Here is a 288358-nt window from a genome sequence, read left to right on the forward strand (position 1 = left end):
AATTTAGAACATCTGTGATTAGCTCTTCTAAGAATGAAAACAACGAAAACATTGACTATATGCTTGTTTGTGAAAAGTAGAGATGAAAATTGCTTTTATTTGTTCCACAAAAATAAGAAAATGGATATTCAGAAACACAGCAAAAATTTGATGTCATGTTATGTTCTTAAGAATGGAGAAAAATGTAAAGAAAATAATACTGAATAAAATAGTATAGTATTCTGTTCATGCTATTTTGAGTATATAAATGTAGCTGTTGTTTTATTGTGTCAGAACAATGTAATAATATGTCAGAAGAAAGGTGTAGTATAGCAAGAAACGGAATAAAATGTATCTTAGTTGTTCACAAATATTTATATACGCAATTGCTTGTTACTGAACCAATGTGCATACGAGGGCTGTCTAAAAAGTATCCGACCTTTGGCCAAAAAAATAATTGCGAATACCTGACAGATTTGGGACCCTAATCCCCTTCAAAGTAGGCCCCTTGTGCTTCCACATACTTAGCCCACCGATCCTTCCACTGCTGGAAACACCGCTGGAAGTCTTCTTTTGGAATGTTGTTCAGCTCCGTCGTCGTATTCCGCATTATGTCTTCTCTACTCTCAAAACGGGATCCCTTCAGAGGCGTCTTCAATTTTGGAAACAACCAGAAGTCACAAAGAGCCAGGTCTGGAGAGTAGGGAGGTTGGCGAACGGTTGAAATTCCATGTTTGGCTAAGAACGTGTGGATCAATTGGGATGAATGTGCTGGGGCGTTGTCATGATGGACGTGCCAGTTCTTCGCTGTCCACATGTCTGGTCTTTTGCGCCGGACTGCGTCACGGAGTCGCCTGAGAACATCTTGATAGTACTCCTTTGTCACTGTTTGTCCTTCCGGTGCGTACTCGTGATGCACAATTCCACGGGCATCGAAGAAAACAGTCAGCAACACCTTGATTTTGCTTCGCACCTGCCGCGCTTTCTTCGGCCTTGGAGAATCGGGATGCTTCCATTGAGACGATTGTTGTTTTGTTTCTGGGTCGTACCCGTACACCCATGACTCATCTCCAGTTATTACGGAATTCAGATACCCAGGATCAGTGTTGGTGGTGTCCAGAAGGTCCTGTGCAACGTCAAAACGGGTGTCTTTTTGTTCCTGAGACAACAACTTGGGTACAAATTTACCAGCCACTCGTTTCATGTTCAAATTGTCACGCAAAATTGCATGTGCAGAATCTTTACTCACTCCAACATCTTCTGCAATCTCCCGAACTGTCAAACGGTGATCTGCCATCACCAAATTTCGCACCCGCTCAACAACAGCTGCATTCCGAGCAGTTTGGGGCCTGCCGCTACGCTGCTTACTCTCGACTGATGTGCGGCCATCTTTGAATCGGTTGAACCATTGTTTAATTTGTGTTACACCCATCGCATCTTCTCCAAACACCTGCTGAATCTTACGAATTGTTTGGCTTTGAGAATCACCCAGCCTTTGACAGAATTTGATGCAGTATCTTTGCTCAATTCGTTCAGTCATCTTGCGAGAAACACTAAATCCGACAAACACTACCAACAGCACCTCACTTCGCGACCACCAGCTCACGACTGGCACACGCGAACGCGGTGAAAAAATTCAAGCATGCGCATTAAGGTTCCTCCTTCCACCGTGCACGGTGGCGCCGCCTGAGAATCACTACTTTGCGTGGAAAAAATTAAGGTCGGATACTTTTTAGACAAGCCTCGTAAACGTGGACATAGTATTTTCTTGAAAACAATAAACAAATTCAAATTCTGAAAAATAAATTGAAAAATATGATTTCAAATGATGCAGCATACAAATAATTGAAAGATGGTTTTAAAAGGTTGGTAGTCTGGTACCGAAGGGGTTAAGGCCTATTGACTCTAAACCGGAAGTGGCCGAGATTTGTGTCAATCTATTTCTTTCAGTCCTGAATCGATTGATTTATCCAAGTAAATAATTCCCCTTATCAATGTCCTTTTAAAATAATGTTGGATATTTCTTCCGTGAATTTTAAAAATCTATGGATTCTTAAACTGTATTTGCACTCGTTAACTGTTACAAATTTCAATTTCGATTTTAAAAGGAAAAGTTTACCTAAGTTCGTCCATTACCACGTCAATGAATTTATTAATGGCTAATGACGCAATTATAGTAATAAATTATTCATTACAAAGATAACGTAAACATAGAAACATACAATTTAGGTGGCATACTAAGCTAACTTTATAATTAACAATGGTGTTGTGTCGTTGTATCTCTATTGAAGGCATATATTTTTCAGAAAAGTTTTAATTTATTCTAAACTCCTTGTAATGTTTCGATAAAACCTAACAGAGCAGTACAAACAGAGCCCTCTAGGCATTCATTGAGAAGCAAAAGAGGTTAGTTTTTTTATTATCCTTCTATTCAGAGGATCGTCTTTCTATTGTTCATAAAAACAATGTTCCCAAAAAATCAATGGTATTATTCTTGAACTTCACTTTATTTAAAATGAAAAAAGAAGAGAGAGAGAGAAGGAATTAAAAATAACTCTAGTTAAGACTACAAATACTTTAAAAAGAAAATAAAAGGAAAATAACGTTTATACATGATAATGTTATAATTTATATGATGCAGGTATATGAGCTAGCAGCTAGGTATGAATTTCGTTTACAATATATTTGTTTTATTTTCAATACATTACGTCACTATGACGTAAAGGATAGTAAGTACTTAATAAAACTATTTTGTGTTTGAGAATATACAGAGTATGCCAAAAATGTAAATACACATTTTAACAGACTATATTTGTAGATATTTTTGGGATTCTGAATCAGAGGCAATCTATAGTATGACTACCTCTTAACAGATGTCGCTACATACATTACTATAAAATGAACTTATAACCATGAAAGAAAGAGAAAAGAAGCATCAACTTAAGTAACCTATTGTCGGCATCTTGCATGCTAGTGGCATCTAGTGATGGTTGTAAAAATTAATTACAGATTTACATGAGTAGCTGATAGTACACCCTGTTTCAAAAAGAATATACGTATTACGAAGAATTATTTTGTCCAAACTATCGATCACTGCGCCTCGGCTCTGCTATTGGAGAACAGAATACATAGTCTAGTTTATATTAATAGCCGCTAGATGTCAATTGTCTTCTGTTTTGCTTGGTAACCGCCATATGTTTAAAATGGCTACTCCGCAGCAGAAATCATTTTGTGTTCTCGAGTTTGCGAAGTGCAGTTCCGTGATAACAGTGCAAAGACGTTTCAGGTTGAGGTACCAAATTGATCCTCCGAATGGGTGGAACATTCGCAGATGGTATCGACAGTTTGTAGATATAGGATGTGTATGTAAAGTCAATGTGTTTTGTGTGATATCTCGATCATCTGTTTACCGCCCATTCTTCTTTAATGGAAACACGGTTAACAGTCAACAGTATCTCGCTATGCTAAAAAAAAAAAAAAAAAAAAAAAAAACTGGTTGTTTCCGAGGCTGCACGAAGACAGCTCCTTTTTTTCAACAAGACGGGGTACCCCCTCCTGGAGTCGCCAAGTGCGTGAATATCTGAATGAAACTCTACCGAACTGTGGATTAGTCATCAAGGAGCTGGCGACTTAGCATATCTCAGCTGGCCTCCACGATCACCGGATTTACCACCCTGTGACTTCTTCTTGTGGGGTTTCGTTAAAGACAACGTTTATGTACCACCACTCCCACAGAACCTGGAAGAGTTGAAGAACCGGATCCGTACTGCCATAACATCAGTGACACAGGACATGATTGCCCGAGTATGGGAAGAATTTGAGTATCCATGTGATATTGCTCGTGTTGCTGATGGGGGACATATTGAACATCTGTAATTTGAACTTGAGAGGTTCGTAAATATGTGTGTAAAATTTCATATTCATATGTCTTAAAGTTTAATAAACATTATGCATTCAAAATACGTATGTTCTTTTTGAAACAGGGTGCATATTGTCTCTTTGTAACCCCAGAATTACAACTGTTTCAGATGAAAAAGAAACGCAATTTACTGTACAAAGAAAATGAATAGTTGGTATTTTCGATACTTTTTCTTGCTACGTAGAGTCTATAACATTAAAATATAGTATGTTTCATCTGCACGGTAAGTTGATTTTCATTTTAAAAACAATGAAGGGATGAAATAACGTGTGGTAATAATTGGGAATATCGGATTTTGTTCCTTGTATCTCGGGACGCCTGAAAAATGTGTTTTCACTTATCCTGTGGTTAACCAAATTATGCAGTACAGCGATGCCAACCCGTGGGAAAACTCCCATTTTGAGGCATTTTTGACATCAATTATTCGGAATAGGATAAAGGGAATTTTCGTCCAAATTTGCAACATAAATGGGATTTTTTACTATATGTATAATCCACACTAACAGAATTTTCGACGAGCGGGAAATAGACATTATGAGTCATCAATAAGTATGTCAGTGGTATCAACTTTTAGTCTGAAGTCGTTTCTTTGTTAACGGGGAAGTTCATAATAATGAGAAGTGACTCTTAGTCATATGTGATTCTTAAAAATTAAGTACCAAGAATCAAACTTTTTGCATGGTATTGAAGAAAGAAGAAAACAATACAAAGAACGAATGAAAGAAAGAAAATATCAAACGGAAATCAATCAATTTCCAAACGTTTTACAGAATGTGTGTGGGGAACAAAACTTTTGTAGTATCATTCGGCTCAGTATAACATGATGGTACAAAGGTGTGATTGATTTATTTGCTTTTCTAACAACATAACAAAATATACCAGTTCTCAATTAAGAAAAAATAGTTATTCACAATCTATTTTATAAACACAGAGGATCGAAATTTATTGATAATTTACAAAGAAATTGAAAAAAAAAAATTCTATACAATGGAAATAACAAGATCATTTTTTTTTTGTTTGTTTGTTTTGTTGTTCATTTGTTCAAACTCCTCAATTTTCGTATATCTTTCGGCTTTCTGGTAAGTGCACTAATTTTCTTTCTATGCGGTATCGTCAGCATTATTTTAGCACTAATTTTGTGTATAGGTTTCATCTCAATCGGTTAAGTGAGTGGGGTAGCGTGAACATAGCCCCTCCCACAATCTTTTTTTTATTATGTGTAATAGCACAATTTTTTTTTAACATTATAGGTCGCCGGCACTAATTTTTGGCATGTGTGGTTGGGCACAGGTTCACGAACATGAACAGATCGTGAAAAATTTGCTATCCGAGCAGGCGACAGATTTTTTTGATGAGGGGAAACAACGTTGAGAAGTAGCAGAATGAACAATGATCAAGCATAGAGATAATTAAAATTCTTCCTTTGCATCGTTTTATTTCAAAATGGAATCTTTTTTTTAAAAAAAAAAATAAGCCTTGTATTATATTCTATACTCATTATAAATTAGTCATCCTATTCTTAATCTACACTTTTTCTGTGGCTGAAATACACTTAATTATTGCTGTTTCATTAATGGTAACTGAGTTTTTTTTTTTTTTAATAAATAAGGTGAGGTCATAAAATCTAAAATATTGGTAGTGATTGAACCGTTCTTGAGCTCTCAATAACTGGCAACTCTGAGCAACATTAGTTCTGTCTCTCTTTTTGACTGCCGATCTGCCAATACTGCTTTACAGACAGCGCTGACAAGCTCATCTTTAAAGTCACAAGTTAGAATGTTTTTCCAGAGAAAAGATTGACTTGATAGAAGTCTTAGATGTAATTTCATCTTACATTTAATGAAGAAAATATAAATAAAATGTAATTTCCTCAACCTATAACGAAAATATATTTAATTCAAAGAAAATATTTTTCCTTCTTTACGTGGCAAAGTATTAAGGAAATTTCATTATATACAGTATGTGGGGTAGGGATAAACCATTGTTTGTGTAACGAAAGAACATATTTCATCCTAAAATGAATTACTATTTATGTTAAACCCTCGTAAATTTTCCTTTCAATATTTTTAACATATTAGTAATATGAATCCTGTTTGCAGGTTAGGAAAATTGATTTTTTTTCTGGAGTTAACAACTTTTAAATAATTTCCTTGTAGGTAGGTCAAATTTGCAGACGCGCAATTCTAGTTTCTGTTTCGACATTGCACTTGTAGCTTCCAGAATAAATAACTTTCAACAAATTATTACAAGTTTAAATTATACACTTTGCAGTTTCGTAGCTTTAATCACTGTATTTTTACGGTAAGTTCTAATATATAAAATGATTGTCATCCTAACTGTTACTTAGTATAACAAGGATTTCATGTATTGTAAGGATTGTCATCATAACTGTTACAAAGAACAGACATGATCCTGTCATCCGGACGTCCGAATCAAACCTAGTCCATTCGATAAACATAACAAAGATGACTTATCCCTTGGGACTTACCAGGGAGTAAGTAAGACTTACCAGGGACTTACTCCTTTGTCCATGCACAAAAAAATTAGGTGTCATGGACAAACGAGTAAGTCGCTGGGGCCCATTAACCTTGTTGGTATAAAGAAAATCATGGACTAGAAGTGAAATAGCTATTGCATCAATATAGTTCATTAGAAAGTCATGGTTTACAGTTCACTCTCTTCAGTATGAAACAAGATTTTCAGAGGTGCTATGTATTAGGGCCAACAATGTACTAAAACAGGGAAAATGGGAGAATAATGGGAAAATTCCCTCCAGCAATCCCTCCCATCCACTTTAGTCCCCTCTGGAGTGACTCCGGGTAAAAACACACAATCCAAATGTATCTCCAAAAATACTATAAGCAATAAAAAAATGTGTACCAACTGTTGTATTCATGGACAGAATAGGTATGAGGGAAAAGCGTTTATTGTTATACTATAATCTTTTCTCAAAAAAATTAGGTGTCATGGACAAACGAGTAAGTCGCTGGGGCCCATTAACCTTGTTGGTATAAAGAAAATCATGGACTAGAAGTGAAATAGCTATTGCATCAATATAGTTCATTAGAAAGTCATGGTTTACAGTTCACTCTCTTCAGTATGAAACAAGATTTTCAGAGGTGCTATGTATTAGGGCCAACAATGTACTAAAACAGGGAAAATGGGAGAATAATGGGAAAATTCCCTCCAGCAATCCCTCCCATCCACTTTAGTCCCCTCTGGAGTGACTCCGGGTAAAAACACACAATCCAAATGTATCTCCAAAAATACTATAAGCAATAAAAAAATGTGTACCAACTGTTGTATTCATGGACAGAATAGGTATGAGGGAAAAGCGTTTATTGTTATACTATAATCTTTTCTCTCATATCTATTCCGTCTATCAATACAAAAGTTGGTAATTTCTTATCTCCTATAGTACTTTTTGAGATACATTTGAATTGTGTGATTTTACCCGGAACCACCCCAGAAGGGTCCAAAGTGGATAGGAGAGATTTCTGGAGGGAATTTTTCCGATATCCTCCCAATTTTCCCTGTTCAAGTACATTGCACCCCAATACATAGCACCTCTAGGAAGCTTGTTTTATGCTGAAGAGAATGAACTATAAACCATGACTTTCCAATGAACAGTGTTGATGCAATAGCTATTTCACTGCGAGTCTACGATTTTCTTTATACTAACAGAGTTAATGGACCCCAGGAACTTACCTCGTTGTCCATGGCTCCTAATTTTGTGTGCATCAACACATCTTTGATATGTTTATCGAATGGACTAAGTTCGATTTGGATGTCCGGATTACAGGTTCATGCCCGTTTCTTGTTAGTATAATAAGGATTCTATGCATTGTGAGGATTGTCGTCATAACTTATTTTGTGTATTGTGAGGATTGTCATCATAACTTATTTAGTATAACAAGGATTCCATATACTGTGAGGATTATCATAACTGTTTCTTAGTATAACAAGGATTCCATATATTGTGAGGATTGTCATAATAACTGTATAGTAAGAATTCCGTGTATTGTAAGGAGTATAATCACTAGTGCAGCCAGAAGTATTGTTGATGCTGAAATGCAATGCGAAGAAAATGTAGAGAACAAAATGCAATGCTTCTATGTTTGTAATTTTAACTTTCTCTTTCCTTTTTCGATTTCGCATATAGTTAAAGTGCAGTAACAAGTTCCAATCAAAAACCCAATTTTTTCCTTCCGGTGTCCTTTAGATTTGCAATACCCCCTCCCCCCCGAAAAAATCCACCATAAATAACACAGTGGACCTCCCTGTTAGAAGAAAAAACGAATACTCTAATCCGCTCATTAATCCGTTAGTGTATTATTTTACATACACAGTAAACAAATAAATAAATAAATAAATGTTCTATTTTAGGGTAATGAAAAATATCCAACAACTTGACCACAAAGAACAGATACAATCCAATATCGTTACATACAGAGATCCTCGTTACTAGTGACCTAATACTAACTAGCAAAACTCTATCCCTATTTCTTCTTACTAAATCTTGCTCTTTCTTCCTTCTTGTGTGACTGTGTGTCAAAGCACTACACTGAAAGATAACTGCAAGAATTATCAGAGTATAAGCACGTCAGAATCACAGAAAATAAAAGGTACTTCAATTCCTTATGAGTGATGTGAAAGTGTAAATGAGTGAATTGTCTCTTAGAATGTGAGGGTAAACAGTGTTGTATTGAATTTTGGTTCATAGTCCTTGTTCAAAATCACTGCATTCTTCTTCAGACTGGGAATGCGTGTAAATATAGAATTACGCTTAAAATATTCAGGATTTAGTATTTTGAATAAGAAATAATGTAACATCGGAATCAAACATGTAAATATTCTAGCTCGAGTAGTGGACATTATTAATCCACTAAAGGGTTGACATAATTTCGGCAAAACCTGGTCTGACAACAATACCGAGACCTGATGACTTGGACAAAATTCGTGATCTAAGTGATGTGTGACCAGTTCCATAGCTTGCATGCACATGTACTATGTAAGTAGGGAAACAATATAGATGATTGTATCTCCCTTTGGTGATATGTATTATTATAACTATACAAATGAAGTTCGAAGATGAATTCAGCACCTTGAAACTAGACTCCATGTCTGCCCTTCCTCCTCTTTGAAATCGAAAATGGCAGCAGGGGCGATCACCCCCCTAGAAGAGGAAACTTTCTTATTTTATATATAAATAAAACCCATCCAAGAGTTTGGAGCTCTTAAATGTAGCTCTAAATAGCAGTATTACAATCCACTGCCCTTCCCCAGAAGTCCGTCCTGGATCCGCCTTTGAATGGCAGGGATATACTATTTCCAGTTGTAATATTGTATTGTCTCACAGTTAAAAAAAAAAAAAAAAAAAAAAAGGTTGAGTTAATTCAATATTCAATAACTCTGTTACCCCAATTATGATGAATTTTGATATATGCCGGTGATACTTTAACTCCATCAAATCTTGGAGTAAATTGTTCAAATGGAAGTGGTTAAATCATCTACTTGACAGTCTTTATGAATTGAAATACAAGTGGAAATAGAAATCCAAGAACAAGTGTAAGAACATCGAAAACCGATGACACTAGGCATAGTAACTGGTCTCGAGTTTTTAAGATGACGGACCGAGACTCAATATATTGGGACGGGACCGAGACAGAGACTTGTGTTTCGAGACGAGACCAAGTAGAGCCTTGTCTCGAATATTAACAGAATTTACTGAAATTGCACTTTTTACTCATAATTTGCTACATGTTATGTTTTACGTATAATAGTAGAACGATTCCCCTTGGATGGTCGCAGTCATGTGCGTATACACGGGAGAAAGGGGAGTAAATGCCACAGTTTATAACTTGTTACCTAGGTAGATCGAATATTTTTAACCAATACATAATTTTGAATTGTATTCAATATATATTTTATTCTCATAAATACGCTTAAAACAATCAAAGATCATGTTGCCAAAATGTTCGGAAATTCACTTTTGCAAAGCAAACATATGAAGGGTGTGAGGCAAGAACATGGTAACCCCAAAATTTTCAATTTCTAAGTTATGCAGCTCCCGATAGAGAGCAAAGCATACTGCTTCGTTTAATCTTGTCCGAAATCAAATTGTGCTCTATAGATCGCAGTAATATTCACTTATGATAGTAAGCCTCTTTGCAACTTTTTGGAATGCATAAGATGTAACCCACAGTTAAGTTGGCGGGCAATGAGGAGCTGTGTAACACCTTCACATCTAAAAAGAAAACAATTAGCACATTAGATGTTTCTTATAAGCAATTCATTAAGATGATTTATTGTTAGGTGAGTCAGGAAGTGACTATTGTCGCGAAGATGACACAACTGGGTCGTTGTGGGGAAATAATGAGGTAAATTGCACTGTTTTCTGTCATGATCTGTACGCGGCTTACCATGTTCTGTTTTCATAATTTTGCAGAAATTCATCTGGATACTTTCCATTCGCTTTTGCATAATCCCTTGTCGTTTTCGGATAAAGGTTACCAACTGGTGCCATTGTGTTGAGTGAATCGTGCTGTATTTTCAATAATAAGTGGTTAATGTGGGATATCAAGTTTTGCATTGTAGTAGTTGCTGTGGTATATCAAGTATTGCATTTTAGTCATTTCAGTATACCTCACCCAGATTTTTTTTTTTGCTGGACACCTGAAATCCAGTATGCATTTCCAGCAACACTGTCTGCCATTTAACAATTTACGAGGATCCGTTTCTGGTCCAACACAAATCAAGGAAAACAATTTTTCGCACCAGCAAGCATCCATTAGCACAGTAAGTATTAAAATAGTACAGATGATACTATACTATTTTACAGGAGGGATACACTATTTTACTCTGTACTATTTTAAAGTACAACACAGTACAGGAGTACTAGCCTACATCCACTTTTCGAATCCTAAGTAACTATAGTTTTCGTTTGATGTAGAAAACAAACCTAATTGTGACAAATACTCAAGGCTGCTGGAGTGGAACTGGCTACCGTTAGGGTTGGGTTAGGTTAGGTTAGAAATGGCTCTTTGGGGTGAAAATCGGAAATAGCGGCAATATTAATATTCTAACGTGTGTATCAAATTGACATTGGAGAACTTGATGATACAGAGGAGGACCAACACATCATGGAGTAAAAGCAATATACTCCAAGATTCATTTCCGTTTCCTTTAGCCTCGCTGGCATAACCGTGGGACTAAAACTTAAACATTCCTAGATTCATTTTTGTGTAAACGTCTGTTTGGATATTGTGAAAACAATTCGTTTATATATTAGATTTTCTTCTTAATTTAGAATCAATTTCTTTAGTTAGTAAGATTTTTCACAAAGTTTGTAAATATTTGCATTAGCTGATTTAAAACTACTCGTTCGAGTTTTCTTTATGTCGCTAGGTACATTTCTGTAATACTGATGTTTTGTATTGATGAATCAACAAATATTGTTTTCTGATGTAAAAATCCAACACAAGATGGAAGCCATGGAAACACACACGCTTCAGAAAATAATGTTTGTATCAATTATGGCTTAAATGTTAAAACATGGTAAACCATAGAACAGCATACAAAATTAGAAATTTACTATATCGATTTGATATAATTATTTTAATCCTTCATGTATAGTCTTACGTAAAAAATCAGCCTTCTAACTTTTAAAATGAATTGTGCAGCAGAAAATCTCTAATTTTCTTAAAATAGTAAAATTGTGAGTTACCATGTTCTTGCCTCACACCCTTTATATTAGGTCTCAACTTTCCAACACAATTTTTCACACAGCTTAGATATTCTCCTAAGAAAGATATGGTTTAAAATTACTTGTGTTTTACTGTAGTTGCTTTTATAAATAGTATGAGTAGTACTTGGCAACTTTGTACTGAAACTCAGGATAAAATGTTGAAATTAAAAGAGAGTAGGAGCGGAATAGGGAAGAGGGAGAGGAAAAGTATCGGATTAAACCAAAGAATTGGTTAGAAGTATCAAGATGTCAAGTAATGTAAATTTGTTGGAACGTAATTAGCGTCCCTTTTAGCACAGAGTTTATACGAGGAATGGAGTTACAGTTTAAGATGCAATTCAAACTACCGTAATGCTCTATCATCGCGAATCGAACGCGGGACACCCGAGCACCAAAGGTGTGTTCCCTTACCGGTAGACCATGAAGTAATCCAAAGTACTGGAGTTGATTGATTACAGTTTATCAGGGGTGCCCACAAGGGGGGGGCTATGACGCAAACTGCGTCATTGAAATATTTGGGGGGGTTAAAATCTATATAAATATGTTTGATGAGGGGGGTAAAATTAATCGAAAAGAAGATTTTTTTTCATGGAAGAACACCTACGGATAGACAATTGGGGGGTGTGTGTCATAGACATAAGGGGGGTGGGCACCACTGAGTTTATTGTCCCTTTTCGATACCAACGTCAAATTATACACAACATATTGCTTAAAGTGGATTTTGAATAATTATTTGGATTTTATACAAGGATTGATATACACAATGGAGATTGAACCCGTGAACAAATACACAGAAGGCACGTAAGTTTACTACAAAGAAGTATTCGGCTTACACTAGTTCTATAGTCAAGAATGAGCTAAAAAATTAGAGGAAATGTTATACTGTAATATGATATTTATAGATGTTTAATTTCTCACAATTTATTTTGAGACTATCAAAACGAAACCAAGATTAAATCGAGACTTGGTCCACGAGACAGAAACAAATATATGTTAATCGAGACGAGACCGAAACCGATACGATGAGTTTCCTAATCGAGAGGAGACCAAGACTGAGACCAGTATTTGTCAACGAGACCTAGGGATGGGCACGAGTCGACCTGAAACTCAACTCGACTCCAAACTCGAAATCGAGTCAAAGGTAAGTTTCTCGCGTCCAGTTCCGAGCCGAGTTACTGTTTTTGAAGTCTAGTTTCGAGTCGAGTAGAGCTTGAAAAATAACTCGCTCGTTCAGCTCGTTTTGAAATCATGGACTGATTAGACTGGAAAGCGAAAACTATGAGAAATGTAAATAGTAATGTGGAAGGCTGTCGGTTGAGGTGAGCCATCAGCTCGGTTCAGTTAGACACGGGTGAGCCAACGGCTCGAGCCGACTCGGTTGGGTGAGCTGTTCGCTCAGCTCACTTCTCGGTTCGGCTCTATAAGTGAATGAGCTGTGAGCGAGCCGCTCGAGCCGTTGACAACCCTAATCCCAGGTCGAGCAGTTTTGAATATGTTTGGCGACGCTCTATCACTTTTAACAATTTTAACGATTTAATAAACCCAGAACCTTGTGAACGATTTTCTTGCTTCGCGAAGACTTCTCGACGACCGAGATCGGCAGTCAACTAGTTTTTAGTGTTCAGATACAAACCACCTATTTTCATGATTATACACGGTGTTGTTATAGTAATAATAATAATAATAATAATAATAATAATAATAATAATAATAATAATAATAATAATAATAATAATAATAATAATAATAAGAAGAAGAAGAAGAAGAAGAAGAAGAAGTTGTAGTAGTAGTGGTATCATTGATAATTATATTGTCTATGTAGGATACTTGAAGAGAGTACTTAAAATTACACATAAGATTTAACTTGATTTGGCTAGACTCGACTCAAAACTCGAACAGAATTCGAGTCGAGTTGGAGGAAATTTTTCGAGCCGAGTTCTCGAGTCGAGCTCAAAGATGTCTGTCTCTAATCGAGTTGAGTTTCAAAGAAAAGTCACTCGAAGTCGTTCGTGCCCATTCCTACGGAGACCATGTAAAGTATCGTCTTTATACCATCCCCAAATAAACACGCTTTTGCTAATATAAATTTTCTCAGAAAATTCATACTCTCAGAAAACTATATCACAAAAAAATATAACACTTGTTACTTCATACAAATGAAAAATATACCGCCTAAGGCTTTGTTTATAACTAAACATAAAAACTAATACAAGTTCTCAACGTCGTTATGATATCCGTACAATATTCAGTAGACGTATCAATCTGAAACACACGAAGATATTCATGATATCCGTACAATATTCAGTACAACGTATCAATCTGATACACAGAAATGTATTTATTATATCCGTACGATATTCAATAGATGTACGTGTATCTATCAAATACACAGGATTTGAGGCGGTTGTGATATATTTTCTAAATCATTGTTTTTATCAAAAGAAAGGTTTGGCTGACCACTGACAAATAATACTCTTTCTTGTTGTTGTTCATCTCAGCCATAAGTTGGTGGCCAACATGGAAATTTTAAAATTTTTATCTTCCTTGGAAAAGCTTTTTTATATTTTGATAAGGTCTCTTCTTCGTAACTGCATCTAGATATTCGATCCTTGGTCTTCCTCTTCCTGGTTTTCCTTCTGCCTTTCCCTCCATCAACACGGTGATCCAATCGAAGTGCCGAATAAGATGGCCGAGCATGCTGTTTCTTCTTTTCCCTATTATCTTCATAATCTGTCGTCCTTCATTAGCTCCCTTTAGTACGTCTTCATTTCTTTTCATTTTGATTTATGATATTGTGAGCATTCTGCTCCAGCACCACATTTTAAATGCTTCCAGCTTGAATATTCCAGCTTTTCTCAATGTCCACGTCTCTGATTCGTAAAGAGCCACGCTCCATTCCAGGGTTTTAATATATCATTTACGAATGTCTAACGACACATTTCTTGATGTTAGCGACAAACAATTCAGTTATTAATATTAGTATCTCAATGGCTTGTGTTGGGCATGCAACCTGGAGTTGTTACATGATAAAACTATCACTTTGTTTATAATATAGGATCACTATAATTTGGAACTGTACCATAGACTTCTTTATTGAAATGGGAACTGACAAATCTATACTTCTGGTTAGAATATTGAACTGCTATAATTTAAAAGTTTACCTAGCTACATATCTCCTTTTATTCGGCTTTTGAAACCAGAGTTTATAAATCTATCACATTTGATTAGAATGTTGTATCCCTATAGTTCAGAAGTGTACCGTACTTTCATATCTCCCCTTATTGGCCCATTGAAACCGGAAATGTTGAGTCTGTCACTTCTGTTTAGAATAGTGGAACCCTATAGTTAGTGGTTTATTTATAGATCATGTTTAAAATAAGCTAGTTTCTTCTGTGAATGGCAATACAATTCTCAGTTTCTTCTGTGAATGGCACTACAATCCTCAGCTTTTTCTGTGAACGGCAGTACAATCCTAAATTTCTTCTGTAAATGGCAGCAGGGGCAGATCCAGGGGCGATCGGCCCCCACACCCAGAAGGGGAAACTTTCTTATTTTTTATATACAAATAAAAACCCATCCCAGAGCTTGGAGCTCTTAAAAACAGCTCTAGGTAGCAGAATTACAACCCACCGCCCCTCCCAGAAATCCGTTCTGGATCCGCCCCTGAATTGCAGTAGTTTCCTTTTTTCTTCTGTAAATGGCAGCATAATCCTCAGTTTCTTATGTGAATGGCAGTACAATCCTAAATTTCTTCTGTGAATGGCAGTACAATCCTAAATTTCTTCTGTGAATTGCAGTACAATTCTCCATTTCTTCTGTGAATTGCAGTACAATTTTCAGTTTTTCTGTGAATGGCAGTACAATCCTCAGTTTCTTCTGTGAACGGCAGTACAATCCTAAATTTCTTCTGTGAATTGCAGTACAATTCTCCATTTCTTCTGTGAATTGCAGTACAATTTTCAGTTTCTTCTGTGAATGGCAGTACAATCCTCAGTTTCTTCTGTGAACGGCAGTACAATCCTAAATTTCTTCTGTAAACCAGATATATAACAGAATCAGGGGTGTCCAACGGTTCCGAACTATCCACCAAGAGAAAAAACTTCCTAACTGAACATACATGTGTACACTTACTCAATAAAACTGTACTTGTTTAACAGGGAAATGATTGATGTAACATGAAAATTTGATCTTACACTTCATCTGTACTCTTTTTCTTATAAAAACAATCTAGTTCTAGCATTTTTTCCCCTCGAAATATAGGTGGAAATATTTTACAATCACTTATCGTCTTTTCGGGTCCAGAATAATACCCATTCTATACTACATAAAAGTGGTGGTTTGTAGTATTGGACTCCTCTCCCCTAATGCTTGGATCCTTCCAACAAAAATTACTAGGTGCCAGCCCATATCCACGGGGGCTAGGGGGCCGGCCCCCCTAAATTTTCACTGGCCCCCTAAAATTTTCATGTTGGCTTGCAAATGAACTATAATATAGTGACGAACTATAATATGGTTGGGTCACCCCCCCCCTAATTTCTACCGGGCCCCCGTACATTTTTGAGCTGGATACGGGCCTGCGAGGTGCGTGCCTGAAGAAAATGTAATTTTCATGGAGCACAAAACATTTAGACCCTAAATAAATTAGAAGAAGAAGCAGTAAAATCAAACCATCAAACATTCGGTTAATTTCACAGAAAAGAGAAAAATAATTTCCCCTATAAATTAATGGACTGAAAGAAGGAAACCGCAGACATTCAACATAGCTCAGGCTCTACAAAATATTTTTCCTTATTCTGAAGACTTTTTATTTAAATCCTACGATATTAATGCTTCAATAGTTTCATACATTTTATTTCTTCAGTGTACTGGAAGCCATTCAACTTCCGTAGTTGTTCATAGAAGGGTGAGTACAGGATGGTGTGGAGGATGAGTAACAAAGTGAAATTAAAATGACGTCATTAAAGCACACGAGAATTAGCTAGTGGCTACTCTACCACACAACAGTTGTTCTGATTCAAAGAAAAAAAGACCATTATGCAAATTAATACATTATATTAATAAAAGAAAGAATATTTTTTTTTTAAAAAAAAAGCTCACATATTGAAAATTGGTGTATTAATTAGGCAAGTATCAGAAATAGAAAATAAACAAATGAAAGCAAACATACGGTAAGAGACATACAAAAAAGAGTTCTCGTAATCAGTAAATTATCATTAACGAAAGAGGTTAATGATATACACTCTCCACAATTAAAAAAAAAAAAAAACCTTGCGAAAGCTGTTTACTCAATAACGTTGCTTCAAAGTCCGTGTACATTTATATCCAACGACGACGAAAATGTTTCTTTTATGTGGGGTAGGTAAATATTTTGTATCCTCATGTCGTTCCGAGAGGGTCTGTGTTCGAATCGTACAATCTGCACTGAGAAAAAATCCCTTATTTTAGACAAGTGGTATATTGTACAAATATGCGGCATCCGTATGCTTACTACGAAAATATGTATGAATCATACGTTATGCATATGCTACATACGTAGTGCCTGTTTCTGGCTTAGATGTTACATCATGCTGCTGCAGGATGTCTGACATCTAATAGTACATACGTATAAGTATGTTATGTACATTCAGTTATATGCTATATACGTTCATCTGTATGTGTGGTCGCGATCGCCTATACAGTTCTTTCTTTCGTGCGAAAAGTACCTTTATTCGGAACACTTATACGGAAAGTGTGCATAAAACATAAGTTTTCAGTTATACGTTTGGTGCAGGATATTACATAGGGTTGTACCTAGGTACATTAAGTCCAAAAACTACAGGATTTATGCATGTAACCTACGTTCTTACGTACACCGCACACGTTTTTTCTCAGTATAAAGAGATATATAGTCCTTTGTCTACCGTTTGTGATTAAGATTTCCCATAGTATTTTCCTTCGTCCTATCAAGCGAATGCCGGGTTAATACCTATAAACTTACGCTCAGGTTAACTCCATCGGTCCCCACTGTTTTTCTTTTCAATCGTAAAACACAATTGAGATGTACAGGAAAATTTGAACAAAGCATTGGCAAAAATGTCGTCATAAAATTCTTGTGAAAACTTTAGTGGAGCGTGATACAAGAATAGTGTTACTCATGAGAAAATAAATGTCTCGTCTCATCTTGGAAATGAGACTAGAATGGGAAAGAGAAGTACATTTTCAAATTGGAGAAGAGAAATTTTTGGGCAACAATACTTTACAAATCTTAGAACTCAAACACTGCTTCAGTGTTATATGATTCATTATATAAAAATATAAATTGATAAAGTGGTTGTACTAACAAATCATTGCACAAAATACGAGGGAGAATCAGAAACTAAGGGTACAATCAGGGGCGTACGTAGGGGGTGGGTTTTGGGAGTGCGGATGTCCCCCCCCCAGAAATCCCGACTTTTTGTAAATGTAATCTACTTTTAGGGGCAATTTTATAAATTTTTATATAATTTAGCCTCAAATTGTATTTGAACCTCCCGAAATACTTTACACCCCTCCCGAAATAAATTCCTGCCTACGTCCCTGGGTACAATGCCGAAATTTCTGGAGTTTCGACTGTTATAGAGGAATGAGGCGTGTGAGTTCATTGTAATACATGAAGTTGGCAACGGTGTAGAGTTTCAGCCACCCGCCGCCTACAGCGCTAGTTGTATGTAAACAAAATGGCGACTCGTTTGGAAAACTGCACTGAGAAAAAAATGTATATGGCGTACGCAAAAACATAAGTTACATCTGTAAATTATGTAGTTTTTGGACAACCTACAGCATACGTATAACTGAAAAGTATGTTTTATACGTACTTTTCCTATAATTGTTCCGAATAAACGTACTTTCTGTACGAACGAAAGAACTGTATATAGGCGGTCAGAATCTCACATACAGAAGAACATATAGCTGACGTATGTAGCATACGTATACGTATGTAATATACGAAAGACTGTAGGATATCAGATATCCTGGAACGAAATGCTGTATCATCTAAGCGGGAAAGAGGGCAGGTGTATGTAGCATACGGATAACGTAAGCCCCGTAATGATTTCTGTAGTAAACATAACGATCCCGTATATTTGTGCAATATACCGTTGTTCGGATGACGGACTTTTCTGTGTGGCATCGCGAAGAAGTCCGCTAAGCTATTCGATTTCTGTGGGCGAAACGTAACCGCGGCTGAAATTGAACGGCAGCTGGTAGAGGTTTATGGAGAGACTATAATGTCTCGTCAATATGTCACAGAATGGTGTCGAACGTTTGGGGCTGGTAGAGAAAACGTCACGGACAAGGAGCTCAGTAGCCGAGCTAGAATGTCATCAACAGATTTGAACACAGCTCGCGTGGTTGAGCAGATTCACGACAACAGGAGAATTACATTACAGAATATGATAGCAGAATTGAGAATGAAGGAGCATCTTGGAGGCCGTCGCTTCGCTTCAGACGAGGAGATGAAACACTTTGTGACATCGTGGCTGAACATGTAAGGACAGGATTTTTACCAAGAGGGTATCTTCAATCCAAGGGTAAAAATGGATCTGAAAAGGTAGGGGAAGGTAGATAGCGCCCGTCTCCCTGTTTATCTTTGCCCATTGTATCTTTTTAGGAACTGGGAAGGCGCCGCACATATTTTTTCTAGGTTGGGTAACGGCGTCCTGCGCTTCAACCTTCACTTTTAACCCTTCTTCAAACACATCTCACGATGCGACAAGTGTCTCAACCGACATGGAAACTATGTCAAAAATATTGGCTGTATTGGCCGTATGAAATAATATATAGACGTTTCACTGTGTGCTTTGTAACCTTACTTCCTGACTATTTCTCGTACCTCAATTGTAAATAAGGTTTAAATGTTGTTATATTACACATTTTGCTGACCTCTCGTGACGTGGAAGAATTCTGGTAACTTCTAGATGAAATTAAGAAATATATCAAGGCATAAATTTTATACTTAATGTTACAAAACGAGATGAGAGGAAGTGAAAAAAACTTTTTCGAGAGTGGTAACAAGACGAGAAGGCGTTCTTCGAGAATCTAAATGAGACGAAAAAAACCTGATGCCTCATCTCGTCTCATTATCAATACTATAGGTAAATACGATTGATTTGAAGTAAATATGCTCTAAACTATGATACCTGTGTTAAGTGCCGTAACTTAGGTTTATTTCTGTGGGGGGGGCAAGCATTAATACGCGTATTTTAGCCCCCTAGGATTTTTTTTTAAATTCTTGGCTCTCCTCTTTCCACCTTTCTCTTACTCTTTATGGACCCCGAAGCCTGTGGGCCCTTTAGTCTGCGGGGCCGTTAGTTCTGGAATCCACAGACTAAAGGGCCCACAGTTTTGGAACCCGCAGACTAATGGGCCGTTAGTTCTGAAACGGGCCTCGGAGCCTCTGGGCACGTTCCATACATGACCAATTAACTAAGGGGACAATATTGACAAATCTCAAAGCCATATGAATAAATATTTGTAGGACCTCTAATAGTAGACATTTTTACTGAAATAGGTCCACGATTCATTTTTGTTGTATTTACCTTTTGTGTGCTGTATTGTTTATGTAATGTAGTGAATCTGTTTGACGCATCATTTATAATTTCATGTTCTTATCATACATGCAGTAAGAAAATGTTGTCTTAAAATAAGTTCCCCCGAAGGGTGGGGAGCTTTCCCTGGGAGCACTTGCCCCCTCCTCCCATAAGTTACGGCCCAGTCTGTGTTACTGTGTTGTAATTTAACGTCATAGCAGTATAAGTGTAGAAAAACCAAACAATCAAATCGCAGAACTAGTCTGCAATGCGAATTGACTGTAACAACTGCAATATAATTGATGATAGTTTGATGGTCTTGATGATGGTCTTGATAATTTCAAAGTTTGTTTTTAATTGTTTTCAGGAATTGCATAATGTAGTTAGATCCTTAACACACCCTTTGATGTACTGAAACATCAGCAGGGTTGCCAATTCAGAGTGTTAATTTATGAAAACTACGATTTCTCTAGCACCCCCTTACAGAGGCCTCATCCGATTAGTTATCGCTGAAAATGAAAAATTCTTTTTTCTGTTCCATAGTTTCCAAGCTACTCCAACAAAACAAACTGAAAATTAACGACAGAACATCCATACGTATGAGTTATGAGTCAATTTACATGTTTTGCAAAAAAAAGTTGATTTACACCTTCGGTTACATCTGGCAACATTGTGTGGTTCCTAGTGTACTTCAATCATTGCTTCCTAGTTTAAAAATATATGCATGAATAAGGCTTCATTTTGGTATAACCATTATTTGTGTATCACTTCAGGTTCAAAAGTTCTACTCTCCTAAACTCCGGGTTGCATTGTATATTGGACACCCTGTACTTGTTTCTACACTTATCATGTTCATAGTATACGAGTATACGATAATTTTATGCAATATGTGAAAATTTTAAAGCCGAAAACCGATAATTTTATTATCTGAGGTTGGCAACTCTGCTACACGCTGACAAAGTGGAAAAAGGATTTTCATGATTTACAGATATTATTGGAAATTAATCAGTCGTAGTATTAGCCCAGCATGTGTAAAAATTAAATGAAATCTTTGAATTGACGTCAGATGATAACAACATTTAAGTTAGGGAAGATGAATGTTTATGAAAGAATGGTGGAATGATAGTGTTGAAGGAAACAGAGAAACCTCGAGAAACCCCATGGACATTATGTTTTCCTGTTAATAAGACATGCTAATATTACATTGTGTTTGACAATGCCGAAGTATGTTACCAGCAATAAGTTGGTTCTCAATCGAAAACATCCAGGCGCGACACTACTGGAAATCAGGGGCGGATCGAGGACGGACTTCTGGGAGGGGGGCTGTGGCTTGTAATACTGCTACTTAGAGCTACTTTTAAGAGCTCCAAACTCTGAGATGTGTTTATTTATATATGAAAATAAGAAAGTTTGCTCTTCTGGGGAAGGGGGCGATTGCCCCGATTGCCCCCCTGGATCCGCCCCTATTAGAAATACAACTGTGTCTGTGGTTTTGTCAAACACAGCTATAGCATAATAACGACTTTAATTTAGACAAAGTAAAACTGGTACTACTGTAAATAAATTGAGAAGTATAATCGTCAATTGAATTTACAATTATTAACACAAAAATATGTTACGTACCCGCAAAATTTAAATGAGGAACAATTATAACAATTCGATAAATATCATGAGATGTTTAAAATTTAGGAAAGCGAATTTTTATGTATTTATTTTAAAACAATTTTAGGGTTAATTCTAATTATGGGAGCCAATACAAACCATGAAGATAAATATGGGCTCCAGAACCGAGTATCATGTTTTTGTCCGAATTGTGATAAAGGTTGAAAACAACGAGCCCTGCAGGGCTTCTAACCCCCTTCGTTCGCTCAGCTATATCTTATGGGGTAATTAATTCTAGCCCTTTGTAATTAGAATTTATCTTAATTTTAGTGTTTTTCTACAAGTTCTGGTATTAAGTATTCCATTGAAGTATTCAAACTACATTTTGAAAACGTAAAACTTAAAGATTTCATTTCATTTTCAATAGTTCCTTGTTTACCCGTAATCTTTAACTTTTTTTTCAGTTACCTCCCTTACGGGAGATTTATAAACGAAGTCCCAGCCTTAGGGCCTTGTGGACTACGTCACTATATTTGTTTTAATTATAAATTGTTTGATATAAGTAAATGTACTAAAATGGCACGAACCAAGATGGCCGAATTTGCCTGTTTTAAATAAAATTGTTTATCACACTATTAATGTAATAAAGAAGGATAAGCGGCGCATGAACATATTGAAAATGAAACATGGTATATGAAAATTGTAACAAGTAATAAAATTGTCCAAAGTAATGAATTGTAAATAGTGAAAAATTGAATAAAAATGAGAGCAAAGTTCCCCAATACTTAGTGTTTACAGCACCATCTTACACAGATCACATCACAGATCACATAACCTAACGGATCACATAGCCATCTTACCCGTAATCTTACGTATTTATATTTGTATTTATTTTGTCAAAGAATATTTATGCATCAAAAGCTAATATGTAATGTGCCAGATAAGAGCAGGAAAACTAATTAATTTTATTGGAATTTCAGATCAAAATATCAATTAACTAATTGAATGTAAATCGAAACAAATTGAGTTATAGTGCCCAATTATATTTAATGTGGTCTCTATTTTTTTAATGTGGAGAAATTCACGTAGTTTCTATTATTTCATACTGAAAAGTTCAATTTGAGATCCGACATTTTAAGATACGGATAACATGCTGGGAAAAGTTAATAGGATCTCTATTATTTTCTTGGGAAAAATTCGCCTCGGCATTCAAGATTTTCAAGATACGAATACCTTTCTGGGACGATTTAATGGGATATTCGTTATTCTCTATGACATAATTTTCAAGATAGAAGTAACTTTCTGTGATAAATTAATAAGATCACTATTATTTTCTATGGCAAAAAAAAAGGAATACAAAATTTTCAAGACACGAGTAACTTGCTGGGACGAATTAATGTGATCTTCATTATTCTCTATGTAAAACTTTGATTCGGGATACTAAACTTCAAGATAGAGTAACTTTCTGGGATGTATTAATGGAATTTCCATAATTTCCATTATTTTCTGTGGAAAAATGTGATGCGGGACGAAAGACGAATAACCTCCTGGGAGGAAGTAGTCTCATAAGTCAAGTCAAGACGTCACTAAATCCAGACTGGTAATCTCCAATAATTTCATCTGCGTATGGGGTCAATCTTGCTAATAGAATGTTCATATATTCTTTTCACCATCAGGATACAGGTTTCAAAATGATGTGAACCAAAATTTCAGGTAGGTACCCACAATGTTCAAAAACTTCTTCTTTAAAAAGGTTTAACGGTGTGGATTCCTTTAGCATATAAACAAACATACGAACATACCTGTATAATCAGCTCGTTATCTAAGATATCATTATATAAAAATAATAGTGGAGACTGTTTGGTACGATCCCAGACCGTGTGTGTGTCTGTGATGGCAGGGGTAAAAGTGAGGGAAACGTTTGGGATGCCGTTCACCGATTTCCAGAAAATGTCAATAGCGTCCTCCCAATTCCTAAAAAATATTGCAATAAAAAATACATCATGTGGTCCCCTACCTTTTTAGACCCACTTTTATCCAAGTGTGGTGGACAATATCGTGTCCGTGGATTTGCTTGGGCTTCTTCCGTTTTCTCCTACATTTTCACTACTAATTCTTTCATAATCATTTACTTCCATTAAACATTCTTCTTTTATAGCCCACAGAGCATAATTGTCAGACGAAAATAGTGTTCTCCATGAGACGAGAAATGTCTCGTCTCGTCTCGATTCTCATCTCGAAAACGACGCGAGAGGTACATTTTCAAATTCCAGATGAAAATCGAGACGAAACGAGAATTTTTTTGAATCTTGTGAACAACACTGCTTCATTCAAGTCTTAGGTCTCAAATAATATCTAAATACCCCATGATCCATACTTAAAAATAAAAAAAAAACTTTATAAATTGATAAATAAGTGTATGAACACAATGACAAATATTTATCAATGTTTAAAGATAAGTAAGTCATTACCAATACATTTCAATAATAAATATGGTTTAAATGTTCTTATATCATAACCTTCGTGGATCTCTCGCATCGAAAAAGATTCTAACAATTTCTAGACGAAATTAAGAAGAGAATTAGGACATAAAATTTGTACATAAATTTACGTATCCAGACGAAAGAGCTTTCCGAGAATTGAGAGGAGGCGAGAAGGTATTCTTCGAGAATCAAAACGGAACGAAAAACCTTTTTTCTTGTCTGGTAGGCAACACTAGACATAAAGAAAAGGAAAGGTCATTTCATTTCCAAATCTTTGAGTGTAACCTCCCACGAATATACTTTTAGGCTAAGGAACGCGGATGATTACGGCAAGTGAATGATGATGGAAGAATTGGTGAAATGGAATTGTGGAAGGAAACGGGAGTACTCCGAAAAAACCCACGAACACGATGTTGTTCAAGAAACTAACTTAGTTGACGGGGGTCGAACCAGGAACCCGTCGCACCAGGTAAATTTCGAGTGATAAATGGAAGTGTGGGCCGCGGTGGCTCAGTGGTAGAGTGTTCACCTCTGGTGCATGGTGTCTTTGGTTTGATCCCACCCCGCGCCAAGTGAGCTTTGTGGTGGACAAACACCGTATGCGTAGGTTTCTCCGGGGTTCTCCCGTTTCCTCCCACTTTCTTCTTTCCACCATTTTCTTAATTTCTCATTATCACCGTCTCCTTTAGCCTAGTCAGCACAACGTGGGACGTAAAACTTAAAGATTTCATTTCATATTCATAAGTTTTCATCGAACAAAAACAAAGTAGAAGATATTGAAATGTCTTTTAAAAATGTATTTGGTACAATAGAATCACGATCTTACGTGCATCGGTATCGAACCAAGTACCTTCACACCAGAGATTGATTTAGGCTAAGTAAAAACAAAATATGCTTCTTCTTTTTTTTTAATGTCTATTTAATATTTGTGTTTTTAAATGTTTATTCCTGTAGTAATATGACGAAACATTACTTGACTACGATAAATCTCGATTTGAATGATGTATGTTGAAATAATTATGCGAAGGAGGATTGTCACGGAGTTTTACCTGTTCGAATCGCTCAGGGTCTGAGAAGAAAGAGAAAGAGAAACAGAACATACTAAGAGACGACATGTGGGATGCGAAACGGGTGGGTGGCCGTTACAAGAAGAAACAACATAGTCCATTGCTCCTCGCTGATTGGTCGTGGCTATCACATAAGCCCCGCCTCTTTGTCGGATTTATAAACTTATTACCGACATGCCGCGTTGATCAAAACCACCTTCACCTGCTTGTACACACGAACGACTCTGCTTGGCACTCATCGCTCTGGAATCAGTGCTTCGTTTCGTGTCATGGAATGAGCACGAACTGAGTTTTACTTATCTCTAACCAATACCAACACTTAACAACTGCCAATAACGCCATCTAGACTACCACCAAAACAGCTTCAAATCTTGCACCGTTTTAAACACTCGCTCGCTCTTATCTACCAACTTCTAACAGCAATGATACGTCACTTTGCTTGTCTTCTTTTATTGGTCAGCTCCATAATTGCTTCCGGATATTCAGGTAATTATTCCAATTAGCAAATTATAAATGTTTTATTAGTGTTATTTTCTGAGATGTTTTACCTACCTGAAAACTTTTTTGTTTGTTTAATATTCATTCAGAATAGAGGTTTCCAGATTGCTTTAAAGGTAAGGTTACCAGAATCTCTTTTACAAACTAGCTGCCACAGGCACGCATAAACAGGTTTTTCCGGTTTTAAAATCTGTACCAAGAAGAGATTACAAACTATGAACACTTAGTGTGTTAGGATATATATATATATATATATATATATATATATATATATATATATATATATATATATATATATATATATATATAGATATAGATATAGATATATATATATATATATATATATATATATAGATATAGATATAGATATAGATATATATATAGATATAGATATAGATATAGATATAGATATGTATGCAAAAGTCATGCGTGTTTCTAAACGATATGAGTTTGATTACTTGAACACCCTTGATGAAATTACGTATACGCCACTGCAAACTGGGAGGACATTTCCCCATTTTTATAAACATATATCTTCTAAATCTCATAGTAAATTATTTTTGTAGTCACGTGATCTAAATTAATTTAAATTATATATTGTAACAAGGATCATTCTCGCATGTTATAGCTCTTGATGGAAGTGACATAAGCTAAGCTAAGGAAACCAAAAGAAAATGATTTAAAAGCTTTAAGTTTTTCATCCCATTGTTATGCCGGCTACGCTAGAGAAGACGGTGATGAGGAGAAATAAATAAATGGTGGAATGAAAAAAGGGGTTGGAAACAGGAGAACCCCGAGAAAATCCACGCACGCAGTGTTTGTCCACCACAAAACTCACTGGGCGCGAGCTGAGATCGAACAAGGAACCCCTGAGGCAGTGGCGAATCTAGAAGGTAAAAACTGGAGGGGGGGCACCCAGTACCCAGACTATGACAAGTATGTATAAACTTTGAAAAATATATAAATAATAGCTTAAATTATTTTGTCACTGAAAAAACTGGAGTGCCTAGGTCCCCCCGGCCGTGGCTTAGATCCGCCACTGCCTGACGGAAGAAAGTTTCATGCAGCTTCAGAAAGCTATCGTACATTAGTTAGTACATTAATTAAACTTTCTTCCCTTAGCCTGAATCGGTAAAATTACCGATATGACTTCCCTCAAAGAGCCGCCACTGTAGCGATGTGCACGAGACAAGATTTGAGGCTGTCTCGTCTCGAAAATGTGCTGCAAAAGTGATGTCTCGACTCGAAAAATGTATTCTTTTCTATTGGAATAGCTGTGTCTCGACTCAAATTTTGTTAGGAAAATTCTGTCTCGATTCAAATTCTGTTAGGAAAATTCTGTCTCGACTCGTCTCGTGCGCATCCTTAAATAATAGAAAACATTATATTAATGAATTATATATATATATATATATATATATATATATATATATATATATATATATATATATATATAAAACGGAAGGAAGGCATCCTGGTTTCCGCAACCGGAAAACACCGCATCAAAAATAGAAGCAATAGACGCTTGTTTGTTTGTTGAAGCTCAGCACCCCTTTTCAGCATAGACGATATATAAAACGTTGACCTAGAGTTTCTGGTGAAATCTGAATTAATATAATAGAATTAATGCTCTCCCAAAAACGAATTGAGCCCAAGACCACATGCACCGAAGTCGCACGCGTGCTTCCCACGAAACCAGCGGAGAGAGCTGAATCAGTAAAAAAAAAAAAAAAAAAAAAAAAAACTTAAATGAAAATTAGTAATCATACGAGTAAAAAAAAAAAATGGGTGAAGGTAAATCCATATCTTTTTAGGTGTCTCTTGTATCAATTCCCAAGAAACCTCAATAACCAAAATTAGTGGCGGTTTTTGAAGGAAGTCACAGTGATAATTAATAATAGATTTTATCTCTTCTAGGTAAGGAAACAAAGTTATATACAGCTTCAGAAACATGTAACCTTATACAAGAATTATAGGTGACATTTCTTCTCTTAGCATATAGTGATAAAATTTAAATTTTTACTTCTGTGACTTCCTTGAAGAGCCCCCACTGAACCAAATACTGTACAGAAGTTGAAAACAACCTCCATTTCGCAGAAAGACTTTTAACTGCTTGAAAATGTAGTAAAAATAAATATAAAAGTAAAAATACGTCAACGTATAAGAAGTTAAGCTGGGATAAATCTTGCAATGGACGTCTTCCGGAAGAAAGGGAAATTACGGAAATATGTTAGAAATGGAGATATTGTGTAAAACAAATCTAGAAATCTTTCAGTTTAACGTCCCACAATTAATCCTTTAAGGCGAAAGGGAGACGATGATTTAGGAATGTGAATGATGATGGAAAATTCGGTGGAATAAGAATGTGGAAGGAAACGGGAGTACCTCGAGAAACCTCACCGACACGATGTTGTCTACCACAAACTTACTTGAGCGAGAATCGAACCAGGGAGCCCACGCATCAGAGGTAAGCACACTACCACCGATCCACCTTGTCTCCTCTCCCCGCATTGGGGAAAAAGAAGTTATGTAACGAAAGTGTGAGTTTTGTTTGAATAACGAATATTCCAAGAATCCATAGAGACACGGTACCGCAATAGTATAGCGCTCACCTCTGATGAGGAGGCCCTGGTTTGATTGCAGCGCAAGTAAGATTGTGATGGACAACATCGTGCTTGTGGGGTTTTCTCGGGGTATTCCCGTTTCCTCCCACTTTCTCATTCCACATATTCTTCCATTAACATTCACTTGGTTTAATTATCGTCTCCCTTAGCCTAACGGGCATAAACGTGGAACGTTAAACTCAAATAATTTCATTTCATTTCATTTCCATTAGTCAATTGTCTCCTTGAGCCAAAGAAGCATAACTGTTGTAAAACTTGAAATTTCATTTCATTTTCATGTGCTCATCATCACACATAATTTTGAGATTCCCTAATGGTTTAGACCTGCAGTGCTCCCTCTCACTTGCGAATTAAAAGGGAGAAGTAACCCCTTGACATCTATGAAATGTGTTTACAGTTTGTTTAGAAAGGAATAAGTTAATTTGCTGAGTTTATATTACAGTATTTCTCGTTCCATAATTGCTGTAATTTTGCATATGCTATTGTTTTATTGAGGTTCCTCGCGGTTATACGAGGATGGTTAGCGTGCACATTTATGATGCAGGGATAAAGGTTTGGTCCCAGGTAGGAGCTCATGTGGTTCAGATTCAACGTTAAGTTGTAGGTTTACGTCTCGTACAGCCTCAGTGCTAAAATGAAATGAAATGAATTCTTTGAGTTTTACGTCCCACGTTTATGCTGTTAGGCTAAAGGAGACGGTGAAGATGAATAATGAATGAAATAGTGGAATGAAGAAAGTGGAAGGAAACGGGAGAACCCCGAGGAAACTCACGCCCACGGTGTTTGTCCACCAACAAAGTTCATGCCTCAGTGGTAAACTCGGGGCCGCGGTGGCTCAGTGGTAGAGCGTTCACCTCTGGTGCTAGGGGTCTCGGGTTCAAACCCTGCTCCCGCCAAGTGAACTTTGTGGTGGACAAACACCGTGTGCGTGGGTTTTCTCGTGGTTCTCCCGTTTCCTCCCACTTTCTTCATTCCACCATTTCATTCATTACTCATTACCACCGTCTCCTTTAGCCTAACCGGCATAACCGTGGGACGTACAACTCAAAATTTCATTTCAGTGGTAAACTCTATTGCAACCAACTAAGCCAATGTTTATTGAGCTTTGAAGAGTAGTTCTATTTCAGTTACAGGTGTACTCAGCATCATTGATTGGGAAATGGCGGTTGATCCTTTGTGAATAAGTTTTATAGGTTGTTATATAACCATATTCTAACTAAAGTCTATCGTTACGCACCATCTTCTAAGCATACAGGGATTAAAACAAACGTACAGACAACGACAAAAGTTATTTTCGTTTCAGGCAATTACTTTCGTAAATAACCAGAATGGAAGGACAATTTGAATACTATTTTCAGTAAATTTAAAAAAAAGAATGTAATTTTCTATACCTTCCAGCCATACCAGCGTTATTCCCAAAATAAATTTTACCAAACGAAAAGAACTTTTGTTGCTGACTGTACAAGGTTTTAAAACGAAAGAGAGAATAATTGGGAGGTAGTATGTTGTTTTTTTATCTCGAAAGTTTCGGGATGTTTTTTTTAAATTTCCTTTTCTTACTTCTTTTTCTTTTGGGAGCTTGAATCCCTTAGCCTCCCATGAGTACGCACTGAATGGAATCACCCCCACTTACACTGAGAAAAAATGTAGGTGGCCAACTTAAAAAGATAGGTTACATGCGGAATTCCTGTCGTTTTTGGACTTAACGTTCAACAGACGTATAACTGGAAACGCATGTTTTATAATACTTTCCGTATAAGTGTTCCATCTATACGTACTTTCCGTATGAAACAATGTAGGCGGTCAGGATCTCACATACAAGTGGACGTATATAACATATAGCTGACGAAGGTAACATAAGTATATGCATGTGATATACGGAAAACTGTTAGATGTCAGACATCCTGCAACGGAATGATGTAACATGTAAGGGCAGTGCCTATGTATCATACGGATAACGCAGCGTTTCCCAACCGGTGTGCCGCGAATGGACCGCTGGTGTGCCGCGAGGAAATCGAAACAAAATTATTAATTCTATAGCAACCAAATTGCAAGACATAGGGAAAAATGTATATTTTTGTATTTCACATTACTATGAATTTCTACCATAGAAAAAATTACTGTAATTATAATATATTATTCCACATCTATTACTGTATAGCAGACAGTATTTCGGCTCGTAGACATTTCCACGGTTGGCTGCTATGTTACGCTTCGATTGAGAGTCATACTAACACCGAGAAATGGAAGCACTTGTACGGTACGCGTCAAGTGAACGTTCGCAGAACACTCATTCGCACGTGAATGACAGTGACACTTTGTTCAACAGGTGTGTTTTGACTTCGACGCATGGCAAGCTGTGTGATTGCAATAATATGCACCGGTTTTGGTTAAAACAGCAAAGTTAAAAGTACAAGACAATTGTTTGTTCGTTCGTTATTTAGTGATATTTGTTCTTGGTGAAAGGTTGGATACAGTTTTCGAAAATGAAAGCGTATTTTTAAAAATATGAGTCCTATATTTCATTGCAATTGTTTTCTATTTTAAAATTAGAATACAAAACAAGCATAATGAATTAGTATAGCGGAAAGCCAGTAATCGAGCTTTCATCTCTGTAAGAAGGAGATCAGTAATTATAGAAAAAAATTACCATGGTATTTTATATTTAGAAATATTAATAATACGTATCTATGAGTGTGCCGCGAGAATTCAAGTTACACCCATAGTGTGCCGCAAGTTGAAAAAGGTTGGGAAACGCTGGGATAACGTATGCTGCGTACTGATTTCTGTAGTAAGCAAGAATATACCGTATATTTGTACAATATGCCGCTGTCTGGAGAACGGATTTTTCTCTCTGTACTCAATACCTTAAGTAATATATTATATGGCTATTTTGTACGCCGCGGTGGCTCAGAGATAGAGTATTCACTTCTAGTACATAGGATTCTCGATCCTAGCTCGCGCCAGGTGGGCTTTATGGTGGAAAACACCGTATTCATGAGTTTTCTGGGTCTTCTCCCATTTCGTCGTATCTTCAATCCACCATTTCATTAATTCTTACAATCACAATCTCCTTAGCGTAAACAGCACACCTGTGAGACATAGACCCTAAAACTCAAAGATTTAGTTTCACGTCATGCCGTTACTTTCAGTGAAAATTACCATTTTAGTTAATATGAGAGGCAACCAGATTTTTCTGTCGTGAGCATAATACAATATTACAACATATTTTCCTATTGTGCATGTCTTCTCAAATTACAAGAATAGTTTTTGGTTCTGCTGCACACTTTGTTCCCGAATACGGCTGCTTCTTGATCATTATAATGCATGAATCAAACACAATTATCTTTCTTGTAGCAAAAATGCACAATAAAAAGTTTCATCTTTTAAACACTTTATGTGCCTCACTCATCTAGAAGTTGCAGTGCACGTGATCACAGCGCTTCCCGCTGTTATGTAGCTCTCCCCACTGATCTAGTACCGTAGCTCTCCCCACTGATCTAGTACCGTAGCTCTCCCCACTGATCTAGTACCGTAGCTCTCTCCGCTTACCATGCGCCGTAGCTTTCCTTGCTGTTCTAGTACCATGGCCCTCCCCGCTGGTCTAGTATCGTAGCTCTCCCCGCTGGTCTACTACCACAGCACTCCGTGCTGGTCTAATACCGTAGCCTTTACCGTTGGTCTAGTGACTGGCGCGTGCGCCTTTGATGTATGAGGAATTGGGTTTGATTCTCGGTGGGAGAGCCTTTACAACTTTAACTGTTGTCGTTCTTTCAATCTTAGTGCCCCTGTCGTTGAGGTTAATGATTCAAAGTGAAATGAGTAATGTTAGATAATTACGAAGAATAACCAGCTGAAAAATGCTTAGGTCGTATGTCTTTGGTACATGTGAATCGATTTCCGCTGAGAGAGCGCAAAAAAATTAATTCCAGAATCATTTGATTTCATTAAACATCAACTTCCTTGGGACGTTAAACTTAAATATATATATATATATATATATATATATATATATATATATATATATATATATATATATATATATATATATATATATACTTTTCAAAATCTGGCTCAGTGGTAGAGCGTTCACCTCTGGTGCTTGGCGTCCCGGGTTCGATCCCTGCCCCCCCAAGTGAGCTTTGTGGTGGACAAACACCGTGTGCGTGGGTTTTATCGGGGTTCTCCCGTTTCCTCCTACTTTCTTCATTCCACCATTTCATTCATCTCTCATCATCACCGTCTCCTTTAGCCTAACCGGCATAACCGTGGGACGTAAAACTTAAAAATTTTATTTTTCATTTCTTTTCAAAATCACACCTTCAGATCTTGATAATGCATTTTGTTCTTAGTCATAGGCCAAATTTTCTTCTTCTTTTTAATTAATCCAATATTCTTTTTTTTTGTTTTTTTGTTTTTTGTTTATTTCCGTATTGTTATCACTTCTATTTTGGTTTTCAGTTCGACCTATCGTACAAAGAACGGGCATGAACGTGTCATACGGAGATCCGAATCAAACTTAGTCCATTCGATAAACATAACAAAGATATGTTTATGCACAAAAAAAAAAAAATAATAATAGGTGCCATGGACAACAGAGTAAGTCCCTGGGACCTATTAACCCTGTTAGTACAAAAGAAAATCGTGTACACGCAGTGAAATAGTTATTGCATCAACATAGTTCATTGGAAAGTCATGGTTTATAGTTCATTCTCTTCAGCATGAAACAAGATTTCCAGAGGTGCTATGTATTAGGGCCAATAACGTACTTGAACAGGAAAAATTGGGAGAATGTCCGGAAAATTCCCTCCAAAAATCCCTCCCATCAACTTTGGACCTCTCTGGATCCAAATCCAAATGTATCTCGAAAAATAGTATAGGGATAAAAAATTGACTGTACCGAGTTTTCTATTGATAGAGAGAATAGGTATGAAAGGAAAGCGTGTACTGGTATATAACCTTTTCCCTCATATCTATTCCATCTATCGATACAAAACTTGATACAGTCATTTCTTATCCCCTATACTATTTTTCGAGATACATTTGGATTGTGTGCTTTCACCTGGAAGCACCCTAGTGGGGACCGAAGTGGATAGGGGAGATTTCTGGAGGGAATTTTCCCGACATTCTCCCAATTTTCCCTGTTCAAGTACAATATGGGCCCCAATACATAGCACCTCTGGAAAGCTTGCTTTATGCTGAAGAGAATGAACTATTAACCATGACTGTCCAATGAACAGTGTTGATACAATACCTATTTCACTACGAGTCTACGACTTTCTTTATACTAACAGGGTTAATAGGCCCCAGGGACTTACTCCGTTGTCCATTGCACCTATTTTTATGTGCATGAACATATCTTTGTAATGTTTATCGAATGAACTAGGTTCAATACGGATGTCCGGATGACACGTTCATGTCCGTTCCTTGTAAGTTCTTCCACTCTTTTCCACATGCGCATTTCAAGAACATTTATTTATTTATATTATTTATTTATTTATTTACTCTTTTGTATAGAGTCCATGTTTCTGCTCCTTAACGTGCGAAACTCCAGACATAACATTTGGTAAATCTTTTTCGCAACTTTTTCCAATTCAAAGTCCCACAGAATAGATCGTTATTCTTTTTGAATGCGTTTTCAGTCGTTCCTCTTCTTGTCATTATTACATATTCACCAAAAACCGGCTCACCTATTCTACTTTCTCCCCCTTCCACTTCTATATTTGATACCAACCACTTCGTTCTAATCAACAACTTTTAATTATATGTAGTAACTTAATAATATTTTTTGAAATGCTTAGTAGGGTGGTTCAAAGTAAGATTTTTTTTCAATTAACGTTTTAGTGCCAAAGTTTAACTTTTAAATTCTTGCCTTGCCAGATGAATATTACGATAATATCTAGAAAATATTTTATTTTTATCATTATGCCTGCTAGCCCCTATATTTAATAAAAAAATACCTGAAGTTTGTAAAAATGTGATTAATCCTTTGTATTTATACACAAGAGTCGTTTGAAATTATTAGAAGAAATTTGTAAGTAAACACTTAAAATATTTATGACTTTAGTAAAGAATTTTTATATGTAGTTACATTTTCCCATAGAGTATTCTGAAAATTTACAATGTACGAGGGTTATTTTGTTTTCAACCTTCCTTACGTCATCAGAGAAGAACTGTGTGTGATGACGAAAGAGATATATGAGAGAAAGCTATTTATTGGACATCGCATATCAGCGAGACTGATAGAACGGCAGATTCTCTCTATCAGTGTGTGAAATGGACGACGTCCAATGTCTTATCTCTGTTTAGTAAACCTACGTGGTTCTCCCAATACCGATGGAGAGACTCATCTATTGTGGAGTGGAGTCCATGAAACTATATCGAATGTGATGAAGCGCACGGCAAGTGTGAACTACGCGGTGATGTAATTCGATTTCTTCAGGCGGAAGATCATAATACGAACGCAATTCGAGAAGGTTGAATTGTAAAAGAAAATAGAAACAATACGAAGCATAGGGAACGCCTGATATTCACGTAAAAAATCTCAGTTTTTAGACTTCAGAATTAAGTTATACCTAAGTATAGGATGTCTTACAAAATAGCTATCAATCAACTACCACGTACCAGTGTAAAAACTTTAAAGACACAGACAGAAATGTATTTCTTTCATATTGATTCAGTATCCAAGGAATAAGTTTCATTCATGCCTTTATCTCTAATAAAACTGAAAGTGGTAGAAATTTTGCACCACTTCCGGTTTTAAATTGATCTCCATAGAGCAGGCACAGAAAGACATAGCGAGATTTTATCTCTTTAATGTGGATTCAGCGCTCAATGATTTGTTCCACTCTGCCATTAGCTCTATATTGATACCGGAAGTAACAAATCTACCATTTTCGGTTTTAATTTTGAATCAACAAAGTTTGGAAGTCTAGTTTCATAATGCGAAACTAGATTCGCATTTTTGAAAAAGTGTAACTACAAAGAATCCATAAAATATTAACGACTCATTTATTTCATATACGAAGCGCATCCAAAAAGTAAGTTTTGCTAGGGCAGTAAGCACATTGAAGACACGGTGACCTTCAAATATTTATGGCCTCAGATACAGTACAGGTGACAATTACTTTCCAACATTTCCACTTTCGGAAGTCAGATACTTGTCATATTGTGGGATCAACCGATGTCGTAATAGTCAGCCGCGTGGTAGTCGAACCAATGTCAGCTGCTGTGACACTCACCTGACACACAATTTCTTGAAACCCAGATATTTCGTGACAATTTCGTGATCAGGAAATCTGTTGGAAACTGACTGGTAGAATTGCGAAGTGAGTGGCCATCTCGCGTGACAGAGGACCTTGTGAATCTGATGCGACAGCGCATTCTGAAAAACCGTCGATTCACGTTAGCTGAACGAAACAACCAATTCTTACAGATTTCCCGATCTCTGTTACACTAAATTTGATCTCACGATATGACAAACGTGTAAATTAGAGTGATGAATATGTTGAAAAGTATCGTCACCTAGGCTGTATCTATGGCAATAAATATTTCAAGGTCACTACGTCTTTGTGTTTATCGCTGTAGGGAAACTTACTTTCTGAACGCTCCTCGCACTGACTTACTATTTAATACGAAAAATTAAATCCTTCAAACATGATGATAATTAAAATTCTTTATGTATTTTCCCATCTTACCGTCTTAAGTAATTTATAATTAATAAGTAAGGAAATAAAACTTTTCCTTGCGTAAGTTTATTCAGCTGACTCGATCAGTTTGAATTCAACTTTCTTTGATGTAGAAAGAACGTAATTATCTTTAGAGTACTGAAAGCTGTGTTCCAATTGGTCAATTCGTTCGAAATCATTGAAGAAAGGACGCTTAAATATGTAAAGTAACATTTTGGTGGTGATTGTACTCATTATTGAAAAAGTGACTCCGCATGGCGTAGTCTCCAACGCTCTCGCGTAGATGCCAACGCTCAGGGTCTCGGATTCGATTCCCTGTGTGGCCACTCTGTCGAAAAAGTGTAATAACCATCTTGAGTGAGGTTTTTCTTGGATTTCCCTCATTCATACCAGGCAAATGCCGAGATGGTAACTAACAGACATGCACCAGGCCGCTTCCTTCCTTCCCTTTCATCGGATAGTGTGCTCACCAAGGGACGTCATCCCTCATACGTGACGGGCTAAATGGCCTTAGATGCCGATAACCATAAATCTAATTCCTAATCATTATTGGAAAAGTTAGAGAATAGAGGTGCCATGTTTAATTTTTCGAAACGATTGGTGGTGGACAAAAAGGGTTATGTGTGTTATTCTTGGTACACAATACTTCATTTAGGTAATTCTTCGTTTGAATGAAGAGATTCAGAAACTCTGAAGCGGTTATGTTACACAGAAAAACTTTGATCTCAATTTTCTTGAAATGTACAATTCGTTACATACCACCGTTTCTTTCAATTACAAATAGCTTTGATATAGATTAGTAAAATAGCTTTGATATAGTTGATTAATAAAATAGCTTTGCTAGTTCCCCACATAATCTCCATGCATGTCCTAACATTTTTTTCATTTTCTCACTAAGATCTCATGCCACCATAGAAGTTAGAGTCAAGCTTTTGAAAATCTTGACACGACAACTTGTTGAATGTCATCATTGATCATGAATCGCCTGTCATTTAAGTACCTCTTCCAACAGATGAAAATACCTGAGTGACAGTCCGGAGACACATTGACATTTGTGGAGTAAGTGTTTGATCGGCCAGATCATAGATCATAGATCGGCCAGATTATCTCGTATCTTTGTTCTGCCACTGTCAATCTCAATGCATTAAAAATATGTATCCATTTGCGTGACATACGTTCCTGGATATTAAAAATGCAACATCAAAAAGAAGCAGCCCGAAATGTGGAATGCCGATAAGACCTGGAATTTACACTTATCGGTTTCTGCGACGTGCGACAATGTAGCGCGAATCTAGCAAAGTTGTAAGGACAGTAGTTCGTAGGCCCATCGTAGGCTTCCAGATAATTCCGATTCAACGATGATACTTCGGATGCGTTCCTGTATGATGTTTGGGTATGGCAAGTTATGCCTCTGCGCACGTTTCCAAAGCTCATAAACTGTATATGGTAGAAGTATCTTGTATGTAAGGTGTTATGTAATCATGGATCGGATGTGTTCAATGGAAAGATCGGTTAAACATCCCACCATGGAAGCATTGGAATATACTATCCATCTGGGAAGTGTATAAGTTGCGTACCACGTGCGGTAGCGCATCATTCTGCTCAGAAATGGCTCCATACTGAACTTGCAGTAGAGATACTAGAACAGGGTATAACAATTTATCAATGTACCATTGGATGGTCAAAAAGCCGTGAATGAGTATTAGGTGGATCATGAATAGAATCCAATAGAATTTATACCATAAATTTGTGTCGCGCCTTATATGGCAATGCAGAATGCAGGTAGCACCAGGGCTAGACTAATGCCACGGTACCGTCAAACACGGATGTGGCCATAATGTTGCAAACAGAAGTGAATTAGTCCGAGAAGAGAATATGATGAAATTTGGCTCTCCTTTGCAGCCGCACACACCTATGATGCAGTCGAAAAGATCCACAAGAATGGACGTCGTCAAAATATACCCGACATCATCCCACATAACATCGTGGTGGTACTGGTCACAGTACAACAATCCCAATGTCGTGCACCAGTGTCGGGATATGGTTTGCGAAATTCGCAATAGTCACGAACGAAAGAAATATGTCTTCTCAGTTTGTGGTAGTTATTGGCGTTCTGAGCATCGTTATATGTTGAGTTTCTAGAGCCATCGATTACATATTCGAATCACTGTGGTCCCATTCCATCTTACACGAGTAACAATGTCACCGAAGAGCAATCCGCATTGCGATATGTCACAATTCTTCCACGATGAAAGTTTAAAATCTGCTGAACTTGTTTGATTCCAGCATGAGGCATTATTCGAAACGTCCAGGTAGACTCACGGCATGTTAACACTAAGTAAACACTTTCTGTGGCTCTCTAGCCTACCTACAATTGTTGTTTCCAGAGAGCGTGCCCGCCACACGTGATTGATTGCAAAAGTACTCTGCTAATTATTTTGCTGTCATTTTACTGTGTATATATTGTACAAATATCGTATCAATCCTACGTTTCCTTTTTGGTGTTGCTTTTTTAGTGTCCTACAGTTTATCCTAACAAGTTGGTGAGTTTCATCTGGTAACGTACTCTTTGCACACAGAAATTTTGCATAAATTTATCATATATCCGTAAGCTTAGCTGTTTACACCTGATATTTACAAAGCATGACTGAGAGTGTGGCGCCATCAAAGGGGTATGATGGAAAGCAGAGGCCCAGCTCCTCCTGCCTAACCAAAAATATAATGGCATAGAGATGTAATGTCTTGCAGATTATCATTCTGATCTCTTGGCTATGTGCTTCCCTTACACTTTTACCTAGTTACACACCCTAATATAGTTCAGCAAGAAACGAGTAGGGTAGGTGAAAACTTACAAGAAACGAGTAGGGTAGGTGAAAACTTACAAGAAAAGAGTAGGGTAGGTGAAAACTTACAAGAAAAGAGTAGGGTAGGTGAAAACTTACAAGAAACGAGAAGGGTAGGTGAAAACTTACAAGAAACGAGTAGGGTAGGTGAAAACTTACAAGAAACGAGAAGGGTAGGTGAAAACTTACAAGAAACGAGTAGGGTAGGTGAAAACTTACAAGAAACGAGTAGGGTAGGTGAAAACTTACAAGAAACGAGTAGGGTAGGTGAAAACTTACAAGAAACGAGAAGGGTAGGTGAAAACTTACAAGAAACGAGTAGGGTAGGTGAAAATTTATAACACGCTGTTCCGTCGTGATGCACTCCATTCCTACTCGTACAGAAAACAAATGACGATCATGAGCTGATTGGTGCTCCGTGACTACTAACCACAAACAGAGCCGTAACTTGTGGGGAGCAGGAGGGGCAACTGCCCCCAGGGAAGCTCCCAGACGTTCGAGGGGGACCTACTTTAAGACAAAATTTTCTACTCTATATACAATACGGACATGAAATTATAAATGAAGCATCAAACAGATTCATTACATAGACAAAATAGCACAGAAACGCTAAATAAAACAAAACTGCGTCGTGGGCCCATTTCAGTTAAAATGTCTTCTATTAGGGACCCTAAAAATAATATTTATTTGTATAGCTTTGAGAAATGTCAATATTGTCCTCTTAATTAATTTGTCATGTATGGAAGGGGCCCAGGAGCATAACTAACGGCCCCGCAGACTTTGCCATGCTGGAAGGCCCACAGGCTACGGGAGCCCATAAAGAGTAAGCGAAAGATGGAAAGGGGGCCTAAGAATTAGAAAAAACAACATTTTCTAGGGACCGCAATACGCGTATTAATGCTTGCCTCCCCAAAAGAATCTAAGTTATGACGCTGACCACAAAGATAACGTTCAGAGCTACCAACTCACTATAACAGAAGTAGCATTTCTGTTATTACTATAACATTTCAAAAGTTGCTACTTTATGGGACACCTTTTAGTTCTTGAGATGTTTGTCACAAACGTAAGGAAACACATGCATGCGGACAGACAAAATAAATATATAAACAAGTTTCGGTAAATGAAACTTCTTCATAAATACTTAAGAGCAGACTCACATCTCTCTGCATGTTTGACGAAGGTTCGCGGTCTTCTGGTTTCTGTGGATCATCCGGTCTACCCGAGACAAATTGGGTCTCGAATCTGTTTTGAGTCTTTCATCAACAGACGGAAATGGCGAATCAAATAAAAAAAAAATCCAGAACTCAGGCTATCTTAGAGTTGTCATTCGTCCCGGAAAATCCAGGAGTGTCTGGAATCGAGATCTGTGTACCGGCGTCCCGAAAATATTTCTCAGGACGCTTAAATGTCCCGGATTTCAGCGAAAAAGAAGGAAAGGGAATATTATAGTTCTCTCTTTTCTTTTTAACAGACTTGGGTATATAATTATTCTCTTTAACTTCTGAGTATGGTAATTCAATATTTGAAAGAAAAAAAAACTTGTATACGTATAACGGATTTAATTAAGTTTACGATTTAACTACTTTGACATTGAACGAAGCATTCGTCCGAGTTATTGAGTTGTTAGTTTGTTAACAAAAATAAAGTAAAAAATCAACGAAAAACGTTCTTTGAAGATAACAAACGTCGCCAAAACATATTGCCAATGATTTAACCGTCCTAAAGAAAAGCAAAAAGAAAAGAAAAGAAAAAGATATAAAACGAATAGACAAAACGTGTGAAAGGAAACATCGTGCCTTAAATTAGCTAATGCAAATTGTGAAAGCCACGAAACATAACAGATCCTGAGAAATTTTTAAAAAAATGCTTAACTGGGAAAGGGGGTAAATCATCTGCTTACGTTTCCTTAACTAGGGAGGAAAAGGTCTACTAAAATGACTAAAAAACGTGATCACGTAAAACTTGAACAACTGCATCTAACGGAAGAAAGTAAATTAGTATATAACACGTCTTTTCATTATAAGCATTTCAAAGATTATCTCGGATTTAACAGCGTAATTTAGTATCATCCCGGATTTTTATTTTTGAAATATGGCAACCCTAGGCTATCTGTACTTAGCATCAAATAACAGAAAAGGAAAGACACTTTTTGTCATATAAAAAAAATCATACGAAATCATTTTAAATAACGGGATGAATGTATCTGTGTAAGATTTTTTTAAAAAAATTAACAATACAGGGAAAAGATACTACCTAACGACATTATACATACCATACTTTTTATTTGCTGTTTTTTATTGTGAGTGAAATGAGAGTCGTGTACAATATTCTATGAAATCCTTAATTAAACATAAACAGTTTGCTACTTGTAGTGTTGTTAAAAGTGTTTTGTAGGCAAAGATATAATTATGTCCTTTAGCAACATATGAAATACTTAGTGCTTAGCTCGACATTTGAATACACACACGGAGATTCATATCCGTGTGCGTGTTAGTATACATGTAGGTGTTGAGTTATATGTACGTTAAAATATGTTTGATTTTCCCAGATATCTCAGCTAACAGTATTTGGTGAAACAACATTTCCATATTTAACTTATTTGAAGCGTTAGTACGTGTATACGCTTCATCCTTTTCAATGTTTATCTTTTTCTTAACAACCAAAGCTATCATATCAAACTTGGCATAAAATTACTGACCTGTTGTCAGGACCTGGTTTTCAAAAGTCATGGGATTGGAATGAACGAATCGGTGTCAAATATAGAAGTAGGAGGAGAGGAAATTAAATAGGTGACCAGTTTTCGATATCTGGGTAGTATTATTAGTGATGATATGAAGTGTGAAAGTGAAATAAAAGTCAGGATAGGAATGACGAAAAAAGTCTTTAGGAGGGAAAAAAGTCTCTTTTGTAGGACCTTGAATAGAGAGTTGAGTAAAAGACTCATAAAATGTTTCGAATGGAGCATTGTGTTGCATGGGTCAGAAACCTGGACATTACGTAAAAACGATGAAAGACGACTGGAAGCTTTCGAAATGTGGTGTGGAGAAGGATTAGGTGGGACGAGCGGGAAACGAATGAGGTAGTGTTATAAATGGTTGGGGAGAAAAGAACAATTTTATATATTATTAAGAAGAGGAAGAGAAACTGGCTGGGACATTTGCTAAGAAGGAACTGTATCACGAGGGACATGATAGAGAGTATGATGGCAGGCACTAATGCAAATCCCGAGGGGATGAGGGGGAAATATTCCCTCCAATCTTGGAACTGGGGGGACAGTCCTGCAATAATCCGATTAGAAATGTGATTTTCATCTACATTGTAGACAAGGATCATTGTGGATGCCTAAATAGAAAGATACCAATTATAAATATGCATGTATTAAGATTTCAGAATGTGTTCACAGCAGTGATTTGTAATACTGATACGTACCACTACTTCATCTACATCCCCTGATATATAATATAAAATAGGTTCACCTCAGAAATGAATTCATATACTGTAATATGAGTCTCATCTACCCCCCCCCCCCATAGAATAAGCCTCAAATCTGTCCGCCTCCGAATAATTAAGACAACTTTAATCGCTGATCCTCCACAACATTGTTTTTCAACTTCATAAATATTTTGAACATTGCTTAAAAAAAAAAAAAAAAAAAAAGATTATGAGAACGTCTTACCCGTAAGTGACCTGCCAATAATGGTAGAATAACTATGATGATGATGATGATGGCGATGAACCTCAATGTACTAAGTTTTAACACGATATAAAACAATAAAAAATGAACTTATTTTGTCTATACCTTTGTTTTAGCATTTTTGTTTAAATTTTAATGATTTTTCATTTTGAACCTACTATAAAGAAAGATTTGAATTGTTGCAGATTTACATTTAAAAAAAATACAGAGAATGATTAATTTTGCATAGTAAAAGAAACTCGTTTCGAATTTTCGTTGATAATAGTGTGCGTGTACCAAACACTAGACATGTCAAGGGATTAGAATAACTGTTTTCATTGTTAAGCTTTATGTTTCTACTGAATTCAAAAATTATTTTGATTAAAAAAAAATAAAACCCTTATTTTTTAAATATTATATTTATCTACGGGGGGGATACAACTTCTTCACGGGGGCCGCGGTGGCTCAGTGGTAGAGCGTTCACCTCTGGTGCTTGGGGTCTCGGGTTCAAATTCTGCTCCCGCCTCGGGTGAACTTTGTGGTGGACAAACACCGTGTGCGTGGGTTTTCTCGGGGTTCTCCCGTTTCCTCCCAGTTTCTTCATTGCACCATTTCATTCACCTCTCATCATCACCGTCTCCTTTAGCCTAACCGCATAACCGTGGGACGTAAAATTCAAAAATTTCATTTCATTTCATTTCATTTGAACTTCTTCACGCACTCGCCTTCACTCATCAGTCTACGCTAAGTATAACGTTAAATTTTCACTCAATTTCGTAACAAATAGACTCTAAGTGAATTATTACTTGAAGGGCGATAACTCTTACTTTGATAAGCCTACCATATATATATATATATATATATATATATATATATATATATATATATATATATATATTTCATGAGAATACGGGACACCTTCGATCGTCCCTTCCCCAAACTTTCCAGCACAATACATTTTTGGAAAATATTTTCACTGAACTAGTTCAAAGAAGCAACGAAGAATCTGTAGTACAATATGTTCTCAGGAAACTTATGCTTTGGAGAACTCCTTTCAGTGTTCTGCATTTATATGAGATTTTTCCCTCTGAATACGTTTCAAATTTGAGAAAAAGTGCCTTTCGTTTAGGCATTCTTGTTGATACGAATTGGAATCCTTTACTTATGATGTGTTATCAAAAACAGCTCATCTCGTGCACTTAATCAAAGAATACAGATGCTCTTGACTGCCAACGAATAACCGCAACTCTGCACTGAGAAAAAAAAAATTGTAGGTGGCGTACTTATAAAGATAGGTTACATGCGTAATTCCTGTAATTTTTGGACTTAACGTACAGCAGACGTATAACTGAAAATGCATGTTTTATAGTACTTTCTGTATAAGTGTTCCATCTATACGTACTTTCCGTATGAAACAATGTAACCGGTCAGGATCTCACATACAAATGGACGTATATAACATATAGCTGACGAAGGTAGCATAAGTATATGCATGTGATATACGAAAAACTGTTAGATGTCAGACATACTGCAATGGCATGATGTAACGTCTAAGGGCAGTGCCTATGTAACATACGAATAACGTATGCTCCGTACTGATTTCTATAGTAAGCAAGAGGATACCGTATATTTGTACAATATACCGCTGTCCGGAGAACGAATTTTTCTCAGTGTGCGCTGCAAGTCTAGTCTGTTGGTTTGCTCGCTATGAAATCGGAGAGAGTGGTGTAGTCATAAGTTGCTCCAAACTGTTTCATGTTACAACTTATTGTTCATTCACTAATAGCAGGGTTCCCAGTCGATAAGCTGATATTGTCAGTAGAAATGGGACTAAAATACGGGACGTTTGCATGTCCCGACTAAATTTATGGTGACATGGGACACTCGGGTCCAAATTCAGAACTGTCTCGTTGCTTACGGGACGTATGGCAGGCTTATACTTTGATTCCTATTATTATTATTATTAATATTTTATTATTATTATTATTATTATTATTATTATTATTATTATTATTATTATTCAATTCTGAATTTTTTTGGCCGTATTAAATTTTCGTCCAAGGATCGCCCGTAACAACATTTCACGCCTAGGTCCAAACCTAGTGATAGATCCGGGCTTGCCTGTTGTAACTACAGCAAAAATAAGCAAATAGACAGTCTTATTACATTAAATCACTTCATAGTACGTACCAAGGGCGCCAATTTCTCTGTAATTTTGGTAGGGCTCATTCAGATGTGTGTTTGGATGCAGCCAAGGGTCCAAAAAGTCATATATGAAGATTTTAAGACAAATTATCCCAAATATTGTATATTCATTTAAAAAAACAAATAACAATAAAATACATATATAAATAGATATTCATAATAATACGTGGTGGCCTACATAAGCATTGAGGGGCCTGTTCCCCCAGGATCGCTACCCTTCGTAGTTACTGACAAATTTTAGTATATTTTTTGCGTTTAACGGGGAAAATGCTCAAAGATAACTTCCGACATTTATGCGTAGCATAGTTTGGAAGTCTGATAAGTAATGATTGCCTTATAGGTGCTACAAAACTGAAGCCAAGTTAGGTGGCCAACTTAAAAAGGAAGTCAAATTAACAGGTTTTACTATAAATGTATTTATACCTTAATAACAATAGTACAATGCGTATATTAAGCTTTAATCTTTGTAGTTTAAGAGTCTTCATCCCGGCGAATTTAAAATAATTTTGCAGTAATTCTGTGATATCTTCAAATAGATAAAAGATAATCGAAATGTGGAACAAGAGCGCCCTAGACAATATTATTTTGCATGAGGTACTGTTATCACGACTCACTTATCTGCTTTCGAATTCGAGCCATTTTGAAAATTGGCATTTATTTTCGCGTTTCTAAACAGCTGGAAACGTAAAGCCGCTAGGTGACTTATGTTAACGATACCTCACGCAAAATAATATTGTCTAGGGCGCTCTTGTTCCATATTTCAATTATCTTTTATCTATTTGAAGATATCACATAATTACTGTAAAATTAGCGGTATTTTAATTTCGCCGGGATGAAGACTCTTAATAAGAAATAAAGTTCCGTAATATAATCCAAATTTTACTTATTTCGCACGTAGTATTTTCAAAACTTCCGGTCACTCATTGATCCTTAAAAAGCCCTGCATTCTTTTCTATTGGGAAAGTATGTCAAACTAACGAGTGACTTTTTACTATTTAAGAAATGTATTTAAAGCCAAAATATTATAATTACTTTTCGTACAGTTATGAGATGACTGTCAAGTGCATGGCTTTTTTTTTTTTTTTTTTTAAGTATCTGGACCAACCGAAATTGTTTGCACTGGAGCACGGATAAGTTGCCACACGGAAAATTTCAAGAAGCGGACATTTAACATTTTTTTATTCTTTCTGCTTTTAATGAATTGCCATTGCAAACTCGTGACCCGGAGTAGCGTACGTAGTAGCTAACACTCTCGTCTTTGGTGCGAGCGGTCCAGGGTTCGATTTTCGGTGGGGACACTCAGTCGAAAAAGTGTAAAAGCTTATTCAAGGAAGCCATTTTGAATGAAGTTTTCCTGGGTTTTTCTCATTCAAATGCCGGAATGGTACCTAACATATAGGTCCCAGGCCGATTCCTTCCTTCCCTTTCCTCGGATAGTGTGATCGTCGAGTGACGTCAATTCTCTCATACATGACGGGATAGCATAACCATAGATGCTCAAAGCTCAGATATCTAATTATTAGTCCTAATTTTATTGGAAACTGCTCCCTTGTAATATTGCTAGACAATGTATCCTATTTTAGAAAGCTTTCTCTATTGACATATATAGCGAGGGGAGTAAAAATATGTTTTCCTTTTCCCTTATATTATTTTTATCGCCTATTTCATTTTACCATTTTTCTCCCTGGGGTCATTGTTTTCCACATTAACATACTTTTGTTTAGACACTTAAAATGTAATTGAATAATCAGTGCAAAGGATATTAATCATGAAATCGTGATGTGCATATTTAATAGCTCTGATTCTGAACAAAATTCTCACAAAATCATTCAACCTAAGAAAGACATAAATTTAACAACATTAATGTGTGTTTAAGTGAATGAAATAAAAAATTCTGAACACGCCACGGGAGCAAACCACGGAAGTAAGTTTGTAGTTGGTTTAAACATATTTTTTCGCTTCAACTACTTTACTGAACAAAAGTACAAAAAAATGTTGCTTGTTTTACTTTACGGACAAAGTACACAGTTCGTACAGAATTTAAATTAATTTGACAAAAAAAAAAAAAAAAAAAACATACTTTGCTCTTGCAAAAGGTATATCCTTAAGGTTGTTATAAACGAATAAGTAATATCTGTAAACTGTCTAGTGACATCTCAATTTCTTTGTGCTTTTAACGCCTTGGAGTTAACGCCATTTCCAAAGACAGACTGCGTTGAGCATTCAATTTCTTCCTTCTTTCTAACGTATAAAGCCAGGCATATTGTGCCTCTAATAACAATACTGAAAGTATCTTGTTTTTCTCTAGGTACGTTTCTCAATTTTTATGGAGTTCAGTGTATCACAACTCTCCCATATATTTGTTCTGTCAATGTACGCGCCCCGGAGACAAAAAGCCTCAAAAACTTCTTGATGAAAATCAAAACGAAATTTTTCCGTTTTACGTTCCACACTTATACCGGCTAGACCAAGGAGATAGTGATGATGAGAAATGAATGAAATGGTGGAATGAATAAAATGGGAGGAAACGGGAGAACCTCGAGAAAACCCACGCATACGGTGTTTGTGGACAAGGAGCGAATCCAGGATATGATCAAGGGAGGGGCTAAACCATATTTTGCCGTTTTATCCAGTGTAAAGCAGGATTGAAGCTCATTTTATCCAGTGTATACCTGAGTGTCAAGGGGGGAGCTATAGCCCCCCTTGGATCCGCCACTGTTGTGGACTATAAAGTTCACTTGGCGCAAGCTGGGATCGGACCACAGCATCAAAGGTGAACATTTCTACCATTGAGTCCCCCCCCCCGCCCTGATGATCAATTTTGTATTTTGTTTTCTTATCTAGTGATACATGTATACAACTATGTATACATACTGTATTGAGTAATCTACACTTCTCGTTTTTATTGTATTTTTCGTTTTAAAATTCTTTTGGCTTTCCTGCTCATCTTCATTTTCCATATTTTCTTACTATGCATTTCTTCATTATTATTATTATTATTATTATTATTATTATTAATAATAATAATAATAATAATAATAATAATAATAATAATAATAATATGTATCATTTTGTATTGTGCAATGTCAATTTCATCCTTATGTATTGTAATGCCCATTGAAAAAGGAGCACCAGCTTCGTTAAAGGTGACAAATAAATAAATAAATTTTGAGCAGGATGTAGGGAGTAAAAACATAGGAACAGAGTTCATTAACGGAAGTAATGCTCAAACCGGAAGTGGTAGAAGTCAATCATTTCCGGTTATAACGTTGATCACTTTAGAGCAAAAATAGTAATAAATTGCGAGTACCTGTTCCCTGCAATCGATTAAGAGTCCCAAAAAATGCATTTCATTTCCATCTCTAGCTCTGTACGAAAACCGGAAGTAATAGAGATCCACTACAACTTCCGGTTTTAATATTGATCTACATAGAGCAAAAATAACAGACAGCGAAAAAAATGGTCTTATTTGAAATGGATTTGGCGTTCAAAGAATAAGTGTCATTTCTCTCTCTTAATCCTTATTTAAACCGGAAGTGATAAAAATTAATCACTTCCGGTTTTAACATTGATCGGTATAAAGTAAAACCGGTAATAGATAGTGTTTTAAGAATATATCCCATCTACACTCTTATCTCTCTGCTAAGAACAAAGGTGGTAGAAATCTAATACCACTTGCAATTTTAATACTAATTGAGAGAATATCACGTGATATAAACCAAATTCTTTTGCGTGGTGTACATATCACACCTATTATTTGTTAAGAAATGCAGCTTTTATCCAGCAGTGATTGTAGAAAAACTGTTTTAGATTCTGATTGAGTTCTGCCGCATTAGCTCTGTGATTCTGTGTTAGAATCATTCATATTCTGCCGCATTAGCTCTGTGATTCTTTGTTAGAATCACTCGAGTTCTGCCGCATTAGCTCTGTGATTCTTTGTTAGAATCATTCGAGTTCTGCCGCATTAGCTCTGTGATTCTTTGTTAGAATCATTCGAGTTCTGCCGCATTAGCTCTATGATTGTTTGTTAGAATCATTCGAGTTAGTTCTGCCGCATTAGCTCTGTGATTCTTTGTTAGAATCATTCGAGTTCTGCCGCATTAGCTCTGTGATTCTTTGTTAGAATCATTCGAGTTCTGCCGCATTAGCTCTGTGATTCTTTGTTAGAATCATTCGAGTTCTGCCGCATTAGCTCTGTGATTCCTTATTACAATCATTCAACTGTGATTGTAGAAAAAGGTTGTTCCAGATTCTGATTGAGTTGTGCCACATTAACTCTGTGATTCTTTGTTACAATTAATTGTCTTATATATTCCGCAAGTCCTTTCAACTAACTTTGGTTTCCGTCTACGATTCTCTTTTCGGATTATGTGTTTTCAGTGTCTGTATATACTTATCCCCCTGGACACTGTTGTTCCAACTAATTCACTGACAATCACAGTTGCTTCAACCATCTGCGCAATTACAATTTACTCCCTGAAAACAGAATAGGTCACTATTTAATATAAGTGACGTTTGGTGCGTATTGCATACATGAATCCATACTACATTACCTCGCGCATTACTCAATATTTCCTAATACAGCATAAAACAAGGCAGTTGCGCTACTCGAACGAACTCACAAAGATTTCTTGTTGCAATACATTGATGTTATCATTATTTTGACATATATCTATATATTTATAGAAGGAGAACTGTTAATTTCCTTCCCACGAATCCGCAACGTGATAAATGATAGCAAGAAAGAAGGACGATAATACTTAAAGGTGAGCATTGTCGTTGGAACAGAATATTCATGGAGTAAAATCGAAATTTTCGACACTACTAACATTTTGTTTGGATTATTTTAATCTTTCAGATAATCAACTGTTACACATTTGCAAAAGTTTGGGAAGAAAAATCTCTGTACTCGTCACTGTGCATCTACACGTGGAGTATTTCCATTCTGTTAGGTCAAACTATAGTATCTAAATTTGGATTTTTAGAAGTGCATTTTCATATGCAACTGGTTTCCCTACGATGATGTGTGGGTTGCATAAGAAGTAGGTTATGATGCGCTTTTAGAAGAACACAAGAACTTGCACGGAATGAAACGCGCAGATCCTTTCAATACTGATTTCTCAAGAAAGATTAAACATTTCTTTCCCCTTTCGTTTGCAGTGAATATATAGTGATGACAAATGATGGATGCGATTTCAGAAATTTATTCTGTGAAATCTAATAAACACATGTCATTGTGAGATATGCGCATCGGAAGGTTAACTTGGAAAGCTTAGTTTCCACGCAGTGTTCCCACTTTCTATCGCTAAGAGTCAGCACAACAAGCATAGCATGAATTGTTGACATTGACCGAAGCATCAGTGATGCCAATTTAGCCTATTTTTGGGTAAATCTAGCCTATTTGGAGAGGCATTTAGCCATACAAATCTACGAAATGCGTATAGCCTTAAATATAGCTTATTTTATGAAACTCTTTTGCCAGTTTTGGCTTATTTATTAGCCGTTAAATTAATTCTAAAAATACTTTTTCTTTGAAGATAAAGTGTGGTTTTTAAAAATTAGCCTATTTGTCATTACACATTATTGTATTAATTGATTTCTCTAGACAGAGGGTGTTTTTTACACAACAAACGTTTGTTTTTCATTCTTCTTCTCTCTCCCCACCTTCAGATTTACAACTACTTAACAATACTCATCGATTGAGAAAGAATTTTAATGTCGCTTCCGTAAAAGCCCCGTTTGCTACTTTTTAATTATTTTAATTTTCGTATATCATTGCAAGGATGAAAGTTTTCTAATACAAATTTAGTAAATTGTTCGGTTCTTCAAACCACAGAGATTGATTTTGTTTATTAAAGGAAACAAATAGGATATCTAAATTAGCTTGAAAACTCTCAATGCAATCATCATGATTCATGTGGATGTACGGAGAAATAAGAAGTGTTTATAAGGGGCTATGACCTGCCGAAAGAAGTACTACTAAAAATTGGGACAATGGCAATCTACACAAACACAACCAATCCACAATCCAGCGATGGTACGTACACCCAGTTCCAGGGTCTCGGCCAGCTGCGACGTCATCGATGATGACTTATTTCACTTCAACTGATAATATGGCTGTTGATTTTCACACATCAGATGAGTTGTTCATGGATTTTATTCTAATTTAAAGTCATGTATGTTGCTTGTTAGTCTTCAAGGAATGAAATTCAACATTTCAAATTTTACTACAACTCACTTATAATCTTACATTCAAAAAAGGGGTTTAAAATCTACAATATGGTTTATAGGTTGGCAGTTCAAAATCTGGCCATTTTTTGCATCAAAAACCTTTTTTCTGAAAGCCATGTAGCTTATTTTCTTCAGAGGTTGTTGGCAACACTGCGAATCATGTTAGAATAGGTTTGGCAGCAGATAGACTATCAACTTGATGTGTGCCGTGTTACGCGAGGAGGTCATATACAACACTTGTGATGTGTTTGAAGAAAACTTTGACAGTTCACCTTTCTTAGCACTGTCTCACAATAACATTCGTTTATTATATTTCACAGAATTAATTTCTGACATCAGGTCTATCATTTTGATTTGTTCTGCATTTTGTTCATAAAGCTCGTTAACTATAGCAAATGGGTTTATCTCAATGAAGAGACATAGATGTGTCTTTTATTATTTTTTTATAAAATGAAATATGTACACTCGTGTCCAAAATTATTGTCGCATGTCTATAAATATGTTGTTGTAGGAAAATAATTTGATAACAAATTCGCCCGGTATTTCTTACAATGTTAGTATGTGTATAATCGGCAAAGACATGTATGTGGGAAATTTCATGTGAAAACAGCAGTAAATAAGAACAATATTACGAAAAAATCTTTCTTGTTCATTTAGCAACATCATTCTAATTTTCGTATTTATAATTCTTTTCCTATGAAATTTATCACAAATATACATTTACCGATTATCCACATAGTATCAGTATTAAAAGTACCCTGCAATATCATTATCAAATTATATTCTCACAAGAGGACAGTTATAGATATGCGACAATAATTTTGGACGTGAGTGTACTTATAGAAGCACGTACTCACACCTTATGAATGTTCAGTATGTCCACCAATAGTTACACGACACGCAAATAGCCGAGACCCATTGGGGCGATAGAAGCTGTAACTCCGTGTCGCAGATCCTGGACACGGACTACTGTGTTAGTAGTGGTACTTAGAATTGAGTTCTTCGTAATAAGTTTTACGAAGTACAGGCCCTGAGTTCAAAAAAGGGGATTTGACTTGCTGTTCATCAGAAACCCAAAACTCTTGGGGTAGGAATTTGAAGGTTGTATAAATGTTTTCTTCAAATTGTATTCTGTTAATAAGGCAGGGTAAGGGGAGAAGAGAATGTTGAATATTTTCTTATCTTTTGCCACTAACTAACTCTATGGCCTATGGAACCCGGAGGTTCAATGCTGCGTTCATAAAAGCTCTCCATTGACTTCTGTCCATCCATCTGCGCCTAGGTTTTCCTAATGGTCATTTCCAGATTGGGCTTCCAGTTAAAACTTTGAAAGCGTTCCTACTTTCTTCCATTCTGGCTACATGGCCTGCCCACCTGAGCCTCCTAGACCTGATGATTCTAACAATGTTTGGTAAACCATATAAATTATACAGTTCGTTGTAACGAAGTTTCCGCATTTCCGTTGCTCTTGGGTCCAAATATTTGTCTCACGATATTGTTCTCAAATACTTTCAATCTGCGTTCTTCCCTCAGAGTAAGCGACCATGTTTCGGGACCATACAGAAAAACAGGCATGATTATCGTTGTATATAATTTAAGCCTTCAAATTCCTCGACAGAAGATTTTGAACTAAATAATAACAGGAATGCCTTGCTTTCAGTCCACATTTAACTCCCTTGTGAATATGGGTTTGGTCTGTTAATATTGATCTCAGATATTTGAGAGTATCCACTTCATCGAAAGATATTATTTGATATTTTAACGCATCTATATTTTGCAGTTTTACGACCCCGACAGACTTCCATGTATTTAGTTTTCTCTGCCAGGGACGTACGCAGGGTGTGGGTCCTGGGGGTCCGGACCTCCCGAAATTTTGACTTTTGTCTAAATTTAGCCTAATTTTAGTGGCAATTTTAGGAACTGTAATATAAAATACCTTCATATTAAGTTTGAACCCCCCCGAAATAAATTCCTGCGTACGCTACTGTTCTCTGCATTTACATCGTTTGCCAGATCTCCAAAATTGTCGAGCGTTGGAACTTGCGTTTTGTTCAAATTTTTATCTTGGGTTCTGGTTATAGCTAAAACAGAGTCCTTAAAAAACTTAATTCCAAAGATAAAAGAGGAATGCTTGGATCTCATCTCGCCAATCACCACATTTTCAAAATTTTCGGGGATAAGAAGACTTATTTCTTGCAACTGTTCCTCGTAAATTTAGACTATGGAGAAGTTTCGAAATGTAACCATTAAGGATGGCTTTTCGTGAGACAAATATTTGGACCCAAGAGCAACGGAAATGCGGAAACTTCATAATGAGGAACTACATAATTTATACGGTTTACCAAACATTGTTAGGGTCATCAAGTCTAGGAGGCTTAGGTGGGCAGGTCATGTAGCTAGGATGGAAGAAAGTAGGAACGCTTTCAAAGTTTTAACTGGAAGCCCAATCTGGAAATGACCATTGCGCAGATGGATGGCTTTTCGAAATGTAACCATTAAGGAGATGAAAAAGATTTAACTTTTTTCGTATTTCACCAGATCTTTATGGGTAAGAAAATTACATTTCTCACAATTTTATCCTTAGATTCTAGAGCACAGGTAATATGAAGCTTTGTGAAATTCATCGTCTAAGAGGGTGGAAAGGCGCTTACATGCTTCAATCGGATTTATGAACAAATTAGAAAGTTGAATTTTGTACAAGTGTTTTCGTTATTCGCTAAACTATAGGTAAGACAATGTTTTGAGAAATTCTACATCGTAGGTTGTGTAGAATGATTAAGGTATTTTTCATTGTTATTGTACATTTCTGCTGAGAAACAGTGGTTACAGCAATAAAATTTTGTATACAAGTATTTATTGATACATACAATATGAATATCTCCAGCGAGAAAGCAGTTTCCAGAAACTGAGGGACGACGTTTATGCGTGAGTTTTAAATATTCATTCTAAAACCTAAGATTTTTGAGTGAAAATTTTCATGAAACGAGCAGAATCCTCCGATTTCGAATAAAAGGAAACTATTTAACTTGATCTCACTTTGACAAAACTCATTTATCGACACTTCCGGAGAGAAAGAAATATATTTCAGAAGAGAGGTAAAGAGACTAAACATTTGGTTTGGTGTAAATCATCTTCAAAGGTGCCGGCTTGACGTTGTGACTATTTAAGGAAATTGCTTCAAAAAGTTTCCTTAAGTCAGAATATATATACAACCACTAACTCAATGCTTGGAGCCTCGGACACTACTGGTCTGTGGTGTACGCCTCATGGCATAAGTTGTTCACCGCGCTTGCAACGGTGCTGCTTATGCGATAGAGTGGGTGCTCGCCTTGCCTGTGTGTCTCTATGTATGTGCATGCCACTAACCAGTGTTGAATGGGCCCCACACGTCACTTATACCACGTTCTCTAGAGTTGCTTAAGTTTTGTGGAGCAGTGTATGAAACCAATAGTGTTGAGATTGAGATTGGAAGAGGAGTCAGACAAGGATGTAGTATGTCGCCCCAATTATTCAACATTTACTAGTTAGTTAGTTGAATTGTTAGTGAAGGAAGCATTAATAGGAATTGGAGATTTCAAGATTGGAGAGCAGATCATTAACAAGATTAGGTATGCAGATGATACGGTTATTTAACTGGAACCGAAGAAGGACTACAGGATATGATTGACAAAATAGTTGACACTGCGAAACTATATGGAATGGAAATCAACATCGAAAAATCTAAAGACATGAGAATATCCTCTGGAAACGCGCTCTTACGGGTCAGAGTAGAACATAGAGAACTTGAAGAGGTCGATAGTTTCAGATATCTGGGAAGTATTTTGATGAGGGACGATTGCTGCACCAAATAGATCAGGTCAAGAATTGCCATAGCCAAAGAAGCATTCGACAAGAAAATATCACTCTTAACTAGTAGGCTCAATATTGGACTAAGGAGAAGTTGGTCCAGTGCTATATCTAGAGCATTGGACTTTATGGTTCAGAGACTTGGACATTACGGAAGTTAGAGAAGAAATATTTAGAGAGCTTCGAAATGTGGTGTTGGCGGAAGATGAAGAAGATAAAATGGACAGAGAGAGCAACAAACGAAGATGTTTTAAAATGATAGGAGAGAAGAGGACGCTTTTAGCCACCATTCTTCGTAGGAAGGCCAATTGGATTTGAAACATCTTGCGAAGCAATTGTCTTCTTCATACCGCCATAGAAGGAAAGATGGAAGGAAAGCGAGGAGTAGGGAGAAGAACACAATTGATCGATATTTTGAAAAGTAAAAGAAAATATTGAGTTGAAAGAGGTAGCTAAAGATCGGAAAACGTGGAAGAAAAATTTCCAGGCATATGTAAATATAAAATTGAAAGAAAAAACTCATTAATCTCAGGGAGCTCCTCCGTGGCTAAGCGGTTAGCATACGCGCCTTTGGCGTGGGAGACCCGGGTTCGATTCCCGGCGGGAGCTCATGTGGTTCGAATTCCACGTTAATCAGTAGGTCCACGTCTCATATAGCCTTGCTGCTGAAAGGGACGTTAAACTCAAAATCAACTCAACTCATTAATCTCAGGACCTCCCGAAAGGCAAAATACTTAATAATAATAATAATAATAATTACTATTAGTATTATTATTATTATTATTATTATTATTATTATTATTATTATAATTATTATAATCAGTGGCGTATTTAAGGGGCGCTTCCGGGCTTAAGCTCCCTCCGAAATCTTACTTACTATGGTAAAGTAAAGGAAATGTCTTGCAGAATTTTCACATTTCCAGGCAAACCCCCCCGAAAGTTAGTAAAGCCCCCAGAAACAAAATCGTAAATACGCCACTGATAATAATATATGTCAAAGATTTGTTATAGTGGTAGAGCGCTCACCTTTCGTGTGTGGGGTCCCTTGTTTGATCCCAGACCATATGAGTTGCACTGAACATCGTGTCTGTTAGTTTTCTCAGCTTCTTCCATTTTGTCCTACATTTTATTCCACGATTTCTTTCATGATCATTGAGCTTCCTCGTGGCTAAGCGGTTAGCGTACGCACCTTTGGCGTGGGAGATGGGGTTCGATTCCCGGCCTGAGCTCATGTGGTTCGGATACCACGTTAATCAATAGGTCCACCTCTCATATAGCCTCGCTGCTGAAAGGGACGCTAAACTAAAATCAACTCAACTCGTTCATGATCATTGATATTTTAATCTCCTTTGGCCTACAAGGCATAATTTGGTACGTAGAACTTAAAATTTCATTTGATTTTTACTTTTTACAATATAATTTAATGCTCTTGCACGCAAATGTATGTTAATTATTGCATAAGTTGCCTATGTCACTATGTCACAGAATATACGAAGAGACATCATTTTAATAATATAAAAATAGAATTAAGCATGTTGGTACACTTGTAATATGTTCTAAATATAAGCACAAGGAAAACGATGTGAAATTATACTAAAATAACAACTTTCCGGAGGCTCGTCAATGTTACATACGAGAGAACAAGTCATTAAAAAGTGGAAAGAGTCCAAAATTAAATGAAGCTTTAAAGCAAACCGACCTGGTAACACTGTAGGGAAGCATCTACATATAAGAACGGAGTGGGGGAGTTAACTAAGAAGCGAGTTTCTCCAGAAATTGACATGCTCGTGTTTCAAAGCGCCTCTGTGTGTGCCCAGGGCAACTGAATGCATGGTCACGTTCGGAAAAGTTAGTCAGAACTCTTGTTTTTCCATCCTTTCCCTCGCGAAAACTTTGATGTATTCTGCATTGTGCTGATGGGTGTTATGTTATTTAAAATTTAAACCAAAAAATATACATAAAAGAGCTATGACATGGTATTGTATATCAAAAGAAGACACAGGTATTTCAAGTAATTATAGGCTCGCCCATACACACTTGTTCACTCTAATAGTAAGGTAAATATAATGTCTTAATTTTGAGATTTTTATCTCCAAGATCTTTGGAAAGTATGTAAAGTATGGAGTGAAGTACATCTTAAAATATATGTCAAGAAAACATTTGCGTTAAGAGTCTCCATCCCGGCGAAATTAAAATATCCTTAATTTTACAGTAATTATGTGATATCTTCAAATAGATAAAAGATAATCGAAATGTGGAACAAGAGCGCCCTAGACAATATTATTTTACATAAGAAACCGTTATCACGACTCACGTACCTGCTTTCGATTTCGAGCCATTTTGAAAATCGGCATTTATTTTCGCGTTTCTATACAGCTGAAAACGGAAAGCCACTAGGTGACTTGTGATAACGGTACCTCACGCAAAATAATATTGTCTAGGGCGCTCTTGTTCCATATTTCAATTATCTCTTATCTATTTGAAGATATCACATAATTACTGTAAAATTAGCGGTATTTTAATTTCGCCGGGATGAAGACTCTTAAATAACGCTTATTGTACCGTAATTTACTTCCCACACTTATGCCATGTAGGATAGGGTTATAATTAGTTAATTTGAAGAATTATGAAAGAATTGGTGAAATGAAAATGTGCAAGGACCTCGAGAGAACGTCGCAAAAACTCACGGACACGATGTTGTCTACCATAAACTCATATACAGGGTGTTTCAAAACAACACTGACAACGTTTGGGAGGTGATTCCTGACACCAAGGTAAGGCAAAAAGTATGGATCAACCTGGGTGCAGAAATCCGTAATTTCGAAGTTACAGGCTGCCAAAAACATGACAAAAATGAGCTTTAAAGATCCATAGTTGCAATACTATGGGACCTATCGTAGTCGGGTCAAGACTTCACTTAGGAACTATTATGTTGACTATTCAAAAACACATGCTTCAGAATCTTAAGGTACCCACACAACAATTTTTATGGAGGGAGTTTGGCTAATAAAAATTGTTGCGGAAGTACCGCAGGATTGTGAAACTTGGATATTTGGATAGCACACATATTAATTCCTAAGTGAAGTCCTGACCCGACTACTGTAGGTCCCACAGTATTTGAGCTATGGACGTTTAAAGTTCAATTTTTCATATTTTCGGCAGCCTATAACTCCGAACGCATTTCTGCACCAAGGTTGGTCTATACTTTTTGCCTTATCTTGGTGTCAGGAATCACCTTCCAAGCGTTGTCGATGTTGTTATGAAACATCCTGTATATCCTGGGATCGAACCAGAGACCCTCCCATCAGAAGTAAGCACTCTACAATTAACCAGCTTACTCCCTATTTTTTGTACCTTCTTACAAAGAATAGGCCCGTGATGTCTTACTGACATTACTCTCACCTCTGATACAAAGGAAAAGGTATCAGGTTATTCCAGGGGCGGATCCAGGACCGACTTCTGGGGGGGCAGTGGATTGTCATACTGCTACTTTTAAGGGCTCCAAACTTTGGGATGGGTTTTCTTTATATATATAAAATAAGAAAGTTTCCTCTTTTGGGGGGGGGGCGATCGCGGCGATCGCCCCCTCTGGATCCGCCCCTGGGTTATTCCATTTATAAACATGCGAATCCGATTTAGACAGCATCTATTCTAAGTAAATTTTCTCTAGGTTCCCCAGTTTCCTCACACTTTATGGAGGGCACGGTGGATCAGTGAAAGGTTGCGTACTTCTGGTTTGAGGAGTCCCTACTTCGAATCCCGGCCAAGTATGTTTGTGATGGACAACATCGTGTCCGTGAATTTTCTCGAGGTACTCGCTTTCCCTCCCACTTGTTCATTCCACTAATTCTTTTATAATAATTCACTTGCCTTAATTAACCGTCTCCCGTAGCCTAACAATCATAAGCGTGGGACGTTAAACTGAAAGATTTTGTTTCATTGCATTTTCCTCCCACATTTTCATCAAGTTTTCCCGTAAAACTTTGCACATACCATTCTCTTAGCTTACAAATAAAACCATAGAATATTAAAGTAAAATCTCGTTATTTCATTTCATTTCCATAACACACTCTTAATATATTCGCAGCATATTCCTGCAATATTCAAGATGTTCGTAGTGCATACATTTGGACATTCTGGTCCAGAGATCCAATGTGTCATCATTTCATTTCTAATGCGTTTAAGTCATTGTAAACAAACTTGAAGCTCTAATTGTATAAATTAGTATAAATTAGTTGTGTAATATCGGGTCCTAATAAATCTTAAATAATTTAACCGTATTAAGTACCTTCTCTATAATTGTTTTTTCATGTTTAATTTTAACTTCTATTTATTCTATTCAATGATTCAACAGTGTCCCCAAATTTTGCAACCTTAATACTGATTTCTCTTTGACACACACACACACACACACACACACACACACACACATATATATATATATATATATATATATATATATATATATATATATATATATATATATATATATATATATATAGTGGTATAATGTACAGTGACAATACACCCTGTCCGGTTACAATACAATACAGTGAAGTTCCGGTAATTCGACCATCCTGTTAATCCGAACAGGTCCGGAAGGAAAATTTTATTTATTTATTTATTTTGTGGCGAAAATAGGAAGTTTCAGGAAGTTAATAACTAAAAGGATGAAAATGGGTACATGTTTTCGTAGAGTGAACTGCACGAAGATAATAATACCCCTAACGGAAAGATTTATAACTACTGTACGTATAGTACGTGGGAAAATGAAGGCATAGAGTTTTTCCAACATTTTAAACATTTTTCTAGTACGGTACATAAACTGTTTTAAAATACTATACGCTATTTATTACAACACAATAGACCCGTTCACTCGTTTCAAACCGCGGGGGCGCGGTGGCTCAGTGGTAGAGCGTTCACCTCTGGTGCTTGGGGTCCCTGGTTGGACCCCAGCTCGCGCCGTGTGGACTTTGTGGTGGACAAACATCGTGCTCATGGGTTTTCTCGGGGTTCTCCCGTTTCCTCCCACTTCTTTCATTCCACCATTTCATTCATTTCTCATCTTCCCCGTCTCCTTTAGCCTAACCGGCATAACCATGGGACGTAAAACTTAAAGATTTCATTTCATTTTCGCTTCAAACCGCGATTTTACTGTTGCCGAACAATCACGTAATCTGAACAGGGTTCGGCCCCAATTAGTTCGGATTCGCGGGACTCCACTATATTCCTTTGTCACTATTTTTCTTATATCTTCCCCTCAGATTTATAAGACAAAATGTCACGTTTGTCTAAGTTTACAGGAGAGCAATTTTATCCTGCCGATTGTTGCTTATGTTTATTTTCTGCTACTGTTTGTTGAATAATTATATCAAAATGTTACTGCTACGTTCTTTATGGACCAGGATCAGAGTTTAGTTGATTTGTATTTGTTGTATTTTTTATTGGTATTTTGTGCTTTTATATTGACAAAATGTTGTTTACCACTAATGATCAGATTACATTGTATGAAATAGTGTCCCTGATTCGGGTAAGAAATAGTCGATAATAAATACATTACTGACCTTATTGCATGTTAATGTTAAGTTCCCCTATAGAAACAATGCAGGAAACCAAATTTAAAATGACTACAAAACCCTTATTGGTTACAAAAGCGTTACATTTGATCAATATTGTCAGCTATGTCTCCTTCTGAATAGTCATTGATGTTACCGGTACAAGTATGCTTAAGTTCTTTTAAAACGCATGGCCAACTGAAGGGATATGCGGTAACAATGACATCAAATAGTTGCATGTGTACTAGGAAATAGGGAGGGGTTATTCGAGACTGGATGCAAATCAACTGCAAATGACAGTTCTTGTCTGCGAAACCGAACGAAATTGATCTCTTTGCTCTTCACCGTCAAAGGATGTTTTGAAATATATACAGTGTTCCAATATTTCCGTTTCTCCACTTGCAGCTGTACACATTTTGAGAGAAGAGTTGGCTGATTGTTAATATCCCTTTTTCTATAAACAAGAGACGGTATCATAGAGGGAGTTGAAACTTGGTGTTCACATTGTGTTCTTTACCTCTACACAATAATTGACTTGTTTTTTTTTTTCTCGTCTAACTCCCTTATTAATAGATGTAGCTTGTAGTTTTGTATACCTCTGGGTCGAGACTAACGTATACCTCGATGTGTTGTATACCTCTGGGCAAGGGCGCCGATTTCTCTGTAAATTTGGGGGGCCCATTCAGATGCAGAAGGTATATATATACGAGGATTTTAAGACAAATTGCATTCAAATTATGCCAAATATTGTATATGCATAAATATTATAGGGGGCCCACATTAGCTTTGTTGGTTCCGGGCCTCCCGGCCCCCAGGATCTGCACCCTTGCCTCTGGGTTTCTTTAGGTGTATTAAAAACGGCATTTTGAAAAATGGACATAGTGTCCAAGGGGTAGTTTTTTAACTTCATTATCAATCTTGTTCTCTCAACTATGTATCCTGCTCTGTTATGCAACTAAACGATTCTGGAAATGGCATGTACAGTATACCAGCCAGAGTATCTCCATAAATTACGTTTTAGATTGTGAAAGTATGAGAAGACCTGATTGATTATGAAAACAACAAAAAGTTAAGAATAATAAGCGTAAAAAACATATTCCAATTAATGATTTTACAAAATTCATAAAAAGAGATGCTTTTGTAGGTAAAATGAAAAAATGGATATAAAAATATTGTGAGCGACTGATTATAATGGATTATAGCGAACCACTTCGAGGCATTAAATCATTCTCATATGTTCATTTTGTCCCATTAAGAAACTAACTCCCTTTTTTGTGTATTTTTAAGCTTCTTCTTCAGGTAGATTATAGTGTCAACATACATCGGGTCTCTCCAAACATGTACGGAAGATAAAAAGCAGAATTATACAATAGAAAGCATCATCTGCAACATCGTTATGTATCGTCTGACATCACTGTGGAGACATCGAAAAAATAGGACTCAATTACTCCAGAAGCAATCATAGCTTTGGGGTGTCACGTTTATGCTTCTGACTTACAAGGCCCACTAGCGTGATCCTAATAAAATTACAATCTTATAAGGCCCACCAACGTGATACTAATAACATTACAATCCTATAAGGCCTACTAGCGTGATCCTAATAACTTTACAATCTTATAATGTCTACTATCATGATCCTAATAACATTACAATCTTCTAAGACTTGCTACATTGATCCTAATAATATCCCACTAGCGTCAATCTTATAAGTTCCACTATCGTGATCCTAATAACATTACAATATCATAAGGACACTATCGTGATCACAATAACATTACAATCTTATGAGGTCCACTAGCGTGATTATAACAGTATTACAATCTTGTAAGTCTCTCTAGCGTAATTCTAATAACATTACAATCTTATAAGGCCCAGTATTGTGATCCTAATAACATTACAATCTAATAATGTCTACTATCGTGATCCTGATAACATTACAATCTTCTAAGACTCGCTACATTGATCCTAATTACATCCCACTAGCGTCAATCTTATGAGGCCCACTATTGTGATCCTAATAACTTTACAATCTTATAATGTCTACTATCGTGATGCTAATAACATTACAATCTTCTAAGACTCGCTACATTGATCCTAATAACATTCCATAGCGTCAATCTTATAAAGTTCACTATTGTGATCCTAATAACATTACAATATCATAAGGGCACTATCGTGATCATAATAACATTACAATGTTAAAAGGCCCACTAATGCTAATAATAATTCAATCTTATAAGGTCCACTAGCGTGATCATAATAGCATTACAATCTTCTAAGGCTTACTAACGTGATCCTAACGACATTACAGCCTTCTAAACCCCAGTATCGTGTTGCTAATAACATTACAACCTTACAAGGCCTACTATCGTGATATCAATGATATTACAATCTTATAAGGCCCACTAGCATGATCCTAATAAACGTTCATATAGGGAAAAACAGAATTCTAACATGAATTTATTGTTCCAAAAATCAGCACAATCTTAGGTCAAATTCCTGTATTGTAACCGAAAGTGGCAGATATTCGCACTTTCAGTTTCAATATTGATCGATGTAAAAGTAAGAACGGTAAGAAATACTGAGATTTTTTTTGAGTGGATTAAGCGTTCCAACAGTGGATTACTGAAACTGAGAAATGTATCATTTTTAGTTAGAATATTCGACCTTCATAGTTTGGAATTCTACCGAAGTTTCACAATGTAAAAGAAAAGTTACTTGTTAGTGTGTGATTGCAGTAATAATACTATAGCATACAGTGTGACAGTGATAATACTAGTATCACTAACTGATAACAATTACTTTGTCTGTTGTTGTCCGATTTATTACTTACTAAGTGGGCCTTATAAAATTGTAATAATTAGTTCTTAATGACGTATGTCCGTTACTCCACATAACTCTGGAACTAAAGCGAATTCGTTTGAATTCTGTTTTGTTGGAATAGATAGCTAGAGTGACTATGTTCAGGGATTTATTTGTAGCCAGGGAAGCCTGGGAATTTCCCCCCTTCTAAGTTTTGGTTTCCCTGTCTCTAGGTTTAATTCAATCTTCCCAGCCTGGGAAGATATTTTCCACCTTTCTTAGGCTATACAATCTGTTTTAAAGTACAATAATTTAACTACATATTTTAGTAACAATTCTCTACTTTTTTAGTATGTTTGTTGTCGCGAGCTATGCAAGTCTTGTTTATAAATTTGTTTCCCGAAGAAACGTCTTGCAGCTGAAACCACTGATTATATCATACTTCATCTGAATAGCATAATAATAATAATAATAATAATAATAATAATAATAATAATAATAATAATAATAATAATAATAATAATAATAATAATAATAATAATAATAATAATAATAAAAACTTTTCAGTTCTCATTGAGCAGTCACTGCAGTTGTGAATTGGTAGTTTCTTCGTTGACAAGCACCTTAAAAAGAACATAAGGAAATGGATTTTAGACTATATTTTAATAAAGGAAAAGCTCCTGACGAATAAAAGGAAAGTAATCTCGGTACACAAAGAAAGAGGCTCTCGTGTTAATTGTGAATGAAATTCGTGTTAAGAAGACAACTGTGATATTTAGAACTGCCTGTGTTATTTCCCAAAATCGTTGGTCGTATACCGTGCATCTTATTAAATGGTATGAAATAAATGGAATGAACTTCGAACAAGCCCTCTGCTCTAATATTACGTGTTCAAATATTATTGACTTTGTAGCTACAGAAATGAACGAAAAATGACCCAGTATCTTGCGAATTCCGATGAACCCTTAGCGCTAATGATGGACGAATTCACCACTCTCATAAATCTGTTCTCATTGTGCATATCCGTACTGTAGTTAATCAGGCGTGTAGCAATATATTTTTAGGTTTACTTGAGTTATAGGTAACAACAGACAGAGAGGTTTGTGATTCCATAGTTAAAATATGTGAAAGTATGAATCTTTCGAAAATGATATTACGGGAAGAACTTGTAACAGTTTGTATTGATGGAGCAAATAACATGCAAGGCGAAATAAATGGTGCTGTTTCTTTACTCCAGCGAGAATTAGACACCAATTTATTCGCGTTTCACTGCATGAGTCATAAGCTGGAACTGGCTGTTCACAACATTGTAAATACGATTTCAGGATGGATCATTTTCAAAGCCTTGTAGAGCGAGGAACAGGAGAGAAGAACAGGAGATAAATCGAATTAATACCAGGAGAGCTAAGTATTCGCTTCTATAATATACTAAAGTTTTTGATGTACGGTGGTTAGGCTGTTCATACCGTTCAGTAGAAGCATTGTGGAAGTCGTACCCTGCGTTAGTGGAACACTTTCGAGAAGCTTCTACAAATTTCCAGAGAAGATTTCAGCAGCGTGCAATATTTTCAGATCTGTACGTAAAACTCACTAAGTGGAATTTTGTTTATGAAATGTCGATGATTCGAGATGCGCTGGAACCCCTACATATCCTTAGCCTGTTTCTACAAGAAAGGCCTGCATCCCTTGTACAGTTAATAATAATAATAATAAAAAAACTGTAAATGTTCTGGAAACGTTGGAAAAAAAGGCAGCATGTCCATGGAACAATTACGTCAGTTTGAAGAAACTGGTCAGTTTTGTGGAGTCTCACTGGCAAAACCCTTAGAGAATTCTCATGAGAAGTACCAGAAAATAAGATTGCAAGGGTGTAGCAGATAACATACGCTCGAAACAGCCGGGCCGAGGTTTTGCTACAATCCAATTGGCGAGAAGAATTGTCTCCAAGAAAGTTAAACCGCGACAAAGAAGTAATGCAAATTTCAAAAATAAAATAAAATAAAATAAAAAATAAAAGAATTAAAATTTTCCTCTGATGATTCACTCAAAATTCCGCAGGAATTTCAAGAGCATAAGATGAAACCTAATATTGGCCCAAATCTACAAAATCTTAACATGGAAATCAGTGTTCTTCCAGTTTCTTCTGCAGAGTGTGAGAGAGGCTTTTCCAGTTTAAACTTTCAGCATACTGATACTAGAAACCATTTATCTGTTAAAAAACAAACCGTCTAATTTATTCTTTTCCTAAACGTTAATGGACCAGATGTTACCTCGTTCAATGCAGAAAAGTATGCCATCAGCTGGATAAAAAATGGACATCATGACATCATGCTACTACCAACAAACCAACTGGGAAAAAGACGGTATCCGATGTAAAACAACTTCGTATTGCTACACTATTCTAAAGTGAGGTACGGTGTGAAAGTATTGTTAATTTCTAAAGACAGTGTTAGATAACATGCCGTAAATCATGCTTCAGCTTAACCCTGTCTTTGTTCAATTCTGGATTCATTTTAATGTCAGTATGCTTTGTTGGCCAAAAGTTTACTTTCAGCAGAACATTCATAGGTGCACACACCCCTGAATCTAATTTTATTAAGTACAAGGAGCAAAATGGTACTAAAACTTATTTGTGATAATAAAGAATGACATTTAGTAGCGTCTTTTCCCTTCTATTTATTGTTCGGGCGGGGAATTTGGTCTTTAAGGACCAAATTAGAAGAGAGTAAAGAATTACTTGTCATAGCAAAACCGTTTTGCGTAGGAGTGTGACACTTGTTATGACAAGGTGTGCAGATTGCAATGCAACATAGGGCTTTTACTGGATGCTCTACACTTGTCCTCAGCAGTAGGACAAAAAGTAATAAGGTAACTAACGCATGTAATCTAATCTACCTAACAAAATCGCATCTAACGTATCTATCCGTATTGATCATAAAATTGTTTTTAAAAAAGTTTTAAAAATGAACTTGGGGGTCTCCTATTAAACTAGTACCATAATTTCAAAGTAGGTAGGTTTAAAAATAACGTTGTCCCAACTCCACTTTAAAATTGTTCTGTTATACGGAACACAATCTTGCTTAAATAATTCCCCCCTTCTACAAAATCCTCAAATAAATCACTGACTATGTTAGCCGAGTACGTTAATGGAGCCAATCACTTAACACCTTTACGAGTAGGCTAAGGGTGACTTGAACTTACTGTATCGTTCACATCCATGACATTTCCTAGTTTCTATGCAACCTGTATGACACCAAAGAATTGATGGTTGTCTATGATAACAGGACGTGTAGCTTTTCTTGCTATAAAAAGCTGTCTCATCCTCTATACTGCTTTTACTAGAATTATTCTAATGATTATAATAATAGGTAAGATTTGTATTTGTTATACCTTGAATATTCTACAACTTTAAAAATTCGCAATTACCAAAATAGTTTCGAGATATCGAAGTTCGATTCTACTATTTACTAAAGTAGTGTTTTCGTTGAAAACTGGAGTTAAGACATGCATTTAGAGTTACAATGTGAATTCCTGAAATTTTTAATTTCTGAAAACTTCTTGCTTTTCGTGATGTTTCTAAAAGATCAAATCGTTTTTCTTTATCATTTATTTTTTTCTGATAAATCAATGACAAAGGCATATGTATTGTACTAGCTCAATCGAACTCACTTAATCTGGATCAAATTTACCATGACTGTACATGTTGACCTGCTATACAAGCATGCGCGCCGACTACTTGGGTGCTCCGGGTCTCCAGCACCCACAAGATTTTTAGTATGAAAGATACAAAATAAAATAAAGATTTTTCACTTGCCATTAACAAAAATCAATAAGCAATTAAGACATTGAGATGGAAGTTAAACTTTCTACTCTCGAAAACATAATTGGTTGTTTCAAATGTGTTTGTTCAAAGGCAACCAAGAAACACACTCCCCCACCTCTTTACCTCTCTCTGGCCTAATCAAAGGCAGTCTAGGCAATAAACCAGTTGAGAATGCACCAAGAGCATTCCCAGAACAAACTTAAAAATGCACGGAGAGATGGAGTGGGAAGGATAACTGTCATTGTTCCTACATGTAAAAATAAATCTCGCACCTTCCTCTATTTCTTGCAAAATATCTTATCTCCATGACTTACGGTTCCCGAGATATGGCTCCTTAAATCTCCCGAAATTCGAGCTTTTTATGGCCAATATCTGGGGAATTGTGGCCAGTGGCCATCGGTTACTATTCGGTACCAAAACGTTCACTATCCTCTTAGGTATTGATCAACACCAATATGATCCCTCTATGACTTACAATTCCCGAGATATGGCTGCTTAAATCTTCCAAATTCGGAACTATTTTTTGGCCAATATTTCGGGAACGGTAAGTCATAGAAAGATTATATTGGTGTTAATCAATACCTAAGGTGTTGATAAACATTTTGGTACCGATATTAACTGGTGGCCAGTTGATCAGTGGCTGCTGGTTACTATTTGGTACCAAAATATTCACCCTCCTGTTAGACATTGATCAACATTAATATCATCTCTATATAACTTATGGTTCCCGAGATATTGCTCCTTAAATCTCCGGAAATAGGTCATTTCTTATCCAATATCTCGGAAATGGTAAGAGTGGCGCAAAAATTCCCACCACTTTCTCAGATAGTTTTTGATGGTCTATCGAATAGACGGCTCAAACTTGAAAAAAAAAAACGAAAATAACAGACAGACACACAGACATAGAGAATTCAGCAACAAACTTCTTAAGTTCGTTGAAAATGGAACTATATTGTGAATAGAATAGAATACAGCACAGCCCTTTATGACAGTGTTCATAAAAAGTTTATCTAAAAAGAAATAAATCAAAAAATATCGGGATACCACAGAAAACATGTAACACCTCTCGCCATTGATATGCACCCACATAAATTTTGGAAAGTCGGCGCCGTTGCATACAAGCTTATGGAATACTATAACGTGCACATCTTTGGTTTGGCAATAGTATTCCCGAATTCCATTCAGACAAACACGTAACACACATCTTTCTTCATATAGTACGACCTAGACTGTCAATAGTTCAACGCTGTCTGTTCTACAGGCTTCCTAAGTTATACAATGAAATGTCACATACAACCATAGATTTATTTAATTCTGAAACTACATATAACTCTGCAGTACCACATCATTTTAATGGATAAATTCTAGTCAGCCATTGTCAACCTTTCTTGTTATTACTTACATGTTATTTATTATAATTATCTTAAGTTATCATCTCTAGATTTGTTAGATATTCCAGTGTAAACTGGCGTTTGGCTGTATCTGGAATTATGTTTTTAAATAAATAAATAAACAAAAATCAAAGTTATATGTAAAATAAAAATTAAATTTATATATAAAATAACAATCAAAGTTATATTTAAAATAAAAATCAAAGTTGTATGTAAAATAAAAATCAAAGTTACATGTGCAATAGATTAAAAATTAAATATATATATGTATAATAAAAATCAGTCATATGTAAGATAAAAATCACGTTAAATGTAAAATAAAAATCAAAGTCATATGTAAGATAAAAATCACAGTTAAATGTAAAATAAATATTAAAGTTGTATGTGAAATAAAAATCAAAGTTATATGTGAAATAGACTAAAAATCAAAGTTACATGTATAATAAAAATCAAAGTCATATGTAAGATAAAAATCACGTTAAATGTAAAATAAAAATAAGTTATATGTAAAATAAAAATCAAAGTTGTATGTAAAATAAAAATCAAAGTTATATGTAAAATAAAAATCAGTCATGTGTAAGATAAAAATCACAGTTAAATGTAAAATAAAAATCAACAAGAACGCGTTTTACGACTGCAGATTAAGTCTTTCCAGTTAGACGAGATATGATCTATAATCATTTTATTAACAATTGTTTCGCTTAAATGGCAAGCTCTGGAATTGACAGAGTGTTTGGCACACTCTGACGTTTGAATTAACTTAGGCAATTGTGGTTGTTAATTACTTCAATCGAGAAAGTAATTGAGTTTAAAATTTAAACAAAAATTCGTGAATATTGGTCACAAACCCTGTAATTGTCACGAATGGCACTGAATAAAATCAAACTTATATATATGATAAAAATCAAGAAGGATTAGTTTTACGACTATGGCGTAAGTCTCACTAGTTAGATGAGATACGACCTATATAATTCTTTTTTTTTTTTTTATTAACAATTGCTTTGCTTAAATGCTAGGCATTGGAAATAACAGAACTTTTGATGCCCTGTAACATTTGAACCAACTTCGGCAATTCTGGTTGTTACTTACTTCAATCGAGAGAATAAGTTATTTTAAAACTTCAATAAAATTCGTAAATATGTGTCACAAACCATGCAATAGACAGGAATGACACGATTACACTTGCTCCGTATGATAGAGTGTGTTCATATTGCACAATATATATCCAAGTTCACTTTGCAGTTCCTTGCTCTTTACTGGTGTTATAGGAATAAACACGAAATAATAAAACAAGACAGAAGAGCAAATTCACTAAAGTTGTATAATGAACGACAAAAACACTAGCAACTGTTTTGGTTAAGTTTTTGCCCTAATAAATCCGCCCACCTGTTTTTATGTCTTATCGCATGGCGTTTTTATCTCTCTTTTTTCCCCTTGTTTCGAGGTGAATCGCTGGCAGCAAAAGGAAGACTCACAATTGCCAAGTCACAAATGTTGTTTGTTCAAAGACGTGATCTTCTCTTTTTACAGGTGTTGCCAGAGATAGAATCTGAAAGTTTAACACTTCAGCGAATGATAAGTCATGATTTCTTACGTTATGATCGAAGGCACATATTTCATACCGAGAACTTTATGGTAATAAAGGGTAATATTTTACATAGGTGCTAGTTTTCCCTGGAACTGAATCTTTATTCAGTTGCTTAAACAAAAATGATGAGAATACATTGTTAAAGATAGTTTGCTAAACTTAATTCAGCAACAGATTTATATGAAACCTATACCGAATACTAGAAAAATAGCTTCTATACACATAATGCATACCGCAACATGTTTTCAAATTATTATTTATTTATTTATTTATCAACACAACAGGCACATGCCCAATTAAAGTGTCGAAGGGGCAAATTCATCTTTACAGGGCGATTCTCTGGCAAGTGGTCCATTGTCAGTAAATTTTCAAAATTAATTTGAAACTATGATATTTATGTTTTCGTATTAAGAAATAGTATAGCTATATACTGAGGCATTTAAAATCTTTTTGTAAAATATATTTACTAGGTTTTGACCACATAAACTTTATCTGTTCTACATCATGCTCAATACTGTTCACATATCCCAATTTTCAAATAATTTTCAAACTAAATTTTAAATCTGTAATTATATGAACAATAGCAAAAAATGGAATGGAAAGAGTTAGTTGGGTCGAGCGGAAAACGAATGAGAGAGTGTTAGAAATTGTGGGTGAGAAAAGAACACTTTTAGATATTATTAGGAAGAGGAAGAGAAACTGGTTGGGACATTGCCTAAGAAGAGATTGTATCATGAGGGACGTCCTAGAGGGTATGGTGGCGAGAAAGAGAGGGAGGGGGCGAAGGAGACTACAATTAATGGATGATATTAAAACAGAAAGATCATTCGCGAAGACGAAAAGTTTAGCGGAGGACCGTGGAGCATGGAAGCTTCTCAGCTGCGGCCAGTGACCTGCCAATAAAGGCAGAATACCTATGATGATGATGATGATGAGCAAAAAATATGAAGTGGACCTTTGGCAAAAATTTGAGAATTTTGTTTTCATTAATGCTTTATTCTTGTAGGCAAAAATCGTAGTTTTCTCATGCCATGTTTCGCTGTCCCGTGCGTAACGGAAAACATGTATTTTTCGTCTTTCCTTTGTAATTGCAGAGGATAAAGTATTGAAACTTTTGCTCCAAAGTAGAATTATTGTTAGCTTGTTAGTGGTACTTATTAAATTTGTTTATTATCCTCCTTATGTATTTCATGAAGTATAGAAATGTTGTCCCGTGCGTAACGTTACGCACGGGACATTTACAGATTTATGCAAGAAAGTGAATAAAATTAAGTTATTAAGATTTCAATATGTGTTTATTGTTATTGAGATTAAACAATGAACAATAACCTTTTATATTAACTCAAAGAAACATGAATTTGCTGAGAGAAAATAATTCAAATATAACTAAACATAACTACCAAAAACGTTTAAGTTGAGTTACATAGAAACATTTACCACGAGGCTTAAAAACAAATAAACTAACTAACTCTATGGCCTATGGAACCCGGAGGTTCAATGCCGCGTTCGCAAAAGCTCTCCACTGACTTCTATCCTTATCACGATAAATCGCACTTTTTTCTTTTCATTAGAAAGGCAGGTATCTAAGTTGGTTTGACAGTCTTGTAGGGGGGAAATGGATTCGCAACTTTTTACTATATTCTTTCACCCTTTATCAGAAAATTAGATGCTTGAAGTGTATTTAAAACGTGATTAAATGAGACATAAGATCTGTTCCTTTCATCAAAACAAAACTTTGTACAACTATTGTCCATGCATTTCAGATTTGTTACTCCAATGCCCCCATCTTCTTCTACATCACTTTCAGACACACACACATACCAATACAGTACAACCCCTCAAATCCGAACTAATTGGGGCTGAAGCCTGTTCGGATTTCGGGGAGTTCGGATTACCCGGGAAATAATATTACATACTTATTTCGTCACTGAATTGGCGGTAAAACAACGACTGAGGTTAGACAGGGTGGCCCAGTGGTCGAAAGGGCAGTGACCTTGACTGGCGGGTGTACACTAATGTCCAAAATGATTGGAACAACACCCGTCAGCCACTCCAAACGACGTGATGTTCATGCGATGCTGACTTGGAATTGCCTCCGCGGGAAGATTTTCTAATCTTCGACAGTTAAAGATAACTGACTTCAAGTGAAAAATCAGTGTTTGTTTAATCTTGTGTTGTAATTTTTCGTGTGAATCGTAATCCAGTTAACCTAAAATGATTTCATTGTTTTGGATTTTTTTAAATACGTAAGTAAACGTAAACTATTTCCTATTTTATCTAAACTTAACTGTATTTTATAACGTTTTGAATAAGCATTAAGTCTAAATATGTTAAAACCTTTAAAAAAAACTAAATTTGTGTGATTAAATCTATTTTTTTTCATTTTCCAGCTGTAGTTAAATTTTTTTCCTTGAGAACTTGTTCGGATTTGCCGGGTTTTCGGATTTCCGGGGTTCGGATTTGAGGGGTTGTACTGTATATATTTAATCCTATTTTTGGAAGAACCACAATCAAATTTCACTAGGAGAAATACACGTGCTCTAATATTGTCCATTCTGAGCCCGACAGTTGGAGGGTTGGAATATCATTATGAACATCGTCTTCAAAGTTGTATTCTGAATTAATGTCGCTCTCATCACTTGGTGAATATATCATTCTGTACACTGTCACTCTTTTCGTTTTCCTTGAACCAATCTTAACTTGCATTACATTGTTATTCTTCACATTTTAGAGTGTTTTCCTCTTCTAAATGGCCAACAACGAAACAATGCGGAATGAGTTTCGCAAAAGGGACGTGAGAGGAAAAGAGTTAATCCTTTAACTTGCCTATAACGCTTCATCCTCACTTCATTTTTCAGTCTCACCTTGTTGGTATGTTTAAGTCTATATTTTCTAGCCATTTCAGCGCCACTCATTGCTTTTGTTGATCGATTCAGTTCATCCCTGACAATATTACTTGGAACAGATTTACTTGCCTGTGAATCCATATTACTTATTTAAAAAACTCACACTAAAGCAAATCTTCACTGTGAAGTAACAAACAATCATACCAAATAACCAAAAACCAATTCTTTCCCTTTAATTCACATTCCCGCATTTCACCTGACAATGGCAGCGTTCAAACGACTCAACGTTTGGTAGGTAGCTCAGAGGATCGAGCAGCTCAACAGTTGTACAACATTATGTGGTTTGAACGCCATCAATCAGCACTCAGACAAATACCCTAAAGACATGGTAATAACACTAAGCGAGTTGCCTAGCAAAGTTCGACTTTGATACTTTGGAATGTAATTTAATTCATTTAAATTAAATTATGGATGCAAATTTTTTGTGCTTGTTAATGTCCAAATGTTAATCTTAAAATATCAATCTCTTTAGTAAGGATATTGCATAATAACAGTCTTAGAACAACCAACCAATTGCCTGGTTACTTTTCTGTCCCGTGCGTAACGGTGAGTCGAAAAAAAAAAACATAGTGTGAAGCTAATTAAATTCTATTTTCCAATTTAAAAAATATAATGCACAGTAAGGAGAATGAATTTAGAACATAAGTGATGGCATATAAAATGGAAATGCTGCCATAAATCGCAGAGAATATCCAATAAAATTGAGGTTGTCAAATGAGCTTTTTGTCTGAGTCCCTTGCGTAACGCTTAATTTTGGCTTATAACTCAAATTTGCAATTGTTTTGAGTGTTTCATTTTATTTAACTATGCACTGATAATTTCCCCCTAATTTTGACATACTTTTTATGTGGTACGATCCATGATCCTCGGATAAAAAACGATGTGCCAGGAAATTTTTATATAACATCATGTTATAGGCCTATGTTGTGATGTACAGGGTAGAGTGAGATATTCTTTTCATATGGGTTAATAATTTTTCCCGCTCTCAGTTTTCAAGATATGAGATTGCTATTTTGCACAGATATTACATACACTATGTAGTATGATTTAGGTGATTTTAAGATACGAGTGTTAACACAGGGGGCGCTCAGAGAGAGATCCAAACTTTAAAAAAGGGATTTTTTCAAAAAATTCCTTTTTAGGAAATTTCCTCTCTCAGGTACATGGTACCGACATGCGAGTGGTACCGTTTGAAAGGCGTATTCATTTCAAAGAAGACGATTTATGTTTCATGTTTCTGCAATGAATAGTCTTTATGATGAAGCTGATTGAATAAAAATTTACTGAAAATGTATTATCCGGGGAAAATTGGTAAATCGGCTAAGCATCAATATTATTTTTCTTCGAACCATTCTTAGTGCCTCATTTTCTTCACAATGAAGCATTTTTGCGTACCATTCGCATGTTCGTATCGTGTACCTGAGGGAAGATATTCGCGATAAACTAGGACACTTTTTCTTTCATTTCCGTTTTTCCCACTTTGGGCGGAAATTTCCCGCCTTAGGTACATAATAGGGAAATTTGACTGGAAATACTGCTTCATTCCGAACAAAACGAGATATGAACCATGCTCCCACGATAAATAATCTCTCCGCAACAGCTGCTTGACTGAACGTCTAAAATTTACTACAAAAAGTGGAAGTCTCAAAAGGGATCATCGAAGCCGCGGAAAGCCTATCTCTATCTTGCATGCTATCTTGTAACATTGGATTGAACTGGCAGCAGTAGTGCACCGATGCAACGAGTATGAATTGAGGACTATTCACAAGCTTGCTAACACTGTTTGGCTTTGCAATCTGATAACAAAAACAGTAAAAATGTTCGATATTTTCTTTAAAAAATGTTTAAAAATTAAGGTGCGTGTTATTGTCCGTAGCGTCTTATAGTCCATAAAATACATGTCTCAGTATCCCCTCACCAGTGACCCTTGCTCCGCAGCCGAATGGGGTGAATTTGGAAGTTAATGCAAATGGAGTTTCACCATTGATCTCAGCACCGTGAAAACTATGAATTCGACACTAATATCGGTCGTTTTCTACTACTTTTACCTGTCCCAGTAGACGGCCCCCTGAGACCACCCTGGTTCAAATTTAAAGAACACGCTTCGTCTTGGTCTGGGGCCTGGACCAAGGTACCCATGATTACAATTTGGTAACTCTCGGTCCACTCGTCTGTTCCCCAGGCCGCACGCAGACGCACAGACAGAATGAAAGACACACAAACAAAATCTTCATTTTATTTATATTAGTGATAATATATTAAATAATATTAAAGATAGTGATAATATATATATTGTAGTGAGTGTGAATAAATAATAGAACCCCGTGCATATAAGAGCCCAGTTGTAATTTTTGCCATAAAGTAGTGATTGTATATATATATATATATATATATATATATATATATATATATATATATATATATATATAATTGTTTCGTGCACTGACCATTACGTCAGAATTTTGTGTGAGAATAGTGTGACGTGTGAAAATGACGGATTGTATTTTCATTTCGTGGCTCGACATTTAATAGTAACCGTACATACTAACTGCTCATTTCGTCTGACGATGCGAATAGTGGTCATGTAGCAAATGATTCCGGATATTTTCCAAGCAATCACAGAACAGAATAGCCCTTTGCAGAATTGGTACAGTTTAAATATATGTGTTCAGCTTACATTTGAGACACTACTCTGTAATTTTGAATTTTTTCCACGTCACCTTATTAAACCGAGTTTATTACTGTTCGCAGAGGTGACGAAGTGGATAGGATTGAATAATATAGTAAATTTATTACAGTAGAACCTCGTATTTCCGTATCAGCATGTCGATCCTTCTCCTCCTTCAATATTTTCATTTTCCTTAGTTTTTTAAACAAGGTAGTGATTGAAATTAAAAGAAACCTCAAGATGTAGCGAATTGGGGCTACTAGTAAGATTTGGCAAACAACTTACTACTACAAAATTTACTTTATTTAATTTTTTTAATTTTAGAAAATCACGGCTAGAATTTCTTCTATTTTATCGACTTTATTCTATTTTTTCATACTTACTCGAAATTTCTTTGTTTCTGAGGGGTCGGATAATATTTTTTAGAAATTCTAAATTAGAGACCACACCATTCTTCCGGTAGGGCCGGGGTCCCCAATGACATTTGACCGGATACAGCGAGTAGTGAGATTTCCATAAAGCTCTTGTCTTTATGAAATCTTATTGAGGACACAGACTTGTGCTTGGGTTATGCACTTGGGATATATCTTAGGCTACATATTTAGTAGGCCATCTGTTTCGGCATATAAAAGTATATTTGGCTTAAATGGTCATATGTCTAAATTCGAGCACTTATTTTTGTAGTATTTAGTGTACTAGTGTATTTTCCTTTGGCGCACTGCCTTTTCTTTTCTCTTCTTTATCCATCTCGCTATTCTCTTCAAGAAATTTTATTTTTTGAAATTTTCAACCTCCCCCCCCCCCCGAGTTTTCAACTTGACTAATATCAACCATTTGACATACATAATTTGAACCTGAATTTTCCGACTGAGATGTTGCGAGACGCGATTTGTCGAGGTATTTGTTGATGTTAAATATCAAGGGACAGTTTTCATGACCAATTTGACCCATTGCGATAGCGAGCGATATTTTAATATACGATTCAATTTTTGTTTTCGTTTCTTTTATCGTTTCTTTCGTTTTTGAAATTCTCCGTTGTACTATTCGTCATTTCTACTTTTGTTTCTATTGATTACCATAGAGGTGGATGTTATGTGGATGTTTTGGCCCATAAGTATTATTAACATTTTTAGAGTCATTTATATATATATATATATATATATATATATATATATATATATATATATATATATATATATATATATATATATATATATATATATATATATAATTTCTGTGTTTACGTGCCTGCCTTGCACATTAAATGTGCATTCTTTCAAAAATGTTCGAGATTTTAATGTTTATCATTATCCGCGGTTAATTAGTCAAATTTGGTTATTTTTCTCATGTGAAGTGTTGCAACCTGAAAAAGTTATTTGTCGGAGTCATTGATTTGAAAGATTAAATGATGGTTGAGTATATGTATGTTGAGATATAAATACATGTTGAATGTAAATGTGATATTAAAGTAAAATGTATAATGTTAATTTACGTAGTTAAATATGTGTAAAGGGTCTCAGTACCTACCCCGAACGGTTGTTGGTTGCTATAGTTTCGAAATATTCGAAGAATATAAAATGTGAATTCAGAGTATACCGCCGCATGTTAGATATTTTCTTTAAGCTTTGTAATATGGTTAATTAACACGTAAGTATTAACATCGTCTGTTATTATACTAACTGCATGTGACATGAAATTAAGGTAGGTCATCATAACACTAATGTATTATTAAATCTACCCACAAGTTCATAAACCTGGAATCTTCCTGTGCATTTGCATTCATTCCACTTTCATTCATCATATGCCAATCCTCTAACATAAATGGTGCTTACTTCATTAATGGTGATTTCGATACGAAAACCAAATCTCATTGAACTTAGAAAATTCTCGTTTCCTTTATATTGTTTGAATATAACTATAACTGCGTATACCTAATGTGGTACAATGTGATAGTGATTCAAAGTGCTAGTAAATGAACGGGAGAATAAATGGAATAACAAAGTGACGTAGTCACTGTGAAATTAGTGACAAGACTTCGCTTAATCTCGGAGAATTAAAAAAATATATGAATAAATAAGTTTACAAACTGAATATATGTTGTTCACAAATTATAAGGACTAGTTCATATGAATATATCTAAATAAAGTGAATTTAGGTACATGGACACTAAAAGGGTGCTTTACAAACGTGCGATATAAAAAGTCGTTTGAAAGTACAAGAAAGGACTCATCAAATCATCTTTTCTTTTAGTTTTTTTATTTCATATGAGATCACTGGCGTCTCTGGCATGTAAAATTTTGGGGGGGGACATCAAAGAAACTGATTTAAATGGTACTACCTAGCCCAACCTGTTTATTATCTTTGATTCCATGTGTTACCTTTTTGCTTACCTTCACGGACCCCCTGAGGCATATCAGGAACTCTGTTATCTATTATATTGCAATTAAATAAAATAATTATTACTTATATGTTGTTCTGTCGTTAGTAAATAAATTAAATTATAATAAAATATTGAATATTTTGTATTCCAAAATATTGGGGGGACACGTTCCCCTCGTCCCCCCGCCAGAGACGCCCATGTAAGAGATACAGACTCATTTTAACCATCATTTTAAGTTTTTTTCTTTCATACGAAATATCATAGAATGTGACTAGATTTTCAGATTTACATCTCATTTTCTCAAAATTTAAATTATTCTTTTTTATCTTTCTGTTAATATCAAATATATACTATGTATATTTACATTGATGTAATCCAATATTAGACCTATATGTGGAATGATACATCTATATGTATACTTATTTGCATGTTCTTAACATTTTGTGTTTAATTTCTCAATAGATGTATTAAATGTTCACCAACTGTAGTTAGGTGATAGTTTCTTTTAAACTGATTTACCTATATCAATACATTGTTCTTTCTGTATGTGTGTGTGCGTGAATGAATGACAAATTTAGTTTTAAGTGGTAGGATGTAATATTGATTTACGACGATATTGTTTATAATATGTGTGTAATACTATATTATATGTTTTGGTGCATGACCGAGGTCGTGAAAGATAACTAACTCTAAATTACTCTAAATCGGCTCTGGGAGGAAAGCCAAAACAACAAGATGAGTTTTAATAACGACAGTCTTTCAGGAATCTCGAAAACTTCTGTTTCTGGAAAATATATAAATCACTTTGAATTTTTTTTCTTTCCTTGGCTAATTCACACGTGTGTTCGACCTCCACTCCAAATTTAGATACTAGATAAAGACTATTTAACATTTGGAAATAACAGACAAACGATTATGTTAAAACTTCTCATCACCTGGGCTCGGTCAGGGCAACTCCCACGTGTGCAGCTGCCTGGATCCAGGTCAGGGTAGTATGAGGAAACATGTGTGTCTTCGGGATCACTTCAGAACTGATTATCAAGTAATAACAGTCGGGTATAAATAACCTTTTCAATAACTATTCAAGTTTCTTTACCATATTCCCATCATTATCCAGTAATCCTTCATCTCTAGTTCCTTCTTTCTTTTTCCTTTTCTTCTTCCTCTTCTCTTCTTTTCTCCTACCTTCTTCCTCCTCATTCTTTCTTTTCCTCTTTTCTAATAAAACTGAAGAAGGGTCGTGACTGGGAGTTGTCGCTATAAACAGTGTCATTCGATGTTTCTCTTTGGAAGTCCGATATTAATTAACCAATAACAAAACATACGTATAAAGCAACAAAATACATAAATTCATTTTAATTTATTGACTAACTTATCAAATTAGAAGTTCAAGTCAGTTAGCGACAACTAAGAGAAGGGTCACAACTCTTCTCTATTCCCATGAGCGACATTCGTCTCCACATTCTCCACAAATAAACTGCGGTTTGAAACTCTCCTTCTGGAGGAACGTTTCACAGTCTTTCTGATAAATGAAACATTCTTGACAAATGCAACTCCATGTCGCATACCAGGCTACACTATACTCAGGGCAGACAGTCAGATCCCAGTACAACGAGGAAATGAGGGTGTAGCAATTGATTTTTCTCCGCATCTCCCCTACCGTCAGCATCATTGTGCCATTAATCTGTTACCTGAACATCTCATCACCATTATATATTTCAAATCTCTCAGCATCACGTTTGCAACCATTTACGTACGGCCTGTTCACCCTCTTCCGACTGAGTTCGCTCAGTATATCTAAAACGCATACCGTCACTATATCATTATGGCCGATTTCACTCTCCATAGTCGGTCACATCTGGATCGTGTCACTTTCGAAACTTTCATAACCACAAGTACAACTGGAATCAAACATAATCTCCCAAAGCCTACTCGACCCATCTCCAATACAACGCCTGATATCATCACCTCCGCAAATCTCCCCACCCATAGCCTCCTTAATGTTCTTGATACAATAGTTAGCGATCTCGCTCCTGTCCAATTTACGCTTCAACTACAAGCTACTGCATCACCTCGATCGCAGATGCCTTCTCGTACTTGTTATCGCTTCGATAAAGCAAACTGGATCCATTATCGCAGTTACATGACACAACATACAGCACACCTTACATCACCCACTACCGAAGATGAACTATATACTACTATTGAGTCTATTACCACTTCCATCCAGAAAGCCAGTGAACTTTATATTCCAACCAGTAAATGCACTTTATTATCAGCCACGCCTAACGCCACAATATCTGAATATGATAACCCGTTCACGTCAACTTTTCACAGATTACCTTTGCACCAGAAACCCCGAATCCTTACATCATCGTAAACAATTGCAGCGCACAGTGCACAATTACATTAAAGCGTATAAACTACGATGCTGGGTCAAAACCTGCAATAACCTAGCGAACATAAGTCATCCAACAAGATACTGGGAAAGATTCAACGCTTTATGCGGCAAGTCCAGCAACACTCCATACCCCATACTGATTGGGAACTCCGCTACTCCCATAGATACAGACACAGCAAATGCTTTTGCCGATCACCTCCAGACAATCTTGACAGCGCCACCCTCTGAGGGCCGACCACACATTGCTGATCGAATAAACCCATCTACTCCATTTTTACAACCTAGTCATCTCCATGTACTCAACCAAAATCAACCCATTACCGTACCCATAACCGTCGCAGACCTCAGGGATACTATACGGTACAAACGAAATACAGCACCAGGTTTAGATAACATAATATATCGCCAGATCCGATAATATCCTTCTACCTTGTTACTTCTTCTTGCAAATATTTTTACCTTCATCCTGCGTACTGGATACTTTCTTGTGTCTTGGAAGACTTCAAAAACTCTTATGTTCCCAAAGCCGCATAAACCACCTCACGAAATTTCTTCCTATGGACCGATTCAACTAACAACAAAATTCAGCAAGATACTTGAACGTATTCTCGTAAAACGTCTCCATAGTTATTTCACTCGCAGAAGCATCCTACCTCTCATCAAGCAGGATTCCGACCTTCGTTTTCTATAAGTGATCAGGTTTTACGCCTCACCAGCCTAATCAGCACACAATATAATTCAGTGAATCCATCATGTTTGTTTCTCTTCGATTTGATTTTTTTTAAACAAAAGTGTGGCATCTTGGACTAATTCATAAACTTATTAGACTTGAGCTACCTGCCGAATACATACGTCTCAACTTTAACTTTATCTCTGACCGCCTTACGTATGTTGCCATTCGCAATAGCATGTCTCATCCGACTTTTTTAAATCAGGAGTCCCAAAAGGTTCCGCCCTTTCACCTCTACTACACATTCTATTTGTAGTGGACATGCCACGCCTCCCAGATCACGCCCATGCCTTTCAGTACGCAGACGATACTGCTTTCCTTGCTCTTGGCACATCTATTCAACATATCAACCGTATCTTGCAACTCGCCATAGATGACTTCTGCCGCTGGTGTAGACTCTAGAAACTTACAATTAATGCTACCAAGACACAGGCCATTATATTTCTCCCGAAGAGGAAAACATCTCAAGTACGCAGAAATAGACGTTGTGGATCATGTGGATCAGGTTCCGTTGCAAGCTACCAGGACAGTAACTTACTTAGGCATCACTTTTGATACTCATTTTATGTGGATGTAACATCTTAAAGCATTTACGACAAAGGCTTATAATAGACTTAATTTACTTAAACGTCTCGCCGGTACAAGTTGAGGTCTGCTACCGCACGCTATTTTAAACACTTACAAGGTCCTTCTTCGCCCTACTTTAACGTATGGTTTTACAGCTTGGATAACCGCGTCCGACAAATTCTACCATAACCCACGCCACGTGTCCTTGAACACCACGATTTCCGCATAGCCTTTCGTATAGCATTGCCAAGCCCAACACGTGACCTCTGTACCCGTATCTCCTTTCGAACGTTGCAATATCACCTCGAAACGCTCCGACTCTCCTACTTCCGTAGCCGCTTTCAAGCTTACCATTCTCTTCTGTTTGACACAATGCGTTACTTAGCACTACATACCACGTCTTTACGATATGTACACACTCCATTATCCCTTCTTTTCACGCTGTATCATTACACACTTCCACCCGATGACCCAACGCTTTTGCTTTTAAATGATTACAGCATTCATTTCCTTTGTATACTAACTTGGGTTCCCATCGTCTTACATCATAGCTTAGAGTCCCCCTAGGCAAGAAGATAACCACATGCGTCTGTTAACATTTAACCCGTTGTGTTGTCTTGTGCATTGCACTTCACTCCATCCTTCATTTTCATAATCAAATAACTACAGAATCGTATCTTAAATTAAAAATATCGTCTCTATATTTCCATATTCCACAATATGCCTCTTTTCCTACATTTTATTGTTCTTTCTTAATATGTTGCTATTTCCATCACTTTCTCAGTATTGAAAATCTCACTTTTCCGTTTCATTATTATTATTGTTCATAATAATAATAATAATAATAATAATAATAATAATAATAATAATAATAATAATAATTATTATTATTATTATTATTATTATTATTATTATTATTATTATTATTATTATTACTATTATTATTATTATGAAAGACGAATGTATGTCTTTCATTCATAGAATGTATTCATCACTGTATCAACATATGTCAACTGTAAACGTTCCTTCTCCAAGCCAAATGTTAAGGAACGCGAAGTTCCTTAAGTCCAGCAATTCAACGAATAAAGATGTAATAAAGCACTTAGACCCCCTCCCGACCTTGAAACCTCAGTCTCCTCACAGCACTTCCCTAAAACAGGGTAACCCTGTAAAAGGTAGCTAGGTTTGGCTAGCACTGTAGAAAGATATATATATATATATATATATATATATATATATATATATATATATATATATATATATATATATATATATATATATATATATATATATTAATAATGTCAGATTTACTATTTCAAAAATAAAAATAATGGCAACAAATTGCTTTCAGGAGGAGATAAATTCCTTCTACAAATTAAAACTGAAACTTTAGAACAGCAGAGAGGAGGATTGTATAATAACTTACTAGATTTATTATTGTGAAGTAAAACTTGAGTAAGGGGTTACGGATGATGATTTTCCCTCGTCACTTATAATTTGAGGTGAGAGGGCGAGCGTCAGGATAGACCTAGTAATACATCGCTAAAAGAAATACTTCAATGAGAGCATATCTGTTCCACTAGGTTCAGCACTGGTATCGAGTAATATTGTATCGTACTGCTGATGCTTTTCTGTTTGAGCGGGAAAGTATGAATATGATGTGACGTCATCTTCTGTCATATAGTTCTCCAGTTCTTCATGTGTTTTGTTAGCGGGTTCCTTGCTCAGGTGTTGGTTTGTACCTGCAGTAGCCCGTGTCTAATGGGATAGATGTTCCTTTTAATAAAGGACATATTAGAAATTACAACTTAAATCGATAATCAACATTAGTATATGATAATGATGTTAATATTTACAGCTTCTGTTTTAGTGTCGGTTTATTACAGCTAAATAGAAATTGCATGTGAAAAAGTGTATAAGTTACTATGTACAGTCCGCAGCAAAAAACCTGCAACATGAGCATGTAAGTTTATTGTGAAACGACGATGTCTTTTGCTTCAAAATAAGTGTGATGGGGAGGACGCCGAGGTTTCTCCTGGCGTGATTCGTGCCACTTAGACGTTATGTTGATTCACTGGACTCTTAGGCGTAGTTTCACAATAAACTTACATGCTCATCTTGCAGGTTTTTTTGCTGCGGACTGTACAGTACAAGTTGATCGGATGAAAGTGAACTATGAATCGTAAATGTTTATCATACTTAAAGCAATCATCTGTTAGGAATGGGAATTTCATCAGTAAATCTAGATTGCAGGAAAGGAGAACTCTTGTTATACAGGGTGTCCCAAAAGTTACCGAACCCGATGTTTAAGACCGTATAACTAAAAAAAAGTAAATGGAATGAGAAGGAACGCTCTTTGTAACAAAAAGCCCTATATATTGAGAAAATTTTCAGACACAAACATGTTTCTTGCCGTGCATGATTTAATAATAAACATTAAAAATGTTGCTAGAGTCGGGAAAAAATTGCAAGTCGATTATACTGAATCACAAAAGCCATACCCGTATTTTTTTCAACATCTCTCAATACTACCGAACGATCTGAATGCGCATATATTGAATTTGACTGAAAAAGTACGTTGATGAAGTCTTACAAACATTGCACACGTGTATTATTGAGCTATTCACAAAATCCATGTTTTTACAATAACACGAACCACGCTGGTAACACTTCTGCTGTCAAGTGTCACTGACCGATGGATTTGACCTCTAGCTAGCACACTAAGACACTTTTAATGAAAAAGGAGAAAGTTTATTTTTTAAGGAAAAATCTCATAACGTACATATACATTGCAACTCTGAAATTGACAAATGACTACAAATCAAATGGAAAGTTCAAAGTAAGTGTTCAAAATGTCCACCATTTTCTTTGATACATAAGTTTGTACGTTTTCGGACACCCTTTTGTTGGTTACTGCACAGATATTCCCAATTTCCTGTGTAATGTTTTTTATTTTCAGATCCTCCAAGGTCCTGGGTTTATTTTGGTTACTTTCCCTATTAAGTAAGTTCATAGGAAATAGCCAGTAAACGTCACATCTGGAGAGCGACTGGGTCATAAATCTTTGGAAATCAGACGATCGTCAAAAAATTCGCGCAGCATACGAAGCAAATCGTTGGATGTGTGGCAAGTTGCTCTCCATCTTGTTGCTGCCAAGCATCACGTTCTTCTTCTTCCAGGAGAGCAACGAATTACATTTGAGATCCCCGTACACAGCAGTATGCACTGTTGTCTCAAAGAATAACGGTCCGATAATACGATGCCTCGATATTGCGCACCACACCCCGATTTTTTTGGGAGTCCAAGGGTTGTTCATACAACTGGTGTGGGTTTTCTGTGGCCCAGAATCTTGAATTATGCCTGTTTACATAGCTGTCTAATTGAAACCACTCTTCGTCGGTTTTTCAAAAAAGAACACGATATTAAGAACATTGGCACCACTTCTGATTAATGATTGGAACCAATGACAGTAACGCAACCATGGTGCAAAATCCACCTCTTTCAATTCATGCACAACATGAACTCTATATGGATAAAATTTCAATTTTCGTACAGCCCTGTGAGCAGTTGACTTGCGTAAATCACATTCTGAGGCGAGCTTCTGAACTGACTTCTTTCGTGATGCCACAATCTTTGTGCAACATGTTACATAACGCCAGCCACCAAAATAGAGGGCGTCCTGAACGTAACCTGTCTGCTACTGATACGGTTTCGCGAAACTTTTGAACTAGGGAAAAAATGGTTGACTTTTGTGTCAAAGGAGACTTTGGGAACTTTACACTAAATGCTTTTCTTACCCAGAATATGACACTGTTCAGATCCAAAATATACACTCTTTCCTGCGTAGAGAATTTTATTTTAAAAAAGAAAGCACTTCAGCACAAGTGGACCCCACCAGCTATCGAACAACGAACAGCTAACTGGATAGCAACTATTCTAGGGACATGAACAAATGAAAAATTAATCGCTACATTTCAGGGTTGCAAGATGTATGTACGTTATCAGATTTTTCCTAAAAAATTAAACTTTCTCCTTTATCATTAAAAATGCCTTAGTGTGCTAGCTAGAGATCAAGTCCATCTGTCAGTGATACTTGACAGCAGAAGTGTTGCCAGCGTGGTTCGTATTATTGTAAAAACATGAATTTTGTGAATAGCTCAATAATACAGATGTGCAATGTTTGTAAGACTTCGTTAACGTACTTTTTCAGTCAAATTCAATATATGGGCATCCCGATTGTTCGATAGTATTGAGAAATATTGAATTATGGGTATGGCTTCTGTGATTTAGTATAATCGATTTGCAATTTTTTTCCGAGTCTGGCATCATTTTTAATGTTTATTATTAAATCATGCATGGCAAGAAACATGATTGTGTCTGAAAATTTTCTCAATATATAGGGCTTTTTGTTGCAAAGAGCATTCCTTCTCATTCAATTTAGTTTTTTTAGTTATACGGTCTTAAACATCGGGTTCGGTGATTTTTGGGACACCCTGTATCTTCGTTTCGGGCGTTACAAAATATGAAAATAATATACATTCATACAGTATTGCATTAAGCCAGAACTCTGTCTGACCGGTTAATTTTTTGCCGAGAAGTTTGTTTTGAGACTGTGGTTTGGCACTCTGTAGGTCTTATTAGTGGTCCTGGTATGTCTGTGATGAAGCATTTTCTGGTCTGTGAAAGTATAATGTAGGAGGTTAAAAAATAACTTAGAATTGTTGGCGGTAGGGATGGTATCGAGACGAGACGAGACTTTGTACGGTCTCGTCTCGCTTGACAAATAGCGGTCTCGGTCTTGGTCTCGAGGACCAAATCTCGGTCTCGTGTCGACAGTCTCGAAATAAATAGTGTGAAATTAAAATTGTGAAAGTATTATTATCGTACGGTCTGTCGTTTCCGCTTTTTTTTTTTTTTTTGGCCTTCATTCTTGACAATTATGGTACGCTGTACCTCTTCATAGCTAATTTGCTAGCGCTAATGCTTTCCATGCTTTCCATGCTTAGCAATAGACTTTGTCTCATATAGCCTCAGTACTGCCTATACGATTAAACTCTATTAAATTAACTCCAATGCTATACAGTAGTTTATTTCCTTCCTTTGAATCAGAATTGATCAATACCTCCTAACGGGTAACGCAACATATAGCAGCACGAATGTTTTAAATCGGACCGAAATTGAAATTTTACAATATATCATTTATTATTCAATACATTCTGCTTTAACTGTCATTTTAAAAACAGAATATAACATTCATGATCTTCATAAATAGGGTAAATTATTTCTACAGTATATTTTGTTTCTAATTGATCAAAGGCTTTATTAGCGTTTCACATCTCCGTGTTTAATTTACACTTTATAACACGAACTTCCTGAACCTTGTGTTGGGAGCTAAGGCACTCACCTTTGCTATGTGTGATCTTGGGTTGGATCACCAAACAAGTTACATTCAAAGTCCGATATTTCGCACAGTTCGCGTCCCAATTTAAGTACATTCTGTTTCTTATACAAGTTCGTAAGGTCGTAATGCATTACATAAGCATATATCCAGAGCGTAACTAGGCAGGAGCAACTGGGACAGTGTCCCGGGGTCCTCACCCATAAGGGCGTCGGAAAACCCAGTCAGGATTACAAGATTTCTAATCTGAGAAATAAAGAAGGGATAATACCTAAGAAATTGAAGAATTTAATGCTATAATTTAAATAAATGGTCATGGATACTGCAGATCTATCTCTTTGTACGCTCGGAAAAATGTCGCCCCTCGGCGGCGACGAAATTAGCTTTGGGGCCCACAGAGTTATTGTTACTCATCTAAGTAGGACAAAACAATAATTTGTTTCCTTTTGGAAATATCTAGTTTTATTCTTCGTACTACTCTTCGCAGTAGTTTATGTGAAGTATTAAAAAATATTTATTTATTTTCATTTTACATATTATTTTATTATTTTATTTTATTTATTTTTTGCTCTGATTAACCATAGAATTTCAATGATGTCACGCAGAGACGTAAGCAGACTACAGCACGCTTGACTACAGCAGAGCAGTAAGCAGCACGCTTGACTACAATTCGCGTGGTCCCAAGCTCGATTCCCGGTGTGGGTACAGTTGAACGACCGAAGTGATTCCACTATAATCAGTAGCTCCACGACTCCTTTAGCTGCCCTAGCATAATAGTGGGACGTTAAACTAAAACAAACCAACCCAAAAATGAACACAATACGTATTACTAACTGTAAGTCTTTGAATAATTGCATATACACTAAAAAAAAATCCAAATCCAGATTTCAGGAGAAAACGAGGATAATATGCTTTCTGTTGGGAACAAGACAGTGGTGTCAATCGTAATACATGGAAGTGGGAAAAATATCACAAATTTATTTCGGAAGAGGCTTGAGCCTGATAGGCATCCCCTAAATACAGGGCTGTACATCAGTCATCCGTTTCCATATTATCTAACACTGCGACGAAAGAAATTTTGAGTGAAGGCAATTTTAATTTTTATCAATATTCGAAACGAGACCGAGACTTTTGAGACTGACCTAAGTCTCGTCTCGATTTAGAGAGGCCTGTATCGGTCTCGTCTCGGTTATATAAAAACCTGTCTCGGTCTCGGTACCATCCCTAGTTGGCGGTATTTGTAGGAATACCATATTTACCAAATTAAAATTTCAGGTATTTATCTTTCTTAATTTTAAGATATACAGTTTTTAGTTGTTTTATTGTAACGTAAGGTTAAGGGGATTGCCTCCTCAAGCATATAGTTTATTTGGTTCCCTTTTTAAGTCGGAAAATGTAGTGGTTCTTGATGTAGTTGTATCTGTTATTTCAAGTTCTGATAAACTTAGAACTGTGACGATAGGAAGTCGGCATAGTTCCAAATGTATCAATTTGAAACGTAATGTAAATAATTGTAGAATTACAGTCGGAATCACCATTTTTTCTGGCCGATTAATTTGTGAGGAACTGGTTCATAATTATATTTAAGGAACTGTTCCGAGGAACCAGTTCCTTACGAATCGATTTATTGAATAAAATGACGGCAACTTTTTACTTTGGTCATTAATTTCATTCAATTCCTCGAAACAAGTCGTTAAATACCACTAGGAACCAGTTTCTGACGAATCGAATTTAATAGAAATCATGGTGTTCAGACTGTATTGCTACATTCAAATCCTGATAGGGGCCGCGGTGGCTTAGTGGTAGAGGGTTCACTTCTAGTGCATAGGATCCTTCGTTCCATCCCAGCTCCCGCCAAGTGAACTTTGTGGTCTACAAACACCGTGTGCGTGCGTTTCCTCGGGGATCTCCCGTTACCTCCGACTTTATTCATTCCACCATTTCATTTATCACCGTCTCCTTTATGCTAGCCGGCAGACGTGGGATGTAGAACTTAGAGATTTCATTTCAAATCCTAATAGATTTAGAACCATATGCTAATTCCCCATCATAACGCAGTTCTAAAATTAATGAAAACTTGAAATATGCAATGTGTAAATTAAAAACAGAAAAATCTACAATAGAAAGCACCATACTTCCCGTCTGCTATAAAGTGCAGAAATAGACAATAAGAACACATAAGCAAATTATTAAGGTCCAAAAGTCGAAGTAGAAAAACACACAAAAGAGAATGAATAAAAATATGAACCACATATTAGTATAACTATATATATATGAGGGGGCCAAGCCCACCCTAGCCCCCGAACAACAATTAAAACAAAAATACTAAAACTAATATGAATAGGTCACAAAATTATATGAACAAGGCTCTGACCCCACATCAGAACCGACGATTTAAGTTTAGAGATGCCACTCTGTTTATTATGAAAATTAAAAAATACAGGAGAATAAAGATAAGAAATCATGATTTGGAGGTCTTCTTATGTGATGTTTAGGTGTGTAAGTAGCCAGTAAAGTTATGTTTAATACGAGAAAATATATGTAGAAGTTGGTGCTATTTGCAACACTCGGAAAGTTTCTATAATTGAGGAGCATGATAGTCATATAAGATGACGAGTCAGAATGTTGAATATATAATTTCCGCGGTAAGTTTTACAGAATTATATAAGAATAATGAAGAGAATCTATTATGAAGTGAAAACCAGCTTCTATGAGAACCGGTTCCAGTCACTGTTCTAGTCGAAGTAAATTCTTACCGGGTAACCTAAATTAACTAACGTAACTATATCTTAACTAACCTAACATTTACTAACGTGCAGTAATCACTAGCAATTAATTTTAATCTCGCCCTGCCCGTCCTCAAGATTAGGTGTTGTCAGGTGTAACAAACCACGGAGGTGTGATTTGTTCTATTCAAGTGGCGACGTCATGAACGACACAGGTTATTTCCGAATTGAGGTTAAATGCTGTATCACCGAACCAATTTTAGAAAATATACCAGATGAATTGGAGAATTTATTTTGGTTTTGTAAGGAAGAGTGAGCAAATGTCAGGTGAGGGAATAGTTGAAGTTAAGAAAATACTTGTTGTGGTTAGTTGTTTTTGATATTGTAAGCGACACTGTGTGTAGACGAAAGGGACTATTTGGCGGAGAGCTAAACTTAAGATTTATGGGAAAAGCTTTCTGGAAATTGTGCGTAAATGACAAAATTTTCACATACTGTGTTTTAGCTTATCGAGTTATACAAAAATAAGGAGTGTCAGTTGTTGAAATTGTGTGAAAGGCTTGGTCTACTAAACAATGAGATCAGTTTGTCGTAAGTGCAGAAACGAATTGAAACTACCAAAAGAGGAGGAACATCTAACCAAACCTAATCTAATCTAACCTAACCTAATTTAGTTCATTTGGTACTTTTTTTGGGATGATACTTAGTATCCCCCAAAGCTGTGCAACACATAAGCCATGCATTTTATGATATGTAAACTGTTTTTCTACTATTCTCCTTTATGCGTGTACCCACCACCGCTGACACGCTTGCTCCCGACCGATGCGCTCCTGCTGTACTCCAGCTCAGACTCGGTTAAATAACATTCGTGCTTTCACCTAGCACAAGTTGGTTCATGTTTTATGCACTAGTTTTTATGCCATACGTTCACACTTTATTTCGAACGATAATTACTACCAAGTGAGCCAGGGTCACAACCTAGTATTTGGAGGGATAAACTAAATGTATTTTCTTTATATTTTCTTTACACTTTTTCTTTTCTATTTTCCTGTGGTACAGGGATAGAACAGTAATGGCCCGCATTGTGCTTAGTAGCAGTCATATAATAATTTGCGTTTGTTTTATTTACCAGTCTCTTGACTATTGCTCAGTAAGTAATATCGATTTAAAAAAAAAAAAAAAAAGACACTAAAATAGTAACTGGATAGTTTTGTCGCCAAGACACTTCAAAAATTCCTAAAAATGCCGTTAGTCGTTTTTTGTAATAATAATAATAATAATAATAATAATAATAATAATAATAATAATAATAATAATAATAATAAATAGAAAAAGAAAGTAAAAATCACTATTTGTTCCTTTAATTTCGCTAGATTTACCGATCAGGGTTGCCAACAAACAGTTTCTGTTTAGTACTAGTATATATAGGGGAGCTTCGTGGCTAAGGGGTTAGTGTACGCGTTTTTGGCAGGGGGTCCGGGTTCGATTCCCAGCGAGAGTTCATTTAGTTCCGATTCCACGTTAATCAGTAGGTCCGTGAATTTCCTCACATCTATATGGTTAGCACATACGCCTTGAGCGCAGGAGACCATGGTTCGATTTCCACTGGGAGCTCATGTATTTGTTACTCCACTTCAAACTGTAGATCCGTGTCTCAAATAAGCACACATATATTGTATATGCCTTTCGTACACTTATAGTCGTTCTTACTTCGTCGAAAATTTCGAAATACAGAGTCCCGTAGACCGAAAAGTGAAAAGCACGGCTACAGAGTAAAACTGCCATGCAAATTTAAGCTTTTTAGGCTATCTAATCCTTACATATAATGCAACTAGCTTGGCCGAGTTACAATGGAGGAAATGCAATCACCTGCAATACTCTGACAGTAGAAAATACTCTCCAGGTATTACTATCTTCCTCTCCTGTATAATTAAAGCCCTGACGAAAATATTATATTAGGCCTATATATATTATTTATATATAACTACAACCTTATTTTGTGTAATGTAACAAACATGGCGGTTAGTATCCAGTGTTTTTTTTTCAGAGATCCTTCCGACGGTTCGCTTCCATCTCCCCCTCCCCCAAGAACTAAGATAAATAAAAATTGCGATTACTTATTTTGCACAAGGGACGCAAAGTCCCAGTTCAGCACCTTCACACTTAGATTTTGCCTTTAGAAGAAATTTTCTGGAGGAAAACCTGTTAGTATTAATTCGTGCTTTCTCAGTGGTCTCACCTACATAAACAAAGTACAAGAGTGTGGGATTTCATATGCCATAGTTAATGGAAATTTTCTTCTGAGAGCAGAAATTGTTATACGGATAAAATTAAAGGATAGAACATGTTTACAGTGCTTGCACGTGACATCTAACTATAGTTCTCAACAAATGTGTCACAGATGAAAATGTCTGTGTGCCTCTATATTGTGGTACTTATGTTTTATTTATTTTACGTTGCTCAAATTCATTGGGAAGCAAATAAAGACTGTGCCTGTATGCGTGACAAAATGTAAATATACCGGATAATTATTTCTTCACTTCCTTTAAAAAAAAAAAAAAAGAAAGAAAAGAAAAGGAAAGGAAAAATATACAATTTTACCCCATCTCATATCGGCTAACAAAAGAAAGTAGCGCTGTTTAGCAAAGGACGTTACAGGGGTTTCAGTCAGAGGGAAAAGAAAAAATAATTGAAAATTTCTATATTCGTTTTTTTTTTTGGGGGGGGGCACTGCCACCCCGGAGCTCAGAGTACCCTCCGGAGGAGACCAAAATAATACGTCTATAATATAATAACGTTAAAGTATATGTCAAGCTGCATCAGTTCCCAGAATAGTACCAGCAGCGCCCCCCGGATCTTCTTTTCTGTAGTTCAATAGTAAAATCACTAAATCTAGTACGAAATCACTAAAAGTGGCATCCCTGTTACCGACTAGTCGCTAACATTGGTAGAACTACAGTCCTGTTGTGAAAGAAAGCTATCCCTTCGTGCTTCTATTGAATACAGTTTCTCTGGATTCTGTGTGACAGAGCTTATAATGCTACCACTAGATGGTAGCATCTGTGAAGCTTTCAAACTTCTAAAACTTTACACCACATGTTGCAGCTATTAAATAGGTATTTCCACAAAGACATAAAGAATAATTTTATTATTTGCAATTCTAAACAAAACTAACATAAATTAGCAAATTGGTTACAAATATTACGTAAAACAAAAACCTTGCGCAAAAGAAAATTGATGTTAGTGGTTACAAATTTGAAAAGGCCGTTTTCTCAGCATAATAATAATAGAATTGTATTTACTATTATATAATAATAATAATAAATTTTTTTCAAGAGAAGCAATTTTGCTTCTCTAAAATCAAACTTCTAACAAGTGCTCCACTTTACTGAAAAGTTCGGTGTTCAGTATTTTCGACCTTTTCGTAATAGTCGTGCTGCATATTTAGTGTCGTTCAGGAATTACGTTGATTTTAACGTCCCTTTCAGCAGCGAGGCTACATGAGACAGGACTTACTAATTAACGTGGAATCCGAACCGCGTGAGCCGTCGGGAATCGCTACGCGCGCACGCTAACACCTTAACCACGAAAGAGTTCGCTTCTTTCAGAACTATGGACAACTAGGTCTGCCAATTCCCCTCAGAACGATGAATTTTCATCTTGCTTACACCATGCAATGGCATCCATCCCCACTTTCTCCAGAAAGAACGAATCTTAAAAGCTACTATTTTAAGTGTGTTACCCCATCATGTACACTCATGTCCAAAATTATTGTCGCATATCTATAAATATGTTGTTGTAGGAATATAATTTGATAACGAATACGCCCGGTATTTCTTATAATGTTAGTATGTGTATAATCGGCAAAGACATGTATGTAGCAAGTTTCATGTGAGAAGAGCAGTAATGAAAACAATAAAATGAAAATAAAACTTTCTGTCCATTTAGCAACATTTTGTTTCACACTCCAATTTTCGTATTTATAATTCTTTTCCTATGAAATTTACCACAAATATACATTTCCCGATTATACACATAGTATCACTATTAAAAGTACCCTGCAAAATCATTATCAAATTATATTCTTACAAGAAGACAGTTATAGATATGCGACAATCATTTTGGACATAAGTGTACAACGAAGGGGAGGGGAAGTGCACTTGCGCTCAACAGAGACCTAAATACTACAAATACAATCTTGTCTTTTTCCTTTTAATAATAATCTGTTATGTTAGTGAAAGATAAAGCACACATCTGTAGAGGAAAGATTGTAATCCCTTTAATATAATTCAATATCGAGCTTTAATCTCAATGTATCAGTTTGCAATTCCAGTGCAACTAGCTTTTTTCTTAATTTTCCTACTACATCTGTTAAAAAAATAATTAATTAATTAAAAGAACTTGTTTCCGCATTCAATGATAAAGAACTTGTTTGCGACAAAGACGAGTTTTCATATTAAAACTGTAATAGCTAACTAAATTGAATGAGTTCGCTATTGTTCGAGAATTGAGTTCTTGTATTTAACATCACCATTTGCTTTAGCACTGTCCATGTGACCTTAAACTAATGCTACCTGAACATGATTTATGAATGTAATATTCAAATAGAAGGCCAGCTTAGTAAATTTAATTACCATTATCATAAAGTCTGTTTCTAACAAGAAATGTTTAAGTAATATTGTTATGACAGATTTTGCCACCCCGTGGAAATGCATGTATTGCACATATGGCCCTGACGAGGGGTGGGATAAGGTAGCTCTGTGATAGAGCGCTCATCTCTGGTGCTAAAAGACCCTAGTTCGATGCCAGGCCATGTGATTTTGTGGCTAACAACACCGTGATCATGGGTTTACTCGGGGTGCTCCCGTTTTCTCTCACATTCTTCTTAGTCGTTCACTTTCTTCATTCATTCGTTCTCTCAAAGGACATAATCATGAGATGTAAAGCTATAATTTTTTAAAAATTGTTTTCTACCTTAAGAACTCTGAGTTCAGAACTTCGTCAGACCATCCAAAATGTTTATAATAACAACATTTTACATATGTTAATGTTCTCGATACATTCCATTATGCTATATAGCAGACGCTTATGTATTATTAATTTTGCCGGCATTTTTTAATTGGGAATTTGTCATTTATTTAACAAAACTTGGAAATTTAGTACACAATGTTGTTCTTATATGGGGTGTATCGAGTTTTGACTTTTTTTTTTTATATTAACTTAATATTTTGTATATGAATATCCCATTGATTTACACAATTTTTGGGAAGAAAGGAGAGAAATTCATTTTGCATTGAATTTATTGGATTTTGAAAATGATCCGGAAATCTAATCAATATAAAGCTAGCAGTGTAGGAGAATATTTTGGATAACTTTCTTAAGCGTACAGTTTAGTAATTAATTTGAATGTTCACAAAATGGCGTCTAGTTTTATACCCTGAATCATTTAAGTTCTTGTGATATTCTTTAGCAATCGATTATTGGAATGTCCTTGGAGAAATTACTTGATATTCATTAGGGTCCTCATTCAGGATACTTTATAGCAGGGTTTCTCAACCTGGGGGTCGTGATCCTTAAGAGTCGTGAAAGGGTTTCATGGGGGTCGCGAAGATAAGCGGAAGAGATAAATATAATTAGAATCCAAAACCGGAAAATATTTTTAAATGTTATTTTGAATTTTGTTCTGATAGGCATATTTTTATTTTTATTCGTACTGTTAAGAACAATTAAAAAATATGACTACTAAACATTTTCAACAGGTGCAGAGTTGTTTAAAAATCAATTTGAATGAAAGAGGATCGGATTTGATATTTGTAATATGTACGAAAGGGAAGTTACTGCATCCACTATATACAAGAATTGGATTCTACTATGTATTATAGAAATAGATGGATATTGTGAGATCTCTACAATAGCTATATTAAAAATCCCATACAAGCTTATTACAAACCAGAAACTATAAAAGGTTGGATCCGGTTACAGTAATTTGGACCATGACAAACACTTTTCCATTTTATATCGTAAAGGTCATATCCACCGGTATTTTAACACAGTGGTGCTTGAGCGATTGACCGTAGAAATTGAAAGTCTGATGAGTGATAACTTCGGTCTTGTTTTATTACAAGTACGTATAACTTCTTTAGTCAGTGGAGAGGAGGGCGTGGATCATGGGTCAGAGTTGATGACAACGGATTTTGGTGGGTCGTATTATTAATGGCGGATCCAGGGGGCAATTGCCCCCTCCCCAGAAGAGGAAACTTTTTATTTTATTTTATATATAAATAAAACCCATCCCAGAGTTTGGAGCTCTTAAAAGTAGCTCTAAGTAGCAATATTACAACCCACCGCCCCCCCAAAAAAAAAGTCCGTCCTGGATCCGCCCCTGCGTATTATCGAGTTACTGAAAGGTGGCCTCTGACAGATACCTGCACATGTTGTAAACAAAGCGAGAGGGAGGATTGTTCGCCAATCACAGCAGCATTCTTTCACGCTGTTGCTAGGCAACGAAGGTCACTGACCGCGCTGTTGCCGGTAATAATTGAAACGACTTGTTAAACGTCTTAAGTTTGTGCCAGAGCTGCTGTCTCTGTTGTGGAGTCTCTGGCAACAGCGCCTCTAACACTCCACGTGCTCAATCCAACTGTCAGAAGCCACAGTAGTTGGTCACAATGGAGCATAGTGGTTCATAGTGAGTGGTGAATTAGAGTGGGTCAATGGTTCATGGTGGATCGTGGGTCACTATGGGTGGTGGGTAAGTGGGTCCTGGATCAAGTTTTCATTGACCCACGCCATCTCTGGTTAAAATTGTACTAAAGAGGAGAGGCTTCGAAGGTGCACGTCGGCGATTTTGCTCAAATTTTGCACATAGATAGCATCCCACCAGAAAGCAATAAATCTCAAACGGTTTACAGGCGCGGGGCCCTATATTCACACAGCGAAGATCCCTGAGGAGCTTCATTGCCTTTCTCAGGAAAACACTATTCCTTATTCGTGCATAAATGGATAAGGTTTAACTTTGGAAGACTCACCTTGGATTAAGGCGGCAGCTCATGTACGAATCTTACAACAAAATATAGATCTATTTCAAATTTCTCAGTATTCACTCATTACTCTGGAAGATTCAAAAGAATGCACATTGTTTGTATTTATAAAGGAAATAACATTTAATGTTATAATTCATTATCTGAAATAACCTTCATTTTCTTTATTCTTTAAAATTAACATTAGATATTTTGATGAACAATTCCGCATAAGTTTGCAATATGATGTAACATTCTTAATGGCAAAAAAGTAAAACACAGAGTTCTCACTCGCCCTGGAAAACCTGGCAATGTCCTTGAATTGATTTTGTCCTGGAATCATCCTTGAAAATGCATTTCTGTCCTTGAAAATTACATAAATACTGAAAACTAGCTTGCAATGAAGCAGAGCGCATATTTGCGGATCCCAAACGTTTCAGCATATCCTCTGATCTGATTGGTCGATACAGATGCGATATCACAAGACATGATGAACATATAGCACAAAGTAAACGAGAATTGTTGTCGGTTCTGGTAGCCGAGTGGTCTAGCGTAACATGCTAGTAACGCAAATGTTTTTGGCAAGGGTTCGAATCCTGCCGACGGACAGTTTTTTTTACTACTTTTAAAAATGTTTATAACACTTCTTTCGTTAAAATAAGATTAAAAATAATATTCAAAAAGTGATTTAACGATCATTGTTTTAAAATTTTCATTAAACTTCTTTCATTAAAATAAGTTTGCCCTTGTACTATATAGATCCACAGCAAATGTAGTAGTAGTAGTAGTAGTAGTACGTTTGCCCTTGTACTATATAGATCCAAAGCTAATGTAGTAGTAGTAGTAGTAGTAGTAGGAACGGGTTAGAAGCCCCGCAGGGGTTGTTTGGATTATGTTCTCGACATCAAATTGGCAAGAATGCTGAAACGTTTGGGATCGGCAAAAATGCAAGCAGAGCGGAAGTCTTGCTTTACTTTATTGACAAAGTCAAATGCTATCCGTAGAGCAGCTTCGCTGAAGAAGAAAGATTATGTTTATAGATGAGGAAATTACACAACTCCATACTCATTGTAAAACTTAATATAATTACTTTTTTTTGTATCCCTAGTTATATATGTCAAACTGTCACGCAATGAAGATGCCATGTACGAAAACCAGATTTTTGTTGTTTATAAATTTGTTTGGTGTCCAATTAAAATGTCATGTAGAAAGAATAAAAATACATGCACTGGATGTGGGTGGATCGGGTGGATATAAGGGGAGTTGGGAGGCCACTAAAGAAAAAGCACATTACGCTCCTCGTTGTGTACTTAATTATTGTGTATTAATGCTGTACTTGCATTATTATTCACTGCATAAGCTACTGTACTTTTCATTTCGCTGTTGTGTGTTTTGAACCTACAGTTGCAATCCTGCTACACCTTCCTTTGTCGAAATCCTGGAAAATTGGTAGTTTGTCCTGGAAATGTCCTGGAAATATTTTTAAGTTGAGTTGAGTTGATTTTGAGTTTAACTTCCCGTTCTGCAGCGAGGCTATTTGAGACGTGGACCTACTGATTAACGTGGAATCCGAACCACATGAGCTCCCGCCGGGAATCGAATAGAAATATTTTTGGGAAAGAGAGTGGGAACCCTGAAAACAGCAATATATGAAACGTGAAAATTCAGGAAAGTGTACGATTGTTCTCCATACCTTAGACCAGCGTTTCCAAACCTTTTTCAACTTGCAGCACACTACGGGTGTAACTTGAATTCTCGCGGCACACTCATAGATATTATTACTACTACTACTACTACCACCACTACTACTACTACTACTACTACTACTACTACTACTACTACTACTACTACTACTACTACTACTATTATTATTATTATTATTATTATTATTATTATTATTATTATTATTATTATTATTATTATTATTACTTATAAATAGAAAATACCATCGTATTTTTTTTCTGTGATTACTGACCTCCTCGCAGACAAGAAAGCTCGAACACTGGTTTCCCCCCATCGTAAATCATTATACTTATTTTTCATTCAAATCAAAAATAGAAAACAATTCCAATGAAATATAGGACTCAGGCTTTAAAAATACACTTTCTTTTTCGAAGACTGTATCCAACCTTTCACTAAGGAAGATCACTAAATAACGAACGAACAAACAAATCTCTTATACTTTTAAAACAGATGGAGGTAATTTGTATGTGTGTTTGCTTGTCGAAAGGATAGAATGAGATTTTAAAATATCAAGTTGCGAAATAATCTGTAACGATAAAGAAGCAATAATGGTCATAACAATGATAATAAATACTTTTTTCAACATTAGAAATGTACAGACAAGTAACACAATGTGAAACTTATAGTTTATTAACATGGTTAATATACGTCACAATTTTTAAATATTAATAAAATTATGCTTTCGAAATACAATCTATGTAATAGTAATGTATGTACAATAATATATTGCAATTACAGTATTTAATTCCAAAGTAGAGGTTCATAGTAATGTGAAATACAAATACACATTTTTCTTGTCTTGCAATTTGGTTGCTATATAATTCATAATTTTGTTTTCATTTCCTCGCGGCACACCAGTTTGCCGCGGCACACCGGTTGGGAAACGCTGCCTTAGACAATAACTGGAAAGCCGATAACTGCGTCGGTTTTTTAATACTTGATACATTCTAGATATAAAGAAATATGAGACCTCAACAATATACTTGGTAAGAACTTGGAACACAAATATAATTTCTGACTTTTATCTTTCCCGGTTAGTATAATAGAAGTCATTTGAAATGTAGCGTTCTGGGCAGACACACTGTGATCGAAAATTGACTACTTGCCAGCATACTTTTTGTGTGTTCGTGTTCATATATTTAGAAAAGTTTACACACATTTCTGTGTGTTTTCATATGGTGCATTCATTTAAGAAATTTTGATCGACTGTACTTTAATAATAAGTCTTTTCATTATGACATTAAGACACCATGACTGTCTCAATTAAACAAACAATGAAATAAGTGTGTGGCATTGGGAATCTGTATTTGAGGAGTTGCATCTAATAAACTTTGAAAGGAAAATTCCAACAGAAAATTTTGCAAAAATAATATGTGAAGAAATTGGAATCATTCCGAGGAGAGGATCGTCTTCAATGCCTGTATGTCCCAATTGCAACACAAACAGTCACATGATGGAATGATCCGAGCCTGTGAAATTACTTGGGTTCCGTTACCATTGTAAATTGTGTAAGCGTAAGTTCTATCCACTTAAGAACGCTACATTTAAAGGATCACATGTTACTTTTCTGCAGTTTTTGAAAGTTGTGGTTTGTTTTGTGTTAAAATCCACCAACTTAGATATCATCAAGTTCACCAGACTTTCATCTTTGACTGTGTGTGATTGGTTGAACTTTTGTGGTGACGTAGCCAGTGCTTGTATTTTTAATAATTATGAAGTTTATGGAGATGGGGAGGTTGTTGAAATAACCGAGGTAGGCTTTCAAAAACTCAGAAAAGATTTGTTTCTTCGATGGAGTGCAGCGAAGGAAGGATCCTAAGCAAAAAGGTAGAGCTTTCATTATTAGGGTCAGAAACAGGAAAAAAGAAACCTTAGATCCTTCGATTGTAAAGTACCTTGCTCCAAAATCAACAATTTATTCTGACAAACCTACAGTGTATATTCTAAAATTAGTCAACGTTTGTTTGGAAAGGAATATAAGCATGACACCGTTAACTATTCGAAAGGTGAATGGGTTAGAAACGAAATATTTACTAATACGTGCAAGAGTAGGTGGCGGCATCTGAAGCAAAACATTCCTCAGAAAGCATTTGAGAACGTCAAGATGGTTGATAACTATATAGCTGAATATCTTTATCGAAGACAATTTTTTATAGATAAGTTGGATGATGGACGATATTGTGAAAGTGTATGCTCGTTTCGGAAGAAACGGATTATTCCGATGTAGGCGAAGAAGATGTGAGTGAAGATATTACACTAGGAAGCAATACTGAAGAAAGTGACATACAATTATAGTCATACGTTTTCCAAATAAAACCAGAAAAATAAACACACTGATGCACTTATTTAATAAAAACACATTTACACGTGACGTTTCGATCTTCTAGCCAAGATCCTCATCACACATACACTCTCAGATGACCTTTTACCGAGGCGGCAAGTGGTCGAAAATCGTAAAATAAAATACCCTTTGCCGACTGTTGCCGACAGCCACAGTCGGCAAAACAGTCGGAAAGGTCTCTTTCCGACCCTTTGCCGACTCCTTATGCCGGCCTCTTTTTGACGGCGGGGACGGCGCATTTACTGCGCCTTTACGACTGTTTGCCGACTGCTCGGCACGGCAAGGCAACTTTCCGACGCGGCGCCGGCGCATTTAATGCTCATTTCCGGCTGTTTGTCGACTGTTAGGCAAGGAAACTATTCGTCGCGGTCGAAAATCACGCGAAAAGACGTCGGTGTCCGGCGCTGGCAATCCGACCGCGGCATCTAGTCGGCATGAACAAATTGTACGACTGTAGTCAGCAAGATCCTGATGGAGTAAGTCTTTTCCCGCGTTATAATAGGGAACATTAGTTTCTCATGAATAAATAGATCATTTATAAATAAGTGACTATTAGTTTTGCTTGACAGATGAAAAGGGCTTTTTCTCTAAATCTAAACATCAGTACCCTAATTTAAAGTCTGCTATTCGTCCAGTTCTCCACAGTGAAGCTCTTCCAATCCCTAAAGCTCCAGAACATAATACCACTGATTCAGAAGATACCTCAGATGTTCCAAGCAACAGGTGAGATGTAGACTTTCAGCTATCTACATCCCAGTCAACACCATCACACAAGAAGAATTTAACGATCTTGTACGAGATATATCTTCCTAAAAGAAAAGCAGAATTGTTGTGCTCCTGGAATCTTTTCGCTCAAGATGTTAAAATAAGTTTGTTTAGAAAACGACATAGTAATTTTGAGGACTGTTTTCTTGAAAATGGAGACATTGTTTATTGCAAAGATGTAGATGGCTTTTGGACATGAATATAATCCCACCAAGTGCCGCTTGTTTATTGACAGCTCGAAACTAAGTCTGAAGCCAGTGTTACTCCATACTAGAAATGTTCACCGATATGTTGCTGTAGCATATGCGGCCAAGGGCGCCCATGTTGTGGTTTCCAAGGGGGGACAAATATAAGTGAAGTTTCAAATATAGTTTCAAATATTGCTGTAACTAATGTAAAAATTCTATTGGGCTTTCAATATTCCCAAGTACAATTTACTCTTACGGGGGGCAAGCGCTCCACTTGCCCCACCCTGATGGGCGCCCTTGTATGCGGCTGATACAACGGAGCCGTATGAAGTTATGAGTGCGATATTGGACTTCATTGGAATAAAAAAAAAAAAAATCAAATAGCACGTGCATGGGAACTTGAAAGTTACTGGTATTATCATACGAATGCAACAAAGACACTCCAAGTATTGTTGTTTTTTTTTAATGTGAGTGGGATAGCCGTGGGAAAACAAACCACTACGTCCGTAAATACTGGCCTGAAAGACAACATTTCATTCCAGGCGCCAGGAACATATTTCGCAAACCAGTTGTGAACCCTCAAGGTGTATTTTTGCCATCATTACATATAACAAGGGGTTGGTGAAGTTTTTTTTAAAGCACTAGATATAGAAGGTTTGCTTTCACGCACCTTAAGGAGAAATTCAAAAACTTAAGTGAGGCATAAATTAAAGGAGTATTTGTTGGTCCGCAAATTAACAGTCATGCAGGATGAAGACTTTGAAACTAAACTCTCTGAAACTGAGAAATCAAATTGGCTGTTATTTAAATCGTTATGTTCAGGTTTTCTTGGAAATGTAAAGTCTGAGAATTATGAAGCTATTGTTAGTGACATGGTTCTCATTTTTCATCTCACGGGATGCAACATGTCATTAAAATTACACTTTTTGCACTCACATTTTGATTTTCCCCTCAAAATCTCGGCGCAGTAAGTGATGAACACGGAGATCGGTTTCATCAGGTCATTCATTGCCATTTGAAAAGTTACAGTAGAAAATGGACTGAAAGTATGCTTGCTGAGTATCGAGGGTCTATCATCAGAGAGACTCCAAAAGATATCTACAAGCATAAGTGACCAAACGAAGTATTTTAAGGGGTAAGTCACCAAAATTTAATGTTAGTATAAGATGCCTTCCTAGCCTACATCAGAGAGTAAATATATGTAAATATGTACATTTCGTATAATGTGTTGTGGTATACTCAACAGAAACGTGACGTGATGGAACATTTTGGTTTCCACCAATGAATTCAGCACCTGTCATTTAGTTAAAATCACATAATTTCATTTGAAGGACAGAAAAAAAGTTTAAATTTGTTGCACGGTGTTTTTTGACCATCAAATACTAATTAGTTTGGTGTTTTATCTTGTACTAAAAACTAAATTATGTACTGCAATTTTGAAACAAAGCTTTGCCACTTGTAGAAAAAATGGAATAGAAGAATTACTGTGATATCTCAGTATCAGGTGTAGTAGGGGAGCGTTTTTTTTGGGGGGTTGGTCAAGAGGGGAGGGTGCTAAGACATGTTCTTGCCCTGCAGAAATCCAATTTACCAATTGTCTCACTCAAGCTAACAGTATGTGATTCATAATTCATTTCGATCACGACAAGCAATTCAGTGAAAAGTACAGATGATTCATTAGAAGAATCTATTCTTTTGTGGAAAGAATCATAATTCATTTGATTCACGCTATGATTCGTTCATAATGATCGAATTGTTCATGATCGACAGAACACTAGTTGGGAGCACTGGCGCAAATCCCAGGGGGATGAGGGAAACATGTCCCCTTCAATCGTGGAACTGGGGGGGACTGTCCCTCCAATAATCCGATTTGAAATGTGTTTTTTGGAGAGATATGTGATGATTTGTGTCCGATTGCTACAAAGGAAAGTGCGATGAAATTGATGTCCCCCAGAATAAGCTTCAAATCTCCCTGCCTCTCACTGTTGAAGACAACTCTGCTCCCCTAATCCTCCGCAGCATTGTTTTTCAACTTCATAAATATTTTAAACATCACTTTAAAAAAAATATAGGAACAGTCTTACCCGTGTCCCCCAATCTTGAAGATAGAAAAATGAAATCTTTAAGTTTTACGTCCCACGGTTATGCCGGTTAGGCTAGAGGAAACGGCGATGATGAGAGGTGAGTGAAATGGTGGAATGAAGAAAGTGGGAGGAAATGGGAGAATCCCGAGAAAACCCATGAGCACGGTGTTTGTCCACCACAAGGTCCACACGGCGGAAGATGCGATCGAACCAGGGACCCCAAGCACCGGAGGGGAACGCTCTGCCACTAAGCCACCGCGCCCCTATCCTGAAGATAGATTTACGCCGCTGTTTGGGAGTGATTATTTCACTCAATCAATTGGGTTTCCGCGCATCTTCTTGGCGCAAATGAGTTATATAGACATATGAATTGAATGGAAAATTCGAATTATTCTATCATTTGAATCTCTTGGGCTACTGCATTTCTTTTCTGCGCAATTCCTTCTGACAAAATTCTTTCTTGTGCAATAACTTTTTACCATGTGAATGGACAGCGTTACATTGGGTCAATTGAGTGGTTCTGGAACTTGGTTAAGGCCTAAGCAGGCCCGTGCTGGCCCACCGGGACACCGGGACGTGTCCCGGTGTGCCCTCCGAAACATCACAGTATAAATAAAAGTACAAGTTTTTAGTAATAAATTCTTACAGTTTTATTGGTAAAGAACCCGTGAAAGGCGCAATGGGCCCTTTTCATTAGACGCCCTTGCGAGACCACATCAAAGATGGATGATTTTATTCACTCTTCTGTATACTACAGTCCTGTACAATACATACATCTAGTTACTATTGGTAAAGAACCCGTGAAAGATACAGTGCGCCCTTTACATAAGGCGCCCTACGAAACATCACATTATAGATAAGTGGTTTTAGTTTTCCTGTATACCAGGTTTGTATAATAAATTCAAATAGTGGCTGTTAATAAAGAACTTGTGAAGGGTACAAGGCGCCCTTTACATGAGGTGCCCTGCGCATTATCACATTATAGACATTTTTTAAAATTGTTCTTCTGGATACCAGTTTTGTGTTATATAAATTCAGACAGTTGTTATTGGTGGATATCAGGTAAAGAGTATAATCACTTACAAAAATAACTATAAAGAAGGGATGCAAATAAGCACTCTCCAGGGTTCATCGGTGCGGGCGAGTTATTAAACAGTAAAGACCACAATAATCACGATTGGAATGTGGGATGTGGGCTAGTAGCTTTTTTTCTTGGGCTAGTAAAATTTTGTTTGCTTATTTGCATCCCTGCTATAAAGTTATGTTGCTATAAAGCGAAACAATGTGATACTTCAAGAATAGTTCGGATAGTCAAACGTACAGTACAATGCATTTATGAAATACTACATTGACACTAGTCTCTTATTTACGATTTTTATGGCACCAAAGCTTGCACAGTCTTAATATGCATCCATATATACGAGAATATTGATTGTTCCTGTGTGTTTTAAAGCAGTGTTCGGATAATCAGTACCTATTGTGTTTCTAGGGTATAGCTATATCAATTTCTGTGAAATGTGGTCTTCCTGTCACCACGACATGGCGCGTTCTCAGGTTAAGGATTGAGAAGGCCTCTAGATATAGAGGTTAGCTGCGAATATACTGAATAAGCAAAAATGAAAATGAAAATGAAATCTTTAAGTTTTACGTCCCACGCTTATGCCGGTTAGGCTAAAGGAGACGGTGAAGATGAGAAATGAATGAAATGGTGGAATGAAGAAAGTGGGAGGAAACGGGAGAACCCCGAGAAAACCCACGAGCACGATGTTTGTCCACACGGCGCGAGCTTGGATCGAACCAAGGACCCCAAGCACCGGAGGTGAACGCTCTACCACTGAGCCACCGCGCCCCCCTTACTGAATAAGCAGTCGCGGACAGACGACAAAGGGGTGATCCTCCAGCTTGGGGATATGATATGGGGCGAACAACCTCATCCTGAAAAAATAAGGCTTGTTCAGATATATTCGCAGAATCCTCGGATTAGAACTGATAACTTGGCACGAACTCAGCAAAGTAAAATTGACATGAGATTTGGAACATGGAATATAAGAAGTCTCTATAGGGCAGCGGCGTTAAATTTGTAAGGAATGAGTTTAGTAGAGGATGGACCTAGTGGGATATGAGGAAGTTAGATGAGAAGGAAATGGAGGAGTCAAGTCGGGAAATTTTACGTTCTTTTAAGGGGAACGAATTAAAAATTACCTACTAGGAACAGGACTATCCGTTCACAAACGAATTATGTTAGCAATTATATGGATTGAATTTGTTAATGATAGATTTTCTTTTACTTCTCTTAAGGGTCGGTGGTGTAATATTTTGTTTTAAATGCACCAACATAAAATAAGGATGACGATAAAAAGGACATTTTTTACGAAAGAATAGAACGCGTATTTGTACATCTCCCGCAATATCATATGAAAATTCTGTTAGGCCGTTTTAATGCAAAGATAGGACGAGAGGGTATTTTCAAACCGATTATATGGAATAAATGTCTGCATAATCAAGGATGTGACAACGGCGTTAGACTCGTGAACTTTGCAACGCGCAGAAACCTTCTCGTGAAGATTACAAAATTCCCACATCGCGACATTCATAAATATACTTGGATTTCATCAGATGGAAAAACACATAATCAAACTGATCACGTTTTAGTAGACAGAAGAAAACAGTCTAGCACATCTAATGTTCGGTCATTCAGAGGAGCTGATTATGATACTAATTACCACCTGGTAGCAGCGATAATAAGAGAGAGACTATTGTTGAATAAAGGAAATATTCAATATCTGAAAACGGAGCGGTTTAATTTAAAGAAATTTGAGGAGAGTCAGGTGAGAGGGGAGCCAGATTAAAGTGTCACATAGAAGCTCGATTTTAGAAGGTTCGGAGTGCACTAGTGTTCAGGATACTTGGTTGAAATTAGAGATAACATTAAAATTTCAGCAAAAGAAAAATTGGGGCACGCAGAGATACATAGGAACAAACCATGGTTCAACCAGGAATGCACTTAAGTAGCAGAGAAGAGAAAACAGAAGAAACAGCGTTGGCTAAAAAAAATCGGAACGAAATAACTACATAAAGTTTCATTGTCATCAGGCGGAAAACTTCCAAAATTTTTAGAACAAAGGAACGCGATTTTTGAAAGCTAAAATTGATGATAATAATACAAGCAAAAACATTCGGGACATGCATAAGGGGATCAATGAATTTAAGAAAACATATCAACTTCGTGCTTATATATTAAAGAAAGCCAACGGAACACTTCTCACTGATCAGGATGGCATCTTACATAGATGGAAAGATTTCTTTAACGATTTGCTTAACATATAGCCAAAAACTTATGTTCGTGGAGAAAGTGAAATGCACACAGCATAACCGTATATTCCACAACCTAACCACACAGAAATAGAAATCGCTATTAGAAAACTAAAGAAACACACCTCTCCGGGTGTAGGCGAAATTCTGGCTGACTTAATTTTAGCTGGAGGGGAAACATTGTACAGCAAGATACAAAAAATCATTCTCCTTATCTGGAACAAGGAGGAATTACCACAAAAGTACAAAGAATCAATCATTTTTCCAGTTCAGAAGTAAAGCAACAAAACTGATTGTAATAATTATTGAGGCATTTCTCTTCCGTCAACGTCCAACAAATCCTCTTAAACACTTTATTAGAAAGATTGCCTCCATACGCAGATGAAATTATTGGAGATATCAGAGCGGATTTAGGTAAAATAGATCAACTATCGACCAGATATTTACCATTCGACTAATACTTGAAAAGAAATAGGAATACAATATCCTGGCACATCAGTTATTGACTTTAGAGTCGGATAGGAGGGAAACATTGTACAACAACATGCTTACAGAATTTAGAATGCCGAAAAAGTTAGATTAATTAAGATATGTTTGAATGAATCCCAAAGTAAGGTTCGAATAGAGAAATTCTTGTTCACGAGCTTTCACGTTGATGATGGCCTAAAACAAGGAGATGCATTGTCGCCATTATATTTAACTTTGTTTTGGAGAACACTATAAGGAAAATCAAAGACATTGCTGTCCTGGAGCTGAATTGTATTTACCAGGTTATGGCATATGCTGATGATCTAAATTTTAGAGAGGATGTTAGAACAATAGAAAGGAATGCAGAAATCTTAACGCTTGCAGGGATATGGGCTTAGAAGTAAATGCAGAGAAAACTAAATACATAGAAGTTTGTCGGGATCGTAATACTGCATTTTATGGATGCATTAAAATACCATGGATGCGATAATGTTTACTTTCGACAAAGTGGATACTTTCAAATATCTAGAATCATTATTAACAGACCAAAACCATAATCACTAAGAAATTTGAGGTCAACTGAAAGCAGGGATTTCGTGTTATTATTCAGTTAAAAATATTTTGTTGTCGCGAATCCTGTTGGGGAATTTGCAACTTAAAATATAAAACGATATTCATGCCTGCTGTGCTGTAAGGTTGCGAAACATGGTCACTGACTCTGAAGGAAAATCGCAGACTGAAAGTATTTGAAAACAAGATTCAGACTCCAAGAGGAAAGGGAATGAGGAATGGTGGAAACTTCATAACGAGAAAGTGCATAATTTATACGTTTACCAAACATTGTTAGGGCATCAAGTTTAGTAGGCTCAAATGGTCAGGTCATGTAGGTAGAATGGAAGAAATTAGAAACACTTTCAAAGTTCTACCTGGAAATTCAAATAGGAAAACGAGCATTAGGAACACCGAGGCGCAGATGGGAGGACAATATTAAAATGATTCTCGCAGAGATTGGAATATAAAGTAGAAACTGAGTCCAGTTGGCTAAGGACAGAAATCAATGGAGAGCTTTTGTAAACACGGCACTGAACCTCCATAGGCAATAGAGCTACATTAAGTTGGTATATTTGGCTTCTTTTTATTTGACAGAAATGTTGTTACAGGAACTAAAAATTTTTTCTCTAGTAAAGAGGATTTCGATTCGAGGTTTTCACAAATTAGCTATTTATATTAATACCAAAACAAATTTTGTGGTGATTTTGATATAAAATGGCACCCACACTTTCTTTCAAAGTCTGTAATAAGTCTACAAAGTATATATATATATATATATATATATATATATATATATATATATATATATATATATATGTTCCCGTTTGTGTGGGCGCCCTTTTAGTACACTTGTCCACCGCCCTCATTAGTATCCCAGCACGGGCCTGGGCCTAAGTTCACTGTGATTATGAAGTTTCAATATGATGTTGCTTTACTACCATTATTGGTCTTTCTTAAGTTGCTTTTGCTTTAACGCTTCAGGCAAAAACCAAGGGTAGTGCCATGAACATATTTCCTCACACTTTACGAGAGAGAGAGAAACATACGTAACTGTATTTCGTTAAAGACGTCTAACCTAAGGTTTTGTGATATATCGTGTATAAGAACCAGCGGTGATCTTGGCTTTAGCCTAGAAGGAGTTTAGCGATCAGAACGAAATTTGTAAGATTCATAGTTCTTAAGTTTACAGTAAAAACGCAAAATAATAATAATAAATAAAAATATTTTTTTATTTGCACATACAAAGGGGGACGGTTGCAAGGCCCTAAAAAAATGTTAAAATGAGACAAAACTTACTGGGCCTTATGTAAAGTCGTTTCGATGTGCGATTACTAAAGAGTTCGACTAACATAAGTATCCTTCTGTAGTCAGTAGTTTAGTATGACGCTAATCACACTTCGAAACGACTCTGCATAAGGCGGACTAATTATAACGAGGGAAACGTCTTGAGAACAGAAATAATTTTTAAAATATTTAAGGTCATACCCCTCGTCTTCTCTTTGTATGTGCAAATGGAAACTTCTACTTTTTCGCAGTTTTATTGTAGGCTTAAGAGCTATGACTCCTGTAAATTTCGTTCCACTCGCTCAACTCCTCCTAATCTAGACCTAAGAGTTGAACCATAGGAGTTTATGAAGGAATATAACCCCTCTGCTTTCTCCAAATAGAAGTAGAAAAGTTTTAAAAATTATTTCTCTTCTGAAGACGTTACTCGGATTAAAATTTGTAAATTTTGTCCCATTTGGACAAATTTTGAGGAACATATCCCTGTCCCCCTTTTATATGTGGAAATGGAATAAATATTGTTCCGTGTTTTTATTGTAGGCACAAGAACTATGAATCCTCCAACGCTCCAAGTTTCGTTCCAATCGCTCAACTCCTTCCAGACGAGACCCAAGAGCCGAACCCTTACCCATGTTCTATATACAGCTCACAATGGCACATTATGGTCTAGAGGTAGTGGCGTATTTAGGATGTTGTTTCGGGGGGCTATGCACAACACGTGAATAAGCAGTTATATTATTCCTTTTGGGTGCCGACAAATTTTAATGAAATTTTGTTTATAACAAATTTATTTCGGGGGGCTGGGTTGAACCCGTTAGCTCTCCCCCCTTAATACACCACTGTCTAGAGGTACCAATGAAAATTTAGGGTGCCAGGCGCACCGCTTGGCTGCAGCCTATTCTGAAAGAAGGCTATAATTTCATTTCGGTTTAATACCGTTTTTCTGAATGTTGAGTGATAGAGCTTAATTTAGCCACTAGATGGTAGCACTAGCGACACTGTAAAACTTCTCAGTACTTTTAGCACAGGTTCCAACTTTTAAGTAGCTATTTATACAGTAATGTTAAAGAATAATATTTTTTCGTAGATTGCTACATCAAACTGTCACAAATGAAGAAATTGCTTAGAAATAATACCAAAAGTAGAAGCTTGCACAGAAATACTTGAAAGACTTTGGCTACAAATTGGAAAAAGGCGCCATTTCTTAAGACAAATCACCATCTTTACCTTTGAGCAGAACCCAGCCTCTCTTATAGCTGTTAATCTGTTAGCTAGGACCAGGTGTAGCATACGCACTTGAGAGCATCACAGACATACGCTATTTAGAGGATTGACGGAAGTTGACACTTTCGGAGGGTCGCTTATATTTTTGGAGTCTTTTCATTATCATCTCTGTCATCACTTCATCACAAGGATAGGTTGTGCACGTCTTTGGACCGATGCACAAGAACCTACCCCCGTACGTGGGGCCACCGGCTCCTGGTTCCTCTCCACTAGAACGTGAAACTTCGTCTCGTTCCGGGCGTACCAGGCACCTTTCATGGGGCAGTCAAACCAGTTCGCGAGCAACTAGACCCAGAGATCGAACTGATTCTGGTGACTCCGCTCATTCAACCAAACGACCTCGTGACAGATCTCGGTCTCCTGTAGCAACTAACATGGACTCGGCAATGGACACTACTTCTGGTTCAGGTTCAAATTTCTATGCAGCTAAAGAACCAATCTTTTCTTTTTTGCTTACCGATTTTGACACCAAATATACTCATCCTAAAATGGTATTCCTGCAAATAAACAAGTATCTACCTAGAGCCAGTATAGAGAATATTGTTAAAACTAGAAATGGTTTTATCATCCGCTCAAAAGACCCGAACTTTGGTATCACACTTCGGAACAAAGCGTCATACGAGATCTTTGGCAAAACGGCTAAATTAACCAAACAAGCTGATCGGAAGACAAAACAACCGCCTCCTCCACGAAAACCACCCATGTTTTCCGTTGTTATCCGTGGAGTAATACCTGAAATCAGTGATGAAGAAGTTCTTGAAGAACTCAAACAAGAAGGCATTGAGGTCAACAAATGCATTCGTATTAAAAATAACAATGGTCCCACTTACATGGTACGCGTTTTGTCCCAAGATCAGACAACACTTGACTATCTGTTAGCACATGGAGCTCCTATCTATAAGAAACTCCATAGAGTCGAGCCGTCCAAGACACCGGGACCTTTGCCAATTCGGTGTGAGAAATGCCAAACTTATAACTCACACTTGACTCGCCAGTGCCCAAATCCATCTAAATGTGGCTATTGTGGTGAATCTCACGACACAAAAGCATGCAAAAATCAGCAGCAACAACCACACTGCTCTACTTGTAAAGAAAATCATCCAACATACAGCTACCGCTGTAAGGGAAAACCGCAGGCACAACCGGAACGTCCAGAACTGACAGTGCCAGTACAAAGTTTTGACAAAGCCACACCACCCTCACAATCTGTTGCTCAACCTCTCACTGTCGAAGATCTTCTTCGTTATATTACCATTGTATTACAAAATGTTTTTCCTTTCCAACGGGAGCACATTCTTCGTGTAGCCATATCAACAGCTAAATCTTTGTTCAATCTTCACTTTACTGCTACATATTCAGGATCTTTTGTTCACTTCCATATCGGACCTCTAGAGACAGAAGTCTAAAACCAATATGGCAGTATTCATTATGGCTCTTACTTTACTATTCGTTAACATCAGATCATTTCAACAACACAAAATACTTCTAGAACCTCTTCTGTTAGAAGAAAAAATTGATATCGTAGCTCTCAACGAAACAGCTTTAAAACCAGTCTCTTCTGCACGACTTTCTGGTTACCAACTTCAACGTTGCGACTACCACGATGTACGAGCACGCGCTCAAGGAGGGGTGTTGATTGGCTTTTCTCCCAAACGTCCTTATAGACAATACAATCCTCCTGCATTTGCAAAACTTCCTGAACATCTCTTATTCTCTATATACTACCCTTCTTTTACTGTTAATGTAGCTACCATATATATACGACCTGGCCACCCAATACCATACACCTTTTTCGATTATATAGCCCATAACTTTAAAAACATAATCATCATGGCTGATATAAATATTCATAGCAGAAGTGCAAGGGAGAAACAACGGTTTATAGACTTTGTTTCAACTACACTACAACTTCACATTCATAATCTCCCTGGTCCTACTCGACCAGCCAGCCAAACAACCCCGGATGTAGTGATTACGTCTCTCGCACTTATAAATGACTGCGAGTTAAAGGTTCTTGATACGATTGGAAGTGATCACTGCCCAATCAAACTAACCATCAAAAAGACTCGCCCATCTTTACAAAAGCTAGAACCACAACTTATCCACCGTTATGATAAAGCTGATTGGCCTCAATTTCGGCAGACCGTAAATAACAGTGTTTCCACTTTTCAACCACCAACTTCAGAAACCGAAATGTACAATGTTGTAAACCACATCACAGATGCATTACATACTGGTGCTCAACAAGCTATTCCTGTGGAGAAAATTTATCCATCTAAGCCAAAATTGCCTCCACAATATCTTTCTCTAATACAAAACTCACGCCAACAATTTCGAGAATATAAACGAACCGGCAACCAAGAATGTCTCCGTCAACACAGACAATGGCAAAGAACTGTTACAAATTATCTCATAGCATACAAACGTCGCAACTGGATCAGCGCATGTAATAAACTAACCGATGAAGCCTCACCAAACCGATATTGGAAAACCTTTCATAGACTCACAGGAAAAAGCACTAAACTATCGTACCCTCTGTTGGACAATGATGTCCCTCTTTTTACCGACCAAAATAAGGCTAACGCATTCGCAACACAATTACAAACGGTCTTTACGCCTTCAATGTCATATATTTCTCATAACCGCGCAGATTTGTCTACTATCCCAGCTCTTCAACCATCACTCTCACACGTCATAGATAACGACCATCCTCTTACAGCACCAATCACTACTCAAGAACTTCAACGCGCACTTCGTAAGAAACGAAACACTGCACCAGGCATCGATCATGTTTCCTACCGGCTCCTAAAAGAAGCCCCACTCACTTTACTTACACTACTTGTTGCTCTCTATAACTTCATTCTGCGCACCGGCTTTTACCCAATGGATTGGAAGGTATCAAAGATTTGCATGTTTCTTAAGCCTCATAAACCAGCGCACGCTGTGTCTTCTTATCGCCCAATACAACTGACAACGGTGTTCAGTAAACTGTTTGAGAAAATTCTTGTCCATCGGCTCCATTTACATATTCAAGAACATAACTTACTGCCCATACACCAAGCAGGTTTTCGACCAGGTTTTTCCATTAACGACCAGTTACTTCGGCTGTCTACACTAATAACAAACCAATATAACAAGGCCTTTCCATCTTGCCTTGTATTAATGGATCTTGAAAAGGCTTTCGATAAAGTGTGGCATTATGGGCTTATACAAAAATTACAGAAACTAAACCTCCCTATCTGCTACTTACGTTTCATATATTCATTTTTAACTAATCGAATAGGATATGTATACATAGGATCTGCCATCTCACATCCCATTTTTCCGTATTGTGGCGTTCCACAGGGCTCTGCCCTCAGTCCACTCTTATATATACTGTATGCCTCTGATATACCTAAACCCATGCAAAACGTGTACTTATTTCAATATGCCGATGACACGGCCTTTCTAGCTCTTGGCAAAACTATGCATCAGATTAGCATGAGATTACAATCCACTCTCAGTGAATTTATGCAATGGTGTAAAACTTGGAAACTTACTATCAATAGCGATAAAACACAAGCGTTAGTCTTTTTACCTCCGAAACGCCGCTCCAAGGTTCATCGCAATCCGCGAAACCTTAAAGTCACGCTTAATGAACATTCTCTGCAAACAACATCTACGGCAACATATCTCGGGGTTGTATTCGACACAAAACTCAACTGGAAGGCTCATCTTGAAAAAATATCACAAAAGGCTAATATCCGGCTCAACCTTCTACGTCGGCTAACTGGAACTACTTGGGGATTAAACGCCCCATTGCTCCTAAATACATATAAAATGTTCCTTAGGCCTATCTTAACGTTTGGTCACATTGCTTGGTGCAATGCTCCAACGAAGTTCTACGACCGTTTATCCATATTGGAACGCCATGTCATCCGACTTGCATATCGTATAAAGCTACCATATCCGAACTTCCTGACATATGAACATATCAATTTCCCTCACCTTATTCAACACATTGCCGACCTTCGTTTGAAATACATACTATCCCGCCTATCAGCCTCCCATCCATTACTTCTTGATACTTTACTAGCTGATGCAGAAACTGACGCTCCGTATAAATATTTACATTCAGCATTAAACATTCTTCTCACGTTATATCTAAAAACCACACATCCTACAGCTGAAGAACACGACATCTTTAATATATATCATATACCCGATCATCTTCCTCATTTGTTTCCATTATAGCACAATGTCTGACTTCCATATTAACCTTGGGCTGCCCCCTTGTTTCCATTAGTCTCGAGTCGCCCCGAGACAGAAGAACTAACCTGCATTCGTATACCTAACACTGTGTTTGTGACTGTGGCGTGTATGCACTGCATTTCATTTTACATCATCATCTTTATTTCATAAACGCACAACATATTGTTTCTATACCAAAGTTTTTTTTTTTTCTGTTTATACCTGCACCATTTAGATGTTCGTTTCTTTTTCTATGCACATTTCTCTTTATTCAGTTATCTAATATTTTGTTTATTGTAATTTTTCAGCACTGTTTGTTTATAAAACTACTCTTAGACCATCCTACATGATTTAATCCATCAATGTCATAAATACTGTGCCAAAGAGAGGGCGTAACCCTCTATTGGCTAGGGTTAGGAGACATACTGCAAAAGCATTTATTCTTCTTTTGGAACTATAAAATGATGAATAAAGTACAACCTTCCAATCCCTAACCCTATTACACTAAAAAAAAAAAAAAAAAAAAAATTCTTAAGATCTTTAATGATGATTTTGATATATATATATTTTTTTTGTAAGGGAATCATTTTTTGATTCTCTAAAACGTTTTGTAGTGATAGGCAGTTTGGTTCCTTTCCCGGAATCAATACCTTTGAATCCGGACCGAATCCTTTAGTTCTGCAAAGTTAAATGATTCCATAGTTTTTTCGATTTGATTACCCCAAACAAGGATTCGTTCCTCTCTGGATCGAATCCTTTGGTTCCGATGAGTTGGAATAATTGTGAGCTCTCATGTGGCTCTCCAATTCAATTCCTCCTTTCACCTAAAGTTGTCAAACCACTCTTATCGGGAAATTGGAATGAGTAGAAGCAAAAGAAGGGATTGCAGTGTTTTGAAACATGTTCACAAGGTTCCATTTTTCCTGATAAGGCAGAGATAATATTGCACATAGGACAAGAACAGATACAGATATTGTTTGTTTCTTTGAATTTTTCTGTTTTATTAAAGCGTTTTGCTAAGAGTTCACGTTGAAACTGTTAAAGAGTAAGAAGTGGTCTTCTTTACTTCTCATTTTTTTACATGACTATTAAACGCCAAAAAATAAATGTTTGTTTATTTTCATTCTTACTATTTATTTAAATACGTAATACCAGCAACATCAAACGAAGTCTCGGGCTTCCTTGCGTAGGAGTGTCATTTGGGGAGGGCAAGGGGCAATTGTCTATCCTGATTTTGAGAATTACATATATTTTTAATAAACTGTATAATAATAATAATAATAATAATAATAATAATAATAATAATAATAATAATAATAATAATAATAAACGATACGCGCAATTTGGGGTTCCTGGCTCGATCCCACCTCGCGCCGTGTGGACCTTGTGGTGTACGAAGACCGTGCTCGTGGGTTTTCTCGGGGGTTCTCCCGTTTCCTCCCACTTTCTTCATTCCACCATTTTATTCATTACTTATAATCACCGTCTCCTTTAGCCTAACCGGCATAATCGTGGGACGTAAAACTGAAAGATTTCATTTTCATTTTTTCGTGTGGTTCGGATTTGTCATAAAGTTGTAGACCCACGTCACATACATTAATATCTTCGATGCTGAAAGAGAAGCTAAACTCCCTTTCCGCAAAAGTATGAAAGAAGTGTGGTGAATTATGGGAACTCATAAGCAGAGTTTCTTTCACACATATTTCTCAGGGAGAGGTAAACGGAGTTGAGTTTGTTTAGTTTATCGTCCCTTTCAGTAGCTAGGTTATATGAGACGGGACCTACTGATTAATGTGGAATTCGAACCACAGAAGCTTCCGCCGGGAATCGAACCCGGGTTTTCCACGCCAAAGGAGCGTAAGATAACCGCTTAGCCACGAAGGAGCTCGAGAGGGAAAGGGATAAGGTAAGTAAATTACTATTTCATATCATTCTTGTGCAGGGCATGACCTTTAGGAAATAGTCACATTTTGATCTTACCCTTTTGGAGAAAAGTTTCTGGATGAATGCCAGAAGGGGGAGAATCTGTAAGGTTTAGGTTGCATTTTTTTTTATAGCTTGTATTTGCTAAATACAGATGACATATCATTCCCTATAGAGTGGTTTTAGAATTTCATTCCATTTTTAATGCTCATTGTGAAACAACAAGGCCCTCTTTGATGGCAACAAGCGCAACAACAATTGGATTCCTTCAGCATCTTAATAGATGAGTGCCCTTATCATGAATTATCTGATAAAAAAAAAAAATCATTTCAGTTTAATATCCACTATTATGCCCTTTAGGCTAGAGGAGACGATGGTTAAAGCAAGTGAATGATAGTGGAAGAATTGGTGAAATCAGAAAGTGAGAGAAAACGGCAGGGCTGGATTAACCCATCTGGAGGCCCGGGGCTTGAAAAGATATGTGGCCGCTGTTGACTTAACTTAATACATTTTTGTGAAAGAACAGTAGGAAAGTTAAATAAATGTGTTTCACATTTCTTGTCATAGGCCCTATTTTGTTTTGATGATGATGATTGTATCTTCATTATTCTTTTTAGATAGCCAGTTGAGATTTTAATCAGAGAGGAGGCCCGGGGCTATAGCCCTCCTAAGCCCCCCCTTAATCCGGCCCTGGAAAACGGAAATACCCAAGAAAATCCACGGACACAATGTTGTCCACCACAAACATACTTGACCCGTGATCGAACCAGGGACCCTGCACACCAGAGGTAAGCGCTTTACCATGCCCACTATTTTATAAAAAGTATAGCTAATTAACGTTGATTGAAGGTCGTACCCAAGCAAGGTACTGTGGATCAAGACAAGGTCTCCGATTCTGGGGGCTCGGGACAACAAATGCTTATGTTGGCCCATGTATTTTTATGAATATGAATTTTTATATGTATTTTTTATTATCACATGTATAACTAACTAACTAACTAACTAACTCTATGGCCTATGGAACCCGCAGGTTCAGTGCCGCGTTCACAAAAGCTCTCCACTGACTTCTATCCTTAGCTAATTGCATCCATTTTCTACTTTGTATTCCTATCTCTGCGAGATCCATCTTAATATTATCCTCCCATCTGCGCCTAGGTCTTCCTAATGGTCGTTTTCCTATGGGTCTTCCAGTCAAGACTTTGAAAGCGTTTCTACTTTCTTCCATTCTAGCTACATGACCTGCCCACCTAAGCCTCCTAGACTTGACTATCATAACAATGTTGGGTAAACCGTATAAACTATGTAGTTCCTCGTTATGAAGTTTCCGCCATTCCCCATTCTCGTTCCTCTTGGGTCCGAATATTCTTCTCAGGATCCTGTTCTCAAATACTTTCAGTCTTATCACATGTATTGTTACATGTATTTTTTTATGAATATGCAATATTTGATATAATTTCAATTAAATTTCTCTTAACATTCTCGTATATACCTTTTTAGACCCTTGTCTGCAACCACACATCTGTATGGGCCCCTCCCAAAGTTAGAGAATTTCGGCGCCTTTGGATCTAGGTGAAGTATTTTTTAAAATATGAAAGCAAGTAACAACATAATCATCAGTTCTTCAAGTTAATTCTTAATTAATAGCAAACCTATAATTGCTTGTTCATGTCTAATATGATACATTCGAGATTTTAAACCCAACTCTAAACTATTTGTGTAAGTGGTCCCGGGTTTGATCCCGGTGAGGATATTTGCCTTGGATAGAAGTCCCATCTTGTCCATTAAATCCTATTTCATATTATCTTGGTGTGTGTTGAAATAAGCATTAAAACCTAATCAAACAACCAATTGCAAATTTTATATTAGTATAGTGTTATATGGACATTACATCAGAATATATTGAATAAGAGTTTGTGTGTTACAGCAAATAGTTTTATTATCCATTTTGCAATAAAAATCTATAGACCTGGTAACGCTGAACACCTGTGAAAAAGTAAAAACAAAAAGAAAGAAAGAAAAAAATAGTGATAAGACTAGCAACCGATCTCCCCCTCTCCTCCAGTTCTGACAGCAGTTGCGATGGTTAGAATATTGCGGAAAAGTGATACGAGAGCGCGTAAGATTGCTCGTTTCCAGACATGCGCAGTACGTGCATTATTTGCTTCTCTGTTGTGCAGTATCGGTCTATTCTTTACTACTGTTTTTGTATCATCCATATCAATCCGACTCCATTCATATCAATGCACTCGTCTGTTGTTTGGTTCCGCCATCTGGTTCCACCAACCGAATCCACTGATTCAATCCGTTAACTTCCTGAGTGAATCCATCCCGTGAGTGAATCCGCCCGAATGAATCCGATTCCTTTCAGAGATTCAATCCTTTCATTCCTCTGAAGGATTCGTTCTTTCGGAACGAATCCTTCCGGAACTACCCATCACTAGTTTTAATTTTTTAATTATGTGAGAGGTAATGTTAAAATTGAAACTTGTTGAGTCTTATGCAGATTCGTTTTCACGTATGATTAGCGTTATACTAAGTGGGCGGCTATTTGAAGCGATCGCAAAGCGCATTTATTGCTCATGCGTATGCTTGAAATACGCTGACCATGTATTTAAATCTGAGCGGCTAAACATGAACGCGAAAGCAATAAAATCGCTGAGAAAACGCCGGCTCGAGCGTATTTGGTGCAGGTCGGAACAATAGACCGCCTGCTGTTTAAAAGATTTCAAAAGGAAGGACAGAAAGGAAAGACGTGTTGCCAGGCAAGGGGATTGTAACAAGAAACAGCTGCTTGGAAGACGCTTTGTGCAGAGATTGGAACTCTGCTGTTATAAAATATGTGTGTGTATAACAAAAGAAAATTCACAAAAATAGAAGGAAATTCCGAAAATTAGCCAATCACAGAAAAATCTATGTAACACAATAGGGTGATTTCTCGTGATACACTTGATTGGAACTTAGCTGGTGCCATGGTAATCTATAAGCAAAATATTTGGCTTTAGGCAAAAGATGAAACAACGAAATAACTTGAATTTGAGCTCCTATCTCCGAAGCTCGAACTCCACTCCCAAACAGATAACCACAAGTGTAATCACAAAGAGAAATTTTCAGTTGTGTTTGAAAACGTGTCCTGTGTACATATCCAGTCATGGTTAGTGTGTTTAACACAGAGGCGTTTATAATCGAAATACAAAATAGGCCATGCCTATATGATTTAAGAGATCCGAACTACATGAATCGTGACTTAAAAATAAAAATGTGGAGAGAAGTGGCTGCGATATTTGTTCCAGACTAGGAGGGAATGGAACGGAATTCTCAGAATGAAGAAAGTAAGAATATTCTTATTTTATGATTTCATTTAATACTGTTAAGTAGAGCTACATCGAACCAAATCGTATGTTCACTATAAATAATAATAATAATAATAATAATAATAATAATAATAATAATAATAATAATAATAATAATAATAATAATAATAATAATAATAAATACTGTGTTAAAGTTGTGCCAACTTCCAATATACCTAATATATACCAAACCTTAAGGCGCAACAGCTCGAAAGGGCCAGGGTCGGCTATGCGTCATTTTATGGGGTGGATATGTTAGATGATGGAACAATTGCCCTTAGATGGTCTAAGCCATAGATGTGTGCACAGTAGAAAGGCGGAAAATGCCACCTCTAATAGTTTGGTACTTAGGTATATCGAAAATGTTTTAAACAGCAAAGACCATAATTTTAAATTGGGATTCAATACATCTTATTCTCTTTCCAGTCTTTGAAATGACCGAAAAACTACGTTGCCTAATTATTTCGAAACTTAGTTTTGTAAAACAAACACATAATGTTTCAGTTTTCAGACATTTCTTTCCATGCAGCTTAGAAATATTCCTGGGAAAGATATGTTTATTTTATTTTATTTATTTATTTTAACTGTAACTGCTCGTGTTTTATCAACTTTGTTCTGAAACTGAAAATAAGGTGCTAAAATTGGTAGAGAGTAGGAATTTCAGAAGAAGCCAAAATCATGAGAGGAAAAAATTAAAAGATTAAACCAGAGAATTGGTTAAAAATATCATGATGTAAATTTTATAGTTGGTGGCTTGGAATTTAGCGGTCCTTTCAGCACCGAAGCTATACAAGATGTGAACCTACAGTTTAAGGTGGAATCTAAACTATCTTTATGCGCTGAAACTTTTCAATGATCTCCCACAGGATTCGAATCCGGAACCCCATTCTCCAAAGGCACGTGCATAGCTAGTAAAGTATAAAGTAGTGTAAATGTTGGAATTTATTGATTGGGGTCTAATATTTGTTTTCGATACAGAGGATATCTTTAAAAACAAATGCCTCTTGCTCCGTCTCTTTCGACTATATCAGCGAGACTACATCAGACGTGAACTACAGCTCAAGTGGGACCCTAACCACATAAGCTCCTGCCTAGAATCGAATCCAGGTCTACCACTTCTGGCGCGGGAAATGAAAAGAAAAGACCTGGAAACCCTGACTGGCTCATAGTATGATTTACAACTTTGGTGAATCTAAAATTACCGTGTAGCCACTTAGGCCGCGTTCGCTGTGGGGGGTAACGCTTTGTCGACTAGCCTAGTACTAAAGGTACTACAGGAAACTTTTTAAATCAAATTCTTTCGTATGGCACCAATCACGCGTCAGAACAACTATGTTTATTTCAGGGGTTCAGTGACTTCGATTCACTTAAATGATCGAATGAATCTTTGGGCTTTAACTCATTCCGTTCGCACAGGTGAATTATTTAGGAGTGGTTCACTTGTTGAATCAGTTAAGTTTCTATTTTACCCAAATGAGTTTTTCGGTCATATGAAGTGAGGAGGAATTCGAATTAAAGAAATATGACGGTACAGTTCTCTTTGATACGATAGCATCTTAAATAGATGGAAAGATTTCTTTGACGATTTACTTAACACGCAACCAAAAACTAGTGTGCGTGGAGAAAAGGAGATACACACCGCAGAATCATATATTCCAGAACGCAACCGAATAGAAGTAGAAACCGCTATACAGTGGCGGCGATACCGGCTTCGGGGCCCCCCCGCAAAAACTGAACAAAAGGCCATGTGTTACTCGAACTTTATTTACAATTTCTATTGCGTACTAATGTATCATTTTATAATGTTAACAGTATTATCACTATGATTACAGTTACTACGAATAATAATAATAATAATAATAATAATAATAATAATAATAATAATAATAATAATAATAATAATAATAATAATAATAATAATACAATATAGCCCCAGTTAACCGAACTAAAGTAGGGTGGTTATTTCAGATATTTTTGTTAAGTCATGGACATCTATTACCGGACCTTTACTACAGTATTTTTTATTTATCTGAAATGTTTTGAAGATCAAATAAGTTTAAAACTCTCTTTGTAGGCTATACTTACGATCTTTATTAAAGTTAAGGAGTTCCATGGTCTAGTGGTGAGAGCGTTTTATTCATATCCACGTGATCTCGGGTTCAATCCTCCGCTGGAGTACTCCAAATTTTCGGCGTCTGCCCGGCGTCGTGAGGAAAACTGAGATGTGATACGCCTGTTGGGGGATGGCTGACCACCTGTTCGTCATTCAGGTGGTCGTAGGTCCACCAGTCGTTAACATGTGGCGTTGAGGCCGACTCAGGACTTAAGATCTGTTACGCCAGTGGTTTCAGTTTTTAGTTTTTGTAAGTTAAATGAACATTTTTAGGACTACAGTACATATGTATTCTATTTGTAGTTAGTACTGCAATTGTTTATCCTTATGGCATTAGATTAGGCACAGCCTAGCGCGTCTCCGTCCTCTAGATTATTCCCGTGCAGTACAGTACATTTCTTTGGATTTGCGATTTCGCATAATTCGGGTTTCGGTTATCCGGGATTATACTGTAACTACATTCCACACAGAGAAAAATTAACGTAGAATATTTTTGTGTACTCGCGTAAAACAGAGTACTCTCATTGCCTAGAATAACGCGGAAGGGAAACTCTTGTATCATCACATCGGAACACTCAACACAAAAACACACATGGTAAAACTAAGGAAAGATATTATAAGCATTACTATCACTAAATTTCACTTGGAATGGAATAGAATACAAAATTTTAAAGAACTGTTTACACCAGTGCTATTCAATCGGGGGTACTCGAAGATATTTCTGGGGGTCTGCTGGAAATCTGTTGACAGTTCACTGCAAATAGAATTCGATAACTTGTCAATTTGTGACTTTTGTATTTATGCTCGAACAGAGTACAGTGAAATTAGTGAGTAATTCACAACTTCCATTTCCATCAACATATTTGTGTGAACAGGGTTCCTCTGTATTAACATCAATAAAAACGAAGCACATAAATTGCTTGGATCCAGATTCAGCTCTGATTCTCGCACTCTCGAAGACTGGACCAAGAATAGAGGCGTTGGCGTCGCTGAAACAAGCTCAGTCATCTCATTAATACGTTACTTCTAAAGTTAACATTGTCCTCAGCGTACGAATTATCAGGGAGAATGAGGGGAAAATCCTTCTCAGTAGAACTCGATGTCTCCTATATGTTTTGAAATTTCCCATGTTAATTTTTCGGATGCACACTTTATTCCCCCTAAATGGTATTTTGATTGACACACTGATTTTTTGGGGGGGATCTCTATTTTCCCTCACCTTTTAATCAACAGATCATGTGTATTAAGTTTAATAAGTTAATTTCGGCTTAATTCGTTTTAAACAGCTTCAGGGCTACACAATTGGATGGCGAACTGTGTCTGGGGGTACACGAGGAAAAAAGGTTGAATAGCATTGGTTTACACAATATCCTTCGGTTCTTTAGGAACAAGAATTTCTCTATAATTTTATTTTTTTAATTATTATTATTTTTCATGTTCGATGCTGAAGATGGCAAGCGCACACAATCTACCTTCTGTCATGGTGCTCCGTAAATAATTCTTGATAATTTTTAATTTTGAAAAACTTCTCTCTGCTGCAGTAGTTATGACAGGAAGTGTGAGGTGCAGCTGTAAGACACTAGTCAAATCCGGCAAACTACTCAGTAAACAACTGTCTTCTTCAATTAACAAGTTGCAATGTCTCGAATTGTTTTCTTAATAGATATTTCCGGTAAACACGATTATTTATTGTAATACACGGTAATTGTAGTCTAAGATACACAATAACGAAAATATGGCATAATAGACTAACATAATAATATACAAATGTTACACTGCAAAATAAAATCTTTGGAAAATCGCAAAGAGCAGTCTGACATTCATGTTCACAGGCATACCTTATTATTTAATTTTAATGATTACTTCATTATTTAATTCAGTGAAACTGTTAGAATTATTTATAGGTTGTGTAGAAACGCTTTCAAAATGCATTAAAATTATAAATAACATGTACAAGGTGCCTTGCTGAGTGTACTTTGTAGGGGCCCCCTCAGGTCCGGGGCCCCCCCGCACCGCGGGGTCTGCGGGGCCCTTATCGCCGCCACTGCCGCTATAAAGAAATTAAAGAAACACAAATCTCTGGGTGTAGATGAAATTCCGGCTGAGTTAATTTTAGCTGGAGGCGAAAAATTGTGGAACAAGATACACAAACTCATTCTTCTTATCTGGAACAAGGAAGAATTGCCACAAGAGTGGAAAGAATCAATCATTGTTCCAATTCACAAGGAAGGCGACAAAACTGACTGTAATAATTATCGAGGTATTTCTCTTCTGTCAACATCCTATAAAATACTTTCAAATATTCTATTAGCAAGATTGACCCCATACGCAGATGAAATTATTAGAGATTATCAGTGCGGATTTAGACGAAATCGATCAACTATCGACCAAATATTTACCATTCGCCAAATACTCGAAAAAAAGTGAGAATACAATACCCCGGTACATCAACTACTTATTGATTTTAGAAAGGCTTACGACTCGGTTAGGAGAGAAACATTATACAACGTTCTTATAGAACTTGGAATACCCAGAAAGCTAATTAGATTAATTAAGATATGTTTAAATGAATCCCAAAGTAAAGTCCGGGTAGGAAATTTTTTGTCCACGAGCTTTCACGTCGAAAATGTCCTGAAACAAGGAGATGCGTTGTCGCCATTATTATTTAACTTTATTCTTGAATACGCTATAAGGAAAATCAAAGATAGCAACCAGGGCCTAGAGTTGAACGGTATTCACCAGGTTATGGCATATGCTGATGATGTAAATTTAATAGGGGATGATAGGAGAACAATAGAAAGAAATGCAGAGATCTTATTAAACGCTTGCAGAGACATGGGTTTAGAAGTAAATGCAGATAAAAATACATGGAAGTACGTCGGGACCATAATACGGCAAATTATGGATGCGCTAAAATATTAAATAATACTTTTGATAAAGTTGATAGTATCAAATATCTAGGATCAATGTTAACATACGAAAATCATATTCACGAAGAAATTAAATGTCGACTGAAAGCAGGGAATTCGTGTTACGACACTTAGATGGGAGAACAACTAGTGTCTGAGTTTTGCCTTCGTTAACCGACAATGGCTACTTGTCACACCAGTCAAGGAAAGCTGTAATCGCAGCCTGCAAATCTATGTTAATTTTTGTATTGTTTTTCCTAATGTTAGGAAGACTGTATCGTCAGCATATTGGAATAGATAAGTGTTCGGCGCTGAAGATGACATTTCTGAAGCATATAAAATGTATAAAAGAGGCGATAAACTAGAGCCTTGCGGGATCCCTGTCTATAGGAAGACTGGATGAGATAAGGACTTGTTTATACTGACATAGACAATACGGTTAAGTATGAATGAATATATGACTCGCATATATGAAAGAGGGAGAACCAACTTAATCAGTTACTAAAATAATCCATAGTGCCAAATCCGGCCGAATGCCTTTTCAAGATCGATCAGTATGAGACAGGATGCAAGAGATTTATTATAGTGATTACTAAGAATGGTGGTTAAGCTTAATAATTGGTCATTTATACTGTAATGAGTTCTAAATCCAGTCTGATGAATTGGTAAAAGTTGACTTTCAGAGATATAGGGGTGTAAACGTAGTACTAGTATTTTTTCAAAGGCTTTGCCCAGGGTGGAAGTAAGCTGGATGGAGCGATATGATTGTACAGAATATGGCGGTTTGTTCGGTTTAAGAAACATGCAAACTTTTGAAACCTTCCAATCGGAAGGATAGTATCCAGTACTGAGTATAAAGGTATACTATAGCTAGAAAAATGAAGGAGTTTACCGAACATTCTTTAAGAAGTCTATACGATATATGATCGAAGCCAGGAGCAGTGCTACGTTTGCGCTAAATAACGGAATGAATATCTCCAGAACTGATGTTCCTAGTCAAAGGATTGTTGATGTCTAAAGTGTGATGGACGGAAGACTGTAGTAATTTGTTGATTCCTTCTTCGGAAACTTTGGGACTGCGGCAGTGAATGCTCAGAGGAGGTGTGAAGACTGTCTGCAGATGGGTGGCGAAAACGACTGTTTTCTCTTTGTCTGTATATATAGGCTGGTCGTTCTGTATAAGAGGATAAGTGGAACTTACATTTCTGACCCATTAGAAGATGAAACTGCTTCCAATATTTCGTCGGGTGTGATTCTGTGTTCAAGTGATTGCAGGTATAGCTGCAGGTAAGCCGTTTATGAGCAACAATATAATTATGCACCATCCTTTGCCATCTACGGGCTTGCGTTAAATACTCTGGGTTTCCTGTTCTTTCGTATTCCCGAAAGAAATGTCGAGATTTACGAGCTAGAGCGAAGTATTGATGGGGTAACATTGACTGATATGTCTTGCCTTGGTACTGAGGTATATGTTTGTCAGCGCTACTTGTTATAGCCTCTATAATGCCAAGCACGGTGTTCTCAAGGTCTGAATCAGTTGTAGGTGGTGATAAAGTAGCAAGAGCGACATCTATATCAGAGCGATACTGATCCCAGTTATCCTCTTCGTACATCTTGATAGTCCTTAAAATTGGTTCAGCCCGCTGTCTTGTATGGTTAACAAGCACTTTTATCGGAAGGTGGTCTCTACCGATACAATCAAGAATTTGTATAGTGCGTTTATCGACAATTGAAGCCGTGCTAATAACAACGTCAGGTGTCATCTGGGTGCTTGGGCGAGTATGTTTTGGTAAATTAAGGACATGTCCATGCAAATTAAGTAATATATGGTCGAGACAAAGTTCTTTATCTCGGACGGAACGACTATGGATATTGATGTCAGCCAATATTAAGAGATGTCGAAATTGCTGAAACAAGTAAGTGTAAGACACAAGAGGAATGACATGACCGGGACCGGGACCGTAAATTGTAGCCACGGTTAGTGCAAGATTTGGTAGGTACACTGTTATTACTAAGTGCTCTGGAAACTGGCAATGCAGTGCAATAGAGTGATATCTATGAATGATTTTATTACGTATTCCAATTGCAGCACCGCCTTGGTCTCGTGCATTATTGTCTGCATAGACACAGCGAAGAGTTATACCAATGAAAGCGGATATATGTGGGTGGTTTGAGCGCAGTCTCATTGAGTAGAAAAATATCGATATTCTCCTCTAACAGTAACAGTTTAAATAGTATACCGCGTGACGCTAGGGAGCGAATGTTCATAAAAAGGATTGCAACAGCCATATTTGCATACAATGTTATGGAGTTAGACTGCTGTGTCTTTGGGTATGATGTGAAAATGAACATAAGGTCCGGAGTAAGTAGCATACAGATTGACTTGAAAGATAGCTGAAGCGACTGCAATAACATGATCGAGAATAAATTGGCGTTGAAAATGAAAGATATTTTGCAGTATAAGCGTAATATATCAAAGAAAGTTTTCAACAATTAATGGAGATGTAATAGATTGCGATACAGGCACGGTTGAATCTGTTGTACGGAGCGGGACTGTCATCTCAGGATGATCCGGATTTGCTGGCGGTTTAGTTTTACATTTATAGCTATACGTCGGGTGTTTGTCACTTGAACAAGTAGAACATTGTGGAGGTTTTAATGTATTCGGACAGTCTTTGGACTCATGATATGTCAGTACAGTGTCCACATTTTGCAACATTTGGACATTTAGCAGTCATATGTTGATTGTACGCTCGATACCGCACCCACCAGACTGGAAGATAGCTGAAGCGGCTGCAATCATGTTTCGCAGAGTGCATAAGCACTCGGTCTCACGGTTAAGGATATGCATAGAACAGAACGACGGGCATGCTGAACATGTCATGTGATTGTAATTGTCTCATGTGTGTTAGCTATCTCTTTTCCAGGTTATTAAAGAATATGTAATGTGAGATGTTACAAAGCTTGTCTTTTTGTACTTTATCTATCAATTCGAAACTTCGCACAGTATATTTCAATATAACATATCCTAAATCTATTCACAACTTCAAAACTGATGCAGGGTTTGGAAAAATAATCTTGCCATTGGGTTTCTCTCCGAACGAGGATGTTGTTTAATATGTCACATGACCATGTTGTCGTTTAAAATAAACAAGTTGATTCGAAGATAGCGGTCACCAAGATGGCGGAGAACAACCTTAAACACGTCATAATGTTTCCAACCTTGCACCACCATTGATCGCAATTGACCTAGGATCGACTGTATTTACAGTTTCTCAAATATTTAGCCAGGTCCAGATTTTGTTTTTCACTTAACAAAATATTATCTTTCAGTTACTTCGGACATTTTGACATTTTCCAATATGGCGAACGAAGAAGTTGTGGGATTTTAGTATGTCATTTAAATAATCTTTATCAACATCTATGTCAAATTTTAACTTGTTAATGTTTACTTCCTAAGTTCAATAAAGTTGTAAATCAGTTTGACGGTAGTTTTCGGAATTTTAGAATTTAGAGCTAAATATTTGTAAAAGTATGCGTTTTGTGAAAAATTCTTTCTGTTTAAAAATATTGTGTTATCTATGTTCTATGAAACCACACTAATTTTATCTTTTTATGTTCAACCATAGCGAAGATGTTGTATTTTTGTCTGTGTATTGTTTATTTGACACTTTCATCCGCCATTTTCCAATATGGCGGTGAATTTCACCTGGGATTTCAGGGGACTTTTAATATGTAGTTTAGAACATCATTCCCAACATCTGTACCAATTTTCAGCTTGTTATTAGACTTGGGCCATAGTAACCTGAGCTCTGACAGATCTAACATCGTGTAAGTTGACGACAGTGTTGCGAACCGTCATAGCAAGAAGAATCAAAGCGACCACATGACAGAACGATAAAGGAATCGAATTACTTTATCACTGATTGAATCAGATTACAAGTTGAAATATTTACAAACTAGATATTTAAAAAAAAAATAATCGTACTTCACTTTACTCCTCAACATTCCAGCACAACGTAGTTCCACTAGGCCTAAATTTATTGCCACAATAATGAAAACTTTTTTTCTTTTTCCACTTATTGACACAACTCTGTCCTGTTGACAAATTTGCTACGTAAATAGAAGTGGGGTTACATGGAACAACAACCGGTCCACCTCCCTATCGCCGCAGGGAGTAGGTTTTCGTGGAATTGAAAGCGAAGAGGATAGTGAGTCTGTAACGCTCTTCTAAAGTTCAAGGGCAATGAACCATTATTTGGAATGTCAGGCTGAAATGAGTATAATTTCTAATGATCTTTGTAGGAAATTTGTTGACATAAGGAAAAAATGTACCTACATACTCTATATATTACAGAGATTGTTATAATGAGTTTTTCATAAGGACTGATTTAGAAATTGAGTGGTTGGAAAGTAACGAACGTGATCCAGCTGTTTGTCTTTTCGTAGAAGACATTTTTTCACCAATATGTGAAGGGGAGGATAGGTTTAGACCCACAAAAATACATTTGGAAACACTAGGTTGTTTCCATGGTAACCGAACAGTGTTGTCGCATTTATACCTACTCATTACTGTGAAAGTTTTTGTGTTGACAAGTTATTTTGATTTTTTGTGCTATCATCTCAGTGCATTGGTGTGAATATTGTGTTGTTATTTTCATTCATCAGTGGAACATAGTTTGTATTCGTATTATTCACATAGACGTAAAATATAAATTTAGTATGTGTATGTTTGTATGTTTGTGTTTATGAACACAATGCCTGAAGTGCGTAAGAAGTGCGGAAAGGGGGTGCCCTTGACAAGTCAGGCACGGGAATTTGTTTGAGTTTTACATCCCACGGTTATGCTGGTTAGGCTAAAGGAGAACGGGAATTTGTGTTTAATCTTAGGGAATATTTGCAAAAAGAACGTGACGACGGTCCTTTATTGCCATTGAATAAAGTGATTGAAAGAGTAGATTCAGCTTTATACATTAGCTCTACAACTGTGAAAAGAATCACAAAAGAGAAGTGCCTGAAAGACCTCGCTGAACCGACGGAAATTTTATCCACCCTAGGAAAAAAGCCTAAGATTTCTACAGTAAAGGGAATTAAATTATCTACAATTGAAAGCCATTCTCTAACGTAAGTAGTTTTCATTAAAAAAAAAAAAGATATAACGTTATGGGTCTTTGCAGAGTCGTTCTGACGCGTGTTTAGTGTCATACTAAAGAGTTGAACTGATTTTGAGTTTAACGTCTCTTTCAACAGCGAGGCTATATGAGACGTGGACTTACTGATTTTCGTGGAATCCGAACCACAGGAGCTCCCGCCGGAAATAGAACCGGGGTCTCCCATGCCAAAGGCGTACGCTAACCGCTTAGCTACGAAGAAGCCCGATCTCATACTAAAGAGTTCGACTAACATATGTTTCCTTGCAGTAGTCAGGCATTTAATATGACGCTAATCATATGTCAAAACGACTCTGCATAAGGCCCTATGTGTTTAGAAGTAACGGTTGTTTTCTTTACGATTTTGTAAACTATCTTAACGCAATACTAATTTGTTTGTTTCTTTTGTCTAATACTTTCGTCAGGCATAATGCTAAATAATATTTTTGTTGTAATACATATATGATTCATTTCCACAAAATGTGCCCCTTGTTATATTTGTATTGTTACAGAAGATAAATGTGGCAACCGCGCTTGATCGCACGTGAGAGTTGTCAGAGCTCTTCTTAGCGCGGCATTACTCTAATTTGTTCCTTTCTTCATTAAAATTTGAGCGTTGTTTACTGCACTAAGAGGTGCGATGTGGAAGTGAATGAAAGGTCCTGAATATGTAGGAGTAAAGTTAAGATTGAAGAGAGATTTGGCTGTTGATATGGCGACACGAAGAGTGTGGTCGCGTTGGAAAGGAAAAACATTTTGTAGTACAATGGTGATGTAACGAGGAAGATATTCGACAGTGAGAGATTGAGCAAGATATTGTGAGGATGATGTAGCTTTGTCAAAGCTTTGTACTGGCACTGTCAGTTCTGGGCGTTCCGGTTGTGCCTGAGGTTTTCCCTTACAGCTGTAGCTGTATGTTGGGTGATTTTCGTTGCAGGTAGCAGTGTGGCTGTTGTTGCTGATTTTTGCAAGCTTTTATACCGTGAGATTCACCACAATAACCACATTTAGATGGATTAGGACAATGGCGAGTGAAGTGTGCGTTATAGGTTTGGCATTTCTCACACCTTAGTGGAAAAGGCCCTGGTGTCTTGGAAGGCTCGACTCGATGGAGTTTCTTATAGATAGGAGCTCCATGAGCTAACAAATAGTCAATTGCTACTTGCTCTTGGGACAAAATGCGTACCATGTAAGGCCATTGTTATTGTTAATGCGAATGCATTTGTTAACTTCAATGCCTTCTTGTTTGAGTTCTTCAAAAACTTCTTCATCGCTGATTTCAGGTATCACTGCACGGATAACAACATAAAACATTGGTGGTTTTCGTTGTTTTGCTTTCCGATCGGCTTGTTTGGTTAATTTAGCCGTTTTGCCAAAGATTTCGTACGACGCTTTGTTCCTAAGAGTGATACCGAAGTTCGGGTCTTTTGAGCGGATGATAAAGCCATTTCTAGTTTTGAGAATATTCCCTATACTGGCCCTCGGTAAATATTTTGTTGTATGAATGCCATTTTAGGATGAGTATATTTTGTATCAAAATCGGTGAGCAAGAAAGAATAGATTGGTTCTTTAGCTGTATAGAAATTTGAACCTGAGCCAGAAGCAGTGTCCATTGTCGAATTCATGTTAGTAGTTACAACATGAGATCTGAAGATGTCCACGCCATGAAAGATGGTCATCAAAGATAACACCCAAATATCTCGCTGTACGTATGACGGAAATGCGTGTGCCTGCTATAGTAAGATGTAAAAGAGATCTATTGCGTAGGACCCGACTGGTACGTCCTGATGGTATGATGACAAGTGCCTGTGTTTTAGTGGAGTTGATTCGGAGTCGCCAAATATTACACCAGTCACAGAATTTATTTATTGCCTCTTGAATTATAGCATTGATATGTTGAATAGATTTCCCACGAGTGAGGTAAGCAGTATCATCTGCTAAGGTAAAGGTGCGGATGGGTGAGTAGGAACAGGCAAATCTCGAACAGATAGTATATATATATATATATATATATATATATATAAGAGTGGCGATAGCACTGATCCTTGGGGTACACCAGTACGTGGGAAAATAGGAAAAGATAAAGATGAATTAATGCAGACATATGCTATGCGATTGGTAAGGTAGTGATAAATCAGTCTGATATATGCGAATGGTAGTCGTAGAAGATGAAGTTCGTAAATTAATCCATCATGCCAAACTGAATCAAAAGCCTTTTCCATGTCAAATAATAATAGACAGGAAGGTTGGATGCTATTGGAGTGGTTGGTAAGAATAGTGGTAAATTTGAGTAGATTATCATTGAGGTTGTAGTTAGGGCGAAAACCAGTTTGGTGTAGAGGAATGTGATTGTGGTTGAAGTGAGTAAGTAGGCGTGCGTTCAAGTATCTTTCCCAGTGTAGATGTAAGTTGTATTGGGCGGAAAGACTCTGTATTACTTATGCGGTTTCAAAAACATTAAAACTTTTGAAGTTTTCCAAGAAGCCGGATAATCACCAGTTCGAAGTATAAGATTGTAAGTAGCAGAGAGTAGGAGGAGAACCACCAGTGGAGCCTCTTTAATATATCGGTAAGTTATGCCATCCAAACCAGGAGCTGTATTCTTCTTATTATCTAAGACTGCGGTGATCTCTAAAGATGTAATCGGATGAGTAAGAGGATGATCCGAATCCAAGTCATGACTAGCACTAATACGAAGATATGTTTGATGTGGATCTGTTATGTCACTGATTCTAGTGTGTAAACGTTTAGGGGTGTAGGGAATGACTAGTGGCGTAAAAATGCTTTGAAGAGTCTTCATCCCGTCGAAATAAAAATACCACTAATTTTACAGTAATTATGTGATATCTTTAAATACATAAAAGATAATCGAAATGTGGAACAAGAGCGCCCTAGACAATATTATTTTACATAAGAAACCATCGAGCCATTTTGAAAATCGATATTTATTTTCGCGTTTCTAAACAGCTGAAAACGGAAAGCCACTAGGTGACTTGTGATAACCGTATCTCACGCAAAATAATATTATCTAGGGCGTTCTTGTTCCATATTTCAATTATCTTTTATCTATTTGAAGATATCGCATAATTACTGTAAAATTAGCGGTGTTTTAATTTCGCCGGGATGAAGACTCTGAAGTGATTGAGCAAATACATTAGGCTTCTCTGTGTCAGTTTGTAGTGAGGTCTGATTGACGATGAGCGAGTAAGAGAGAGACGAGCGTGTTCCATAGAGCCTGTGAAATGCATTCCAGAATTTGGTAGGATTATGTTCCTGATCAAGATGGTTAACTCTTTGAATCCACTTACGTCTTTTATAGGGAATGATATAATGGTGAACTTGCCGTAAATGTGGGCGCTGTAGTTGTAAAAGCCCAGGATCATGTGTGCGAAGATATTCACGTATGCCTGCCGTGCAAGAGCAACTAGTGTGCGATATTGAGGAGGAAGTGCGGGTTGAGCGTAGTTAGATTTAATCGTGGATATATTCTGATGGCGAGTATGTTGTATAGCAGTAGTGAGCGTATCAAGCGTGGTATGTAAGTCAGAGTGAGGTACTGGAGTAGGCACAATAGATAAGGTAGTACTCGAATCTTCTCGACATTTGTTCCAGTTAGCACGGTCATAAAGCTACGTGGTGGTGTGTCAGGAGCTTGACGGTGGTTTGGAAAATGTAATATCATTTTAACTGGGTCGTGGTCACTGCCGATGGAAAATAAAACATGACAGTTTACGAATGGTTGTAATGTAGAGGAGACATTGACTGCGTCAGGTGTTGTATTCGAGGAAGGTCGGGTATGTCTTGGTAATGCACATAGTTCAGCATTTGTGTGGAACATTAGAAATTGATGGAAGTTCCGTTATTATGTAAGAGTGCGACTAAATAGATTGAGATCAGTCATAATAATATAATGACGAAACATGGTTTCCATGTATTGGAAGAATGCCAAGGGAATTTGAACATTAGGTATAACATACATAGTAGCAAAGGCAATAGTACGTGAAGGAAAATAGATCAAGGTGATGTGCTCCGAAAGAGGGGCCTGAAAATAATGCGTGATCATCCGTTGCGGTAGTCTGCTTCGTACTCCTACAAAAGTTCCGCCATTTGCTCGATCTCCAGGTGGACCATCGCAACGAGAAATAGTATATGGCTGATAGTGTACATGTTGGTGCGACAAAAGATATGTTTTGTTCAACGCAAAGGCGTGAATATTTTCTTCCAGTAGTAAAGTGTGGAGTAGTATGTTTCGAGTGTTGAAGGAGCGGATGTTTAAAAACATAAATGATAAATCCATGATTATACGTATAATTTTAGACAGGTGTTGAAACAGGATGAAGTTGAAAGTGAACATTTCCTATAATCCGGCATGAAATTATTAATATGAGTGTGTGAATGTTTTGACAGCGGTTACATGATTAAATGAAATTAAATCTTTGAGTTTTACGTCCCACGGTTATGCCGGTTAGCCTAAAGGAGACGGTGATGATGAGTGATGAATGAAATGGTGGAATGAAGAAAGTGGGAGGAAACGGGAGAGCCCCAAGAAAACCCACACACACGGTGTTTGTGCACCACAAAGTTTACTTGGTGAAGGCAGGTTTCATGGTTAGTAGTGCTACCATCTCGTGTGATTATTTGTACTATAGATATGACAAAAGAATATAGGCTTATTCATTTAAATATCAGAAAATGCTTAAACTTCCTTAAATAAACTTTCCTTCACATTTCTTTATTAATTCATGTAGAACCACATTTTTATAACTGTTTTCCTATTCCTTCGGCCGTATTCACAATTGTTAAGACTTTTTGTCCGTAAAATTGCAAATGGTAACGTTGCTGTTTGTGCTTCTAGTAATGCAGTGTTACCAGTAAACAAGTTCTGGAGGGTTAAATTTTACCTTGTGTGAAACTCGGTTGATAACAACTGAGTGTTTTAAATTTAATTAGCCTTCTTGAATTAGCCTAACCTACTTTATAGGTTAATAACAAACAAACACTCTATTGTTTCTACACATTTTCCAGTAACCTTTTTCGATTGATTACCGGTGACCTCTTAAAATTAACCTTTTTATCTCAGAAGGGTTGCTGCAAATTATTAACTGGTTGTAGCAGCCAAATTAGCATTTAACCTCCACTAGGTTACCGCTTATTTTTCTCACTGTATACTAGCGGCCCTGTCTCTACTTAGTAAATATCACTTGTGGAACTTGTAGTTTTAACAAAAAAGGAATCTTGCTTGTTCATGTTTGAGGTCATGAATATTTCTGAACGTGTCCTGATATTAGTTCCCTATACTAATTAGATATTTTCGTTTTCCAGTTCATAGCTATGGACTCGTCGATAATGTTTATTAAATAAATGCTAGTTAAAAGATTTCCCATAGCACAGACCGTCACATAACTAAGTGGGGTCAAACGGGGTTTGTGCCCCGGGCACCGGATTGAGGAGGCGCAAAACTGGGCAAATATATACTTGCACTATAAGACAAGAAAAGTAATTTTTAGCAAACTAAAGATCATAAAAATTACCTCAAACTTAACAGGACAACAACGACTCACTAACCTTAGGATCATATCCATACAGCGTAAATTAGTCTCAAAGCTATTTTTTGAAGGCATTATAAAAATCTTTGCAGCCAAAAGAGCCCGCAAACTTAAAATTTTAGTTCCAGTTTTTTGTGTTTTCATTTACCTTACATCGATTTAAGAGATTTGCAAAATATCCAAGTATAATACTCGATACTTGCATTCAATATTTAATGTTTGTCATAGTTAAATATTCTATTCTAAAGAAACAGGCTGTTGATTCCATGGGCGTCGCCAGAATCTTTTTCAGGGTGTCAAGAACAAACGCTAATAATACACACATACACACACACACACACACACACACACATATATATATATAACAAAATCACAATATTATAAGTAGGAAGTCATGCAAGTACATATACTATATTGACTTTAGAAGAACTTTCCGAAAGCACAATTGTATGTTCCCTCCTTAATACTTCATAATAATTCCTGTTTTCAACATCTCAAACGTTGAAAGAATCAAGGAGAGAGAGAGAGAGAGAGAGAGAAAGAAAGAATGCATGTTCGCGACTATGTTGCTGCCGTACGTGCCTTTGGTGTGGGAGATTCGAGTTAGATTCCCGGTAGAAGTTGAGCTCATGAAGTTTGCATTCCATATGAAGCTTTAGGTCCACATCTCATCCTCGGGATTGTAAGGGTCACTAAACTCAGAATAAACCAACCCAAAAAGAGAAAACTTTATAACAGTACTATGTTTCTTGATGTTTATTTATCAGTCCTTTGCGAAGTCATGCAACTACGAGACTGCTCTCGGGATCTCGATAAATACAAGAAAATATTTTTTGTGCATGAAAATCAGAACCTAATCATTTCACATAAATAGAAATTAAAAAAATAACACATGCAAAAATGTATTTGCGATAATATTATCGTTTTACTTACCAAACAGGAAAGGAGCAGATTTCATAAGATAAAATCGTCGTCATCTTCGTGTTTGTAAATAACTAAGCCACCAGGTAGAAATAATTCCTTGTCTTGTTTCATAAAGTTCACACACAATGCACAAAATCTTTCTTTCTTCCGTAACCACTTTACAAAACGCAGAACAATCAAATGATATTTATAAAAAAAAGTGAACACACAATATAAAGGAAAGTGCACATAAAACATCTCTATATATAGATAAGCATTATTACGTGTCACATAGGTCTACTTCTTGAACAAGAATTGCATGTAATGTACCATTACAGTTGAGAATAATGGCAACTTTTTTTTATTCATCCTGTACCTAGTGATTTTTTTATTCGATTTCGGTTTAATTACACGATGTATTTATTCTCTTTACTTCAAATTAAATGTAATGAATCGAAAGGTCTCATTAGGAATCATATTCTCACGGAATAACATATTTATTTATATTTTGATTAATTGTAAATCTCATTTTCGCATATACAAGTTGAATAGTTACAAGGTTTACCATTCTGACGTCATACCGAAATATAGTTCCGCCATTGGATATAAATTTTCTTAATTTCAGACCAAGTTAGAATTTGGCCAGGTAACTAAATCTCCCCTCACCCCCTCTCACTAGTCCATAGTCACTTTCAGATCCGGTTATATCTGGATTTCACCAATTTCTATTTGCTTTGTAATTTCCGCGGCTGAAAGATTTCGCCCTGATTGGTGGAATCCTCCTATCTCTGTCGTTTTCGGCGCAATGTTATTACTATCATCGTGGATGCGTCAAGGAGCACCACTCGTGACATCAACTGCTCAATTTCTGCCGGAAAGGACTGATAGTTTAATTACATCAAGGTAAAATCTACTTTAGGTTCCTAGTTAAAAACTGAAAGCTTCTTAGGAGCCCAAAATTATGCATTTTCTTTATTAAAGAAACAAGTAATGAGTTACTGAAATATCAGATTCTGGTTGACAGGACGCCATGTTGCTGCCAAGATAGAATGGACAGAAAGGAGAGTGATTTTTGATCTTTTCAAATTCAATTAGGGGTTAGGGGAAATACGACCTGGTTTTGTGCAATTTGTTCGTGTATTCGGTGGATGTGATTTTTTTTTATTTTTCAGTAAGTGCATGAACACAGTAAGTTTCATAGTTGTAATGTTAACTATCAGAATGGCAGCTTAATCTCACTAAAAAGAGCTCCTATTCACTTTCCGAATTGAACCATTTCTAGCGGGGGGAATGGGTTAGATAATATTCGTGACTAGGGCCTTTTCACCTCTCAGGGGAAAGGTCCCTCAATAAACTTTGTTAAGGTGCCCCCAAGGCATCAAACTTTAGTAAACATGTTTTAAACAATTGGCCAGGTCAATTGGACCTAGGGTTAACCTTCTCATTTTGTCCCCCTAAAGTTCAGTAGTGCCAACTTTATATACCGACAAGGGATAATGTGTTTTAAATGTAATATGTTAGGTTATTTTCTTCAACATGCATGTAATTAAATGGTGCTTGTTTGGTTTAGTAGTTTAGTATATATATTGTTATGTGTAGTTAGTAGTTTTGTGTGAATGTGTGAGGACAGTGTATGTACGTATGTAAACTCATTACCATTTTTCTAACTCAAAATAACTAAACCAGAATAAATATTATAGATTTGATTAGCAACTGTAAGGGTATATTTTAGTACACGGTAATTATTTCTTTACTGCAGCGCCATCGTGTTCGTTTTCGGTAATCAATTGTTTGTTGACATTACGTCAGTGCATGAGTTAGCGATTTAGGTTGTTTGATTTTAGCCCCTTATTCTTAAATTACATCCCGTGGGCATGGTTTTCGGTTCATATGAGTGTACGTTTCAATGAAATAGCATGAGATCTTATAGTATTGAAAATTACAGCTCCTTACCTCAATTAGAAATTTAAATATCCACTGAAATCAAGAATGCCTATTTTCTTAATAGAAGTAAGCCTACATGATGTTACTGTTTGTTTTAAAATGCAATATTAAATTCTCTTTTCCCGTTGCTGTAGAGATATTCCATTGTTGCTTTAGTTCTATCAGCAAATCAGAAATAAAATAATCGTTGACAATTTAACTTTCAGTGAATACACATATGGATTTTTATGAAACTGCGAATTAAATATAATTGAGTGTTTCGGAACAAAGAGTCCGTGGTTCGATGAATGTTATCGTGTAGCAGTTTAAGCGTGATGGATTGTGATAATTATAGATTTATTAGTGCATAATGTAATATGTGTATGGCCTGCGTGTAAATGTATGTAATAGGGTGTCCGTAAAATATTACTTCGCGTGAAAATGAGTAAATAATGAATAAATGTAACGATATAGTAATAATACGATATAAAATATGAATGAGATGATAGGACACCTGTACTTAAATGGATAGGCCCAGTGTATATTATATATTGAGAATATGAATATGTTTACTGAAAATCTCTCGCGTTTTGACCTATACACTGATACATTCATCCAACCGAGTTTGCTATTGGATAGTAATGTGTAGTTGGGAATTATATGATACTTCACATTTAAATATCACATATTAACAGCTCCGGTTCTTATGAATTTCATCAGATAGGGTAGCATCATGTAGGAATTACTTTTGAAGGTTTACAGAAATGATAATTAAGAAAAATAACTGCTATATTCTGGTATCATCGGAAAGTACGGGTTTGGTCAGTTGTACCTTTAACATTCATTGACTCTCCGAGATTTTTTTCTTCTTTGCTTACCTTATTTACTGTGCAGTGTTCATATAGCCAATAGATTGGATAAGGCTATCCAATTAAATCAACCGCTACTAAATTAATATCTAGGTCCATTGCGTACCCGGATGTCGACCCCTGACCCTCTTAAGTATTTTCGTTTCTTTTCTTAGTTTAATTAGATAATGGAAATTAACGACATCCCAGACCTTGGCATGTCTGCGCAGGGTAGCCATCGATGATGTTTGGTCACTGAAATCACCGATCCAAAATTCAGTTTATTTAATTTTGTTTTATTTTGTCAAATTACTAGTTAGGGATATCTTAGCTATTATTTTTACTCTAGCTTCATTAGCATTCTGGACTTTCTTAGTTTTCTGAGAGGTCGGATGATTTTTTCTTTCCTAAAATTCCAAATTAAGAATCTACACCTAACCTTCCGGCATAGCCGGGGTCTCCAAGGACTCAACCGGATACAGCGAGGAGGGGAATTTCCTTAAAGCTTTCGACTTTCTGAAAATTCCCTTGCAAGCACGGACTTGTTGTGATTTTGGAGATAACTTTTGAGTTTACGTATTTAAGTAAACCATCCTCTTTCGGCATATGTGAACATTTTTGGATGTGAATTGTTATATATTTAAATTCGATCACTCGTCTGTGTAGTGAGTAGTACCTCAATCCTCCTCCTTTCGTTGGCGCCACTTTCTCTATCTTGTCTCTTTCTTCCTTCTTACTTCAAGATTTTTTATTTCAACCTTCCCCCCCCCCGGTTCTGAACTCATGAAATCATACAATGTTCATATCACTTATTTCGATCGTATGTACTGAGACATCGAAAGATACAATTCGTGGAGGTATTTCAGAACAACTTACTACCGTTGTCACGATTCTCAACCTACCATGGGAGGGACTGACGAGAGGGTACACTACGATTTCAGATTCCCGGAAGCTTGATTATTGTTCATCGATCGTACAAACTATACCCATTGATTACTGACTTCTGGTTTTCTTTCTATTGATTGGTTATATGGTGTGTATGTATTAGTAGTTTGGGCCCACTAATTTCAAATAATCTTGATTTTCTTTCTTTCTCTGTGTATACATTTATATATGTATACTTACATAGTTTGAAAAGTTACGTGTCTGTTCTACTAGCTGTATTTCCACTTCTTGTGTCAACATATTAAATAATATCAACCATTTCTTTATACGCGGATTTTAGTAAATTGAATTATTATTGATTATCGGGTTTATATATACATTTCAATGTTGCAACCTTATTAAAAGAAAAGAATTTTGTTAGTCAGGGTTTTTGTTTTTGTTTTGAGCCAAGAAAGTGTAAATACTTGTTGAATATGGAAAGGTTATGTAGAAAATTAAGTGTCGATGAAATACTAAGATTGATATTAGAATAAAATTTATTATATTGAGTAATATGAATATATATATATATATATATATATATATATATATATATATATATGTATATGAGCGAGTATGTATGTAAAGGGCTCGGTATTTACCCTGGTTGTTTTAGGTTGCCATGGATTTTTGACACCCGATATTAACTAACTAGTTGTGATTGTAGAGTATTACCGCGTAACTTGTAATAAATAACACCTTACTGATTAGTTAGTAATGTTTGTAACTATTAAACTTTTAATACTATGTTAAATGTTGCATGTAAATAGAACAAGTAACAGGTCGTAAAAATAACCCTAATCCGTATCCAAAGTTATTTTGCGAGACCATAGACTAGTTGTGATTGTAGAGTATTACCGCGTAACTTGTAATAAATAACACCTTACTGATTAGTTAGTAATGTTTGTAACTATTAAACTTTTAATACTATGTTAAATGTTGCATGTAAATAGAACAAGTAACAGGTCGTAAAAATAACCCTAATCCGTATCCAAAGTTATTTTGCGAGACCATAGCAAAATCAGTGAACTATGAAACAGTGTGCCCCAAATCCTTCCCCTAGGACCGGAAACAACTATTTGTTATTCGCCAGTTCAGTGAGTCGTATATATCTTGACTCCACGATCTAGACCGGGAATAAAATAAAATTGAACTGAATGTGGCTAATAATTTAGTAATGTGAATACAGGACCTAGATAGGTCCAAAGACCTAGCTCCATTGAGATATCGTATAGTAGAATGGAAATATGTTACCAATGTTTGGGTCTGGATTCGATATTTTAAATCGTGATAAATTTTGAATTTTCATACCAAGTGCGTCAAGTGACGAAATAAAAAATATATATATAATGTGAAGCAACTTTTTTGTCTGTAGTTAAGACAAACGACTAACTACTCTCATGGACGCCAATCATAGTGCATAAAGAGAGTTGATAAAGGAGTTATTATCGACGTGAAAAAGGACTCATAAAATTGTCGAAATTTCTCCTCTTGGGACAGAGACTCAATAAAAATGCTACCAATGTGCTTTTTTTTTAAATGATTAACCAATTATATATTTTTTTCTTTCCTCTTTCACATTGATATGTATTCTTTGTACTGAATCTTAAATATGTTCAATGTTGATCTTTCATTTTTTTCTTTCTTCGTCTTTCGTTTTGTTGATTTTTTTAAAACGTAATCCAACATTTAATATATCTACAAAGAGAAATATGTTATTAGATATTGAAAAGTAACAAATTTCTATGCATGTCTATAAACCATATTGTTATTACTAGTATTATTTTCTTTTCATGTATCGAAATTTCCCCTGTGCTGTCGAATTAAGTTTTCTTGAAATGTAATAAATGTCTATAGAAATGTAGTTAGGTTAGTTTAATTCAACTAAATGCAACCTTAAGTATACATTGTCCTGTATGAATGTGTGTGTGAGTGAAACGTAGATTTAGTATTAAGTGCACCAATCCTTTTGACATATATGTGTGACTTACTGTAATTAATGGTAGTTGACAATTAAAGTCGTTGAAAGTCAATACTAACTCAATTTAAGTTGGCTCTATAAAGGAAGCAAAAAGAACGGAAATAGCCTGAACGAATGATCATCATGGGAGAGCTTTGAAAGTCAAAATCTTCGACAAATATGTGTGTTGTTTTGAGTTTTTTCTTCTCTGTGGTCAATTCTAGCATGCCGTCAACTTCATCATTTATACTTCAAGTGCTGGATACAAGTCAAGAACTTTCGGAAATATTGAATAAACTGTTAAATTAAACTTTCTCATCTATCTCAGAGCTAGATTGGGATAATTCGGTAGTTGGGGTTACCTGAATCTAGGTCTGGGGGGTATGGGTTAACATGTGTCTACCTTTGATCACCTTAATATCAAATACTCACCCAATAGCTCTTGTAAATAATCCCAATTCGATAATTATTCACTTTCCTTTACCATATTTCTAAAAAATATCCAGTAACAGTTTCCCTCTTTCCTCATCTACTTACTTTCCCTTTTTTCCTTTCCTTATTATCCCATCTTTCTCTTCTCTTCTTTACTTATTCTTCTATTTTTAATAAAACTGAAAAGGGGGTCGTGACTGGGAATTCTATGTATAATAAACACGGTCATGTATTTATTTTATTTTATTTTATTTTTCTTCAGAAGTCCGATATATAATAGTTTTCTCATTTTGGTTGAACCTTGTATGTTCGAAAGTAAGAAATGGATTATATATTCCTATTAAATTAGATATAAGCTGATAGCTTCATGAATATCCCCCCAGGGGGGAAGGGTTCCCACTCAGGACTTATTCCATGCATCTCATTTGTTATAGAGCGAGTAGAGTATTCCTTCTTTCTTTTTTTCTTTTTCTCTTTCTTTTCCTTTTTCTTCTTCGTCCTTTTCATGCATACGCCTTGGTTCTTTCCCAAAAGCATCCAACACGTCTGATATGAATTGTGTTTTATTTTTATTTATAAGTTCCAGATGGAGACTCATAATACACAATCCTGTCAATCTTTCTTCAGAGATAGTTGACCTTAACCACGTTTTCACACGTCTTAGGGTGCTAAAACATCTCTCAACACTACATGTTGTAACGCAGAGGGTGACCATTACTAGTATTCCTTGCTTTATTGCCGGATAAAATGTGGCGTGATCCATCAAATCAAAAAGAGGGAGTTTCTCTAAACTGTCTGCACCTAGATTTCTGTGATTCCATAAAACGTACCAGCATTCAGCTTGAGGAAGGAAATTGTAAAATTCATAAATTTCATTTATTTCATCCATCATCTTCATGAATTGTAGTTTAGATGTGTTTTTATTTCACGGGGATGCAGTGTGGAGAGTGAAAAGCCTGGACTATGTTCTTCCGAAAAGATATTATTTAGCGACTCTAACAAAGAATCTATGTACGGTATAAATATGGTTCGCCGATAATATTCTTCCGCACTTGTGTATGGAGGATTAGCACGATGAACTTGTCAAGATGCAAGTCTGGGAACTGACAGCTGAATATTCAGTTCATCAGCAACACGAATACACTTTTCGAAGATCGAATGAAATGTAACTTCGGCTGTATCTCTCTGTTCTTTGAACATACAAATCAACTTCAAAATGTGTGATTTTGCCGCCATTAAGTTCAACTTAACTTGCAAAATTTGTGCTACTGGCTCAAGGTACGAGGTATATTGACTGATAACTGACAAAGAAACAATAAAGGCTCCTGTTGTTCCTGCACAAAAAGACACGATAAGCATTGCTTCTAGTTTCAGAAATTGTAGAATTTATTGACAGTTCTTCTAACGCACACACTATTTCTATGAAATGTTCAGAAAATTTTCTGATGCTGCTGTATTTGGAAGTCCAGTGCGTTTCAGAAAGAAGTGGGATATTTGGAATATTTTTTTCTTCTTAATGGGCTCTCACGAAAGAAAATTGTGATTTCTTTGATAGTATCCACTGTGTTTCGTATGTAAGAAACGGAACGTAGCTTATTAACGACAAGAATAAGCTTGTATGATGCACAATGGTAAAAAAAAAACGCTTTTGGGAATTGTCGTCTGATATGCTTTGTACACCGTTACTACATCCAGCCATGGTGGAACAACCATCGAAACCCTGCCCTACAAGTTCACATAATCCACGTTTTCCCAATGCTTTTAGAATTATTCTAGCAATATATGCGGCGTTTAATTCTCCTAATGGAATGAAACCTACGAAATCTTCTCGCATCTGACTTTCAACAGAGTAATAAAACCGAATACCTAGAGACAATTGTTCTACACCCCGAATATCAGCTGTCTCATCTGCAAGCACACTATAATAGTGGGAAGAAACAATTTTAGACTTTATATACTGTTCATATAAAGTGTTGCCTGCAACTGATATCAATTCATTTTTAGTCTGCACAGATAAGTATTTTGCATTTTGAGCAGCAGTTTCAAAGTGTTGCTTTAATGTTATATCTCCTGAATCTACTTTAAATTGAAGATGATCGCGGAAATTGCCAGATTTAGCATTCTTTTTTCGTAAAGACAAATCATGTGTCGCACAAAAGACAATTGTCTCAATGATTGATGACAGTTTTTTTTCGGTTTTCCTCAACTTTCTTCCGAGCCGCTTCATCAATATTCAAATCAACGGGCAAACTTTTCGTAGACATAACATTCGAAAATAACTGAGCACGTTCTGTGGACGCCCGATGCCATTCAGATTGTTCGTGTTGTCGAACAGATGCAAAAAAAAAATCATTGTATTTTCTAAACGGTGTTAGTATAAAAGACCCTTGCAATTCTCTTTTTACCGGAGATCGAAATAGAACACACTGCTTGCACAATCCGCCTCGCAACTTTCTAGAATACGCTAGCTACGGAAATTCAACAAACCCCTTATACAAAAAGGGGCGTTTCCCTGGCATAACATCTTGTTTAAAATCATATGTTTCGGTCGGGTGCCACGGCGACATCAATATTTCATATCGACCAGTGTCCGACAAACTTGACTGCAAATTTAAGTCTACAAATTGCCAATGTCTTGTGGGTCACAGGACGTCTCCTCAACTAATAAAGTTGCACAAGGGTACATTTGGGGAGAAGGTACGCTAAAGATATTGCCCTTTGGTAACTCTTTTTCTTCGCTCAGATTTTCAACACACAGAATATCACGTTTGGTGTTTTCCAATTTTGAGGACACTTGCTGTTTTAGAAAAACATCGAGTTTCATTTGCTAATGCTTATGCATGATTAATTTTTAAAAAGCAATTCTTTCTAATTCACTCACCTACACATGAGATATTAAATAAATTATAAACTAAGGGGAAAACACCCACTAAACTCTGATAGAGACCAGAGATCGAAAACCACACACATTTATCACATTCCGACACTCCCGAGAAACTTTGAAGTTTTGAAAACGAAAACCGCCTATATGAAACACCAGAAATACGGATTTCCAATAACTGCGCACAATCAACTATGCAAAACTAAACCATTCTCTTCTTGAAAAGGTTCAATCTCCATCCTTCGCGCTAAAAAATAATATTGTACTTTTAAACCAGGGGATCTCATAGGAAAAAAAAGCTCAATTTCTTTCTGCTCAGAACACTACTAAGAACAAGGAAGACAATGTTTGACAGCATTAAAATCATTGTCCCTGCTGCTCCATTTGCAGTTTTGTGTTCTCGACCCCTTCCCCTCTCCGTAATCCATCAAGATTCTTGGTTTAAAAGGGGGCGGGGTCATTCAGGATCACCTTCCTACAGCCAGAGGCAAACAGGTACAGAGGAGGAGGTGATATTATTGCCTTCACAAACAGAATTCTTGGATTATTTTTAACATCAATATGTGTTAAATGCTCATACTTTTCCGATTGTTGCAAAGGTCAGACAAATGAGTCAGAGAAACACTTTTATTTTGCTTTACAAAGGAAACCACTACAGAAGTATTAAAAGATGTGGCTCATCATTTTCTATGGGAACGATTGAGAATAACTTGCTTGATTTTTTCAACGTTTGAGACTTTTTAAACAGGAATTATCGTGAAGTGCTACGGAGGGAACATACGATCCTGTCTCCGGAAACTCCTTCTAAGTTCAATATATGTACTTGACTACTTCAAGATCAAGGTAGCCTAATATTACCTAGAATATCCAGGGGGTCGACCGACACCTTCGACCCCCCTGCCGACGCCCATGGTTTATTCGTGCCTCATATATGCAAATCCCGATATATTAAAAAAAACAGTTTGATTTACAATTATTATAAGATTGTACGAATGTCAAGCATGCTACTTTCAGATTATTTGATAGTCAAATACTAATTATTGTGTTTGTTTGTTTGTTTTTATCTTGTACTAAAAATTAAATTATGCACTGCAATTTTGAAATCAAACTTTACCACTTGTAGAAAAAATGGAATAAAAGAATTACTATGTGATCCCAATATCAGGTGTAGTAGGGGAGAGTTTTTTTTTTTTTTTTTTTTCGTTGGTCAAGGAAGGAGTGTGCTAAGACATGTTCTTGCCCTGCAGAAATTCAATTTACCAATTGTCACACTCAAGCTAGCAGTTTGTGATTCATAATACATTCTTTGCGCAAATGAGTTATTTAATCAAATGAATTGAATGGAAAATTCGAATTATTCTATCATTTGAATCGCTTGGATTATTAAGGGTGATCGGTGAAAGATTTATAGAAAAAGGGAAAGAGGTGTATGTTGTATTTATTGATCTAGAAAAGGCTTTTGACCGCGTGAATTGGGAATTGTTGTTGGGAGTTCTAACAAAGATAGGGTTGGAATGGAAAGATAGAAGACTCATAAGAAACTTATACATGAACCAACAAGTAAGTGTTAGAATAGGGGAAGAACTGACGGAAGAGAGTACAATTGGAAGGGGAGTTCGACAAGGATGCTGCCTCTCGCCAACACTATTTAATGTCTATCTAGAAGAGATAGTAAAAAAGAGCCTACATGATGATGATGGCATTTCGGTAGGAGGTAGAATGATTAGATGCATAAGATTTGCAGACGATATGGCCCTTGTTGCAGAATCTGAAAAGAAAATCAATAAAATGTTAGAAAAAATGAGAAGGGGCTTTGAAGAATATGGGATGAAAATAAATGTTAGGAAGACAAAAGCCATGGTGATTGGAACGAAGGGGTCTGTGTCAAATATAAAAATAGGAGGGGAGAAAATAGAACAAGTGAATAGTTTTCGATACCTGGGTAGTGTTCTTAGTAATGACATGAAATGCGAACGTGAAATAAAAGCAAGGATAGGAATGGCGAAAGAAGCCTTTAAAAGAAAGAAAAGTCTGTTTTGTGGGACCTTGAACAAAGAGTTGAGAAAAAGACTCATAAAATGCTTCGTGTGGAGTGTTGTGCTGTATGGGGCGGAAACGTGGACATTGCGCAAGGGTGACGAAAATTGACTGGAAGCCTTCGAAATGTGGGTGTGGAGAAGAATGGAAAGAGTTAGTTGGGTCGAGCGGAAAACGAATGAGAGAGTGTTAGAAATGGTGGGTGAGAAAAGAACACTTTTAGATATTATTAGGAAGAGGAAGAGAAACTGGTTGGGACATTGCCTAAGAAGAGATTGTATCATGAGGGACGTCCTAGAGGGTATGGTGGCGGGAAAGAGAGGGAGGGGGCGAAGGAGACTACAATTAATGGATGATATTAAAACAGAAAGATCATACGCGAAGACGAAAAGGTTAGCGGAGGATCGTGGAGCATGGAAGCTTCTCAGCTGCGGCAAGTGACCTGCCAATAAAGGCAGAATACCTATGATGATGATGATGATGATGAATCGCTTGGGCTACTGCATTTCTTTTCTGCGCAATTGCTTCTGACGAAATTCTTTCCTGTGCAATATCTTTGCCATGTGAGCGGACATTGTTACGTTGGGGCAATTGAGTGGTTCTGGAACTTGGTGTAGGCCTAAGTTCACTGTGATTATGAAGTTTCAATATGCTGTTGCTTTACTACAATCGTTGGCATTTTCTTAAGTTGCTTTTGCATTAAGGCTTCAGGCAAAAACAAAGAGTAGTGCCATGAACATTCTTCCTCACATTCTACGAGAGAGAGTGAAACATACGTAATTGTATTTCGTTAAACGCCTCTAACCTAAAGTTTTGTGATATATAATTATCGTGTTAAAGAACCAGCGGTAGTCTTGGGTATAACCTAGAAGAAGTTCAGTGATTGGAACGAAACTTGCAAACTCATAGCTCTTAAGCCTACAATAAAAACGCAAACAAAAAAAATAAAAATAAAAATTGTCCATTTGCACATACAAAGGGGGACGGGGAAAAGACCCTAAAAAAATTGTCCAAATGAGGCAAAGCTTACTAATTTTAATCCGGGTAATGTGCTGAGAACAGAAATAATTTTTAAAATTTTTAGTCATGCTTCTCGTCTCCCCTTTGTATGTGCAAATGGAAATTTTTACTTTTCCGCGTTTTTAATGTAGATTTAAGAGATATAAATCCAAGTTTCGTTCCAATCGCTCAACTCCTTCTAGGCTAGACCCAAGAGCCGAACCCTTAGGCCTACCCATGTTCTATATACAGCTCACAATGGCACATTATGGTCTAGAGGTAATGGCGTATTTAGGATGTTGTTTCGGGGGCTATGCACAACACGTAAATAAGCAGTTATATTTTTCCTTTTGGATGCTAACAAATTTTAATGAAATTGTTTTTATAACAAATTTATTTCGAGGGGGGGGGGTTTGAACCCGTTAGCCCTCCTCCTAAATACACCACTGTCTAGAGGTATCAATGCAAATTTAGGGTGCCAGGCGCACCGCTTAGCTGCAGCCTATTCTGAAAGAAGGCTATTATTTCATTTCTGTTGAATAACGTTTTTCTAAATGTTGACTGATAGAGCTTAATATAGCCACTAGATGGTAGCACTAGCGACATTCTAAAACTTCTCAATATTTTAGCACAGGTTGCAACTTTTAAGTTTTTGTTTATATAGTAATATAAAGAATAATAATCTTTCTTAGATTGCTATATTAAACTATCACAAATAAAGAAATTGATTAGAAATAATACCAAAAACAGAAGCTTGCACAGAAAAAAATGAAAGCTTTTGGGTACAAATGAAAAAAGGCCATATCTGTAAGAGATTTTTAACAAATATATTTTTATGATGTAAATTTTTTTAAGGAAAGCATTTTTTGCTTTTCTAAATTTTTGAATTAAGAGAGAGGTAATATTAAATTTGAACCTTGTTTAGCCTTATGCAGAGTCGTTTTCACGTATGATTAGCGTTATACTAAAGGTCTGACTACTACAGGAAACATTTTAAATCAAATTCTTTACTATGGCACCAATCATGCGTCAGAACAACTCTGCATAAGGCCCACTATGTTTATTTCAGGAGTTAAGTGACTTCGATTCACTTAAATGATCACATGAATCCTTGGGCTTTAGCTCATTCCGTTCGCACAGGTGAATTATTTAGGAGTGGTTCACTTGTTTAATCAGTTAAGTTTCTATTTTACCTAAATGAGTTTTTCGGTCATATGAAGTGAGTAGGAATTCAAATTATTCTATCATATGAATCCCTTGGGTTACTGCACTTCTTTTCTGCGCAATTGCTTCTGAGAAAATTCTTTCTTGTGCGAGGGTTTCGAGAAATAGCTAAAGCCTGTTCCAGGCAACCTGATAGAAAACTCCCCTACCCAGTGGTGGATCCAGGGGGGCGATAGGTGCGATTCCCCCCTTAGAAGAGGAAACTTTCTTATTTTATATATATAAATAAAACCAATCTCAGAGTTTGAAGCTCTTAAAAGTAGCAGTATGGCAACCCACCGCCCACCCGGAAGTCGATCCGCCCCTGCCCCTACCTCCCACCACTTTCTACTACAGAAGGGGAAAGCAAGTCGTTGCCCTTCACAGGGATGGAAGCTTTTCTAATAAACATAATCATGTAAACTCTAAATTCGTACGTCTATTCGGTCGCACCTGATGTTGAGAAAGCACTACTGTTCCTTTTAGCTACCAACCCCGAGTAAAAAACAGTTACAGTTTTTAATTTTTGTCTTGAAGAAAAGTATTGCATATTATTATGTACTAAACTTTATCCTACTATAAAACATTTTATTGTCTTAACAAATATCGAAAACATTAAAATCAATAAGAACTCAATCCCCCAATTTTGTATGAATGTGGAAGTTGACATGAAATGAAATATTTGTTTTACGTCTCGCGGTTATGCCGGCTAGGCTAAAGGAGACGGTGATGATGAGAAATGAATGAAATGGTGGAATGAAGAGAGTGGAAAGAAACGGAAGAACCCCGAGGAAACCCACGCACACGAAGTTTTTCCACGAAGAAGTTCCCATGACGCGAGCAGTGAACTAATCCCAGCTCGCGCCAAGTGCGCTTTGGTGTACCAACACCGCGTGCATGGGTTTTCTCGGGATTCTGTCGTTTCCTTCTACTTTAAACATTCCACCATTTTATTCATGTCCCATCATCACCGTCTTCTTTAGCCTACTCGGCATAACCGTGGGAAGATTTTCATTTCATTTTTCTTGTTACAACATTAGATTATCCTGCACGTCATTACCGTCTCTTTCTCTTGCAAGTTAATTACTGCAATGATTATTCCTAACCATTATAGAGGCCGATAATCTTTCTAAGACAATAAAAAGTCATTTTTCCCTTTTCTGTAAGAAAGACTGAGCAAATAAACATTATTATTGGAACACTATTATTAATGTATATATATATATATATATTGTTCTTTTCCTTGTTCTTTTTAATGTAAGGACATTTGTTTATAAGTCAGAAAACGAGAAGTGTTTTTTTTTCTGTTATGTTTCTATTGTTACCGTTTTAACGCTTTGATAATTTAACCATATACTGTACAGTATATTGTACATGGTTTTCGATTTTATATCATTATGAAATTATTGTATCAATAACTAAATACCCATTCAATTACCAACCCTGCCATCCCTTGCCATTCCAAAATTATGTCACAACCCCGACATGCAAGAAGGAAAATAAACAACACAACTGTTTAATAAAATTTCCACTATAACAACACATGTGTTACTTACATAACTAATACAGGTAAATGTAATTAAGTGTTTTAAAATACGTAGTGTTATTATAAAAGTTGTAATTTATTATTTAGACGTATCTAGATACATTCTATACCTCCGTGTGCGAGAACTGATCGTGGAAGACGTAACACCAACATTCACCTGTACTGGAGCGTGGTGGGGGTAAAAACTTCTTCCTTTTCCTATCAGGTTATGTGAAACCGATTATTGTTGGCCTTGTTCTTGTGCAATATCTTTGTCATGTGAGCGGACAGCGTTACATTGCGGCAACTGAATGGTTCTGGAACTTGGTCTAGACCTAAGCTTCACTGTGATTATGAAGTTTCAATATGCTGTTGCTTCACTACCATCGTTAGTGCTTTCTTAAGTTGCTTTTGCATTAAGGCTTCAGGGGAAAACAAAGAGTAGCGCCATGAAGACTCTGGCCCTTCACGCACAAGCTTTTTAAACTGTGTTGTTTAATTTAAACTCGGCCGACAAAGTCAGACAAATGAGCCTCGCTCTGGGTGCCCTAGCATCACAGGTCTGGATAAAAATATCGCTGTATTAAGAAATCTCTGAGAGAGGATCGCCATATCACAGACGAAGAAATAAAGTCAACCTTGGAAATTGGATCAACTGCAACCCATTCCATAATAAGATTATCTCGGTCCTTCCCAACAGGGGCGGTTTTAGGATTTTTATTTTGGGTAGGCCCGCTCTCTTGTTTATGGATACATATATACTTTTGATTGATTAATGACAGTAGGAATTTACTTTTACAGTAGTGGTTGATGCTATTTGTTAAATAATTATCTACAATTAATATAAATAGTGGAAAATATATTTACACTTCATTGTATCTTTTAGCGTTTATATACGTCTTTTTTAAAATTTTTGGATAGGCCGGTGCCTATCCGGCTTACCCGCTAGAACCGCCATTGCTTCCCAGCATTGTACTCGTTTGGTCCCACATGTGATTACGGCTGAACAAAAAGATGATCGCGTGGAGAAGTACTGTCGTATGCTAAAATAAAATCGCAGAGACAACGTAAAGAAGTTTATGTTATAGTCACAGGTGACGAAACGTGGTGGGTATTGACAGAACGTCGGTATATTATATGTGAATATTCAATACAAATTAAGTAAAACGTGCAATTGCAATACGTAAATATGTGTGTGTGTTTCATATTTGTATATATTGATCCTATGGGAGTTATTCATTACAAGATGAAGTATACATTTTTTTAAAAAACAAGTAATACTGCAATTACTAAATATGTGATATTAGCTAGCATATGCCGTTTATTTAATTCACTGTTAAAACTGGGTATTATGTATGCACTTTACTCGTCTAATGCATGATCAGAGTTATGCAGAATAACATCCACTTTTTTACTGTATAATTTAAGTAAAACGGTTTGTTGTACTATTTTGAAAGTATGGGGCCGCGGTGGCTCAGTGGAAGAGCGTTCACCTCTAGTGTATGAGGTCCCGGGTTCAAACCTTGCTCCTGCCAAGTGAACTTCGTGCTGGACAAGCACCGTGTGCGTGGCTTTCCTCGGGGTTCTCCCGTTTCCTCCCACTTTCTTCATTTCATTCATTTTTCATCATCACCGTCTCCTTTAGCCTAGCCGGCATAAACGTGGACGTAAAACTCAAAGATTTCATTTCTTTTGAAAGTATTAACATTTTTCCTCACTCTTTACGAGAGAGAGTCAAACAACTTAACAGTATTTTCGTTAAACACGTCTAACCTAAGGTTTTGTCATATATCGTGTATAAGAACCAACGGCAGGGTCGTATCCAGGGGGGCTTGCAAATGAACTATAATATGGTTATGAAGTACCGGTATAATATGGTTGGATCGGGCCCCCCGTAACTTCAGCCGGGCCCCTTCTACATTTTTGGGCTGGCTACCGGCCTGACCAGCGGTGGTAGAATACAGTAGCGTAGCGTGATATTCCGAAAGGGGGATGCCAAAGTTATTCATTTGTGCGATAGTACTACTGCAAGCAGCAATACATAGCTATTCCGAATAGAAATATAGGGTTATACAAAATTTAGGAGGAAGCCCCCCTAATTGGAGGTCTAGTGGGGCATAGAGAAGCGAATGCGTGGATTACGTTAGAATTTAAAAACCAATTGTCTCAGCTCCTTCTTGCTACTACCGTTGTGACGAGAAAACTAGGCCCCACTTTTGTATGAACATTGTTTCCAGTATCGTTCCCTTCATTTCTTTCTCGTGGGCGGCTTTTTTCTCCACATACTACACGTCAATCTCGTTCTTTCAAAAAAAAATATCGCCCCTAGAAATTTGTCATCTTGGGTCCGGAACTCAGACGCCCGTTCGTGAATATGGGCCTGATTGTATATATAATTTGAAGATGTAAATACAAAGCACTTAAACCAACTCTGGGGGCCTGTTTCTGTATCCAGATACTGAAGTCAAGGGCGCAAATCTGTCTTCAACGTTCGTGAGATGGGTAAGACTGTTCCCATAATCCTTTCCTTTTTTAACGATGTTCAAAATATTTATGAAGTTGAAGAAAATGCTGTGGAGGATTAGGGAAGCAGAGTTGTCTATAACATCGGCAGGAGGGTACATTTTAAGGCTTATTGTGGGGGGAGGGGAGAAGAGACTCATATTACAGTAGATGAATCAGATTTCTGAGGTAAACATGTTGTACTCGTATATTATATACCAAATGATGTAGATGAAATAGTGGTACATATCATTATTACAACTCAGTGCCGTGAGCACATTCCGAAATTTGAATATATGCATAATAATAATTGACATGTTTCTACTTACGCATCCACAATGATCCACAATAAAATTTTAGTACATTTGTTTTATAACAACACAAATAATGACTTCCCCAAAACTATGAAAGAAAATCAATCAGGCCTATATTTGGCGCAACAATACTCTTATCTGAGCAAAATTATGATTACCACAATAGCATTATAGGAATTGTTACAGGAATTAAACAAATAGTTGAAAATAGACTACTAATAATTAATGACAATGAAATATTAAAGAATACGATTCTTTTTTAAAAATGAAACAAGTCAGAGGACATCAGTTTCGTTTGTGGCAGTCGGATAGAAATCATCATCACAATCTCAAATCGGATTATTGGAGGGGTGGACAAGATTGTAGGGAACATGTTCCCCTTATGTCCCCGAGATTTGTGCCAGTGACTGAAGGGCCCTGGCACAATGTTTGCGAGTGACGGGGAGTGGTGGCTCTCTTGTCCTACTAGATCAGTGATCGTAATTCTACAGAATGCTTTATATTTATGCCTGTGTCTTTGAGCTCCTTTACGATGAAGATTACAATTACGATGCATTTAGTTGTGATTAAGGCATAACTATTTTAATACTATTATTTACATAACCGGCATGCTTCAAAAATGCGTTGAACTAACCATTTCCGTTTTGTTCTATTTCCTTTATATTAGGGCTCGTACGTTCTGTTCAGAAACTATATCTTAGTTCAAAATATATACAGTTGGAAATACTTGAATATGCCAGCGTATATCTAAAGCAAATGTAGGGTTGCAAGGGATGAGGAGAAGTGAGGAAAGAAGTATTGCGCATGCGCATTCAACAGAAAGCAGACGAAAACCCCGATGCTTTCAGTATGCCTGGAAGCCCGAGGAAAATAGCATACGACAGGAGGAAAGACAGAAAATGTGCATCTGAGCGACGCGCATGCGTAGGTTCCTCTTGTCAAAGTAAGTGGAGAGAGCGCGCCAGAAGATTGCAGTGGAAATAATTGTGATAATTACAAGCAAACAATTTATATATAATGAAATACGTACTTTTTCTTATTAACAGGGGATGCCGGGCATACCGGCGTTCTCTTACGCTACGCCGCTGGTAGAATAGATAGTAGCTATTAGGCTAGTTTTAGACGGAAGCATTTATCGTAGCATTTCTCGTAACAGATGTGCTGCCAAGAATCTCGTATAATATTCTATGGCATCAAAAGTATATGGTGCTTTTACACGGTAGTATTTTGATAAGCATCTTGTCGTGACGTAGCAAACAAATCACTGGAAAAGAGCGCAATTATGGCTCCAAAACTAAAAACAGAGTTTGCAGTCGCTATTTCTTGTAAAGTCCTTTGTCGCATATGCTTTGACAAATAAGGATGCCCCTCATATTTTTCAATTAGCATAATAACAGCATCTCTACTCCAACTAATTTTTCTTTACTACACTTCAATTTCTCACACACCAAACAAAGATGGATATTTGGCACAAAATCTTAACACACCACGGCGCAGCAATCGCACCAGAAATGCTTGGGAAAATGCTACGAAATAAAACAGGTTCTATAGGACAAGAAATGTCATATGATATGCCATGACATAGGAAGTGCATTTGCTACTTTACACAGTAGGATATCGCTGATAGCATTTCTCGTAACAAAAATCGTATGATAAATGCTTCCGTATAAAACTAACCTTAGAAAGTCATTAATTCAATTACCGGATTCCACACTGAGAAAAATGATTGGGTTGAAACGTGACCACGCGGTGTGGTTAAAGAGATTTAAACCAAATTGGGTTGTTTGAGAACGATGGGTGGTCACTTGCAACCCAAGTGCATTAACTGTTGGATCAACAAAATGACTATATGTCACTGGAGAGTATTTCAAACCAACACTTGGGTCATACCTGGTTAACGAAAAGTGTCATGATGCGTGAAACACATAGTTTAAAGGAAGCTGATTAACATGGACAATTAAGTACTAGAAAAATTGAAACACATGTTTGTTTTTTACCGTCTATTCAGTCGAAATTATACAGAGTTATATCTTGACAGAGCACGATTACATTAGCAACGTTAGCTCCGGTCCAAGCGAAAGGCTACAGAGGTAGAAAATAGCGCCAAAAAGAAGAAAAATCATTGCATCGAAACCACAATGCATGAATAGCAGTGCTGTAATATTTTTCCCCCCTTATATGTTATTCTTATGTCCTAGCATATAAGAATAATAGATGACGCCACTGTTACTCATGTAACTGTTGTCAGAATTAATAAGTTTGAAAAATGATTATTTTGGCCAATTATAGGAAATATAGAACATTATTTGTTGCTTTGCACAAATGCCAAATATATTGCGCAAAGCTTTGAAATAACTACTTACTGACTGTGAGAAATAAAAATATTCACAGCCAGTAAAGAATTATTTCTGATATGCTCAGAGCACGGTGTATTCTTGGTGTCGAATAAAATTCCAAGTAACACGTTAAAGTGGGAATCATTTTGTGCTGTGTAGTATTGGGTCACATTTGTAACCAAGTGATGGTTGAATATCAACTACATGTTTTGTTAAATCCAGTAACGGTTAATGTGACATTTACTCTTTTAACCCATTATTTCGTCATATTTTAACTCCACCGTGGTTAATTTTACCCAGGGCCGGCGCTAGAAGTTTTGCCGCCCTGGGCAGTACTTTCACATGCCACCCCTTTATATTTTCTTTCTCAAATTTTGCCGCCCCTGTATTATTTTCTTTTTGAAATTTTGCCTCCCATCAAACTTGCCGCCCTGGGCGGTGGCACAGCTCGACCCCCCTCGCGCCGGCCCTGATTTTACCTTACTGTTGGATTATTTGCATTCCCTCCCTTCTGCAAGCGACCCCACGCTTGTTCACTTTTAACTACACGTTTGGTCAAACGCAATATCGGGTTAATGGAATTTACACTTTGTTGGGTCATATCGTACACCAAATTGGGTTAAACGTATTAACCGGTAATGCGATTTTACACCAATTGGGTCGTTGGGTTTCACTCCTACATTTAACTACACGTTGGGTTGAATTTATTTCAACCCAAGTTAACTAAACGCTTTGACTCTATTTGGGTCGGAGCAGTTTTAGCCACGTGGTTGGGTTAAAATATGCACCAATAGGGTCAATTTCAACCCAATCATTTTTCTCAGTGCAGAATGTCGAAATTTTGGATTTTCGCAATTGCAGAAAGTGAGAATCCCACAATCAAAAATATGAAACATGACATACAAACTTGACAGGGTTGTAGGGAACAAACCGTATGAATCCACACTTTTACTAATTTAGTAATTAAAGTAAATTCAATTATTTTCATTGTCATTTTCTGTTTAAGTTTATTGAAACATTTACTATATCGAGACTCCGGAGTTTCGAAATATCGCAAGTTTAATACATTTTCAACATACTAAAATATCCATTGAAGCTTTCCTGACGACGTATTGCAAGCAGGTCTTTCGGGCTAGCAACCAGGTAAATACTGTTGTAACACTGCAACGTTTCGAGGGCTGGCATCATCTTCAGGCAAATATGAAGGAGCAATAGAGTGCGTGGAATATATACTTCATGTGTGTTTGATTGGACTCTTCTGATTGGTGGCTGAAACGGCGGCTTCTGATTGGTGCTTGAAATGGCGGAATATGATTGGTGTTCACGTATGTTTTTCACAGTCCTTTGTATCCTTCAAACAAACAGTCCTTCGATGTTGTATCACTGCCCGCACGACTATTTGCTGATTAGGGATGCACGCGAGACGAGAGTGAAAATTTTACGCGAGACGAGACTCGGTTAAGTCTCGCACGAGAAGTCTCGCGAGACTTCTCGCAATCTCGCAACATTTATGAATTACATTTAATTGTATATTTAGTGATTTTACATTTATTGAGTTTTCTAAGTTGAGCGTTAATGCCTCCAGGAACCAAAAAGTGATTGGGGCAATAGACATTTTATGAGATTTATTATTATTCAAGGTTGATTTTCAGAATTAAAGCCTTCTTTAGTTTCTAAACATAATTAGAAAAGAAAAGCTTTGTAAATTGGAAATGTATTATAGCATCGATTTAGGACTTTACTTTGCGACACAAACACATACACGAATAAATGAACTTCTGTTTTTGGTCTGAAAAACGAATAAGACTCCCTATTGCTGCGAAAATGTGATATTTCAGTTATTTCTGTCTTTTTCACATTACTACTAGCGATTAATGTTGGGGATGGCGGGAAATCCCCTCTCGTCAAAGTTTATCCCCGGCCCGGTTCGCAGAAATAACATGATATTTTTACATGGAATAAGTATTTTCTTTCTGTATATTTATCAAAAACATCCCACTCTAGTTCGGAAGTTTAATTCAAACGCTGGTTTGGTAGGATGGCCCTATAGGTTTGGTGGGAGATGGTAGGAATGCCCCTATATCTGTCAGTAATTTTATTCTCTAGATCTGGCAACGCTATATAAGTTGAAAGCGAAAGTTGATAAAATGTAATAATGCAACATTGCTACAAGCGCGAACGAACCGAAAGAATTGGGTCGTATTGTGTTGTGAGGAGTTCTTTTGCTGTTTACAAGCGCTTTTGGTGGTATAAAAACATCTTTATAATGGAAAATCACCCTTCAAGGAAACGACCAAAACGTGTAAATGTTGATAGTGGCGACGATATTTTAGAAGAGCCAAATGGGGACCCAGTTGAAAGTGAAACGGATTCAGGTACTGTTTCTGCAAGTTCGAGTCTTGATCCACCTAAAACAGCAAGGCATAAAAGTAAGTTCCAGAATTACTTTGAAATTGCGACGAATCCTGAGTTGGCTATTTGTAAATTATGTAAGCCTAAGAAGATAGAATTGAAAATGCATTCTCGTAATACAACGGGGTTGAAGAAACACTTGCAAAATATTCACAAGAAAGAGTTCGCGATTCTCTACCCCGATAGCGACAAAGATCAGAAGAGTAGCTGCAGGTAGAAGGATATAACAATATATTTCCTCAGAAGAAGGAAACTAAGGTAAGTGCATAGCATACTTGACAGTGTCTAAAGTGTTGAAAATTAATTATCACTATTCCCCGCGGCACTCCGGTTGCGAGCCATTGATATAATTATTAATAGTATATATAAAATAATTATGTTGTATATCAGTTATTTACGTTAGTACATTAGTATATGTTAATTGTGGCGTGTAATAGTAAACCGTATAAGTGTAAATGAAGCTACTTTTTTTTATGGTAAGTTCCTCACTTATACGGAGAGCATTCCGCGATGAGTACCGCAACAATTTGCGGTACCATGATTTGAGACCACTGACATTTAACTAAAGAATAGATCTCCAGCGCTTATCTCAAAAGCATTTGGCAGGATGAAGCCGGATGAAGCTAAAATTTGGTGAGGGAAGGCGGAGTACAAGGTAAGTTGGGCGGAGTTTAAGTTTTATTATTTGCAGCAGTTACATATATTTAATCTAATTACCCATTGTACAATTACTCTTCTGTGAAGTCACTGGGTAACGTACTGTACATATTAATTTTCTCCGTCAGACAATTAGTGATTTAGAGTGAGGATAGGATGTGTCTATCTGCCTACTTCCGGCTTCAAAATGCCTACAATTGGCTGTTTGAATGGCCACGTCCTACCCTCACCACATCCCTTCCGACTTCAAAACGAACGCTCCAATTATCGGTCTATTCGGGGCAAAAATGTGCCCGCATGGCATACTGGAAAATATTGCTGGAGATCTCTAAGCTCTAAAACAATGTTGGATCCAGCAACAATATATGCTGGTTTTGCTGTAAATTATGCATTAATTTGACGAGAATTAATGGTCCAGCAATCAAATTCCAGCACAACATTTCTTTTAATTTGGAGCGGAGGGGACACAAGTTCGGATACCATGTTGAACTCTAGGTTCCATCTCCTTAGGATGTTATGAACATTCATCCCATGGAAAGCAATGGCAAACCACCATGGATTCACCTTGCCAAGGGACTTTTAGGTCAAATACCTGCCTTCGGACAGAATATAACATCATCATTCATTATCAGCCATAGAATAACACATTGCAAAATTTTGACCCAGAATATATGCGAGACTGCGACACCATGCGAGAGTCTCGCACGAGACGCGAGATAAGACTCAAAATTTTATGCGAGACGAGACTTCACATTTGCGAGACGAGACGAGACGCGACCAACATTTGAGGCTGCGAGACGAGACGAGACTTTTCCATTTCTCGTCTCGTCTCGCGTGCATCCCTATTGCTGATTGGTGAAGAGGAAATTGTTTCGTCTGTTTCCCGCAATAGTTCTCTTCCAGCACGTGCATATATTGTGCCACTGCGATGTAGATTACACGTCTCTCTCACACACTATCTCCGTGACCCATGACGTGAGGCAAAATACCCTATTCTATGCAGAGGCGGATCCAGAACGGACTTCTAATGGGCGGTGGGTTATAATACAACTACTTAGATCTACTTTTAAGAGCTCCAAACTCTGGGATGGGTTTTATTTAAATATAAAATAAGAAAGTTTCCTCTTCGGGGGCGGATCGCCCCTCCTGGATCTGATCCTGATTTTACGTAATCACCTTTAAGGGCGACTGAACATTGTTACTTTTTCCAAGTTGTAATTACAGATGAATTGCTGTAAGTTATGTCAATATTATCAACTGAACGATTAAAAGATGGCACTAGTAAGTAACAAGTAAGCTTATATTTATCATTATGGAATTTTTCATCTATTACCTGTAGGGGTGCACGCGAGACGAGAAATGGAAAAGTCTCGTCTCGTCTCGCAGCATCAAATGTTGGTCTCGTCTCGTCTCGCAAATGTGAAGTCTCGTCTCGCATAAAATTTTGAGTCTCATCTCGCGTCTCGCGCGAGACTTTCTCGCATGGTCTCGCAGTCTCGCATATATTCTGGGTCAAAATTTTGCAATGTTATTCTATGGCTGTTAATGAATGATGATGTGATATTCTGTCCGAAGGCAGGTATTTGACCTAAAAGTCCCTTGGCAAGGTGAATCCATAGTGGTTTGCCATTGCTTTCCATGGGGTGAATGTTCATAACATCCTAAGGAGACGGAACCTAAAGTTCAACATGGTATCCGAACTTGTGTCCCCTCCGCTCCAAATTAAAAGAAAAGTTGTGCTGGAATTTGATAGCTGGACCATTAATTTTCGTCAAACTAATAGCATAATTTACAGCAAAACCAGCATAAATTGTTGCTGGATCCAACATTGTTTTCCAGCTTACGAGGGAACCTATCCAAGTGTAACTCTTACTTCGAGTCGAGGCTATGGCCGTTGGATACCTTGTCCCAAAAGAACAACACGAAAAGGGATATATCCTCGATCGCAACCGTTGCGGAGATACAAGCGTGAAAAGTTCGAAATTGAGCTCCATACTATACATTACAAAGTCAAATTCCGGGTCAGATTTTTCGGAAACGGTCGGGTAAGGAAACTAAGTGAATACATATCAAATTTGTGTGGGGAGCCCAGCACCTTTTGGATGAAAAATGTGTGTCCCCGGGCACTCGCAGAGTCCCAGGCGGGGTCCAACTCAATTTCTGCAAATGGAACCGGGGTTCAAGTAGCATACTGTAGGAAAATTATTGTTAAATAAAAGAAGATAGAACAACTACTACATTTGTTGAATACTGTTTTTGTAAACGCTGAGTGATAGAGTTTAATATAGCCACTATATGGTAGAACCAGCTAGATTCTCAAACGTCTAAGTGCTTTTAGCACAGGTTGCAACTTTTAAGTAGCTATTTCCACAGAAATATAATGATTACTTTTCTGGATTACTACATGAAACTAACATAAATGGCGAAATTGATTAGAAATAATATCAAAAGCAGAAGCTTATACAGACGATATTATAAGATTTTGGGTACAGAGTGGAAAAAAAGGCCGAATTCATGTCATACTAATAATAACAAATATACAATATATATATATACAATATATATATATATATATATATATATATATATATATATATATATATATATATATATATATATATATATATATATATATATATATATATATATATATATATATATATATATATATATATTTAAAAAGCCTACTTGTTTCTCCATGATATTTCAACTTTTAAACCAAGTGATAGATTATACTTACGGTACGGTAGACTGTTACGGTTGTATCAGAAGCAATTAATTGTGACGGAATCTTATCTTGTGCTTCTGCAACATCTTTGCTTATATGACACCGACAGCGTTGAATTGGGAAAATTGAGTGGTTCTGGAATTCAATGAAAGTTGCACTGTGATTATGAAGTTTCGATATGCTTTACTCATAGGCTATATGGGACCATCTAAAGTATGTAGTTGATATCTTCAATTAGATTTATTTTCACAATCACCATACTTAATTATGTTCGCGGGGGGCGCGTTCCACCAGATTTTAGTCAAGTGATATTTAAAGAAACTATACTACTGTACTTTGTATACATAACTTTTGTTGGAAAGAGGATTTTGATTTTCTATCATTCGACCCTCCCCTAGATTTAAAAAGCTAACGACGCCAGTGTTTCTGTTGTATCGTTACTCGAATGCACCTTCATTGTAACTGGTTTAAGATTTTTTGTAATCTCTTTTATACCATGGAACAAGTGCTCTGAACTTTTTCGACTAATGTATCACCATAAGTCGAACACATCGCCTAGCACTGACTCGCATACCAAAGATTGAGGACTTCTGCCCAGGCCCGTATCCAGGGGGGTCTAAATTTTGGCTGCCCCCCTAAACTTTTCACGATAGGATGGCAAATGAACTATAATATGGTTGCATCGGGCCTCCCTAACTGCAGCCGGGCCCCCCTACATTTTGGGGCTGGCTACAGGCCTGCTTCTGCCCAGTAATATAGATACACTCCAAATTAATAAAGATTTTACAAATAAATAAAAGTAATAAAGTAAATAGCTAATTGTTTTACTTAGGAGGGCCACTGTTTATATTTTGAGCCTAACAATGAAAAAACAGTGTCATTGAAGATTGATTTATTGTTTCTCGAAATATTATTCTTTACAATCGGGAGGCGCGGTGGGTCAGTGGTAGAGCGTTCACCTCCGGTGTTTGGGGTCCCTTGTTCGATCCCAGTTTGCGCCGTGTTGACTTTGTGGTGGACAAATACCGTACTCGTGGGTTTTCTCGGGGTTCTCCCGCTTCCTCCCATTTTCTTCATTCCGCCATTTCATTCATTTCTCATCATCACCGTATCCTTTAGCCTAACCGGCATTCCGTGAAACGTAAAACATAAATATTTAATATCATTTCTTCTTTATAATCAATACACTTTTGCATTCGTTCGAACCATTTGTCAAAGCATTTTTTCCAATCTTCTTGAGACACATCCATAATATGTTTTTTGAATGCATCAACGGCTTCTTCCGCTGACGAAAATCGTGATCACGCAATATATTCTTGACATCCGGGAAGACCCATCAATTCAATTTTTGTGAGTGTTCAAATAGTCGGTTGTAAGACGAGATGTGTGAGAGCTCGCATTGTCTTGATAAAGAATGATCCGACGGCGCTTGTTTGTTTTCCTTATTTGACCGAAGACCCCCGCCAAACAAATTGTTGTGTACCATTCAGAGTTGACCCTTCCACGTTCGTCTAAAGGCATAGTTGCTGCATGACCAGTTTTCCGAAAAAAAAACAGGCAACCATTTATTTCGATGTACTTCCAGCGCGAACAACTTTTGTTCGATTTGGTTCATCTTGAAACATCCATACAGTAGACTGCTGTTTACGTTCCGGCATATCCATGATTCGTCACCTATTACAATCTTATACACGTCTTTTGAAGCACCGCCATCGTATTTATTGAACATTTGTGTGAACCAATCGACATGAGCTTCTTTTTCAGTTTTTGTCAATTATGTGGGATCCAACGAGAACAAACTTATCTCACAGCTAAATGATAATGTAATATTTTATATATGCTGGTGGAACTAGTGCCTAGGGTTGCCTCAATCTCACAGTAAGTCACATGACGATCTTGCGGTAGTAGGTTTTGCACAGCACCAATGTTTTCTTGAATAACAACTGATTTTGGACGACCTTCGCGAATTTCGTCAGTGAGCGAATGGCGGCCACGAGTAAAGTCGTTATACCAGCGTTTCAGTGGCAAAGGTTGGGGTTTCATCGCCAAATGTGGAAGTACTGAAGTCTTGATAATCCACGTCATAAATAGAAAGTCATATAGGTGAAAAACAAGTGTCAGTGATTATTAGTGTTAGTGACAGCGAAAGCATACAGTGTAGTGTAGTGTTAAGAATATTATTTTTGGTGCACAAGTGTTAGTGTGGAAACACAGGTGAAAACCATTAGTGCAGTGAAAGAAATAGGTGAATATCAAAGAAATATATTTAAAAATATGTATATATGTGTGTATATATATATACATATATGTATATAAAACATATGGGTTAAAAAACCTAAACACACAGGAGAAACCTGCAAGAAACAAGAAGAAGCCTAAGGTAAAAAGAAGAAGAAGCCAAAAGGTAAAAACATAAAAACATAAATACGCAGAGAACACAGATTCCAAACACACATACAGAAATACACAATAAACAAGCAATCTAGATTCAAACTCTTTTGTTAAATTTTTATAGTTTTTTTTTTTTTTGTTTTGTTTTGTTTTGTTTCGTTTTTCTATATTTTACCTCTTTTTGGTCTCTTTTCCTCCCCTATCCTTTCCCTCCCAAATTTTCCTATTTTTTCTTTTTTCACTTATGGAAATAATAAAAAAAAACTACTATAGAAATCATTCGCAATGATGATAACTCGTCGGTTTTCGAATGCTCTAGGTAACCGACTAAGAGTAACGCGACTGAGCGAATGTAAAAAAAAAAAAAAAATCCACGTCGAAAATCGTACTAAATCGTCACACTAAAATTTTCAAGAGTTAATTCCATTTTTCTATTGTCACGCAATCAAGTCAAGGTAAACAACACAAATAAAACTAATGCCAAAACATTTGAAGTACATTATGATCAACAATGTCAGACGTTTCTATGCAAACAAAAATAGCGCCTAACTACAATCAGTGTTGCCAAGGCACAAAATATAAATAGTGGCCCTCGTATTTCTTTTTTACCAACTTTTTAAAAGTAAAATGATTTATATTGCCACGGAGGGGAGGGAGAAGGTATCACCCATAAGGTATTCTTAATATAGGCTAACTTATTGACAGGGCCGTCCCTAAGCAATTTGTCGCCCCGTGGTAATAGTCATTTGCTCCTTCCCCCTTTCTTCACAAAGAACAACTCTTAAAAGCCACGATTTTAAGTATGCTCCCTTATCATGAACAACAAAGGGAAGAGAAAAAGCAATCGCACTCAGAAAGGCATAAACACTGCAAATAAAATCTCGTTGTGTCTTTCTCTTTAAATAATAATCTATTATATTAATGAAAGATAAAGCAAACACACCTGCAGAGGAAAGGTGGTAAACCATTATTTTATAGAATTCAATATCGAGCTTCAATCTCAATCAGTTTCCAATTCCAGTGCAACTAGCTGTTTTTGTCTTTATTTCTTGATTTTCCTTCTACGTCTGTTAAAAAATTTTAAACAACTTGTTTCCACCTTCAATAACAATGAACTTGTTTGTGACAAAAACAAAACTAGTTTTCATATCAAAACTGTGATAACTAACTAAATGGTACAGGTGTTCGCTACTGTTCGAGAATTGAGTTCTTGCATTAGTCAACAATCAAGCAATGCATGCTGGGATTTGTTTGACGATTCGTTTTAGCACTGCCCATGTGACCTCAAATAATGAGACATAAACATGATTTATGAATTTAGTATTCAAATAGGTCAGCTTTTGTAAATTTAACTACCATCATCATGAAGTCTGTTTCCAACAAGAAATATTTATTTTAAATAATATAGTTATGACAGATTTGTTCCGCCCCGTCCAAATGCACGTATTGCATAAACGGTAGAGCCAGCCTTATTTCCTGGCTCTGACTCATGACTTGAAAAAATTACGAGTAGGAAAGCAAAATGGAGGGAAGCCACGATGGAAACAATCCACAGTGGGAAATACCTATACATTATTCGGTGTAAGCTCTAAACTGCGATAAACAAAGCCACGTGAAACTAAATCTCGCTGATTTGCTGTTGTCCTACCGACGCTTGTACTCCTCCGCAAAATAGTTCATGTGATTGCATTATTACTTTTACTATGAAGCTTCATATAAAACTGCTATATTATTATAAGTGACAAAAATATAATACGGATTATCTAATAATACTGCAATCGAATGTGGCTAATGAAACAATAGAAATAAACACTAAGCATGCGCAGTAATTATGGCGCCAACTCAACTGTGGACGGGTGTTCTGCTTTTAAAGTCTGGAAGATAACTGGCATGAATCCCGGTTCCGCGAGTGTTGTGGTGAAACACCAACAAGGCAAACCTTTACTTACTAAGCAACAATTGTTTACGAGCGAAATTCAAATACTTTTTTTTTTTAATCTTTCGAGTTTCTTTTCTTTCTTTTCTGCTGCTGCTGTAAGTATCTGGACAACACGAGACATTATTGTCAAAATGCACGTGCATAATTTGCTCCTCCCCGTGCGGAGTGGAAGTGATACATCACTAGCCAATCTTATTTGTGACAAGCGGAAGGATACAAATATTTTGTTTATCGGAGTTTAGAGCTTACGCTGAACAATGTTTAGCAATTCTTTCTCTGCATGTGCTCAAAATACGTACACTCATGTCCAAAATGATTGTCGCATATCTATAACTGTCTTCTTGTAAGAATATAATTTGATAATGATTTTGCGGGGTATTTTTAATACTGATACTATGTGTATAATCGAGAAATATATATTTGTAGTAAATTTCATAGGAAAAGAAGTATAAATACGAAAATTAGAATGAGTAAAATAAAAAGTTGCTAAATGGACAAGAAAGTTTTATTTTTGTTTTATTGTTCTTATTTACTGCTCTTTTGACATGAAATTTGTCACATACATGTCTTTGCCGACACATACTAACATTCTAAGAAATACCGGGCGAATTCGTTATCAAATTATATTCCTACAACAACATAGTTATAGAATGCGACAATCATTTTGGACATGAGTGTACATCGGATTTCAATTACTTGTTCTAACGTTCGTTTTCAGTCATCGCATCTCGAATATCTCAGCTCCTTTCTTTCTGATTTCTGAAGTACTCGCGTTCACTGATCCAAACAGAGTTACACTCCATATAAAGCGCTTAAAGAATCTTTTCCTTGCTGGTATCGATCCGTTCGTCGTTGTCAATAGTTCTTTTCTCTCTGTGGAATCCTGTTTTGCTTGTGCTATCCTAATTAACTTCTCACATAACCTTTTTCACTTCTATTCGAAGATATATTCGAATACTATTACCATTACTACTACTACTACTAGTAGTAGTAGTTGTTGTTGTTGTAGTAAATATAATAATAATAATAATAATAATAATAATAATAATAATAATAATAATAATAATAATAATAATAATAATAATAATAATAATAATAATAATAATAATAATAAATACAGAGAAAATTAATACTATATGAAAGTTTGTAGAAATCGTAATACGGTACTACAAATTATGGATGCGTTAAAATATCAAATAATACTTTTGATAAAGTGGATACTTTCAAATATCTCGGATCAATATTAACACACAAGAACCATATACATAAATAATTTAAATGTCGACTGAAAGTATGAAATTCGTCTTATTATTCAGTTCAAAATCTTTCGAAAAATGTGAAGCTTAAACTATACAAAACGATAATCATGCCTGTTGTTCTGTATGGTTGCGAAAGATTATCGTTTACTTCAAGGGAAGAACACAGACTGAAAGTATTTGAGAACAAGATCCTGAGACGAATATTCGGACCCAAGAGGAACAGGAACAGAGAATAGAGAATGGCGAAAACTTCATAACGAGGAACTACATAATTTATAGCATTTACCATTGTCAGGTTCATCAGGTCTAGGAGGCTCTGGTGGGCAAGTCATGTAGCCAGAATGCAAGAAAGTAGGGACGCTTTCGAAATCTAATCGGAAAACGACCATTAGGAGGAAGACCTAGGCGCAGATGGGAGAACAATATTAAGATGGATCTCGCAGAAATAGGAATACAAAATAGAAAGTGGATCCAGTTCACTAAGGGAGTACAGACAGAAGTCAATGATGGAGAGCTTTGGTGAACGCAGTGTTAAACCTCTGGCCCATAGACCATAGACTATTAGTTACTTAGTTAATAAAATAATAATAATAATAATAATAATAATAATAATAATAATAATAATAATAATAATAATAATAATAATAATAATGTCGAAAAGGAGGAGCACCTGTAATACCGGAACCCTGCCGATAAAAACCATTCCTTCATTTCGACATACTTTCTGAACTTTCTAACAAGGGCGGATCGAGGACGGACTTCTGGGGGGCGGTGGGTTGTAATACTGCTACTTATAGCTGCTTTTAACAGCTCCAAACTCTGGGATAAGTTTATATATATATATATATAATAAGGAAGTTTGCCCTTCTGGGGGGCGATCTCCCCGATCGCCTCCCCCTGGATCCGCCCCTGCTTTCTAACTTCCCACTGTGTGTGAGATGGCGTTGACTTTTGTGTATTGCGTTCTTACCAAGCGTTGGTGAATTGTGTACTCAACACCAAGGTTATGAAGAATAGGGCCTCCTATTAACGTGGGCTCCGAGCCTGACTGAGTATTCAACCCGGTGTAATTGGCGATTATACAGAGCATCATGCAGAATAAGCCCTCATAGTTTCTCATCACAGCATCTTACCTCCAGAAAGGCTGAATCGAGAGTCTCCTGAAAATAACCTGCACTGCAACTCAGTAAAGCACAAGTAACACACAACAGACAATTTACGTCTAAGTCTGCGCATGCGTAGGCAACATTGCAAGTAGCGATTTTTTTTAGATGCCCTCGCTACAAAAATTTCAAGTAGAACGACACGCTATTTTTGGGGCTACTTTTAATTATCTGCACACTGTAACACTTAAGAATATGCTATTTTTTTAGTTTCATATATAAATTCACAAAACGTTGTTAGTTTTGTATAGCACAATAAAAGGTTTGTTTGTTGAATATTTCTATTCGCAATGAATAATAGTTTTACTAAAATTAGCATGTTCAATATTAGTTCAATTCTTGTTTTAATACTTTTAAATACTCAGATCTGACAACACTCGACTTTTGTTGAGTTTGCGTTGTTCCAGCATCACCAAGGGCGTCGATCCTGGGGAAGCGGGAGCCCTTCAAAGCTCATGTGGGCCCCTATTGTATTTATGAATATTCAATATTTGGCATAATTTGAATGCAAATTGTCTTAAAATTCTCATATATATACCTTTTGCATCTGAATTTCCCCCCAAATTTACAGAGAAATTGGCGCCCTTGAGCTTCACTGACCGTGTTGCTGTCTCAGTTAATGCGTAACCCTAGTATTTGAACGGTTGTGTGTAAACATTAACACTGTAAATTTAATTGCGTTACTGTATTATTCATATTAACATAAACGGTAAGGGAAATAAATACAAATAAATCTTACAAAATGCATGTCTCACAGAATTTAATAAGTAAAATGGAGAAGCGAGGAATAGCAGTGAACTTTGTAAAGTGTATCTCACAGCCCACAAAACTGACTTAAGCAAACGTTCATCTCCTTAGAAATCAGAAAGGTTGCCTAGTTTACATTATCAGAGTCTGTTCAGTCCACAGTGCAGTTCTACTGCTCCTCACGTAGTACGAAGTTTGCCAGGAGCTTACCACCAAGAATCCGGAGCTGTGGTTATAAATAGACATGTATCTCACTTGGTTTCTCTTTGTCAATGACTGACGACGCTAGAGGGAACAATAGAAGCGGATGCTCCCCGAAGACATCGTCTGAATCTGACTGCCTCCCCCCAGACATGTATTGTGTCAAGTAATATTTAAAAAAAATATTTTCGGTATAGAGAAAAATAACTGCCTCCTCAAAAAATATTTATGCACCTCCGCCTCCCTGTCCCCCAAGAAATTAACCTGGCATAATCAGTGTTGCCAACTAAGAAAAAGAACAGGAAAAAACAGAAGGCAAGAGGAACAACAACGAAGAAATTAAAATAATCCAAAAGAAATAAAGAGTTATAAGAAAAATAACAAAACGGTATTTTACGTGGCCAAGATACGCAGCTAAATTTATCATTATCCTGATAAGGTATACATTGCTTCAATGTGGCCAACATCCAAGATAGACAGATGGCCAACTTACAGAGTAAAAAGTAACGAATCCCTTAGTAACGAAACCCTTAGGCAGGTTCAAGAATAACCAGAACAAGATGAACAGGTGGCCAACTTAGAGAGGTAGCCAAGTTGTCAGGTTTTACTGTATTAGTGTTGTATATTAAATTGAGAACGGAGTTTCAATCTGAATATCCCCTTTCGTTTATTCTGTCTTAAGAACAAACGAAAAGTCGTTACAAGAAAAAAAAACACTTGAACGCTACTGTTACGTGTAGGAAAAAAAGTTTGTTTCCCTCACCTTCTCAATATGTAGACAGATTAATCTTGAGATTGAAAATATGAAAGAAGAAAATTAAGGAAGACCAACATGTAGGAACAAGATTAACCGAACAGAATAATTTTAAAAAACAATTAATGCAAAGTACTTGGCTAAAATAAATAGAATAGTATGTAAAGAAGAAAACGGTTTAATAATTCAACAGGGGATTAGGATTTAATTAGACCTTTCGTCTCCAGTCTTAAATTGCTTTTGAAATATCTTTCTACGAAATTAAGTTATCTTTCTTTAGTTGTTTCACACCCACTCTATGAGTAGCCAGAGCCAGGGATGCATGCAGTGTTTTTTTCATAAGGGAGGAAGGTAAAAGACCAATTCTACGGGGAGAACAATACAGATTATTACAAGGCAGCAAAAGACCGGTACGCAAGCACAGTCGCGAATGCAAACATACTTTGATGCACACGCGCACATAATACAGGGTGGCGCCGAGCCGACTGAGACATTTCAAAGTTGAATATTGCGCAGGCGCGATAGTTTGGTATAAACGTTTACAGAAAAAAAAAACTTCTAGTTTATTAAATGTGTCCAAATGAACTTTTAAACTTTTACGGATTCTGAATCCTAATATACTTCCTGTATAAAAGTCTGAATCCTAATATACTTCCTGTATAAAAGTCTGAATCCTAATATACTTCCTGTATAAAAGTCTGAATCCTAATATACTTCCTGTATAAAAGTCTGAATCCTAATATACTTCCTGTATAAAAGTCTGAATCCTAATATACTTCCTGTATAAAAGTCTGAATCCTAATATACTTCCTGTATAAAAGTCTGAATCCTAATATACTTCCTGTATAAAAGTCTGAATCCTAATATACTTCCTGTATAAAAGTCTGAATCCTAATATACTTCCTGTATAAAAGTCTGAATCCTAATATACTTCCTGTATAAAAGTCTGAATCCTAATATACTTCCTGTATAAAAGTCTGAATCCTAATATACTTCCTGTATAAAAGTCTGAATTCTAATATACTTCCTGTATAAAAGTCTGAATCCTAATATACTTCCTTGAATCCTAATATACTTCCTGTATAAAAGTCTGATGGTGATATATATAAAAGACACTGTTTTAATTAACCCTTTAATTTTTTTTTATTTTTTAAGGTAAATTATAGACTTTCAGTCAAGCAGCTACAGCATCATGAAGACGTTACTTTCATACCTAAAAATAGGCACAAAAATTTAAAAGGGTTGAAATCTAACGTACCATGACATAGAATGAACCTATTGATTTGAAGTGCGATAAAGCCATGTAGCTAGGTCTTGAGTTTAGGGAAAATTGTTTATGGGACGACCATAAACAAACACTTACGGCAGGGTGAAAAATTTCAAAGTCAGACGCACTAGCCAATCCAAAAATGATGGTCGCCAGTATCTCTCACGTATAAATTGAGAGCCCCCCACCCAAGGGCGCCCATGTTGTGGTTTCCAAGGAGGGCAAGTATAAGCGCCGTTTCAAATATAATTTCAAATTTTGGTGTAACTAATGTAAAAATTCTATTGGGTTTTCGATATTCCCAAGTACAATTTCTTCTAGGGGGCGAGCGTCCCACCTTGCCCCCCTGATAGGCGCCCTTGCCCCCACCGGCCTTTGGTTTGACAAAGAAAGACTTCACATTCCGTGTTTTCTCTCACTCAGTGACAATTATTTTCGTGCGAAACAGAAACTACGCAGCTGTGTGAGTTTAGGCAGAAACCATTCCTACTGAACGCTAGTCGCCAGCTCTAAATTTCTAGTCTCCAATGGCTACCTGGCGACCGGATATTTTGCGCCCTGACTTATGGAATAACCTAACAATTTACTGTAACAGTTGTTTTAAAAAGAAAAGAAAGTGAATATGCCATTTTCTGTTACAGAAAAAACAGTTTACTTACCGTACTACTTCTGGAAAATTCGTTTAGGGGATAATTGCTTAGCTTGAGGAGCAGGATCTATAATTGCGTAGATTTTGTTCTAACTTGCATCAAGGTATTTTCCATACCAGAAATCAATAGTTGAAAATCTTTAAAATATCTCTTTCACTAACTTTTTTTTGGGGGGGGGGATTTTTAAGGTAAATTTTAAACTTTCAGTCAAGCAGCTACTGCTTCATCACTATTCATCCAAGAACTTTGGTTCGTACCTCATTCTCTTTAGAATAAAGCAACCTTCCAAACGGTACCATTCGCATGTTCGTATCATATACCTGAAAAGAGAAATTCGAAGGATTTTTTCTGAAAAAAAAAAAAACTTTTACTGAGATTGACGCTCCTCTGGACCAGTCCTGTTTTAACGTGCATCTGAAAATTACTTGAGAAATACTAAGTCGATTACGCAATGCGTGCACTGAGAAAAAATTGTAGATGGCGTACGTAAAAAGGTAGATTACATGCGTAATTCCTGTAGTTTTTGGACTTAACGTACAGCAGACGTATAACTGAAAAAGCATGTTTTATAACACTTTCCGTATAAGTATTCCATCTATATGTACTTTCCGTATGAAACAATGTAGGCGGTCAGGATCTCATATACAAATGGACGTATATAACATATAGCTGACGAAGGTAATATAAGTATATGCATGTGATATACGGAAAACTGTTAGATGTCAGACATCCTGCAATGGCATGATGTAATATCTAAGGGCAGTGCGTGTGTAGCATACAGATAACATATGCTCCATACTGATTTCTGTAATAAGCAAGAGAATTCCGTATATTTGTACAATATACCGCTGTCCGGAGAACGGATTTTTCTCAGTGTGTGCAAAATATCAATCAGATTTCTTGAAAGCTAAGACGAAAAAATATTTCCATTGGGCATAATAAAAATAGAATGTTGTTTTCTTGAAGGCCAAACAGATGACATTTGCAAGGCGCACCTTACTGGTTTAAATTTTTATATATATACTATGCAGATTTTAACTTGTTACATTAATATGGAATAGAGTTATTAAATATACCAGGTCTGGTCTTAAATTATAGGTGTACATAATTAATCAATATATATGTTTAGTAATATTATATCTAGTAAACTGTGTATTTAACTTGTAAATTCTTGTATTTTAAATAACTCTTCTTTAGGTTGGAAACACTTCTCGCTGGGGCTGCCGAAGCGATTTTTTTCTTTTTCTTCTTCAAGAGGAACTTTTGGTTCCCCGCACCCCGCGAGTTGCCCCTTAGTTTGTCTTTTCGAACGGCTATAAATACGGACGGGAATTGTGTAACAGGGTTTCACTTTTTGAAGACAGCCCCAGAATGAGGTGGCTCGGTAGGTTCTGAATGAGGACCAGTTAATCCGGAATTCTCTTTAACTTTTTTGATTTTTGCCCAGAGTTATGTGGCAGTAGAGGATGGTTCATATGGAGAACCAAGGTAGTCAGTGGATAGGAAACCACTCAGTAATGTGTTGGTTCTAAGTAGGAACCAAGGATAAGAGATTTAGTTTTAGTTAGTTTCTAGTAAATCAGTTATATTGAAATTTATAAATTTTGTTGTTCGATTTAGGTTGGGAGGGATTGAGAAGTGTTTTAGATGGGTTGTAGCTAGGGAATTAATTTTGTTAATTTTTCTTTTTTTCTCGATTCCCAATCAGAGAGGGATAAGAGAAGGATAGAGGGAATTGGACAAAAATGATGTTCAGTCGAGTACACAGTGGGTACTCGGTTTGTAATAGTTAGTGAGAGTCCAATAGTCTGGACTCCATAAAATTTTGACGCCTAGTCTTGAAATATAGACGAAGCCGATAGAGTATTTCCCTGATCAAAGAATTTTCCCGGATTCAATATACGGATCCAACAATACCCTTAACCTAACCCATACCTAACCTTAAATTATTAGCTAGTCTCCTCTGTGGAACGGATTCAGGTAAGATGAGTTCCAAGACAGGGAATTAGGTGTCGCACCCTATAAGTGATTAGCAGTGCTGATAGAAACTAACTAAGGAGTGTACTAACAGCTTGTAAGTGAACGCGAGTTAGTAACTCCACAGGCCCATCCTAATTAGTCACTGAATGGACAAACTAGAGATTCAATTAACAATTAAGAATTCTAGTCAGGAAATTTAAATTTTATCTTAGAATTTCATAAATTAACACTTTTTAAATTAGTTAATAAATAGTTAAATTTTAAAAGTATCTATGATTTCTATATTAAAAAATCGTATCCGAGAGTTTGATTTAGTTAATTAAAAATCCCCTAGACATTTTACTTATAAGCGAGTCAATTTGCACTTCCAGCTTCTCAATAAGTTAAAGGATAGATAAGGAAGTCCTTGAGAGAACGATAAGATAAGGAATCCATTAAGTCTTCGCTCAGGGAGGAACGCGGAGATAGTATAGTGGAAGGTAAAGGAGGGAGAAGAAGAATAATCGAGATAAATTTTGAGGATAGTACAATTCTGGTTACTAATATATTCAGTAATACCCCTCTTTATTCATGAATTGGATTATATTGTGTTCTCAATCAGTGGATTCATTCTTTGAAGAACGGGAAGCGTAAGGAATAGATATTGAGAGTAGCGTTGCGCGTTAAGGGAGCGCCTATTGCATATTGGTGGCACATTAGGTTAATTTACAAGCAGTCGCACATTATGACCCCCACGAACTTGACGAGCTTCTTCTCAAAACACATGTGACCTGTTTCACAGTTCATATACGATTGAACAATTAAAAAAATCCAGCAGTAATAGATATTAAATTAAATTTCTAAACTAATACAGGCGTATGGTATATATGCTGTAAATCTCCAAAGAGTTGATCTTACCTTTAGCACGCGAAGAACTGAAATTTCACCTAGTAATCTCGTAAGTAATTATAAAGATAGCGAAAACGAAATAACGAAAAACATATAAAGTAAATTTCTTAGGCGAGCAGCTTAAAACAATAGAGAGAAAACAAACTTCTAGTTATTTGTGTTTCATTAATGCGCTGTTAACGTTGTGTCTTCTGCTGCATGAAAATAATTTCTGCTTTTGTAGCTGAAAATCTCTGATTGGTGTTAATACCTCTAACAAAATCTAACTCAAGCCAGTCTGCACAGAAATGCTGCGATAATTTACTTACAACTTCTCTCTGGTTGAAAGATGCGTGAATTCATTTGACGGATCGATAGAGAGTTTTTCTCCTTTTTCTAACTCATCAAAAAACTGATAAAACGAACCAAGTATTTAAGTGAAATTTAAAAAAACACGGTGTTTCTTCTTTCGTATTTCTTAAAACAAATTTCAAGTGAGTTCCAATCGTTTAAAATAATTTCAAATATTTCAAAGTGCTCCTGACAAAATGAATAAAGAAATTAAATTAAATATTGAGTTTGGTCTCTCAGTTACGCTCTTTAATCTACAGAAGAAGTACGATAAACTTAAGCGAATAATAATAGAATGTAAAAAGAATTGAAAAACGAAAGAGCTCCGAGAAAACGCACAAACCCATATAAACTTGAATTAATACAGTGATTTCTTGCGTACCATTGAGACACTGTTTTCCTATTACAGTGCTGTTCGTAAAAATTGCAACATAAAAAGACCCAGGTCTAAGTATTATGAAATTTATGCAAATTCCGAACATAACTACATAGCCTATTCAGTTACAATACAATCAAACTTTGATAAATTAATATGGAGTGAAGCCTCTTTAGGTTGTAGCATCGAATCAAACAGGCGCTGGATGCGCTCCTGATTATAGGATCACACTGGTAGAACTTATAAGAATATAATGGTATTTCGATCACGCTAGTGGGCCTAGCATGATCTTTGTTCAACTTAGGCATAATGGAACGTTTAACTGAACTATTTCATCTGTTCTCTCCAGAGGCAGATCCAGAACGGACTTCTGGGGGGCGGTGGGTTGTAATACTGCTACTTAGAGCTACTTTTAAGAGCTCCAAACTCTGGGATGGGTTTTAATTATATACAAAATAAGAAAGTTTCCCCCTCTGGGAGGGGGCAATCGCCCCGATTGTCCCCCTGGTTCTCTCCCCTTAACATATGAGCAATAAACGATTTATTTTCTCCAGTACCATATGTAGAAAGCAGTTTATATCGTCGGGTAAGAACTCAAGTTTTATCTGTCTCCTGCAAGTTCAGTGGTATTTCGAGCCGACTGGGAACTACTTAAAATGTTATGCAACCAACATGACAGCTTTGTACCGGTGGTTGCCTATATATCAGTTACAAAATGTTAATTTAATATTGGAATTTTTATGGGCACGTGGGTGACAATTACGCCATTATCATTTGAACGTGTCATTTGAAGAAGGGAAACATTCCGTTTAGTTAATTATAAAAAAGGTAAAACAAAACTTCCTGCTGGCCAAAATATTTTGTTTCTGTAAATTTTTGTTATTATGATATTGAATACTTTCAAACTAATGTAATCGTAAACCTTATTTCCCGATGGATTCGTCTTTTGAATAAATAGACATTGGCTATAAAACCTCATTTTTAACAACAACAACAAAAAAAGTTTCCCTTGTTCAAATGACACATTCAATTATTAGCTCATGGTAAATTGTTTCATCAATGTGAAATGACACAAATCTTCCCCGGACCAAGATCTGTCTTTGTATAAATTTTTCATGAGAATCAATTCAGTCGTTTTAGCGTGATGATGCAATACATACTGTAAAACTTCATATTACAAAAAAAAAAAAAAAAACTGTGTTAAGAGTATATTTTTCTCAGTGTCAGGAACATGTAGGGCATTATTAGCAGTATGTGTGCCATTGCAAGCAATATGTGTGTCATTGTTAGCAGTATTTGGGCATTGTTAAGCAGTATGTGGTCCATTGTTAGCAGTATGTGTCATTGTTAGCAGTATATTAGCCATTGTTAGCAGTATGTGTGACGTCGTTACGAAAACATAAACAACAATAGATATACGTTGTGATAGTAAACAGCGAATTGTTATATATGCAGTAAACATAATATGTTCCTGGAAAATAATGGCTATCAACTATAATTAGCACCTAACGACGAACATTTTAGAATCATAAAAATTCGTTTCTCTCAATTTTCTCAAAAACAACTCGAAGACTTACAGTCGTCCCTATCATTTTGTTCTGCTGAATGAGGTCTATGGATTGGTATATACCAAGGATATAAAATAGAGGATCTGCCCTTACAACAAAATCTTGAAGCCATACGTCACAGTTTCGCCACCCCTACTCTGCCCACTCCGCCCAATAAGATTGCAATGTTTTGAGCCAACAATCATGGCTGAAACGAAAGTAGCCAATCAGAAGATGTTGGAAACGTGAGTAGCCAATCAGACGTGCCGATGCTCAGTTGTTTTTTGGCTTCATTGATTTAATAGGATAAAGATACATATGGACAGATCCTCTATTTTATAACATCCTTGGTATACACCTTATCTTTCGACATTTTTATTTATTCGTTTGTTTTTTCGTTAAACGCTGATTGGAGCAAAGCACCTCTTTGTTCAACTTAGGCATTCGTTTGTCCAGATTGTCTTCCGATATGCCTGAACCGTTCCTAATCAAATATGACATGGTGATTCGAGAACGCGCATTGAATGTTGAAAGGGGTCACTTGACCCGAATCGGACATACAATTGAGGAATAACCACCGAAAAACGGGATGCTCATATACTTAACACTGGAAAAACATTTCGCGAGCCAATTCTCATTGTAAGTAACGGAAAATAGAATTTTCAGCATTAGAAATTGCGTGAAGCCTATTCCGCTTTGTTCTGCGAACATTTTTTTCAAAAACATTATTCTTTTCGTTGATATGCATGTCGTGTTCGTTCACGAAAATAATTGACGCACTAAACCATTCTATGAATAGTCATTTAAAGTCGATTGCTTTGCTTCATATTTGCAATTTATTGCTTACCTTATTATATTGAAGAATAAGCGCTTAGAGGATAAACGTGTTATGTTACACTTTTCAAAACGTTGAATTCTGGCGGTTCATTAGTCATGCTACGTAACATATCATATAGTGATTCCTCTTGGAGTCACTTCGATAGTAAGATTATTCATGGCTTTGGATTAATTATTTTAACAAAAGAGACACTGACCAAAGCTTAAAACCCACTTTATTTTAAATTATCATTTTGTAACGGTTTCGGATATCTAACATATCCTTCTTCAGACACTATATTTTCGATAGTGTCTGAAGAAGGATATGTTAGATATCCGAAACCGTTACAAATTATAATTTAAAATAAAGTAGGTTTTAAGGTTTGGTCAGTGTCTCTTTTGGTAAAGTAATTCCTCATCCCAGTGAAGAGATTTGGAAACGATGAAAGGTGTATGTCAACAGACATAGTTGTGAAAGTCAATTTTTCCGAAATATACAATTCGTTACATACTGCCTTTATCCTCTAATCGCTTCAATTCACAATGGTTCTTTACAGTTATTCCTAACATTCTCTATTATTCTATTTACTTTCATTTCAGAGTACATCATAATAGGATCTTTAGTTTTTTATTAATTTACTTATTTTTGCAGGTGAAATAATCGACGAAGATATTACCGAAGTGGATAACAATGGATTGGAATACCCTCCTGACTACTATGCCGAGACTTACCCTAAAAGCAATGAATTGGAAAAAAGAGCAGTAAGTTTTTTGTTTTTTTTTTGTTTTTTTTAATATATTATCTAAGAAGTCCTATAATTAATTTCTTCCGCACCTTCTTTTCTAGAAACGTACAGGATTTAGTATTGCTAAAATGTTAACAAAAAGTCACTTAACGAGAGACAAAATGACTCCAATTTGGGGTGAAAAGTCGCAAAAATTATTCGTGAAATTCCTTCCCTATGTTCACTGTGTATAAATAAATTTCTATAACTTATATACTCTAACCAAAAATCGGGACATCAGAGGTAACATTTTTATTTCGGGAAATTGTAATTCAGTGGAAGAGAGCTCACTCTGATGTATGGGGTCCCTGGTTCTATCCCAGCTCTTGAAGTGTGCTTCGTGGAGGACAGTTACCGTGTGCGTTGTTTTTTTCGATATTTTCTCATTTCCCCAACTTACACCATTCCACCATCTTTCATTACATCACGGCCTCCCTTAATCTGGCTGAATAATCGTGGGACCTTAAATTAGAAAAAAAAAAAAATATATATATATATATATATATATATATATATATATATATATATATATATATATATATATATATTAAATCAACGTACCATGATTATGCCTTGTGCGTTAAACAGAGAGATAATAAATAAAAATTAATAATGATGGAAGAATCAATTCAATTAAGATAATGGGATAAAATGGAAAAATCCCGATAAACATACGCGTAATGGTTTTAATCGAATCGAAGGTGCTTATCACTAGAGGTGACTGCCTCATCACTGAGCCACCGTGCATTCCGTATGTATATTTCAAGAGTTGGTGCATATTGTTTTCTTGTTGCGTGACTTCCTTTATTTCGAAATTTTAAAAAAAATCAAAATGGTAGGGCATTGTCCTTCGGTTTGCGAGGTCCTAAGTTTGATCCTCGGATGGATGTCAATGGGGTTATAAACGACGTACCTAGCGAACTAATATCAAGTATATGTATATACATCATGAATATTCGAACCAAATGAAATATATTATTCATTCCACATTCATAAGAAAGAATAGTATAATAAATAAGTTACATACATTAATGATCCTATTAGTGTCAAAGTTTTGTATTGTTATGATATACTGGATGTTGTTAATCAGACGGGTACCTTTGATACATGCAATATGCGCCCGCTGCAAGCTAGCTTTTTCACCGGAGGTTTGATAACATCGCGCTGCGGCTCATTGTACTGAAAGAAAAATATGTAGGTGGCGTACTTAAAAAGATAGGTTGCATGCGTATTTCCTGTAGTTTTTGGACTTAACGTGCAGCAAACGTATAACTGAAAAAGCGTGTTTTATAATTCTTTCTGTATAAGTGTTCCATCTATATGTACTTTCCGTATGAAACAATATAGGCGGTTAGGATCTCATATACAAATGGACGTATATAACATATAGCTGAAGAAGGTAACATAAGTATATGTATGTGATATACGGAAAACTGTTAGATGTCAGACATTCTGCAACGACATGATGTAACATCTAAGGCCAGTGCCTATGTAGCATACGGATAACGTATGATCCGTACTGATTTCTATAGTAAGCAAGAGGATACCGTATATTTGTACAATATACCGCTGTCCGGGGAACGGATTTTTCTCTGTGTGGTTGATGCCATCCACCAGTTTGGCTGATGCGAACTGTAGCATACTTTTCGTCAGCGAAGCTACATGAGACGTGGACCTAAAACTTAACGTGGAATCCGAACCACATGAGTTCAAGCCGGGAATTGAATCCGGGTTTCCCATGCCAAAGGCGCGTACCCTAACCGCTTAAACACGAAGAAGCTCAGGAGTGTAGTACGTGTACTCTGCTTATGGACTTATTAAAACAAATTTTACATATATAAAGTATAAAAGGTTTTATACAAATTTTTCAAATGATAATTTGATTAAATGTTTCAGTTGTTTTTTCTCGATCCTTAAAAGTTTAGTGACTCACTTGTGTCATGACACATCCGTTCTATTCATCCTTGACTCTCCTTCGAGAAGCAAATGAATAACTGTTAGTATTTTGTGGTCAGGAGAGAAAATCTAAAACTATAAAACAGTAATTGTTCAGACGTAAAGTTATAATGATGGGATTGTATTTCTCGGGTATTATCGTTTCAAAAATACATTAAATTCGGTGATTCATTCTTGTATAAAGGAGATTTACTGTGATTTATTGGTTAGTGTTGCCATTCGTCCCAGAAAATCCGGGACCGTCACCGGAATCGAGATCTTCGTACCGAAAATATTTCTCGGGACGCTTAAATGTCCGGGATTCCAGCGAAGAAGAAAGGAATGGAATATTATAGTTTGTTTTTTGCAGAGGATTAGGTCTATAATTACTCTCTTAACAGAAATAAAGTGAAAATTCAACGAAAGAATTTCTTGGAAGATGACAAACGCCGCCAGAACATATTCGCAATGAATTAAAGGTTCTAAAAGAAATACAACACGAACAGACAAAACATGTGAAAGGAAACTTATCTTGAATGTGCTAAAGCAACGGACTCTGAAAGCCACGAAACATAACAGATCCCGAGATTTTTTTTAAAAAAATTGCTTACCAAGGGGAAAGAGTAAAACGTCTGCTTACGTTTGCCTAACTAGGGAGAAGGTCTACTAAAATCACTAAAAATGTGATTACGTAATACTTGAACAACTCTATCTAATGGAGGAAAGTAAATTAGTATATAACACTTCATTTTAAGCATTTCAAAGATTCTCGTAATTTAGTAGCGTCCCGGGTTTTTTTTTTTTTTTTTTTTTTTTGAAATATGGCAACCCTATTACTGGTTCAATTTTTGCATTCATTCTTTCTTAACTTCATTTGCTTTTAAGGAATTATTTTCTGCTTTAATATATACTTCTAATAATTTATTTTTTTTTTATTTCAGTCTAACCTAGGAAGTAAAGTAAGTAATACAACTTTCACTTATTTTCATCGAAATACATATTTAACAATCAAAACCATACATAATATGTGTATAGGTATATTTGCAAGAAAAATACATCTAAGTTGTTTCATAATGAGTAGACAGTGGCGTATTTAGGATTTTGTTTCGCTGAGGGCTATGCACAACACGTGAACGAGCACTTCGAAATGGTCAGAAGGATTATTGTTATACGTGGAATTTCGGGGGGCTTGAGTCCGATAGCCACGCCCTAAATACGCCACTGTGAGCAACTAACAAAGACAGTGTAAGTCAGGAGTTCTCAACCTTTTTCACTGACATATATTAACTATTAATATCACCATAAATCGTAGATACCTTCAACAGCGTACCACAGGTTGAGAAACCCTAGTGTAAAGTCTTTCCAGCCTTAGAACAAAGTAGATGTAAATCAAGAGAAATGTATTACTCCGCGGCTCACACGTGTTTCGGCAGCGAGAGACGTGAACAGCAAGATCTTATGCTAGCTTATTGTGGTCGCATAATTTTCAAAGTGTAAGGCTCTGTTGGTTCGTATATAATTAACGCACTGACACTGACTACTGTTATGCTGGAAATACATATTTTCTTAATTCCTTATATAAACGAGACTAGCAGCGTTCACCCCGCTTCGCTGCGGTCACCCCGGAACGCAATAAACTTTGTTACTTAGATAATTTTTACTTTTTCGCTTTCAATTGATATGATAAAAACCATAGAAGATTGCAGTAAATGTTAACATTATATCGCCTGTCATTTATGTTAACCCGCCCCGCTTCGCTGCGGTCACCCCCGAACGCAATAAACTTTGTTAATTAGATAATTTTTACTTTTTCGCTTTCAAGTGATATGATAAAAACCATTATAACGCCTGTCATTTATGTTAACCCGCCGAGTCACAGGGTCATGCGGGTTGCATATAAATACGTTTATTTTTACCTATGATGAATAACTAACAAAGGATGGATACTTGAATGGTCCATTATCTCAAGACACTGGTAATTAAAAATTAAAGTGATATGATAAAAACCATCTAGGGTCCAAATCCTAAGAACCCCCCAAAAATGAAAGAAATCGGTTCAGCCGTATTAGCGTGATGAGCGGACAAAGGATTTGTGCGTTCTCTTTTATATATATAGATTACCTCTGTTCCTGTTATCTTTTGTGTTTTATAACACGAGAGGAAGGTGGATTATTGTAACACTTTTTCGCAATGAAACACTCTGCATTCTACAATTTCAAATGAGTGGGGTCGGCGCGCGAACGCATACGCATGCGCAGTAAATACTATATGACGGGTGAGGTTGAAATAAAGCTACATCTGTTGTTAAATATTATATATATTGCGTTTATTATCACAAAATACAGGATAAATTCGGATATTTTTATTTGAAATTATTATTTTAGTAGGGATTATACTGCGGTAGGATATTAGTGCAGTGAGACCAACAACCAATCACTGGTCATCGATCCACTGGTATCTAGGTGGGTTTGTTTACATCCATTTTTGTCTAAGGCTGGAAAGAGATTAGTAATTACATCAAATGCTGCTTCTTCTGCTACTACTACTACTACTACTACTACTACTACTACTACTACTACTACTACTACTAATAATAATAATAATAATAATAATAATAATAATAATAATAATAATAATAATAATAATAATGATAATAATAATAATAATACAGCATCCTCTATCGTTGTCCTGTAACGCAGCTCCCTTGGGAGGGGGAGACAAAGCAGTGGGAACAGTTCATATTGCGAGGGTTGATCTTGCACTCACCAACTGCAAATAGATTCAAACCCTAGACCAGCGTTTCTCAACCGCTGTGTCGCGACACATTGGTATGTCACGAATACATGTCAGGTATATCGCGAGATTTTTAATGTCTTCTAAGATCTTCCGCAAAGAAATTATCTATAGAAAAAAATAAAAAACATTATCGCTAATCGATTTGATTTGAGACTTGTCTTCCAAGTTTAAAGGCGGAAAGTTCGGTTTTAACTTTGTTCAAGAGTCTTACGTAATGTGCTTTTGAGATTTGTATCTCATAGTCATTTCATAATAAAACAACGTATGAATTTATATGTGTTTGCTTTTTTTGCATCTAGGAGAAAAATCACATGCAAGGGTGTCGCAAAAGTTTGAAACGTACTTTCGTGTGCCGCAAAGGAAAAAGGTTGAGGAACGCTGCCCTAGACGTGCTTGGAACTCCACGATAATAAGATCCCATTATTATTATTATTATTATTATTATTATTATTATTATTATTATTATTATTATTATTATTATTATTATTATTATTATTATTATTATTATTAAAGTACTATTGGTAGTAAAATAAAGAAATGATTTATATCCATAATAATGTTCTTCTTTCCTTCTATTTATAATTTACGGTGGAATTGTCTTCTATTTTTTGATTGTTATGCTTGTATATGTTTTGATAGGATTCAACATACTTAGCTCTTTCTTTTCAGCGACGAAAACACTGAAGAGTCCTTTGCATGTGATGAAAAAAAAATCGAGTTCGAGGTTTCAAATTATTTACGTGTGTTATACAAGGGTGAGAAAAAATTGGTTTTTTGATGTCCATTCACTCGATATATTTGCAGTGTCTTTTTAGAACTGCATCGTTTAGAATACCGAGTAAAACTTTTAAACTTAAAGTTAATACAGTAAAACCTGCCTTCAAGGACCCTTTATTAAACGGAAAACTGTCTTAAAGGGAAATATTTCATGGTCCCATGGATTTTGGAGTAAAAGACATGAAAAAGTCCCTTCATTAAGCGGAAACTGTGTTATGCGGACAACGGAAAGCAAAATAAACCTTTAACGGAAAATTCTGAGTTTCAGACTACATCGTTTAGAAAATTTTTAAACATCCTGTGAGAGGGTAAACATATACTGTCTGCGATAAATACTTCGTTCTTTTGTTAAATCTTTATGGGCAGTGTTGACCTTTGTCAATCACTACTCATATTCAGCTCCCACAATTTTTCGGCTAGTCCTACGTTGCATGTCAGCTGTCAGTCTTCTTTGTAGACGTACTTCTGTTCCGCTTGTGTAGCAACTAGCGACAGTCAACAAAAATAAAAAGAAAACTGACAAAACAAAGTTCTGGAAAAAAGGAATTGAGGTAAAGCAGAAGTTATATATCTCCATCACGTGTCGTGAAAACAAGGAGGAAAGAGTTCAGAGGACTTTCAAAATTCCAGAGAAAGCTTTTCTGTGTCCTGAAGTATACCGCAGCCAACTAGTAGCAATGTATGCAAAACAAATCCTGCTTGACTATTGGGAAAAATAAAGGAAAGTGTGCACAGCATATTTTGTGTTTATTTTAAGTTATTTTGGGTATTAATCCGTAGAAGGAAAAAGTACTGTAATTGAACAAGTTGCGTACATCAATATATTTTCTCATTATGTCCGTTATAAGCATATATATTTTTTAACGGAAAGGTCTATCTCCATCAAGCGGAAATCTGTCTTTAACGGAAATTTTTGCGAGTCCCGCTCGATTCCGCTGAAGACAGGTTTCACTGTATAAGTTTAAAATTTTGGCTCGATACGTTGAGGAAATTCATATTTTCGTATTTGCAGCGAGGATTTCATATATTCTCCGCGCATCCAAAAATGAGGATACAGTAGTTTCCGGGAGTGAAAGAATTTATAAATAATGCGATTTACTTGAAAATAGTTGTTTGTTATTGTCAAATGATAATCATATTCTTATTGTTAATTTTACTGTTATTTTGAAAAAAGAAAGATAAACAAATACTTTTTTACGTGTGAGAATTTGATTTTCGTGCAGACTATGTCAATTTTGTGGTTACGTTGTTCAACAACCTTAGCAGAAGTATAAAATATGTTAACAGTGTGACCATCGCTAGTACTTTCGTACTAGATCTAGTACTTTTTACAATATTTTAGTGTTCTAGTACGTTCACCAACAAATCTACTACTTTTCTTCTCTTCTTTCCTCATAAATATATTTGGGAAAGAAAAAAGACTCTTATGAAAATTTGGCACTGTACGAAAATTTCACTGTTCCTGGTAACCTTTTTTTCTGCCTTTTTTTCAATAGTGGTATCTGCAAGAGCGGAAGTGGGATATAGGTGCCGTTCGGTCGCCTCCTCCAACTAAGAAATGACCACAGTAAACAATATTACATATTTGGTGATCCGTTTAAACAGCAGGGTATTAAGGAATTGAAACTCGATTTTCTCAATAAGCCCGTTTTATGATAATTTTCTCCTGACATCCTCTATATTTGCCACACTTGTGTTACTTTATTGGTTTCACAGTGAGTTCTAATACGACAATTAAGCAGGGATTCCGCCAGGATTTTTTTGTGGGGGTGTAAAGTCAAAATTGGAACGGTGTAAGTGTTTTTCACAGTTTGTGTCGAATTTTGACTGTAAAAAATTTAAAGTTGGAGGTTCTTTTAAGAATGTGGGGGTTACTCCCCCACCCACAGGAAAGGCGGAGCTGCTGGAAACTTTCTAATAAGATATTAATGTCGTAAAATGTCATGAATAGGGTGAAACGGGAGCAGATAAAATTTTAGTACTTTTTCCCCAGATCTAGTACTTTTTTTCTTTTAGGTTGGTGAGCAACATGGAAATTTTAAAACTTTTCTCTCGCTTGGGAAAGCTGTTTTATACCTTGATAAGGCCTCTTCTTCGTAACTGCATCTATATATTCTAACCTTGGTCTTCCTCTTTCTATTTTTTTTTCTGTCTTTCCCTTTATCATCACGGTGATCCAATCAGAGTGCCAAATAAGTTGGCCAAGCATGGTGTTTCTTCTTTTTCCTATTATCTTCATGATCTGTCGTTCTTCACTATCTTCCTTTAGTACGTCTTCATTCCTTTTCCTTTCGGTCCATGATATGCGCAGCATTCTGCGCCAACACCACATTTCAAATGCTTCCAGCTTTATAGATTAGTACGAAATATTTTTGCTGGGTGGACACATTGTATGTTAAAATCCAAGATGGCCATCAACAGAAATTTGATGGACCGTTAACCACAGTCAATGAACAAGTCAAAGAGATTGTCATTTAGTGAATAACATAAACGTGTAGTAAGCTCTAAATTCTATTTCAATCTCAAAGTTTAACAAAGTGAACAAAATCTTCCAGATTTACGCCCTACGTTCATGCTATGTAGAATGAAGAAGTGATGATGAGAATGAATGAATAAAGTTCGAGGAAATAAGAGAATCTCAAGAAAACCCATGCAAACAGTAGATTTGTGAAGAGTAAAAATACAAAAATGATATTTTTTTTTTTTTTTTGGAAAACAGTTCTAAGAGTTTTGACATATATCAGTATTTCATAAACAACCCTATACTGTGTTATAAGTCACTTTTCTGGGTATAATCTTCAAGTAGTAGTTTATTTTTATTAGTTTATACCTTTTCATACGATTTTCTCGTTAACAATTGAGGTGATATTGTTCATATTTTACGAAAAAATATTTCGTTCATAACCTGACAATATGGCATAACTCATTTCTCCTGAAAATATCCACTAGACGCATTTAGCTCCCAAAAAGCAGAAAGGTGCTAAGCGCCGTTTTCCTTCATTTCCAACTAAGTGCATATCCTGACTACCCATTTCATGTTTAATGTTGTGCACAAAGGAGACAAGTGACAAGGAGACAATATGAAAGGTCTGCAGTGAAAACTGAATTCCTTCTTTTTTCTTTTCTTTTCTTTTTTTTTCAGTTTTCTCAAATACGGTTCATCCAGTTTTGTTGATATTTTATAAACAAATATTTCATTAATAGCCCTAACGTCTGGAATAAATAATTTCTTATTAAAAAAAATCACAAAGTGTAGTTTCCTTTTCGATGCGTGTTTTCATCGGGCTAAGTTTTCCGAAAATATGTTATAATTGTGTTCATATCTCACAAGAAAATGTTTCATTAACAACTTCAGCGTAACTGGTTTTACTTTAAGGAGTAGGAAGGAGAATGTTTTGTGCGGTGGTCCGTACATTTTCACTTTCTTTCTTGAACTTATTTTATTTCTGCAGTGTAACAGCTATTAATGGTAACGTGACACTAATGCTGAATTATGCATTTTATTGAAAAAAAAATCTTATGTCCTCATTCAGGCATTAGATGTTACCTGTTGTAACTTTGATATTTTTATTATTTTCAAAAATGTCGTCTATTTAATGTCTACTTGGGATTATTTCATTAGTCATTGAGCAAGTTTTTATGTAAAGCCCACGCAACCAATTTCAATACAAAGAATAATAACAAAATGAAGACTGCGCCATTTTGAAAATTTTGTATTTGCCTGAGGGGGAAGATTGTAAGTTTCTTATATATTCAGGTTAAATAAAAGAAGAACGAAAAATATTTTCTACTGAGTATAAAAGCAGGATCTTTTATACACAATGTTCTGTTGTCGATCTTAACCAATTGCCTGGAAGACATTTATGGTAATCTGGTAAAAGAAAGAAAAAAAACGCTGAGAACCAGAAAAGACTTTTTATATCATCATAGGCATTGGGTTTTAAAGTAGCTGTGATTATGCAAACCGTAAGGAAGAAAAACCTCTTTTACGAACACGCATCTCACTCGCTTATATGCATTTTTTAAAATTAATCCCATCGCAAGAATCCACGCATTTGCAAACACATCTACGAAAGATAATACATGAAATTTATACCTGGAGTAATGTCAGATATAATTTCGCATTAGTATTTAAGACTAGAAAATCAACGTCACTTTATAATGAAGCGAAACGAAAAATGTATCGCTAAGGGGAGAAGTTGTTTTTAGTCATCCAGATTATGTTATGGAAAAGTATAGCAAATGGCTACGTACATGCGTTTGTTTGGCTGTTGACAAGTATGAGAACAAAACCGTTTAGAGATAACGAGAAAGTTTTCTGATGTGGCTTCAGTGTCCTCTTATTGAGTTTTATTCTTTGAATATTCTCAAGAATTAGCATATTGTCTTTTCAGACTACATTTTAGGACTTGTAGACCATAAGCGCAGTGACTGTGCATTTTAGGACTTGTGCACTCAGTGACCGTGCATTTGAGGTCTTGTATACTATAAGACCATTGACTGTATATTTTAGGACTTGTGCACTATATGTCCAGTGACTGTATATTTTAGGACTTGTGTACTATAAGCCCAATGACTGAGCATTTTAGGACTTGTGTACCACAGGCCCAGTGACTATGCATTTTAAGACTTGTGTACTATAAGCCCAGCGACTGTGCATTTTAGGACTTGTGTACTATAAGCCCAGTGGCTGTGTATTTTAGGACTTGTGTACTATAAGCCCAGTGACTGTGTATTTTAGGATTTGTGTACTATAAGTCTAGTGACTGTGTATTTTAGGACTTGTGTACTATAAGGCCATTGACTGTATGTTAAGACTTGTGCACTATAAGCCCAGTGACTGCATGAATTGTAAGACTTCTGAATGTTGGTCGTTTTTAAGGAGCTTGGTTTACCATAAACTCTTGTACATATTTAATTTGTTTGTTCATTCGAGAAACACAAAATCTCAAGAACTCTTGATGGATCACCATCAATTTTGGCCAGGGTGTACGAAATGAAAAGTTAGAAATCACGTTCCTTAATCGAAGTGTTTCGTCCATTTAATTCCAAGATATGGGCAGTGAAAAACCGGTCTCGCATGTATTCCTATGGGAGTAATTATGAGTATCATCCTTGCTTGATAAACTACCCGCAAGTTTGTTAAAATTAGTTGAAAATATCTCGACCTCCCTTTCTTACAAGCCAGGGTACCTCGGTGTAACACACCGATTTTTATAAGATTGCACAGACATAGAGAACATCGAAGAAGAAGCGACCCGTATTTTTTTATATCGTGCCAACAAGCGCATTGAAAGGGTCAAATAGGAGCATAAAAATGGGGTCAAAATGAGATTTAGTGGAATATAACGAGAACGAGAAGAAATATCGGAAAGGGTTAAGTGTACTAAATACTACCCATAGTCGACGCAAGGTAATGACGTAGAACAGATCCTTGCGAAGAAAGGAGAACATCCGGAAATGGACCAATCACGTGTACAACATTGTCACAATGTGTTACGGAAATAAGCGAAAAGGGTGATAAGGAGCAGGAAGAAAGAAGAAAATACGTGTTTTTGCTTTGGGTGCATACATCACCCATATGTGAAAAAAGACGCAGATTTATCTCAATGCACGAAAATGGAGAGTACACCGGAAGGATGCAAACGCCGTTCGTATAGACAGCCAGCGAGACAGTACTGCGCAGAGAGTTGCATATATCGCGTAGTGGAAACAAAAGTGCATAGCACAGTAGAATGTATTGGCAGGTAGTCCACATGCATAAGATAAACAGCGACAGTAGTATCAATACCACGCATGAGTATCAACATTACATCACTATGAAAATACGCGTACAACATAACAGTAATAGTAACATTTTTGTTTTTGTGTTACTAGTGCCTACGCACATTTTCGTTTTCAACATCCATCTCATCGTTGTTCTCATTATGCGATATATGCAACCCACTTCGCAGTACTGTCTCATTGGCTGTCTATACGAACGGCGTTTGCATCCTTCAGGCGTATTCTTCATTTTTGTGCATTGAGATGAATCTGCGTGTCTTTCGCGTACGGGCAACATATGCACCCAGAGCAAAAACACGTATTTTCTGTTTTCTTCTTGCTCCTTATCGTCCTTTTCGCTCATTTCCCTAACACATTGTGACAATGTTGTGCACGTGATTGGTCCATTTCTGGATGTTCTCCTTTCTTCTCATGGGTCTGTTCTACCTCATTGCCTTGCGTCGATTATGGGTAATATTTCGTACATTAAACCCTTTCCAATATCCCTTCTCATTCTCGTTATATTCCACATAATCTCATTTTGACCCCATTTTTATGTCCCTATTTGACCCTTTCAATGCGCTTGTTGGTCGATATAAAAAAAAATACGTGTAGCTTCTTCTTCGATGTTCTCTATGTTTGTGCAATCTTATCAAAATCGGTGTGTTACACCGAGGTACCCTGCCTTGTTAGTGTTCTGGCTACTGTCGTGGCCTAAATAGGCAACTTCAGGAGCAACAATTCCCCTGCCTATGAGGGTCATTCAATAAGTCCTTTGAAAATCCTAAAGATGACACTCGTAGTACGAAAAAGGTTTGCTTTTAAGCATCATTTCTCACTAGACTGTTGCTAAAACTTCAGCTATAATCTATCCGTCACGTTGTTTCATTGTCATAGTCGATTGAAGAAATAAACATTTTGTTTATTTAGAAAAATGAAAAGAAATGAGTTTTGTGCGATTATTAAACACTACTATTTAAAAGGTTTAAGGGGCCACGGTGGCTCAGTGATAGAGCGTTCACCTTTGGTGCATGAAGTCCTGGGTTTGATCCCAGCTTGCGTCTAGTGAACTTTGTGGTGGACAAAAACCGTGTGCGTGTGTTTTCTCGGGATTCTCCCGTTTCCTCCTACTTTCTTCATCCCACCATTTCATTCATTTCTCATCATCACCGTCTCCTTTAGCCTAGCCGGCATAACTGTGGGACGTAAAACTGAAAAATATCATTTTTTAAAAGCTTTAACACCGAAAGAGATCAAAAACGAGTTGGATGGAGTTCATGTCACATCTGAACCTGTGTTGACGGCCGTTTACAATTGTATAAACGAGTTCAAATGTGGCCGTACATTCAGAAATGATAAACATCGTTCGGGACGTCCAGTGGAAGTGACTTCCTCCGAAATAATTGACAAAATTCACGATATGGTTTCGAGTGATCGACGAATCAAAGTGCGCTAAATAGTTGAGGCTACAGGCATATCATACAGTGTTTTCAATTTTACACGAAAAATTGGATTTAAAAAAAAACTCGGCAAGATGTGTGCCGCATTTGCTGTCAGTGGAGAATAAACGCAATCATGTGATCGATTCATAGGGCGGTTTTGCGCGTTTTCATCGCAATCTCGACGAGTTTCAGCGTGGATACATAACAGTAGACGAGACACAGATACATTATTGCACTCCAGAAACAAAAGAACAGACGAAACATTAGATTTTTAAAGGCAATCCAGCTCCGAAGAAGGCGAAGACGAAATCGACCGACATGATGATGGTCAGTTTTTTGGGATGCATACGGAATCATCTACATCTATTACTTGGAAAAAGGACAAACGATGAATGGAGAGTATTAAACGTCGTTATTCCATAGATTGAAAGAAGAAATCAAGAGAAAACATCCTTATTTGACAAAGAAAAGATCTCTTCCATCAATGCAACTTTTGATGGCGAAAATTATGGAATTAAAATTCGAATTGCTACAATATCCATCGTATTCACCAGATTTGGCCTCAAGTGATATATATATATATATATATATATATATATATATATATATATATATATATTTAATTTGCAAACTTGAAGAAATGACTAGGCGGATAACGATTCACGTCGAACGAAAATGTCATCGCCCAAGCTGATCCCTATTGTGAGGACCTTCCGAAATCTACTTTTTGGACGGCTTAAAGAGAGAGAGAAGCTGGAAAAAATGTGTCGAGCTAAATGAAGATTATGTTGAGAAATAAAAAAATCTACCCAAAATGATTTATTTATCTTTCTTTTAAAGGGCTTATTGAACCACCGTCGTATCATTACTGGCAGAATAGGGTTGGGTCACGCCTGTTGCCAGTAAGACAAAAATATCTACGATTGGAATAGCTATACTGTACTGTTAGCAGTCTTTTTCTTATAACCGATAAGATTTTAGAATCAGAACCTTAATTAGATTAAAAATGTCATATTTGAGTATGTCCCAAGTATAATAGTAGCTACCATAATTAGAGTATGCCATTTTCATTTCGTTGTGTGGTTCATTAAAGAAACGAATGATACAATTCTCATACAATGTAGACGAACCACCCACACTCATCAAACAATCTGCATTCGCCATTTCTTTACGAGAGTCCATCTGTGTTTAATTATCTGTGGCGTTCTTACGGAAGCTTCATCCGCTCGAGCTACAAGTGCCTTAATAATTAATGGAAGATCCACTCATTATAACTTCTTCTCCTTTCTTCCTTTCATTAGCTTTCCCTTCGACTAAAAAGCATAGTCGTGAGACGTTAAACTGGGAAATTTTCTTTCATTAGCTTCTTCCTTAGATAATAATAATAATAATAATAATAATAATAATAATAATAATAATAATAATAATAATAATAATAATAATAATAATAATAATAATAATAATAAGTGAAATGCCAAACATAAAGAAAGAGGAACAAAGAAGTTAGTTTTATTTCATACGGTGATAGGTATGTGGATCGGCAAACTACAAGGACTCATTATTGAAACCGAAAGTGTTAGATGTATAGCACTTCCAAGGATGCACCCACGGGGGGATCCACCGGGTCCAGTCCTCCTAAAACTTCCGAACTCAGTATACATTTGTATACTTTCTCAATAAAACTATACTTGTTTAACAGGGAAATGATTGATGTAGCATGAAAATTTAATCTTACACTTCATCTGTATTCTTTCTCTTATAAAAGCAATCTAGAATTATCATTTTTATCCTAAAAAATATAAGTGAAAGTACTTTGCAATTAACTTGTTGTCTTTTCGGGTGCAAAATAGTACCCGTTCAATACACCATAGTCATACTGGCTTCTAGTATTGGACGCCTCTCTGCCCAAAGCTCGGACTCCTCCCAACAACAGTGCTTTACACCTGAGCACTTCTTGTTCCAATACAGAGATAAAGTAGAGGTCGAGTCTATTCTTAGGACGCTGAATATAAACCGAAAAATTGTTTCTAGCAATCGCATATTGTTTTTTTCTTCTATGAGGACAAATACTAAAACTGGAAGTAGTAGCTTTTTTATCACTTTCGGTTTCAATAGAGACATCCCTAGCAACATACTTTTTGGGTTCTACCTAAATTAACGATCGACGTAGTTGGAAATTAGTAATTGCAAGAAGGAAGTTGAAAAATTCGTTGGCCCAACGTGGTTTAAATGTATGTTGGCCACCCAACTATTTGCCGTAATTTATCCAACAGTTTATGTTGGACCAATATTTTGCATTCATTTATCCAACAGTTTTTGTTGGACCAATATTTTGCGGTCATGTATCCAATAGTCTGTGTTGACCACCCAAGAATTTGCTGTTATTTATTAAACAGTTTAAGTTGGCCTACCAACAGTTTGGCGTCTTCTAGTCAACAGCTTATGTTGGCTACCCAACGATTTGCCATTATTTATCCAACAGTTTGTTTGCCCACCAACAATGTATCCAACAGTTTATGTTGTCCAATAAATGTTTTGCAGTCGTTTATCAAACAGTTTATGTTGGTCAACCAACAATTTGCCGTCACCTATGCAACAACTTCGACTTTGCAATCCCAATCCGCAGTTTTACTTCTTTCCTAGGGGTTACATTGGCGATTGAGTTGGTTGGCAAATGGTCCGTAAAGCTCTAAAAATACAACATAGGGCCAACATTGGCACTTCGCTACCCAACCGTGTCCCACGTTTGAATCTACTATCAATGGTATTTCGAATTAGCAGAAAATATATGGAAAAGACCTGTTAAACGTTTAGTAAATACCGAGTTCCTAAAACCAGTTAGGGCCATTTCTCTCGCAATCGAGAAACTCGCTTATTAATTTAGCTTTTGACTTCCGTAGTAGTTTGAAAAAAGAAAAAAAATAGGTAGGAACAAACTTGACAAGCACGTTAAGTCTAACATACCGTTGGTACTCAAGAAATGCAGTGACACTCCAATCAATAAAGCAAGCCCACCGTAGCAACACAGACAGTTAGCCCAACTGTGGGAAACGGTAGGCTTGTCAACTGCCAACTTTGGCCCTATATTGTAACTGGCCACTTTGCCGAGTACTTGCCAACCGACTCAATGCCAAACATATCTACCACGAAAGAAGTAAATTTCTGGTCAGGAGCGCGAGTGGTTGAAACAAATAAATGACAGCAAATTGTTACTTGCTAAACTTACACATTAAACCATGTTGGACCAACTTAGTTTTAAATTTTACTTCCGCAATTACCAATTCTCAGCGTTTGCGCAACATAGTTTTCAATTTTATTTATGCAATTACCAATTTTTAACATTGGGCCAACGTAGTTTTCAACTTAGCGTTTTCCATGACCATTTCTCAAAGTTAGGCCAACGCATTTTTCAACTTTACTTTTACAATTCCCGATTCTCAACGTTGGGCCAACGTAGTTTTCAACTTAGCGTTTTCCATTATCATTTCTCAAAGTTAGGCCAACGCACTTTTCAACTTTACTTTTACAATTCCCGAATCTCAACGTTGGGCCAACGTAGTTTTCAACTTTACTTACATGAAACGTGGATCTACAATTCAAGGTGGGATCTAAAGCACCGTAATGCGATTCAAGTTCTAAGGTCTTTAGTGTTTTCCAACGAGACAAGATTTAGAATTGTCTTGTCCAAAAAAGGTGGTCTGAAAGTGCAATCTCGTCTTAAAAAGTATATCTTTTTTTTTTTTATTGGAAGAGTTGTCTCGTCTCGTTTCGTGGGTAACACTACTGCTTTCCAAATGGTGATACAAAGCTGAAACCTGCCCACAACTAGACACTACATTAGTAAGGAGAACTTGATCATTTTGGCAATCCAAAAGCATAAAGAGCATAAAAGGCATAACAGTAATTTACACATATGATTGGTACCTTGAACATGGTTGTGGTTGTCTAAGGGTCCAGAAGAAACTAATTTTAAAAGCTTAATAAAGCATAATTTTGGAAAATAAAGCATAAAACATAATTTAAAATATATAGCACAATTCTTGGAAAATTCTGTTGAACTGCAAGTTTAAGATATTGTATTTAATACTTCATACCAATATTTACAATGCAAAATCATTGAGAACATTTGCAACAACGAAAAGCTTATTTGTATTTCTACAAACTTTTCGGTGTAATCCTTTGATATGAAGAAAACCAAAAAAGGAAAAGAAGAAGAAAACTTTCCGCCAACAATGAATAGTACACAAGAACTCCACACTAGACCTACATTGTTTCGTATACCGTTTGAGCTTGAGCACTTTCTGTACTTTTTGGTGGCATCTTTTACTTTCCCTTTCTGTATATATGTGCCTCTAAGGCGCGCACAAGTAATAGAAAAATTGACACGAGTAAAGCATATCTCTTTACAGTAGGGTGACCAACCGTTCCGTAAAAACGGGATTGTCCCGTTTTTTCACTACCATTCCCGGTGTCCCGAAAAATTTTCCCGGGACGCCAAAATGTCCCGTATTTATGTTCATTAGGCACAAAAAACTTTCTAATCTAAAATTTCCTAATTTATATTATTATTTTCTAAGCTATGTGATTACATTGGAATATGTCTAATTACTGAGCAACGTCATTACGACGTTTGCGATATTGGATGTGTTGGTTGCACTGTTTTCCCTCCTAGGCCTTCCCATCCAAGACTCCCGCTCCGCAGACGACAGTGCAAGGGGCTCAAAGTCTTATGAAAAACAAACTGTTTCGGGCGGTGGAAGACTGAGGCGCTACAGTACAGTACAGTGTTTCCGTGATTTGACTTAGATGTAACATACTGTCATTTACGAAAGGGGAACAAAAAGGGGAACAAAAGTATAGAACTATAAAAGTTAAAGTAAAAAGAAAATTAGTTGTAAGTGGAAATAATGTTTAAAAGTAAGAAAAAGCAAATAAAGGGAGTTTAAATCCGATGCTGAGAGTAGTTTGTTGTAAATTCTGCCGATGATCGATTTTATTGATTGACAGATATTGATTAATGTTTCATATATTTTAGTAATGTTTTCAAAATTTCATTTTTCGTTAGTTGCTGGTAGTTACTTGTTATTTAATTAATGCCACAACCTTTTGAATAAGTTTTAAAACGAAAAAGTGTAAATTTGCCCCCCTTTGTGTGTGTGTGTGTGTGTGTGTGTGTGTGTGTGCGTGAGAGAGAGAGAGAGAGAGAGAGAGAACGGAGAGACAAAAATATGTATTTAGGGGAGCAACCTATCCAAAAGTAGAAAGTTGTCCCGTTTTTTCTAGTTGACAATTTGGTCACCCTACTTTACAGTGCATTAAGTAGAATGTTCACTAAATATGAAAGAAACTGATTGCATAAAGTATTAATAAATAGATCAAGATATTTAAAATATTTAGTGCGGTAAATATTATACATTATACACGATTTATGTTAAACAATGATTGAAACTAAGAATAAAGTATAATAAAGCGTAATTTGGAAAAATAAATCATAAGTAAACAAAAAATAAAGCATATTGTGGGTTGCTCTATTGATCATTATCGTATGCAGGTCTTACCGAATGTGAAGGTAGGAGTGTTGCCTATTCGGGACAGGCCAATGCGTTACACTGGTGATATGGAGATATAAAAAAAAATGTATACACAGGATGCAAAGTGATTACCGCTATGCTTCTACCCGTTTAATTCCCAGGAATCAAGCAGAGCCTGAGTGAACGGAAAAATAAATTCCAATCATCTGGGCATTCAATCTGGACCGTCTAGTTGCTAAATACACGTCTCATCGAATACACTATGCGGCTTTAATTAATGATACGAACTCCAAGTTTAATTATGTTAATCAACATTTCATCGTGAATTTTGGAATATCCATCTTAACATACACGTAACTTCAAAGAAAAAATGAAATGAAATCTTTGAGTTTTACGTCCCTCGGTTATGCCGGTTAGGCTAAAGGAGACGGTGATGATGAGTAATGAATGAAATGGTGGAATGAAGAAAGTGGGAGGAAACGGGAGAACCCGGAGAAAACCCACACACACGGTATTTGTCCACCACAAAGTTCACTTGGCGGGGGCTGGGATCGAACCCGGGACCCAGAGGTGAACGCTCTACCACTGAGCCACCGCGGCCCTCGTAACTTCAAAGATTTCCATTGTAATAAGAAAAAAATATTATTCCTGTATGATTGGGAATTCCATTTATATTGAAATATCACTCATGGACGTTCTCTTTAACACGTTCTTCCCGAACAGAGCATTAAAAACGCTTGTATCATAAACGGTTATTCGCGTCCAAAGACAAAGCAATTTGTGCTTTTATGACCACAACAACAACAGGGACTAAGCTTCTTTTGACGGCGAATAGTCTTCACACTTGACGCTTAGCTCAAGGTTTTCACTTTTTCTGCCGTGCTGAGTTAAGATTTTTCACTCTACTATTCAAGAAAAGACTTTAGTCAAGGATAAGCTTGAATTCTTGACGTTTAAGAGGTGAGAGAACTTTTTATTGGGTGAGTATTAATTGGCATATAGAAGCGGATGTCTGAGTCATATATACGAGTTGAGTTTTTCGTTATTATTGTTATTTTATTTATCTCATGGAGAGAACTAACATTAACAATATGGCTGATCGGATACCAATATTGATTGAAATTAGCATCCCTTTTACCAGTGGCGTAACTAAGGGGGGAAACCAGGGCTTGTGCCCCGGGCCCCGGATTGAGGACGCAAAACTGAGCAAATGTTATTTTTTTACTATCATATAATGCAAGGAAAGGAGACTTTTAGCAAACTAAATATTTAAAAAAAAAATACCCCAGAAACTCAACAAGATAACGACTCACCAACCTTAGGATCATATCCATAGAACATAAGTTAGCTTGAAAGCTATCTTTTGAGGACATTGCAAAAACCTTTGTAGCCAAAAGAGTCCGCAAAGTTAAATTTAAGTTCCACCTTTCTGTGTTTTCATTTAATTTACATCGATTTAAGAGATTTGCAAAATGTCCGAGTATAATACTCGAGACAACAGCTTGACTGTTTGTCATAATTAAATATTCTATTCTAAAGCAACAGACTGTTGATCTATTCTACACATATGCACATCCCGACATAATTCCAAAAACATTGTGATTTACAGTTATCATGATAAGACTATAAGAATATAAAAAAACTAATTAGTTTGGTGTTTTATCTTGTACTAAAAATTAAATTACTGTATGTACTGCAATTTTGAAATCAAGCTTTACCACTGAGGAAAAAATGGAAAAGGAGAATCATTGTGTGATGCCAATATCAGGTGTAATTGGAGAGCGTTTTGCTTTGGTTGATCAGGGGGGAGGTACTAAGGCGAGTTCTTACCTCGGGAGACAACAAGCCTAGTTGTGTCGCTGCCTTTTACAGATCTGAAACACTACCCGGTTTCGTATCCAAGACAAATTCTCCCTCCGAGAATCTAACCCCGAACCATGTGCAACAAAGCATAGGCCATAGACACTTGGATACAAAGGGGCTCATGGATAAGGAAGTACGTCTCGCTAATCCAAAATGACCGCTATTATACCCTGGCCGGCGAACGATGATTTCTGACAGCTTAGCTCGCGAGGACGACTGAGGAGTGTGGTGTTGCCATGTGTTTCTCGCGCAAGAGAAGAATCGTCTGCTTCCTCGTTAAGGGTGAGAGGGTTTGAGTGAAAGTTTGGCAACGTGCGGTGGTTACCATGGAGACGCGATAGGTTCTGAGGCTAAGATTGATTGACCTGCTGTCTTCTGCTCGCTCGCCGTGGCCTTGTGCAAAGCTGTCAGAAATTATCGTTCACCGGCCAGGGTATAGTGTCAAATCCATAGTTTTCGCGGTCGCTGAGATCAATGGTGACACTTCCATTAGCGATGACTTTGAAATTCAGCTACCATTGAATGCAAGCCGGGGTCACCATCGAGGGAGGGGAGGAAACGAGACATGTAAAAATAATCCAAAATAACCGATATTAGTGTCAAGTCCATAGTTTTCGCGGTCGCTGAGATGAATGGTGATACTCCCACAGGCGTTGACTTCCAAATACAACCCCCATGCGAAGAATGGGTATTTCAGCTAGTCTGTGTGTCTTCTGTTTGTGTGCGGCCTGGGGACCAGACGAGTGGACCGAGAGTTACCAAATTTGGCTCACGTGTACCTTGGTCCAAGCTCCAGACGAAGATGAAGCGTTGTTTTTAAATTTCGAAACAGGGGGGCTCATGGGGGCATTTACCGGGACATGTAAAAGTAGTACAAAATGACCGATATTAGTGTCGAATTCATGGTTTTCGCGGTTGCGGAGATCAATGTTGAAACTCTGATCGCGTTAACTTCCAAATTCACCGCATTCGGCTGCGGACCAGGGGTCACTGGAGGGGAATACCAAGACATGTAAAAAATAATAGTAAATAAAGCAGATACAACTGAAACTTTAACATAAGTGATCGCTATTGTTGATATGTTCTTCTGACATAAGACAGTTTTAACTATTTATCTAAAATGAAGCGAAATCCTTCTATTTTACTTGTCATAGTTATGCTCTGAAGATTAACGATATGAATGACAAATGCAAGTACAGTAAATAATTGTGACAGACTTGGTTTAATAAAAAGTGTCAGAGGAAAAGAGACCTCAGAGGCACTATTTTCCACCTAGGATTGAAATAGGAATTCCTCGTACTAGTGATGAGCACTCTATCGTTAAAGCACAATGCCTCCTCATTGATCTAAAGAAATAGGTTTATAACGCAATGCAATGTCATTCGACGATAAGATTTTCGGGTCAGGGTCAATGGCTGCTACCAACGAGCCCCTTAAGTTAAGAGTCTTCATCCCGGCGAAATGAAAATGCCACTAATTTTACAGTAATTATGTGATATCTTCAAATAGATAAAAGATAATTGAAATATGGAACAAGAGCGCCCTAGACAATATTATTTTGCGTCAGGTACCGTTATCACAAGTCACCTAGCGGCTTTCAGTTTCCAGCTGTTTAGAAACGCGAAAATAAATGCCGATTTTCAAAATGGCTCGAAATCGAAAGCAGATAAGTGAGTCGTGATAACGGTTTCTCATGTAAAATAATATTGTCTAGGGCGCTCTTGTTCCATATTTCAATTATCTTTTATCTATTTGAAGATATCACATAATTACTGTAAAATTAGCTGTATTTTAATTTCGCCAGGATGAAGACTCTTAAGGCGTAGTAGCTCCACGCCTAATATAATCTTAATTTTACATTAGAACATTGAAAGGTCCAAACGCTTAAAAAAAAAATCTGTCCAGTGGCGTATGCAAGGTGGTTTCAGGGTTTTAACGTCTCCCCTTGAGCAACAAATTATGTTAAAATAAACAGTTATCAAATTAATATTATGCATACAAACCCTGAAATGATATGTACTTGGGAACTTGAACCCTCTTAACGAATTTCTGCTTATGCCACTGTTTCCGTCATTTAGAAGTGAAATGAAATTTATAGTGCTTTGTCTCACGATTGTCCCCTCTAGACTGATGATTAATGAAAGTGAATAACAATGAAAGAATTTGTGCAATGAGAATGTGGAAGGAAATGAGAATACCTCGAGGAAACGCCCCCTGAACACGATGTCGTCCACCATAAAATCAAACTGTCTGGGATCAAATCAGGGACCCCTTGCACCAGGAATGAATGCTTGCCACGGAACCACCGTGTCTTTCCCGAAATTTGAATTTGACTTGTTTTGCTTATAACAGATTTACTTTCATATAATTCCTATATTAACATTGTAAAACTTATAGCATTTTTAATATTTCCTATCTGAAAATTTCTGTTTAGTGCAGAGGGCAGGTTTTCTCACCAGAAAAGTTTACTATGTATCGTCACAGGCTACATTAAGCAAATTTATTGACCTTTCATCCGTAATTGTACTTCTAGTTTATCACTTTTCAATATAACTTGCAAAAAATAGTAAAAGAAATTTTAAATATTTGAAAACTCATTTATAAATAACTTTAAAATTCTTTATCTATAAAAACTACTATATTCAGCCTAATTATCTCTCTGAATTTATTTCCACGTACCGAACTCAACTACTTACACATCGTCATTGTATAAGTTAATGCATTAACAAACATGATAATAAAAGTATATTCCTGTAGGTACAAGTACTTACTGTTTTCACTATGAGTATAATCAGTGCATGACCTCAATGTTAGTTAAAGAAACAAAACGACTTGGATTCTCTAAGCCGTAACATTGCGACGTTAGACTATAGGAGGAAGAAGACGCCGTATCCGACCTAAGACCTATATTTAAAAATACTAGTGTGTCATCTACAAAACTTATTTTAAGTACCTAACTCTACAGTCTATGGAACCCGCAGGTTCAATACCGCGCTCACAAAAGCTCTCCATTGACTTCTATCTTTAGCCAACTAGATCCAGCTTCTACTCTGTATTCCTATTTCTGCGCGATCCATCTTAATATTCTCCTTCCTTCTGCGCCTAGATCACTTTCTGACTAGATTTCCAGTTAAAACTGAAAACATTCCTACTTTCTTCCATTCTGGCTACATGACCTGCTCCAGCTTGAGCCTCCTAGATCTGATGACTCTAACAATGTTTGGTAAACGATATAAATTGTGTTATACAAACATCAAGGTATGTACTCACTTCATGGTTGTCAATGCCTATCATATGATAATTGAAACAATTCTACGACACAAATAAACATAATAACCTACAAGATAAAAATCATTCTCCATAACTATATTCTTTCATTTTATCATAAACGAAATGCTCATAAATATAGGTATAAAAAACTATCAATGTCTAAATTTCCAAAAGTTAATTATTGCTATATCTACGATACCTCTAGCATACGTCCTTTATTATGTTAATGATAAATAACTCATAGCATAATCGCAATATATTTGTAACTATAAGTAGGAAAATAGGGCATCTTTATAAAATTTGATGTATTTTAACAGGACTTGGAAACAATCTGGATCTTCAATTTTATCCATATGTAGAGACACTTTTTTCTCCCCTGTGGACAACATGGTCTACAGAGATTTTCCCCTTTTCTCCGATTGTTTCCTGAGTTCTCAACTCACGTCATTCGTCGTGGCCACACGCACGCACGTAGGTTCTCACGTGAGGGACGAGGAATCCAACAGAATGTTAATGCTTTCCATATCAAAGGGCTGGACACAAAAAAAAAAAAAAAAAATGCCAACGGAGGACGAGTTCCAACTTAATTTCTTTTGTAACGCTCTCCCAAAGTTAGTGGGTGTGATGTAATGACAGAAATATACCAGGACAGACATTCTTTCCTTTTTTTTTTTTTTTTTTTTTACTGCTATGAATAAAATGTACGTAGTTTAGAAATAATTTTGTAATGCAATAGGAAGGAAAGTGAACCTGAAGTTTTTTTTTTTTTTTTTTTTTTTTTTTTTGTTTGCTCATAGAGCAAATGAAATCCTTCAGTTTAACGTTCCACGATTGTTTCCTTTCGACTAAGCGAGACGGATGAGTAAGGCATATTGATGATGATGGAACAATCGCTGGCATGAGAATGTGGGAGAAAACTGGAGTGTCGATGGACACGATGTTATCCACCAGAAACTTACTAAGCGGGGAATCGAACCAGGAGACCCACACACCAGAGGTAAGCGCTCTAATACTGAGCAACCGTATCCTTTACCTACAGTGCAATTCACCATTGCATCAACACGGAACCTGTATGACAACCTAACGTGAACGAAATATTTAATCTCAGTTTCTTTTGATCATGTACTGTTGGCTGAAAGATGTTGAGAGTCTTCTTCCCGGCGAAATTAAAATACAACAGTATTATTTTGCGTTAGGTACCGTTATCACAAGTCACCTAGTGGCTTTATGTTTTCAGCTGTTTAGAAACGCGAAAGTAAATGCCGATTTTCAAAATGGCTCGAAATCGAAAGCAGATAAGTGAGTCGTGATAACGGTTTCTCATGTAAAATGATATTGTCTAGGGCGCTCTTGTTCCACATTTCGATTATCTTTTATCTATTTGAAGATATCACATAATTAATGTAAAATTAGCGGTATTTTAATTTCGCCGGGATGAAGAATCTTAATGATACACTAAAGTAAATGAGGATTGGATAATTTTTGGTATTAACACTTATAAACCTAATTTTCTTGTAACCGTTAATAGAAATACTTCTACATTTGAAGGACTTAAGACAAACATACCTCTGGTGCATGCGATCTCTGGTTTGATCCCCGGCCAGGTAAGTTTGTGAGGGACAACATCGTGCATGTGGGTTTTCTCGGAACACTCAGGTTTCCTCTTACATTCTCATTCCACCAATTCTTCTATTGTTATTCACTTGTCTCAATAATTCGCCTCTTGTTTACAAGGGCGCCGATTTTTCTGTAAATTTGGGGGGCGGATATTCAGAAAATGAAATGAAATCTTTGAGTTTTACGTCTAACGCTTATGCCGGTTAGGCTAAAGGAGACGGTGATTATGAGAAATGAGTGAAATGAAGAAAGTGGAAGAAAACGGGAGAACCCCAAGAAAAGACCCACGTACACGGTGTTTTACCACCACAAAGTTCACTTGGCGGGAGCAGGGTTTGAACCCGGGATCCCATACACCAGTGGTGAACGCTCTGCCAATGAGCCACCGCGGCCCTGGCGGCCATTCAGATGCAGAAGGTATATATATATTAGGATTTTAATAGAAATTGCATTCAAATTATGCCAAATATTGTATATTCATGAATACAATAATGGGGCGCACATCAGCTTTGAAGGGGGGCGAAACCCCGGCCCCTCAGGATCGGCGCCCTTGATGCTTATTCTACTCTTTCTTTTCTTATAAAAGAATATAGTTCGTATGTTTTCATCTGAGAATATAGATAACAGAATTTAAAAATTACATATTGTCATTTCAGATATAGCATAACAGCAGTTCAATACAACATAAATGTACTGTTTTGTAACATTGGAGCCCCCGCCCTGAAACTTTGAACCATTGCCAACACAAATTTCTGGCTGACATTGAGAAATAGAAATTTAAAGGATGGGAAAAGCAAAAACATGGACATTATATAGTATGCACTCATTTTCTCATTTGCTTGAAAAGATTATTCTTCTTTGTCGGCAGCACAATAAGTCCCTCTTCCATCTCTACTAAGAACTATCATACATTTTGATATAAGATCAAGGATAAATTTTCCAATTTCATATTAGGATTAAGCTTCCGGTCTTTTGATAATAGTATCTATTGAAGAATAGAGTGGAGTCTCTCGTCTTTATAGAAAGAAAATATTACCGTTCTTTCAGCCTTTCCAATACATAATAACAAAATACACTCTCGTTCTCTTTAGTTTTTTCTTTTTTTTTTAAAAAAAACCCATACTTCTTCGTGAATTTAACTTAGACATACAGACGATCAAACACAATTTTGATTAATCTTTCTATGTTAAAAATACGAGGGTGGATCGAAAACTAATGCCTCTTGTGGCGTAAAAACAATGTATTAATGAACATTTAATCGATCTTGGGTAAGTTATTTGTAAAAATGTTACGCGTTACAAGTTACTTTATTTTCCCTTAAAATGGAACTCGTTACTATCCCGTTACTTGCCCCAGTTAAAGTAACTGTTACCCAACTTCCAAAGTAGCACGTTATTTTAAGGTCCGAAACTTTGAATATGTTAAAAAAAAACCATATTATTTCAATTTTCCATACTACTACCATTATTATTATTATTATTATTATTATTATTATTATTATTATTATTATTATTATTATTATTATTATTATTATTAGTAGTAGTAGTAGTAGTAGTAGTAGTAGTAGTAGTAGTAGTAGTAGTAGTAGTAGTATTGCTGTTGATAAATATTTCCCGCCGGGGCACTTCAGATACTTTATTTTTAAATTCTGTCCATCATTTTCAGCTTTTAAGATTGTTTTTTTCAAATCTTCGAACGGTAAAATATTTTCGTTCTCCGTCTTTATAAAAACAACATCAACCAAAGTAAACTAGACTTCCATTGCATTCGCAGTTTACTCACTGAGTATATTGATTTGGAGCTTTCAAAGTCTATGACAAAACCTTCCAAGTGCTTGCAATCAGTACACGTGATTTTCCTGAGGCTGTACTCATCTTCTAAAAGCATCAAGTGGCACTAAGATCTCATCTGTTTCTCTGTGTGTCGTTGACTGACTGTCGGTCACTGACATAGTTCATGCTCCATTACTTCATTCTAAGAAATTCACGTACAGGAAACAAATATTTGTTTTCGAAAAAAAATATACATACATTGTAGTTACTCATCCGAAATGTAACGCCAACTAGATACGTTATTTAAAAATTTGTAACGGATTACCGTTAGGCCTACAGTTACTTTGGAAAATTGAACGCGTTACTAGGAAACGTTACTTTAAAAGTAACGTTTTACAAGTAACGCGTAACTTCCGTTACGTTACTTCCCAAAACTGCATATAATAGCCAAAGATATTACAGATCATTGCCTGAACTGTCCTTGACAGAAAACTATCGTTAAACATAGCTTTCACGACTTTGAATAGATTTGAGTCATTGTCGATTTGAGTCATTGTCGATTTGAGTCATTCATTCAAGTCATTGAATCTGTGAGTTTGTGATATCTGAAGTCATCAATTATTCCTTGGGGAGACCCATATGAGACGTTCAAGGCCACAGCAACGTTCTGAACTGTAATGCGCCTGTCTCCTCGAATCAATTCAGGAGCACGTTCTCAATTACACCTGTGACTGATGTGAAGTCAACCGCTCCTCGGTTTATCTATACTTTATGTTTCTCCATTCCTAAACTTCTTCACCCAACGCCGCATTTTGCTAATGTCCATTACAGCGTCCCATAAACAGCTTTCAAGAGAGATTATGGATTTCCTTAGGTGGACGATCTTCTTTTGCCGAAAAATCAATGACATCTCTTTCTTTTAGCTTCAAATATATGGTTCTAATCAGTGAATTTGAAAAAAAAAGAACATATTAGTAGAGCAAAGTTACCTTTATAATATCGTCCATAGATAGTTCAATAGCTGTAACAGAAACAAAATGTTAGCGAGGGACTATTACTTTTTGATATACAGTGAAACCTCTCTAAAGCGGACAGCCGTGGGGAATCAAAAATTGTCTGCTATAGAGAGGTGTCCGCCTTCAAGAGGTTTCAGTATTTTGTTATGTAAATTAGTGAGTAAGGTAATATACAATTATAAAAGAATATTTTTGCATGAATCACGTATTTACGAATATTACATGCATTATCCTCTGTCATCCAATACTCTATGTTCGAAGCACAAAATGGAAATAACATGTTATAGTTCTCTCCACTTTGCACTTATCAGTACTTCCTTCGTTTTTAGTATGGCGCTTTAATTTGTGGGGTAATTGCAGTCCTGAAGTGTCCTTTTTGAGACAATATACATACCTGAGGGCAAAAAAATACTAAACTTGTCTTGTGGTTGGTTAGAGACTCCAACGGGACAGTAACATAACGTGTCATCCCTAACGGTGGGCAACTGCCAATCACTTTTATGTCTAAAACAGCTTGGGTGGGAGTGGGATGCAAGCAAAGGACATAAGAGTGTTGTTCAACAGAGACGCTTCGTCTGGGGCAAAATATTGTCACAATGCTTCCTTGGTGACACATGTATGAATTGCTAAAAATGTATTTTTACTACACTCTTCAACTTATTTCTATAGAAAGTGTCCGTAATACGGAGGTAAATAATACCTATAAAAGACAGAAAAGACTGTCCGTGTCCGTACTAGAGAGTGTCCGCTTTAGAGAGGTTTGCCAATATGTTCTTTCCTATTATAGTGTTTGGGGATTAGAAAATATGTCCGTTAAGAAAGGTGTCCGCTTTATAGAGGTGTCCGTTAGTAGAGGTTTCACTGTATATATAAAGGACTCTTGATTGGATGTAATATTATTTAACTTGAATCATAATTTTTTGTTGTACGGTTTTTTAAAACTTCTAAATATTACTCTTTATAAAATAACTTTTGGCTGGCCTTTTAGAGATCTGTAATAATTTCTTAATTCTTAGTGTGAGATATCACTTACCCATTCCTACCTTCAAAACTTCAAATGGGTTATAAAAAAAAACATGAAATGAAATTTTTGTTTTACGTCCCACGTTTATGCCGGCTAGGCTAAAGGAGACGGTGATGATGAGTAATGAATGAAAATGGTGGAATCAAGAAAGTGGGAGGAAACGGGAGAACCCCGAGAAAACCCACGAGCACGGTGTTTGTCCACCACAAAGTTCACTTGGCAGAAGCAGGGTTTGAACCCGCGACCCCATGCACCAGAGGTGAACGCTCTACCACTGAGCCACCGCCTGGAAATTCATCGGAAAGCTTCGAGACTGTGAAACGTCGATTTTCACTAACTTTCCCATCAATTTTCTGAAAGAGTTCATCAGGGACCACTGATGGCCTGCCACTCCTCTCTTCGTCATGAATGTTTTTTCGTCCACTTTTAAATGAACAAACCTATTCACGAACAACTCCTTCACTCATCACACTTGGTCCATAAACGGCACAAACTTCACGGATGAATGGCTGCTGCCGAATATGGTTTTGCCGTAAGAAAACGTATAACAGCTCGCATCTTGCACTTGGCGGGATTTTCTATTGCAACACACATTTTGAGATGATGCAAGAGTGGAACTAGTGATCAGACAATCTTCACTCTACCACGACTTGATGCAGACTGACCTACCGCGCTCATCTGTGCAAAAGTGGAGCGCTGCCCACAATACTTCACGCATAGTCACCAATCAAAGGTTATTTTCCGAACGCACCTCGTATTTAGGTAAAACTGATACTGAAATAAATCTTCTTTAAGCTCTTTATTATATCATCTTATATATCACCTTGCTTTTGGTAAACCAAACTCTTTAAAACTTATCTTCTTACCCTCTGCCATTTTCTCCGAAGGACTGCTGGTTCTTAAATACTGTGGTAAAAGCTAATAACGCATCACCAACTAAAAGTCTTCTGTCCGACTACTGTTTAAAATGGTCAAGAGTGACGTTACAGAATATGCAGTGGAAGATGAAGCAGAGAGGGGAAGAAAATACTACAATCAATGGACGATTTTACAACGGATAACCTTTTTGTTGCGAGAAGACAAAAGGTTAGTAAGATTGAAATGCTTGGAAGTTTGCAGTTCAAAGCAGGTGAACTAGAATGCTAAAGTGCGTGCCTTTAGTGCACGAAGACCCGGGTTCGATTTTATTGGAGTATCGTCGATCCCACTACAGTGATTAAGATTCCCACTTTCAGCTGTAGATCTCGTCCCATATAGGGGTTAACCTTAGTGGTGTCTTGGAAAATTTACAGTAGAAAGGAGGTAAAAAATGGTTATTTGCAGTTCTTATGTAATCTTTAAATGTACAAGCTAGGAAATAAAGTTATGTTTAATAGGAGAAATTATATGTAAAAGTTGGTACTATTTGCAAGACGCGGAAGGTTACGATGCTTCACAAACATTCAGTCGTATAGGATGACGAATCGGTGCGTTGGATGTGATATATCTGTGCTGAGCTTAACTAAATTATATAAAAGTAATGAAGAGGATCTATTGAATTTCTAAACCTAATCTAGCCTAACTTAATGTAACATTTTTTAATGTTTTAAGTGCTCTTTTGCACATTTGAAACTGGAGCACCTTTATATTTAAACCCTGTACAGCTTTGTTGCTCAGAAAGGACATAAGTACAAGCCCAGAGACTGCGGTGATTGGAGGCAGAGTGGCTCAGTGGTAGAGCTTTCGCTTCTGGTGCGACGAATCCCCGTTCTTTCCAGGGTGAGTTTGTGATGGATAACACCGTGCACGTAGGTTTTCTAAGGGTTCTTCCGCTTCTTCCACATTATCATTTTACCAATTAGGCCTATTTCATAATTAGTCACCATCAGTAATTATCCGCCTCTTTTAGACTAAAGGTCATAATCGTGGGACGTAAAACATGAAATTTCATTTAATTTAACTATTGTGATCATGTATTTTTCGCTCTGTGTGGAGACAGGAGAGAAAGTAGGGACGTTTCCGGTTTTTTTTTTTTTTCTAAGGGAAAAGGAGAAGACACACACCTCGATGCGTGCAAAATAGTCATTAATTACTCACACAGCTTAACTTTACTAATTACAGTAAATATACTCTAATGCTATATAGCAGGGTTTCTCAATCTGGGGCTCGCGACCCTTAAGAGGGTAGCGAGAGGGTTTCATAGGAAGTCGCGAAGATAAACAGAAGAGATAAATATAATCTAGTACCGGAAAATATTTTGAATTTTGTTCTGATAGGCATATTTTTATTTTTATACATGCTGTTAAGAACAAGTAGAACAATAACAGCTTTTGTTTAGGATCCTTTGGTTTTCTTCGCAGAATTGTATACGTATGTGTGTGAGCAAATAGTCTTTTTTTCCAGCAACCTGCCCACATTGAAGGTACATTTTTGGTGTGGGATTTTGTTTGTTTCCAAAATTTTTAAACGTAAACAAATTGTTTTTAACAGTTTTTGGTTATACTGAACACATACACAACAATATACCAAATTCACAACATTAGGATGAGGTAACTCAAAGTAGCGGCATTTCGAAAATTAAAATACTCAATCACCTTTTTTTAACAACTGTCGAAGTTTTCTTAAACCAAAATTAGAAATCGCTTTATTCTTTTATCATATGACCCAAAATTAAGGGAGTTATGAAGTTTTAAAATTTTCAAACGGACTCCATTTTGAAACAGTATGATGGATCGGATTCGATATTTGTAATATGAATGAAGTGACCAAATTTGGTTTTAATCCATTCGCTTTTAGGGAAGTTACTGTATCCACTATATACAAGAAATGGGTTCAACCATTATAGAAATAGATGGATATCGTGAGATCTCTGCAATAAGTATATTAAAAATCCCACACGAGCTTATTACAAACCAGAAATTATAAGCTAGTCGCTGGCAAGAGGATGTGATAAAGTGGAGATCGTGATAGAAATTAGGTTGAGAACCACTGCTATATAGTATTTGGTATAAATATACTAAATACTATAGTAATTTTTTGAGTAAGTAAATGTACGATATTTTAAAATGTATTTCGCACAACTGAGCTTCATTCTAATTTAAAACTTGGGTTCGGGCTAGCAAGTTATTAGTTTTAAGTGTCAGTATGGCATGTCAAAATGAGTCGTTTATTCAAATATTGATTTTTGAAAACAAACTTCCATCACCAGAGCAGCTAATAGAAGTTATCCTATTTCAAAAAGAAAGGGAGAGGTAATTATCTACTTGCTTTACTGTGCTGGCATCCGTGAATACAAAGGTGTCCAAAGAAGCATTTCTGAGGAAAGTATTGATTCATAATTATTTATAAAAAGAAATTTGTTATGAAAATTGACATTATTATAAGTATGCATATGTGTGTTTATATGCAGAAAAATATAAAAACATTTAAATATTACAAAACTCTTGTTACAGTTCTGTTTCCTCGTCGAAGCTTTCGAAAATGAAATCTACTTATTCTCATATTTCTATTTTATCCTCCTTCTTCTCTTACTTGTAGATCTCTTAGAAAGAAAAAAGAATCTTCACTTATTCTTCCCCTAACATTCATTCATCTCTGCTCACCTGGAACTCAAGATGAATTAAATAGAAACCTCTGAAAATCCCTTGAAATGTTTCCAAGCTGAGCCGCTAGGCGCGCTGCCGTACAATGTAGTCACGAGTCTGTGGTGGCAAGGTTGTAACACAAATGCCATTATTAATATTCGCTCATCCGATGCAAAGTCCTGAAGACTTTCAAACATTGATGTAATACTCTTTTAATTTTTTTTTTCTTTCATTTCCTGAGATTAAAAAAGAAGTTTAAAAACTTGAGGATGTTTCTTTTAACACACAGCTTGTTATATAACTTTATAAGTATGTAATTTTGTCTAGAATGACAAATTAATGCCATAAGTATAAAACATGTTAACACTTTTATAAACATGAGTACATTTTTTTTTAATAGTCAAACATACACAACCATTTCACTTCTATTCTACACTATAATTTACAGTGTGTGCCCCGAAACTCATGAAATGTGTATATACATTTAAAAGATTTATTAATAAGATCTGTACCAGGGGCGGATTCAGGGGGGAGTCGCCCCAGAAGAGGAAACTTTCTTATTTTATATATAAATAAAACCCATCCCAGAGTTTGGAGCTCTTAAAAGTAGCTCTAAGTAGCAGTATTACAACCCACCGCCCCCCCCAGAAGTCCGTCCTGGATCCGCCCCTTATCTGTATAAAGGGTTTATATTGTTCAAAGTACTGTCCATGAGCATCTACACATTTTTTCATCAACTCACCCATGCCTACTCGAAGGCTTCGACGGAAATCCCCTTTAAAGCTGTTGTAACAGCCGCTTGGATAGCCTCAATGCTGTCAAAACAGCGTCCTTTTAATACTTTCTTGATCTTGGGGAACAAAAAGAAGTCGGGACTGTAAGGTGGCTGCGGCAATATTGCCATGTTATACTTCTCCAGGAAGTCATGGACGCGTAAAGACGTCTGACTGGGCGCATAGTCTTGATGCAGTAGCCAGGTAGCATCGCTTGACAGCGTCAACAAATATGCTTAAGCGCAGACACATATCTATTATCATTATCATTGAATGATACTCGCACAAAATTGCAGAAATCAACAGCTTGATCACACTGTTAATTCGCTGAATGGAAAGAAGGAAAATTGTTTTATGTCAGGTTCTTAATTCATTTTATATTCTGAATTTATCACACAAAAAAAGCGCGCGCGATACCCTTGATACTAGCACAAGACACCTGAGTTGGAAAGTTCTGTTTTAAGTAACCAATATTAAAACTACAAAACGACATACTAGGAACTGAATTATTGCATAAGTTCGGGAAATCTCCACGGTCTGTATGGCAATATTCAAAACCTAAGATATAGACAAGCAGAATGTCTGTTATAACTGATAACCATCTCACACAAAAATCGATCTCAAGGAAATATATTTCTGTCTTGAAACACTCTGGAACTATATTTCGTGTGTAGTAGTGTATGCCTACTGTACGGGGCAGAAACATGGATGTTACGCAAAAGCGATAAAAAAAAACACGTCTGTTTTCAAAATATGGGTGTGGAGAAGAATAAAGAAAATTAGTTGGATCGAGTAGAAAACGAACAATAGGGTGTTAAAAATAGGGAGAGAAAAGAACACCTTTAGATATTCTTGAGAAGAGGAAAAGAAACTAGCTCCTGTCAGATCATTGGTTAAGAAAGAAGTGTATCACGAGGGAAGGGCTAGAGGACATAGTGACAGGAAAGAGAGGGAGAGGGTGAAGGAGACTAAAATTAATGGACGATATCAAAATAGAAAAAAATGGTACGTGAAGAGGAAGAGGTTTAGCAGAAAATCGTGGAGCATGGAAGCTTCTCAGTTGGGGCAACTGATCTGCCAATAAAGCCAGAATACCTATAATGAAGAAGATTGAAAATCCTTAGTGCTCGTCAGTATTAGGAAAAACAAGGCAGAATACATTAAAAGAGCATGAATGAACTTAGAGACGAATGAACTTAGTTTTATAAGATGTAGAAAATATGAGGCGCATCCAGAAAGTAAGTTTCCCCCGCGTCCCATAGCTAGAAAACCGTATGTTGCGCAAAGCGACTGTGTGTACGTGAGAGAGTAAGGTCCTAACATAGCGCATGCGCCAGCAGAACTTCCCTAATTCTCTCAGTAGTGTCGTGGCAGTGATTGAAGATTGGCGTTCCTATTCCAGCTCCCGCCGCGGATAAAGTGCGAGCACTGATAAAGTTTTTGAATGTAAAGGGCATAGCACCGATTGAAATCTATCGTCAGCTATATCGTTGCAAAAATGTCAATGCTGACTCTGTGCGCCTTGCTTTGTGCTCTAGGGTCAGTTGCTTCAACACAAAACTTCTTTATCAACAGGCACTCCACGACAGTGGTGTGCAATAAGGCGCGGAAAATCTGCAGGAACTGCTTGCTCATGCCGTTAGGCCCATGGACCTGGCACAGGTATCGATGGATTTCGATTGGTGCTATGTCCTGTGCATTCAAAAACTTTATCACTGCTCGCACTTCACACTCGGCGGGACCTGGAATAGGAACATCCATTTTCAACCACTGCCACGACGCTACTGAGAAAACTAGGGAAGTTCCGCTGGCGCGTGTGCTATGTTAGGACTTTACTCTCTCACGTACACACAGTCGCTTCACGCAGCATACAGTTCCTTAGCTATGGGGTGCGTGGGAAACTTACTTTCTGGATGCGCCTCGTATATCAAGTCCTTACTGCAAAAATGATGTAGTAAAATAAATATAAGAATCGATATTTAAAAAGTTGTAGTCGTTTATCAATTGTACGGGAGAAAACAATAACATATTGATCCTTGAAGTTGTAAGAAGACAAACTGTAACAGTTGAAGAATTTAGAACATGATGTACTGTAAATCGATACTCGTAAAAACACAAAAGTCAAAGAAAATTAAATTAGACAGAAAGAAAATTAATACTAACCTCCCACTTTAGTGCATTACAATAAATACATAAAATTATCCACCAAAAATACTTAAATCTAAAGAGACAATGGGCCAAAATGGCATTCCTTCGACATATAGCCCTACTTAAATCCTACCTTTGAATGAGCCTTTGAATGTCAAAAAGTTCAGAATATATTTATTGTGATTTGCAACAAATAATAAGAAACCATATATTGCATCATTTTGATCACTGTTCAACAACGAAAATGTAAATTGAACAAAATCAGCTAATTCTTATTGATTTTGTGGTGCTGATCACGAATTTGAAAGTTATTTTTGAATATTTGCTCTACTTTTCGTTTTACAGGCATGTCTAATAATAACGCTTTAAAAATAAATATATTCGCTTCGTTTGGGGTAAAATGTTACACTGATCCGGCAACACTGGAGAAACTATATGAACGCTTGGTTTCATTGTGTTCCTTATCTCAGTAGTGTTCTGCTATTGTTAGAAAAGACAGGTTTAGTGCAGTTATCAGCGTTTTGAGTGTGACGTTTGTGTAGTGCAGGACAAAAATACAACTACAAGTACGCAAAAATACTGGTATTTCGAATGTATATGATTTGAAGGGAGCCAAGTAACCACATCAGAGACTGTTATTTTTGTATGGTTCTTTCCGTCAAGAAGGGAATTTCCACGAAGAAGAAGCGGGCCTTGATCTATCCTAACATTCCTTTTGCAATGCGCCCTGTTCCACATGGAGAAGGACTACCTGTTCCTGACCCACCTAAAGAATACGATCTTTTTTCTGATGATGATCAAGAAGTTGAAGCTCCTGAATCAAGTACTTAGAAGGACCCTACGTTTGTTGTAGAAGAACCTCCATGTGAACCACATAGACTTACTCAAGAGGAACTAAGTGATCTAATCAGAGACTTGGACCTCTCGAAAAGCAAAGCCGAAATTAAAGCAATGGAATTTATTGCAGAAAAAAGTAAATATTTCAGTGTATCGGAATAGGGAGAAGATGTTCACTTCATTTTTTACTATGGAAGACACACTTGTGGCATGTACAGATGTATATGGTCTCATGAGGGCACTTAAAATTAATTACGAATACGGAGTGGAGGCTCTTTATAGATTCGTCCAAGGTGAGTTTAAAGGCGGTGCTTTTACATATTGGAAATGAACTTCCTTCAATTCCTGTAGGTTACGCAGTTCATATGAAGGAATCTTATGAAAACTTGAAACGTTTACTTCAAGCCATTAAATATTACGATTTTCAGTGGCTCATTTGTGGTGACCTTAAAGTAATAGCACTGTTGCTAGGTATGCAGTTAGGGTATACAACGTATTGTTGCTTTATATGTGAATGGGACAGTAGAGATCGTGGATCTCATTACCGCAAAAGTGATTGGAGTACCAGAGAAACTCTTCAGCCAGGAGTGAAAAATGTGCAGCATGAACCACTGGTAGATCGTAACCGAATTTTGCTTCCCCCTCTACATATTAAATTAGGTCTTATGAAAAGTTTTGTTAAGAGCATGAACCAAGAGGATGAGGCCTATAAGTACCTAAGAGACAATTCCCTCGATTAAGTGATGCCAAAGTTAAAGAGGGTGTTTTCATAGGGCCACAGATTAGGCAACTATTCAAAGATCACAAGTTCGACGAAATTCTCCAAGGTGAGGAGAAAGCTGCTTGGAAAAGCTTGAAGAGTGTTTGTTCACAGTTCTTGGGAAGACACCGAGCAACAAATTACAAACAACTGGTAGCAAAGTTGTTATTGTGGTACGAAAATCTTGGTTGCAATATGTCTCTGAAACTCCACTTTCTTCATTCACATCTAGACTTCTTTCCCGAAGATTGTGGGGCAGTAAGTGACGAACATGGTGAGCGTTTCCATCAAGATATTGCAGCCATGGAGAAGAGATATAAGGGAAAGTGGAGTTCTAACATATTGGCCGACTATTGTTGGACTATTGCAAGGGATGCTCCAGATGTAACCTAGAAAAGGCAAGCCAAGCGAAGACGCTCAAAATAAAATAAACATAATCCTGTACAAGGGATCACTTGAGACTTTTCTCTACATTGCAGTGTAGTTCTTGCACAAAAAGGTATTTGTACATATTTTTCATGTTTTGATGTTAATACTGATTTTTATTACGGAATTGTTAATGTTTAACTTGACCACGGTTACTTTATTTTCTGTATCGCTGTGAAACTGGTATTTGCGCAATTTTGAAAAAGGAAGTACAAGGGTATAGAAAGCTATAGGTTAGGGTACTTCTTAACTCCCCAGCTTATCACATCACAGTGAAATAGATAAAAAAAAAGTGAAATGTAGGTTTTTACAAGGATTTTGCTTAAATGTTCTATAAATATTAATACATTTGTATATATACAGCTACTGTTGTACAAGGGCGTTTTTTTCACAACCTGAGCTAAGAAAATTCTTCTATTGTCATTTCCTTTCATATTATGCTTAAATGAATGTAAAAATCGCAATTTCAAAGAATTTACATACTTTCGATCAAAATTTGTTGAACAGTGTAACCTGCCACTTCTTCCGGCAACATGATAATCCCGTCGCTATACAACTTCCGTGGTTTCTCGTTAAAAAAAAAAAAAAAGTGACACATGCTTTTCATATGCCGCTTCAAAAACTAACTAAACACTATTAAGAGATTCTGAAGACACTGGAACAAATGATATGCTGACGGTGCCAGATTCCGGCAATACGGTGGATACATTAAAACTGCTCAGCCAAGTGAGTTGAGTTGATTTTGAGTTTAACGTCCCGTTCAGCAGCGAGGCTATATGAGACGTGTACCTACTGATTAACGTGGAATTCTAACCACATGAGCTCCCGCCGGGAATTGAACCCGGATCTCCCACGCTAAAGGCGCGTTCGCTAACCGCTTAGCCACGAAGGACCTCTCAGTCAAGTCCCTGCAATTTTTGACATGTCATTAAAGATGTATGCGGTCTGGAATTGTCACTGTTGACCAGTTCTCGATTTTCTTTTGAATTACTAGGAGTACGTCCGAGTCTATTGTTATGACCGGCGGCAGAAGCTCCTGATGCATGATGCCCTTCCGATCCCACCAAAAGCACAATATAATCTTCGTGGGCGTCAGTGTGGGCTTTGCCAGAAATTGAGGAGCTTTTCCTTGCTTCAAACAAGATATTTCTCTGACAAAGCTACCGTAGATTATCCACTTTTCATAGTAAGTGATCAAGCGCATCAGAAATGGGTTGAGTTCGTTACGTTTCAGCACAGATTTGTAGATAGAAATTCGATCGAGCAAATGTCTATGTGGCGCCCGAAACTGGAGCTTCTTTTCGTAGCCAGCTTTCTACAAATGGTTCAACACTGTTTTTGGTTATGAATGTTTAACTCATTGACGATGTGATGACTACTTACAAAGCGGTGTTGCCCGACTTTTGCCAGAATATCAACTTTTGCTGTGATTGTTCCGCCTCAGCGTCGACAATCTTGGACTCGAAATCTCCAGAACAAAAGCGACGGAAGCACGTTTTGGCTGTTGCTTTTGATAACGTATCTTGCCCGTCAACTGCTCAAATTTCTTCATGCCATCTGCGTCACATTTAAGCCTTAATAGAAATAAAGATGTAAAATATCGCGAAGTTTTCAGGAAAATTCACCCATCCGGATTATAATAAGTCCAACACATTCTGCAGATATACTAGCTTCAACAGTTATCTGTCGAATGGCGTTAACGTTAAACCTGACCCGCTGCGACTTATCTTGGGCACAAAATTTCTTGCGCAAAAGGCTCAATATTTTTAGACTACAAAACTTTTACATATTTAGAAGCTGATTCATTTGTGTATTCATATAGAAATATTTTCCAGCCAGTAAAGGAATTGGGACATATACAGGGTGTCCGAGAAGTCCTTCCCTGATTACAGAAATTGATAACTCAGGCTAGAAATACGATAGAAATATGAAACTGGTGTTGAATTGTTTACAAACTATAAAAGTTTTGGTCACATCAGTACACTTCCACATGAGCACCCTTGGTAGCACGTAGCACATCTAGGCGATATTCAATTTCCATCCACACATTAGCCAACATCACTGGAGGGATCGATGCAACGACTGTGGTTATTCGTTGCTGCAGGGTTTCAAGATCTGGTACACGTGTTCGGTAGACCTCATCCTTGACATAACCCCATAAAAAGAAGTCTAATGGGGTTATGTCAGGAGAGCGTGGAGACCAAGCTGTTGGTCCATCACGACCAATCCATCGCCCAGGAAATGTCCTATCGAGATAGGCACGGAGTTGCACTTTGTAAGCACGAAACAATAAACGTTTGTGTAAAATGTCATGGATAGAGCTTTTTGGCATCTGTAATTCACGTGAGGCCCTGCGCACCGATTTCTTAGGACTTCTCAGAAAAGACTGCCGCACAGCCTCCACCGTGTCTGCTGAGGTTCTTGGTCGACCAGACCTCGGAAGGTCAGCAACCGACCCTGTGTTCTTGAACTTCTCATACCAGGCTTTAATGCTCTTGACATCAGGTGGAGTCCTCCCAAATGTTGTCTGGAACTGTCTCTGCACCGTGGTTGGTGATCGTGTCTCATGGTACCACAGGACACACTGTGCCTTCTCCTGGTTGGTTGGCATGGCTTCTTGGGCTTCTTACTTACGTACTACAAACCTAAAACAAACAAAATTGAGACTTGGTAAAACAGAACAAACCTAACACAGACAAAAACTTTTATAGTTTGTAAACAATTCAACACCAGTTTCATATTTCTATCTTATTTCTAGCCTGAGTTATCAATTTCTGTAATCAGGGAAGGACTTCTCGGACACTCTGTACTGTGGATACAAGAGAATTTTTTTCTTACGTTGAAAGTAACGTAAATAAGACTGAACACAGTTTTACAAACAAAATATCAACCGTTTCATATTACTTATATTTTACATTGATCATTTTTGTATAAGCTTTAAATGATAATAATGGAAGAACTAATGCAGGAGAAAGTATAAATAGATTTTGTAAAGATTTTTACGCATAAATCATTAAGAAATAATTACATTGTTATCTGAGTTGAGTTGATTTTGAGTTTAACGTCCCGTTCAGCAGCGAGGCTATATGAGACGTGGACCTACTGATTAACGTGGAATTCGAACCACATAAAAGCTCCCGCCGGGAATCGAATCCGGGACTCCAACGCCAAAGGCACGCATGCTAACCGCTTAGCCACGGAAGGAGCTCGACATTATTATCTAAGTATTGGAAGATTTAGACTAGAGTGATATATCGAGTGTTTAACGAACAGAATAGAGAGCAATTCTCGAGGTCAAAATAAAGCGAAAACCTTTATAATGGCATCCCTCCAGGGACTCCTTCAGCCGCTACAGGGAATCAAAATTTCACTATGTGGCAACGTCGCAGATTAACTTCGAACCAATTAGCATTGCTCTACAAATCCATGCAAGCGGTTACATCGATTGTTACGTTAATAAGTGGTGCTAATGTCAACTTTAACTTCCATCTGCAAAGAATCAATGTAACTATTTGATTGGTAGACTTTCTCTGTGGTTCTTTATCTGCGACGTTGCCACATAGTACAATTCGCGTCTCCAAACAATATATATAATGTTTTTTGCTTTGATTTGTAGAATAGTACTCTGTAATCCGTAGACGACGTTTCTAGAACACCCGGGCTCGATATAACGTGCATTAATAGTTAAAGCCAGTGGCGTATTTACGATTTAGTTTCGGAGGGGGCTTTGCTAACTTTCGGAGGGGGGGGGCTTTGCCTGAAAATGTGAAAATTCAGCAAGATATTTCATATACTTTACTATAGTAAGTAAGATTTCGGAGGGGGGGCTTAAGCCCGGAAGCACCCCCTAAATACGCCACTGGTTAAAGCTAAACCATTAAATTAAAATATATAATGGCATATAATAGGATTCTAACTTCGAACCGTCATTATTTCTTATCTACGTACAAGAAGTAATTAAACGTTCAAAATATAATGCGTATTCACATGGTGTCTAATTATATAATAAATAGACCACGATTGTAATGTATTATGCAAGATCTTCAATGTAGTGATATATACTGTACGTACGTAATTGGAGTATATTTATTGTGAAATAACTTTCGTATCTTTAAACGCTGATAAATATTCCTGCATCATGTTTACAAGTCTATCAATTTATAGTTTTATACTATTAACTATGCAACACTGTAACAGTGTGTGCAGTGGCGGATCTAGTCCGGAGCTGGGGAAGTCTAGGCTCCTCAGTATTTTTAAGTGATAAAAATAATTTAAACTATTATTTATATATTTTTGAAAGTTCAGAGTAAACTCGTGATATAAATATCATAGTCTGGGTTCTGCCTGCCCCCCGTTTTTACCTTCCAGATCCGCTCCTGAGTGTGTGAAATCTGAGACTCGGATGGAACTAATGTTGCCTGCGAGACGAGAGACCTCTTGTCTCGTCTCGAACTTAAAAATGTAGTTCTCGTCTGGTGGCAACACTGTATAGGAGCTCCCAATTGCGGTACACTAAATTAGTCCCAGAAGCGACAGTCCAACTAGCGATACGAACTGTTATCTGTCCTATGAGCGACCGATTCATTTACATTGAGATGATGGAAGATAATATGATTCCATCTCGTAAAATATGTTTGCCTCTGGCGATATTAACACCCGAACAACCTTGGTATGAAATATGTGCGTGCCAGTGATACTGTTCGTCAAATATATATTTCCTCTACTGTGAGTGCAAATAAAACTTTTTTTTAAATTTTGTTAGATTTGGCATAAAACATATCAAATAACTTAACGAGACAACAGGGATATTTCTATGAAAAGTACATTCCTATGTAATTATTGAAAATCCAGTTGTTATATCCCCTTTCTTCAAAAGCTCTGTTTTCTGTACTTAATTTGATTCAAATCTAATTACTCACTAAGCACAGTAATATATTTTATTTGAAAAACTTTAACGTGTAACAGTTTCGCCAACTATCTACTTTTTCGTAAGACTCTATGAATAAAATTTTAAAAAATGTCAATGATAAAAGATAGCTTTTGATATCCCTTATATCTGATTGGGTATTCTCAACCAATCCCACCAATTACAATACACTTCACTCTAAACAAAACGTAAACAAACTCTTTAAACTACCTTCCCCCTATTTGTAAGCTACTAAAACGTAAACTAACTGCTTAATTTGCCTTCCTCCCTTGTTTTGACATATACATAAAAGCTTGTCGTGTAGCAATCTGAAATGATCCCTTATAACTAGACGAACTGTTAAGTCCTGCGAGAGATTTGTAACTTGTGTAATAATTTCTTCGAATACACCGTTTTTTTCTTTTTCTTTTTCTTTTTTTTTTTAGATTTCTTTGATATCCTCAAGTGGTGAACATCCTCTTTCCATGGGCGCCCGATGGGAAGGAAGGGATCACCCCCTTGGCTCACAAAAATGTATACGTAATATAGCAAACTGTGTATATTAAATACCAGATATACCAGACGTGATACAGCAACCATGGAATTCCACCTCCCTAGAAAATTTTCTTCGGGCGCCCCTACCTCTTTCTGATTTCTTTCTTATGCCATAAACATATTTAATCTTAACTTATGCTCCGTATCATTTTAACATGAAATTTTTAATTATATTAGAATCATAGACAAAAAGCGGAGCTACTCTAAATATTTAGTTAGTTTTCCCCTTGATAGAGTCAATGTATTCATAGAAATTAATTCAAAAACATAATATTAGGAAAAACGTATAAAAGATTGTTAATGTAATGAGAGCATTCTCACGTATTAAATTATTCAGGTAGAGCGAAATTTTTCAAAGTACATTTTGTTAGGTTCTAAATCACATTAGAATGAAACAAGTTAAAGAAGAGATAATCTTATCTTATTCCATTATCTTCTTCCATTATGAACAACGAATCGGTGACTCATAGGGCAGTTAACAGATCAAATCGGTCGCTCATAGGACAGTTAACAGTTCCTGTCGCTAATAGGACTGTCGCAAATGGGAAGACACTGCGGTACTTGATGTGCCAACGATAGTAAAATATCTTTTATGTTGATAATGATGATCAATAATTCTTATAAAGAGCAGTTTCATTCTTAAGAAAATGTTAATTATCAAAATAGATTTGTTACAATTTTTCCGCTAATATATATATATATATATATATATATATATATATATATATATATATATATATATATATATATATATATATATATATATATATATATATATATATATATATATATATATATATATATATATATATATATATATATATATATATATATATATATATATATATATATCTTCTGCTGGTGTCCTGGCTGCAAAGAAATTCACTACAGGGCCAAACTTAAGAGATGCGGGACTCGATTGGGAACAACGTTGCAAGGCCGCCGATTCCCAGCCAACTTACACACACACACAAACGTACTCTGTGATAGCATGGAAAACAATCAAAATGTGCTCTTGGAAAATGAATGGATGTTAATAAACCAAACACATGCAATTTGCATTTTAATATAAAATTGCATACAAGCAAGCCTACAAGCATCTAACAATATTTGTATATCGCCTATGAAAAGTACATAACCTTGTACTACTAGTTTTAGTGACTGTGAGATGATTTATTTTTCTAAATATATATCATTTTTTAAATATCTAAATCTAAATTTTATCTAAATATATATAATTAGTTCAGAAATATGAGAATTTAAATGCACTGTTAGAAATAAATTATATTTTTTGAACTTCTACAAATCATTTAATATTCATAAACTATAAATGAGACATTTTATTATTTATTTTTATTGTGAGAAAGTTAATGTTCTTGTTGGTTCTTTTCTCTGCAAAGTTTTATAAAATTTTGTCTAAGTTCAAATTCCTACTAATTTCAGATTCAGTGGACAAAATTGCCAAATTGTTCAAACCTTCTTGCTGAATTGATTGTCTTAACTAAGTTGTGATCAGTTTCAACTTTAAAAAACTCATTTCTCCAGATGCTACATTCACTGGGATTGACAAGAAAAATCGCAAATTGCAATATATTCTTGTGTATTTGTCAAGCCGAGAGTAGATTACACACTAGCACCAGTGGCGGATCTAGAAGGTAAAAACTGGGGAGCCACCCAATATCCAGTTTATGATAGGTATATCGTGAGTTTACTATAAACTTTCAAAAATATATAAGCTTCCGCCATAATCTAGAACAGGGCTCGATTGAAAGCAGTCGATCTAATTGGCTTAAGTCCGTTAATGCTTCAACATGGTGTTTTATTTTAATAACATAATTGATATAATATTTATTTCTGCTGCGGTCTTTTATTGGCTTGATTGCTTTTAATCGCAACAGAAAGTCAGCTGTTCAAAATAGAGGTAACCATACTTTGTTCATACCTTCGCACGCATTTTTGCCGATCCCAAACGTTTCAGCATTCTTGCCAATTTGATGTCGAGAACATAATCCAAACAACCCCTGCGGGTTGCAAACATCACTTCGAAGTGTTTCCCACTTTCTTCTTCTTCTTTTTTTTACGACTACATTCCTATATCTTGAACTTGTTTCTTTAAATTATGGGTCAGTGGTTTTTTAAATATATATTATGGATATAAATGAATCAATCCTCTATATATACATATAGATATATACTGTATATAGATATACAAGATAGATATAGATATACGTAGATATATAGATATGTATATCTGTGTGTATATGTGTGTGAATGTTAAGCCTCTACTTTAATAATCATCATCATTAATTGTTAATATTTTTTCTTTCCATATTGTTTCCGCATGGCAGTTGGTAAGTAGTTAATGCATTAATATATACTTTTTATACTTCTGTAACATTCTCATTTCTCACTTGCTGTAAGTAATTAAGGTCAGAATCATCATCTTTTTTATTTTATTTTTTTAATTTTTTTTTCCTCTTGAATGAGCTCACAAATACATTGAGCACCATTCAAATTGTGATGATAGAGTAATGAATAGTATATTGTAAGGAAGCAAATAAGCACTCGCCCGGAGCGAGTGGTTCATCGGTGCGGGCCAGTATTTAATATCATAACGAATGTAAGTAAATGAATTCTATTGTGGCATGTGGGCTAGTAGCTTGTTTCTTGGGCTAGTGCGTCCAGTAAGAGAATGTGTCTGACAGCTCGCAGTGACATTGCCACTACTCACGTGTCAAGGTTTTTTTTCGGTGCAACTGTAGTGGCAATTTAATTAATGGTTTAAACAGAGTGATCGTGGTTGGTAACACTGGTATCAAAGTAGGGGCTGCAATGTCCCACAGCATGTGGTAAGAAACGTCAGAGACCATCGCTTGTTGGTCGTGCTATAGTAAAATTTTATTGCGTATTTGCATCCCTGGTATATTGCAAATGAATGCGGTACGTTGATGCTTATAAAAGTTATTTCATCACATGGAAAAGTATTGTAATTACAGCCCACTTCGGGTGACTATCAGTCCCTTAATCAATTTCCATTTTTTTTTTTTTTTTTTTTTTTAATGTTTTGAAAGTCGAAAGATAATAGCGAAATTTCTCTACGTATTTTTTAGTACGTAGAATAGTAGTTTCCCGACTCCCCTCCCCCACAAAAAAATTTCGTCCTTTGTTGACTTTAAGACACTTTTATTATAAATCAGGTTTGCCAACCATACGATAATTTATCGTGATATACGATAATTTAAACTTTAATGCTTAAAGCGCTCCTTTTGGCACGTGGAGTTCTTGGTTCGACTCCCGTAGAGTGGACATTGTGATCGACAAATATACTATCGTGGAGGGGTATCGAAATTCTCATGTTTCCCCCCTTTTATTATTATCATTCACCTCATCATCACCGTGTCCCTTAACCTTGGTGCATAATCGTGCGATGTTAAACTTTATATATATATATATATATATATATAGGGGGTGCAAAGGTGCACATGCACCACCCTTCGTTGTAAATATACACTATCTAAAATAAGAAGTTAGCAGTGAAAATACGAACACTTTCCGAAACTTTCTGCCATCATGTTTCCTTTTGGAGCTTAAAAGAAGGCAGAGCTTTGCAAAAGCAAGTCTTTTTTCAGAAGGTTGAAAGAAATGATTCACCAAGGAAAACAATACAGCATTTGTCAAGTAGGGGAAAAAAAACAGAAGCCAGGAGGGGAGAAGAACATTTTTTTTCCTGCATAACACTTGCGACCCTCTTTAAAATACTTTCTTCCGTTCTATGCATCAGAGTTGTCAGAGGTAAAGAATATTGCCACATGTCACTTTGAAGAGTTTCAATGTGATTGGTTAAGTTATTGGTGCATCCCCCTCAGACAATCCTAGATCCGGCCCTGTATATATATATATATATATATATATATATATATGTGTGTGTGTGTGTGTGTGTCTCAGAGCAACAAATATCATTTAATTTTTGTAAGGCTATATAAAATTAAACTAAAATCTTGGTGTTAAAATCAATAACCCCGCGTACCGAAGTAACAGATATAGACCACTCGACTATAAAGAATGTCTACAACAATTTCTTAAACTGTAAGTGACAAATGCAGTATTTTTCTAACCAGTAAATTACGTCATTTAACTATTACGACAAAAGTCCTCCAAGTTATGATTATGAAAAACTTTTACTTTCTTACTTATTTCCAGTGGTGTTATTCAGCCGGTTCGCTAGAACTGGTTGTTAAAATATTTCAAGTTCGCCGAACCATTTATTATACCCAGACATAACAGTAAATTTTACCCAGTTATACCCAGGAACAGTAAATTTTAGTTTAACTATCTTTTGTTTTTAGAAATTTTTACAGCTACAGGATTAAACATCTCTGAGAACAAGGTATAAGCGTTTATTTGTTAATGTCAAACGCTCAGATATCAAGAATGAAAACTGGAATCACATGAGCGTAGTGGTGAGGGTTATTTATATATGAAACGCATATATATCATACCGTTGGTTGATTAAGATCTTCCCAATACTTTTTGACGATCATCTATCTTGGCTAATTCATTTCCAAGATTTTTGCAGTGCTACCTAATTTCATCATATCACCTTGTATTAGGATGTGTAGGTCACTTGCATGCTATGCCTACTTGTCACTAACGGTATGCAATAAAAATTTTGCTTTCATCTACGTTGCCACGGTTATGCCGGCTAGGCTAAAGGAGACGGTGATGATGAGAAATGAATGAAAAGGTGGAACGAAGAAATGATAGGAAACGGGAGAACCTCGAGCAAACCCATGCACACGGTGTTTGTCCACCACAAAGTTCACTTGGCGTGAGGTGGGATCGAACCAAGGACTACATGCACCAGAGGTGAACGCTCCATTTCTGAGCCACCGCGCCCCACGCTATAGGCGTGGGAGATCTGGGTTTGATTCCCGACGGGAGCTCATGTGATTCGGATTCCACGTTAATCAGTAGGTCCACATTTCATATAGCCTTGATGCTGAACGCTGTGTTAAACTCAAAATCAACTCATAGACAGAACCGGTTGTTAAAATATTAGAATAACAGCACTGCTTATTTGGGAGACCCAAGTTCGATTCCAGGCGGGAGCTTATGTGGTTCAGATCCCACTTACAGCTTCGCTGCTGAACTCGAAAATCATCATCTTTCTTGTAGTCTAGACCTAGCATCTTGTAATCCCTTGGGCGTGAGAACTAATGTAACTCCCATCGACAACATCAACATGGTTGTTGTTTTATAATCACCAAGGCAACTTTAACTTGCTTTCCAACTTCCCTGTATTGATGTAGGAAAAAGTTTTTCCTCTATGTTACCTCTGACAAAGGTATTAGCTACGAAGTGAGAAGGTGTTTTTTTTTTTTCCTTTGAATCTTTTTTGTAAGTTAAATTTTCACTTACGTTAACGAGTTCCATTAAAGCAGAGGAAAACCCAAGTGCGTGGTGTTGATGACTAAATAATTCGTCGTCTCGTCGCCATTATGTAAACCTCAAAAATCTTATATCAATTATTACCTACTATTTCACAACCCAACACCTACCTACGTCCAAACTTTTTTTTTTTTTTTGTCTACGATTTCCTTGAAATCAATAGTTAAAAGGGAATCTGTCATTGATGAAACGTGATCATTAAAGAAAAATCAATTTTTGACATTTCAGAAGTTTTCAAACTATGTCGTGATAATTAAAGAAACTTATTTTCTGTTTCTTTTCTCACTTCAAAAATCTCTTTTTAAATATTTCATGTATTAATTATTATATGATTGGAAGTCCAACCAGTACTCACCGGAACATCGTAAATAATACCAATAAAAGTGGGAAGATTAATAAATTTAGATAATTATATAGCAAATAAGAATAAAGTTCATGAGGAAATTAGAAAAACCAGAATCATTCAACGTCACGTCTAATGTCGCAGCATTTAACGCTCTTGAGTACGAACAGAAAAAAATTTAACAAAAATTCAATTTATTTAGGGAGTTGAATCTATGGTTAGCTTTCCTTGTATAGTTTCGCTTACTACCAAAACAGTAGATAAGGGAACCAAGACGCCTCAGTGGTATATCATTCAAATTTGATATGTGGGGTTTCTGGTTCAATGCGTAGGAGTGTGAGCTTGTAGCAGACAACAGCAGGTTCTCTTCTTTACTCTAACATTCTCATTCCACCAAATCTTCTATAGTCATTTACTTGCATATTATCATGCATCCATCTTAACCCACAGGACAAAGTTGTGGAACATTAAAGTTTTTTTTCTTTAAAACTAGAACATTTTTTTTACATACATGACGTGTCACCATATGACAGAAGATTTCGCATTCATTCGAAATTCACCCATTGAAATTATTCCCTCTTGTTTTAGTATTATTATTATTATTATTAATAATAATAATAATAATAATAATAATAATAATAATAATAATAATAATAATAATAATAATAATCTTTTACGTCCCACGGTTTATGCCGGCGAAGCTAAAAGAGTCGGTGATGATGAAAAATTAAGTATATAGAGGATTGAAAAAAGTGGGAGGAAACGAGAGAGCCCCGAGGAAATCCTCGCACACGGTGTTTGTCTACCACAAAGTTCATTTAATGATGATAATAATAATAATAATAATAATAATAATTATTATTATTATTATTATTATTATTATTATTATTATTATTATTATTATTATTATTATTATTATTATTATTATTATTATTATTATTATTATTATTATTATTGGTTCATGTGTGTGTTTCCCACGTAATGCAAAAATAGCCGTTTGGTTTTGAGTTTAGCGTCCCTTTCAGTAGCGAGGCTATTTGAGCGGTGACCTACAGCTTAACGTGGAATCTGAAGCACATAATAGGGGCACGGTGGCTCAGCGCTAGAGCGCTGACCTCTAATGTGGGGGTCTCTGGTTCAATCTTCGGTCAAGTAAGTTTGTGGTGGACAACATCGTGTTCGTGAGTTTTATCGAGTACTTCGTTTCCTCCCACATTAACATTTCACCAATTCGTCCATCATCATTCACTTGCTTTATCGTCGTCTCCTCCCTTAGCCTAAGGACATAACGTAGGACGTTAAACTAGAAAAAAGCATGTTTACGAATCACATGAGTTCCAACGGGATTCGAACTCAGGTTTCCCACGCGAAAGGCGTATACGCTAACCGTTTATCCACGAAGCAGCTCAAAAGAAGATGGTCGTAATGGTATGCGAGTGATTGCGAATAACTGTATGAAAGAGATGCAGTGAGAGCTAAACTCGTTCTTTTAGTATTATGATAGTAATTTTTAAGGGAAACTGTTACATAGATATTTAAAGAAGCATTACTGGTTTCTATGATATATGAGCAGAGTGTACTTCAATAATTAACACTAGACTAATAGAGATTTCAAGAGTATGTGTTCATATCCTGGTAATACTTAAGGTAAGGGAAATAATCTAATGGTCTTCGAAACGTTACTCATGGAAGAACATGCTAGTGCTTTTCTACTGAATGAAACATTTCTAGTACCCTCTATAACATGTCGCATCCCCGGATATTCCTTGTTACGCGATGACTTCAAATTACCAGCTCAACGTGCCCATGGGGGTACGGCCATAGGTTTTCTTCATAAGATCCCTCATCGACGCCACATCTACAATAATCCTCATCTTCCAGAATACATTATCATATCACTCTATTTTAGAAACCTCACTGTTACTCTTGCAACAATCTACATACGGCCTGGTCACCCATTACCTACCGCATTTGTTCAATTCATTTCCGACAACTTCAACCATTATATCATTATGGCAGACTTTAATATGCACAGTCGGACAGAGCAGGATAGAACGAACTTCAGAAATTTCATCACCACTCATACCACTGGGATTATTCACGATCTTCCCAAACCAACTCGCCCCATATCAAACACAACGCCAGATATAGTCACCACGTCGGCAAATCTTGCCTCACGCAGCCTCATAGAAGTTCTAGATCCCCTTGGCAGCGACCATGTCCCAATCAAACTTTCTATCAACACTCATAGCACAAACACACATCAAACCCAACCTACTCTTTCCACAAGCCTTCGCTTCGATAAAGCAAATTGGGACAGATACAAGAGTCATCTTTCCACTTCCACAGCTCATCTTACAGCGCCCTCAACAGAGGACGATATGTACGCTACCATAAACGCAATTACATCTTCCATCCAGAAAGCCAGTACTTTGTCCATACCTACCAGCACCTCTAGACCATATCAGCCCAATTTACCGCCTCATTACCTCACAATGATAACACGTTCACGTCAGTTTTATCGTGAGTATACTCTCACCCAAAATCCAGAATCATTGCGTCACCACAAACAGTTACAGCGCACAGTACGTAACTATATACGTGCTTATAAACTTCGATGTTGGGTAAAAACTTGCAACAAACTCTCAGACACTAACCATCCTTCCAAGTACTGGAAACGATTCAATGCGCTGTGTAGCAAATACACCAGGACGCCATATCCTCTTTTAATCCAGAACTCACCTGCACAAGACGATGTAGAAAAAGCAAACGCCTTTGCTGACAATCTACAACGCATATTCACACCACAACCTCCTGAGCATGCATCTCATCCTGTCGAAAAGATCAATCTCGCTGCTTACCAGTTACAACCCAGCATAATTCATTCTCTTCCGCCTCACACACCGTTAGCTTCTCCTATTACTGTTGATGATATCAGAACCGTAGTCACCCGGAAACGTAATTCTGCACCTGGCTTTGACAACATCACGTATCGCCATATCAAGGAAAGTCCTCTCTCTTTATTAACCCTTCTAGCAGCGATTTACACTTTCATTCTTCGCACTGGGTATTACCCAACCACCTGGAAAACATCGAAAACCCTGATGTTTCCAAAGCCAAACAAGCCACTGGACGATGTTTCTTCATATCGTCCCATACAGCTCACATCCACATTCAGTAAAATCCTGGAACGAATCTTGGTCAAACGCCTTCATCAATATCTCGCAGAACACCACATACTTCCTATTTATCAAGCTGGATTCCGACCTGCTTTCTCTATCAATGATCAACTGCTACGTCTTTCTAGTTTGATCACTAATCATTATAATTCTATCAAACCGTCTTGTCTCGTTTTGTTCGACTTAGAAAAAGCATTTGACAAGGTCTGGCATCTGGGTCTCATTTACAAACTTATTCGCCTTCATATTCCTGTCCTTTATATTCGAATCATTTACAATTTTCTGACTGGCCGACTTGCATATGTTTCTATCAACAATAAGTTATCTCATCCCATTTTTCTCCTCTCTGGTGTTCCACAAGGTTCGGCATTGTCTCCACTTCTATACCTTCTGTTTGTCACCGATATGCCTCCACTACCGGACAAAGTGCACATATTTCAATACGCTGACGATACTGCCTTCCTTGCGCTGGGTAATACCATGCAACAAATTAATACGCTTTTGCAGGCAGCTATAGATAATTTCTCTCTTTGGTGCACGAAGTGGCATCTTCACATTAACGCTTTAAAAACGCAGGCCGTCGTATTTATACCACCCAAAAAGTCAAGTAGAATTCGCCGCAACCCCAATAGATTATCCATTCAAGTCGACCAGGTTCCCATACAAGCCAGTAAGACAGCAACATATCTAGGTGTAACATTTGATCGACATCTAAGCTGGAAGCAGCACCTGGCGTCAATCACTTGTAAAGCATACAATCGTTTAAATTTACTGAAACGTTTAACTGGCACTACTTGGGGTTTAAAACCACCTACTGTTCTCACTACTTATAAGGCATTTCTCCGCCCAACTCTCACACACGGCCACACAGCCTGGGTATCTGCCCCAACCAGTTTTTACCACAAACTCTTAATACTTGAACGTCATGCCTACGAATTGCACATAGAATCAAATTACCCAGCCCTACCCAACATCTTTACAGTCTTATCACATTCCCTACATTACAGTACCATATCGAAAAGCTCAGACTTACCTATCTTACTAAACGTTACCACGATCATCATCCTCTTCTTATGGATGCCATGCACCATTTAGCAGTTCATCCCACGCCCTCTCGATATATGCACACGCCCTTGTCATTATTATTTACCCTGTATTGTTACACACTGCCACCGAATCACCCAGACCTGCATCTCCTCGATGATTTTCATACTCATTTTCATCATCCGTTCATTACTCCATCTACTGCACAGTGATTCTCCTCTATCACTAACATGGGCTTCCCCCTGTCTCCATCATAGCCTAGAGTTGCCCCTAGGCAAGAAGATACTCTCATGTGTCCAATTAACATTTCCTATGTGTTGTGGTGTGTTTTGCACCTCATCTCATCTCTCACCCCCATCATCATACAAATCGATACTACTTTGGCCTAGTGTTTAAATTATTTCTTTCTGCATCTGATTAAACTCTCATTATATTTTTAACCATCGCTTCTTGATTTCTCATCCTTCTTTATATGTGTCTTACATTTTCTCCTCAAACTATGTATATTATGTGTTATGTCTATTATATGATATCTATATTATTTTGTATGTCTCCCAACCCAAATGTTAAGGCTGCAAAAGCCTTAAGTCCTGTGTTTATTTATAGATTTTACTAAATAAAGATAAATTGATATCTACCTTCCCATAGACCATCCTTTATACATCCAGCATCCCATTGTCCATAAAATTCCATTCCCTAAAAGAGGGCGTAACCCTCTAACAGGGTGCTAGCCATCCTCTAGCTTATTAAAAAAAATTAAAAAAATAAAAAAAATAAAAAAAATAATGGTAATAGAGACAGGAATATCAATGCGGATATAACTAGAGAGAGAAAATATAACAAGTTAGGAGATCACAGAGAGAAAGGAGACGTAAGCGAACTTGGAAATGAAATAAAATCTTTGAGTTTTACGTCCTACGATTATGCCGGTTAGGCTAAAGGAGACGGTGAAGATGAGAAATGAAAGAAATGGTGGAATGAAGAAAGTGGGAGAACCCCGAGAAGACCCACGCACACGGTGTTTGTCCACAAAGTTCACTTGGCGGGGGCTGGGATCGAACCCGGGACCCCAAGCACCAGAGGTGAACGCTCTAACACTGAGTCACCACGACCCCTATGCGTACTTGGAATGGAAGATTTTGACGATACTATAGAAGAAGGACAGAAAGGATGGTAATATAGGTATACTCACATTACGTTTTGACAAAAATGTGAGACTAGCTTACTAATTTTTTTACGCAGAATTAGCACTATTTGAAAACCTGGCGAAGAGAAGATAAAAAGTGCTATTGGATAATATATCCCTTTAAGTGGCAAAATTCACTGTAAGTCCCAACACAAATACCTCGTTCTATTAAGTTTCTTAGTGTCATGCCATGATTTTATAACGTGCTACTTTGCCTGGGTATATTAAGTATTATGTACGCTGTAGAAAACAATCGCTGGTTATTTAAATAACTACTAATCCATTCATTCATGCAGCGAGAAATTATGAAAGAGTGGGTGGTAGTTAGAAATATAACCACTATCCCTTAAAGGGATATCAAACAGATTGTGTTATGATTCAGAAAAATACTTGGAAATAACTTAAAGAAGGCGAATATATTTCAGATCATGATAGATAACAAAAAGTTCGGTACTGATAAGTTTAAAAGGATAAGCAGCGGAAATCGATTCGTGTGGAAGTTTGGAAAAAATAGGTGAACTCGTAAAAGATACTAACAGGAGGTGGGAGTGTGCTTCAGGGTACAGACTGCGAACATATAATGGATAACATGTTCAACAAACAGAAGAAGGTGTGAAAACGGAAACTGACGTGCAAAAAGTTAAATATCGAATTACAACAAACCAGACGTTATAGCCAGAAGTCTGTAAAATAAAATATGCAGATATCCAGTTATTAAAACAGTAGGTGAATACGAGGCCAGTTGGAAAAGTATTCGACCATAATCCCGGAAAACCAGTACACTCACTTAATGTCTTCTTCGTCCTGATCCCCTTCAAATTGCTTCCATATACCGAGTTTGGTAGTCCTACCACTGCTCGAAATTAGCCAGAGCCCTTATCGAGAAGTGCTTGCGCTGCGCTAGATCTCCTCCCGATTGCGAAAACAGGATCCATTCTAGTGGTTTTTTGAGTTTTGGGAACAGCCAAAAGGTTTATAAGGCTATCCCAGAGAGTGAGAAGCTTGACCAACCATCGAAATATTGTGTTTTGCGTAAAACACAATCACATGAGCCACACAAATGAAACTATTACCCTATCTTCCAGGTTTTGAGTTCCACAGATGTGCTCTTTTCGGACAAACGGCGTCACGAAAGCGACGGAAAATACTTAAAGAGATGTCCTTTGTACCTGTACCTTCTTCCTTTATTATGGACATTGACACAGCAATCGAAGAACACAATTAACATTGCTTTGATTTTGCTATGCACCTGGCGAACATTTATGAGTCTTCACGAGCTGTGTCAGGCCCTGGTGTTGGATGTATGCAATGAGTCGATTATAACTTTGTTGTTATAACTGTGTTTCCTATCCATAAACCCATGTCTTCACCCCGTAAACCTGCGCCGAGAACACACAACAGCAAGATAGCCACCCCTCTACAATTGCACACTCAAGTCAAAATAGCGCCACCTGTGGGCTTAAGATACCATAAACCCTTCTTCTACGACTCAAAATGTGGCCAGCATGTGCCATGTAGTTTTTCCCAAGAAATAACAAATATCGAATATTTTTCCGACAGGCCTCGTATTAGGAAATGTATAGGAAGATGAAATTAACTAAAATTTCTAGGAAACAACAGTCGACGTAGACAGTAGAAGATAAAGAGTAAGAAGGAGATCAGTTAGTGCAACGAAGTTTTAGGAAAATTGGAACAGTATATTTGTATAATAATAGGATGTATATCTACATACTTGAACTGCTGATGAACAAACGAAACTTAAAAAACGAAACAGAAGGTTTTCGATTCATCATGCCGTGTTTGAAAAAGTGATATGCAAGATGAGGAATAAAATGCAGCTGGGTAGATAGTATAACGATTAAATTTATAAAAATAGAGGACCTCATGCAGAGTCGTTCTGACGCATGATTAGTGCCATACTAAAGAGTTCGACTAACATATATTTCCTGCAGTAGGCAAGCCATTAGTATGACGCTAATCATATGTCAAAACGACTCTGCATAAGGCCCAGAGTTTTTATAAGGATAAGAAGAGAGTTTTTAGGGAAGAAAGAAGATGATTGTTTTTACTATCTATTGAAATATATGAAACTAGAAAGGGGCAAAGAAATTTATTTTACACTACATGATATCAAAGTTATAGAAAAATAAAAACTAGACAAAGATGTATAGTGCTTTTCAAATGATAAGTTACATGACCTTGAGTGGGTTGTGTACTTTTTCCAATCACAGTTACGCGATGTTGTCAATTTGTGGCGGGTGATAGATAGTATATTTGGAATTCTCAATACACACTAATTATTTGCTGAGCAAAACTATATATATATATATATATATATATATATATATATATATATATATATATATATATATATATATATATATATATATAATTAAAAATTCAACACGTGTGCAGTTTCACCAACTAACTCTTTGGCTTCATCAAACACTATGTGATACAGGAGCAATGCTTCTACTTATGGAAAATACCGCAACTGGAATTCTCGCATCAGTGCGAATGTTGTCAATACCAGATGCGCTTTCTAGAAATACTGTATCACTATCTTAATTACTGTCTCTAGCAAGTAGGAAAATAAACACATAGGCCCTACGTATAAACCGCATGTTTCTATGTCAACTGGTTGTCATGATACAGAAGAGACTTTTAAATGTTTCCATACATTTCAATTGTGAAAATCTTTAGAACACACTGTGTCGCGTAAGTGCTAGTAGATTTTGATTCAGGCTTTTGTTCAATATTTTTCTTGTATCTGAAATCTAACTCACATTACTTGGGTTCTCTGTGCTTGGAAAAATGAAACGAAATCTTGCGGTTTAAAGCCTCACAATTATACTCTTTTGGCTAAGGAAGAAAATGATTAAGACAAGTGAATGACGATGGAAGAATCTGTGAAATGAGAGTGTGGAAGGACCCGAGAAACCCACGGACATGGTGTTGTCCACCACAAACTTACTTGGCCTCGAACCAGAGACCCCACGCACCAGAGGTAAGCAATCTATTACTGAGCCACCGTTCCCCTATCATGGCTTGGAGATGCATATGTAACTGCGTATTTTTAAACAAACATTTTCATATGTATAATACTCGTATGATACAAGTAGTGTAAAATGAAGAAAGTAGAAGATTCTACAGTGTGTCCGTAAAGTTGTGCAACCCAAACTTTGATTGGGTATATCCTTTGAACTAAGAGCGATAAAGACCTGAGACTTGAAACAAATTTAAACGTATTTTATGTAGATACCTCCGAGATCATTACCAATGCTAGAATTTGTAATGTTTTTGTTTGATAACGAAACAAAGTACCGAAAATATAATTTTTTTAAAAAAATGTACGAAATGAAGAAGATCAGTATTCAGTTGCAGAAAGCTGATTTCCTGCGGGTGAATCCCTGTGTATATTTGTAATATATATCAACATTTATCCATTGGTGCGAAAATGTGACAAAGTTGATGCTGTGTTGTGTTGCTATGTAAAAAGGCTATTTAATGTAAGTCCGTACAATGGGGTGTTTTTGACAGAAACGCTACACCTGCCAACACTGTTGTCGTAAAATTACTGTAACAGGTGTGTTTTTAGGTTAATTAATGATAAGTAATGAGAATTTGCACATAATTGATAACCTTTGATTTTATACAAAAAAAATTGCGATAAAAATTACTCGCCTACATCTGACAACCCTGAAATCCTCGTGGAAGAGAAGGTCACTTTACACCAAATGCTCGAAGTGGCTGCCGCATTCTTGTAAACACGAATTTACACGCTAGACCATGTTTCTTGACACCTTTATAAGAGTGTTAGTGGTGATTGAATTTCTGTTTCAATGTTCGTCTTCAGTTCCTCAATGGTCCTAGGGATATTCTTGTACACTGTATTTTTTTAAGGTAACCCCATAAGAAAAAGTCAGGTGATAAATCCGGAAAAATTTGTGACCTTCCCGTTTTCCGGACTTAATAGTATTTTTAATGTAAGAAATTTGCATCAGAGAAAGAAAAGCAAAAACTCAATTTCCAAAACTATAAAACCAGAGGCTTTAGAATTCATTTCGTTCGCGCGATTCATCAGTACTCAAGCACGGAAATAGTCATTTGAAAGATAACCACGCAACAGGAAGACTGGGATAAACCTTTGTAAAAGAGCAAAATCACAAGAGAAGATTTCATAAAATACTGATTAACAAAATGTGCAACTTGTTATAATAAATAGGGGAAGTCAGTTGAATATGAGCATAGTTAATGAAAATACTAATATATCTCAAAAACGATGCATTACAGAAAGAAAAAAGTCTCACCAAGAGAAGGCCTGATCTTTCGTTGACAAACGCTGAAAAGTACAAGGTTATACAGACTTTTGTTCGTGGGTAATACACAGGTTAGTAAGGTAGGTGCGCACTGCTTATATTTTCCGTAGTACAAGGGTAATATGAGCACTTCGTAGGGAAAATATGAGCAGCATTTGTTTTTTTTTTTAATATTTTCACATAAAATCCAAAGGAGATACAAAACATGTACAAAAGAAAAAATAAAATGTAAATGATTTGAATAACGAGCAAAAGATAGTTACGCATACACGTAAAACACAGTTCATTTCAAGAGTCCTGTCTATATGGGTTGATGTAAACATCTAGGCATTAAATCTGCTACAATAATTACAAACAAAGAACTCAGAGCACTGAACGTTCACACAAAGAACATGATACCAGTCTTGGCGCATATCACACTTGATCCATTCTTACCCTTTGGAGTCTCTAGGAAACTTTCCTTCACAAATATGGCAAAGACTTTCATTCTCCTCACATTGTGTGGATACGACTGTCCTCTTTCTTGGCGCAGCATTTCTGGCGTTTTCTTCAATGAAATCATTATAATCTACTTGAGCTTTAGATTTATTTAAGGATGTCTGCGAACTTTAGATTTATTTATGGGCATATGCGAGCTTTAGATTTATTTATAGATGTCTGCTTGTTCACCTTCTCCGCACATATAGACTGTGACAACACCCATCCAACACAGGGCTGGGATGATAGACTGGAAATTGACGTAATATATCCAAGCTGATTATGAACTTGAAGATTGTAGAATTTATGTCATCCATATTATTATAAATTATGTTATTACGGAATGTCTACTTTAGTTAACATCTGCAAAAGCTCCTCACGTCCATTTCTCTCATTACTTTCAAAAAAATATGTGTGCCCATATTAAACTGAATTCTAATGCTCATGTTTCACCGACTGTTAATGATATTTTAACGTGTTGTGGTTGACAACCCTGTTTATCGAAAAAAAGTGAACAAAAGACTGACGTTATGTTCCTAGACAGAACTGACTATAAATCCAGTCACAAATTATATGCAACGCATAGACACCAAGTTTTAGCTTATTATCCATTACCCTGATTTAATTATAGCTCTAAAACGCTACACTTTTTAATTCTCCGTACCTGTAAACTTGTCTCTTATTTCACAACAACTGGAGCGAACGAACTTGGACTACCCTCTGCAAATTCATGAAACTCCAAAGAATGCTATGAACTTCGTTGTTTTCCTCTTGCGCAAGGTATATGTGTGCTGTGTGAGTTTAAGCTTCGTGCTGCTCATATTTTCGGACTGCTCATATTAAACTGACTTCCCCTAATATTTAAAACTCAGATTAACATAGCAACAAAACACAAACTATCATAGACAATAGTGATATCAGAATGAATCGGACGACGACATTTTAACAACTCTGATGGAATAAATTAAAAGGTAATTAATTTGATTCATATTTATATTTCCAACATGTGGCAGTGATTATTATAAATTTAATTCGAAAAATCTTTGAGTTTTACGTCCCACGTTATGCCGGCTGGGCTAAAGGAGATGGTGGTGATGAGAAATGAAAGAAACGATGAAATGAAGAAAGTGGGGGTAAACGGGAGAACCCTAAGGAAACTCATGCACATGGTGTTTGTCCACCACAAAGTTCACTTGGCGCCAGCTGAGATCGAACCAAGGACCCCAAGCGCTAGAAGTGAACGCTCTACACTGAGCCACTGCGGCCCCTAAATTTCATTCAAATTAACGCTTTTAATATTAGGAATAATGCTGTTAATTCATTTACTACAACGCTAGGTGAAGAAACAGCAATCTGGCAACAGCGCACTAAATATCGTGTACCATTGGCTACTGCTTATGTTGCTTCTCATTTAACAAAGAGATAAAAAGACAGCGGAAGCAATGTTTCATGTCGAATGCAGCAAAATTTTCCTTCGAAATACTAAACATATATTTCTATCAAAGATCAAATTAGGAAATTAAAGGGGAAAACTTTCGATTTGATGTTGTTGGTTTCTTCAGGAAAATCAATGAAATATAAAAAAGAGTCTATGTAGGGTTTATTGATCCAGAGAAGGTTTAAACCGAGGCGACTGGACAATTTTACTGGAAGTGCTAAAGAAAGTTGTGTTGAAATGAAAAAAAGTGAAGATTCGTTACGAACTTACATATGAATCAGTGAGTAAAATTTCGAACAAAAAAAGAAAAGGTCGTGGGGAGTGTAACTGGAAGGGAAGATCGTAAAAGATGTTCACTACAAAGTTATTCATTATCTTTGGAGAAGAAATAATGTAGAAGAGTGGATATAGGAAAAGATGGTATTTCGATAGAAGTAGAAAGGTAGAATAAGAATTGCAGATGATCTGATTCTTGTTACGAAAACTGAATCAAAAATTAGCGTGATATTTAGAAAATAAGACAAAACACTGCAAAGGAGGTGGATTAAAATTAAACGTTGAGAAGACAAAAACAATATTGAAATGCACCATGTACTTCTGTGTACAAACAATGTCACATAATCCTGTTTGTAAACATCACCACATGTAAATACGTCGGAATACTACACACCACGTGGGGTTACTACGAGTGGCAGACAACGGACCACCTGTACCTTCTACAAATCACTGATGACAGAACATAAGCAGCCTGTATATTGAAACGCCTATATACAGGGTCGTATTCAGAAGTAGTAGGACTGATTTTTTCCCGCGCGCGCGGAGCAATGTAGGGGAGGGGCTGCAAGGCCGGATGTTATGGAGAGGAGCCTTGGGAACAGGTGTCGACCGGCGGCAGTCGCCTGCGTGCGTTAGTTGAGTCTGGACCACTGTGTTAGTGACCTCCTGTTGTGACGCCTCGTCGTCAGTTGCGGTGGAGCGAAATTTGGAGCAGCGGTACGCCATCAAGTTTTGCATCTAACTGGGAAAATCAGCGACCGAAACCAAGGACATGCTTACTCAGGCCTACAAGGAGGATACCATGAGCCACACAATCACCCCGTAAAAAGAAGGCCAGAATGTCGAAATCGAAAGTGAAATCGATGTTGATTGCATTTTTTGACCGTTGTGGCATTGTCCATAAGGAGTTTGTACCTCCTGGACAGAGTGTAAATGCAAGATTTTACGTGGAAGTCCTCACACGGCTGCGAAATCGGATCACACGCGTGCGACCAGATCTGGTAGAGAAATGGAAGCTCCACCGTGTCAACGCGCCGTGACGGATCTCCTGGCCAAATTCGGCGTTTCTACGTTGCCTCACCTCCCTACAGCCCTGATGTGGCACCGCCGGACTTCTTCCTGTCCCCCCGTATCGAGAGGCAGCTCAAGGGGCATCGTTTCGACTCGGTGGAAGCGGTCCAAGCGGCGGAAACGAGGGCGCTGAACGACATCCCGGACGACGACTTCCAGAAAGCCTTCGCGACCTCGAAGGCTCGCTACCAGAAGTGTGTGAATGCCCAAGGGGCCCATTTTGAAGAGTATGAAGTCGATGTACTAAAATGTTCAATATTTTTTAAAAAAAATCAGTCCTACTAGTTCTGGACACGACCCTGTATTGGACAGAAACTAGTGGACCGTTACCAATCTTCGATTGGACGTCCCTCTTCTTGCTTGCTTCGGTACTAGGAGTAACCCTACCTCGAAACCTTTAGTTTGCTGCGGAACTCTAGGTTCCTTTCTCCTTGACTTAGCCTGCTGCGGGGCTCTGTCAGGACCCCAATCTCAGTTGCTTAGCCTGCTGCGGAGCTCTGTGACTTTTATCCCCCTCACTGCTTGCTTTGGAGTTTTGGTTCTTTTTTTTTTTTTTTTTTTTTTTTTTTTTTTTTACGCCACTCTGCTTATCCTGACGCGGGGCTCTGTAGAAATCCTGTCCACGACCGCACGGTGTTGAGCCACCTAATTTCTACCTTACAAACAGAGAAAAGTGTACCATAGTATTTCTGTAAATACTGCTGTTAATTAGAGATTTTATAAACAAGCCGGTAGTGGGAGTCGATTCCAGATTCTGGTTTTATTAACCTACCAAGAAGTTTTACAATATTGATCGGAACAAAGTGGCCAGTACCAAGTATAAAATATAAGTAAAAGAGAAGAAAGCAATGCGGGTGACCAGCTTTAGGTATATGGGTAGTATTATTAGTGAAGATACGAGTAAAGAGTAAATGAGAAACAAAATCAAAGTTCTAATAAATGACAAGAGAAGCCTTTAAATGAAGAAACAAATTATTTTGTAGTCCTGTAATTAAATGGTTTACAGAAGAACGGAAGAGGAAAAATATCAAAATTTAGGAAAGATCAAGAAGCAAAATCTTGGGGGCATGAGGGCGAAATTACCCCACTGGATATTTTTGGACATCCTCAAGCTAATATAAAAAGTGCAACTGGAGATTTATTCAAGCGTGGACACGCTTTACTAGTGATATGATCGTTAACTCTTTACTTTGAGGGGCCACGATGACTCAGTGGTAGAGCGTTCACCTCTGGTGCTTGGGGTCCCTGGTTCGATCCCAGCTCGCGCCAAGTGAACTTTGTGTTGGACAACCAGCGTGTGCGTGGGTTTCCTCGGATCTCCCATTTTCTCCCACTTTCTTCATTCCACCATTTCATTCATTATTTCATCATCACCGTCTCCTTGAACCTAGCCGGCATAATCGAGGGACGTAAAACTCAAAGATTTCGTTTCATTTTTCTTAACTTTGAAGCAATTTTTTAATTACTAAATGGTTGAAACGTATCATTTTAGTCTCCCTCCTAAAAATTTTCAATGGCACATTCTATGTCATGATCCCTTTATGGATATTCTTATTCACAGCCTAACTTGAGATCCTAGTCACATGAATACCCACCGGGAATCGAACTCGGGCCTTCCACGCCGAAAGATGAATGCTAAACCTATAGTTACTAGGAATCTCTTCAGGTTTGAAAGAAGAGAAACAAATGAAAGAATTTAATGAATGATGTTACAAATCGGAATCTTATGTAAACAAGGATATTTCCCGGTGACTGCAGTGCACGGAAACTTCTAAATTTAAGTGGCAAGTCACCGGATTTAGATTATTAAGATTAACTTAAGCTGAAAGTGACTTATTAGCAATATCAAAATCTAGATTATTCTTATCAACTTAAGCTCAAAGTGACTTGACAGCAATCGCAGAATTTAGATAATTCCGATCAATTTAAACTAAAAGTGACTTGCAAGCAATGGCAGAATTTAGAGATGATTCTGATCAACTTAAGCTCAAAGTAACTTGTCAACAATGGCCAGGGCCGGATTTAGCATTTTGGCGTCCCTAGGCCCAATATTTTTTTCCGCCCCCTAGTCTCGTTAAAGTTACTTTCCTAAAAACCTTTATTAAAAAATTATATCAGGCCTATATGTTAATTGCTTAAACACCACTCCACAGATGCAATTTTATCATTGCAAATTTTTTGAGGAATTTACTGGTTCTGGGCTTAACGAAATACCGTTAATGTATTAACAAAAGATTGGTGAATAACTTTGGTTTTGTTCAATTTAGCCTTCTGGGCAAATAAATAATAATAAAAAAAAACTCTGTAATACATTATAAAATAGTTTTAATCTCAGAAACACAGCTTACATGAAGTATTTTGATAACGTGACACAAAAACTGTGTTTTAAAGTAAAACTAGATATTTTGTATGTACAAATAGTAAATAGTATTTGTTCCAATGAACTTCAAAATCAGAATGCTTTATTAGCCTGATTTTTTTAATCAATTCAAAAAAATATGTTAAGTTATGGCTATTTATTTTTTTCTAGATATTTTTTAAATTTTTTCTCTCGGCCGTGCGCCCCCTGGGAGCTTGCGCCCATATGCCCGGGTAGGCCCGGGCCTATTGGGAAATCCGGCCCTGACAATGGCAGAATCTAGATTATTCTGATCAACTTAAGCTGAAATTGACTTGCCAACAATAGCAAAATCTAAAGTCATTGTTATAACATTTTCATGCTAGTGAGAGACAAATCTCTAGATTTTCAAGATGTCCAATTTTTATTTATTCAAGCATGTTCCAATTTTAAGTTTTACATTATATTTAAACATTTAACAGAAAGTAGAATAACGGACATCGACAGTACCTTGAATATCGTAATTTCTTGATAAGTAAATTTCTTGTAGAAAAGTTGTCTTCTCTTCCAAATACTGTTGAAATCCATATAGGCCCATATTTATACATTTTGAGCCCCTATGCTCTAAATAGTTTGGCCTTGTTCTTCCTGTAAACTTAAGTCTCAAACAGGAAAACAAGGCAAACGTACCAGCTCTTGTAGGTATTACAAGTTACAACGTAATTTTAAAGGGTCTAATTCTCTCAATGATGATTATAATGCGGTGTTCTATCCGAGGAAAGGTGTTTGACCCGAAGGTCCCTGGACAATGTGAACCAATGGTAGTTTGCCATTGCCCTCCATGGGATGATGATGGTGTACTAAGGATGGGACCTACAGCTTAACTTCGGATCCGAACCACTTGTGTCCTCAGCAAGAATCGAACCCCGGGACCCCATTAATCGATTGGACGAACTTAACCATTCATCCATTGCGGACACATTCTTTCAATACTGGTATAGTAATTGATTCATGTAGGTTTTAATTTACTGGCCGGAGAAAATGCATTCTATTAATTCTTAATCAGCCGTTACGTAATTTTTATATTTCATAATTTTACTTGAATTATGATTGAATTTCTTAAATATTTACTCTTATCATTGTAACAGTAAAATGTGGAACAAAAAAACAGGCAAAGTTTCTGACATTGTTTATTTTGAACTTATAATTAAAGATTATAGTGAGTTTAGTAAAAAGCATTTTATAAAACTTTACATTATTCACCGTCAGTATTGGTTTAATAGTATCTATATTGATAATACAATAAGCTGTCTTTGTGTCTGTCTGTAGCACTTTTCAACTCGAGAACCATAATAGTTAGAAACATGAAATTTAATATGCTTTAAAGCTCTCAGAGAAATGATCCAAAGGCCACACCTGAGCTGAGATATGGGAGTGCAAAGTCCCCATAAGAATAACATGGGGCCATTTTAAAAATAATCGAAAACGACCAATATTAGAGTTGAATTAAAAATTTGGGGGTCGCTTAGATGAATAGTGACAGTTTTAATCCAATTCAACTTCAAGGTCATACATCACTCATCAGGGAGGGGGCGAGATTTTAAAAGTACTTGAAAACGACAGATATTAGTGTTGAATTCATAGTTTACAAGATCATTGAGTTTAACGGTATCAGTTTTCATGATGTTCAAATTCATCCTCAGCCCTTGGGGTCGGGGTGGGAGAGGACAACTTTATGAAAATAATCAGATAAGCTAGCTGATTAGTAACTACTGTAATTAAAGAGAATTAAACATTAACATATTTTCTCGCGCTTGCGCGGGCCTCTGAGGGTTGCTACTTTTAGATATTACTTTATTGTGAATCTTTAAAAAAATTCAAAAAATTTGCGGTCCCTAAATTCTGCCGCCATGTGCTCGAGCACAGAATAGCACTTACGTGAATACGGGACTGAGTCCATGCTTTGAAATCCTTATAAATGTGTAAAATCCCAAAGAATTGCTATTATTTTTTCCATGACATATATATTATAATATACACTACGTAATACGCGCCAAAAACTGGGCTTTCTGCATCCAGTTTGCATTTTTGGGGGACTTTGAAAAATGGGACAAGTCCCTTTAAAAAAATGGAAAAATGAGATGAAATCTTTAAGTTTTACGTCCCACGCTTATGACGGGTAGGCTAAAGGAGACGGTGATGATGATTAATGAATGAAATGATGAAAGTGGGAGGAAACGGGAGAACCCCAAGAAAACCCACGAGCACGGTGTTTGTCCAGCACAAAATCCACACGGCGCGAGCTGGGATCGAACCATGGACCCCAAGCACCGGAGGTGAACGCTCTACCACTGAGCCACCGCCCCCTTTGAAAAAAGGGGAACGTCTGTTCAGGTTAATGGCAGAATATTCATAACAATGATCAATTGAAATGCCAGGTGACCTTACATTCGGTCGAAAAGTTGTAAAAACCTTTTACAGACCAGCCATCCCGAGTATGTTTTCCATTCATACTATACAAATGCCGGGATGATACGTAGCATAAAGGTCCCAAGCCTCTTTCTCCCCCGTTCCTTTTTTCCTTCCCCGGGTACTGTGATCGCCGAGGAACATCATCCCTCATACGTGACGGCTAAAATGTCCATAGTTGTCGAACTCCTAAAAATAATTCCTAATCTCCTATATCCTACTCACAGATGATCTTCCAGCAATGGCTAAATACTGGTGAATATGATCTTGGATTTAAAAACCTATTATGAACAAATGAACATAGTACTACGTTCCAAATATACTGTAGTTCTGCTGCACTTTTAAAAAGAAGTTGGTGTATGACCAGTGGTGTGTGAAGAATTTCATCAGGAAAGTCTCTTCAAGACAAGCGTGATATTTCAGTGTATATTTTCATATATTAAATGCTTACTTATCCGTAATATTTTGCTCAAGGTAGGTTAATCCCCGAAACCCCTCTTACGTACGCCACTGCACCACATATCAACATTCTTCAATGTTCATGACTAGATTTATTAATTTACTGCATTTCCCGTAGAACTAACTTATGAATATTAATATACTCAGTTATTTCCCAAAGAAGTTACATGTCATTTGAAACTGTTTTATGGATTATGGAACTACGAACAAAATTGATTTCTCAAGATTATCATCTTCCCGCTAGTGGGCGTGTTACATTACTCCTACAGACCATTCTCCGCAGAACTCCTTTTCATATGTTTGTAGAGACCTTATAAGGGTCTATTGAATCTGTCTTCTCTATTGAAATCGATTATTGAATATTGGAGACGCAACAACACATCAATTTTAGCTGTAGGAGAATGAAAATGTGAATATTGTTTCTTACGTAGCCTACTAAAGCAACAATGTGTATAATCACTGTCAAAAAACCCATCATAGATGATTCTAATGTATGTGTGGAACTTAATTTTACTAGAGTTCACTGTGAATTTGTGTGTATATACAGGGTGACCAGAAAGTCCCTTTACACCTGCACTTATTTCATCCGTACATTAATAATACTTTGGCAGCTATTTGTCCAAAACGTCCGTATGTGATCTCCATTATCTATACACAGCTTGACACATCTCCTACTCCTCCGCTTTAGTAGCTGCGATGTCATGCACACTTGCCAGCAGAGCATAACTGTCCACGTACAGACTTTTCCTAACGTGTAATTTGATTATATCTCAGAGAGCTTTGTCTGGTATCGTAAGGTCCGGTCTTCGAGACACCAAAGAATAAGAAACTGGTGAATTTGGGGACCGACATCCTGTCCACCGGCCAGGGAAATGAATTTCATTAATACAGCATCCCTATGCTTCTCTTTACTTATTTATAAGATGTTTTCCATAATCACATTTGGGTCTGATGAAAGCAAAGGAAATGGCTTTAGGCCCCCATGGATGAAACTTCTTTAACTAAAGGATATGATTCTCTACTGACTCCCATTTCTGACATATTTGACAAGACTAAATCTAAGGTTCGATTAAATTCATTAACAACATTTTTTTTAATAATCCTGAACTACATGTACAATGTCATAAAAATGTTTAATATTTTCGTTTAAATGAGTTGTTTTCAAAGTTAAACTCACTGGAATTTATCTCTGACAAGTGGAAGTCACAATCAGAAGAATCGAGCTACCTTGAGGACAGTTAATGTCAATTCGGATAAATAATTCATTAAAACGCTCAATATTAGATTAAGGTGGGAGATATATTACACAAATAAATGTTGTTTCTTCCCTGTGCTTATATTCACTAACAAAAAAAAATCGTAATTGTTATCACCGCTATCTAATAAACACTTGGCCAAAGCAGAAATAAGAACCCACTACCCTTTGATTTGCCAGTTCTGACAGTTTTACAATCTTGCCTTGTGTATGTGTTATTAAATAGTTCAGAATCATAATGTTATTAAATAGTTCAGAATAGTTCAGAATTCATTAATCTAAGTTTCAGTAATTGCAATCAAGTCACAACAATGCCGGACTGGCCACATTGGCTACTTGAGGATTTCCAAGGGCCCGAGGCCCGAGGGGCTCCGCAGGGATCAAGAGGCGCAGGATTTTCAGGCCTTGGTCGAATTTTCGCGATTGCAAATGCTTTCTTGAATCTTCCTAGCAAAATGGTTGCGGAAGCCTAAGTTCGTCTTTTCGAAAGCAGTCTTCTCGGGCCCACCCTTGCTCATATCAGTAGCCACGATTACGTTTGATTGTCTCAGTATATGGGGGACCGTTAAGGACCCGCGCCAAGGACCCTCAACTTGGTCAGTCTGACACTGACTCACAATTATTCAATGATACACCACTCATTCACTTTAAAATGCAAACCATGAGCATTCTGGTAATACACTCGTGTATTGAGCAGTTTCTGACTTTCTGAATGCATATTTGTTTTGAATGATTCACTTGAATTAGCTGAAGATAACTTGTCAGTTTTCCCACTGCTATTCTTTCTACTGTCCTCAATACTTTGACGTTGGGCTGATCTTTTCTAGGATAATTGGTAGTATCTTGACGTGTTGGAGGGAGACTCTTTTTCTTGTTGTAGTTGGGCTCTAGGATGATTTAACCAATTATAAATGTTTCATACTTTTTAAATTCTGGAATTTCGCGACACACAGGTTGAAACCACTGGATTAATACATAATCTCAAATTATAAGAATTTGTAAATGTATTGCAAAAATATAGACTATAAATATACCATTTAAAACTCTTTTATTGTGCATTATTACAATTTGCTGACCTTCACGCAATAATTTCCTTTTTTTACAGCATATGTTGCATGCTTAAAATTAATTTGAGATTTTGTTACTAACGTTTCACAAATTTACATATATAAAATATCAACTGAAGAAAATATCAATATTTTGATGAAAATGAGTTTATAAGGTACGACAAACGTACATTCGCAAACAAATGGTATATACAAATGAGTTTTGTGAATTTGAAGTCTTGTTATGTGCGTTATAGTTGGTGTTGTTAAACAATTAAGTTTCAGTGCTTTATGGATTACATAATTATATTGATGCTTATTTTATTTTCTTTCATGCTACCAGATGTGTCGTGTAAGTATATTAATAGTTTCAATTTAATTTAATATTATTGTATCTTCCCAAAATAGACTTAAATCAGCGTAATAGATCATACATCGAATTTATACTGTACGTACAGTGTTGTTAAATATGCAACTCCAGAAATTTGGAATTGTAGATTTCTGTGCCATAAAGGAAGTGTCCGCGTGTTATATGTGAGACTCTTACCTTGGGTAGACTTAACCATATTTTCAAATTTTAAAAGCCGGGAAATTATAAACAAATGATTATTTTTGACATAATCTTCACATATTTTTCAATAGCACTAAATTTGTTCAAGAAATCTGTCTTAGATATGACACTAATCAGTACATCTGACATGTTCCAAGTTATTTGCTTTTACAATACTGCATTAACATTCAAGTTATTTCTCTCGTCTTTTAAACATGTAGTGTTTAATTCGATTGTGTGAGTCTCTGCGCATCCATTCACAATTGTCTTTAGCCACAGTTACGATTTTAATATTTCATCACAAACACAAAGAACACCTTGTGGATACACAACTGACTAAAAGTCATTATAGCCGTATTCCTGATAAAATTTATATAGCTACTTGTATAGATGTGATACAAGCATATGCATTACAGAACCGAAGAATTTACTAAAAGGTGTTGCAGAAAGAACGCAACTTCTGAAATACCTGACATTTCTCTTCTTGTAAGTTGGCAACACTGACCGTTACATGATTTTTCGTATCTTTGTAGTTGGTAGTCATAGAACACCGAATAGCGTACGATTGTCATCTGTTTTTGTACGGGTAGGAATGGGGCGTTTCACGACGGAATAGCGTGTTGTCATAGTGAAAACTTATTACAAGTGTGGTGAATATTGCGCAGAGACTGTTTGCAAACTCCGTGAAATATTTGGTCAACGTCATCAGAGTCAACTTATTCCGTGCATTACGTTGACGGTTGACCAAACATTTCACGGAGTTTGCAGTCTCTGCGCAATATTCACCACACTTGTAATAAGTTTTCACTATGACAACACGCTATTCCGTCGTGAAACGCCCCATTCCTACCCGTAGAGAGAAAAGATGACGATTAGGGATGCGCACGAGACAAGATTTGAGGCTGTCTCGACTCGAAAATGTGCTGTAAATGAGATGTCTCGACTCGAAAAATGTATATTTTTCTATTAGAAGAGCTGTGTCTCGACTCGAATTTTGTCAGGAAAATGCTGTCTCGTCTCGTCTCATGCGCATCCCTAATGACGATCATACGCTATTCGGCGCTCCGTGAGTCCCGGCTTCGATTCCCGGTGGGTGCACTCGATCGAAAAACTGTAAAAAGCTTTTTCAGGCCAGCCACCTTGAATGAGGTTTTCCTCATTCACACCAGGCAAATGCCGGGATGGTACCTAACTTATAGTTCCTAGGCCGCTTCCTTCCTTTCCCAATCCTTTCTTCCTTCTCTTTCCCCGGATAGTGTGATCGCCAAGAGACGTCATCCCTCAAACGTGACGGGCTAAATGGCCATAGATGCCGAAAGCTCAGAAATCTTAATCACATAGGCGCTCCGTAACTACTAGAGTACGTTTGTTTTATCTTGGCACGCTTCCCGTCTAAAGGATCAATCAGTCTGCAATGCGTTCTTGCCACGCCATGCTTAAGTTGTGAGTTACAATACGCTAGGAAACACAGCAAAAATGCCACACCACTCACAAGTCACTGTAACGCACTTGTTCGCGTGTGGCAACTAAGCACTTCAAATACCCACCAAATAGCAATGACCTCATTTGATTGGCTGGCTGACATCCAACGTCGCCTACACGACAAAGCCAATAAGACGTCTATTGGATTAAAACGTTCACGTGAGTGCTAGCAGAAAGTACCTTAAAAGCCAACCAACTGCACTGGCGGGAAGCGTGCCAAGATAAAATAAACGTACTCTAACCACAAAGACAACAGATGAAAATCGTGTAACTTTCAATGTTGCCAACTACTAGAACAGAAATGGCGGACATTTGAGAAGGTGCGTTCTTTACAGGAGATCCTTTAAACTTACGTAAGAGTTTTATGTTCTGGATCGACCAAGACAATAATTAAAGTAGAAAGAGAGAGATAGGAGAAACAGCAATTCAGAAAGAACTTAAGTAAGGATACTCATCGTCATCAGTTTTGTTTAATCTTTACATTGAAGAAGCAATGAAAGAAATAAAAAACACTCAGACCCTAGGAATCGATAGAAAGTACAAAAGCTTAGATCTGCGGAAGATATCGCACTGTTGGCAGATAGTGAGCAAAATTAGTGGTAGGTCTAAATGGAATGCAACAGGTACTTTGCAACAAATTCAATATGAAGATCAATAAAAAAGCAAAACAAAGTTATGAGATACGTGAGAAAAGAAACAAGTAAAATAAAGTGTAAAATAGGATATCACATGGTGGAAGAAATGAAGGAATACTGTAAGAGCAAGCGATAATAGGTGCAAACAAGATACACAATTCAGAATTGTGCAGGCAAAGAAGGTATTCAAAGGAAATCAAAAGCATCTAACATAAAACTGAAAACAAGGTTGATGGAATGATATGTATGAAATGTGGCGCTGTACGAATGTGAGGCATGGAATCTAAGAAAAGATTTAAAAAAAAAAAAGTGATTGGAAGCGTTCAACATGTGATGCTATAGAAAGATGTTGGATATTAGATGGTCGAGAAGGTATCAGTATAAAATGAAAGAGTAATAGAAATAGTCGAGAAAAGACGTTTGTGTAAAATGTTTCGGAAGGAAGAGATAGGAAAATCGGATGCATTATGATACACGGTGGAATCATGTCATTAGCTGTGGAGACAATGGCAGAAGGAAAAGTATCTGGCGGAAGGCCGTGATTCAAATAGTGCAAGATGTAGGGAAAAGAAAATATACAGAAAAAAGTCTGTTTTAGAGTAGGGGAAAGAAGAAAACTGAGTCAAATCAATCAAAAGATTGTTGACTTGGGAGTGACTTGATTGATCACTTCTTGTCCTCATCTGGAGCTACTGTATGGCTAAGCGGTTAGCGTACGCACCTTTGGCATGGGAAACCCGGGTTCGATTCCCGGCGGGAGCTCATGTGGTTCGGACTCCACGTTAATCAGTAGGCCCACGTCCCATATAGCCTCGCTGCTGAAAGGGACGTGTCTAACGACAATTCCCGGTTTGCCTATTACAAAATAAAGTACTAAAGAAGTGTTACTGAGAAAGAAATGTTTGAATGAATCATCTCTTTAAATTAATTTAGGTTGTAATCAGGGCCGGATTTCCATGTTTTACGCCCATGGGTCCTAGCGAAATTGCCGCCTCTAATCACCAATAGCCCGCTTCTAGCTGCCTTCTGCCGCCCTTTTCAGCAGGTCTACCGACAACTGATCAAATCAACATAATAACCAACTGACTTATGACAATATTTGCTACGACTAATCTGCTACGACTAATCTGCTACTAATCTGCTACAATATTATTATAGTCACAGCCATTAAAAAATTACTTTCGCTTATTTTATTGAGTCATTGATGAAACATGTATTTTCAACATTTTGATCGTTTTTTTAATTTTTTTTTTTAAATTGCTGCCCCTCAAAATTTTCTGTCCTGGTCTCGGGCCCATGTGGCCTATGTCTATATCCGACCCTGGTTGTAATACTACAGTTTTTCTCTGCATTAATTGAATGTTATTCTTTCTTTCCATGCTGTTCTAATGTTAGTTGGACAGTAGGGTAAGTCAGCAAATTTCATCTTTTATTTTTATTTTATTTTATTTTTTATTTATTATTTTTTTTTACTTTAAAATATTGAATATTTTAAACTTCATTCCATGTTTATGTCGATTGACACAAATTTATCAATTTAGAAATAATATAATTTTAAAATACTTCTTTACTGGAAATGTAAATTTATATTTTATTTAGAATATGAAGGAAAGCTTTTATAGTGCCGCATTTTTTTTTTTTCTGGTTATCATCCAGAAATTCATGAATAATTAACTTGTGTGCACATTGTTACAAGATCTCTAGTTTCCAAAAGGTAATTTTAGAAATTTTTTGATACATTTCTCGTTGGAAACAAATATATAGAATAAAATATAAAGTAAAACAAAGATTGATTTCATGTAATATAATAACATTTTCATGTATCTTCTTTTATATATATATATAATTCTGCTTTATTTTTTTCTTCTTAATGCAACCATTTGATTACAATGGATTTTATAGAATTGTGGAGCGGTAAGTAGAAGTTAATGAAATATTTCTATAACGTCGTACAGTGAAATTAATTACTACAAACGTGGAAAGAAACACTAAGTTTTGATTTGGAAACTTTTAAAACTCTAAATAGTCAGGTTACCATCAGAAATGACCATTTTTCAGGGTCTAATGCACGTACTTGGCTGTCAAAATCTATTTCAATCAAAGAATCGAACTAGTCACATCATATCTCGTTCATAAAGTAAGTAAAAGTAGTTTTCAATTGCGCTTCATCTCCTTGTGTTTTCAAATGGAGTCAACGACTGAAAATCAGTAAATTTCAAATAGGTTTATTAAAATGTAATAAAAGTTGATGGGTATTATTAGAACATTTCCAATGTGTGTGTGTTTTTTTTTTTTTTATCGTTTTCAGTTTAAATCGCCAACATTAAAATATCAGATTATTTATATCAGGTTACACTCTTCATTTATATAAAACAAAAAGTAGCTGTTCCCATTTGATCCATTTTGTTTTATCCAAGTTTTTCTGCGGCGATACATAAATTTGATTTTGGGCATGCATTGCAATCTTTCTTTCTATTTAATGTAAACTAAATAAAAGTACTCAATAAAATGTAATAATAAATTGTTTTGTCATTAATTTATCTAAAATTTAAATTCAGTTATCTGGAAAAACTCTCAATACTGATTTTTTCCCTTGAAATCCAATTATTTTCATTTTAATACCGCCATATTGAATCCGCCATTTTATGTTTTCAAAAACTGAAAGTAAAGTCGAAAGTAGTGATATCTGAAACCCCAATATGCTGTGGAAATGTTTATGGAAATCAACTTATTTTTTCAGTATGTCCGTCACATTGGACCAGCCATTTTGTTTCTATTTTTAATTATTTTCAAGAAATGATGTCAAATTCGCCATTTTCTACCTGAGAAAAAAACGTATGCACTGAGTTTTAAAAATACTAAATTACGACTTTTGACTACGTTTTTGGGAATTGGGATCACTGTGCGTCGTAAAAATTGAAAGGGTACTGATAGAGATTGCTTAGACACAAATATGGAAATGTTATAGGTGGAATGTATTACTTCATATTAATGGAAAAAATTAAATGTTGTCAATGTATTTTTAATGTATTTAGAAAAAAGTATAGAAATAGCAACAGAGATTAGAATTTTTAAACCAATTATTGAATTAAGTATTTAAAAAATCATACGTTTTTACGTTGCTTTTATTAGGTTATCTTTCTGTTTGTTTCTTTATTATAGTCAAATATTTCGACTTAAATTTAAAGCACGAGATCTGAAATTTACAAAGTCTACAAAATCCGTATGCTCTGTAACTGAAGTTGAGAAGCATCCCCAAATGCATTGAAAAACAAGTCTGGTTACTTTACACTCTATGCCATTTAACCCTTTTAGGACCACAATAATTGTAAGCAGGAAGGAAAACTTTTTCTTAAGAAATTTAGGCTAATGCTGCCAAGAATTGTAGGCAAGAAGGAAAACATTTTATTATCAATTCAGGCTAAAGCTACCAAGAATTGTACGCAAGGAGAAAAACATTTTCTTAAGCAATTTAGGCTAAAACTGCAATTGCAGGCAAAGAGGGAAAACATATTCTCAAACAGTTTAAGCTAAAGCTGCCACGTAGATGTCACACTCCGTCATCGCAAGTTGACCGGATCAACGGTTACATAGTTATGGTCAGGTGGCGAATAAGATCCTGTGGTCAATAATGGATTAAAAGAGAAAAACAAATAATCACGAGCAATTCTACTTATTATAAGTTTTTCTAAAAGCTTTTCTATTAGTCTGCATAACGTTACCAATTAAAATGTTTATGTATGCCAATAGTAATACTTCCTATACACTTCATACTAAGTAGGTGGTAAAAATTTTACAAAACCAGAGACTAATTACAAAACTATTATAGAGCAGTTTATATTAATTTATATTAAAGCTCATTTAGATAGTTCCAGAATCTTTAACATCTAACACCCAAAAACTGAAACATTTTAAATGATCCATTACAATTTTAGGACATTTTTTTTTTTTAATTTGAACAAATACTCGGGTTTACCTTGGTCTTGGAGGAGTTAAAGAACGTTATTACATGTTTTATTCTAAAATTTTACAAGAGATTTCTTTTTAAATGTGTATTTATATTTATTTTACAGTTTAATATGGGCAAGAAATTCGGTGGATACTCATGGTTGCGATCTGCTGATTCAACACGACGAAGAATTCAGTATTACCTTTCTAACAGATGGAAAAACAATGGATTAGTTCAGGTATGGAATTAGATATTAGAATTTTAAATGAAATGAAATGAAATCTTTGAGTTTTACGTCCCACGATTATGCTGGTTAGGCTAAAGGAGACGGTGATGATGAGTAATGAATGAAATGGTGGAATGAAGAAAGTGGGAGGAAACGGGAGAACCCCGAGAAAACCCACGCACACGGTGTTTGTCCACCACAAAGTTCACTTGGCGGGGGCTGGGATAGAACCCGGGACCCCAAGCATCAGAGATGAACGCTCTACCACTAAGCCACCGCGGCCCCTAAATTAGAATTTTATTTTGAAGTAATACTCAACTACATTTACTCTTCCAAATATTGAAAAACAATAAGAAAGAAAGAAACTAATTGAAATTTATAATTTAAGGACCGAAAGTTATTCCTTGTAGGCTAAAGAAGTCGGATGTTTAATATTTTTTATGATTATGAATGATTTTGTGGAATGAGAATGTGGGAGAAAACGTAGGATGTTTAATATTTTTTATGGTTATGAAATATTTTGTGGAATGAGAATGTGGGAGAAAACAGGACAACCTCAATAAAACTCACGAACGCGAAGTTGTCCATCACAAACTGTTACGGCCAGGGTTCAATCAGAGACGCTCTCGCTCTATCATCAAGCTACAGTGTCCCCAAGACAATGCTGTTTAGTAACTATAACATGTTAACGTTGGAACAAAGAAGACTTGCAAATACTCTTTTATATGTATATAACATTTTGCATTCGAAAGTCGATTGTCCAGAAATTGTATCCAGCTTAAGTACCGGTATATCAGTTCCGTCGACTAAAACACGAAACATGAATCATAATTTCTTTAGTATCAATAAGTCACGCACTGACATAATGACTAAGTCACTGATCGTAAGAATCAGTGCTGCCTACAATAAAACAGTCAAATTACGTCCAAAAATTGATGCATGTATAAACAACATCCGAACATAAAGAGAGATGTTATAGATATAATAAAGCAATACGCCAAATAAGTAAACAACTAATATTGGTAATCAACACATTATTGGGAATATTATACTTTTACTGTAGTAAGAATTATGTATAGTCCGAACACTGTAATTGGGATCTATCCTGTTGTGTTTTATTTAATAAATAAATAAATAAATAAATAAATAAATAAATAAATAAATTTCTAACTATTTTAGAGAGCATTATTTGTCTTTTCGATAATAAACGAATTGTGGGATACAAGACGCCTGAGCTATCAAGCTAGTTAAGAGTCTTCATCCCGGCGAAATTAAAATACCGCTTATTTTACAGTAATTATGTGATATCTTCAAATAGATAAAAGATAATTGAAATATGAAACAAGAGTGCCCTAGACAATATTATTTTGCGTGAGATACCGTTATCACAAGTCACCTAGCGGCTTTCCGCTTTCAACTGTTTAGAAACGCGAAAATAAATGCCGATTTTCAAAATGGCTCGAAATCGAAAACAGATAAGTGAGTCGTGATAACGGTTTCTCATGTAAAGTAATATTGTTTAGGGCACTCTTGTTCCACATTTCGATTATCTTTTATCTATTTGAAGATATCACATAATTACTGTAAAATTAGCGGTATTTTAATTTCGCCGGGATGAAGACTCTTAATGTTACCAATGGACAAAGATAGTGTGAGTTGAAAAAAATACCACATTAGAAGGTATTATTGCTTCCTTACACATCATGATTGATTTTCTCCTTGAACAAGACGCAATACTTCTATTACTAGTAGTTTCTTTAGTATAACTTATCATACAGTGGGCATTTTAACGTGATTTGTTTTATGGAAATATCGTATTTGAATATTAATTACGATATGTTTTTACACCTGAACAATCTCGTTTAGGAGGACATTAAATCTCAAGCAGCCAGGGTCTTATAACTAGAAATTTTCAAAATGTTAAAGATCTCCTTGTTATTTTCGTGAGCGGAAAAGGAGAAATTGCAATAGCTTTTAAAATTCTCATCTTACTTTAACACCTTTTATTTATCAATACATTTACCATAAAGAAAAACTAATCCCGAAAAGGTATTTCCCTCCCAGTCCTGACCTAACAATAAACTTTACAGAGCGATCTGTGTATTTAACCACCGCGTGGAATAATTTTGAGGAGAAAGTATAATTTAGGGCTGCGGGTCTGCTTCCTCCAGAAGGATGAAACTATTTTTTTTAAACCTCGTTGTACCTAATATAATTATTTTCCATTTGGGGCCGCTGTATGCACTCCGGTAATTGGTATATGCACTAAGGAGTGCGATTTAAGTTAAGGTTACTGGCAAAAACCATGCATAAAACAAAAGCAACTCGTTCGATGTCAATGAAAGTTTCACCCTTTGCTCGTCATAGTATCTCTCAAGCGTATGCTAAGTCTGAGTGCGTAATCATGAACGGGAAGCGAATGACAGCCGAACAGTCCAAGGCTGTCCGCGAGCGGCTTATCCAATTCTACGAGAACCAGTGCTCGCATGACTTTACGGTTGCTTTAAACCACTTTAAGTGTGAATACCCTTATAATACTGTGCATAGAATGTTGAAAAATTATGTGGAGACTGGTGAAGCATCAAGAAAGAAGAAATCTGGTCGTCCAATTTCAAAATGTACACAAAAAGTGAAAAGTGCGATTAGACGAGAACTTTTGAAGAATCCTAACTTGTCAAACCGTGTTTTAGGACGAAAATATCAAATTTCTGAATTCAGTGTAAGGAAGATCAAGAAAGAACACGGATTCAAGGTTGAAACATGTAAAAGTGCACCCTTTTATACCGAAGAACAGAAGAAGCGCGCTAAGATCAACTACCGCAAACTCTCTGACAAGAAGTTCGCGAACAAGATTGTGATCATGGATGATGAAACTTATTGTTATCAAAATTTAGCGCTGGCACCTGTTTCCAAGTATGTATCATACATTGATAAACGTCAAGTTAGTCCTAGCAAGTTCGTAAAACCTAAAGACAGGTATGCGAAAAAGTTTCTGATCTGGCAAGCGATCGCGGCAAACGGAAAAGTTTCGCCTGCTGTTGTTCACAGTGGGACAATCAACGGTGACCGCTATTTAGAGTGTATTGAAAAGGTTTTGATTCCATGGATACAAAAAGAATTTAGCGGACATGACATTGTGTTTTGGCCCGATATGGCGTCCTCGCATTATGTGAAAAAAGTGCGCGACGCGCTTACTGACGCTGGTATCGAGTTTGTCGGCAAAAACGAGAACGCGCCAAAAGTTCCTCAGGCTAGACCCATTGAACGTTTTTGGGCTCTAGTTAAACGCGAAATGGCTAAAAAGCATACTTTCATCAAAGATGTAAAAGACATACAAAAAAAAGTTGTCAGAAATTGCAAAAGAAGTGTCAAAAAGTAGTGGACAAGCGCTTTTCAGGAAGTTCCGGATCAAGCTTCGAGAAATCAGTCGCAAGGGTGTCTACAGCGTCAAATAGCAAACTACAAATGATTTCAGATGAGAAGCGGCATGGCCTTGAGTTGGCTTTACGCGGCGTCCAATTGGCTTTGAGCGGTGTTGACAATTCGCGACAAGCAGTTCTGCACGCTGACTTCTCGCGCTACTGCGAATCTTGACAATAGCAGAGGCGCTTATTAGAAATATTGTATTAGCACATTAACTGCTCACTTTACGAAGTAGAGAAAAGAATTACGAACACATACGTGAAAACTACATCTTTTTATGACAACTGGTTGTCATGATACACGCTTTGAAAGGTTTCCATATAAAACAATTAGTAAAACGAACGTTGAGTCCCGTCTAATTTCCAGTGGATTTTTCTTCGATTTGGAAATGGAACTCAACTTTTATTAAAGGATAATCAGGGGTGTAACCAACAGGTTGTTCTAGGGGAACATTACTTTCAGGGGGAGGAAAGCTTTTCACACATTAAAAACAGAACAAATGACCTCTTTCAGAATATGAAAGCATTTTAACTCACCATGTATACTATACACATATTATGTTTTCTCGATGCTACCTTAACAAAAGACGGATCTTGCCAGTACTGAAGTTGAAAAGCGGATTGTAAGAGATAAATCAATAAGCTATTCATAAGAAAACAAATGCTGTTTCTAGCAGTCTGTTTATCCGACTTTGTGTTTATGTAGGTTAAAATACTAAAAGGAAAAAACTCGAAAAAATATCAACTCAGATATTATTATGCAATAATATAGTAGTGAGAGATCCTGGGGGGACTGAGGGAGCCAGGGCCCCTCATTTTATTTGTAAATGTGCAATATTAGGCATAATTTGAATGCAATTTGTCTTAAAATCATCATATATGCTTTCTGCATCTGAATGCACCCCCCCCCCAATTTACAGAGAAATCAGCGTCCTTGTAATTAGGTACAGAAACTGTATTGATGATGATTTCTTTTTCTTTTTTTAAAAATCTTATTTTATTATAAACGTTCCTAATTTGCATTAACTATTAAATAAGTTTACTAAACATATACTAGATGAACCTCATTTCGGGGCTGGAAATAGTTTGGAAAGTCAAGGCCCTCTTTTCCCCCGTTTCTACACCCTTGAGAATAGTAAGCGATCGAATTAAATAACAAGCCTGTGCAATTTGATTCATATATATATATATATATATATATATTCGATTCCCGGCGGGAGCTCATGTGGAAGAACAGAAGGTATGGGACATTCGTAATATTGTTTTGAAATTGCCTTCATGCAAGATTCTTCCTTATTCGACAGAAGAAACGCAGTATGATTTTTTTTTCTTCGTTTCAATACCTTACGTATGTGTGGCCAATTACGTACTCCTTCTTTACTCCTCTAGCAGGGACGCAAAAGCACCAGGCGTCTGAGTGGTGTCATAAATTATTGTAACCCAAAACAAACTCGACCATATCGTGTTGCTTACGAATCAGATGGATTGTTGTTGTGAGACCTACATCAAGTATAAGAGTATGTTATTATAGGAACAGACATGGAAGCAAAGGAGCTGATTGTGTGTGTAGGAACGCAACTTCTCTTCTTCTAGCATAAACAGAATTCATCAGTGTCTAGGTTGCTTTCTTTCGTGGTAGTTCATTTGTTCTCCAAAATTATAGTTGACAATGTCTTTAAGGAAACCGAGTACAAGTGCGGAATTTTCTTAAAAAAAAAAAAAAAAAAAAAAGTGCTACGAAGTGAAGCTCGAAGAATTATTTTTTGTGTTTACAATTTTTGGAACTCATAATAAAAAATTTACAAGAGTCAGATTCAGACAATGGCGAAATATTAATTGACATAGACGATAGTGAAAGTAGTGTTGAAGACGAACGTTTAGCAGTTCCACTGGAATAAGTTAATAGGTAAGTTATTCAGTTGCTATATATACTTCTAGGATACACAGCCAAAATCTTTGAGTTTGCTGGTATAGTATATTTACATTGTGAATAATGTTGCCAATGTATGTGTAATAATCTCAACTAGAGGAAGAGCGAGAAGGGAAAGGGGAGCCCGAAATCCGGCAACACCGCGCGGAATATCGCACAGCATTGGCTACTGCCCGTGATGCTTTACATCTGAAAAACACAATAGTTCTTTTTTCAGTTATCATTTGTTTATTATATTTAAATGTGTTTTGTTTTTTTAAGAAATGAAAAAGTTATTACAAAAATTCAAAGTTCCCTTAACTTAAATCACACTCCTTATTTTCAAGGGGCCTTATCTCTATTATTTGAGAGGGGCGCGGTGGCTCAGTGGTAGAGCGTTCACCTCCGGTGCTTGGGGTCCCTAGTTCGATCCCAGCTCGCGCCGTGTGGACTTTATGGTGGACAAACACCGAGCTCGTGGGTTTCTCGGGGTTCTCCCATTTCCTCCCACTTTCATCATTCCACCATTTCATTTATATCTCATCATCACCGTCTCCTTTAGCCTAACCGGCATAACCGTGGGACGTAAAACTGAAAAATTTCATTTCATTTTTCTATTATTTGAGGTGGGCAAAGCTTGGGAGGTAGCACACAAAATTGCAGAAAATGAATGCTAACGATTGAAATAACCATTACCGTTATGCAAAATCCAGTGTTTGGTATACATAGTATTTTCCAGTGGTTATATCTGTTATGTGAAATACACAATTTTGGGAGATGATGCACAAAACAGCACAAAATGAATAATATTTGACATAATAATTACCTTGGTCGGTATTGTATGAACTTAGCCAGTTGGGATATGCACTAATTTCAAGTAGTTCTATCTGGGTTGTTGAGATATACAAAACTCGGGAAATGGTGCACAAACTTGAACAAAATAAATGCAAACAATCTAAATAACTTTTACCGGAAACGGTGTTATACGAACTTCAGTGCCTGGCATACACACTATTTTCAAGTGGCTATATCTCTGTTATTTGAAGTGCACAGAACTCGGGAGGTGGTGCACAAATTTCACACTAGAGATTGGTATACGTTTTTCATGTTTTCTGGTTGGACGAACTCAGGCCAGGTATACAGCTGGAAAAGTTAAAGTTGAAAAATGATCGGTTTCTTAAGGTGCATGAAACTGCACAAGATGTAAGTTTTGCATTTTTCTTGTTTTATTTTGTATTGTTCTGTATTTTTGTATTTTGTAACTTTATATTGTACCCAGGCAAACACATCAATAAATAAATAAATCCTGTTAACCATCTCCAAATGAAACTACAAATAAATAAATATACATGATCCAAGAGAAGGCATTACCTTCTTAGGCCCGCCCATCTTCAGACGGAAATGAAACTGCAGTTTTTAAAAAATTAGAAAATGTTGAAACGACGAACAATTTGTGACTGACAATTTGCTATTATCGTATATATATATATATATATATATATATATATATATATATATATATATATATATATATTGTTGTTGTTGTTGTAATTAAGTTAAATTAATTCATTGCTATTTTCATGTTTTATTTCTAAAAAGATCTTAACTAGAGCAATTGACATTAAAATAAAGTAACTTTTATTAAAAATTGAAAGAAAATTAAGCTTAGTGTTTTGTAATGTTAAGGTAATGTTGCTGTTCGCTACAGCATATAAACAATTGCAATATTTGTAGGCCTTTTTAAGTTGAAAAAGTAAACTTATTTGAAATGAAGGAAATATCTATGCATGTACTATAAGTTACAAACTAAGGATATTAGAAATTATGTGCTCTGAGTAGTGATGTCAATCAAATATTATACTAAAATCCCATCTAGAGAGGTAAAAGTTCCTACGTTATAGTAACTACAAAACTTATAAAATATGAAAAACAATATTACTATATATCACTGTCTTGTTTCAATATGACTGGATTATCTGTAAATTTCCATTTTCTACGTTTATGAGGTAGCGTCAATTACCCGATTCGCTGGCTTAAAATAAGAAAGATTAGCAATATGCTCCGTTAGTCAGTAATTTTTTTACATTACCGAAGCGCTCTCTGATATCACTCATTTTTCGATAATTTTTATATATTTCTGCCCCTAAGTTGCGGAGCTGAATTTGGATTTAAACGGCATCGGAAGTGTCACTGTTCATCTCAGCGGCCCCGAAAACTATGGATTCGACAGTAATATCGGTCATTTTCGATCATTTTTATACATATACCTCCCTCTCCTCGTACCCTGCATTGTACTGTCAAAGTGAAATAATAAAAAACATCACAAGTCCAACCGGTATCTATGTTAAAAATTTGATGGAGATCGGTCGGATGGTACAAGAGTTATAGTCACAAACATAGCCACTTTCATTTTTATTTATATAGTTAGATTTTCCTTAATAGAAAGAGACAGTTGTTTGAAAATGCTCTCGAAAACAAGAACAATTTATTGTAGAATTTATCATTTTCATTATGCCTTTGTGCTATCATCATCTACTGAACGTAACGATACTTAAAAAAAAACAAAAAAAAACTCCATTCTTCAGTAATTTCGAAACATTTCGAAATTTGGTTGTTTCTCGCGTGGTATTTTATTTTTCTCCGTTATTCTTTTTTTTCTTTACCAGAGCAGAATTTACGTGTCTCAGAGCTCGTTTTTTTCTTCCTTTTGTTTTTCTGAAAATCTCAACTAGCAAAATTTGAAAATTATTGAGAACTTTCTACGTCATAAATCTACTTCCTGCCACGAAGAATTTTGTCGGGGTCGAAGGGGTCGAAGTGTACAGGTATGAAAAATTCCACTTATCCTGACAATATCGACAAAAATTCCCTTTATCCCTTTCGGAGAGATTAGTATTTTAAAAAGTCCCACAAAATGGGATTTTCCCAATAGATTGACATCATTAGCTCCGAGCATACATAATGTGAATTAAGTGTTTGTTTACTTTTTAACACCCTTTTGTTTGTTTGTTTGCTTTTTAATGTTTCTAATGTTTGTTTACTTCCAGCTTCCGAAAAGAAATATCAACAGTGGGTGGTATTGAACTGTCCTCGTTATGGAGAATGTGCCAAAACATCTTCATAGAAAACAAATCACCATAGAAAAAAATGAATAAATTAAATTAAGTTAATTTTTTCCATTTGTATTAAAAAAATAAATTATAAAGCCGTTGTTTCGTCTCACATCAGAGTTTTCTTTTATTAGGTATTAAGTTTGCTTTGTGAAAAAAATTAAAGGAACTTATTCTGTAAAAATTTAAAAAAATGTAATTAAAAAGATGTATATGCATTATAATAATTCTGGACCTTGAAACTCGCATCAATGTAGGTATTACAACATTATGTAATTTTTGTATAGTTTTGTCTTGTACAAAAATAAACTATTTAATATATATTTTGTTTGAGAGTTTGAAGTAAAAGTTTCTTTAGTTTTAAAATGTTGTTTTCATCCTTTTGAACATTTAAAGAAAGCAAATAAAGAATTATAACAATCAGTTAGAACCTTGCATCACATGTATTGGTTTCCTTTAACTCCTATATTTTCTTATTCTTTGTCTTCGCCTCTTCCATGTTTATATCGGTCGGCATTCCCGTTTATAATTATTTTTCTCTACTCTCCTCTCCTATATTGGGCGTTCTCTATTCTCCATCCTCTCTCCCTAAGATTATCTCATATCTTGTCCTTGCATCTGATCTTGGGTCTCGCGTCTTCCTTTACCTGTTAAGAGCTTAAAATAATAGAAAATTTACCATTTTTCTTTTGCTTGTTTTTTTTTTCATAAGTGAAAGGAGATAATGAAATGTAACTTACCACAATCATAGATAATGTTATTCTACAGCAGAAAATATCAACCTGAAGAATTTTCAGTGTTGCCAGAATAACGTTTTCCCCAAAATCTAAGTTAGAGTAACGAGTAGAGGAACGAACTCAACTGCATTTGATTACGTATCATGCTGTCTTGGAATCCGGTGAACTACTTTTTATATAATAGTTGTATAACAAAACAGTTTTAACATACAGTTGTTAAAATTAAATAATAATGCTATTTAAAAAGTAACAAGACACCAAAACAACATGATACGTAATCAAATGCAGTTGAGTTCGTTCCTCTAGTCGTTGGCGTAACTTAGATTTTGGGGGAAATGTTATTCTGGCAACATTGTACTTTCTATGGATGGCAACACTGACAATTCTTCAGGTTCATATTTTATGATTGTGGTAAGTTGCATTTCATTATCTCCTTTCACTTATGAAAAACAAGCAAAGGAAAAATGGTAAATTTTGTATTATTTTTAGTATGTCAGGCTCTTAACCTCCAGTTTTCCTTTTCCTACCATATTGTTGTGTTTGAATTAAGGAAATGGTATTCAGGATATGAAAGTAATTGTAAATGTATATCACACAGTTTATTACTTACAAAAACTCGACGTGTTAGGTATTTACTTAAGTCCCCATGAACGAATAGTCAGTTATTTTGAATACTTCCTATTACGACCACAGGAGATTTTCTAAAAATGTATTTAATGCATTATACGAGAGTACAAAATTGAGTAAGTTTCGAAATACCCTGAAATCAGGGATATACTCATGATCAGGATCCATTTAAGTCCGGATCCCTACCAAACACCAAAAATATTCGCTGAATTTTTGAATGCCATGTTTGTGTAAAAGTATATTTGATGCTACCTAAAATATTTTTAATTACATCTTGCTCTTTACATTACAATTGTATTCAGATTTATTTCTTTTTTCATCTAAACATACTCTAAGAACTAAAGATTCCATCTAGCATCTGGAAATAAAATAGTATTCTTCAAATTGAAGCATGAAGCTATGGATAAATAACGAATATAGAAACTTTTGTAAGCCTAATAATAATAATAATAATAATAATAATAATAATAATAATAATAATAATAATAATAATAATAATAATAATAATAATAATAATAATAATAATAAACTGTTAACGAATTCTAATTTTTTCTCACAAGTTATGGATGGATGATGAATACGGAAACTCCTTCATAAGCCTAATATCAATAATTATAACAATAATCGAGTTAACGAATTTTAAAATGTTATAATACAGTGAATGATCAGAACACCAACTGCTGTTAGAGCACGTAATCGTTAAATTAAACACCACATTGTATAGTTATACTTTTCAAAGGGTATTACATCAGATTATAACCTATTCCAAATTTACATATAAAACGAAAACTTTCGATATCACCGTTGTCGTGCAGTGGTGCAAACTAACAAGGGATCATTCCAATTTGGTGAACTCAATTGCTGAAAAGGATTGCTAGCACTGGATTCAGCAAGAAAAAAAAAAAAAAAACAGAGAAAAAGAGGGCATTGAGTGGCACACCGTATACAGGGTGGGAGATAAGTGAGGGCAAAGTGCGAAGATAGAATGTAGAAAATGTCTAGAAATGCCATGTTAATTTCGAAACAAGTAGAGGGATTGAGGCCAAATGTTGGACATGAGGAATGCATGTAGAGCAAGGATGTTATAAAATAGAGGATCTGCCCATACGTATCTTCAACCTATGAACTCAATGAAGCCAGAAAACAACCGAGCATCATCTGAGCCGGCACGTCTGATTAGCTACTCTCGTTTCCGCAATGATTGTTGGCTCGAAACATTGCGATCTTATTGGCGCGGAGTGGGCAGAGCAGGTGTGGCGAAGCTGTGACGTATGGCTTCACGAATTTCTTGTATGGGCAGATCCTCTATTTTATAACATCCTTGATGTAGAGTTCCACTGAATAGGCATAATGTAAATCAGACGGGACATCTGGAAAGCGGCCATGTTGGACAGCGCAAGAAGAATATACGCGAAAGGAGTCATGTGACATATGGCTCTTAACGCACACAGTCTATTGAAATAAATAGTGGCCAATACAGTTTGAGACCGCTGTAACACGAGACGTTCCACGCTATGGCAATGTATCAATACTGTCGTAAAGGTGACGTGAATGAGGAACTGGAGATCCTATGGTCCATGAGCACGTTGTGTGCACGAGAGGTAGAAAGAGATAGAATCGAATTCTGGAACATCAAGAAGAATGTTTGCAACGTGTAACGGAATGAGTAGTAGTTCAATTGGATGAACGCTGGCGTGGTACCTTGCACCAAGACAGCTGTCCCATTCAGAGTTGATATATTAATTACCCCCTCCAACAAACCGTGCCGTTTGTAACACTGGTGACTCTTCTCACAACCATTACACACAATTGTCAGTTAAAACACTGTTTACATTACGCCTGTTCAGTGGAGCTCTACATACGTTACTCACATCCAACACTTGACCTCAATCCCTCTACCTGTTTCAAAATTAACATGGCATATCTAGACATTTTCTACGTTCTATCTTCGCGCTTTGCTCTCATTTATCTCCCACCTTGTATACGGTCTGGCACTAAACACCCTCTTTTTCTCTGTTTCTTTTGGTGCTGAATCCAATCATTTTCAGCAAGTGAATTCACCAAATCGGAATGGTCCCTTGTAAGGATGCTGCAGTATAATAAACAGTGAAAAACAACAAATTTTTAAAGGGTTTTACAACAGTAATAACGCAAGTGAAACGGAAGGGATAATGCACATCCAAAATACCTTAATGTCGAATACTATGGTCAGCATGTGACGTATATCCAGTGGTGCCCACCCCCCCTTATGTCTATGACGCATCCCCCCTAATTGTCTATCCGTAGGTGTTCTTCCATGAAAAAATCTTCTTTCCGATTAATTTACCCCCCCCCTCATCAAACATATTTATATAGATTTTAACCCCCCAAATATTTCAATGACGCAGTTTGCGTCATAGCCCCCCAGTAGTAGGGGTCGACGTATATTGCGCCGAGTCAGCAAAAATTTTTGTGACGTCATAGGTCAAAGGTCAATGACCTTGGCCCGGGGTCAATGACCGAGGGGTACTTAGGACCACCCCCTCTAAATTTTGACAGGTGTACCTTGGCCCACCCCCTAAATTTTGGCAGGGGTACATAGGACCACCCCCCTTAAATTTTGGAAATTGCCAAATCTAAAAATTTGGTATGGTAGCCTAGGACCTTAGTATGTACCTCTATCAGTATTGGGGGTCTATGTCGTTCCCTTTCATGGGTAAAAAATTGCCAAAAATTCAAATTTCGGGGGTTTTTGACCTAATTTATCCCCTTGGATGAGGTGTTATTACCCTATATGGTTATATGGACGTATACAGGGGTCCATTACCTTTCATAAGACATGGGTATATTAATGCACCCCCTTGAAAAATTTGGGAGGGGTACCATGGCCCACCCCTTAAATTTTGGAAATTGCCCAATTTAAACATTGGGTATTATAGTACAGGACCCTAATATCTATTATGATAAATTTGGGCGGTCCACCTCATTTCCTTCTAGGGGTACAAAATTGCCAAAATATAAACGTAAGCAATACGTTATACCACGTGTTTGGTTTTTGGCTCAATTTATCTCCTTGGATGAGATCCTATTACCTTATATAGTTATATGGACGTATACAGGGGTCCATTACCTTTCATAAGACATAGGTATATTAATGCACCCCCTTGAAAAATTTGGGAGGGGTACCTTGGCCCACCCCTTAAATTTTGGAAATTGCCCAATTTAAACATTGGGTATTATAGTATAGGACCCTAATATGGATCACTATAAATTTGGGCGGTCCACCTCGTTCCCTTCTAGGGGTACAAAATTGCCAAAATATAAACGTAAGCAATACGTTATACCACGTGTTTGGTTTTTGGTCGATTTTATCCCCTTTGATGAGGTGTTATTATCCTATATAGTTATATGGTCATGTATAGGGGTCCATTACCTTTCATAAGATATGGGTATATTTGTGCACTTCTTGAAAAATTTGGGAGGGGTACTTTGGCCCACCCCTTAAATTTTGGAAATTGACCAATTTAAACATTGGGTATTATAGCACAGGACCCTAATATGTATCTTGATAAATTTGGGCGGTCCACCTCATTCCCTTCTAGGGGTACAAAATTGCCAAAATATAAACGTAAGCAATACGTTATACCACGTGTTTGGTTTTTGGTCGATTTTATTCCCTTTGATGATGTGTTATTATCCTATATAGTTATATGGTCATGTATAGGGGTCCATTACCTTTCATAAGATATGGGTATATTTGTGCACTCCTTTAAAAATTTGGGAGGGGTACTTTGGCCCACCCCTTAAATTTTGGAAATTGACCAATTTAAACATTGGGTATTATAGCACAGGACCCTAATATGTATCTTGATAAATTTGGGCGGTCCACCTCATTCCCTTCTAGGGGTACAAAAATGCCAAAATATAAACGTAAGCAATACGTTATACCACGTGTTTGGTTTTTGGTCGATTTTATTCCCTTTGATGATGTCTTATTATCCTATATAGTTATATGGTCATGTATAGGGGTCCATTACCTTTCATAAGATATGGGTATATTCGTGCACTCCTTTAAAAATTTGGGAGGGGTACTTTGGCCCACCCCTTAAATTTTGGAAATTGCCCAATTTAAACATTGGGTATTATAGTACCGGATCCTAACATGTATTATGATAAATTTGGATGGTCCACCTCGTTTCCTTCTAGGGGTACAAAATTGTCAAAATATAAACGTAAGCAATACGTTGTACCACGTGTTTGGTCTTTTGGCCCAATTTATCCTCTTGGATGAGGTTCTATTACCTTATATGGTTATATGGTTATGTATAGGGGTCTATTCCCTATCATAAGACATAGGTACATTTGTGCACTCCTTTAAAAATTTGGGAGGGGTACTTTGGCCCACCCCTTAAATTTTGGAAATTGCCCAATTTAAACATTTGGTATTATAGTACCGGATCCTAACATGTATTATGATAAATTTGGATGGTCCACCTCGTTTCCTTCTAGGGGTACAAAATTGTCAAAATATAAACGTAAGCAATACGTTATACCACGTGTTTGGTCTTTTGGCCCAATTTATCCTCTTGGATGAGGTTCTATTACCTTATATGGTTATATGGTTATGTATAGGGGTCTATTCCCTATCATAAGACATAGGTACATTTGTGCACCCCGGGAGGGGTACTTTGGCCCACCCCTTAAATTTTAGAAATTGCTCATTTTATATATTTGGTATTATAGTACTGGACCCTAACATGTATTATGATAAATTTGGGTGGTCCACCTCGTTCCCTTTTAGGGGTACAAATTGCCAAAATATAAACGTAAGCAATACGTTGTACCACGTGTTTGGTTTTACCTAAGTTATCCCCTTGGATGAGGTTCTATTACCTTATATGGTTATATGGTTATGTATAGGGGTCTATTCCCTATCATAAGACATAGGTACATTTGTGCACCCCGGGAGGGGTACTTTGGCCCACCCCTTTAATTTTGGAAATTGCCCCTTTTTACATGTTTGGTATTATAGTATAGAACCCTAATATATATTACTATAAATTTGGGTGGTTTACCACGTTTCCTTTGATGGGTACGAAATTGCCAAATTTTAGTACAACCACGTGTTTGGTTTCGGCTCAATTTATCCCCTTGGATGAGGTCCCATTACCTTATATGGTTATATGATCATGTATAGGGATCCATTCCATATCCCCTTAAATTTTGGAAATTTTCCAATTTAAGCATTCGGTATCATAGTACATGACCTCAACATGTATCATGATAAATTTGGGTGGTCCATCTTGTTCCCTTTCATGGGTAAAAATTACTAAAATATAAACATAAGCAATATGTTGTACCATGCGTTTGGTTTTTGGCCCAATTTCTTCCCTTTGATGGGGTTCTATTACCTTATATGGTTATATGGTCATGTATATGGGTTCATTTCCTATCATAAGACATGGGTACATTGACGCACCCCTTGAAAAATTTGGGAGGGGTATCTTGGCTCATCCACTCGGTTTTAGAAATTGTTTTAATATAAGCATTTGGTATCATAGTACAGGACTTCAATATGTACCATTATAAATTTGGATGGTCCACATCGTTCCCTTTCATGGGTAAAGAACTACCAAAAATCGAATTTCGGAGGTTATTGACACCTATTTAGCACGTTATATGGTTTATTACCTTTATATGTTTATGTTCCCTTTTAAATTTGGGAATTATCAAATAACAAAATTCGGTAAACGTTTTCTAGGACCCATTGGTGTTCCTCTTATGGCCAAATATTCAAAATTTAAATGTTATTGACCGGCTTTATTATTGAATAAGTACAGGATTTATTACTTTTTCATAAGACACAGGTGTATTTGTGTACCAATCTTTAATTTTGGGAGGGGTACATTTCTTATTGTCATATCAATAATTGGTAATTGTTCTTTGGGTAAATCATTATGATCACGTGATCAGTTATTGACCTATGATGGGATTAGGAGTCCAGGACATTGGTACATTGAAACTTTGTAGGATAATTTGAGAATGCGTCATTGGTATTGATTATTACAGCCAAATATAAACGTAAGCAATACGATGCACCACGTGATTGACCTTGATGAGGTAGTGTACAGGGATACATAGCTAACCTTATTGAATCTTATGACTCATAGTCTTAAGGGAATACATGCTACAACACTGGCAAAGTTATTGTTGATGCAATTTGATTGGTTGATCACTATCTTTCGTGCAATCTGATTGGCTGATCACTATCTTTCGTGCAATCTGATTGGTTGCTGATTTTCAAATCTTTGCTGCATTCAGTTTTTAAGTTTTGTTTAACATTTAAAAATCTTGGTTTCGTTCAACATTTTGGACTCACTGATAAATATGATCAAAACCGTTTATTTGTTAATCGAATAGTTAAAAACCGGATAAAGTTTGACGGTTAACCGTGAAACGTAAAATTTTTTTATTTTAAATTTTTTGTTTTAATTTTTTTTTGTTTCAGAATTTTGTTTGGAACTTTGGTTTGACATTTTTTCGTTTGATATTTTTTGTTTGAAAATTTTTTTGTTTGAAATTTTTTGTTGCAAAATTTTGTTTGAATTTTTTTTAGTTTAAAAATTTTTGTTTCGAAATTTGTTTCAAAATTCTTTGTTTGAAATTTTTTTGTTTGAAAATTTTTGTTGCAAAATTTTGTTTGAAAATTTTTTGTTTAAAATTTTTTGTTCGAAATTTTTGTTTTGAAATTTTTCGTTACCAGTTTTTTTTTGTTTAAAATTTTTCGTTTGAAATTTTTTTCGTTTGAAAATTTTGTTTCCAAATTTTTTCGTTTCAAAAATTTTGTTTGAAAGTTTGGTTTGACATTTTTTTTAAAGATTGTGCACTCATTAGTAAAGAACCGGAACTGTTTAGAACAAAAACCTTTGTCAATATTTTTTTTCATGATGCAATAGTACACGTCAGAATATGGGGTTGTACTTGAAATGAAAAAACACAATTCATTGAAATGGATCATTTTATTACACTCCACATACATCCATACCAGATAAATTATCTGGATATTGTCGATACAATGTATTTTGAACTTCTTGCACTAGTTTGTCTTTAACATATAATTTTAATTCCAGTTGAAGTCTTTTAAGGTCTATTGCAATATCAATTTGTGGAAACTCAATGTCCATTTGATCACAAATAAACTGTTTATCAATACAGGTATGCACCCACGAACGATGTTGACAACCATCACAATATCTAGATACATGTTGCACAATATGCATAACACATTTTTCAAAATAGTACTTTTTCAGGAATATACTAGTTTTGTTGCACACTTCCACTGCATGTTTCACACACTGAAATACGCTGATGAATTTATTCCATTCTGTTTCCGTTAGATACACCATGTTGCGAGGGACATGGAATGTACTCTTTTTACGTAACAGCACCATCTTCTCTTCGAGGACTGTACGCATCACCACTTCATGATTTGAGCCTAATGATTTGACTATGGTCACATTTAGCTCATCATTCATTTGGTCGATTCGTGCCATTCTTCACAGGTCAGTTGTACACCAAATTGTTCTGCTTTGCCCAATCGAATTACTGGTTCAAATGTTCTAGCACTGATACCAATCGTCACATGTTTTGTTTATTGGATAATAGCTTGCGAAGATGAACTCTTTATCGTTAGAAGTACACATCTTTCCTCCTGAAAAGCACTTGCTCAAATGATTTCACGGTATTGGTTGATTTATAGTTATTGCTGACGTCATGTGCTGACGTTTGAATTCATGGTTTCATCACAGTTGCCGACCAACCACATTCATACAACTATGTCTGACGTGCTGATTCATGATTTCATCACAATGGCTGACGAATCTGGCTGTGTACTAAATTCAAGTTGATGACTTCGACCCAAGAATCCTTTGTAACATAAATATACAGATCCAGTATTTAAGAAACGCAGCAGTTCTTCTTGTTTTGATGCTTCCATGGGTAAATATCTTGCTGGTAAAATTATATTCTTATCATTTTCAAGCTTCACTACGATTCTTAATCCAAACTTTGTAGGGATCATTTGGCTAGCTAAGATTCTATAAGGTACATTCTGTTGTAAATCAGTAATCTTGGTAAATGATTTCATCACATCACGTGTGTTTAGAAACTGCAGACAAGTAGCCATGATGATATCATGAATACTAACGCTGGTATGGATGTATGTGGAGTGTAATAAAATGATCCATTTCAATGAATTGTGTTTTTTCATTTCAAGTACAACCCCATATTCTGACGTGTACTATTGCATCATGAAAAAAAATATTGACAAAGGTTTTTGTTCTAAACAGTTCCGGTTCTTTACTAATGAGTGCACAATCTTTAAAAAAAATGTCAAACCAAACTTTCAAACAAAATTTTTGAAACGAAAAAATTTGGAAACAAAATTTTCAAACGAAAAAAATTTCAAACGAAAAATTTTAAACAAAAAAAACTGGTAACGAAAAATTTCAAAACAAAAATTTCGAACAAAAAATTTTAAACAAAAAATTTTCAAACAAAATTTTGCAACAAAAATTTTCAAACAAAAAAATTTCAAACAAAGAATTTTGAAACAAATTTCGAAACAAAAATTTTCAAACTAAAAAAAATTCAAACAAAATTTTGCAACAAAAAATTTCAAAAAAAAATTTTTAAACAAAAAATATCAAACGAAAAAATGTCAAACCAAAGTTGCAAACAAAATTCTGAAACAAAAAAATTAAAACAAAAAATTTCAAACTAAAAAAAATTTTACGTTTCACGGTTAACCGTCAAACTTTATCCGGTTTTTAACTATTCGATTAACAAATAAACGGTTTTGATCATATTTATCAGTGAGTCCAAAATGTTGAACGAAACCAAGATTTTTAAATGTTAAACAAAACTTAAAAACTGAATGCAGCAAAGATTTGAAAATCAGCAACCAATCAGATTGCACGAAAGATAGTGATCAGCCAATCAGATTGCACGAAAGATAGTGATCAACCAATCAAATTGCATCAACAATAACTTTGCCAGTGTTGTAGCATGTATTCCCTTAAGACTATGAGTCATAAGATTCAATAAGGTTAGCTATGTATCCCTGTACACTACCTCATCAAGGTCAATCACGTGGTGCATCGTATTGCTTACGTTTATATTTGGCTGTAATAATCAATACCAATGACGCATTCTCAAATTATCCTACAAAGTTTCAATGTACCAATGTCCTGGACTCCTAATCCCATCATAGGTCAATAACTGATCACGTGATCATAATGATTTACCCAAAGAACAATTACCAATTATTGATATGACAATAAGAAATGTACCCCTCCCAAAATTAAAGATTGGTACACAAATACACCTGTGTCTTATGAAAAAGTAATAAATCCTGTACTTATTCAATAATAAAGCCGGTCAATAACATTTAAATTTTGAATATTTGGCCATAAGAGGAACACCAATGGGTCCTAGAAAACGTTTACCGAATTTTGTTATTTGATAATTCCCAAATTTAAAAGGGAACATAAACATATAAAGGTAATAAACCATATAACGTGCTAAATAGGTGTCAATAACCTCCGAAATTCGATTTTTGGTAGTTCTTTACCCATGAAAGGGAACGATGTGGACCATCCAAATTTATAATGGTACATATTGAAGTCCTGTACTATGATACCAAATGCTTATATTAAAACAATTTCTAAAACCGAGTGGATGAGCCAAGATACCCCTCCCAAATTTTTCAAGGGGTGCGTCAATGTACCCATGTCTTATGATAGGAAATGAACCCATATACATGACCATATAACCATATAAGGTAATAGAACCCCATCAAAGGGAAGAAATTGGGCCAAAAACCAAACGCATGGTACAACATATTGCTTATGTTTATATTTTAGTAATTTTTACCCATGAAAGGGAACAAGATGGACCACCCAAATTTATCATGATACATGTTGAGGTCATGTACTATGATACCGAATGCTTAAATTGGAAAATTTCCAAAATTTAAGGGGATATGGAATGGATCCCTATACATGATCATATAACCATATAAGGTAATGGGACCTCATCCAAGGGAATAAATTGAGCCGAAACCAAACACGTGGTTGTACTAAAATTTGGCAATTTCGTACCCATCAAAGGAAACGTGGTAAACCACCCAAATTTATAGTAATATATATTAGGGTTCTATACTATAATACCAAACATGTAAAAAGGGGCAATTTCCAAAATTAAAGGGGTGGGCCAAAGTACCCCTCCCGGGGTGCACAAATGTACCTATGTCTTATGATAGGGAATAGACCCCTATACATAACCATATAACCATATAAGGTAATAGAACCTCATCCAAGGGGATAACTTAGGTAAAACCAAACACGTGGTACAACGTATTGCTTACGTTTATATTTTGGCAATTTGTACCCCTAAAAGGGAACGAGGTGGACCACCCAAATTTATCATAATACATGTTAGGGTCCAGTACTATAATACCAAATATATAAAATGAGCAATTTCTAAAATTTAAGGGGTGCGCCAAAGTACCCCTCCCGGGGTGCACAAATGTACCTATGTCTTATGATAGGGAATAGACCCCTATACATAACCATATAACCATATAAGGTAATAGAACCTCATCCAAGAGGATAAATTGGGCCAAAAGACCAAACACGTGGTACAACGTATTGCTTACGTTTATATTTTGACAATTTTGTACCCCTAGAAGGAAACGAGGTGGACCATCCAAATTTATCATAATACATGTTAGGATCCGGTACTATAATACCAAATGTTTAAATTGGGCAATTTCCAAAATTTAAGGGGTGGGCCAAAGTACCCCTCCCAAATTTTTAAAGGAGTGCACAAATGTACCTATGTCTTATGATAGGGAATAGACCCCTATACATAACCATATAACCATATAAGGTAATAGAACCTCATCCAAGAGGATAAATTGGGCCAAAAGACCAAACACGTGGTACAACGTATTGCTTACGTTTATATTTTGACAATTTTGTACCCCTAGAAGGAAACGAGGTGGACCATCCAAATTTATCATAATACATGTTAGGATCCGGTACTATAATACCCAATGTTTAAATTGGGCAATTTCCAAAATTTAAGGGGTGGGCCAAAGTACCCCTCCCAAATTTTTAAAGGAGTGCACAAATATACCCATATCTTATGAAAGGTAATGGACCCCTATACATGACCATATAACTATATAGGATAATAACACATCATCAAAGGGAATAAAATCGACCAAAAACCAAACACGTGGTATAACGTATTGCTTACGTTTATATTTTGGCAATTTTGTACCCCTAGAAGGGAATGAGGTGGACCGCACAAATTTATCAAGATACATATTAGGGTCCTGTGCTATAATACCCAATGTTTAAATTGGTCAATTTCCAAAATTTAAGGGGTGGGCCAAAGTACCCCTCCCAAATTTTTAAAGGAGTGCACAAATATACCCATATCTTATGAAAGGTAATGGACCCCTATACATGACCATATAACTATATAGGATAATAACACATCATCAAAGGGAATAAAATCGACCAAAAACCAAACACGTGGTATAACGTATTGCTTACGTTTATATTTTGGCAATTTTGTACCCCTAGAAGGGAATGAGGTGGACCGCCCAAATTTATCAAGATACATATTAGGGTCCTGTGCTATAATACCCAATGTTTAAATTGGTCAATTTCCAAAATTTAAGGGGTGGGCCAAAGTACCCCTCCCAAATTTTTAAAGGAGTGCACAAATATACCCATATCTTATGAAAGGTAATGGACCCCTATACATGACCATATAACTATATAGGATAATAACACATCATCAAAGGGAATAAAATCGACCAAAAACCAAACACGTGGTATAACGTATTGCTTACGTTTATATTTTGGCAATTTTGTACCCCTAGAAGGGAATGAGGTGGACCGCCCAAATTTATCAAGATACATATTAGGGTCCTGTGCTATAATACCCAATGTTTAAATTGGTCAATTTCCAAAATTTAAGGGGTGGGCCAAAGTACCCCTCCCAAATTTTTAAAGGAGTGCACAAATATACCCATATCTTATGAAAGGTAATGGACCCCTATACATGACCATATAACTATATAGGATAATAACACCTCATCAAAGGGAATAAAATCGACCAAAAACCAAACACGTGGTATAACGTATTGCTTACGTTTATATTTTGGCAATTTTGTACCCCTAGAAGGGAACGAGGTGGACCGCCCAAATTTATAGTGATCCATATTAGGGTCCTATACTATAATACCCAATGTTTAAATTGGGCAATTTCCAAAATTTAAGGGGTGGGCCAAGGTACCCCTCCCAAATTTTTCAAGGGGTGCATTAATATACCTATGTCTTATGAAAGGTAATGGACCCCTGTATACGTCCATATAACTATATAAGGTAATAGGACCTCATCCAAGGAGATAAATTGAGCCAAAAACCAAACACGTGGTATAACGTATTGCTTACGTTTATATTTTGGCAATTTTGTACCCCTAGAAGGAAATGAGGTGGACCGCCCAAATTTATCATAATAGATATTAGGGTCCTGTACTATAATACCCAATGTTTAAATTGGGCAATTTCCAAAATTTAAGGGGTGGGCCATGGTACCCCTCCCAAATTTTTCAAGGGGGTGCATTAATATACCCATGTCTTATGAAAGGTAATGGACCCCTGTATACGTCCATATAACCATATAGGGTAATAACACCTCATCCAAGGGGATAAATTAGGTCAAAAACCCCCGAAATTTGAATTTTTGGCAATTTTTTACCCATGAAAGGGAACGACATAGACCCCCAATACTGATAGAGGTACATACTAAGGTCCTAGGCTACCATACCAAATTTTTAGATTTGGCAATTTCCAAAATTTAAGGGGGGTGGTCCTATGTACCCCTGCCAAAATTTAGGGGGTGGGCCAAGGTACACCTGTCAAAATTTAGAGGGGGTGGTCCTAAGTACCCCTCGGTCATTGACCCCGGGCCAAGGTCATTGACCTTTGACCTATGACGTCACAAAAATTTTTGCTGACTCGGCGCAATATACGTCGACCCCTACTACTCCCCCCTAGTGGGCACCCCTGGTATATCCAACAAGTAGAAACAAAGTTACAAGAAAATGAATATTTGACGTTTTCCAAACGACTTAATTTAGAAAGTGTTTATAGGTAATGCAGGCCCGAAACCAGCCACAGAGGTTTGAGAGGGCCATGAATATATTAGAGGGGACAAGTCATTAAAAATTCTCTTACAAATATCAAAATTGTGTTTTATGTAGTGAGGTCTGGAGGGGCCACGAAAAGTTTAGGGGGCAGGACCCCCTAGCCCCCTCTGGTTGCGGGCCTTTGGTACAGTAATTATCACATCCAATTAAGTACATGGTTTTCAATAGACATAAAGATCATAATGCCGCATAAAGCAATTTGATATCTCAAACCATTCGAAGATACGAAAAAACGAGAAGATTGATATACAGGGTGAATACAAGAACAGCCCCTGATTTGAAAAGGGCATAGACCTAGAACTTTAATACCGAAAGTATTATTTTGCTCAAACTTTCGCAATAGTTGCATAAACTCAAAGTTTCTGGTGGTGCTGATTGGAATTGCATATGCAGAGTCGTTTTGAAGTATGTTTAGTGAAAATGAAATGAAATCTTTAAGTTTAACGTCCCACGGTTATGCCGGTTAGACTAAAGGAGACTGTGATAATGAGAGATGAGTGAAATGGTGGAATGAAGAAAGTGGGAGGAAACGGGAGAACCCCGAGAAAACCCACGAGCATGGTGTTTGTCCACCACAAAGTCCACACGGCGCGAGCTGGGATCGAACCAGGGACTCCAAGCACCGGAGATGAACGCTCTACCATTGAGCCACCGCGCCCCCCAAAAGTATGTTTAGTGTCATACTATAGGTCAGACTACTGCAGGAAACATATGTTAGTCGAACTCTTTAGTATGATACTAATCACTCTTCAGAATGACTCTGCATAAGGCCCATAGCGTTTAGCTGCATTAATTCATTCCTGAAGGTCACTCAGAGTTCTGCGTAGTGTAAGTGCATAGACCAGGTCTGCAGATCTTCAGGAATGCATTACTGAACGTAGCTACAAGCTCAATTAAATCGGTTACGCTTCAGAAGATTTGATTGGAAGTAGATTATGGTCTCGATGTTTCCCGTGTATTACCTGACCAGGATAGCAGAGCGGTTTTGGAAGGATGGCGCTGCTGTTGTGTTTACATCAGTTTCTTAGCAAGCGCGGTGGGACAGGGGAGCGGAGAGTTTCATTCTGCAGTGTATCCAATGGTTTTAAAAGTTGCAGTTTAGGTGTTATGCATAGCCTAATCTTTTTCCGCTTAATAAAGAACGCCGTAAGTTATGTGGTTGTAGTGAACCATTCCTGCAGTAATGCAGATGTATTGTGAACAGTGATATATGAATGGAAATTACCAATTTAAGAACAACATAGAACAATTGACAATTCAGTGAGCTTCTACCGTGTATTAAGCAGATTGTATAAAAATTGATTACGTTTTATTCGATGTCATTATAAAACAGGAACAGCCTGTAAAACGCTGCTCGCTAGCTTGTTCGCAAGCTAATATGGAGGGTGTATTTTTGTTGTAGTTTCTTTTCTTTTCTTTTCTTTTTTTTTCTTTTTTGCTTGTTACTTAAGCTGTTCTGCAAATAACTTCAATAACTTTTGAAACTGTTTGTCTTAACTTGATCCAGGGGCGGATCCAGACTGAATGTTTGGGGGCGGTCGTTCGAAGTCAAATCAAGGTAAGAGTGTATTGCGAAAAAAAAAGTAAACAACTTTAGAAAAGGAGAAATAGCTATTGTCTGTAATTTCTAGAACAGAAATGGCCACCTGGATATATATATTTGTTTAGCAAGAACGCCAATGTAAGTAATTTCTTGCAATTTAATGCTTTATTTGACTTCTGCAACGTAAAACAAAAAAAGTAAGGCCTACCTATTTTAGGTTTTATTTTACATTTATAATACAAAGGTGAAAATTCTTAGGATTTATTTTTAAAATAAAAAATATCCTATTCTGGGGGGGGGACAATCGTCCCGATCACCCCGCCCCCTGGATCTGCCCCTGACTTGAGGATATGCGTGAAGGGGTTTATTACGAACAGGACAAAGAGAACTATGATAGATTGATTACAAGTAATCCGGTTAGAAACACTGCTGCTTGCATTTTAGTTCCAAAACCGGCCGTCCGCACTCCTTCGCTGGTCAGAATATAACAGATGGCGCCCATCTCACGTGTTTGTAATTCTAATTTCACTATCGAAGCCCTTGAAAGCAATAGTCCTACTTTTGATATTAAAGTTATACCCGTTTCAAATTAGGAACTGTTTTGTGTTCATCCTGTATTACTTAAAATGGCGTACCGATATTTGTGGGAACTTTTTAAAACAAATTTTATTTACTTTGCTTCTATAACATTACAAGTTACAACAATACATTTTGGTAGGTGTAATCAGAAGCCGATTAAGGGCGGAGCCAATGGAATCCAGGCTCAGGGGGCCCCAAAATCAATTTCTTTAATACTAAAAATAGCAATCATCTTATTATGTTATAGGGTTCACACTCATGTTATTTTTCTTCCGCTCGTGGTACCGCTAGAGTTACTTATTCTTCCATCAGCATCTTCACGACATTTATTTCGTCAAGGAGTGAGCTATTTTGGGCCTCTATTACAAACAAAATTATTAACAAGTGGAGACAATCCTTTAAAATATCTCTGTTATTACTTAGGGCAAAAATAGGAGGTTTTCCAAATCTCCTTTACTCTATTAGTGTTTTTACAGGGACTGTTGACCATTTGGCTTGTATTTGGCATTTGTGTGTTACACTGCAGCATATGAGCATTTAACTGTTAATAATGAATGTAATTAAACTGCTTATTGTAAATTTGGAGCACATTAAAATATTACAGCATAGTTCTCGGTGTTTTGATAAGCTTATGAGGCTGTGAAAGGTAGTAAAGAAAATTTATGCGCTGGAATTATTCGTAACATAGGGCCCCTTTGAAATAGTCGGCTCCAGGGCCCCAAAAACCTTAAATTGCCCCTGGGTGTAATTACAAGTTCTCGAAATTGCATAATTTTAAGCATTGTTGCAATTTTTAACAGTTTTACCAAATCTCCAGAACGGTTTTAAGATATCAAATTGCTATAAATGGCATTGTGATCTTCACATTTATTGAAAACCATCTATGCAATTATACGTATGAGGTACTTTTTTAAAGCAGTTTTTCGAAATAAAGGTTTTTGAAAAAAAGGAAAGTTCTCCTTATTTCTTTGTTCCTTTTCATTTGAAATTAGTTGCATCATTATCACAGCATTAGAAACTAAAGTATTTAGGATATGTATTGCCCTGTCTGTCTCACTTGGCGGTTTCTTGAGATAGGGACGTACGCAGGGGGTGAATTCTGGAGGTCCGGACCCCCCCCCCAAAAAAAATTCGACTTTTGTGTAAATTTAGCCTAATTTTAGGGAGAATTTTAGGAATTTTAATATAAAATACCCTCATATTGAGTTTGGACCCCTCCCGAAATAAATTCCTGTGTACGCTACTGTCTTAAGAGGGAGAAGGAGTGCGCCACAGCGGCCGGAATATTGGTGTTCAATTTAATATGGGATCTCAACCATTTTTTAGGCAAATCACGGTTTCATTTCGTTCTTTCGCAAAAATGTCTCAGTAGCGCACTAAATATGATGCATCTCATTTTAAAGGTGCAATTTGAACGCTGTGCGTGATATTTTCTTCTTATAAATACAGATAATTATAATCCAAATTCCCATAAGAAAATGATCAAAATCAGACGGAAAAGTCTTCTGTTTTTTTACAGTAAGGAAAAGAGCTAAAAACTCCGGACTTTTTTGAGAATGGAGTAGAATCTTTGTATTTGTGCGCTACTGTACTATTTTTTCGCTGTTTCCAAAGACATCCATTTCACAATCGATGAGAAATTATATCCTTCATAATTGAATCTACAGAAATCAGAAATCAGATTTTATCGTGTTCACGTACTTGGCCGTATAACTGCTAGATGGCACTATAGTCATTCCTCATCCCCCTTTCCTTCTCAGCGGGAGCCAGTCCTTTTGAAAATCTACTTTGAACTTCTTAACAGGGGCGGGAGGAAGGAAATCATTGTGAAGGACGGGAACTTCAAACACGAGGAATGGCAAAATTTATGACCTCTTTGGTTGATGGTTTCTGTTTCAGCAGTACAGTGTGTTTGTAAATGGTTTCTGTGAGAAGAAGTAATTTGTGTTTGTAGCGATAAAGTCAACCTTTCGACAAAAAAAATTTGTGAAGGAGAAGCCGAACCAAAGTCTTCGTTTATCTATTCCAAGAAAGAAATGAAAACTTCCTGCAGGACTAAGAATATACATGCAAGAGAAAAAATAAGATACATTATTATAATCTTTAGGATAGATTAATTCCCGAAATATTCTTTGTTTACCTGTCAAAAAATTAAGAATAATATGGTATAAAGCTCTTTCATCAGCTTCCATCGTACAACATACTAGACACACACATTTATATACATACATACATGTACATACATACATATATATATATATATATATATATATATATATATATATATATATATATATATATATATATATATATATATAGTGGCGGATCCAGGATATGATCAAGGGAGGAGGTAAACCATAGTTTGCCTCTTTATCCAGAGTAAACAGGATTGAAGCCCATTTTATCCAGTGTATACCTGAGCGTCAAGGGGGGGGCTATAGCCTCTATAGCCACCCTTGGATCCGCGCCTGTATATGTATACTATTTACAGTGCCGGAGTTACGTGTAAGCGAAACAAGCTATAGCTTAGGGCCCCGCTCTCTTGGGGGCCCCAGAATCTAAAGAAAAATTGGATTTCTAAAATATAAGAAAATTTTAAAAAATAAAGTAAAATTTATATATACGTAGCAACAGTGCTTCCTGCTGTGTAGCCTACGTTCGTGTAATTAATAGGGCTCCTTCTACCAGTCTGCTTCCTAAATTATCTCTAGTTTCTTCATTGCTGTATGTAGGGTGCGTATGTTCATCTGGACACATAAAGGACCCCATTACCTTCAACAGCTTGGGGCCCCACTAAACCTAAATCCGACTCTGACTATTTATGCATGTTTGCTCCCTCTTTTTTCGAAGCAGTGCTTCTTTGATATTGCTTCCAATTTCGGCAGGTTTTACCAAGGGGGAAGAGTCCTTACTCATTCCAGGCATTCAAACTAGGGACTGGACTACTTGCTTCCAACATTCTGTCCCCCATGTTTCCCGGTCTGAATCAATTGTCTAAAGCCCATAAAACATTCAAATTCATATGTAGATGTTGCTCATCAGTGTCGACACCTAAGTATTTCTCAATCAACGGTAGGGGTGTTTGGTATCCTCAATCTGTCTCCCTCTTATTAGCGGAGCGGTAGTAATATTCGGTAGTAATTCTTTAAAAAAAATGTTTTTTAATGTATGTAGTAACACATAGGAAACTAAATTTTAATATACCCTAGTAGTATAGAAACGTACCATACGGTACCTTACCAAAATAAACACCCTATGCCAAGGACGCAAACATTAACAATAATAAGAAAAGATAATAATAAACATTTTAAAGATATTCTTTCATTAATCAAGTCGCACTTAAAAGTTTTAAAAAAAATGTTTATGCGTGACTAAAAAAAAGGGATGCGCTCTCATATAGGCTTACAGTTACTTTATAAATTCTTAAAATAACGCACTCCATTCTTTTTATTTAGTCTTGCATAAACAAAATTATTTTTAACTTTTTAGTGGAAATTTATTAACAAAAGAATGTCTTTAAAAGGTGTCTTATCATTTTTTTTTAATTCGTTGGACACCTTTTCCAAATCCTAAAGTGATATGCAACCAGGGATACCAGGGCTGGTTAAAGGCTAGTATTTATTTTAGGATAAGGAAGTTGAAAATAAAAACATATTAAAATTTGCTTTTAAAATAAATAGATATATTGCAAAGTATGAAAGTTAAGAATGGAATATTGTATTGTCACCGGACTTACATCGCTCTGCAACAGTTCTTAGTTCTATGACGTCAGGAAATAAGTTCAATTTATACGAACACTTATTTAATGTTTGAAACAAACACCTGTTACATCCTTGTACACTCATGTCCAAAATGATTGTCGCATTTCTATAACTGTCTTCTTGTAAAAATATCATGTAATAATGATTTTGCAGGATACTTTTAATACTGATACTATGTGTACAATCGGGAAATATATGTGGTAAATTTCATAGGAAAATACAGTAATTATAAATACGAAGATTAGAATGAGTAAAACAAAATGTTGCTAAATGGACACGAAAGTTTTGTTTTCGTTTTATTGTTCTTATTTACTGCTCTTTTGACATGAAATTTGCCACATACATGTCTTTGCAGATTGTACGCATACTAACATTATAAGAAATACCGGGTGAATTCGTTATCAAATTATATTCCTACAATAACATATTTATAGACATGCGACAATAATTTTGGACATGAGTGACACATCTTTTAATTCTATTGTTAATGAAGTGGTCTATTTCCCCCAATAAAAACCAACATCAAGCAGGGCATGTGCTCCCTCCTGTCCTTCTAAGCCGGCCCCCAAGGCTGAATGTAACATTGCGGCTTTTTCCTGTTATAATAGGAAAAACTCAGGATGGTCAGCAACTGGTATCGAACCCAGGACCATTCGAATGTGAAAGCGAGAGAGAGGGTAAATCTGGTAGTCATATTTTGAAAAGAAAATAAGGAAATGGATTCCACTAAAAAAATGATTCACATTGTCAATACATTTCAAATCTTTGTCTGGGTTTCCTGCCTTTCAATTCCAAGTTTTTTTTTTTAAACCACGAAGGCCCTAAATAAATTAGAATATCGACTATCCCGTGTGTGTGTGTGTGTGTGTGTGTGTGTGTGTGTGTGTGTGTGTGTGTGTGTGTGTGTGTGTGTGTGTGTGTTTATTATTGGCATGGTTCTTCATTTGATATCAGATTCTTCCCGCACTATTCTGTTATTTACCATAGGTAGAATCCTTTGAGAAAGAGACATGCGACAAGTGTTTTAGTTCTCTATGGTATGTTTGTGACCGTTGTAGATATTTGAGTGGCTCTCTGACAGGGAGCTGACGGCTGATATCATGTTGGTCCCTCTTATTTATTTGTTTCTTCAGTTCTGTTTCTCTTTTAGCCAAAAGAAAAGAATTTCACTCTTCTGTCCTATTTACAGCCGTAACCATCCCCCTCCTACGCTGTCCAACATTGACCACATGCAGGGGAAAACGAAGGAAAAGGACGGGTGCATTTGCTTTGACGGCATTTCAGCGACAACCCCATCTGTTGCCAAAATAAGGAAGCACTTTGAACTGCAAAAAGAAACTCTATCCTCGATTTGTCAAGGTCACTTGACTCCCGCCGGCTCTTAAGAGGTCTCTGAACCGAAGGCAGGGATGATGACATAGACTTCTGTGGTGTCCGAAATGTAAGAAATAGATGGTGATAGTAAAAGAAGGTCTTCTCATTCTATGACTTTGAAGAAAGCTGCGGGATGTCTCCATGAATGTTGATTGTTTTTTTTTTATTATTATTATTTTATTTTATTTTGACAGGTGAAAAGAATTAGAAAGCGCACACTATAAGAAAAAATCTTGAGCCTCTTGCATTTCTCCGAATGAATGGATTCAACATTAGAGGCCGTTTAGACGTTATGATAAATCATCAAGGGTAGAGATAAATTTCAGAAATCATCACATCTAAATTAGTTTATCTCATGATATCTCTCCTGCATATGATACGATGCGATAAGTTCGACATGTTCAACTTATCGCATGCAAGCCAGGTATAGCCCCCCGTAGAGAAACAAAGGAATGAATAGGTCACCGCTTCCAACCCTTCTTCGCTGCCAGCTTCTTGGAAGGAAAGCGGAAAAAACAGGTTTTGCTAAGAATTTGCTTATACCTGTCGTCCTGTGATCTGTTCTGTTGACAAAAAGGAAAGAAATATCTTTTCCCCATTTTCTGTTCATGAAATGCGAATAGTTTTCCAAACTACGAAAACTACAACAAATTAGCCGTTCGATTTGGTTTGCTTTGATTTATGAAATTTAACCTCGGCTAAAGCAAAGGTAGATCCATAGTTTAAAATGAGATAAAACCGACTAGCACCGAGAATTGAAACCTAGACCGCATACATCAGAAGCGGCACGTCCTTGATTGAAACCTTTGTCCATATCTTCGAAACAAGTCATTATAAACCTAAAGTTAAATACAGTATTTGCAATAATTCTTCCACATAAATTTATTGGGGACCAGAGATGGACACATCAACCATGGTCTACTAGTCTACAAGTAATTGTGAGAGGTAGCCCACGTTGGTCTGTATTACTGTTTGTATCAATCAAGCATACCAATCTCGATGGACTGATTGCTAGTTTCTGATAACAAATGAACGTTTCTGAGAAAATCAAAATGAATTAATTAGTTTTTTTAAAATATTTAAATAATCTTAATTTTATGAATCGTATTTCCTTTTTTTTTTTTTTTTTTTTTACTGTCCATTACGTCCTCATTATTAGTCTATATTTTAATTAGTAGATCGCTAGTGATTTCAGAAATGAAAAGTAGCGCTCAAACTTAAGAAAGGTTAGCCACCCTTGTTGTAGACCTATTCAATATTGTTTTATTTTTCAGTTCTTACTCTGGTTTGTCAATCAAGCGTTTTAGTGCTTACCTCCTGTTATTGCTGAACGGGACGTAAAACCCAAAATCAACTCAACTCAACTCAATTCCGAATTCAGAAATCGTATATAGATACTTCATAACTAGAATTTCGAATTTTGAATATATATATATATATATATATATATATATATATATATATATATATATATATATATATATATATATATATATATATGCTTCATACTTATTTCACTTCTATATAAATTGTATTTTAATTTACAATGTCAAATTAAATATTTTAACCAAAGGTGAGCTCTTTAACCAATAGTAACCATTAGGCTAGAAAGGTTTATCTTCTTCCAAGAACACTTAAGATTATTATAATATAAACTATGGGTGTTCTAAAAATGGTGCCTACGGACCACAGAGCACTCTTCTGCAGGTCAAGCGAAAATGTTGTATGATGAAATGCCCTCCGGGGCCTCCTTCAGGCTCTATGGGGAATCAAAATTTTACTATGTGGCAACGTCGCAGAGTAACTTGAAGCCATTAGCATTACTCTACGAATACAACAAAGCGTTAAATCGATTGCTTCACTAATAAGTGATGCCAGTATCAATCAATATCGACTTTAGTTGCCATCTGGAAAGGAATCGATATAACTATTTGATAGATTGATACATCTAAATCTATGGTTCTTTATTTGCGACGTTGCTACATAGTGCAATTTATGTCTCCAGACGACGACTCGAAAGGTATACAAATATATATATATATATACTGGCGGATCCAGGATATGATCAAGGGAGGGGTTAAACCATAGTTTGCCGCTTTATCCTGTGTAAAGCAGGATTGAAGCCCTTTTATCCAGTGTATACCTGAGCGTCAAGAAGGGGGGGCTATAGCCCCTATAGCCCCCTCCTTGGATCCGCGCCTGTATATATATATATATATATATATATATATATATATATAT

At 36.5% G+C, this 288358-nt stretch overlaps 1 long non-coding RNA gene across 1 annotated transcript; it reads left to right on the top strand.

The window, feature by feature from the left end:
- The first annotated feature begins 25550 nt into the window (after window positions 1-25550).
- Window positions 25551-185992, top strand: LOC145681884 (uncharacterized). Its single transcript, XR_014130868.1, has 4 exons — window positions 25551-25829; window positions 179692-179801; window positions 182701-182718; window positions 185225-185992. It is a non-coding gene; the product is annotated as an uncharacterized LOC145681884 (long non-coding RNA).
- Window positions 185993-288358: the final 102366 nt, after the last annotated feature.

The sequence above is a fragment of the Thermobia domestica genome, chromosome 3, assembly GCF_964235325.1.
Source record: "Thermobia domestica chromosome 3, izTheDome1.hap1.1, whole genome shotgun sequence".
NCBI lineage: Eukaryota > Metazoa > Arthropoda > Insecta > Zygentoma > Lepismatidae > Thermobia > Thermobia domestica.